General features: G+C 34.3%; 4 protein-coding genes across 15 annotated transcripts; 2 read left to right on the top strand and 2 right to left on the bottom strand.

Annotated features, from left to right (window-relative positions):
- Positions 1 to 55,495: 55,495 nt before the first annotated feature.
- On the top strand, positions 55,496 to 231,721 carry LOC123559698 (roundabout homolog 2-like). Of its 11 annotated transcripts, none has more exons than XM_053552458.1 (29): positions 55,496 to 55,631; positions 56,238 to 56,328; positions 101,536 to 101,646; positions 135,380 to 135,496; positions 196,752 to 196,892; positions 199,320 to 199,529; positions 205,672 to 205,950; positions 206,631 to 206,891; positions 207,367 to 207,491; positions 208,046 to 208,205; positions 211,473 to 211,694; positions 212,204 to 212,293; positions 212,547 to 212,731; positions 213,178 to 213,328; positions 213,884 to 214,014; positions 214,745 to 214,988; positions 215,358 to 215,473; positions 215,964 to 216,129; positions 216,459 to 216,645; positions 217,017 to 217,078; positions 218,003 to 218,202; positions 219,070 to 219,163; positions 219,642 to 219,704; positions 222,532 to 223,489; positions 224,489 to 224,619; positions 225,469 to 225,660; positions 226,310 to 226,546; positions 227,851 to 228,029; positions 228,958 to 231,721. In XM_053552458.1, exons 4-29 carry the CDS (start codon positions 135,427 to 135,429, stop codon positions 228,970 to 228,972), a joined length of 4,869 nt encoding a protein of 1,622 aa, XP_053408433.1. In that variant the 5' UTR covers positions 55,496 to 55,631; positions 56,238 to 56,328; positions 101,536 to 101,646; positions 135,380 to 135,426; the 3' UTR covers positions 228,973 to 231,721. The 11 variants fall into 11 exon arrangements, with proteins under 11 accessions (XP_053408433.1, XP_053408434.1, XP_053408441.1 ...); XM_053552459.1 differs by lacking the exon at positions 55,496 to 55,631 and adding an exon at positions 67,229 to 67,405 and having other exon boundaries at positions 55,638 to 56,328; XM_053552466.1 differs by lacking the exon at positions 55,496 to 55,631 and having other exon boundaries at positions 55,638 to 56,328; positions 211,497 to 211,694.
- LOC123538438 (uncharacterized) lies at positions 141,152 to 146,265 on the bottom strand. Its single transcript, XM_045322544.2, has 3 exons — positions 146,028 to 146,265; positions 142,992 to 143,085; positions 141,152 to 141,662 (listed from the first exon to the last, which is right to left on the bottom strand). Exons 1-3 carry the CDS (start codon positions 146,203 to 146,205, stop codon positions 141,287 to 141,289), a joined length of 648 nt encoding a protein of 215 aa, XP_045178479.1. The 5' UTR covers positions 146,206 to 146,265; the 3' UTR covers positions 141,152 to 141,286.
- A 10,511-nt stretch (positions 231,722 to 242,232) lies between the features above and the next one.
- On the bottom strand, positions 242,233 to 264,742 carry LOC128559822 (uncharacterized). 2 transcript variants are annotated; one of them, XM_053552470.1, is made up of 6 exons: positions 264,611 to 264,742; positions 251,865 to 251,946; positions 251,305 to 251,373; positions 249,742 to 249,825; positions 247,237 to 247,359; positions 242,233 to 246,973 (listed from the first exon to the last, which is right to left on the bottom strand). In XM_053552470.1, exons 2-6 carry the CDS (start codon positions 251,899 to 251,901, stop codon positions 243,222 to 243,224), a joined length of 4,065 nt encoding a protein of 1,354 aa, XP_053408445.1. In that variant the 5' UTR covers positions 251,902 to 251,946; positions 264,611 to 264,742; the 3' UTR covers positions 242,233 to 243,221. The 2 variants fall into 2 exon arrangements, with proteins under 2 accessions (XP_053408445.1, XP_053408444.1); XM_053552469.1 differs by having other exon boundaries at positions 251,865 to 251,943; positions 264,611 to 264,733.
- An 11,544-nt stretch (positions 264,743 to 276,286) lies between these two features.
- On the top strand, positions 276,287 to 286,613 carry LOC123559731 (heat shock 70 kDa protein 12A-like). The gene is made up of 3 exons (XM_053516804.1): positions 276,287 to 276,475; positions 277,067 to 277,223; positions 285,547 to 286,613. Exons 1-3 carry the CDS (start codon positions 276,287 to 276,289, stop codon positions 286,611 to 286,613), a joined length of 1,413 nt encoding a protein of 470 aa, XP_053372779.1.
- Positions 286,614 to 288,358: the final 1,745 nt, after the last annotated feature.

Here is a 288,358-nt window from a genome sequence, read left to right as displayed (position 1 = left end):
TGCTGATTTGTGTGTTAAGAATTAATCTTACTAGATATTTTTGCGACGGTTCTATCAGACTGAAATCGTCGATTCTTAAACATGCAGCAAGTTCTAAACCAAAGGAAATAGGAAAATAAGCACCAAAACATATTAGGTTGTGACAAACCTTTCCTCTGGAATAAAGACGAAAAGCCTCAGGATTATTCAGAAATCACGGGTTTGATTAGGGTTCTTCTTATTGAATTTATTAAGAAAAAGGTTAAAGATTTTTACTTTAAGTTTATGGTCATTTAGCATTTTAAAGTTTAACTTTTAAATTTCAATTAAATCATTTCAGAAGAAAAAACAAACAGCGTTAATCAGATAGATATTATTGTTTTATTTTCTCAAAATCTAATCGTCTTTGCCTGAATGCCTGAATCTAAATTTATACAAATGCAAAAATAAAAAGCCAAGTTGCATTCAAAAATAAATACAAAAGATAGAAATGTATGGTTTCATTTGCTATAAATGTGTCAAATACTTGGAATATTTTGACACAATAATGTATATATCTAGCAATGATGATGCGGTTTCCCAAGAAAAGTTTCCCTGACGATGTAGTTGAGACAATACCTCTAGACAGATTCAATTTGCGCCTTTGATTAATTGCCTAGAACAACATTGTTACACAATCAAACAAAGCAAATTTTCAATCGCTTCGTTGGAAGAGGGAAGGCATGCTGAGCACTTAGAAATAATACAGTATATTCTTTTTGACCTCCTGCCTACATGCAACAATTGACCTCATTACCATAGCAGTTAAATATCTGACCCCTGAAGAGTTCAGGGGCCAAAGGTCACCATAATGATGGTAGTGTGGTATATGCAGTTTATTCAGTGCACAGATCATTATTTCTGAAATACACAATTTCGTGAACTGCCATGAATTACAGTAACTTAATGCTGCCTTAAGACTACATTTATGTTTGTTTGGGCTACTTTTCAAAACAGAGAGCTGTATTCATAAAAGAAAGAAATTCAAAGATTAATTACAGCAATATTTTTGGCATGTCTTCGATTTAACATACTAAATGATCAAATGGTCAATTTTGTACATAAACAGATTGGAATATGATAAGGTTATTATACCAATACCTTGATCTGCATTGTATTAGGTTGTTTTAATTTTTGACTGTCCTGAATCCAACGAGGAGCTTGTACCAAGTGTGATCCGGTCTGGCAAAATCCACGAGAGCCGAATGCATCGTATGCGGTATGTAATAAACTGATTATTAGATGTTATCATTGATAAACTTTCAGTTTAAATGTGTATCACTCTTAAACCTGTCAAATCTTAAATTTCGGATGTGTTGCTCTGCTTACGAGTGAATGAACAAATCATACAAGCATGTATCTGGTCAGCTTTACATCTTCAGATAGTATAGCCATGCAGTGATTTCTTTACAGACACCGTTAGGTGATGCATTGGCACTGATCATATCAATTAGCACACTGTCTGAATAAACAGCTTTTGATAAACTGATGTCCATTAACTGTTCTTAAAATTACGTGCATGCATTAGGGGGAGACCAGAGAAATTCTCTGACTATTAATTGATTAAAACAAAATGTAACTATCGATTTGCATTAAATGTAAATGCCTTTTAAACGAAAATTTGTTTTGATATTAAAGACAAAATTCGTTTGTTTGAATATTTCAACATAAACTATTTCATATCCGTTTTGTTGAGCATGGTGACATCGATTTTCATATTGACTGAATTGATTAATTATTTACGGTACTTTTGTGGTCATCTTCAAACGTATATGGTCATTTACTTGCCATAGCTGCTATGGAAATCGTAAAAATGACCACCAACGCGTACGAGAAAAATCTCGTAGATAAATTTGCTCGTAATTCATAGGTATGTGCATATGATTTATACTTTATATCTGTAAGTCGCACCAACATGGAGCATGCCGACAGATTTGCGTAATTTTCTAAAAGAAAGACAGCTCTTAACTATCGTGTTAACGAAGAAATAATGAGATGAAATCGTCTGTCCGTTACGTCATACTCATAAAATTGTACACTTATATATAGTTCTATTTACAATTTTTGACATTATAGCTAACCATTAAGGGAAAGAAATACACAGTTTTTCAAATTTATCACTTGTAATTTTCTGATACATGTATTTGTTTTCTTTATTGTACTACAAGAAGTTCTCATAAATTGACTGCAACCAAGCAATCTAGACTAAGATTTAAACATGTTGCACACGGACTAGTACTTTGGAAAGAATGGCTATGACTTGAATAATTGTTTTATCCTCAAACTGATTAAATGGTATCCTTATCAATACGTTGTCCATAGAGAAACACCTTTTACTTAGACATAAAAAGATCAAATAGAAATTATGGCCATATCTGATCAAACAGTTGGAGGAAAATGGCCCCGCTAAATCAACAATCTTTATTGATCTCAAAAAGAAGCAGCCTCGCCTTTATTTGTTGACAATAAAAATCAAATAAATGTCCACCTTGATCTTTCTATTTAAAGTTTACTGTCAGGCAATTACATGTTAGCTCTTCCGGTTTAAGTTAAATAAGCTACAGGAACGAAATTCTGCTATCAGTCTCTGACCAAAGCAAATAAGTATATGATTGGTATGTTAATGGCGGAGTAGCATTCGGTAGCGCAGCGCAGAGAGTAGTTGGCTCCACTGACGTGACGAACCTGCTAGTCCCTTCTTGCGCAGAGACGAAGAATTGTGATAAAACACACATTCAAATTTCGCATACTAAGAGGTAAACATACGACTGAGTTGTGCCCACTTGTCATAATGGCACACCTTATGTCATAATTACCCAAGGGTCATTATGAAACTAGGTGTACCATTATGGCTAGAGGGCACATCTAGCCTTTTATTGACCTTTTTACTAAATACCTTCTCTTCATATTATCTTGTTATTTTTATTTTACATATTTTACAAAAACTTATAAGCACCATTTATATTGCTTTTTTTCATCAACAATGTCATCAATATTTTAAAATCGATCTGAATAATTCAGCACCCTTTCACCGCCATAATGACGTTACTACATGACGTTGCTCTGACGTTTCCGGTTACCCGGGGCCATCATGGATTCGTCAACAGCGGCCGTAATGGCCGTTTATAACGGCTATTTATAGTAAGGTATATAATAATTGTTAACCAGTTAACCTCGCAGTGCTACGACGTATGACATTGTGCAAGCAACAGTTACAAGCTGGAACAATTGGCATTCAAGTCCTAAAAGTGACACCCCTACCAGTTCAAAGAGCACATATCTTAACATAAAAATGATATAACGTAACTCTATGCAACATGTAAAGTAGCACACTACATGTAAATGTCACATTTATTAAAAGACAGATGGCATTAAGATCTCTCCAACTGTTTGTGCAAATAAAAATAATGGTCGTTAAATGCTTCAAGTAAGATTTCTATTTAGTAATCCCAAGTTGTTTATCTGAAGAAGAGAACATTTGCATTTTAAGAGCAGAGTATAAGGGTATTCCTTCAAGGGCAATGATTACAACATGCTTACATACTTACGCCAACAACCTTCTAAAAGCCGATTACATAGAAAATCCTCTCTCAAAACCATCAAAACAAGTACATCAACTCCTTGAAAAGTATGGGGATTTTATTGATGATACTTTTGGTTCGGATATTGTCTTATCGCACTGAACAACTTGACTTTATTTGACAGATTATCAGACTGTTGATTCTGGAATGCGATTACCAGTGTGGGGAATCATTTGATCAAAATAATCTCTAAACCAAAGTGACATTTTGAAGAACATGAATAAATTTCCTACCATGGTAAGATATGAATTTAAACATAGCCTAACATTACGGCGAATAATTATGTAGTTTACAATGATGATAGATGTCTTGTTTTTACGAACACTTACGAAAATAAGAAGTCTCAGTTCTTTGAAGTGTTCAAATTAACCAGAAGGTGATTGTGATTGAAATCTTTGTAATAATAGAATACATTTATGTAGCTATACGATATGCTACATTTTAGATTTACAGCAAATCTTGCTTCAATATCATCCCATTATTTGTAAATTTATTTTGGTGTAGAGATTATTTTACACATTTGGAAAAATGTTGTCTTGTTGTATTACCTTTTCAGATGTAAAGCCATGTAAACGACAAGCAAAATATAAATATGTTGCAGTTGAGTACTTTCCGTTAGTCATTGGCTTGCGGTCGCATGCACTGAGGTAGAAAACTATGATTCAACAAGAGTAACTTATAAAATGTATGACAACAAACAAAGATCATGTAGCAGTAATATCTGTTATGAAAATTATGTCAAATATTATGGTAACGTGTTATTTCACATGATTTGTTTAACCGTAGAAGACCCATGAGGAAGTTGTAAACGCCCAAAACTATCTACATGTACAAATGTACTGTGATATGAAGAAAATTCTTGTTTGTTACATTTAAAATATTCAAGATCGATTGTGAAACAAGTCATGCAAGTTATATTAATCTCTAAAGACACCTCATGCCTAATGTATCTTTCATCACGAGGGTTTGGAAAAAAAATGAGAAGCTAGTTCCACTTTTATTTTATTCTATATATCTTTCGGTAAGGGCAAATATATGCTCAACCTCCATTCCTGTTGTTCTTTTTACCAAATAGAAAAATAGTACATACAGAAAAAATGAATTACATCTGGGTAATCAATGAATTATATAACATTGATTCAGATTGTTTCTCTCACGAGCTAAGACAAAAACTTTCTCTACCCTTGCCCTGCCTTTGCAGCGTTCTTTCCTGTCTAAGACACTTGGGAAATGTATGTCATCGTTGGAATAATTGAATATGAGAAGCAGTGACAGAAATGTGACGTCAACGTCAGAAAGCGCGGATATTTCCCAAGGTATAGGAAGTATTCAAATATCAAGTTAGTGGTACCGTTTTCATATAGCAGTATATATAATATTTGAGTATTTGTGTAATTTAACCTGCATTTGTTTCTTATCATATTTACATACATATTTATATACATGCATATATAAGTACATAAGTTAGATCTATATAATAATCATTTTAACAGAAGTTATTCCAACATGTGATAACTATCAATGCATAATGGCAATATAATGTAGCCTGTTGACATTGTTTTTTACTTTGGTAGAACCAGAAAAAATATAGAATATTCTGCTTTCCTTCAAATGCAGGAGACACATACTTTTGGTATACAATTATGTCTTTAAATCATTTTAATGACGTGTCTCACGCTGATGGTATATCGACCTAGCTTCCGCCATTTCCAAAAATCGAATGGCTATCAAAACATATACCCGTCAGTTGTCCCATGACTATTTAGGCCTTTTCATCTGTACTTCATTTTACTATCTTAAATCGAAATTGAAACTGCCAGTGTGATGCACCACCTGCTCCTGCACCGGCGTACAGTTCATTTTTCAGCTAAAAGCTTTATGTAAGAATTAATTTTTAAACATATTTGTGTAATGTTGCTTGAAAAGTTGTTTTACGTGGAATATGTGTTTTCATATCAGGGACCAGCATCATGCTATCTGCATAAGAATAAAAACCCCAAATGTATTATTCATTAGTTTTCGTTTGTTCCAATGATAAAAATGATATTCATTTTCATTATTGGGTCTATGGAGATTTGAAACTTTCTTTACAACGTCCCATATAAAATATTAAATTATACTACTTTGTTAGTTGACACTGTGACACTGCATAAATACTCATTACTTAATAAATTACTTCATGGTTCGATTAGAGTAACGTCCCCCGTCGGGTTCCATTAGTGCTCCCTATTTGGTTCTATTGGAAATCCGTTTGTAATAAATGGAAACTGTCAATAAATTACGGCATTTGAATAACATGAAAAGGCACTGATAACCTTGTAGTAATAAAAGATAGCGTTATATTAATAACCCATCAACAATTTCAGACCTAGTTAAAGGTTTTATAGTTTGGGATATTGATCAATTTGTTTACTTTCCAGAACGTAAACAAAAACATATTTCTATGATCATAAAACTCAGTTAATTAAATTGATTTGATTTATTTTAATGCTCTGATTAATATTTAATATAAATCAATCAGCTTCAACTATCTGATAACATTAGCTTCTCACTGTTATTTAAAATACAAAAGAATGAAGAGTCTATAAATCATCGTCAACTTTCATTTAAAAATATGTGTTTCGAAATCAATAGAGATTTTCCAAGTAACGAGCGAAGGAACCAATTTCAATCGTTATTTTTATCGGTACAAATGTCAAGACATTTAAAATAACCGAATAATGTGTCCCAATATGCAAATCAGTCGCAGAGAAATTCATACTTCGCTTTCGTTCATTTCGAGCCAATGTAAATGTGTCGCATAATATGTTCTCTTTTCAAATAAAGTTATCATAAGTTGTGTTAAATTTTAAATTTTTAGCTTTATTTGTCTGTATATATGTTTACTGAATAAATGTAATGTAGCCGTTTTCCAAAATGCCTTTTGCTTCCCATTTTCATGGATTTAGAAATCTTGCTTCTTTCGATGTTTTGTCCAGTATAGAAATTTCAGCAGGGTAATAACATGGGTTTTTATCTATGTGTTTTCCATGTATTTCATTATTATGTAAGCGTAGTGTATATAAATGAAAGCAGAACAACATTTAACATGAAAGAGGTGTAAATCATTAAAGACTTGTATTAAAGGTTAGTGCATAAAAAAGCGTTAAAATGTTACATTAACGTTACACAATCATACATATTTTATTCCCAAGAAGAATGGAATGGAATTCGTAATTTTATAGTTTCCAGTGCAGAAAATTGCGCTGTACTGAAACCTATATATTTGGTATTTAACTCTGTGTGCACTGACCGATTTTTATTCAAGTAATTTTGTAATTGAAATTTATGATAACGGAAATCTTATATAAAAAGGAAATAGGTTACCTTTGTTGAAACTAAATTTGAAGACATTAGTATGAGCCATTTATTTCAAATGTTTAAATCATTTCTAAGCTATTTTGAAAATTATTTAACTGTCTTCAATGTTTCAAGAAGACCAAGCAGACATAATTAACACTGAAACAATGCTGTGTATTCCCTTTAACAAAATACACGCCAAAGAAAGAATCAGCTAGCATTGGGTTAAAACAACTTATCAAGGACAATCAGCCATAGTAGACAAAATTCATTTCCTTGCGCATTTTATATCAATTAATTAGGGTTACGTCAATACTCTCTTATATTTTTGTTAATTATATGCAACACTTCTGTGGTCAATTTACAAGTATTTAGTAACTTACTGACCATAGGTGCTGCCAAAATCGTAAAATATCCAGTGCTTACACTTATTTTATGAAATATAAATCTGGGGCCGTATTCATAAAGCATCTTAAGTATAAGTGTTGACTTAAGTTGAAGATTTTACTTAAGTTTGTGGTGATTTCAGCTTAAGTCTAAGTAAAACACTTTAGTCCTATTCATAAAACAGCTTAAACTTAAGATACGTAAGAAATGACTTAAGTCAGAAAACAAAATGGTATCGTGAGTACGATTAAAGTGCTGTTTTCAGATAGAAGCACTTAATTTACATAATTGTGCATGTTGTCTGAAATTAATGTTGTCTTTTTTAATGTTTTCGTCCACAATAAAAGCCAAGAATTACTTATTAAGTTGTTTTATAAATAACAAATATACTTAAGTAAAATAAATTTCTTACCTAAGTAATACTTAAGTAAATAATAAATTTCTTATACTTAAGATGCTTTATGTATACGGTCCCAGGTCGTTAATTACAGTAGAAAATGATTTTGATCAATTGCGTTATTTCATTTATAAATTTTAAACATACAGTCAAAGCTGTATGGTCAAACTGTTGCCTTTGTGGTCTTTGAGACTTTTAAACTCGGAGGTGAATTTAGTGAGAGACAAGTGGGGTCTTTAAAACGGTTTGGCCTATATAGCAACATTTTGTGGCGTCTTTTTAGCAATATGTGTCTCAGCAAGATGATTCTTCACTTATGAGGACTCCAGCTTACAAGTCAAACCTTTGAAGTTTACATGTTCAATAAATTGTTATTATAATTTCTATTCTTTATTCCCATAATCATCATTATCATCCTAATCATTAACATTATTATCTTTATATAATTCACCATTTTTATAGTCACTTTTATTCTCGTATTGTCATAACTGTTTTTCAAACACATATCACTTTTTCACGCTTATATGCTTTGAGATGTCGGTCACACGACGAAATTGTTTCGGACGAGCATTGGTAACGGTTGTAAGCAAAAAGTCAGGGTTTCAGTACAAATTCTATATTTTTAACCGTCATTGAAAACGAAAGTATGTTTAAACACATACTGATACGTCTGTTCAATTGTGTTGACTTAGGATGATTGCCGCTGAAAAAGATTGTATAATCCAATTTTGAGAAATGTCAGGGAAGTGTAGAGCGAATGTATTGCATATACTTAGCACTTCATTATGTGACATTTTCAGCCTGCCAATTCCGTTGTGTTTATTATAATATGATAAAAACGAATGAACTCGGGTTTTAGGACACTAAATTTTGAGGTAAAATTGGTCCAAAATGCACATCTTTCGCGATCTGTCCTGTCTTATCTGCAAATGACTGACCTAAAACAGATGTATATATTTTTTCAAAGCATGTGACCAAACGAAAATTATGGTGTTAAGAATTTGGAAAATCGTCTATCAAAACTTGCAAAACAGGCCCATCACCATATTATATAAATATTGCATTCCTGAGAGGGTGATATGAAAAATGTTCACCGCGAGATATAGGCGCCAGCCGAGGTCTATATTTATATTTCGAGGGGTGAACATTTTTATATCACCCTCTCAGGAATGCAATATTTATTTTATTAAACCGAAAAGATATAAAGGTCAAAACATTTACTTGGAAATCAACATAATTATTTAAATGATTTGTTTAACTTGGCAATAAAAAGTAGGCCTAATTACTAACCAAAATGAAGACAAAATTATGGAGTCTTTACTTGTTAGCACTCAGAAATTATGGCGATTTTGCTGTTAATAAGGCTTTTTGTCATAGATTTAGTCGAGACGGTTACATAAGCTGACCCCTATATTTATGCGCATATTTCAACATTGCGTCAATGCTGAAATCGACTGCAGTAACATTGGAAAAGGGGCGATAACTTTCTTATTTCTAAACGAAACATATAGGTATGAGCACTCATTTTCTTAGTTAGATCATTTCCAATTGGACGGTGATAGTTTCGATCCAAAATTTGATAAAATGTTGTTTTCGAAATGTTTGGCACGTAGAATAAATCATTGGAAAAAAAAAAAGAAAAATAGGCCCGGGTTCACACATGCATGAACACCAGAAAAGGTAATTTAATCCTAAAGTATATATAAGCGACTCGTATGAAAATTTATATCTCAACAGCAGATATGAAAAAGTAATATCACATGCGCAGAAAAACAAAATAGCGCTGTTGTGCATGTGATATGAAATTACGGATCATATAACATGCGCAGAAATTGAAATAAACAGTTTGCGCCTGAGATATAAAATAACTGGGGAATATAATATATTGTTCTAGTTAAACTAAAGGGAAACTTGCATTGGGCATTTATGTGAGGTACAATAATGAAAAATATTAAGGTTTTGACGATACAAGAGCCGTCCTTGTCAAAGCTCGGTCGGGATATAGCGGAACAGCTTGTATCTTTTTTACCTCATCCGACTGGTTATTCTTGAATGCAATTTTACAAACCGAAACAGGTTGAAAAGCTGTCCATTGTTTTACATTTCCACATGTTAACTAAAATGGTTAAGTTGGGAGCTTATTTACTATGTAACACTACAATTTTTGCAGAAAATTATGAATCACCTGGCTCAATATCTGTCAAACCTCTCTTAAAGGATGTATACAACAATAATATGAAACTTTTGTCACATTAAGATAAAGTGTAACCCGACATGAGTTTGCGTAATCAAATTAGTTTTTTGAAGTAGTTTATATCACCCATAACAACTTTTTAAGAATCTTGGAAAGTTTTTGAAGATTCCCGAAAATTCTTATTTTGAACTGGTGCAGAGTCACAATGTAGATTTCTGGTATTACATTACTTTAAGTTGTTTAAGTCTTTAAGTCTATATTTTTCTTATTGAGATGACATTATTTCAAAATAGTACAGAAGAGAATATATTCCCAAAGCAATGGCGTGTCTTTGTGCAAGAATGATATTTTGGTGCATACTTTAATGGAAGAAATTATTTGGTTTAGGAGGGTATGCCCAAAGGTAAAATAAATTTGTTGAGCCTAACGTGACAGAATCCGGAGCAAAGCATTGTTGAATCACTCTTTTTAGGACATTTTAATTAACGCCGTTCCGGATGCTCTTTTATAATCAAATGCCAAAAACATGCTGGTTTCCTTGCGCAGGAGCACACGGTATAACCAGAAAATATGCAAATGCGTAGGATTCAATAATTTTCGTAAATACTTTATATGATGCAAAACAAAAAAATTGGTAAAGTCTCTCAGCTTGTGAGATAGGAGACCTTGATCCCTTCCATTTTGTCTACGAAGTCTTCAAACACTTGAGAAGATGTTTCTCTTCGTTGGAATAATCGAAGTATTGACATATAATGATAGAACTAGAAATATTTCTTACAGAAACTAATCATAAAGTCATTTAGTTTGTGGTGATTTGTAAAAGATCGAGTCATTACTTGTTCCATTAAATCAATAATTGTTTTATTGGTTCTTTCATCTCAGCTGAAGATAATTTGTCAATTTATCTTGTTTCCAACTTGATAATTATGTAATTGCTTCTACAAAGTGCAACATATTACAGAAATGTTTGAGTTTAAGTGTTTCAGGTCTAAATAAAGTCGACGATTTAACTGTCATAGTTTTACGACAACAGATTCTGCTCACAATTAATACACGTCAAGCAAAATGGTTGGTTTGAATGGCAAAGCTGGTGTCATAATAGTTCTAGGGAGTTCATTTACATTTTTCTTTATAAAATAAGAGAAAAGTGAAAACATCACAGGTCGCTCAACACGACAAAAAAAGAAAATGTTGCAGGCTCGGTTTGATTGAGCCTGTTCATGGACGGTAGTGGAAATGCATGCTACCGTCCACGCCCTCTAGCCCCGGGTTGAGCAGAACTCAACATTTACACATGCTTAAAGTACAAAAAGCAATTTAGAGACATCCGCAGATGTATTCAAACGGCGGTGAACATGGAACCATCGTGTAATTTATAAACATTGCTGGAATTCGTCGATATGGGTATGCACAGATATTTCCGTTAAGGACCGAAGTGAGTCGGTAACAAGTTATTGTGGCCGTTACAATTTAAACAAATGAAATATTTGTGTACTTTTAGTACCAACAGTAAGACATAAGAACAACAGTCCGCTCCAGCTTGAAAAGTTTTAGAAAAAGGGTAGATCCAACATGTCTCTACGGTCACTATTTCAGACGCGAACGGACGCAGCCAACGACCTGTCGCAATTAAGCACGACGCGGTCTGAATATCTTTCTTTAACGTATTGAAGTACTAGTATTCGGAAAGTGCATTATGAAAAATACAGCTTTATTTTAATGTAATAACTGTGACAGCGAACTGTTTCTACATAAGATTTTAGGACACAATCAGTTACATCCCATGCTTGTAATGCCGACATTTACATGATGTCACATATTTTTTTCATGATGCCTGTTTTGGACTCTTCCTGAGATTCAACAGAAATCATCTAAACACAAGGACCTGCAAAGAATAAAACTTGTATATAAAATGCATTTGTTAGTATTCTTCATATGTATAAACAATATATGCCATTTTAAGACCTTATACCGTTGAGTTATCTTTGATTAATTCATCACAACGAGAAATAGTAACGTTTGAAATGAATTGTTTCCTATTTGCTACTAAATTTGCATCAGAGAACCGGTAGATGGATTCCAAATCCCAATGATTTAAATTTGTAGGACTTTTTAGCACTTGTGTTTGAGAAGCATATACTTTACAAACAAAATCATATCTAGAATCAATCCACATAAACTATTCTTTTATGATAATTTACAATACAGTCAAACACTGTTGGTGTTCCGGTATCTGAAGATAGACAAACATCTTGTGGCATGCATTTACAACCTGATTCGTCCTATCAAGGGCGTACAACTCAACATTTTGCGAGGGCTTTGGTGACATGACAAAGTTCTAAATATTATTACATATACAGGAAATACTTCAGTACTGTATCGGTTCTTTTCCACATTTACTTGTTCCAGTTGTGAAGCTGCGCTCTTGGGAAATGACAGTGGTGTGCAGTAAACAGAGGTGTATCAATGTAGTCATTGCAGAGCTAATCATAGAACATCAGCCTGTGAAAACATGATGGTGACAACTGAATCGCCTTTTAAACGTTCTTGCTAATTACGTGCCATACTTTAACATCATAGATAACGATATATTTCTTTTATGTCAGTTTTGTCTGGTCAGAGTAACCTGGTCTCTTCTTATGGTAAATTACTTCCCCCTTTATAGTGAAAACATGCTTATATCTTACTTCCAAATGTAAGCTAAGAGCATGATAATAAATTCAGTCAACAGAATGTCATTTTGCAGAATGACATTTCAGTGACTGAAATGAAAATATAATAACATTTTTAAATTAAAAATTTATTGTCAAATATTGACATCGGCAGAATATTGTCAAATGGACATCGGCAGAATGCAGACTTACCTTAAAAATAAATCAAAGATGTGTCCCATGTATTTCAAAATGTACTTGACATAGAGTCATAAAACATTAGAGGATTGTTTTATAGCATGTAAAGTTGCGCACCTGGTGTTTCTCTTTGGGATTCCCTCAGCTAGACCAGAGATATGGTCCTTCATTTGAACAGTTAACATACACAAAAAGTTCTTAAATGTTTGTGCTGCAGCGTCATGAAGCCATATTAACCATGACAGGAGTGGGCAGCACCTGAATCCTATAGAAAGACATCTTTTTTCTAGCTTTTATTAGACTAATATTTAAAAGCATACATGTAGTACAATGTAAATTTCAGGTAAAAATATCAAAAGTGCAGTTCATTAGTAGTAATTATTTTAAGTAGAGTAAATGAAAAAGAAAATAACCCGACACATCATAATGAACAACGACCAGTGTGAAAAATCATATATACGAAAACAATGTATGGTCACAATTGGAGTGAGTCACGCTTTCTTTGAGAACTATGATGATAGAAGAAGGACAAACAGAAACACCTGTGGTTATCTGGATTGATTCCATTAACAGTTCTTCGTGTTTGTTCACCAGGGTCAAATAACAATATAATGGAACTTGATTGCTAAATTGTCTTTATTTCTGTCAGACACGACTATTTTACATGTTTATTTTTAGCATATGTGTCAACAGATTATTTGTATAATAATCACGAAACCATATCTGTTCAAATGGACTTAAGGGGTTATGACCCCGTCAAGAATGAAGCAGAAGGCGGTATGATAAAATAAGACGCAGAATTAGCGGATGGCTAGCGGAATCTTCATATGTTCTGTTTTAACTCTTTTATACATGAACTGATCATTTGAAAAATTAGTAAAGACGCTGAAATTTCAAGACTTAGAGATTTCGGTCAGTTAAATACACTAGTATTATTATATTTACTTAACAGATGCTAAAGCGTATGTGATAATCTGATAATACCGTTTCTGTCGGAGAATGCAGGTCCTACGCGACACATCAGACTAGCGGACAAAGTCCCGTCAAAAAATGCACCTTATGATTCCTTAGTTATCTACACTGAATGTTAAAGCCTCTAGAAATAAAAATATATTCAAAAAACTATATCATACAATTAAATACTATATTCGTCTTTTCAATTACTAGTATGTAAGGAGGACACTTTTGATAAAGCATATAGGAAATACGTGCTTGAATGACCAAATGAATATAAATGCCTGTGAAGCCTGTTTCTTTATTCTGAGCCAAAATACGCTATGTTTGAAGTGACACTGCTTACGAGTACAAACGTGCATTTTAATGTGAAAGATCTCGTTGGAAAGGGCATAGAAACAGCTAGACGGAGATGTCTTTGATTTGGCACTGCAAGAAAGGACTTGTCCAGGACAGTTTCATGAGTATAAGTCTGTCATAATCATGGCTGTAAATTAATAACTGTAATATTCTTGTAAATGATAGAGTTCGGCCTTCTGTAAAACAAACTTAAATGAATGACAGGCTGAAGACATGCTACATACAGGCCGGTACTATATCCACAATGGTAGTACTAGTATATTCAACAATATTGAAATGTTTGGTTTGGAGGCCCCTCGTCATGGAACGTTCTACCACCTTGTCACGAAGCGACGTAAAGTATAATGTATGGCACTTTAGGACGTCCATTTCCTGTTTGAATAGATATTCTAGCATAAAACTGCAGTTATTGTCACATTGCGGGGGTGTTTTAACAGGAGAGAAAACGTGTGTTAACAGAGAGATTCTCGCGCTCACGTGCTGTTATAACACCTTTTTATATATGCGAGTTCCGTGGCAAAGCGTAAACGTCATTCGGCCCCAAAACGGATAATTCAAAACGAAATGACGTCAGTGTGAAAACCAGCTCAGACATTCCCGCGCATTTCATGGAAATTTAATGACGTTGAGGTAGGGTGTATTCATTTATTAGTATTTTTTCCGCGTTTTATGCTAGAATAGCGTTAGCGCATGTTCATTTCGTGTTATAACATCTGCAGAATCCCTCGGGATACGTTGGTACCCTCGCCCTACGGACTCGGGCACCAACCAATCCCTCGGGATTCTGCAGACGTTATAACACGAAAAAACATGCGTTATCCCTACAAAGTAATCATGATATTGTTACTCTAAAACCAAAAACCCAACTAAACTAACGAATCTTAATTTCGAGAAGACGACTCTATAACAACATAACTTTTGGCAAATCGACAATTGCTTTTAGACTGCAAATTAGCATATTTGTTGGCCACTTGCATGCAACTACACCATTCTTTTTCAGGTCTATGACATGTGAACTTCAATAAAATTCTGTGCCACACCATAGACAATGATTTATTCCTTTTATGTTTAAGTTAGCTGTACAAATCCTGTGACAATTTCAGTCATTATCGTCTTTAACAACAACCGGAAAATGATGTTATGTAAATTTTGGGAAATTTAGGCTGTGTATGGTATTATTACGGGTTAGTTAGGTCCCCTGATGCTGAGTTAATTGTTGTGGTGGACCCAATATTTCACTAGCCAAGCAAAATGAATTGTCACGTTTGCATCCGTGAAACGGTTATAGCATTTGTCATAGAAATGTCCAATACAAGTTTGCATCCACAATTATAAAACTTTTCATAGTGAAATACTCGCACTGTTAGCTAAATACGTATTGAACAAAATCTGTAAAAAGATCCTTTGGAAGCAAAGAATGCACCCTTGCCCCCGGATAACGGATACACTGTATACTAATTTATGAGTTAAAAGTTCTATGAATGCGTTACGGATGTCATCCGGGGCAGTGTGATTCTAGTTATTAACCCGATGCAAAAGTAATATAAAGAGGATAAACAAAAGAAGTAAAATTCATTGCATATTTTTCATACTTTATCATACTTTTTTCATAAATTGTTGAAAATATAAACAGCGTATGATTCATGTTAATTTAGCTCGATTTTGACGATTTTAGAAGATTATGAATTCACTCTTGTGTCCTTTTGTAGTCAATAAGATTTCCTTTCATTGTGCAAGGCAATTTTCTAATGATCGGGTTACACACTTACGAGCCAATAACGAGCATGACTAAATATAACATTAATGAAAACACGCTTACCGTAGTATTTCCATCTAAATTTTGCAATCCGTCTTTGGAATTAATTATTAGTATACCGTTAAATTTTCATATTGGCTTCGATATAATTAACATTTAGACTTTTTCATTTCTCTAAAATTTTAAATTCTGCTGAAGGCTAAGTATAAGAATTAAGCTACTCGTTATGTTGATATCTCAAAGAGCCAGTATTCAAGAACAATTTCCTGTATGACATTAATACGAACCACTTAGGTGCTATAGTAACAAAATATATATTCTTTGTTATGAATAGTTCCTTGGACATTTTAACACTAAATCATAAGTTTCCGTCTTAAAAAAATAATGTGATAGTTGATATTGCATAAAATAGTCTATATAAACTACAGTCATGTCTCAAAACTATCATATACGTTTTGTTGTATGGTTAATGTTATGTCCCCTGCCGGTTTTCGTGTACGTTTCTAATTCTTGGCGCTTCAAACATAGGGAAATCTTGTTCGATTAGATTTACGACTCGATTAGAACGAATTTTGTAATTTTGATTTAAGGTACTGGACCCCTAATAGTAATGTTTAAAAAATGGCATTTGCTTGGTATATTCTTAAAGTTGACCATGTTTCGCACTGTGTTGCAAATTTTTAACAACTTTTACCGTGCCGTTTTTTGTAAATTTTGTATAATTTATGGTATTTCCTCATGCTCAAGTAGAGACAAATTTCAATGTGATGGCCACTACCTAAAACATTTGCAGAGAATTCATTACAGCATTAATTTTGATAAAAGAAACATCAAACTATTGTTAAACAATTATAAAACACAAAACAAAACTGTAAATATCATTTTTTCTAGGGTGCCTCAAGTAAACAGATTTAATGAGACAGAATTCTAACTCCAACATCGAAAAATTAAGGTCAAATCCTGTGGGTCTGTTTTGAATTTTGCTACCTTCATTCAAAAATAACCTTGGAGCAGAAGTAAAACCTACCAGTATTTCTACCACAATATGTAATCTAAAGAATGAAGGCAAAATAGAGAACTTTTACCGCATGTAACTCAGTATTTTTAAAGATGTCTAAGCCTACCCCTCCTGATTCAGAGGTAAATTCACTTTGAACAGCAAAAAATCGCTTATAAAATGGAAATTTTCCACTTTTATACAATGCATCCATAATAAGACTTGAAAGAAGTAAAAACTTACTAGAAAAAAAGGAAAATATGGAAAAAAAATTTTGGTCCCAGTGGGACTTGAACCTACACCCCCTTGAAATTGCAGTCAAAGTAGGTTTATGGTAGGAATTGAATACTCTTCAAAAAGGAGGTACTCTATTACGGGTCCAATACCTTAAAGGTCCAATACTAAGGAAAGTGAACATTTTAGTTTCTTTTAAAAAGCACAGAAACTATTTCATTTTATTGGAAAATGAAAGTTGGTATGTAGAAATTCGAAATAAATCGCAGTATATGTACAATATTTTTTCTATGAAGTATGAAGAAAGTTAAAAAGACCTGGGGGGTCATTCTGTCGATTCATTGAAATTTCAACATAATACACATACATTTCTTTGAGTTCCAAAGACCTTCTATAAATTTTGACCTGCCAGTCTTCATTATTTAGTGTCTTGCAGAAGTCTATGCACTGGCTATGAAAAAAATTGCCAACTCACTTTCCCTTAGTAATGGACCTTTAAGACAGCAGTGACTTGTTATTCCATGTATGAAATCAAACATATGACGTTTAAATTCAATACGGGTAATAGGTCATGGTCATTTTTAAAGCAGTGTGTATAAGTATACGTCCGTGCGTGTGTGTGTGTTTTGAAATGTGCAGAAGTCAGTTAGTTACTATGGAGAACAGGTTTATACTGGTACAGAATGCAGAAACATTGGTTAGGTTAACTGCCCACCGTTGCATAACTGAAATATTGTTGAAAACGACTTTAAAATTGTGTAATTCCAAAACAGATACTGTCATTACAAATAGGATGTAAGTGAGTCATATTTTCTATCAGAAATAATCAGCGAGAACAAATAGAAACACCTGTAGTTATCCGGTTTGAGTCCATTAACAATTCCTCGTGTTTGTTCACATATTCATACGAGGGTCCAATAACAGTATAATGGAGTCTGGTTACTGAATTGTGTGAATTTATCAGCCACGACCGATGGTCTCGCTTTATTTTGGAATATATGTAAACATGATGTTTGTATAATAATCATAAACGGATATCTGTTGTTGATGACTGAGGTTGCGGACTCTACGTAGTAGAAAGTAGTGGAGTAGTCTGTCTCACCGATCCATGCTTATTGTACCTGTACATTATGTCTTCTTAAATACATGCAATAGTTCGTATCATTGTCTAAATGAAATTTAGCTTTTAGAAAAATTAGCTTAATTTAAAAAAATGAATTTCAGAGACAGTCTAGCATTAGGTATAAACTACTGATTAAACAGATTGCTGCAGTGTCTAGTTTTACACTTCTTTACTGTGACAAGTGAAATATTTATTTGTGAAACTCGCAAACAAAATGTATTTCATGCTTTAGTTTTGATGATACTTAGTTCCGGTGGTCAACTTTTCAACATTCGTGATTTTAAGTCAAGAGTATTTTCACGCTTTAATATAAAGATGTGATTCCTTCTAGAAAGTATAAACAAGTATCTTCCCCCTCTCTCACACACACCTTGGATTCGGTTGGATGTAAAGGTCAGTTCATGAAATTGAATTTGTATTCTATATACATGTAAAAGGACGAATACATTGCCTTCTTAGTGGTAGGTAAACACCTTGTGTGATGGGTTTACAAGTTGTGGGCAAGAATAATCACATAATTACAGTGTGGGAATATACATTAGGAAACCATTTCATATTGTTAGCGAACGGGTCAGGTGTCAATCGAGGATGCATTTTGTTCTATAAGTTATGAATAATTGACATTTCTACCTTACTACAGCCATGTTGTTTCATATACTTCATATAATAATAATATCGTTGTCACGTTTGTAATTTATCATATTAAATTTATGCACCAGGACATAAAAATAAATATGCTGTAGACTACCAAAGCCCCCTTAAGTTCCCACGCTGTATCAATCTATATTTTTTAACTATTTCATTCTGTTTTGCAGTGCTTTTAAACTAATTCTTCTGAAATTAGTGAGACTACACGTTTTTTGGGGCAATTTACTGATGCTTTTGTTTGAGAAAACAGTCACACCTCAATTAGGTTTTTATACATTCGGGTATATTCACACCTACTTATGTAATCATATACTCGGTTATATTTGTTTTGCTCCCTTCTCAAATGAATTTCAAAAGAACTCTATGTAAAACAAGAAATGTCTTTAAAAAGACAAACGGCGTAGAGGTAATAATGTTTGGCGCATGAAAAATTCAGAATTAAACAGGATGTACAGACAGAAAAGATATGCATATACGAACACATTATTCATTTGCAAATATTTCAACTAAGCAGCAAATTTAAATGATCAAGAGGTATCCTTTTAGTGACAGAATGTCAAAATGATTTGACGTCCTGGGTTGATTCTGAAAAAATTTCGTGTTGGGTCAGAATCCCCAATAAGTAACCCACTAGCACAATATGTCGACCAGCGTACAATTAGTTGGACTGGAAAAGGCTGAAGCAGTTGACATGAAAATAAAACCCTAGCTTTTAAATCACTAGTAGTGACCCCCTTAACTCTAATTACTTGATTAAGTTCTCAGTTTAAAAAAAAACTTAAAGCAAAAAATCAAACATTTGCAGATTGGGATAGCTTCAATAAATGTTGAAATCTTTTTTTATTTGGGTAAAGTAATAGGAAAATACTTACATAATATATGATGATATAGTCATTTTTAAATTTAATTTGCACATTGTTGTTGTTTGCATGGTCATTATTTTCATGAAATTGAAAAAATTCAGCAGACCTACTGGCCTCCATTGGCGTTGTTATTGTTTTTGTCTGCACTTGCCAGAGCCAGGCTCCAGTGGGGAAAACCCCTGGTGTCAAATTATGTAGGAAATAACTCAGTTTAAACAATTGTTAAATTTTCTGCTTTATTTTCACGAAGAACACGAATTTGCCGTGAGTGCGAAACCGCGTACAGTCCGACACCGGGTACACTGACTCTACAGTTACAACCAGCCACATCTCATTCATCCATAAGCGAGGTACGCAACGGGGAAGATGTATACTTTCGATTTCTCTAGCGGTGATAAATTACTAAAAACTTTAAATTAGAATATATCATTTTACTTTAGGATAACAAAATTCCATTTAATATGTGCCTTCTGATAGTTAATGTCATTTAAGACTTAATAAATGGATTATCTTCTCAGCCCGCACCTGTTCCGTGTCCCGATTACTACAGAATCTAGGTCAAAACCGATGTTATTCAGCTAATGCCAAAAAAAGAAACTTAAAAAAAACAAACAAACAAAAAACAAACAAACCTACGTGTAAAAAGAAACAGAAAACTGCTAACCGTTGAGGCAGTCTTTTTATGTCATGGCGTCATTTACACACTACTAATTATGATTTAACCTTTTAGATACTTTCTCGAGCTATAATTGTATAACATGATGATTTTTCCCCATTCTTGTTGGAAAATGGTGAGAATTTTCTTCTTAGTTTTAAGAAAATGCAGTCGTAGTTAATATTTTAAGATTAAATGCGCCTTTTCGTTTTACGCCGCCAAGAAAAAATGTGTACCATTTTTATCTTAAAAAATTTCTTATTTTATGGCCTATTTTTGAGAAAAAAAATCCTGTGCCTTTCACAGTTTCATCAAAACTAACAGACAACAGGATATCAGAATAGCAGTGCTTTTTCAAATGACCATTTAGGACGGATTATACTTTTTCTGCTGGGCCTCTGATTTTCGAAAGATAACTGGACAAAGGAAATGACGTATTAAATCAACGGCTATTTGCAACTTTTCTGGATTTGTTATATTATTGATAATATAAAAATATGTTTTTGAAACAAATTATGAAACAAGTTAACTAAACATAGTATCAATGTCAGTGTATTATCACTAAACCACTGGAAGATTTTATAGCAAACGATTCATGACATTTAATTATAAATGTAGTGATACATGCATAATAAATTGATGTATTTATAAAGTTAAATACATTTTTGTTGTTTTGTTTTGTTTTGGTGATGTGTGGGGGATAAAATACCAATGAAAAGTTTCTAATGATATACCAAGTATCATAAAAGTCTGAAGTAAAGTACTTGCAACTGACAGTCATCATGCTCCGCTAGTGGACGACTAGCTGGTGCGACATTCAGCCCGGGGGTGACATAAAATAGTCAGTAATTGACACCTGTATCACATTGATTATCACTTCCGATAGATATATATATTATTTACTGTCTGATGACACGGTTTTTATTATCATACCTATTTATCTAATATACAGCAGAAATTGGTCAATGAAGAATAATAGTTTGTTTACAAAATCATACATATATAGGTCAGCGAAAACATTCATGTGAACCCACAGTAAAATGTAAATACTGTGAAATAAGGCTTATTAACACGGCATGTCCTGACCAATATCCATTCTGTGCTTGATCATGATTACTTGAAAACGATATTTTTAAATGGCAATGCATTTTTCCAGCAACAGTGGCGTTGCACATTGCATTTTGTGTCAAGAAAACAAACTCAGTCAAACCGTGTTTGACATTATTTTACTTGGTTGCATTCTGCGCTTCCGATGTACCTTCTTATATATGTTATTAAGTATCACAACTGCAGTGCCGTGTGGTGGGTGTAAAATGTTTCCCCGTACTTGTATTAAATGTTGTTATATTTTCTTGTCCTTTAGGATCATGGACTACATTTATAGGGGCGTGCGTGGTGTTGCACGCCATAGACAGACTCAGTCAATCCGAGTCTGCTATTACTTTGTTGTATTCTGTGCTTCCAAAAGACCTTCCTACATTTTTATCATTTATGTAATATCATTTAAACCTCATTTGGTAGAAATATGTTGGTTTTAGGTACTTGTCTGGTAGAATCGCCTCGTTTCAAACAATCCGATAATAGCAATGTATACAATAATTTCAACATCTCAACATGTCAACTATGGCATGTCAAACGTTGCTAAATTATATATGTATGTTATTATTATTATATTTTTGTTATTATTATTCAATGTCGTGTCATTCATATTCTAAAATTTGCTATTGTTATTGCATATGTCGTTATTCTTATGGTATGTTCGATATTCTTATGGTAAAAGTCATTATTGTTATTCTATGTTTCGTTATTGTTATTGTATCGTTGATATTGTTATTCAATGTCGTGTCATTCATATTCTAAATCTTACCATTGTTATTGTATATGTTGTTATTCTTATTGTATGTTCGATATTCTTATTGTAAAAGACGTTATTTTTGTTGTATATTAATTATTGTTTTTGTAAGCTTGATATTCTTATTGTATGTGCGATTTCCGCGACGCTATACAAGTACAATCACATAACATAGAATAAGAATGACACGTTTTGTAAATAGAATCATCAGATATTGAACAACAATGATGACTTTTACCATAAGAATATCGAAAATACAATAAGAATAACGACATATACAATAACAATGGTAATACTTAGAATATGAATGACACGACATTGAATAACAATATCAAAGATACAATAAGAATAACGAAGTATAGAATAACAATAATGACGTTTACCATAAGAATATCGAACATACAATAAGAATAACGACATACAGAATAACAATGGTAAGACTTAGAATATGAATGATACGACATTGAATAACAATATCAAAGATACAATAAGAATAACGAAATATAGAATAACAATAATGACTTCTAGAATATGAATGACAAGACATTGAAAAACAAAAACAAACATACAATAATAATAACATACATATATAATTTAGCAACGTTTGACATGCCACAGTCAACAGCTATCATGTTGTAAGAAAAGTTGCATAATCCTATTCTTGATAATATCGATTTATTCTGTCTCGATTGTGACAAAAGGTGTGTCTCTGCCATAAAGACGAAGAATCTCGAGATTATTCTGAAATCACGTGTTAGATCAGGGTTTAATTCTAAGAGTAAGTTTGGGAAACAGTAGTCTTGTAGCACTTTGAAGACAGATGAAATTTTTATATATATATTTTTTTTAAATTTTAATTTGTACAACTGCCTAGGTAAAATGCAATGCCGCATTTCTAATACATATTACATGCAAGAAATTAAATTGCATATAGCTGTCCTGAAACGAACATTCTATGTTTTCTTCTGAAAGACCCTGTCATAAAAGTATCATTGTTTATTTGCTACAATGTGAAGGTTTCAACTACTTTCTGCTGTCCTTTGCCACAAGAATGTAAATGCAGCGGCGATTATATACCTTCAGAAAAGGAAGACAAACGTTCAAACGCGAGTTATTCTGTACGTTGAAGAACACGTTGATAAAACCCAACAACTAAAACGATATATGAGCCGCGCCATGAGAAAACCAACATAGTGGCTTTGCGACCAGCATGGATCCAGACCAGCCCGAGCATCCGCGCAGTCTGGTCAGTATCCATGCTGTTCGCTTTCAAAGCCTATCAATCAGAGGAACCGTTAGCGAACAGCATGGATCCTAACCAGACTGCGCGGATGCGCAGGCTTGTCTGGATCCATGCTGGTCGCAAACGCACTATGTTGGTTTTCCCATGGCGCGGCTCATATAATTCCAGAGTCAAATAAAGACATGTAGGCTGAACTGAAATGCAATTTCTCATCAAAGAAAATGTGTCATGATAAGAAAAAGGCTATTTCTGTAGACATTTTAGAAGGTAACCATTTCATATTGGTATTAAAGATCAGGGTGACGTCAGTTTTCAAATTGATTGATACTGATTAATTATTAATAGCAATTTTGTGGTCACCTTAACAAGTATATGGTCATTTACTGGCCATAGCTGCTATGGAAGTCGTAAAATGACCAACGCGTACGCCTGTTTTATATAATACATACGTTGTAAATTGGCTCGTAAATTATATTGGCATACTAGATTATTCAGCTATTTTAAGTGCTTGTTTACGTGTGCATTTTTTCGAAAACATAATTATATATCAGTATTCTGCGACCTTTGACATGAATCATTACTTCGAAGTGTATAAAATAATAACAATATTTATTAGACAAATGTTGTTGTATAAGATTTCCTGTATTTGTTACGAGTCAACTATTCACATACACACATGTTTGAAAATCCGTTACCTTTTGCCGAAAAATTAAGCTATTTTGTTTTATACATAAGAAGCGTCTTTATTCAGTTCATGCACTGCAATATAACATTGCATGCAGTTTATATGACCATTAATATATTTATGTTTCTCGTTTTCTGTTGCTGTTCTTGTTTTTAAGCCATACGGCCTAAGACCACAGTTATTTTTATTATATGTTCTATAAGGCACTGGACACTATTGCAATTTTGCATGCATTCCAAACCCCCTAAAATACTTGTACTCAACAGAACTATTAAAGAGAAAACATTCCAGCCACAATATACATGGCGTTGACCGGCTCTTTTTTTACCATTTTGAACGAAATCACATGTGTATGAAGAATACGCTCTAGATGGCTGCAAACATGCAAAACTGGACCTATCAAAAAGTCATGTTATGCATATTCTGACATTCTCATTCTGTCAAATTGTACATGTACCTACTTTTTCACATTTCCTTTATTAAATTATGCCATTTATTACTGGTCTTTCACTAAAAAATTCACCAATATTCAACATCAAACAGAGGAACTATTTTCCGCGTAACCTTCCTTATAGTCAACAGAGGGCAAATAACTGTGATATTGTGTCATATTGGACGTGAACTTGCATGCTATCTTACTGTTATGTGCTATGATACCTTCAACAAATAAAGATTTATTATATGTATTTGCAGTAGTAATAGCATTATCATTATTATTATTATTATCATTATTATTATTATTATTATAAAAAATATGTTTTGTTTGAATTATTTGGTATTTCAATATATGTATTGGGCCGTGCCTCCTTTAAACTTGTGATAAAAACGATATGTTGAAGTATTTACTTATAATTTATATAATCATAATTATATTAACATGATACACAGCAGAAGGGGCGGTATTGATACGCTGTCCAAGGTCAAGTTGAAAACGTAATGTTCTGAAAAAAGTATTACATACAAATTATGACCATCCCTGATTATACAAAGACTTCAGGAAGCAGCCCCACTAAATCAACAATATTTACTAGTCTACGTATACAAAAGTATGAAGTTAAGTGGTTCAACCTTGCCTTCATTTGTTGACAATAAAACTAAATAATTCCCCCTTGATCTTTCTTTTCTTCTTAAAGCTTGCTTATCAGACGATAGCTTGCTAGCTCTTCCGGTTCGGGTTACATGCTTCGTGAGCGAATTGACTTTGGCCATAAGCATCAAGGGCACATACCAGAGAAGAAACTTATATGTTTATTATATCAAATGACGAAGTATAATACTGAAAGATGCGAGCTGGACGTTAGCAAACCAATGTATGCTGTGCAGTTTTATGTAAATGTAGCCATACGTAAAATTTAAAATTAACTCCAACAATGATCGGTCTAGTATAAGCGTTTTGTTAAACATAATGATTCTAATATCGTTTTGTCTGACATTGTATTTATGCATTAAAGTCTTCGGTTTCAAAAATTACTTTAAAGTGATAGCAAAAAATGCAAGTGTTCATATATTTGGCATTCAAAGTCGCCGCCTGACCCCAAGCAAAATTGTGATATTCGAGTAAATCTCGACGTAAGTATAAAAATACGTAATGCCATTACATACATGACAACATTCAGGTTTGTGCTGATTCTGCTTACAAAGGACACTTCCATATGTATATTCATATCTGTACCGCTACAAGCAATCAGCCGCTGTGCTGTTCAGCACCAATGCTATTATATATGACATTCAAGTCGATGCAAATACAAGACACTAGTGCAGTTTACAACGTATGCCATTTAAGCTGGCATCAATGATATTACGTATGACACATCACATGAAAAAAATATCAAAGCTACCACATCTGACGTTAAAGCGCCGACAATGCCGATAATGGCATTACAGAAGCGAAAAGTCCATGCTACCATATTTGACGGCAGTATTTTCTGCATACCCTCAGATACAAGCGACACATTTTCGCTACAACAGATAAAGAAACAAAAACATCGCCAGTGGAGGCAACAGACTGTCACATGTTGCATTCAAGAAGTCACCAGTGTAAATAAAAATTTCGCAGAGGCACATATGAAATACAAGGGTGTAACACGTAGTATTCAAAATGGGTTTGCAAATAACATAGGGATGGTCACAAATATGAAGAAACATATGCCATTCAAGTATAAGCATCAAGTGTATCTTGCCACATGTATTATTCAAACTGGGCTTGCAACATAAATAGGTATGGTCCCAATTAGGAACAACTGTAGCAGCAGCAAGGAAAATTTGAATTCTAACACAGTAATTACTAGACACTAGCGTAATTCTCATTGATAAAGATATTTTCCTATTATAAAATAATATTTACAATGCCATGAAAGAAGAGCGTAATCCCAAAGCAATGTCGTGCTTCAATACAACAATATGCTAATTTCTGCAGAATAAATTACTTCATTTCAGGTGTACGTCCAGAGGGACAATGAATTTGTTGAGCGTGATGTGACAGAAACCGAATAACTGCTGAACAACTCTCTTTTAGGCTATGATTATTTGCTCCGTTCCGGATGTTTGTTTTACATGAATGCAAAGTTTATCGGGCAAAATATGTGATAAACCTCAATTACGAAAACTGACCTAAATAAGAATAAAAGCAAATGCACAAAGAAATATTATTTTAACGTCAGTTTGATTAATGTCATTTCCAATTACGGATTCAAATTAAAGTATTTGTATAAAGTTCGTCTCCCGAACTCATAGACACTTTGGAACTATTTTTCAACGTTGGAATAATTGAAGCATTGACCGTTAGTGAGAGAGCTAAGAATATGTCGTACAGCGGTCATTTAGTTTGTTGTAATTTATTATTATTTGTTTCACAAAATCAGCATTTTGTTGTTCTTCCATCTAAGTCAAACATCTTGTTTCCCACTTGCCTGTGATGCAATTGAAATGATATAGAAATAAACTTATCTGTGTCAACCGAAGGAAAATGATCAAGATTATGCGTAAAGATATGAGAGGATAGTATTGATACTATTTTCTTAAATTCCTCTTTTGAAATACAAGAGATTTGTACTGGTTCTTCCCAGGAAAAACGGCCTCACGTGTATGGGTGCTATACACCGGGCACGTTAAAGAACGAGAATGTCTATTCGCAAAGAGCTAGGCTAAGTTAGCCGGACATGTCTGTATCTAAAAAGGATATTTTTTCATTATCAGTTCTGGGGGCTTTTTCTCACGCTGTCCCTCTCTCCCAGATCACTCTATGTCTGTACTAGTAGAGGATGAGGATTATACCCCATTGTAAATCTTATTTCAATTTTAGGCAAATGCCAGCCAAAATAAGGGTGAAAACCTTTTTATTTTTTCGCGAAAAGTAGAATCTATCTGGTTAAATGGTACATTATTATTATTACATATTACATTGTTATTTAATTAATTAGCATTTATTTTTGTTTGAAAGCAATATTCGAAGAAACATTTTTCAAAATGGCGGATATCCTGAAAAAAAACGCTCGTACATCCTTAACGTCTTGCTATATACCGTATATTAATGAATAGAGGTGAGAAAAATGTGCTTCCAGACCGGGCCTCGGATCTGGCTCCTTGAAATACCACTCTATCGAATGTGTTACCTCGTTTTAATAATCAAGTCGTATACCGTGGCAATCTGTTGATCTACATATTTACAGGAACGTAATATCACAGCTTCTTATATCTTTCTTTCTCGTCTTTATATAATGAACATAAAAAAGGAATTCATTTTCAAGTCACAATGATTGTCTTTTTCCTGAAATATAGACATTTTCAGATTTTTTTACCAATTTTTGTAACTGCTAAATAAAGCCAATCATCCGTCGATACGTTTTGTTAATGACAATCCAGACACTCTCAGAAACTTGGCGCAGCTTGGGGTTCCTTATCACAAATAGTTAGGGAACAGAATTGCAAGTAAATCACGCTTTAAATGATCAGTTGATGCGGACACGTCTTTCTAGTCAAATTATATCCCAAACTGACTGGCAGGATGGACATTGATATCTCCTATGATTTGCAAACTGCGACGCAATTTGTTCTCTGGTATGCAGTTATCTGATTACCTAATACTGCTTGTAAGGGCTGAAAAGACAATATGGATTATATTTAGTCCTACCAACAACATTTTAATAATACCTTTTGTATATTTTAATTCTGACTGGTACGGCCGTGCCTTAACATGATATCCAGTTAAATGCGTTGACGACGATTGTCTCAATCTGTACTTGAAGTACAATCAAAGAATTCATACAAGCACAAGCCATAACCCATTATTTCATTTTTTGTCTTATTTAAAGCGTTATTCTGGTGTATTGTAATCTGTCCAAAAGATTGTATGACGAAGATCTTCATGCATATATGCAATGCTTAAAATCACGTGTTGCAATACTCAAAGAAGATTATTTCCTCTAGTTCGAGACATTTCTCAGTAAGCGGCTAATATATTTCATCAAGTTTCTTTCAAATTTTCATCACATGTACCTCGTTTGTCAAAATTACTCACCGTTCCCGTCTTAAAAGTATGGTTAATTAACAATATAATAATCTTTCTTGAATTTATAAATGACTTTGGATCCATTTGCTCTGATCTGGTGAGTTTTTTAAAAATTTGAAAATGCCAAACTTTTTGAAACATGGTTTAACATCAAAGATTTTGAAACCGTGATATAATCTTGCGTGTAATGTCAGCAATAATATTGCACTTCAATTATACTGTTTCAATACACAAAACATGATTTGCTCTAACGCACCATTTTCTAAAAAATGGAATCTAGCTTTTGTCAACACTCAAATTGCTTTTGACCAAAAATCAGCATATTTGTTGACCACTTGCATGCCACTTGCATGCCATTATCATATTCTATTTCAGTCCTATGACATGTGATTGGCCATAAAGAAAGTTCTCGTCAATTCTGTGCCATAGTTACACACCATAAATAGCGGTTTGTTCTTTTTATACCAGCTATACAAATGCAAATACTAAAGCAGTTATTATCTTAAAAAAGAAGCGGCATGTAAATGTTGCCAAATTTTAGGATTTGTAATGCATTATCAAGGGTTTGTTCAGTCTTCTGATCCTGAGGTTATTGTTATGTTGGACCCGACGTGTAACTTACAAAAACAAGAGGACCATGATGGTCTTGAATCGCTCACCTATCCCCACATGACCCAGTGTCGAACTGAGTATGACGTCGTTATTTCTTTTATTTGACAAAGTGGCCTAGTTTTTGAGCACATGTGACCTAGATATCATCAAGATAAACAATTCTGACCAATTTTCATGAAGATCCATTGAAAAATAAGACCTCTAGAGAGGTCACAAGGTTTTTCTATTATTTGACCTAATGACCTAGTTTTTCAAGGCACGTGACCCACTTTTAAACTTGACCTAGATATCATCAAGGTGAACATTCTCATCAATGTTCATGAAGATCCATTGAGAAATATGGCCTTTAGAGAGGTCACAAGGTTTTTCCATTTTTCGATCTACTGACCTAGTTTTTAACCGCACATGACCCAGTTACGAACTTGACCTAGATATCATCAAGCTAAACATTCTCACCAATTTTCATGAAGATCCATTGAGAAATATGGCCTCTAGAGACATCACATAGTTTTTTCTATTTTTATATCTCCTGACCTAGTTTTTGATTGCACGTAACCCAATTTCAAAACCAATCTAGATATCATCAAGATGAACATTCTGACTAATTTTCATGAAGATCTCTTGAAAAATATGGCCTCTAGAGAGGTCACAAAGTTTTTCTATTTTAAGATCTACTGACCTAGTTATTGACCACACGTGATCCAGTTTCGAACCTGATATAGATGTCATCAAGGTAAAAATTCTGACCAATTTTCATAAAGATCCCATGAAAAATATGGCCTCTAGAGAGGTCACAAAGTTTTTCTATTTTCAGACCTACTGACCTAGGTTTTGACCGCACGTGACCCAGCTTCAAACTTGACCTAGATATCATCAAGGTAAACATTCTCATCAATTTTCATGAAGATCCATTGAAAAATATGGTCTCTAGAGAGGTCACAAGGTTTTTCTAATTTTAGATCAACTGACCTACTTTTTGATTCCATATGACCCAGTTTCAAACTTGACCTAGATATCATCAAGGTGAACATTCTGACCAATTTTTATGACGATCCATTGAGAATATGGCCTCTAGAGAGGTCACAAGGTTTTTCTATTTTTAGACCTACTGATCCAGTTTTTGATCCCACGTGACCCAGTTTCAAACTCGATCTAGATATCATCAAGGTAAATATTCTGACCAATTTTCATGAAGATCTCATGAAAAATATGGCCTCTAAAGAGGTCACAAGGTTTTTCTATTTTTAGATCTACTGACCTAGTTTTTGATCTCACGTGACCCAGTTTCAAACTTGACCTAGATATCATCAACGTGAACATTCTGACCAATTTTCATGAAGATCCATTGAGAAATATGGCCTCTTGAGAGGTCACAAGGTTTTTCTATTTTTAGACCTACTGACCTAGTTTTTGACCCCACATGACCCAGTTTCAAACTTGACCTAAATATCATCAAGATAAACATTCTGACCAACTTTTATGAAGATCTCATGAAAAATATGGCCTCTAGAGAGGTCACAAGGTTTTTCTATTTTTAGATCTACTGATCTAGTTTTTGACCGCACGTGACTCAGTTTCGAACTTGTTCTAGATATCATCAAGATGAACATTCTGATCAACTTTCATAAAGATCCCATGAAAAATGTGACCTCTAGAGTGGTCACAAGCAAAAGTTTACGCACGGACGCACGGACGACGGACGACGGACACCACGCGATCACAAAAGCTCACCTTGTCACTTTGTGACAGGTGAGCTAAAATGAATTGTCATAAACAAAACAATTTTGGCTGCCGGCAAAGAAATTTCCATTACAAGATGATGTTCTTACTCTTACATAATTATGTTCTCCGCCAGATAGGCAGGAAAGTCTGACACTAAAGCTGCTTACAATTTGACGTTTGAACAACTCTACAAAAAAACATTATTTCATTACTTTATCTACTATAATTATTATACTAGTAGATCTAGTATGTACAGAAATGGGTACAGGCGTATGAAGTCTCAAACAGAAAAAAAAGTTTTATTTTCAAGCGAAAAATAAGTCATTGAAGAAGTCATATGTACATCATTCGGACGAATCAAATGAAAATGATTATCGGTTATTATCAAATGTGTTCAAACGGTTGTTTCTTCAGAAGTCTCGACATTACGACGATTAGGGAGGTTTTTTGTGCTCTTTTGAGAATTGTATTTGTGATAAGCCGATTATGTTAATAGAACTACGAATTTCCTACAAACTTGCAGTACAAATGTATATCTCTTTTCAATCTTTTTTCTGTTCGATTCTGAAACGAAAAGCCTATTCGTTAAAAGTATCATTAGCCACTGACATGAATGAATTATTCTTCATCGTAAGTACTGAAGTTTGTTTTAATCAGAACTGCCAACACTTAGTCATAACTTTATAAAATATTAAATTATACTGCTGAAAAAGTCGATGCTACGTTAATTTCACATTACTTAAGTTGTCTATAACTATAGTAACGCAGTGAGTCAAAACTAACATTTATGCTTTATTTCATGATTGATGTTACGCCTCACGTCGGGCCGCGTTTGCGCTCGCAGTCTGTAGCTTTTTAAACTTGGTTTTTACTTAGTCTAACTGTGAACTGCTAATTAATTTATAACATTTGGATAGGCAAAAATGGCACCGATTATTTTGAAGTTGTGATTTAAGACATCAGTGACAACTACACCCATTTGTTAAATGAAACTTGCCGTTAAGTCCCCGTAATATTGAACAATGAAAATACATTTATAAATTGGACAGTCCATAAACAATTTAAGACTAAGTGAGAGATATTGTATGGAAATGATAAAGAATTTTAATTCTAATATGAAAAGTATCATATTCATTAAACATTTACGCAATCCTAAATTATTCTGTAGACATAGTGGCGTTGATATCACGTCCACCTACTATTTAGCGTTATACATGCTCCAAGAAATAGTGTTTCCCTGTTTAATCCTCTTTTTACATGAAAGATATATAAGGATTGAAATAATGTATAAACAAAACCAGATTTTGATATATTTATACACGACAAAGATGTTAAACGCCGCATGGAATAATTAATTCCCCAGGTTTATATCCAAGTTTATGGACCCGAGCAAGTTGATATTCACTGAGGCCAATATAAACCCTTGCCATCAAGCAGTAAGTATTTCAGTCTATGACTACACGGCAAAAAGCAATGCGTTTAGTATCTAATGTAAAATAAATGCCAGATTTTTCATAAGAAAAATGTTTACGGCAAACCATCTATACTTACTATTCATCTATAAATGCCCTCTGAAGACTAGTGGTTATTTCGTACTAAAATTCAATGACTGCATTTGTTTCAAGAATTGTCTCTCGGTCAAGTTTTTTTACAAGAATACCACTTTTGGCGGTTACTAGTACTTTCTATATAATGAACCTACAGCTATTGGTGATACCAGACTTATCCCAAGACGGACCAAGGAAACATGGTTTTCGCCTGCGGTGTTTGTGAACGAAAGAAACTTTTTATTTCATTTTTATTGTCTTTTCACAGTTATTTGCCGCCTTTAAGAATGGACCAAAAATCAAGGTTGATTTTCAAATTGATACAATTTTGAGCACTACGTTATATGAACGGAAACTAATCACAAGATAATAGTTCAAGTCTTTTCTTTTATTTATTTTGTTGGGTTTAACGTCGCACCGACACAATTTTAGGTCATATGGCGACTTTCCAGCTTTAATGGTGGAGGAAGACCCCAGGTGCCCCTCCGTGCACTATTTCATCACGAGCGGGCACCTGGGTAGAACCACCGACCTTCCGTAAGCCAGCTGGATGGCTTCCTCACGTGAAGAATTCTACGCCCCAAATGAGGTTTCGAACCCACATCGATGAGGGGCAAATGGTTTGAAGTCAACGACTCTAACCACTCGGCCACGGAGGCCCCCAAGTCTTTTCTTAGAATAAGAATTATATTATATATAAATATCTCATTTCTCTCAATCCTGGTTTCAAAAGTAAAATGATTAAATTGTTTTGTGAAGAAGGAAGAAAAACAAGAAACCAAGAAATAATAATGACAAGGCGGAGAGCGTATCACCTTGGAGTATTCCAAGTAAATAGCAATAGTTGAATATTGCGTTTTCTGTAGTAACTGTGCTTGAGCAACAATCAGCAAGGACAAACAGAAACACCTGTAGTAATCCGGTTTAAGTCCATTAAGAGTTCCTCGTGTTTGTTCACGTATTTAATCGAGGGTCCAATAACAATATAATGGAGTGAGGTTGATTACGGAATTGTCTTTATATCTATCAGTCAGGGCTCTTGAACTTGTTTATTTTCGGCAGATATGTAAACATGATGTTTGTTTAATAATCATAAAATCATATCTGTTCCTACGGACTAAAGGGGTTATGACCTCCTACAGAATGAAACAGAAGGCGGTAGATGTAAAAATGCAACGATAACGGATTGCTATTGGGATATACGTAAACATCCTTTGGAAGCGCACAGAACGCAACCTAAATGGTAGTAGCAGACTCTGTTTGATTGAGCCTGTTTGTGAAAGGTAAAGACATGAGAAAAAGAAGTTGTGTTCTTCTTTACTCCAAGACATGAATGATTATTTGCGAAACTTGTTTGAACCGCCCCGTTCCATTATGAAAATAATTGTAATAGTTGTTGTGTTAAGCATATTTGAATTTGATAAAATGAATGATTCTGAACCAAGATACAATTTAACGCACTGGAAGTATTTCCCAGTGTTACACTTCATATTATGTTTTCCCAATGGCATGAATCAACGTGTGTTTATACAATTTCACGTCGATAATGCTTCTTTCCGTTGATATATCAATATGTAGATGAAATGCCACACTACTGTATAAAAGTTTTAACTAGTGAATAAGTGTCAGCGCGCAGTGAATTCATGCTGGACATCCGTAGTCAAATTCTGCCTCAACTTGGCGAAATTCCATTTATGCTATAATTAAAAGAAATGCATTAAGTACATAATCAGTATAATGTCGTGTGTAGGTTCCAATAAGTGAAGGTATGAGGGAGATATTCTTGTTTTTCCTAGTGGCAAGTGAACACTTTGTGCGATGGGCTACAAGTTGCGGACACGAATAATCACATAATTAAACCTTCCGTAAATCACTTCATATTGTTAGCCATGTGTCCAGGTGTCCATCAGAGATACGTTTTGTCCCATAAATTATACAATAATTGACATATAGCCTTACTCTGGACGTGTTGTTTCATATACTTATTATTATAATTATATTGTTGTCACGTTTGTAATTTATCACCTCGTATCTGTGCATCATTTCTTTATTATGCTGCTGTATACAAACAAATCCTAATATTAAAGTTTCAATGCTATATTATTATTATTATTATTATTATTATTATTATTATTATTATTATTATTATTACATCTTCTTTGGACTTTAATTGATACATTTTTCATATTTTAACCCATAGTTATAAAACAGTCATATTCACATTTTGTTTTGCCACTTACATTTTGAAAAGTGTATTTGTGTATTTGTGTCGAAAAATCATTGTAGATATATAACTCTCTCTCTCTCTCTCTCTCTCGCTGAGAGTTTGTGACAAGCTAAGATGGCAGGGAAGTTTTCAAATGTTACATAAAGTCCAAAGATTTTTCCATAAAGGAAGCTAAAACAATACCATGATAATCTGTTGATTGGTTTTCTGATTTTCCGTTCTCACTTTTTTCCTTGTGTAATTATTTCTTTCAAATTTAATGCTCAAACCAATTTTTATTGCACCCGAATTAAAATTTGCGTAAAAGCAATTGTGACTTGGACCAGGTCCTTCTAGACTAAAAACATGCTCTCTTCGCATTTCTGCCCGGGGAGTATTTTGGTTCGCAGCGCAAATTTTGCTAACGCATGTTGCCCATAATTTCACATTGACACGGAATAGTTTTCTTGTATATTTTCCAATTTTTGCTTTAGTTGCAAAACTGTTTTACAAATTGCTTAATCAGTTTTTTTTTATTAAAGCATCAGCTAGTGCGTAAGGCTAGCTAATGTTCTCGAATAACTTATTGGCATTTTGTATACAATTTTATATTTATGAATATCCTACTTTTTTCATAAAACAAGTTACGTTTGTTGAATATTGTAGTGTGTGCACTTGAAACAATATCTTTTTCTCACAAATGCTGCAAAAATAATATGTAGTATTGTATATAAATATCAGACGAACAATCACCATTGAAGAAGAATATAAAACTGCACGATTTTCGTTTTTATCTGTTTTCTATTGTTTTGGGCACGGATGCCAATACACCGCTGAAAAGTTTCTGAATATATCAACACAAAAAGCCTTAAATAAATATATATATATCAACTATCCCATGGTGTTTCGTTGGTGATCGACAAGGTGGTGCGAAATTCGCCCCGGGGGTGACATAAAGTGGTTAGCAATTGACACCTATATCATCTTGATTATCACTTCTGATAGATATATATTATTTACTGTCTGATGACACGGTAGTAATTATCATACCTATTTATCTAATACGCTACAGCAAATGGTCAATGAAAATTAATAGTTTGTATATAAACCAGATGTATTTATGTCAATGTGTATTGCCTTATTATGGAAAACTGTTACCAAATTTTGATCCTTGGCAATTTTATTTTTTGTACAAGTGGTTTGAATTAAAAAGAGACAAGTTTCCTTTCTTTGTTCCATATCTCGAGTGTGCAGTTTTTGCGTAAAACCTTTGCCATCTCTTTAAATAATCAAAGCATGGCTTGCATGGACTCTTTGCTTTTAAAACTGGAAGTGCAAGCTTTTTTTTGCAATTCGCTAAAAGCAATACATCTTATGAGGGAAATAGGTGTATGTTATTGATTGTATGATATCACTTAACTTCAGCAATGGTAATTCATTCTCACATCGCGTGTTGTTCTTCAAACGACAAAATTTCTATTCCAACTAAAGATATAACCACAAAACTTTTGTGCACTCTCTGAAATGAGCAGTTTTGTAGAGATTACAAACTTAATTTAAGCAAAGTAAAACTGCTGAATTCATGTTTACGAATAAAGTTCTAGACATTTTCATAGAATGTCTGACACCATTTGTCGTATCTCAGACATGCAACAAGCTCTAAAGCAATAAAAGAAGCAGAATTTATATGCACCAAATCTTATTACTTGTCAACTGCTATCGTATTGTAGGAAAAGTTGCATTATAGAAGACTTGATCTGTCTCGAGTGTGACAAAACATTTCTCCGGCATAAAGACGAAAACCCTCAGGATTACTCTGAAGTCGCCAGTTAGATCTACAGGTTTAGAAAGATGTCTTAGAGTGTTTTGCATCATTTTGCCAATTTAAAACTAAATTCATGAAAGATTTGCTATAAACAGAATAAAGATAGGCCACATCTTGCTTGCAAAAGGGAAAGTTTAAGACTACTTCTAAATGTGTACAAATTCATAGATAAAACGCCTATCCACATTTCTTATAATTGTTTTGGAAGCGAAACGAAAATTAATGCATGATACTGACAAAATTAATACTTAATTAAGGCTTATATGGTCCGTTGATAATTTGTTACTTATATCTTAAACTAAGATCTTAAGATTGTTCAATTCAGTAGAAATTTGAATTTTGAATTGAATTGATGTACCATGAGACGAAGCGTGATATATTTATGGACAGTAGCAGTTAAAACTTCATAATACACGAAATACAAAAAAAAAAAAAAAATGCTGCGGTTCAACTAATTTGAATTTACCCTTGTAACAAGGTAACCTACCTCCTTAAGTTAAATAAGCAAAGTAAGGATGATGCCAATGATTTATTAAAGAAAATTGTCATAATAAGAAACTTCTGTTCTCTTTACAGGTGTTTTACATTAATATAGCAGATCAGGGTAACCTTAATTTTCATATTGGTTGATATTAATTAATCAATTACAGCAATTTTGTGGTCATCTTAACAGTTCGATGGTCATTTACCGGAAATGATAAAAATGACCAGCGCGTACGTTCGTTTGATATCATTGATGAGGTATAAATTAGATTATAAATAATACCGGAAAATTACGTTTTCGTTTTTGCGAAAAAAATATATACCTCGAGTATTTTTGATATTTTCAAATAAAGTGTATGAATGGATAAAAACATACTGGCTGCCCCGCCGGTCAGCGGTCACCTGGCTTAAGTGGCCAAATTGTCTGTTTCCCCTGGCTGGCTGCTTAAGACAGGTTAGATTGTATTTTAATTTGTCAGGTGTAATCCTCCGACGACTCAAATTTACAACTACAATTCAGATCTTTTATGCACGATCTTTATACATTATTGTCTCAGTATTTTGGTGAAATCTAGGGCCAGCATGTTATAGGTATGAAATCTTGTATAGGCTCCTGCTTTCTGCAATTGTCTTGAAATTGAGAAAATATTTTCCTTTGTCAAACATATAAAATAAAAATCATATGACAGTGATTTTCCGAGTTCTGTGTATCTTTCACTTACAAGACATTTATGTATTCTTGAGATCTGTAGCAAATCTTTTTTCGGGGTAATGTTATCTATATCTATAAAATAAATGGTTTCATGGTTAACCTCCTTATTCTTAGTGTTAAGAGTTCGAGAAGTTTTACGACTTCATGCAGATTAATACTCGCGAATATGTTGAATTAACTAGTGGCAATATTCGAGAATATTTTAATTAGCTAGTGGCAATATTTGTGAATACTTGTAATTAGCTAGTGGTAATATTCGCGAATACTTGGAATAAGCTAGTGGCAATATTCGCGAATACTTGGACTTAGCTAGTGGCAATATTCGCGAATATTTGGAATTAGCTAGTGACAATACACGCGAATATTTGGAATTAGCTAGTGGCAATATTGGCGAATATTTGGAATTAGCTAGTGGCAATATTGGCGAATATTTGGAATTAGCTAGTGGCAATGTTCGCGAATATTTGGAATTAGCTAGTGGCAATATTCGTGAATATTTGGAATTAGCTAGAGGCAATATTCGCAAATATTTGGAAATAGCTAGAGGCAATATCCGCGAATATTAGGGAAAATAAAACTTTCATGATATTACCCAACGTGTCGTACTATAAAAAACTATAAATGAAAGAAGCACACGCATACCGCTCTACAGTAAACCTGACATATTCTTTGAGATACACGTGTTTTCATCGTTTACTCTTGAAAATAGATCAAGATCCTACTGAAAAAGTCTTTCCCTGCATTAAAATATCATAGGATATATGACCATCGCTGATCAAATAAAGATTGTAGTAAACAAGCCCACTAAATCAACAATCTTTATTGATCTTGACAAATCTGCAGTTCCGATATTCAGTCTCTTTTTTATTTGCTGACAATAAAATCGTATCAATGTCCACCTTGGTCTTTCTCACATTCTCCACGAAAAGCTCTTGACTCAACATAAAAGAGAAAATCTTCCGTAATAATAATAAAAAATACAAAGTTTGATGTACAGATCGTATTTTCTAAAACAAAAGTTTTTGATTACTCGCGGTGCTGATAGAACCAACTGCAAGCTTCTTGTTAACCTGACGCAACACAATTATTTTCACATCGGCAAGATGTTCACTCAAACGATATTGTGCCACAGACTCATGTATAAAAACGGTTTTATATGCTAATTATGTAATAGAGATATAGCCACGTATGGATATGCACATTACCAGAGTAAATTCAAAATTGGCGTGCATTTATCAAGTTGTGGAATTCCGTCGTCTCGTGAAAGATGAAAGAATGTTCCCTCAAGGGTATTTGCCAATAATTGCAAGCTATCACATATGATATCATATCACCACATACGCCATTTGAATAAAAATGGCCATCTTTCTTTAGATATTTACTTCGAATGTAGAAAACCAAATGCATTTAACTTTACTAAAGTCTGTACTATTTTAATCCTAACATTAAGCTGTTACGCCGGTCCCACAACGTAACTATGGCATTCAAGAATATCGCTATGGAAACGAAACTTTTATTCTGCGATTAAAATATGTAAGTCGGTGCCAAGTACAATATTAAGTCGCATATGACATCCAAGTCATTCCAACCACGTATGACATTCAATCCGGTACAAGTGCTACAACTTCAAATCGGCGCCAAAATTCATTACTGCATATAACATTTAAGTCGGACCCGATGCAAGTAACGAGACTTAATGTCAGCTTCCCCTCATGATATTCAGGACGTCACCACTGGATGCGACAATTTATTCCAAGCTACCATATATGGCATTATTAAAAAGGAAGGTGTCGTCATTGTAAGTGTTCAAAATGTTATTTACAGGTGCGCCCTGTAACAATTACTGTCTTTGAACAGGGCTTGCATAATACAACGGTATTGTCCTGCAAAATACATTCAAACCGAGAACGATACCAGTTACATGTTCAAGCACCCCGTCCATCATCATTTGCGTCATACAATTACAAGTTACATTTTCTTTAAGTCAGACAGTACATATATTTTAGCACGCAATTGATACTGTCCAAAAATTATAGCAGTTAACCACGTGTAAATGTCACATTTATTGACAACAGACGGCTTAAGTTCTTTTCCAACAGATTGTGCAAACAGAAATTATGCCTATAACATTTACGACTATTTCTAAATCAAGTAAGATTGCTAATCCCATCTATCTTGTTGTTTATTTAAATAAGAACATTTACATTTTACGAGTAGTGTAAAAGGGCTTTCCACCAAAGGCAATGATTACAGCATGTTTACATACGCACGCCAACAACGTTCAAAAACGCGATAACATGGGAAATCTTTTCTTAAACCCAACTAAACAAATCCAGCACCCTCTTGAAAAAATATGATGTTTTTTTATTGATGATACTTGAGCAGACCTTGTCAAAGTTCATCCCGGATGTGGTCCAATTCGACTAAACAACTTGTCTCTATTTTACAGCTTATCAAAGTGGTGATTTTGGCATGCCTTTTTGCAAAATCGCGGCGCAGTCGAAAAAGGTCTCGTTTATATGACCTCTCCACAGCAAAATGTAAACATGCTGGATTTCATTATTAGCTGTAGCAAAATCGTATGAATCAGCAAGAACGTCTTATGATAATATAAAGGCTATATATTATGTAGCTATGACATGAACGTTTTGACGTAGTATGGTACCAATAAACGTATTGTTCTCACAGTTTTTTTTAGATGTAACAAACCGTGATTTCGACCAAGTTTTAAAAGATTCCTGATAAAAGCAAACTGAATGATATTCAGTTAATCAGCAGGTTAAATTCTAGTACTGAGTTATTTAAGCTTCAATCGATTCTTCCTCTTCTTTGTTGATATTTTCAGTATTAAATTTCAGTACTTTAAAATACCTCGGGCAAAACGCATTCCAGTGTCAATGTCGTACATTAAAAGCAACAATGAACGTATTGGTGCGGACTTCTCCACAATAAGCTGGATATGCCCAGGGGTAAAATAAATTTGTTGAGTCTGCCGTGACAAGAGACTGAAATATTACTGAAGTAATTCCTTTCAAGGACATGTTCATTAATGCCATTCCGGCTGTTTCTTCCATATAACGCCATAAATGTGCGAATGGCAAAACAATGACAAACCTCTCATTCTTTTTACACACTTTTTAAAAAGGTAAAAGAAACTTGACAATGTAATCTTGTTTTACGTCGGTCTCATTTACCAAATGAATGTAATACAATATGGGACAAGTTTGTCTCCCGCTGGGCATATACGAAAAAAAAACTTGCTCTGCCCATGTTCTATCCTATTTTGTCTAAGAGTCAACCGGTGATGCCGTAGGTGGAATAATTGACGCATTGACACTATGACATAGACTAGCCACTAGACTGATAATAACTATATTTCTATATTTTTCCCTTTTTTGACAAATTCAATTTAATAGAGACAAAAGCCAGTCTATTTTAAAGATTTTCACACAGGACTGATGTTGAAATTATCATATGATATTGGACATAGGATATAGACTGGTTCAATTCACTACATTCAATCATAAAAATGTAAAAAGATATATCATAGTCTAGGAGCTAGTCTAACTATGACAGAACTAAGAATATGTCATTTAAAGCCATTCCGTTTGTGATGATTCATTACTCCTTCTATTAAACCAATAATTGTTTTATTGGTTCTTCCACCTAAGTTGATAATAATGTCCATACATATTGTTCGCAGCTTGGCAGTTACGTCATCACTGACAAAAACTGCTGCACGAAACTGAATTCTTAGATTTTCAGACATACATGTACAATGCAGTCATATGTCAACTTATTAGAAAATTCCCAAAGAAGATTTTTAAGTAACGAACAAAATCGAAACTGTTCATGGATTTTTCACAAATATTCAAATTCTGTTTTCATTCCTGCTTATCAATTTTCAATGTCAATGGTAAATTTCCAGAATAAATATGGATTTAATACGGAATGTGATATATCAGCAAAATAAGGGCACACGTCATATTTATCTGAGCCTGATACTGCGGCAAGCATGGCTTAAACCTTAACAGATACGTGTGTTCCTCAGAATAAGAATGGCATGTGAGGTCAGATTAAAACAGAACTTGTTATTATATACTTTTTTGTGTCAATGCTTGTGCAGCCAGAAAGTGCTCGCAATTATGCATGGCATTCTGGTTCGACTAGTCCATACTGTCACACACACTAGGAAAATTGCCACAAGTTCAAGCTAACTAATATACCATTTAAGTGTAAGAAACAAGAGCCTCCTGCAATATATATACCATTTAAGTGTAAGAAACAAGAGCCTCCTGCAATATATATTCAAATCGGGTTTGTATGTTACAAACATATGGCCCCGCAAATAACTTTAAAACAGTTGTCGATGAAAGACGCACATTCTACCTTAATCTTTATTATTGTAAAATCAATCCATTGCTTCTGATGATCACACAAATAGCCTTTACAGCGTACAATTAAAAGTAACATTCCCATGAGGTCAATGAGCAAATATTTTAACCATTCATATATTACATAACTCTGTGTGAAAATTAAAGCAGCAGACCACGTGTAAATGCCACTTTTATTGCAAGACAGATGGCTTAAGAACTCTCCACTGATTGTGCAAATAAGATTTCCATTCCGAATACAAAGTTTACTGGTACATTTGTATTTCTAAAGCAGGTACGATTGCTAATCTTTTCTATCATGTTGTTTATTTAAATAAGAGAACAGTTGCATTTTAAGAGCGGAGTACAAGGGTTTTCCGTCAAAGATAAACATTACAGCATGTTTGCATACCCAGCCAACAACCTACAAAAAGCCGATTACATGGAAAATTCTCTCTGAAACAAAACAAAACAAGTCCATCACCCTCTTGAAAGAATATAAAGATATTATTAATGACACTTGAGTCGACATTGCATAGGCTCGGTGTGGACATGATCCTATCTTATTGAACAGCTTGTCTCTTCTTCTACAGCTAGCAAGACGGGTGATTATGGAATGCCTTTTTGCAAACCGTGATAGAGTCAAAAAAGGTGTCGCTTTTATAAACGTTCAAGCTTAATGCAAACATTGCAGCTGGAGGTAGGGGGTAGGGCTTTCTGTTGGTCATGTAGTTTGGCACAAATAGATGTGATTCAGCAATATCCTTATCTGTATAACATATGACTACAATGTTTTCTAATACGAATAAATTATGTAGCAGTAATATCTAATATGAAATTTATGTAAAATAGTATGGATGGCAAAGTGTTAGTGCACATGATTTTGTTTTACCATGGAAGTTTGTAACCCTCATAATCTCATAACTATCTACCATGATTGCGGTAAAGTTCTAATATATATTTTGGAACTGTTAGTTTATTTTAAAGACGTATTATTTTATGTCGATAGTGAAATAGTTTATACTATCTATACTAAGGACTCTCGGCACTTCATTCCTGGTGGTTTCCATCACCGAGAAGGTTTGAGAGCAGAGAAGCCAGTTTCCCTTCTAATGCTGAGCGCCAAGCAAGGGAGCTACACGCCTTTGGTATGATACGACCAGGGAACGAATTAGTCAAACTATTTATCTGTCAGAAAGATGTGTCCATGTTATGAACTACTTGACATTTATTCAAATCTTCCTGGTTGATATTTTATTATTGGTATTTCCATCAAATACTAGTGTTTTAAAATACCACGAAACAAGATTATATTCCCAACACCATGTAGTGTGTTTATACAAAATTGTAGTAATTGGTGTGCACTTTTGTGAAGTGATTTTTTCTTAAAAGGGTCGTATACCCGTGGGTATAAAAAATTGTTTCAAGAGATTGGCGTGACAGAAACAGATGCATTGGTTTAAGGATTTTCTTCTAGAACATGATCATCAACGTCAACTCAAATGTTTCATGTTAGGAGGAGGACAAAGAGATAAGAAACATTTTGGTTTGGGTAGAAGCTATAGAAGCATGAAAAAATGCAATTTCTGTTTGCTATATTTCATCAAAATTGAGTGCATAGTGAAAAGGACATTTAACGTCGTTCTCAACTATGAATTATGCAATACTGACTCATAACAAAATACTGATATTAAGTTTGTCTCCCACGATCAAAGAAAAAACTTGTTCCTGGTCCTTGGTCTGCTCTCTTATGTCTAAAAGCTCACCCGGCGCATTGACGCCTATGCTAATGACAGAACAAGGAAAATGTCCCACGGAACTAATTCTAAAGTCATTTAGTTTGTGGTAATTTGTGAAAGAGTCATTATGTGTTCCATTGAATCAATAATTATTTCATTGGTTCCTTTATCTTAGTTGATAGTAATGTTAATCAATTTTTGTTTCCAACTTGGCAGTTATAACATAACTGATAATACTGCTACATTCTATTGAATTCGTCCGGGTCACGTGGGACTTTCGTAGCGTTTTAAAGGTACTGTTACAAAAAGAAATACGAGTCTACTTATTACTTGAGAATGAAGAAAAACGTGTGTTTTACATTTGTAAATGTTGCTCTTAAACAAGGGTGGCGGTTGAACTACTAAAAGTACAACAACAGTTAATTCACAACAAATCGTACGGTATGTTTTATAATCAGTAGAAGCTAGTCGTATTTACGCTATGAGACCCGTTTCACCTATAAGTAAAGAATTCACGGGTCCATCATGAAATATTTCCCCAGCGCGCATATCTTCACCTATTCAATATGATCGCGGCCTCCCCGCGATCATTTTGATTGCAATAAGAGAAATTACTAGAAAATGTAATATACAGCTGACGTGTGTCTTCTAGTCATAAAGTAACGATGCCTTTGTGTATGTAATAATTATATATCATGGATTTGTATTGAGAAATATGCACGAGTTCTGCAGCGGATTCAGGCGTGCAATACTATATCTCGAAAGACAGTGTACACATTTATCCATGTGAAGTTAATAATAATTTTATTATGTAGGCATGTACTCGAATTATATAAATTTTATAAATTTCTTCTTTAGCATGTTAACATAAAATTGAAAATTTCGCAGTGAATAAACATTTTATTGCGACGACACACATTAAAAGCAGGTCAGAAATGATGTTTCACACTTGATATCTTAAAGTTCTGACAGTTCCAATATGACCGCAATATTATTCAGTGAAAGAACAAGTGCATACAAATGTATATACATTGAAAACACTGACATATAGCAACAAAATAACTTCTATTTTAGGCATAGGATGTGATTTAAATTTCTAAGAACGTTGAATCACATGTAATTCATACTTGACACTCGATACGAAAATCAAACTTCAGTATGGAACAATTCCTGTATCACCGTAACTTGACAAAATGATGAAAATCTCTTCTCTATTGGTTGTAGGTCCTAAAAAATGTTTTTGCTTTGAAAGGTGTAGAAATTGGTACTGTCGAAAAGAACGAAGATGTGATTTTGCGACACAAATAGAAATTTCGAAGTACCTGATCTGAATAAAGTTTAGCACGAAGTAACATGTTATTTTTGTCCAAAAAAAAAAAAAATCGAAATTTAAGGCTTATTTTTAAAGTTGATAAAGAAACGGCGTTAAGGAGAGTTCCTTGGTTTATATCCGAAACCCGCTCAATACGCACGAGTATAGGCAGTTTTCGATCTTAAAGAATTCCAGAAGACAGGGGATTATATACTAAAAGTAATTCTAAAAAATAAATGTTCACTGCTTAAATCAGGATATCAGGAGAAAGTCCGTATTTCAACAACTCATTTTGTGTCATTTTGTGACTTTCATTTTTGTTCTAAGACAATTTACATCAAAACTTTTGCCAAAAAATGAGTTATTTATGTTTAAAGCGATTTAGTGTTTTCATGTGCATGCATTCTTTCGCGAGATAACCATTGCGCTCGTAAATGCATGCGATATTTCTCTTGCAAAACTCGAGCATATTTCACGGTACAAAATTGATAACTCCAAAATATTGCTATGACGTGGACGTAATGAAACGCACACGTTCGGTCAGGGACCTGACATTTGCCAATTACAAGGTCGGTTGAAGAATCAGCTTCAGCGACCATAAGGGTATTTCAATGATAAGTGATAAACACAACCAGAATGTATTTTGTCATAAACTAAGACAGACACTTGTTTGTTTATTTGCATGCATTTTGTCAAACACAAAATAAATGGTGCCTGCTTCAATCATCCAGTACTTTGCTAATGTTTCTAAGTGTCTTGTTCATACTTTTTCCCCCTCAAAGTACATGATATGTGGATGTCAAAGTAAACAGTTGTAAGAACTTACAGTAATAAATTACCAAAAATATGTGTGTGCAGATGGGAGTAAACCGTTGCAACACTTTTGAAATATTGGAGAAACTCAACATTCGTCTTGTTTTTTTTTTTTATTATTATTTTTTTCCCAATATCGCGTACTCTATCACTTTCCAGTGTCATATATAACATTACTTACCAAACTAGCTCATAGACTATGATTTATAACTCATTTAAGTTTTTATCTTTGAAGTGAAAATGGAGAACAAAATTTCTAATAACATCACCTCATAAAGAAATAAAATACAAGTCAGACTTTAAAATAATTTCACAGAAATGTTCGTTGGGTCTGTTCAAGTTATGGCAGGGTTTAGAGCGCAGCCTCGTGGCTTTGGCAGCTGTCCTCTGGGTGTGTGTGTGTGTGTGTGTGTGTGTGTGTGTGTGTGTAAGTCTAGTGAGAGCTAGTCTAAATAATGAGACATCGGGTAGACCGATTTTATATTTTGATATTTTATGTTGTCTACCTAGAGAGGAGGCGGATATCGACAAGTCAAAAATATATAAGATATTCAACTCGAGACTAAGTGAGAGCATTGCGGGACTCTTGGTAGAACAGTATAACAGCGTCTTATAGAAATTATGTTAGATAGCACGATTAAGAATCACTTTCATGAAATAAGGTAAGCAAATGCCATGAATAATAATTAAATTGTAAGCGGAAGATGTATTAATAATGCGTAAAGTTTCCCGATAGAGTGTCTTGTCATACATAGTTATCTCCCTTAGTTAAAATTCCTACATTTGCGATGTGACAATTCCCCGCGAAAAGGTAAGTTTAAGAGCAAAAAATATCTAAAGAATAAATGTACATATCTTTCATATATCGTTACAGGTAACGTAATGCTGTATATTGATACGAAGGTAATCAAGAATGCAGTAAATGCCTAGAGTATATGTTGTAAGTAAAACGAATTAAGAATGTGCTCCAGACCAGTGTTCGGACAAAACAGTATAAATCAGTAAATTGTTCAGAGAAAGCTACATTGCTGTCGTCGGCGTCCGGGTGTCAGAGATTAAGAAGTTTTACTCGTAACTTTGTGTACACAGTGTCTCAGACTGTACTCGGCTGGTAGCACTTGGTTAGTTGCCTTCTAGTCGTAAATTAGCCTTACTTATTTGGCTTACAAAACGGGATGACTTATTTTATGATCTGATATTTTATATTTGTCATCTCTCTAAAGCCTTACCCGTATCTGCATTTTACTGTTAGGAAAACGAAGATGTTAAAAAATCCAAAAAAGTCATAAAATACTGGTCAAATTTACTTCCTCCAATAAATTTTAAACATTAATATTCATGTAGAAACTTCAAATCGGTTGAATTTATAGCTCATAATTTTAAAAAAAGAGACTTCAGTCTTTGGAAATAAGTGTAAACACATGCAAGGAGAAATCTACCCAGACACCGGTTTCAATACACAGCGGACTTCCTATGACACTAAATTTCAGAAACAAGACACAAAATATAGATCTAGAGTAACTTCGGGTAAATTCGACAGTCGTGTATATTCGACATCTTGAATTAATATCCGCGTGGAGAAACCCATAATGTCCTTGAATAATATTTCTTAAGTAATTTCTATGACGTCATATTTATATATGACATCATGAGAACATCTTGATCGCACAGACACTCTTTCCTTTTCCGATACGGTCATCGGGCAACTTCGACACTCAAATTCATTTTGAACGAAAATCGCACTTACAGTTTTCTGTAAGAATGGTCAGCGAATCTAAGGTATGTAAAACTATTCTTATAATTGCATTTTGACTATATTTAACCGAAATATAAACAGAACTATATTTGATGTTGGTATTTAGAAACAAATAATATTCCACGGATTCCAAGCATGACCTTGACTAGGGGTGACGAATTTGCACGACGAGATATAACATTGTCGTGCAAATTCGACATACTATTCAAAATTATTCTGTTATAACTCCTTTAATTGATATTAATGGCATTCAAATGGCTTAAGCGTGTTTTTACCATATCCAGTGCTTAAATAACGCTTTCTTAATTTTGTCCACGCAGATTCTTAAAATATATTGACCTGAGCTGACGTCGCTAATTACGTCACTGATTTGTGCATTAAAAGCACCTGTGCATTTAATTAGCGTGCACATATATACACCCGGGACCAATATGAGTTTATGGCAGTTATAATTATCAGTAGACAATAAAAATTCATGCAAAGTAAAATATATTGAATAGCATAAAATAAGAACATAGATATCCATCATCGTTATTTAAAACTATTACAGCCGAGTACTCCACATGTTTCGGTAACAAAACGCCTGCTTACAGGTTAAAATGTGGAGACAAATTCAGCGAAATGTCGCAGCTACTCTCCGTCAAAACTTGCATTCGCCGTTCAGATGTTTGAAAATGGTACCATGTCAAAAAAGAAGACAGCAGCGAATAAATAAATAAACATCATTATGAATATATATTGTTTCCCGAGACAATTTAAGCCGGCGTTTGTATAATCTGCTGAACAATAAAGATTAATTTTTGTTTTACTTTTTATAGCTCGAGAACTTTATGAAATCTTAAAAAATAGAGCCTACTCGTCAGCATAAAACCATGTGTTATGTCTGTTGCAACATTTTATGTTTTTAATGTAGATCTAGTTATACAAAAATAATAAATATTCAACTTGAATATTTCTAAAACCCCATCAGGGTGCCGAATTTGCCCGAAAGATGTCGAACTTAAATGACGACAACAATCAGGATAAAATTCATTATATTGACGATGTAGATGCAAACATTGGGCAGCGTTTTATACTGAAGACGCAGAAAGGGTCTACTTTCGTTTTCATGAAATGTTCGCACCGGTCATTCTGAATCGGAAATTGCTGCACCGTTTTTATGCTTAAGGTGTCGAATATACCCGAAGTTACTCTACATTTTAAAAAAAGTCAGCGAGGCAATTTTAGGCTTTAATGTCAACATAAATTAATTAACATTGTATATACCAGAAAATGTTCCCAACGGATTTCGTTGGGGATTTCCTAACAGAAATATGCAGAATAAGTTTGGACGAGAAGGGACAGCGACACTCAAAAGTTATCACGCTGTCCCAAAACATCCTATTATTTGGACTAGTCATAAGTATAAGACCTGACATAACTCATATCAGGTTATATGTTCATTGTAACTGATTAATTGACATTTTTTATTCTTTGTGATATGTCAGGTCTTTTCTAACATTTAACTTCATTTACATAATCTAACAATTGTACAAAATGTTTGTCAGAACTTAAAAATCTTCTCAGTTCTCTTGCAAAGTAATCATGTATCATATGCATTTAGAAAAATCTTTGATCTCAACATAATCATATGTTAAACCATCTTGTGTAATTATTTATGTACAACACACATTTGGTATGTGCATTTAATGAAGGACCCCCAGTCAAGAGGCCATCTTGTAGATCGTTTGATGTGATAAAGGGAGATAATTAGATACATGGTGTGATAAGAGAGATAATCAACACTTACATACAGATGAGCTAATAGATATGTCTGCAGTGTGATAATGGTAATCATATGAATAAACATTCACAAAGTAATACACTGTTTAAGCTGCTGCTGTTTATGATATATTACTGTGAAATCATGTATATTCGTGGATGACTAATTTTCTTGGATTTTGCAGTTGTGTAAATCCACGAAAATTAAATCCCCATGACCAAGAATATTCCCATTTTCTTATCTTTATAAGTGGAAATTTTTGAATTTGTATCCACATGAAATAGCCGTTTTAGGCTAAATCACAAAATCTTTTTCTCACAAATTATAAAACAATTTTACGGTATGCTTGTTAATATATATATTATTTCACTAGTCTAAGACTTAGTTTTGTCTGTCATCAGGGTCTTCCTTGAACATGTTTACATCACTCTGACATTAAATTTGATGATGCTGGTTCATTTTGTTTTAAAGAATAGACAGCAGAGGGAATGAATAACCACTGCCGAATTACTGTCTTATTATCAAAACAGAACTGCAATTTATTTTGTAAATCTTAACAACATTTTTAAAGTATTAATCTGAATTATATCAATAAACATTTTATTACTCATCAATATAATCTTCAAAATGTGGTGCATTCCAAATAACTTAGCATTAACAGGACAGATTAAAGGTCAAATTTAGGGGGAGATTAATTATTATTTATGCAAATTGAAGTACTCATTCATTAATATCATGGGAAAATTCGATTCTGTACTACAGAAAATGATCGGAATGTCCAGTTGATTGCTAAGTTTCAGTGCTATTATACTCCTTTTATTTGGAACGCACCTCAGACTAAGAATTTTTAGCATCAAAAATATTGTTTTTAGACAGTAAGAATCCCAGTCCCCATTAAAACCAAGCCCCCAAAAAATTATAAACAAAATATGGTAGACTAATCATTCATAAGATATTAACTTTGATTGTTATTTTAGATAAAGCACTAAACATACATAAGTAGTCTGTCCCAATATCAACTTGAAAATGAGAGAAATTTGCACTGACTGTCACATTAGTGGACTTTTGTAAGTTTTGAAGTATGTGTCTGTCAGTTTGGGTAGCACAGTAGATGTAGGGTGAACGCAATACAACTAATTAATGGGTCAGGGGGTGGGGATGAGTGGAGGTTGGACGAGGGGGGCAAGCAAGATCAGAAATCAGATCCCACCCTGCGAATTTGTGTGATCTGGTACAGAATCCACACTTATATGTTGTTATATAACTGAAATTCTGTTTAGAAATGGGTGTGTATCAAGAAATTACATTTTGTTAATATTTCATCCTGGCCTAACTAGAAAACAACTAATGTTAGCATTTATTATGATATGTGATAATTCTTTTGACCCTAGTTTTAATTATTTATGTGTTCAACAAGCAGTATCTGAGATTTAACAAGGGGAAATACTCTTGAGAGATTTAACTGTAAATTTTACTATAACTGTGTTGTATGTTGAATTTAGTTGATTTACATTCCCTGATGTGAAATTTATAGAGATTCTAATAATTTATAGGGATTTTAGAGCTTAGAGCTCATAATTTTCTTTTGGTCAAATTTAATAACACTTAAAACATTCTTATTTCAGATATATATATTCTGCAAGGTAAATAATGAATTCTCCAGATCCAGTCATTTTGGAAGTGAATTATGGTAAATGTGTATGTTTTTAAGCTGCCCTGACTGGCATAAACAGGGATGTAAGATATATAAACAATATATCATAAATATGTCCTTTGATCAAAACTTTCTTTATATTTAAAAAAAAACTAAATCCTGGTGGATAACCCATTTAGCTTTACTAAATGCAGCAGACGCAATTTTTCTCATGCATTTGTGTTTACACTACACACTCTCCCATGCTGTGTTCAAATCCCATCATTTTATTGCCCTAGATATACTTTATCCATAATAATCTCAGATCATAGAGGTGATAAGGGACCTGTCGCGGCCCCTGCCGGGAAGTAAGCAGCCCCTGTTGGGAAGTAAGTGCTAAATCAGCGGGGATAATTTCTGGCCCTATATTGATATTTGTTTCCAGTCAAAACACTGCTGATTTCAATGATTTTGATGATGATGAATTTATTTTTCAAACATGTGCATTTATCCTGGAGAAAATTCTAGGGATTAAGGACATTTTGCTTTGTAATTTCAGATGTGCATGGATTAAAGCGGTCAGAATGACTTTCTAAGGAATGTTTTTAGACTGTGTTACTGCAACAAAGATGGAGAAGTGATCAGTTCTGGTTCATTGGGAGAAAATCAGGAAGTAAACCAGTTTCTGCTTTGTGGGAATTGTGGTCAAAGATTCACTAGGTGCATAAAATTACCTGTTGAAAAACATCTGCCGTAAATGGTGCGTAAATGGTTGGTAATGTTTTTAAAAGGTGCCAAGTGAACCAGCATTCAGGTTATAATAAATCATGTTTTACTTTCATTCTCAAAATAGAAAACATAATTTTAAATGTAGACTAGCCACTACACTGATAACAAATACATTTCTACATTTTTCCCCGTTTTGTGGAATTCAATTCCATACAGACAAAAGCCAGTCTATTTAAGAGATTTTCACAGAGGAATGATGTTAAAATTATCTATGATATTGGACATAGGATATAGACTGGCTCAATTCACTACATTTAATCATAGAAATGGAAAAAGATATATCATAGTCTAGGAGCTAGTCTATTTCAAATGTTATTGTGATTTTCTGACTTAATAACTATTTGATCCCAATCTGACCTGTAGCAATACAATGATAGTTTTATCATTTATATGACATAATTTTTGAAATTCAAATTGCAGGGGTATGCTCAGGTTTGTTTTGTATTTTTCAAGAGTATTTCAGTTATGTAACGGTGGTCAGTTGATATGGACAAGGCCCCTATATTCTGTACCAGTACTGAGCAGTGCTCTACAATGCCCCTGTATTCTATACCGGCACTGAGCAGTGCTCTACAAGGCCCCTGTATTCTGTACTGGTACTGAGCAGTGCTTTGCAAGTAACTGACAGCTTCCCCACAAGAGTCAGTGGTGTAGGAGGAATGACTTCTGTAAAACTCTGTCAAATCATCACTGAGTATCGAACTCCCATCCTCTTGGATGATAGTCTTCAGTGTGGACTGTTATTGGTTTGTTTACATCTTTATTAGTCCCCTACTGGTTGAAAACCAGTTTCGGGGACTATAGGAATGCACTTTTCCGTCATTCCGTCCGTCCGTCTGTCCGTCCGTCTGTCTGTCTGTCCGTCCGTCCGTCCGTCCGTCTGTCCGTCCGTCCGTCCGTCCGTCCGTCCGCAATTTCGTGTCCGGTCCATAACTCTGTCATCGATGAAGGGATTTTAATATTACTTGGCACAAATGTTCCCCATGATGAGACGACGTGTCATGCGCAAAACCCTGACCCCTAGCTCAAAGGTCAAGGTCACGATTGGAGGTCAAAGGTCAACAGGGCTTTTTTCCTGTCCGGTCCACAACTCTCCCATCCTTGAAGGGATTTTAGTATTATTTGGCACAAATGTTCCCCATGATGAGATAATGTGTCATGCGCAAATCCCGGACCCCTAGCTCAAAGGTCAAGGTCACAATTGGAGGTCAAAGGTCAACAGGGCTTTTTTCCTGTCCGGTCCATAACTCTCCCATCCATGAAGAGATTTTAATATTACTTGGCACAAATGTTCCCCATGAGGAGACGACGTGTCATGCGCAAAACCTGGATCCCTAGCTTAGAGGTCAAGGTCACAATTGGAGGTCAAAGGTCAACAAGGCTTTTTTCCTGTCCGGTCCGTAACTCTCCCATCTATGAAGGGATTTTAATATTACTTGGCAGAAATGTACCTCATAATAAGACGATGTGTCATGCACAACTTTCAGACCCCTAGCTCAAAGGTCAAGGTCACACTAAGCAGTCAAATGTTAACATAGCATGAACAGGGTCTGTTTCGTGTCCGGTCCATAACTCTGACATTCATTAAGGGATTTTAATATCACTTAGCACAAGTGTTCCCCATGATGAGACGACGTGTCATGCGCAAATCCCGGATCCCTAGCTCAAAGGTCAAGGTCACAATTGGGGGTCAAAGGTCAACAGAGTTTTTTTCCTGTCCCGTCCATAACTGTGCCATCCATGAAGGGATTTTAATATTACTTGGCACAAATGTTTCCCATGATGAGACGACGTGTCGTGTGCAACACCCAGTACCCTAGCTTAAAGGTCAAGGTCACACTTTGAGATCAAAGGTCAAGAGGATTTTTTTCCTGTCTATAACTTTGTCATGCGAAGCAGGATTTAGATATCAGTTGGCACAAATATTCCCCTGGATGAGACATGTCATGCGCAAGAACCAGGTCCCTAGGTCTAAGGTCAAGGTCATATTTAGAGGTCAAAGGTCAAATTCAAGAATGACTTTGTACGGAACATTTCTTCTTCATGCATGGAGGGATTTTGATGTAACTTGGAACAAATGTTCACCACCATGAGGCACCCTTGTTTTTAGAATTACGTCCCTTTGTTGTTACTATAAATAGATTTTATTGTAACTTTTTTATTACTGGCGGTAGAGAAAAATCGAGACCACTTTTCTGTGGTACAGCATGCATGTTACATCCAATTTTTAGGTGTATTTTGACCTATCTCTACCTGGTAAAGAGTTTCTTGTGGACTTATATTATATAGATTTTTTTTTTTTTTTTAAAGATTAATTTCCCTTTGTTGTTACTATAAATAACTTATATGATAACATTTTTATAATCAGCCAAAAAAATTCAATATGAAAACAACTGTGGGTTTTTATATATGCACATTTTAATCCAAGTGTGTTGTTATAACATATTGTATATGTAGTACAATATTGTTTATACATCATTGACAGATATCAGTTCATTATGTTATACTGCAGTAGAGAAAATTAGGTGCCTTCCAGTAGGGGACTTTGTATTGCATGGCAATACTTCATTCACTTGTTCTTTAACAGTATCTTAGTAGTATTACCTTAGTTAACCAAGAGTTCCTGGACTTTGCATCAGTACTGGCTTAGATGAAGTAAATGACAACTGCCCTACATGAAATATAGGAGGAATGCTGATAGACTGTTTTCTGTTAAATCATATCTGAGGATCAAACTCACAACCTCCATGTTGATAGTCGTGTGCTGTTCTTATGTAGGTGCCTTGGTGTGTTTTGACATTCATTCTATGGAGATTGATTTGTTTAATCCTGTTTTTTCTAATGTATTTAAGTTATGTAGTAAGCACCAGTTAACTGAACCAAAAGTCCTGGGCCCAGTTGTTCGAAACTTTAACAGGCGATTAAGCTAACGGTTGATTAACTTTTAGAGTTATTTTTTGGCATTTCAGACGACTTTGAAAAACAAATGTATAAGGTAAGAATTATGAACAATGAAAATTCTTTACAATAAAATCAAAACATCATACTTGTGTTTCTCACAAAGTGTAGTATTTTGAATCAAAATTTAACAGGCGGTTAGTTTAACAGCCTGTTAAAGTTTCGAACAACTGGCCCCTGGACTCTATACCGACATCTTCCCCACCTGAACTGTCGATGTGGTGAACATATGCCATACCTAGAAATTGAACTTGTAACCTCTGGATGCATACTGTTGTGCTAACTGGGTGGGCTGCATTCATAGAGTACAAATCCACCCTCAAATTATTGCATCTAGATAAATCATTTTCGTTTTTATATAAAATAAAACCCGACCATTTTGGCATGAATTTGATGGGAAAAGTGCATTTTGAACTAATTGGATGGTTTATCAGTTACATTATTTTGTGTAAAAGTTCTGTTCTCAATCCATATAGAGTTACACTATTAAAATGCCATAAGCAAAAAATATATGTTTTATTTATTCCATATTTTTCTGAGATTGTATTTTAAATACAACACATAGTTTTATATTACATTTATATAATCTGCCAGTTTTTTTCTCTCTACAGGAGCAGATTGTCCAATCAGGAAGCAGCATGAGATGTGTATTGACCAATCAGCATCCAGTATCGGGTATTGGCGTGAGCCACTGATAACTACATACTGCTTTTTGAGACCATTGTACAAACAGTCAATATAATACTGGTAGTGTATCATAGTGTCATGGTATATAACATCTCTGCTTACTATTTAAACAAGTATAGGTGTGTTTTTAACTGTTTGAGACTATGTTTAAATCAGTTTGTTAAATGAACAATTTAAAAGGTTTGTAAATTTTAAGTTTGTGTGCAGTTTTTAAAGCTTATTACAAATTCTTCAGTCGGATAGTGTTAATAGCTTGTTGGATATTTGAGAAGGGATATAGTTTTACGACAAAGTGATTGTCACAAACAAGTGTAGATTACACTAGTAGAGGGCCTAAGGCAGGTATATTACTTACGGAGATAATTTGCGATAGATATATGAGCGATAACATTGTCATGTGTTATTCTGACGGAATATTAAACATTGATAATTACCGCTGCATTTTGATACCCCTCATTCATTAATAAATCTATTTTTCTCAGGTAACTGATCCGTGGAAGCACTGCACAGGTGGAATACTTTGAAAGAAACTTTTAAATTTCTCAAGGAAAAAAAAAATAATCAGATATCTGTGAACCTTTTAAGTGAACGCCTGCTGGGATAATTTTCGTTCTGGAAATATAGCTTGTTTGTGTAAATAATTTTTTCAAGGATTTCTCGTTTTAGTTATATCATTCCTACATTTCTGCAAGGACTGGGACTTTGGAATTACTTGTGAAATTTCAGCGGATATACTCTTGAAGGTGTGAATCAGCATGTAAGTATATATTACAGATGTATAATATATTGTGATAGATAACCTTTTTTATTGTCAAATGACGAAAAAAAGTGATCTCTTTATAAATTGTTTTATAAATCATTTTACCATGCCAATACCCATTGTTTTAATTAGTGTATTCCCCCATTTGGTTAAAACAAATATATTTCCATAAATGCATTTACTTCACAGTTGTCTGGGGCTCTAAGCTATGTCTGTGAAATAATTGGATATGGTCTGGATATTGAAGAGGAAGTTTCAAAATTATTTATTTGAACTAGAAATTTTCTTAGATTCTTTGTCAGACTTGATTTTTAAGTTTTGTCTGGTGTATTGATTGAATCATTTTCCCATCTGTCCACTATGTTCTTCTCTCCATTAAAATTTGTACAAAAAGTATATATATATGTGTGTGAGGTAATGTAAAGTTTGTATACGTTTTACATGAGACATATTGATAAAAGTACAGTACACGGTAGGCTACTTTCTCTCTCAATGAAATAAACTGTATAACAGGCTTTGGCACAATAAAATTTCAAAAAGAAAAAGATGTTTATCAGTGATGTAAAGGTTAATTTGTTTTTTATGTTGTAACATCCCATTTTAACGATTTTTTTTTATAATCTGATGAATAATTCACATTTTCATTCCTTTTGATCAGATTCCATTTTAGATTCGCCCTCAAATTATGATTTTATAATTTACTTCATCGTAAAATCTTCTAAATGCGAAATTAAGTAGCAAGTTTACTATAAATCAGATTTCGTGGATTTGGCATCGGAGCAATTTTTGATTAACGTTAAAATTTAAGAATGTTCAAAATGACATTTATTTACGATTAAACTGAAAAAGGGTTAATCCACTGTTTTGAAAAGCGTAACGTAGGATCATTGAAATTGATCGAGATAATCTTGATCCCTTAATCCAGACGTTCGTTTCTATCAACTTTAGTTCCGATCGCATAATCCAACGTTTAATACCGTTTCAGATTATTGTCTGAATTTTTATCAGGAATTGATATACACTGCATGATTATGTGTAAAGTTTTATCTTGTTTCCAGTTTTAAACATTTATTTAATTTTTTTTTAATGTAAATCAAGATTTTTCTAATTTAATCAGCAGTTTGTTTAATTTGTATCTACACAAGGCAGACAGCTAAAATTGAGAAACAAAGGGGAATTAAAAGCGATGTTCCTGGTCATTGTTCTTTAGATTAGAAATAGATTTTAATTTTTTTCTCTTTAGTTTTTGTGTAGGTGACAAGTTGAACCTTATTTCTCATGATTTTTAAACTTTCCGTTAAGAAACAAACTACCTTGTAAGAAGACAATAAATTTTGGGATGAAGGAAGGAAAAAAACCTGAAATAACAAAAGGTTAATGATAAGTTTAAAAATATGTCATTATACATTTCAGAAATTTGTCGTTACACATGTCTGACATGAGAATGGTAATTTTTATCTATGAAAAGACCCACTGTTGCATGTATAGAAAAATAATAATGCTGTAAAATCGGGAATATTTTAGAGGGATTTTTTTTTGTAATTTACGCATTTTTTACTTCAGAAAAATATAAGTCCTCTTGAAAACTCGGATTTTGATTGCATTTATAGGAAAAATTTATGGTTTGCACAAAACTGAAACCTGGTAGTAATCAGACTGGTTTTAAATTTTGCAAAATTTTAGTCGTAAGAAGATATCTGTTATTATGGTATTCATGCACCTTAAGATTTTCCATATCGCCACCATCTGCCGAGAAGTAATTGGCGTAACACATCTTCAGCTGCCTTAATACTACTGCTTTGCTAAACATCTTCCTTTATTAATGTACTGTTTCAAAGTGTACCGTTATTGATTTTAGTGTTAAAGAAATACTTTAAGACCCCGTTTACACTGCACTTTGGTTTTTCGATGCATATCTCCGTAGTTTGAGAATGACTGCTTGTATAGCTAATTTAATTGTATACAGAAGCTTAAGGTCATTGACTAAAGAATTACCCACTAGTTCTAATGGTTTTTAAAATCGCTTTTCATGGTATATTTGTAGCTAGCACTGTTTAGAAATTATTTAACATGCAGAGCTATTTGATATACGAAATCTGTAATCATTCATTGAAGCATAAACAGGGTCTTAAATTGATGCATCCCTCCCAAAAAGTGCTGACAGATGTCAATGTGTACTTAGGTCAACCAATTTAGTTCATTGAAGAAGATGATTTTGATAAGAAGATTTGAAACTGATAATGGAAAAGTCATCTGCAAACTGTTCTTTGAAGTGAATGCCCTCTTCTGTCTTGACTCGTAATTCATTTTATTCAAATGGCATCCAAGCATTTGAGCATCTTTTTAGTTTTTCAGAATAGAAAAAAATAGTTGCCAGCTTTTATTTTTTTATGTTTGCTCAGCAGGTTACATTTGTGGACTTGTGACATTTGAACTGGTAGGGGTGGGGATCTGTACTAGAGACAAAGGAAGAAATTAAGAGGTGGGTGTCAGTATCCGTATATTTGGGACAAAATAGTAAGAATGTGGTTTTAAATTTTGTTTATTAAGGCCTGTTTATATGAGTCCACCCGTGTTTAAACTTCCAGTCTTAAAAGAACTGCCATATTCTATTTTCAGAATGTGTTTTTAGGTCAAATTTTCTCCTTTATTTTTGATTTATTTTCTAGTGTCAACACAATTGCATTTAAATGTCAGATTATGAACTTTAACAAGTAAGGGAAAAAAATGACATGCTACATATTTGACATGACATTTTTTTGCATTTGTAGGAAATCATAATAATTTTAATGTTTTTATTTCAATTTTCTATGACTTTCTTCATAAATGTCATGGTTCAGAATTTTCTTGTCTTTTTTACAATGTTATTTTTTTCTTTCCTTCGGTTTCAGCAGAAAAAAAAGATTCCGTCACAGTGACAAGCTTTTTTCGCTCTGTGGACAAAGGACAAGATTTTTTGTCTCGTTTTTATTACCGTAAAAAAAAAACAAACAAGGAAATTTAACTCTTTATTGCGACAAATTTCCATTATGAAACAATTAGAACGCTTTTACCAAGATTTCATGTTGGTCGTTAATTTACAAGATTTTTTTGTCTGTTTGAAAACTTGGTATTAATTTACTTGTTGTTTTTTTTTCTCTTTGAAAACTAGAATTAATGATCTATTTTAATGTAATACAACACGTTGGAACATGGTTAAGAGCTATTTTTTGTTCTCCAGGACTTGAATCTAATGAATTTCAAGGGAAAAAAAATCAGATTTTTTAGTTGGCGATTCGACTCATTTGTACAGTACAGAATAAGCATCGGGCACACTAGTGTGTCATAGTAGTGTTCTGTTCTAGATAAGTGTTCACAATTCGAGATGTATCATTTTGCATGTCATATTTAATATATGATATCCGACATAATCAAACTCAATAATATAGCGTGCATGGAAACACATAGTGTTTCGACCATGGATCCACCCCTTGCTCGCGCAGTTGGTCAGTCCATGCTGTTCCTTTAAAGCTATTGGAACTGGGAAACGTAGCGAACAGCATGGATCCTGACCAACTGCGCGAAGCGCAGCTGTCTGATCCATGTGTCGCAAGCACTAGTTGGTTTCCATGTGCGCTATATGTATAATGGCTAAATTTACTTTGAATAAATAATGTTATGTTATATCCTTATGCATTAAAACACTCGTGATAAGAAATTTTTCACATCTCTTTGTGGAAAAAAAGCCATTTAGGTTTCTTTTCACAAAGGCCTATAAGTGAGTTTGTATAGGCCCGTGTAATAATATGCAGATATTCTTTGCAGATAAGTTTGGCTACCGGTAATGTTTGGAATATAGCCTTTTGACACTTCCATTTCATAAAACTGCAGTTTTACGAAGATAAATAATGCAGAAAGAAACCTATTGTTGATATTTTTATGCCACTCTTTACGACTCTAAAATTTTTGTATTAAATGCACAAAAATTGAAGGTATCTATTCTGTTAGAAATTTTTACGGCATTTCGTTCAGACCAACAACAATGGTTAATATATGCGACGAAATTTTTACTTACCTGAGCATATATAGATATGATCGGAGAATAATTAAATAAAACATAAATTACGTATCCCTCCTTTGTTGACAGTGACATACTTTATGTTGTTGTAATATTTATAGCCCTTTTATTGTCATTTTTGTTTGAATTATTGCCTTCAACAAATGACTTTATGCTAAAAATGTTTAAATTAATTAGAGAGGAAGAGAGAGATAAAAACGCGAAAACTATTTTAGATAGTGTACTACAAATTACTTTTCTGATTATTCGAAATTTTAATGGCTTCTTTTATTGCCATGAGTCATTGGTGAAGTAATTATTTCACCAACTTCCGATTATGTTTTTTGGGTTAAAAAGGTTTTAGGACATGTTGAAATAGGTATCTTATGTGTCAGAATTCGGTCATTATATTTTTTACGAATTGTAGACTTACACATAAATAAAACACTTCTTGTAAAAACAAATTTCATACTTTATCCTGCTAAATTTCTTAAATGGACTGGTCCATCATTCAGTTTGGGCAGTACCACTTAAATATTCAAAGGGGTGTTCACTGAGAATTTACTAACTGAATTAAGTACCTGCAGGCAAATGTTGCAAAGACAGACTCATTTTCCTCCAGCAGACTAAAGGTTAAAACCAGCTTCATTTACATATAATTTTATCTGATGCCTATTATTTTTGATAGAGATGTCCTGCACATCTCACTTGATCTAATGTAGGTGCTTGTTTTATTTACCAAAACATTTTCTCTAACCATGCTATACTACAAAAAACGTTTTCTCTAACCATGCTATACTACAAAAAACGTTTTCTGTAACCATACTATACTACAAAAAGCGACTACTTACTAACATAATCCCTGCTGCAAGAGATTATATTTTCACTGATGGTAATGCAGCTGTTGACAGTCATGAGGGAAATACTAATCATGCAAATACCGTAGATTTTGAATTTTTTGCGTCACTTTTATTATGCTGTTTTTTTTTTAGACAGTCGCCATTTTTGCTTTGTTTACAATTCTTGTGTCATAGCTCGTAATATACTTTTAGAAAATGTCACTGATAAATATACTTGTTTTGATTTTCCATGTCTCAGCAGTAAAACTATTTGCATATAAGAGCAAAATAAAAAAACATCGCAAATCTTAACTGATCTATGGTAATACCTAATCTGTATTTAAACACTATGGGCTAAGAGGTTATACATTTTATGATGGCTTATAATTCTGTGTCTCATCTATGTTAATGGTTATCTTAGGATGATGAAAACCACTTCAGAAAAAAATAAAAGATGTCAGAAAGAGAATTTTTTAGTTCTTGGAGCCACATTTACTCATAACAGATTGATGTAGACACTTTCTTGAAATGTTCTTGAATTCTGATTGTGTTACTCAGTAAACTACCTGATCAAGAAAAAAGGGTGATTACTGTAATTTTTAAAAATCTGGTTTTTCGAAACGTATATCAAATGTTGCTTTTTAGCTCGACTATTCGAAGAATAGGGGAGCTATCCTACTCGCCCCGGCATCGGCGTGAGCTAAGCGTGAGCGTCACACAGATGTTAAAGTTTGCGTGCCACCCCACATATTTTCAAAGTCCATTGAGATATTGCTTTGATATTTTGCATACTTGTTTACCATCATGACCCCAGTCTGTAAAAAGGAGGAGGCAACTCTATCAAGCATTTTGACTGAATTATGGCCCCTTTTCAACTAAGAATATGCTTATTGAAATGTTAAAGTTTGTGTAACACCTCAAATATTTTCAAAGTCCATTGAGATATTGCTTTGATATTTTGCATACTTGTTCACCATCATGACCCCAGTCTGTAAAAAGAAGGAGGCAACTCTATCAAGCATTTTGACTGAATTATGGCCCCTTTTCGACTTAGAATATGCTTATTGTAATGTTAAAGTTTTACTCATAGCTTATATTATACTATCAAGCACTGAGAATAGTCGAGCACACTGTCCACTGACAGCTCTTAATTGTTACATTTCTTGAAACTATAAATCCTAAATTTTTGGTATGCTATTTCCTCAATCACTGGAGTAATGCCAAAAGGTCATCAGACCAAAAACGCCAATGTTTGACGTTAACTGTGTTAGATGTGACTTATACCCAACAATAAGAAACACAATCTAATTATAGAAATGTTGAGTAATTTCCTAATCGCAGAAAACTTGCTTATAATATCCTGGGAATTTTTGGTCAATGTGAATGGAGAATTCCAACATGCTGGGGGTACATTTTATATTCACATGTTTGTGTTTGTATGATCGGTATCTCTGGGAAATGTTTTGAAACCTTAGCCGGCTTTGTAGCTAGGAGGAATCTTGGTTCAAAGCAAAACTTTGATAACCTACATACTCGACTTCTTATCCACTGAGATAGTATAAGGGAAAAGTTACCTCTACAATGTCCTTGCTTGATGCTCCTTAGTTGTTGTTGTTGTTGTATGATTGTGGAGTTGGCACGGTTAATGTGTTTTCCTCGTTCTTCATGTTCTTGCTTTATGTCAGCAGTCTTCGACGAGAACACAGGCCAGGTTTCTTGAAAATATTTGTTTGCTCAACATTCTGCAAGTTATGGGTTTAAAGAAAAGACAAACATTGGCTTTCATTTTCAAAATTAATATCTAGGAAATTGCTTCAGCCAGTGTTATATTAAGCTCTTGTTTCATTGATAGAAAAAGTTGCTTTCTGACTTTCATTTTGGCAGTTAGTGACATGAATTTCGCAACTGGAGTTCAAGGCTGTTACCAAATAACAAATATGAATAATATTTAAATTTGTTGACAGATTGTTATTGCTAACGCCCACCCGCTTAGCTCAGTAGGGAGAGCGCAGATCTATGGATCGCAGGGCCATGGGTTTGATCCCATGGCGAGATGTATGTTCTCTGCAACAATTTGATAAAAGACATTTTGTCTGAAATCATTCATTCTCCACCTCTGATTCCTACATGTGGGGAAGTTGGCAGTTACTTGTGGAGGACACGTTTTTACTTGACAATCCAGGAACACTGGTTAGGTTAACTGCCCATTGTAACTTAACTGATACAATGTTGAAAAGTGTCATGAAACCCAAAACAAAACAAGAAAAAACATATTTCGGTAAACGTTCACAAGAAACAAACAATATTTAGCAGATGGCCTTGACATTTTTGTCTTCTTACTATAGCACAAAAAGTTAAGTTCCAACAGTAAAACCAGATGTAAGAAATCTCCATGATGTGTAGAAAATTACCCTTTCTGATTGTAATTGTTACTTAAAAAGGGTTATGTTATGTCTAGGGTAGTTTCAGTGCCTGTTCCAGTCTGGTCGGGAGGTTTCTTGTCAGTTTCCATATAATAGACTCTCATCACAGTGACTGGGTCAAACTGTATCAGTCAAACAGACATAGCATACTTCTGTACTTTGTTACTAACTTGCACAATATCTATGTTTAGGTCAACTTAAATTGTCATGGCAGGGAACCCCAATTACTAATATAATAGGATATAAAAGTTTATGGATTTCCAGCATGTGTTCCAGCGTTTGAATTTCAGATCTCGCGTATTCTTCTTCTGTTTTCAACTCTTTTTAAAATTTTAATCTTGAGTTCTTGCAGTTGTCTGGTAGAGTTTAACCCTTATTCTGCTATATTTCTATAATGGACTGGTCCATCTTTCAATTTGGACAGTACCACTTATTATTCAAAGGGGTTTTCACTGAAAATTTACTGACTGAATAGCGAACAGTGCAGACCATGATCAGACTGCACGGATGTGCAGGCTGATCTTGGTCTGCACTGGTCGCAAAGGCATAATCATTTGCCGCCAGCAGGCTAAGAGTTAACACGTGAAATTTGCAATTTGCAAAGTAATCTTTTTTTGGCACATATAAATGATTTTATGGCCCAGCATTTTAGTTTGTTTTATTACACTTTTCATAAATTTTGATTTTGCCGACTTGGCAAAAAAATACCTTAAGAAATAAATGCCTTAAAATAAGATATGACGATGGTCGTTAAAACAAAACTTGAAATCTCTTTGTCATGATTATCAGATATAAAATGCAGGATCTATTTTCGGAGATGCCCAGAAATGTTTCAAAGATCTTAGAGAACATGATAGAATACCCAGAAAAAAAAGTAATTACTAGTTTTCACCTACAAGTGGAGAATGAAATCTCAAAAGAATGTGAAATTGGGGAAAGTTCATGTTTAGTTTGTATCCATCTGTTTTAATTTACGACCTTGTCTTATCTTATCCTGGTTTATTTTGAAGTTTTCAAGAGCGTTGAGGAAGTTTGCCTGATGATGTTTGTTGTTACTGTAAAAACAAATCAGATTGAAAAATGGGGCGCATAGGTCAGTGAGATCTGAAATCGGAAATATGGTTCATGCCTGTGTAATCCCTTAAACAGCATATTCTGAAAGTTTGACACTAACTGTTTCTCCCAGGTTCACAGAGGGGGTCCATTCAACTCAAGGTTGCACAAAAACTAGCCCCCTTAGCTCAATACCCAAAGGGAGCGCAGCTCTATGAATCAGTCATAGGTTGGTGTGTTCGATCCCTGGGCGGGGCGTATGTTCTCCTTGACGATTTGATAAAAGACTTTGTGTCTTGCGGAGAACAGGTTTGTACTGGTACAGAATCCAGGAATACTGGTTGCGTTAACTGCCCGCTGTTACATAACTAAAATACTATTAAAAGAACGGTCTTAAACCCAAAACAAACAAACAAACACACCGTGAAATTGAGATCAGTAAGTATGATTCTCTTAAACAGCGTAATCTTCAGCTTGATTACCCACATCATATCTAATCGGATAGAATTTGACCTAGTTTGGGTATCCTTTAAATTTTAAGTAGGAAGTCCAGTTAAACATTATATAAGCCAGTGAGAGATCTGGAGATAAGTTGTGTGTCAATGTACTCCCGTATACAGTATAACCTAGGGGTCTTTGACCCAAATCTTGTCTCATTGGTTCAAGTTTGACCCTATTTGAGTTCCATTATTTTACCCAGTATCAGTATCAGTCTCTAATTATTATGCCTTAAAGGTGTTTAAATGATTCGGCTAGGGAAAGGCCGATATTGAAAATGAATTTCCGATCATTCTTCAAGCAATACCAACAGATGGTCAAATCTTTTCGAGGCATAATCCTTAATCAGATTTAATTCCATCCAGCATCTTGCATCAATCTAAAATGCTTTAAAATTTTCTAATCGTATTCATTCTCCTTATCTGTCTGGGAAAAAAATTCCAAAACTATCGAATTAACGAGTTTTGAATAATCAGCCGCCTTTGGTTCATTTTGATTCCGTTAATTAGATGCGTAATCTAATTAAAGGGAGCCCAAGATAAATTCAGATATCATTATGCGGATTTAGCATATTTTCCCTGAACGGAGTTTTCTTTCAGTCCCGTTTGCAAATCCTGTCACACGCCTGAGGTTGGCAGTGTCTAATTAGATGCGAGAGTTGGCACCGAGTCACGACTCCGCAGAAAAATCAATGGTGATGAGATTACATGGTTGTTTATTCTTAATGCTTGTTCGAGCAATGATGGTTTCACGTCCCCAAAGGCTCGCAAAGTGCTTGCCTCCGTTACTGTCGTTTTTTCATTATTTTCATTACAAGTGTATTGTTTTTTTTCTGTCTTCTCACAATCTTATTACTATCAGCCTCTATTGGGATTTTTGTCAGTATTGTCACAGCAAATACCTTGTATTTTTTTTGTCCTTTCCGATCAGAAATTCCCAAGGAAGCAGTCAATGAACTTCTAAGACCTTTATGAAACAATAGATTTTGTGACCAACTCTCAACAAAGAGGTTTAACTTAGTGAAAGACTAGATTAATTCTATCTATTTTCTTTTGTTTTGTCACTCATCCTAAATAATCTTCCGATATCTATTCATGAATATAGTCCCATTTTCTGATTAAATTAATCTCTGACATTTCTGCAGCTGGCATATAACCAAAATGTAAGAAGTGCATTGTGCTAACATTTAAAAAAGTACTGATTTTATTTTTGGGGATGAATTAATTTTTGTCTGCAAATCAACTTTATAGAATGCAGCTTTAAAAAGAAATTGCTAAATTGAAAATTTAGTACAGGAATAGTTTTTAAAGAATTCACTTCATCGCTGTTGTGCTATGGTTGTAGCAGTACAGAATTTCATTTAACATTTAGCGCGCTGGCAGCAAGTGATTCTGCCTTTGCGACCAGTGCAGACCAAGATCAGCCTGCACATCTGTGCAGGCTGATCTTTAATTTTAATGGTCTGCACTGTTCGCTATTCAGTCAGTAAATTTTCAGTAAACACCCCTTCGAATAATAAATGGTATTGCCCAAATTGAATGATGGACCAATCCATTGTAGAAATTTAGCAGGGTAAAGGTTAATGATGTAATTAAAAAATAGAAAATTTTACCTGGAAACTATGTCTACAAATAATGTTAAAAGAATCTGATGTAATGGTTTGTGTATACTGCTGTACGTTTTAGAAAATCCACTTGTAGAATTTGCAAAATTTCAGTCTGAAGTTTTCTAATACAAGCAGACGTGTTTTTATGGAAAGTAATTGATGAGAGACAAATAAGACGCTGTAGATAATATTATAGGATGTTAGACGGGAAAATCAATGACTTTGCCAAGTGGGAAATAAAGTTTTTGCAAAAATATCGGTAGACTTTCTACAGAGAAGGATCAATGATTATATAATACTGAGATTAGATATTGGATTAATATTATGTCTCCGCCACACATGAACAGACTGAGTCTTCAATATACTGATATTTTGGTCGTAAATATTTTATGTATGTGCGTTCCCTTGGGTGGGGATGTGTGATTGTTGAATCTCCTTGCAGGGTATAAATGGTTTGACTGCACAGCATGTGACTAACAACGGCATATCTGTAAATGATCTCAAGCCATGATGAAAGGTTTTGTAATGCGGAAAATGATACTGCAGACGGTATAAAAACAGTTGCAAATGAATTGTCAAACAGGATATGCAGGTGGACGAAACGCACTCTTATATACTGGTATACTTTAGACACCTTTTAATAACATACTTATGCATAATTATGATTCTGACACTTTCGTTTTAATGTTTCCTTACAAAATCTCCATTTATTGCCCCTTCAACAATGATTCAACAGGGCTTGACCCAGACTTCATGCACAATATAGACCTGGAGGATTTCACTTCTGTCAAAAAAAAATTATTGTCCGGTCAACAAATTAATGAACAGGGCTTGACCAAGTCTTCATGCACATGAGGTATCATTCCCATTAATATAGACCAGGCAGATCTAATGGTTTTGTACACACGAATTTGAGGTACATTTTGGTATAAACAATATTTGCCAACCTACCTGTCTTAAACTTCTTTCAAACTGTACTTTGAAACAAACAATTTAATAGTTTTGAAGGTCTAAGTCAATCATTTTTTGTTTTAATAATGTCTTTTCTTCTGTATTTACTTTATAAATTCATGGGAAATGTTAATTTGTTCATTGACAACTTCTTTGACGAAAAAGCTCTGGAAAATTCCTACACTCAACAGACGACATGTCTTGGCGTTAAACTCCTTAACAGCAATGGAATCCAGTGAAAAAGAAAATAAACAAAGAACAACTGAAGGCACGATTGTTTTAATGAAATTCCATGATTGTAATGAAAACAAGAAAAGTTAAAAATAGTTCTCACTTTCCGTTAATTGTTCATTTTCTGCTCTTTTTCATTTGGGAGGTTATCTTTTGTGAATGTTTGCCACTATCAGTAATGTTGACAGGACCTCATGATTTGTGAATTGCTAATTGGTTCTGTTGAACTAATCAAGGGAGGCTGTCTGATAAACACAAGAGCTGGTAATTACATTTAGATAACATACACTTTCTCGGGGCTGGCTATTATCTTTTGTAATTCTATATCGGAAAATAAATAATACACGATAATGTCAACTGAGATAACCTATTCTATTGTTACTGTTTAGCTATTCCATTAATCTTTCTTACTTTTTTCGATAATTTTGATTTGTGATTTGATTGTTTTGACCTGATGTTTTAATAAAGTAAGTGCTGAATAGTAAAATCCCTAATGGAAGTAGGTTAAGCTGTTGATACAATGGAAATAGCAGTATCAGATTCTGTAATTTTCAGAAGTATTTTGTTTTTTTTGTAGGATTACGTTTTAGCCTAAAGCTATAAATGCAAATATTAAAATGTCCCCGGTGGAAAATAAAAGTCTCCGATAATAGCGATATTCATATTCCGAGGTGTTTTTTTTCTACCATGCTTGAAAACGTATCTGTTAATAATATATTTTACGCATAGGATTGCGATAGAAATCTACCATTAAAAATAGATGACGTCTGTTTGCTTTTCTTGCTGTCCTTAGTTTGCCGTATGCATTGATCTGCTGAGGTGAAACGCGATAGTCTCGTACAAACTGGTGTAACATTTCCATAAACAGGAAATCACATTGATTGCCCATTTTGTTCGAATGCTAATTTAAATTTATTTCTGTAAAATACGTCTGTTGTCTTGGAAATACATCTGTTTTTTTTTTTCAAGTGGAAAAGTGTATCTCAGTTACAGTAGAGGCATGAAAAGGTACTAAGTGCTCAGAATTAAATTTCTCATCATATTTAATTCTTATAATTTTATGTATGCAATGAAGTCGATTTGAAACATATTTGAAAGTTAATTTTGACAGTTTTAGAATTGTTCAACATGCACATTTTCATCCAGTTTTGGAGAAATGATATTAATGAATCAGAAAAATCACATATCGTTAAAATAATTGATTAGACAGAAATTTAAAGAGATTTGGAGATACTTTCTTGAAGAAATGCTGCTTACAGTATAGATGTACATGCACTATTTCACTGAATATTTGGCTTTTAAAAATGTATCTGTAAAATGTGTGTGTCTACAATAAAAACAATCCTGAATATTTGAACTTTTGCCTAAGTCTATTTGTGTCAGATGTCGGACAGATTAGTTTTTAGCTCACCTGAGCACGAAGTGCTCAAAGGTGAGCTTTAGTGATCGCCCTGTGTCCGTCGTCCGTCGTCGTCCGTCGTCCGTCCGTCCGTCCGTCCGTCCGTCGTCAACAATTTGACTGTTAACACTCTAGAGGTCACATTTTTGGCCCAATCTTAATGAAACTTGGTCAGAATGTTACCCTCAATAAAATCTTGGACGAGTTCGATACTGGGTCATCTGGGATCAAAAACTAGGTCATCAGGTCAAATCAAAGGAAAAGCTTGTTAACACTCTAGAGGTCACATTTTTGGCCCAATCTTAATGAAACTTGGTCAGAATGTTACCCTCAATAAAATCTTGGACAAGTTCGATATTGGGTCATCTGGGATCAAAAACTAGGTCATCAGGTCAAATCAAAGGAAAAGCTTGTTAACACTCTAGAGGTCACATTTTTGGCCCAATCTTAATGAAACTTGGTCAGAATGTTACCCTCAATAAAATCTTGGACGAGTTCGATATTGGGTCATCTGGGTTCAAAAACTAGGTCACCAGGTCAAATCAAAGGAAAAGCTTGTTAACACTCTAGAGGTCACAATTTTGGCCCAATCTTAATGAAACTTGACCAGAATGTTAATCTTGATGATCTTAAGGTCCAGTTTGAATCTGGGTCATGTCGGATCAAAAACTAGGTCACCAGGTCAAATCAAAGGAAAAGCTAGTTTACACTGTAGAGACCACATTTATGACCATATCATAATGAAACTTGGTCAGAATGTAAATCTTGATGATATTAAGGTCAGTTGTAAATCTGGGTCAGGTGGGGTCAAAAACTAGGTCACTAGGTCAGATCAAAGGAAAAGCTTGTTAACACTGTAGAGGCCATATTTATGACTGTATCTTCATGAAACTTAGTCAGAATGTTAAACTTGATGATCTTTAGGGCAGGTTTGAATCTGGGTCATGTCGGATCAAAAACTAGGTCACCAGGTCAAATCAAAGGAAAAGCTAGTTAACACTTTAGAGGCCACAGTTATGACCATATCTTAATGAAACTTTGTCAGAATATTAATCTTGATGATCTTTAGATCAAGTTTAAATCTGGGTCAGTTGGGGTCAAAAACTAGGTCACTAGGTCATATCAAAGGAAAACCTTGTTAACACTTTAGAGGCCACATTTATGACTGTATATTCATGAAACTTAGTCAGAATGTTAAACTTGATGATCTTTAGGTCAAGTTCGAATCTGGGTCATATCGGGTCAAAAACTAGGTCACGGGGTCATTTCAAAGGAATGGCTAGTTAACACTTTAGAGGCCACATTTATGACCATATCTTAATGAAACTTGGTCAGAATGTTAATCTTAATGATCTTTAGGTCTGTAGGTCAGGTGAGCGATACAGGGCCTTCATGGCCCTCTTGTTTATATTTTGATAAACCTGGATTTTTTTGTATTAGCGCAGCTTCTTCAACTATTTTCAAGACAAGAAAACTGCCACTAGAAGACACAAAATGCAGCACAGATCATAGAAATATCATGAGCATGCCAATTCACTGTTACCTAAACAGTTTTGCCCCTGACTTAAAAGCATTTTTACAACTGACATGGATACGTGACAGATATGTGAATATTTTTTTTTATAGATTCTGAGACTTTTTTATTTCCGAGTTATTACATGTCATATTTTTAGCTCACCTGAGCAATGCTCAGGTGAGTTTTTCTGATCGCTCGATGTCCGGCGTCCGTCGTCCGTCGTCTGTCGTCTGTCGTCTGTCGTCTGTCAACATTTAGCTTGTGTATGCGATAGAGGCTGTATTTTTCAATTAATCTTCATGAATATTGGTCAGAATGAGAACCTTGATGAAATCTAGGCCGAGTTCGAAAATGGGTCATCTCGGGTCAAAAACTAGGTCACTAGGTCAAATCAAAGAAAAACCTTGTGTATGCGATAGAGACTGTATTTTTCATTTAATCTTCATGAATATTGGTCAGAATGATAACTTTGATGAAATCTAGGTCGAGTTCGAAAATGGGTCATCTCGGGTCAAAAACTAGGTCACTAGGTCAAATCAAAGAAAAACCTTGTGTATGCGATAGAGGTGGTATTTTTCAATTAATCTTCATGAATGTTGGTCAGAATGATAACCTTGATGAAATCTAAGCCGAGTTCGAAAATGGGTCATCTCGGGTCAAAAACTAGGTCACTAGGTCAAATCAAAGAAAAACCTTGTGTATGCGATAGAGGCTGTATTTTTCAATTCTTCTTCATGAATATTGGTCAGAATGATAACCTTGATGAAATCTAGGCCGAGTTCGAAAATGGGTCATTTCGGGTCAAAAACTAGGTCACTAGGTCAAATCAAAGAAAAACCTTGTGTATGCGATAGAGGCTGTATTTTTCAATTGATCTTCATGAATTTTGGTCAGAATGATTGCCTTAATGAAATCTAGGCCGAGTTCGAAAATGGGTCATCTCGGGTCAAAAACTAGGTCACTAGGTCAAATCAAAGAAAAACCTTGTGTATGCGATAGAGGCGGTATTTTTCAATTGATCTTCATGAATTTTAGTCAGAATGATAACCTTGAAGAAATCTAGGCCAAGTTCGAAAATGGGTCATCTGGGGTCAAAAACTAGGTCACTAGGTCATATCACGTAAAAACCTTGTGTATGCGATAGAGGCTGTATTTTTCAATTGATCTTCATGAATTTTGGTCAGAATGATTGCCTTGATGAAATCTAGGCCGAGTTCGAAAATGGGTCATCTGGGGTCAAAAACTAGGTCACTAGGTCAAATCAAAGAAAAACCTTGTGTATGCAATAGAGGCTGTATTTTTCAACTGATCTTCATGAAATTTAGCCAGAATGATTACCTTGATAAAATCTAGGCTGATTTCGAAAATGGGTCATCTGGGGTCAAAAACTAGGTCACTAGGTCAAATCGAAGAAAAACATTGTGTATGCAATAGAGGGTGTATTTTTCAATTGATCTTCATGAAATTTGGTCAGAGTGATTGCCTTGATGAAAACTAGGTCGGTTTTGAATATGGGTTATCTGAGGTCAAAAACTAGGTCACTAGGTCAAATTAAAGAAAAATCTTGTGTATGCGATAGAGACTGTTTTTTTCAGTTGATATTTATGAAATTTGGTCAGGTTGATTGCCTTAATGAAATCTAGGTCGAATTTGAATATGGGTCATCTGAGGTCAAAAACTAGGTCACTTGGTCAAATCAAAGGAAAAACTTCTGTATGTGATAGAGGCTGTATTTTTCAGTTGATCTTCATGAATTTTGGTCAGAATGATTGCCTTGATAAAATCTAGGTCGAGTTTGAACATGGGTCATCTAGGGTCAAAAACTAGGTCATATCTAAGAAAATGCTTGTTTTATCGCAAGAGACCAATTTTTTGGTCCAATCTTAATGAAAATTGGTCAGAATATTTGTTTCCATGAAATCACTAGGTCAAACATGTTTTACACTGTTATGGAGTGTTTCTTAGGTGAGCGACCTAGGGCCATCTTGGCCCTCTTGTTTTATGATGAGATGTGAATTCATGACAAAAAATATACAGTGGGTTGTTGGGTGAGGAAAAATGATTAAAAAAAATTGAAATCTTTTTTTTTTTACATTGATAACATGTTTCATTTTACGTTTTATCTCCATTTTATTATGTTGCTGCTTTCTGCACATGTGCATTCGTGTAAAATTTTTAAAAACGATAAAAGTTGAAATCAGCTCATTCTGTGCCATAGGGCGGCAATATATTTTGAACATTCCTCATGTTTTATTGACGGCATATTACATTTACAGGATACCAGAGATATATAGTCTGTCAGAGGAACTACTTTTATTGGAAAACGGTCATGGTAGAAGTGATTTTCTATTTCTGCGGAACCATGTGCATATTCGAAATATGTGTTTTTTAGATGGCAAAGTTTGGCTGATAGCCTGAATGGAAGTAAATATTATGGTTTAGGTTTTCCTTTTCATTCTGTTTCTAATAAAATGTGAATTCTGTAGCCACGATAGCGTCATTGAATATTAATTCAATCACTGTAAATTTGCTTTTGGAGTTTCTAAAATTAGAACAGAAATGCCATTATTATATTATTCTTTGTGTGTCCAGGCCTCTTCCAATCTTGTCTCTTTTATGACCATGGTTTCGCACCAAAATTGAAGTTATCACAGTACTGTAGCCTGAAATTAATTCCAGAAATGACTCCCTTGTAAGGTCAAGTGTCATTCATTTCCTGTTGTCATGGTTCTGTAACCTTTGATTTCACTGTAAAGTACGTCTGCTAACGATATTGGATTTAATCAGGACTGACCGAAGGACTGGTGCCTACAAAAATTGTCTATAATTATTACTATTGATCCATATCAGAGAGCAAAAAGGGGCCAGTTTCCTGCAGGCATTTGATTGGCTGTTTATGATTGGCGATTGTTATCAAAGGTTTGATGTCATTAGGTTATAGGTCCCTGTGGGTCCAGTTTATTGAGGCTAAAGTCATTGTCTCTTTGGGATATTGGGGTTTTATTACAGATTTTTCGCATTATTGAGGTATAAAATAACAGTTAACAAAAGTGGAATGCTGGGCAGAAGGCATAGTCAGGTATGACTGTCGAGATGTATAAATATTTAATGGCAGACTTGTATGAACTTGGTGACATTGGGAAAATGCGATAAATCCAATAATGATCAGCAATATATGATGCTAAAAAGGAGCCATATACAATATTAAGTACATACAGAACACAGCAGAATAAAAATACGATTGATTACCTATGATCGGCAACATGATCAGTTTGAAAAAATTAAAAATCATGCATATATTGTTTTATTAAGATTATGAAAGTTTTGGGTGAATTTAAAAAAACAACAACCCTAAAACAACAGAATGAACCCCCAATCCACCCCAAATTTATACCAAGAATTCAGTTTTACCAAAATTTACCATTGCTGTAATTTGTTCTTTCAATGATTTCTGTAATGCCTCCTTACAAAATAATACCCCGAGTCTGTTATACCCCTGTCCATTCTGCTCATTTAGTAACAAAAAACATGAAGGCAAAAAACATTCCCTGTGGAGAAAATGCAAATTGCAACGAAACAATGTGTTGACCACATGCGTGGAACAATACATGATCACAGAAACTCATCTTCATTCCAGAGGAAATTGGAAAAAGCAAGGCAGCTAATGAAACTACTCATTTTGGACACCACTCTATGTCAATATGATTTATGACCAAAGTGTTGGTTCCCTGTTCCTTTTTATCTTAAGGCTAAGGAAAAATTATTGTTTCCGGTAGGAACAAAAATGAAAACTTGTGTTTTTCTATAGATTACTTTTTGAATTAGGAAAAGAATGTTATAATGTGATAATTTGGATGGAAAGTATTTTACTTTTTTATTGGTAAATTCCTTTTTTTTTGCCAGATATAAAAATCTCTTTTACTATTTTCACTAAATTAGCTAAATCCTCGATAGCCTAGTGGTAGAGCATCCGCTTCGAGTGCTCGGATTTGATTTCCGGCAACGTCAAACCAAAGACGTGAAAAACGGTACCAATTAGCTCACTTGCTTGGCACTCAACATTAAAAGGAAAACTAACATCTCTTCTCTCACACCCTTGTAGTGATGGATTCCATCAGGAATGAATTGTAGGGAGTCTAGAACATGCTTCACAATCAGCCTAAAATAAATTAGTATAAATTTATTAAAAGAAACCTAAATTTCCAACAAAGGTGTGAATGCCATAAAAAAATACTGTTGCAATTTCAAAAAATACTTTTTCTTTGATAACAGTTACTCATATTAGACCTAGGATAGCTAGACTGTGTGAAATGGAGACAGGTTCTAAAACAAGGATTTTTTTCTCCCCGCAGGCACGTAAAAAGTCGGGAATACTAATTGTTAGTGTATACAGCAGCAAAATTAGTCTTCACGAGAACAATTTGCAAATTCTCATAAAGCGAAAGGTAATGTACGAGATCAAACAACCTCGTAGAGTGTCTACATATCATTCAAAAATTGCGCTAGGTTTATGTGGATTTTTTCCGCATCTTAAATGTATACTTTGATTACAAACAGAAAGCCTTAAATGTTTATTGTAATAATGAAGAATTAATGTAGACTGACAATTTGGAGGAAATAAATGTCTATGCGTCTATGCTGTGCGTAGAATTTTTCTCAAAATATAGGAAATTAGTTTTTGTAATGCTAGATAACGATTATGATAAAAGTGTATTTCGGAAAGTAACTGTATAGACAGAATGTGATGTTTTCGTAATGGATGGGTTTCCGGCGATAAATATGATGACCTTCGTCTGATAGACTTGCTCGGTTATCTGTATATTATATATCGGTCTGACGATTTATATAATAACTGTCGTAATATATTCCTTTTTTCCTGTTTGCATGAATTCTGCTTTGTCTGCACTGCCAGAAGAGTAATCATACGTTTCCTTCTTTCTGTCTCTATTATAATCATTGTCTGGGGCAGATAGTGATAAGCTTTTTAAGCTTTTTAAGAAGAGAATGAGTTTTATACTCTTTGGCACATTTTAGCATTATAGTAAAAATGCTTGATATTAAAGTATATACTGTTTGTATATTTTAAGGAATGGATACATGTTATAAGATGCTTATCTTAGGTGGGGGGCTAGATTCCTTTAGAAATGGCCCTGTCTGTGATGTAGGACACCACTACGGGCAAAATCAAAACTTCAAAAAATGTGAGTTCAGTATAGAAAATCTGAAAGAGACTATTAGTGCACATATTTATATTAGTCTTGCATGGGTTTTAAGGCCAACATAATCAATTTAGAATGCATTATGATCAATGAGCCATATGATTTTACATTTATGCCTTAACGAAACGAAAAGTTAAAATGCCTTAATGAAAGAAAAGTTAAACGAAACAGAGACGTCAACAGGCAGGAAATGAAATTCTAGTTTGGACACCAAACTCGATCTGAAAAGCAGTAATTTGGTTACCGAACGCGTTCTGGAAAGAGGTCATGTTTCGATTTATACAGTTTCACCAAAGAGATTTAGATTGAAATTCAGCATATATGTAAAATGAAATTCTAGTTTAGACACCAAACTAGATCTGAAAAGCAGTAATTTGGTTACCGAACGTGTTCTGGAAAGAGGTCATGTTTCGATTTATACAGTTTCACCAAAGAGATTTAGATCGAAATTCAGCATATATGTAAAAGCTCTATCCAGTTCTGAAACATAAAATGGCATCTGTTCAGTTCAGTGTATGTATGAAGTCATGAAAATCAGTCGGTAGATGAGCCGTGCCATGAGAAAACCAACATAGTGGGTGTGCGACCAGCATGGATCCAGACCAGCCTGCGCATCCGCGCAGTCTGGTCAGGATCCATGCTGTTCGCTTTTAAAGCCTACTGCAATTAGAGAAACCATCAGCGAACAGCATGGATCCTGACCAGACTGCGCGGATGCGCAGGCTGGTCTGGATCCATGCTGGTCGCAAACCCACTATGTTGATTTTCTCATGGCACGGCTCAGATGAGTTTAATGTATAGATTTTAGTGTTTTATAACCCATCAAGATTTTTATCAGGGATGTGTTATCATTGTTGTTGAACAATTCCAATTAAAAACTGCAGATGTCACCCGATTTCGTTTAATTGGCATTGTTGTGTGGAAGGATAAAAACTCATCATCATCCAACAGTTGTATCCGCATGCTGTGATGTAAAGGGCGACACATGGAAAAATTTCATTTACTGTGTACCATTAGATAAAAATATCATCATTGAAAAAAAAGCCAGGTTTAAATGGAAAACTGTCATCTTTCAATGTATGGGCTAAAATGGAGATAGATTATGCAGACGACAGTCGTTAATCACCAACTTTAGATCGGTAATTAAAAACTGATTAACCGTTTACTCTTACTGTCATTTAGCCTTGTGTTGCTTCTGTTTAAAACGCTTCAATATTTAATGTTGTTTTACGACAAATGATGACTAAAATTCAAAACAAATATTCCAATCATATATTGTTTGTACAAAAGCAGTTGTAAATATGTATTGAAAACACCATTGTCATGGATGTAATTATAGTATAATTATGACACATTATAATAGACAAATTGATGAAAAATTTGAAAATGCCAATGTTTTAATGTTTTTAGTTCTTTTTTTCTCAGTGCCATGTGTCATTTTGATTGCTTTATTCTTAACAGAGTCATCTGTTTTTACTAACACACTGATGGAGACATGTGAAAAGTCAGCTGTCAGCTCTACCTCCGCTAACTTTAGCTGCGTCTTGAACATGAGTTTCCACAACATGGTTAGTCTAATGATGAGCAGGGCTTTAGGGACATATTTGAAGATTTTCTAATTTAGATATTTTCTTTTGTCTCTTCTCAACAATATTAAAACATCAGCTGTCATATTTATGTCTGCTTCAAAGATCAAAGACAAGGACTGCATCCCATACGATTTTAGAATTAATTTAGCGATTCAGTGTCTAATGCATACATGCACATTTAGATTGGTCATTTTCGCCGTAACGACCTTATAAGTGGCAGGGACTACTTTTTCTGTACAACAGCTGACAGGATTGTCTTGAATTATTGCCCTGCAAGGGATTAACTTTTTGTGTCCAGCAAATAATTGGACAGTAATTTTGCGACATCTGGTCAGTTGTAAACCACTCACATTTATATTAATTTGCATTTCGCTGCTAAGTATGGCAATTTGTTACCGTTAGCGGCTCATATTGGATTTGGCTTCTGCATTCTGGATGAATAATTAAAAAATGTAAGCACTTAGGGATGATTTGGCATATTGTAATTTGGTCAATTGGAATGTAACCCCTGAGGATTTGACAAAGCTTTTTGACAAAGGCACGTTTTTAAATGAGCCGTGCCATGAGAAAATCAACATAGTGGGTTTGCGACCAGCATGGATTCAGACCAGCATGCGCATCTGCGCAGTCTGGTCAGGATCCATGCTGTTCGCTAATGGTTTCTCTAATTGCAGTAGGCTTTAAAAGCGAACAGCATGGATCCTGACCAGACTGCGCGGATGCGCAGGCTGATCTGGATCCATGCTGGTCGCACACCCACTATGTTGGTTTTCTCATGGCACGGCTCAAATACCGAAAAAGAAGGTTTTTGTTCGAAATCCAAATTATAACCGGCTGATGGAATGTGTGTTGTGTTTGCCATGATTTACTTGCTTTAATGATATACAAAAAAGTTTACCGCAAATAAAAATTCAAGGTCATTTAAGTTTGCGGAAACATACATTTTTTTGTTACGTTTTAATTATGACCATGTTTGTAGGCGGGCACAAAAACAGTTGTCAGTTTTTAATGATTTGTTATGTTGTACAGTAATTAATAATAAATTTTTGCTCGTAAAGGCCTTTTTGCTAGTGCTACTGAAATTCTATATATCCTTTAACATTTGAGTTTATTCGCATTAATTATGCGAGTAGAACAGTTTTATTGCTACACTATCTGGAAATAATCTTCGATATGTCAAATTGACTTGACATACCCTCCGCTAGCATCATGAAATATTCTAAAGATAGTTTACCCATTTTAATTTATTCATAAACAAAAAATCGACAAAATAAAGTAGTTCCATGACGAATGCTCACAGCTGGAATTAATGAAATTTTTTAGTTACTGGCCAGGAAGTAAACAGAGATTTTTTTGCAGGAAAAATTTACCACATTTTGATAACAGTTGTCGGATAAAAAAAATAGCATCAAGGGAAGATAAATTCAATTATGGGAGGTACTTTTTGAGACACCTTCTTCCAAGTGTCTGGAAAGATGAGATGAATTGTATGTAAATTCGGAGATAAAATATTTTTAGAAAACTTTTAGATCTAATATAAATAAGAATGCCTTGAGAACTAAAATTATTTCAAAGGCACAAAAGTTCTTTGTTCTTGTGTATGTTTTCTGATTTTGAAAGAGAGATTTCTCCTTTTTTACGTTTACTTTTCTGGAAATGTCACTTTATAGGTCGTAAGCTATGGAATCTCTATTAATATTTAGTTGTATTAATTAAAGAGATTCACCAGTTACCTATGTTTAATGAAGCTGCATATAATGGCAGAGTTTTTGCCATTGGGTGTACGTTTTAATGCATTCCGAGAGTCTTTCCTGCAGCATTATTGAGAAAAATATCATAATAAACTTAACACGATTATGCACGTTTATGCGTATATATATATTTTTTTTCCGCTTTTGTTGCATTTTTACGAGATGCGCAGATTTAAGACTTGCTGGAATGTCTCTTAAAGGTGTGTGAACTAAAGCTGGGATTTTGATGAAAGAAAAAAATGTGTGTTATTTAATGGCAATTAATTGGATTGTTAAAGACAACTTAAGCCGCTTTATTGAAGCCACGGATCAATCCTGACACCCGCACAAGCGTAAGAAAGCACAAAGATAAATTGTCAAAAACAGAGGAGTTTAACTTAATGTACTTTTTACTCATCAGGAGTTAAAAGTAACTGTTTTAGAGTGTGAAAAGATTAAATTTGTGTGAAATATGATACACGGTAGTAGTAAATTTATAGCATTGAAATATCTTGTGTTTCTTGATATTTTTTGCAAATCATGTATTAAATGCTGCATCAGTTTTTTTCCTATAAATAACAGCGCTAAGATGTAAGAAAAGTAATCTCTAGTTCTTTTGAAAATTTCTTGTTGAAACATTTCTTTAAAACTTACATAATTATATATTTTGACAAAAGCATGATTTGACTTGCGTTTGATGTACACTTACACTTGAAAACAGAAATTCCAACAAAATAATTTGCCATTGAAACAGATTCCAAAGAAATTTCAGAAATTAGCACCAGTATTTTTTGGCTGCTGCTGTAAATTAAGATTCATGGATTTAATCAGATGAAGATGTAAAAGCTCATCAATCCGAGATTAAACGGAAAACAAATCGCATGTTTGTTAATTTATTACACAATAAACAAGTGGATTATGAGGTTTTTATTAACATTTTTTTCCCTTAACACGTTTATTCCATCTTGTTTGCAGTTATTTTTTAGTATTTTTTTCTGTATTGCACTGAAGAAAATGATTATATATTTCGTGCTTTTTTGGGGGGGTATCTTTTCTGCTTATTTAGTATCTTTGGTACAAGGTTTAACATATATTTTGGTCAGTAGTACTACTTAAAACAAATATGAAAACATTTATACTGCAGTTGCCATATATATCATATTATAATCACATATTTTTTGATGACATTTTCTGCACTAAATCAGAAGAAATTTGAGTTCTTGATCTTTTTATTACTTCCCTTTTATATGTGCAGCCAGTATTGATTTAGAGTACATGTACCTTGAAGCAGTTTGGAAAGTCTATGTTACGTCAGATAACTGAAATATCTTAATGCTAATCAAAGGTACAGTAATATTCCTACTTACGACCACGCCGAAATTACGACCGCACCGCTAATACGACCGATTTTGCAAAGAAAGGAATATTTCCTTCTTAAAACCAATGGTCGTTTGTCCGAAAATGCAACCAGACCGCTAATCCACTAATGCGACAACCAATTTCAGAACTGTTTGATTTTTTCACACTTAATTAATCACCGCAATTACGACCACTCAAATTTTTCTGTATGTTACCGCGAATCGCCGCGGGAATTAACACATGCGACATCGTGTTAACACGTTAAGCGTGTACATTGTGTATTTATCCTTTAATTGCTAACAAGTCTTTAAACGTTGTCAAAACAACGTATCAAACTGTTTGATTCTCTGAAATTGTTATTTAAAGATGTTTGGTGTTTTACATCGCTATTTTAACATAAGAAATTGTTGAAATAATTAATTTGTTTGTAATTAGACGAATGCCCGCTGATCGAATTGACTGGATTAAAACGGATTTAATTAGATCTAAACAGTGTTTGTTTGTTATTATTAATGTAAATACGTTTGGGATTTCAGTGGAGAATGAAGTTTGAAAAGGTTTGATATTGTTGTAATTGTCTTTAATTGAACAAAATTCAAATCATTATCAGTTAAGTGCGTCCTTAATTAATACACAGTTTGATCCGTAAGAAAATAAAGCTACATATAAATTGAACACTGTGTTTGCCATTATTGCGTCTTGATTGTATTCCAATGTGTTATTATCTGCCAGACCTTCCCCCGTATAGCCTTGTCCACTAATCAGACCAGACCGCTAATAAGACCAGTTGTACGAAGAACCACGGGTGGTCTTAATAGCGGAATTCTACTGTACTTTGAAAACGGAAATTCTGTTGAAAAGAGGTTTTCATTAAAGGGAGATAATCACCAAATTTAATACAAAAGGCAAGAACATGTATGTCTTGTCGAGATTACAGTTACATGTAGTTGACTTAGCGTTTTGATTATTGATTAAATCTCTAAGAGATGATACCAATAAATACACCCGATCTTTAAAACAGATATTAAAATGAAGAAGCCATTTTAAGCTCATGATGAAGAAATATTACACAGAATTAGATTGTAACAAGATGGGTTTTATTCAATTTGTATAATTTATTTCACTGTTGAAATGTTTCGTGTTTTGAACAGCATGTTGTTTGAATGTTTGATTAAAAGGGTCTCATTTCTTATTTTTGTACATTTGATCAAAAAGATGAATAAGATTGAACATAATTTACAGATATGTTATTAAGTTTTTCCTGTATGTTTTCGCCATGATTTATATCATTTCAGGTAGATGTTACTTGTTTGATTTACGTTCAGAGTAAAGCTTGAATATATAGAATTTGCAGTAAAGATGGATGTTTTTTATGAAAGAAACTGATTTCAAAAAAATGTTTGAGAGTGTGGTTTGGAAAATAATATGTCTCCTCTCTGCCCTCCCTGCCCCCCCCCGCTCCACTGCTACCACCACACACTCACACTTCCTACCCTCCCCAACCCCCCCCCCCCCCCCCCCTCTCCACACACTCACACTTCCCCTCCCCTCTGATCACAAAAGAAGTCAAACATCATTATAACACATTGTGTTAGGTCATTTTGATTTGTAGCATATAATTAATGTTTTTGACTAATTTTCTAATTTTTACAGTTTAATAATTATGGTCTCCTTTGAAAGTCTGCCTTTATTTATCTACAAAATGTTATAGCTAATTTTTTTGATGATCTATTTAATCAGCATTATTTTACATTACAGTCTAGCCTCTGTTTAAACATACAACACCTTCAAAGAGCAACATTTTATGCCCTCCCTATGAAAATTTCTTTCCAATTATACAAAATTCTTAGTACAATGAACCTGTCTGGAGGTACTCCCTCTGTTCAAAAACACATTTGAGCCGTGCCATGGGAAAACCAACATAGTGGGTGTGCGATCAGCATGGATCCAGACCAGCCTGCGCATCTGCGCAGTCTGGTCAGGCTCCATGCTGTTCGCTTTTAAAGCCTATTGGAATTGGAGAAACTGTTAGCGAACAGTATGGATCCTGACCAGACTGCGCGGATGCGCAGGCTGGTCTGGATCCATGCTGGTCGCACACCCACTATGTTGGTTTTCCCATGGCACGGCTCATTTAACTTAAGTCTTTGCAGCTGTGTTTCACTTTAGAGAGTGTGAGCTGTAATATATTTTATACACGTTTAAGGCTCGCCGATGATTAAGGGCTTGAGCATGGCATAAGTCTTCAAGTGCAATCACACTGCTAAGTGCCACCAATTAACGGGATTGTAGTCCTAGTGATTTTAAAACTTTTTTATTATGTTAATGATGTTATGTAATCTTCACAATCAAAGTTCAGATTTTCTGTATTTTAGAAATGTATGTTTTATCCATGATAACTGTTGAATCAGCATAAAAATTCTCTTATTTCAGCTAGGGGTAATTTTCGATCGCTATTCCAGAGTCATAGCCCACCATGGGAAAAAGTATCGTGTCTTCGTTACAATTATGCATGCAGACACGGCATCGACACGCATGCATGCATGCTATTTGTTTTAATCCCTATCAAAGTTTGTAAGATAGGGCATACTAATGGATTTCACAAAAATCATGGCAAATTTATAGCCTCGTGTCTAGCCAGAGATGGAGTAACAAAATGCGACCGTAATCTTGGTACATTCTTTTCTGCTCAACTTTTGATCTGAAAACATTCTTTGAATTTTATGCCTGTTGTTTTTTTTTGGCCTATTTAAAAATGCAATTTCTGGTAAACATTGCGTTTTCCCTCCAAAATGTTATGATGTCATTGTATTGCCATATCATAATCATCTCATAACAGTGATGTTGCCATATTATAGTTATATCTTGATATGTTGCCATATTATAATCATATGATAATGTTGCCATATAATATAATAGTCATATCAAAGTCGTATGAAAATCCAAACTTGTATAAATACTATTGGTACATCAGCATAGAATAAAATGGTCACCTCATTATTGGCAGTGTATTGTCATGTATGTAGTCAGCTTGTATCAGCCCACCTGCTTATCTCAATAGGGAGAGCACAGACCTACGGATCGCGGGGTTTTGCATTTGGGCCCAGGGCGAGGCGTATGTTTTACGTGATGATTTAATAATAGACATTGTGTCTGAAATCATTCGTCCTCCACCTCTGATTCATATGGGGAAGTTGGCAGTTTGTGGAGAACAGGTTTGTACTGGTACAGAATCCAGGGACACTGGTTAGGTTAACTGCCGTCGTTACATAACTGAAATACTATTGAAAAATGGCGTGAAATCAAAACAAACAAACAAAAAAGATGGTCACAATATTATTGTCTGTATATTGTATTATATGTAGCCACCTATACTGCTTTAAGAGCAAACACTGTGGTTCAGTGGTAACGCCATCTGACTGTGAAACAGGGGGACTTAAGTTGAACCCAGTCTTACTCCAGTTAAAGTTAACTAATATTGTGATAAGATCTCCATGTATGGGTGCTTTACGCCTGGCATGCTGAAGAACCAAGGAAGCTTCTGGTGCATCTTTGCACTGTTCTCCAAGTAAAAGTTTCTAACAGTCTGTCATATGGGTGTCAGGTGATGACTTTTATAAATAAGCTTATAAACCAACGTAAATTTAGGTCATTTCTTGTTAGTGATTTGTTAATATGTTACAGCCAGCTAGAGCTAGATAGGTACTAATCTGATTATGAATTTATTTTCATTAAAGCTCAGCTGCTTTTCGGTAATACAGTCACATTGCATGAGTTGTTCAAAATTAGTCCCCTGATATAATGCACCTGATCCTTACCTTTGATCAAATATTAACTGCGTTTTTTTTTTGCAAAGCAATTACACATACAATTTATTTAATAAATTGTATGCAAAATGCTTATTACTAGAGAAATTTACAACTGGAATTAATATCATTTGATGGCAGAAGAATTAGGCATTTTTATGGTAGAAATTTTGGAAGCCGTACTAGTTGAATTTTCTCAGAAAACCGATGATATTACAAGAATACTTCCATCAGTAAATTTACAGAATCTTAGAAACAACTGATTTCTATGGTATCTATTCTCTGGTATTTGTAAGGTAAAATCATTTAATTTCGTGGGCATGAAATTTCGTGGTTTTGTTCAAAACCGCTATTTTATGGGAGATGTGAATGAATGGATTTCAACTTTACAACATAAAGTGAATGGAAATTGTTTGTTGAGATTAAATTTCTTAGACTGATTTTAACCATAAAATGCATGAAAATGCATGAAAATTGGTCCTTCACGAATACTGTTGATTTCGTAGTGTGTGATGATAGTTACTTGTCACCAAGGAGACACTCAATGTTTGTATTTTTTTTTTCTCGGAAATAGTTGCTTATAATATATTAACTGATGCTGACAAGGCCTCAGCACATGCATGGCAAATCGTTTATGTATTATGAATCCTTTACCCATGGGTCATGTAAAAAAGGAAGAACGTCCTTTTAGCCGTTGAAAAGGTGCTGGGGCTCAGAAAAGTCAATTTCAGCTGCATTATAATTGTCTTTAACTTGGAGTTGCGGAGACATGTTTGATTGATTACATAAAAAACATGTAAAAAAACCTACTGACAGCTCCTGTTATCACAGGAAATTCTTGGCTCGCTCTCTAGACAATATTTTGTTCATGAGATATTGAATTAGTGTCTTGAATCTGTTGAAAATAAACAAAGAATTTGTCAAAAAACGTGTTCAAGTTTGGAATCACAGCCCCTTTGTTGATTCTCTAACTATGATACTTCTTGAAATTGCAATAAGCAGCCCTTTCCCGTTTGGCTGCAGTGTAGTTTTTCCTATTGTGGCAACTAAAATTGAAAGGCACACCAGGGGTTTAAACATTTGTGAAGACCATGCTCTGCTGTATGGATCCAACCATGGTTTACTAGTATCTGAAATTCAGTTGAGTGCAGATTCTGCGGAGCCGGCTACTCTTCTTATTGACATGTCTGTAGAAGGTGTTAACTCTAGTGTTAATATTATGTAGATGTAAATGAAGTAAGGGGCCATTTTTCTCATAGTTATATCCCCTTGTTTCTTAGTTGCAGCCTGATTTTAGATCTTTAAGTATTTTTAAGTGGGGTTTCTATGATGTATATTGGACACGTTTCCTGTTGTAACTGAACCTATGTCATTTCGGATTTTAGTAAGACATAATTTCTTGTCGGTAAGTCTACTCAGTCATGTTTCTTTCAGAGTAATAACTGAAATTGATGTGACAAACACAGTCTGATTGTCTTTGCAGTTTTTAGCAGGATTTTTTATTTCTTTAGTGCGAAGACATTCCATTACTTCTGAGTACCCCTTTTTTACGGTATGGAAATGCATTGTCTCGCACTAATGGAGTTTTATGCAGCTTAGAATTATATGCAATGAAAACGTCTTGTAAGGGACTATTTTTGTTTCTGAACCCTTTAATCATAACGATAAAAACTTGTGCTTTTACTGAATCGGAATTGTATGTTGCATTTTGCACTGCGTCACTGTAGCATTATTAACCCTTATCATGCTGAAAACAATTAATTCTGCCTTTGCGACCAGTGCAGATCATGATCAGCCTGCAAATCCATGCAGTCTGATCATGATCTACACTGTTTGCCATTCAGTCATTTACTTTTTGGTATGCACCCCTTTTAACAGTTAATGGTACTGTCCAAATTGAAAGATGGACAAGTCCATTATAGAAATTTAGCAGGGTAAGAGTTAAGTTGTAAATATGTCTGCTCAAATTCGACTATATATTTTAATTTTATATTTCTAACAATATCAGTAAATGTGTAAATATCTAAATGCGAAGGGTTTTTATTAACCCTTACCCTGCTAAATATCTAAAATGGACCAGTCCATCATTCAATTTGGGCCATACCACTTATTATTCAAAGGGGTGATCACTGAAAAATTACTGACTGAATAGCGAACAGTGCAGACCATGATCAGACTGCATGGATGTGCAGGCTGATCTTGGTCTGCACTGGTCGCAAAGGCAGAATCACTTGCCGCCAGCAGGCTAAGGGTTAAATCATACTGTCTCACAAATCAGCAATTTTTGAAAGATTTATATTTTCCTGCTTTTTAACATTTTGTCGAGCAAATGAAAAACTGTCTTTAAAAATGTCTTTAAATAATCTCTTTAATTTTTTTTTGCATGGAAGGAGGTGGGTTTTTTATTTTATATTATATGAAAACATGTTTCACATGAAAGGGAGCTGGCATTATTTTTATACAATTTTGTTTCTTAGCAAAACGCGCCCAGCGTCAAGACAATAATTGTTATACTAATACAGTACAGTTGCTAACAGTTAGCTAGTCTGCTGCACAGACTAATGCTTAATCTATACTATCAATACCCCTTAAATACAGGCAAGAGTTCATTCCCTTGTCAGTCTTGAAGCAAGGGTGACTGCCCTAGGATCTCCACAATTCTGGAACCCATTTTCACTATTATCTTGTCCAGAGTGACTAACGATGAACGATTGTCATAATGTCAACACCATCGTTATGATTGATTATCTTAAAAGTCATCAAGAAATACAAACGTTGTAATAACTTCTCCCTGTTGTAATAACATCTCCCTGTTGTAATAATTTCTGCCGCTGTTTTTAACAAATATTGTTTCTTCCATCTCATTTAACCCGACTGAACTTGTATCGCTTTGTTGCTCTTTTGTTCCTCTAAAATGCTTTTCTGTTTTCGCTTTTCATAACTGCGATACTCTAGAAGGCAATTTTGTGTAAAATCGATACCGTGTTGGTATTAAGAGTTCATACTCTTTATATGGCTTACATTGAGATACATTTGGATGATAGATTAAATTGTCAAGGGTATAAAAGTTTATTATCTGTTCCCTGTAGTTGTTACAGATTGACAGTAGAAATTTTAGGCTTTTATATCAAACGGAATCAGTTGCAAAATGTTTGTATCAAATGCCAGTGCCGATTACCTTCACACGATTTCAATTTTTGCAAATTTGATCATTTAAAAAATGTCCTTCGCTGATAGTTTGATAACAGGTTTGATGATTAGATTTGATTTTCTTCATTCAATTTTTTTCATTTAGTATTAGATCTTCTGATATTGATTTGAAAGCTAGGATTTGCAGAGAATTTCATGGAACTTAATTTCTGTGATTCTTTTAACAGTGTACAGATGAGTGTATGTTATGTACAGAGAGTGTATGTTATGTACAGAGAGTGTATACAGAGAGTGTATGTTATGTACAGAGAGTATGTACAGATGAGTGTATGTTATGTACAGAGAGTGTATGTTATGTACAGAGAGTGTGTACCGAGAGTGTATGTTATGTACAGAGAGTGTGTACAGATGAGTGTGTGTTATGTACAGAGTGTATGTTATGTACAGAGTGTAATGTTATGTACAGAGAGTGTGCAGAGAGTGTATGTTATGTACAGAGAGTGTATGTTATGTACAGAGAGTGACTGTACAGAGAGTGTAATAATAAATTGTTATGTACAGAGAGTGTACGTTATGTACAGAGAGTGTATATTATGTACAGACAGTCTAAAAGTTTAATGACAACCATAAGTTTCACAAGATTTAGATGCTAAGCATACAGAAATGAAGTTGATCCCAGTAATAAGATTTTATAATAAGCAACCTCCCCATGTTTGTTTATATAAAAGTATATATACTGTTAGTATACACACAAGTATATACTTTATGCCATACTTCGAAGTATAATTATTGCTGTCAGTCATTCAGGTTCTCGTTAATTATTGCTTTTATAGCAAGATTTTCTCCATTGATCCTGCGTTTAAAAGCATGCTGGTATGTCATTTCACTTGATTGCGTTGTAATGACCCCAAACGCTGAAGAGGAAGTTGGTTCTTAATGTAGGAAAGTGCCCCGACATGCTATTAGCGTTGTAAAACTTCTCGGAAAAAACATGCCTGATCAATACGCGACCTTATATAGCACCGATGACAGCGTTATCTGCTGGATAATGACATTGTTAATGGCTCATACATTGTTTCTACCAGGTTTACTGCAAAACTGTAGAGAAGCTGTTGTTAATAGAAAAATTGTATCGAGTACAATATAGTCAGCAAAATCTATGTTTAATTTTGCATTATTGGTGATTTCATTGGCTGGTAAAGACATGTAAGCTGGTAAACCTATTGCAATGTAACATTTATTGCTTGAATAGCATTTAACCAACATTATTGATTTCTTGCAAAAGTCTCTAAATGAAATTTAATCCGGAGGAAATTTAAGTCTGTAACTGAAAACTACCCAGGGGCATTAGGGTGCGGTTTGAGGTTTGGGGCAGAGTTTTTAAATGAATGCTGTTGAAAAGATTGAAATACATCTGATATTGATACTAATGCTATGGTTTTCCCCCCAAGGTACAGACTGTTTTGAATTATGCTATAGAATTTAAAGTTTCATAGGGTCTCTTCCCTCCAAAATGACAATATAGTGAAATTATATCTTTTGGGTAGATTTATCATAATTATGAATGTCAAAACTTTATTACATTATGAATGTCAAAATTGTGTGAAGACTGGCTTTGAATCTACTCAGATTTTTCTGGAATGTCACTGTTCTGTATAGAAGAATATCCCAAGTAGTAAATAAGATATTTCAAATAGAGCCAATTTTCCCATAAACGGATTACAAAGTAAGCTTAGATAGTCAGCAAAATGAACTTTTTCCTTACCAAAAATGTAGTTAAGTGATAGATTGTGTGGAGAGGAGGAGATGTTTCCGATCCTGTTACACACCATATTGGTAATTAATGTACGTGAGGGCATTACATTGCATTAACGTCTATATATCATTCTTATATCGGTAATAAAATGTATCAGTATACAGTTAAAAATGTATTTATATTAATCAGGATGAGCTGATATGCTCGGCTTATATTTCTTGTAAAGACGTAAACTGTTAATGGGTTTTAAATGTAAAATGTTTCTTTGACATAACAGTGTGACAGCTACAGGCTCCCATATGTTCAAGGTTTTTAATCAGGCAAAATTATTTTTGCCCATTTATTTTCATCATCATCGTTTTTCATATCTAAATATTTTGTTGAAAAAAGTAAAGAATTGTTGTCAAATGGAAAAAGGGATACAGTAAGGGACTTTCTAGCATTGGAAGAGACTTTGGAAAAATAGCAAACGGCTTTGACTCAGCATGTAAATACACTGGCAGTAACACGTACTGGTTAAGGACACTACCATTTACAATATTGGCTAGGGACTTTGTAGCTTACTTTTAGTTAGTTAATTGTAAGTCTGTATCACATTGTAACATAGGCTAAGGATATTGTAACAAATTTGACTAAGGACTTTTTAACATTGGCTAAGGACTATGTAACATTGACTTTAAACTTTGTAAAATTGATTTAGAACTCTGTAACATTGGCAAAAGATTTTGATACTGATTTTATAAGACTGGGAAGGACTTTGTAACATTGGTTAAAAACTTTGTAATATTGGCGAAGGACTTGGTAACATTTGACAAAGGACTAAGTAACAGTTGGCAAAGGACATTGTAAAATTGGCAAAGGACTTTGTAACAATTTGATTGAGGACTTTATTACAATGGCTTAGGATGAGATAACAATGTGGGTTGCTTTAGTAAATTGTTATGTCATTTGATAGTTTAGAAATGTTGTTAAGAATCATTTTAACATTCTGTTGCTATGTTTGAGAGGGCCTTTATAGACTAGGGTCCTCATAATGGCCAATTTCCGTAAGGTAGGTCATGGAACAGAAGGGGATTAAATTCATAATTCTGAAAGAAAACAGATTGCAAGCTGTCACACACTGTAATGCTCTGAATACATTATTTTCTTAAACCCTTTGATACAAAGGGACAAATAAGGGGTCATGTTTGCAGTTGAGATTATGAGCCGATTCAAGAGAGAACGAAATGCGCTGAACAATCCGGTATTAGTTTCAGTTTCAACAAAATAATTACTATTTACTACGGACTGTTTTTTCCAATTATAGTCATTCTTTGCCGCAAAGTCAAAGGAGGTCCTGGGCGGTTGTCTTTTGTCTCTCGCTATTTTTGTCATGATCGCTTGATTAAGTGCCACCTGTACGGGTGAGGACCTTACACAATCACCACGGAGACTTGTCAGCCTTTGATCACCGATTATATTTTTACACCAAAAAAAGAAATTTATAATCATTCATGCTTAATTGCCTATCGCACATGGCCATCTTTGACAAGGTTTTAAAGTAGTTTAGTTTTGGATAGGATAAGCCGTAATGTTCTTTGGTTCATTAGGTTATGACATACTGTGTTGAATGGCGCAATACTCTTCAAATATGGAGGTGAGAAAAGCATCTTTATATTATGATCTTTATCCAGATTTATAGCAAATACTCAATATTCAAAAAATTATGTAGAGAAATATATTATTATATTGATGCCATTTAAGATAGCTTTAATCTGTTTATGACATCAAAGAGTATTGAACCTAAATTTTATTTAGTAGTTTTATACCTTTCATGTCAATATTACATCTAATGTTTGCTTAGTAAAAGATATTTTGATCTTACACAGATTAAAAAAGTATACTTATTTTCTTCAAAAATGATTTTTCTTTACTCGTAGGGTATTAGAAACTTAAGCAATGAGAAAAACAAACGGTTAATTTGTTTACATTTGCAACGAATTTTGTTATTTGTCAATTATTTTGAAGGCATGAGAATGCTTTTAAATATTGATGTTGCCATTATGCTTGTATGCTTTTGAATTTATTAGCTATACTCCGTATCGACAAATTTTATCACGTGACCCGAAACAGGTAAACAGAGAGTTTCCCAGCCAGTGTGTTTATATACATACCGCATGTATACATTGCAAAGATTATCTAGTATTATCTTGAAATCATGGTGTTTTACTGCTGTGTTCCCAATTGTAAATCTTCAGGATTTGATGAAAATATATCAATGCATAAATTTCCAAATGATGAAAGGCAAATTAAGGTAAGAAAGCTATTTCATATTTTTTATTTATAAAAATAGTTCAGTGTTCAAAATATTAAGATAGAAATGTTGCTTGTTTAAAGAACATACAGAATTCATCAAAAAAAAAATCCCAGCTGCTGTTACAAGGAAAAGTGAAGTATTGTTAAGAGTGCCTTCTGATAAATAGTGTTTTCTTTTTAATTTTAGGTGTGGAAAGACAGGATACGTAGGTCAGGGTCATCGGCTACAAAGGATGACTTTAGAGTAACAGCCAGCACCAGAGTCTGTTCAAAACACTTCCAATCTGTAGACTATGTTTGCCCAGATGCAGCAAAGAAACGTTTAAAGTGTGATGCAGTTCCGTCTGTTTTCACATGGATTCACACACCAAAGCGGAAGTCACCGAGAAAGAGAAAGTTTAAGGACAGCGATGAGACAGACACTGCATCAGAAGGCGAGGAGAGAGTGCATCAGGAAGTACAGGCTAATATAGTCATGCCGTGTACTCATAGATTCTCAATGAATAACATCGTACATTCCAATCCTAAGCTGAATTTGTTACGTTTTTATACAGGCTTTGCAACTATTGCAGTTTTCAATACCGTTTTAGAACTGATTGTGCCAAAGAAGGACCGAAGTTCAATAACATACTGGGATCGACGCAAAAGTAGTTCATACACATCTGGAGCTGAATATTTTGAAAGTGACTATGAAATGTCAGAAAGTGAAAGCAGTGATGAAGAAGATTTTGATGCATCTCAAGCATCCAGGACTTACAAACTTTCTTTGGAGGATGAATTCTTACTGACTATAATGAAACTTAGACTGGGGTTATTTAACAAGGACTTGGCAAACCGTTTTCAAATTTCGTTATCAATGGTGTCAAGAATTTTCAATACATGGATAAATTTAATCTACATAAGACTAGGTTCTATGAAAGTTTTTCCTCATCGTGATATAATAACAAAACATATGACACATGATTTTAAAAAGCAGTATCCAAATGTAATGCTAATTATTGATTGCACTGAGTTAAAAATACAAATGCCTTCTTCGTTAGTACGAAAGTCACAAACGTATTCTGACTACAAGTCGGCAAACACATATAAAGGCCTCGTTGGAGTAGACAGTCGTGGAGGAATAATGTTTGTGTCACATTTATACACTGGTGGAATTTCAGACAAAGTAATTTGTCAACGCAGTGGTCTCTTTGATTTGTTAAAACAAAAAATAGAGACTGGCGAATTAAAACGTGGAGACGGAATCATGGCAGATAAAGGATTTACAATTGCAAACGAATTGAACGAGATAGGTCTCTGTCTAAACATTCCTCCGTTCCTTGGAAAAAGAAAACGATTGTCTGCTGCAAATGTACAGGATACACATGTAATAGCTCATCATCGGATACATGTTGAAAGGGCCATAGGAAAAGTTAGAAACTTCCATATATTTGACAGAAGATTACCTATTAAATCTGCTGGTGTTGTAAACCAAATATGGACTGATTGTTGCCTTTTGTCAAATTTCCAGGACCCTCTTATTGCAAAAACTTCAACTGACGATGACTAAAGTTCTCACTTAAACGTCCGTCTGCTTGTTTTTAAGATAAGGCACTGCTGAGTTGACGTAAAATTGAGCAAGCTTTGGGAAAATTCTTGCCCACACGTTTTTGTCATAAAATATACGTTCTACAAATAGTCCTTTGTTCGTGAAAACAACAAAGTCGCACCAATTTACACCGGCTATTGCCATCTGTCCAGTCACTTGGTAGAAGTAACTATGTGACCTTTTTAAATGCAGCTCCTCGTCCCTTATTTCAAGACAGAAGTCTGTATTTCTTGCTGCTTCCGCGGGTGTAGTATTTCTATATTTATATGGGCACTTAATTTCCAACAGCCCGAAGTGATCATAAGATGACTTGTCTAAAACTTTGCCGTCTGGGGAAGCTCCAAGATAAGGACAGCTTGGATTTATTAGGAGTCCTGTGCGAAATACTGACACATTATGTTTACAATTGTTTTTCATTTTTTTAGTGTACAATTTTCGTGCAGTATCTTCTTTATCTCTGCCATGTGAAATTGATTTTACACTTGATAAATCTTTGCATGTAAATAAATTTTTGACAAAAGCTTCACTTGGTTCACTTTTTCTATTTATAACGTCGCCAAACTTTGATGCTGTAAGTCTATTTTTACGCATCTCATGCCATAGTTTATTCTGAGACTGATCGATAGTGATTTGTTCAATCTCCTCAGACCTGGCTTTAGTTACGTCCAGTGATTGCAAGAATGTTTTGCTTGTTTCATCAAGTTGAGTTAAGTCTATGTTAAGACTTGAATTTGGTACAGGTATATCAGGGAAGCGAAGGTTGTCTTGCAAAACAATATCAACTTTGCTGGGAATATACGCTGAAAATTCAGACTTAGAGCTGTGATAGTCTTGGAGTTTATAGCTGAGTGGGGAACCAGTAGGAACTTCTCCAAATAATGTGTCAGTTGAGTGTGTTGTTGAGTGGTCTTTAGTTAAATACACTATAGGAATGTTACTGTTGCGTGCTCCAACTATTTCTTGTATAGTAGCTACCTCCTCTTTTGATGGTGCCAAAGTTCCTTTACTTTTCTTTGCACGCCCGTCATACAAATAACATTTCACAGGTTCCCTTTTACGTAGCTGTCTGTCAGTTGCTGCTTTGGCAAAGGTGAGCTTCATTACTGGTTCTGGTTCAATTTTGTCCCCACGTGGCTTATGCCATATTTGGCTCACTTCTGTACATGACATATCTGCTGGGATCTCTGTCATTCTCTTGCTACTCCAGTGATTTACATTGTATAACAATGCAATTATATGGTTGCAAACTCCTCCGGTTCTGAAAGCATAAATGAAATCATATAATTAGAATTTATTTGATAATATTCATTATTCTTTTAGTGACATTTGTTTGAAAACTTCAGTATAGTTTTAATGGAATACAAGACAAAATAATTCACACACAAAATCAAATTAAGTTTCAATCATTTAAAAAAGTACATAATTTTCACTCACCCAGCAATACAGCTGCATTGTCCATCAAGAACGTTTGATTCTTTTAAACATATCTCTGCCGATAATATATGTGGCAATTCATTTTTCTTCTGACATCGCCAACATTTTGCTTTGACAAGAAATTTACTGTCTGTTTTACAAACAAAAGCATCATGTACATAACTTTCAATAAAAAAATTGTATCCTTTTTCAAATGCCCTGTTTTTTTCCTCTTACTTTTATATAATCAGCAATTTGTAAAATAGTAAATTTTGGAATTTCATTTAATTTTTTACTCCAATTCAAAGAACTACTAGAGGCCATTTCTGTAATTTTCTGTAGAATATTGTAAAGACTGAGATTAATTAGGATTCTGTGTAGGTTGAGGGTCTAATTGTTTATTTATTAGCAAGTGATAAGAAAAAGATTAACTGTGGTTATTAATCTGACATGGTTGTAAACTCATTGTAGAGGCATTCTCTCTGCAGTGTAGTGAGAATGTTTACCTGTTTCAGATCACGTGATAGGGCTGTCGATACGGAGTATATCAATTAATAGAAAACTTTCCATTAAATTTTGACATGTTCATTGAGTGTCATCCTTAACCTATGCCCCATCGTTTGTAGGTTTTATTAACTGTCATGCTTTTAATTTGTTAATTGTCACTTATCATTTAAAATTCAATGTGCCTTAGCATATGGCAGCTGTGTGTTGACTAGCAAAGAATATATTATTATTTTTTTATGCCCTGTTATGGTTAAAATGTTAACAGAAAAAAAATTAGGCCAAGTAAAAAGATCATGGTTTTCATTTTAGCATTGACTGTATACTAATTGTAGTGTTGAAATAAGGCACACAATTTTAAAAATGCCGTTCAATTTGAATTTATGTTATAAATTTCTCTGCCATATATAAAATCAATGTTCTTGCATACAGATACATCTTGAATGATTTATGAATTTTCTGAATCGCTGCATCCGAGCTTAAACTGCTGTTTTTTTGCAGTGCACAGTAGCAGAAAATATTTAATCAATTAATTTAATGAGGATTAATGTAATGAATATTCAATTTGCATACCTGTACACAATTAACCTTTACCCTGCTATATTTCTACAATGGACAGGTCCATCATTCAATTTGGGCAATACCATTTATTATAGGAAGGGGTGTTCACTGAAAATGTACTGACTGAATAGCGAACAGTGCAGACCGTGATCAGACTGCACGGATGTGCAGGCTGATCTTGGTCTGCACTGGTCGCAAAGGCAGAATAATTGCCACCAGCAGGCTAAATGTTAATATCAAAGCTATATTGTCACACAGATAAAATAGAAGTGATATTGTTTATTCAAATACAGTCAACCCTTTGCTAAAGACCACCTTTGAACGGAGACCAATTTCCTCTAAACAGCACTTATTTCTTTTAATTTCAATTTTGATATTTTCGATGTATTTTCTGAATAGAAAAGAACGACTCAAAAAAGGACAGATTTTCTTGCTTCCTGGGACTCCTGGCAGTCTTAATACAGGTTTGTCTGTATTTAAGTGATGCTGAAATAAAAAAGAATTGGTTAATCGAATAGAAAAATTAGAATGGAGTGATCATTTCCATTGTTCTTCTTTTCTTTTTCTGAATAATCTGTTCCAAAATTTTGCTGGTGTAGGGGCCTGCACCAGTGTTTACTGTTGCTGGCTGTGTGTCAAGACCATGAGCATTCTTGAATGCATTTGTGTGAGGGTATTCATTCGCCCATCTTGTTGTTGGCCATGAGTGTGTACCCAGTACCTACAATTTGCAATAGATCGGTGGAATGTGGCAGGGTGGGCATGGTCTTTCTTCACCATAAATTCTTTGAAGCCAGTGGATTTAATGGTATGATCATAGCCTTTGGTGAGAGTCTGTAGTAAACGCCACAAAAAAATGAATAAATGAGGAAGCAACAGTGCTTCAAACACGACTCCATGAAGTCTGTAAGGTGCATTTTTTTGTGACAGAAACTTTAAATAATATTCAGTTTTGTTTGTATTCTGTTGCTTTAACGGCTTTACGAGACTTTTTTTGCAGTTACTAAAAAACCCACGGGAGAAAGAAATTTTCATCTGAAGTACAGCGTATAAAAGATGCCCACAGTGTTTTGAAGAAATTATTATCTCAAGATTTGATTATGGAAAGAAGCGAACAGTCTTATGACAAAATTTGGTTTCAAAATGTCAGAACAAAATGGATACCCTGTCTGATTAGAGAATATGGGAATTGCATCACATTAGAGTTGACTTGTGAGTGATTTGAAAGCAAATTTAGTCCTGTTTTGAAACACTTTTGAGACTTTAAAATTTCATCATGCATTTGTGTTAGCTGGTTAATAAACAGGAAGGTTGTACATTGAACTTGACGAAAAGCTTTTGAAAACCATGGCAGTGCAGGGTAAAAATTAATGTAAACTGTTCAAAAATATATACATCTTAATAGCTCCTAGTGTGAAATTAATGCAAGAATCTGATGTATTTTCATTGTGAAGTACAAACATTGTGAGATGCTATATAGAGGAATTTGTAGAAGAAACAAGAGAAACCCTATTAATAATATAAATGAGAAAACCAAGAGCCCCCTTTGCATACTTAAGTTGGAAAAAAACATTCAGATAAATAGACTTGTTGAAACAACACCTGCCATTGTATACAAATCATTTTCAATAGCTATTCTTCTATTCAGTCTTACTTAAATTAATTTTTGATACTTTTGTAATAAATAACTCAAAGCCAAAACTGACTATCCTGCCGCCTTGGTTTACATGTTAATAGCCCCCTTTTGCTCTACACTATTGAACTCATGAGAGGGGACTGCAAAACAATAATGCTGAAGAGGGATACCTGGCATCTTGCAACACCCTTAAAGCTGGAAAGTTGCTATATAGTCTGAACTAAGTTTGTATGACCTAACAAAAGAAGAAAATACCCTATCAGTGTATCAGCTGAAACAATGTAACATCAAGTTCCTGTAAACTTCAAAGTGTCAGCAAACTGGTTTATATTAAAGATTTGTCCCACTAAAGGTAAAACAATCATACTCAAGAAGGAAAAAAACAGCATTACTACAAAACAAAAAACCTCCATTATTCAGTTAGTGCCATGTATATAGACAGTGTTATTGTCTATCATGCAGTCGGTTTTTGCCGCGTATTTGTTCGCTTATTTGTTTTCGTTTGAAAGTTAACTCTCCATAATGCACTAGAACTGTTTGCAATTTCAATTATGCTAATATGTTTGCATATGAATATTGCTGATGTTTATTTTTCATGCTCTCTTGGGTATAAATTTGAGAATTTAATGAAAGTTCCTTGTTAAATTCATCAGCGCTATGCGTTCCAATAATGCAGAAGACACGGTCTGGTACAAATAATTATCGCAGAGCTCTGTCTTAACACTCTGTAATTCAAAATAAATGCGAGAAACATCGTCAGAAGTAATGAAAAATAAACAATATTACCCAGCATTTAATATACTGAATTGAGGTGTAATATCTGCAATACCCATTAGGAACTCGACACCTCTTGTAATATGCACGCACTTCATCAAAGTCAGGGGAAAAACACATTGAAAATCTATTACACGAAACATTGGTTTGTGTGATCAGGGTTAGGATAAATGCCGTGTTCAGGAATGCAAGTATGGTTTCCAAATCGAGCGCAGTCAGTGGTATAGAAATCTTTTATTTTAACATGTTTTCCGACTGGGTTAAACTTTTGTTGATTTCGGCAACGATATACCCCTATTGTATAGATCACGAGCAGTGATATCTCATGAATATAACTACCTGCTTCCATGAAGACGTTTTTCTTCTTCTTTGTTGTTAGAGAATAAAAGTGCATGTTTGCATTATATTTTATAATGTGTGCCCGGCTAAAGACAAATCTTAATATCACAAAGGGTTTAATGTATTACATGTATTCCTGATTACAGCAGTGCGTGAACTTCATATTAGTAAATAATTATGAATTTTCTCCAATTCAAGTAAAAGTCTGGCTTTCTTCTTTTGTGTCTCGGAATGTAATGATATAAACTTTACACAGGACTAATTTCATACAACAGTGATTTAATATTCGGGCTGTTTTAGTCTGCCCTGTGTGGCATAAATTTTCAGACTTCATGTTTGTACCACAACACACAGTTAATTCAGCCACTTCTGAATTGACACTGTAATGGCTATAACGCAAGGGGTAACAAAAACCCCATCTTCAAGATGACATTGTAAAAGGTCAGTTGAAATACTAAAGTAAATACACCAAATATACATGGATTCTTTTTTCTTGTCTTGTCATTTCTCTTATACTTTCTGGGCTCTGATGATGTTATGTTTTGTGAAGAATCGCCTAATAGGAGTTATCTCCTGTGAATAAAACTAAAGACTACAAACAGGCAGACTTCGTGTTCCTGCCTGGGCCAGAATTCATGAACAGTTAGATGCAGGCCAAGCTTTCTCTTAAAAGTTTTTTCCAAGGGTTGTTTTTACAGATTTTATTCATAATGATGCATAACAAAGTGATTATTTATTAATACATTGCCACCCTACTGAAAGGGCCAGCCATGTGTTAATATAATATGTGAGGCACCTCTGGGCATTGAACTGCATTACTTTCTAGTTCCTACTTTTTAATGCCGGGTACCGTATTTGCAGGTACTAAATTGCCTAAAGAAAGCTATGCCAAGGTTTTGTTCAACTCTAGTCATTTGCTACATATTGTTAACTGTTTTATAAATGTTTCTACCGAAATCCATAACTTTCATACAAAAAAAACCTTACTTAAATGTGGACGTTGGCCTCGTAGTAACTTTTCAGGCAAAAAAAAATCATTTTGTTTTTCACCTGCAAAAACTATTAATTTACTTATTCTGTTAATAGGTAGCTTGCATCATTAACAATAAAAATTATAAGGCAGCTTGCATCATAAACAATAAAACAGGAGCCTTATGGCCAGTAACAGTCAGGCTCATTTGTTATTGCAACAATGAACATCTACCTTTTGACCAGGGTCATGTCGGACAATATAAATTCTTCACTGGCTTTTATTGTTTACACAGATGCTGGTATATATAAACTACAACATTTATAATTGTTGGACAGGACTTTTGATACCAGAATTGAGGCTAATTATGTTGGTACAGGTTGAAAACAGCCACATTTATCATGTGAATGGTCTCTTCATAAATTTTTAACATTTTTTTTGTTGTAAATGTTGCATTTTTTTCTAAATATGAATTTTATGCTTGTTTTTAATGAATTATATAGTTTCTGTTATTTTTGTCATTTACCAGTATTTTGAGTGTTATGGGGGCCATAGGGTCAAATTTGGAAGACGTGCAACAATGATCGATGTTGAGTTCCTAGATTCTACCTGGTTGTGTTCTTAGAATCTTAGAATTTGAAATGAGACTGAATTAAAAGAAGCAAAAAACATGTTAACTGTGCATAATTAATTTAGTAGTATTCATATCTTAATTTATATTTTCTTGTAGCTGAAGATGGGGTGGTAATTAAGCCCCCTTTAGCAATATTATTAATGACTTCCCCCTACAGTCTGTTTAATTATCAGTCCCCATGAGCTGTACTTAATATACACTCCATCATCATTATAGATGGTGTAACTGATAGTGTGATACTGGCAGGTTACATTGTTATGAAAAAAAAGTACATTTGGGTCACCTTTAGTTTGACTGGTTTTTGTTTCAGCTTGTTTGTTATGAAATGTTATTAAATTACTGGAGATCTTTCCAAAACCAGTTCTCATTTCTCCCAACCATGTGTGGAACACTTTCCAAAATAGAAGTTAAAACTCAAATTATTTGCTTTTAATTATAGCCACATCTTGCTGAAACAGGTTCTTTTCTAATCATATATCTCTAAATATCTTGTATTGAAATGGCAAAGTAACAAAATGATCAAGAAGTTTTGTTGCATCCAGTTTTAATTCCACAAAAGTCAGCTTACAAAGAAAATTTAACTTCTAGAGGAGGAGAAAAAAATGGGATTAGGTATTTAAAAGTCCAGGTGAAACATCGGGTTACGCAGAACTTCTTTATGCATCCAGTAGGTAGCAGAGTATGAAAACTATAATGAACAGAAGCTGGCAATATTAGCTCACTTATAAAGAAAATATTCCCAAGGTTAACGTTTTGATTAACCTTAATTTCCTTTTAAATTTAATTATATGATAAAATGCGACTTCGGTGTGTGGGACGTGTTCTAAATTAGGGAAATCCCAACTTGATATTGTTTTCAATATTAAAAAAATTAGTGATACTTAACAGATTGTTCATAAGGGGGGAATTTAAGGGTAGAATTTATTTTCAGTGTCTTGAACATTCCTTTTGTAAGCACTTAATATGCACAATTACAGAAATTATTTCAGTGACGCGTATTTGCTAACCGCGGAAAGATCTTTATCTTGTAGAAAATTTATTTTTAAAATTGATTTATAAAGATATGAGGTGTATTAGGCATGGTACATACGTTTTGGATAGTGTATATTGACCAGATGATTTTATAGCGATATTTACTTTACGGGGGTATTTAGTCTAAACTGTTTACAGTTGATAAAATTCTATCGTTTAATCTGTATAATCTGGTTTAAAAAATTAAAGAAGTTGAAAAAAATATTTACAGACTTTTTATGATATTATTTATGAAAGGAACTGCTGATTAGCGTAAATATTTGAAAACTTCAGTGAATGTACGATTTTTATTTTCAGATCAAGTGATTGGATATCGGCTTTTCTGCTGACAAGTACTTCAAAAAAAGTGTTTAAACTGATGTAAAGATTTGAGAACATTTCAAACGCAGGATTATAACGCATTTACAGGTAAGACGATAGAAGAGCTTATATTTTGATCAAATCGGAACAAGGTCGTGATTGATTTTTGCACTTTAAACTAGCTGGGGTTTTTGTTTTCCATTTTGATTTATTCATCATAATCTTTGAAGTTTAATGCAGTGATAAAATGTTTACACTACCATCTCTCAGTGAAGGGTTGTTAAAATAAAATTTCTGCTGTTTTATGTACAGTCAGTAAACTCTTCAATCTTTTGATCCATCCCTAAGGGTCTCCTAAAAAAAAAATCTTGTTTGGGAATACTGTTTGTAGGGGCACATGGTTGCGAATTATGAAAGTTGTATTAAAGCGTATGTAAAGAATAAAGAGTACAAAACCTGGTACATCTGAGCTATTAACTGAGAATTTATGATACTTTTTATATCGTTTATTAAATTGGTTAAGGAACATTGCAATAAATAAGTCTTTATGATTTCGTTAAAAAGATCCCAGGTGCAGTTTTACCTGTGAAAAAATTTGACATGTGCTTAGAAAATGATAATCGTCGAAGTGTGGTTATTTTGGAGTTTTTCCATTATGAATATAATACAAAATGTGATATAACACGATTGTCCCGAACAGACAAAAAAATCAATTGTAAGATACACCTGCTGTCTAAACAATAGTTTATGATGTACTTTATACATGTACATTACCTATGATCACAGTTGCAGGAATTCTTTTGAATCGGATTTCTTCAAAAGTCTTGTCCAACAACGATCAAAGACATTTTGAAACAATGGAGAAGCTGTCAACAAAATATTTGTGCGTATTGACAGAAATTAGAGGAGGGCCGTTCTTGTATGTTTATATCGGCATGCATCAATCAAAAAATTCGAACTTTGTCAATAACCAAATCACTATTACGAAATTCAGTTATATACAAACACATCAAAGTACGATTTATCTTTATTGAACATCGGTGCACGATCTTTTTTCGAGACTTTTCAGCTATAATTTTTGGTCCACATGCCAGACTTGACAATGATAACCAAGATTTGACGATGTTAACCATTCATAAATTTCGTCTTCTATCAAAGTTATTCCCTATTGTAGTAAATAAACAAATGATATAATACCTATACACCAAGACAGCTGGCAAATAAATATTGTGTAAAATTTAAGCGATTATATTTTTGAATTGATTAAATATTTGCACGACACATGAATACTTTATGTTCAATACATGATATATCATTGCTAACTGCATACTGGAAACAAAGTGCAGCTAGATTATGAAATATCTAAAGGAAAAAAATGCAAAGTGAAGAAATTGTTTTAGGGATATAAGAGTATTCTATTATAATAAAGGTTCTATTGAACTGATTGAATTTAAGACTTTTTTTTTTTTGAAAGTCAGCATAGTTAGCTGCACAAAAATTCTAATAAGAAGGTTGAAGGTCAGAATCCCATTTTAGGTTCAACTCCTTCATAATGATTTTGTAGAAGTCATTCGTCCTCCGCCTCTGAGTCATGAGGGGAAGCTGCCATTTATTTGTGAAGATCATGTTAAATTTTCTAAGGAATGCAGGAGCAGTAGTCAGGTTGTTAACTGACTCATTAATTATTGAAATACTTCTAAAAACCACATTTAACCCTACAAAATAAACAAGCCTCTGAAGGACTATACAAAACGTTGATGCATTTCGAAGGAGATAAATAAGGTCCTTAAATCTTAGCCTGCTGGTGGCAGATGATTCTGCCTTTGCGACCAGTGCAGACCAAGATCAGCCTGCACATCCATGCAGTCTGATCATGGTCTGCACTGTTCGCTATTCAGTCAGTAAATTTTCAGTGAAAACCCCTTTGAATAATAAGTGGTACTGTCCAGATTGAATGATGGACCAGTCCATTAGAAACATAGCAGGGTAAGGGTTAAATCACCACTTTTTTTATTCATTTCCTGCATTATAACTTCCATTCGTCAGCTTTTTGTGATCAGCAGAATCTGTAATGTGACATACTGAAAGGGCAGTGCTACTACTACAGTTGAGTCAGTGTCTGCGCATGCCCTCTTAATTAACTTTTAATTTTACAGGACTCTTATTTGAAATTGAACGAATTGTTTCATCCCATCATCATAACGGTCTTATACCTTACGAGATGTCAGTGTTTTTGATCACAATTTTATTCTATATTTGATGATGTTCGAGCCAAGAATATCACAGATGCATTTTAAAGAGCACAGGAACTATCTGTTGCATCATAAAAGTCGTAGAAGTCATTAGTTTATCGAATTTGAAATTAATTGCATGATGCACTATTGAATTAATATGGCACATAAAAAGTAATTGCTTTGCATAGGGGTATGGTTTAGTAAACATTTCAGCCCGCAGTCTAATGAAATTATAGTTTTATTTGCGATAATCAAAAGAGAATTTTCCAAGCATGCAGACATATTTGGCAATTAACGTCTTGCCTTAATTTTTGTAATAAATGATGTTTGTAATATGCATTTAAATGATAAAAGATAGCCTGCATTCGATGGAGTGATGAAAATTAATTTATAGTCTCGGAGTTATGATATTCAGCATTGATTTTACTTTTACTAAAATCTTACGAAATCATATTCAAAGAACAAACTTCTTCAGAATTCTTTTCGCTTGATCAAAGTCTTAATTCAAATTCTGAACACATTTCATGGATGAAATAAAAAGCATTCTGTGTCACGTGCTTGTTGAATGATCAGGGTCCTCCAGCTGCTTGAATCCGTGTCACTTAGATGTTGTCTATTGTTGGTCATGCTCGGGAAGTACTCGAACTCTCGTGCTTCCTTGGAGTTTCCATAAATTTTGATGAACGTTTTTTGACACTTGATCTTTAATTTCAAAATTATTTAAATGGCATTGTTAACCATTAATTACAAAATACATCATATCTTGAATAGTCACAAATAACTTGAATAAATTTCAGAAAAGCTTTGAACTTGTATAAGGCTAAATATAAAAAGTAAAATATTTTTACAGAGGCTTAAAAATACGGCACTTCACCAAGTATTTTGAACTCGTTTATTATTATTGATATAAATGTTTAGGCTAAAATGTAGGAGAAGATAAAAAATAGAAACTTTAGGTCAGTTACATTTTCCAAATTTTTATGGCCGTGTTTTTGGATTTTTGAGGGTATCGTTTCTTTTATGACAGACTTTGTGATGTCCGGTTTATTTGTCAAGAAAATCATAAAAATTTACCAATTTTACGCATGGATTAACTTACTGTAGAGATTTTATGGCCTGTACAGGCTCTTGACCATTTCGATTGAAAAAAAAAATGTAAAAAGAACCCTTTATTGGTCAACCACTCATAATTTTATGGGTGAAATCATTTCTATGACGAATGCTTCAAATTTGCAAATGTGGTCAGCGAGGCATTTGACAGTGTACTTGAAGCACTGTGCGAATCAATTTCAAATCAAAACATGCACACAAAAAACCCGCTGATTAAAAGCTTGGCGCACGAAATGTTCTTTATGTAAATTATATGACCAATTCATTTTTTTCTTTTTCTGAATCATACATTATGTTTATAGTCATTTGAGCCACGCCATGAGAAAATCAACATAGTGCATTTGCGACCAGCATGGATCCAGACCAGACTGCACATACGCGCAGTCTAGTCAGGATCCATGCTGTTCACTAACAGTTTTTCTAATTGCAATAGGCTTCGAAAGCGACCAGCATGGATCCTGACCAGACTGCGCGGTTGCGCTGGCTGGTCTGGATCCATGCTGGTCGCAAACACACTATGTTGGTTTTCCCATGGTGCGGCTCATTTAATATTCAAAGAAAATGACAAGCATTTTTGCCATGGTAAATAAATATACTAATTAAACACGCACAATAAAATGATAAATGCAGTGGTCTTGATTTTTTTTTTAATGTATATTTCATATTATTTGATATTAAGAATTTTTATTTCATAATTAAAAGACACTGCAGGTGCAATTACATTTAATTTTGTTTTCCTTTCATTTTTATTATTCCTAATTTACAAGAGTGGACAAAATGACGCTCAGTTATATCGAATTATATAGTAAAAATTTCAATTCAAATCTTTTTATTACATGAGAATTGATGTCCTGTTAATGCATATTTTTGCTGTCTTTTTTCAAAGGACGGGTATTTTCTTTATTTTTCTATATAATGGAATCTTTTGTACAAAACGTCTCACTGTGAACTATTGCAATTGCAAAAATTGTCGTTCTTTTGTAGTCGTCACAATCAAACCGGCAATAGTTTTGAATTTATGAGTAGATAATTATAAGCATTTCTAAATATTACACGCCCTATACAGTATTTTCAATGATATTTGCTGACGTTCCTATACTTGTAATATTATACATTCGTAATCATTTTGAACTCTGTTACATAAGACGTGAATGTAAATGGCTCCAAAATTTGTTTCTCAATTTCATTATGTGTTGAAGATGTCTCGCAATTGGATTACTTAATGGAAATGAAATATCTGTCAACTTCATAGTTAAAAGGTACAAAACATGGTTTCGATGGTTATTTGTTGACATTTTGAGGAACTTCATTATCAGTATTAAACATTGTATGACAGCACATCAAAGTATGAGAGTGTATAAAACCGGATTAAAGGAGATTAGAAGATGGTCCGTCTTACTGTCTGTCATCTCACGGACTTCATCCGCTCCATGAGAGATAGAGGACAGAAAAAATGTCAAGATTATTTGTCGTCGAGCTTACATGAGCATGAAATTATGTCATACGGCTTTAAGAGTAAATCTCATCTTTACTGGGTCATGTCATGTCCTTTCTAATGCTATAGGAAGTTATTATTTTTAAAAAAGTGTAAATCAGTTCAGTTTTAGATGCATAAAAGACTACTGTAAAACTAGACTTTGGAAGTTAAAGTAACATACTTGCAGCTTAGGATTCATTATGTTTGTTTACTTGTTTGGTTTTGTTACATTTTCTCAAATAGTATTTGAGCCGTGCCATGAGAAAACCAACATAGTGGCTTTGCGACCAGCATAGATCCAGACCAGCCTGCGCATCCGCGCAGTCTGGTCAGGATTCATGCTGTTCGCTTTCAAAGTCTATTGCAATTAGAGAAACTGTTAGCATACAGCATGGATCCTGACCAGACTGCGCGGATGCGCAGGCTGGTCTGGATCCATGCTGGTCGCAAAGCCACTATGTTGGTTTTCTCATGGCGCGGCTCATTTCAGTTGTGTATGGCCACCAGTCACCTGGATCAGGCAAGTATTAACCTATTCTCAGTAAGACAACTTTGTCACATGAACCACAGGTGGAGACCAGGTTGGCGATTGATCTTACAGAAAATCGTCACAGAGAACATAGGTCAGTCATGGGATTTCTACCAACCATGTAAGGACACTATAAAACACAATTTAGACTGGCACCATCACCAACCTGTCCATGTGGTGAGGAAGATCAGACTACGGAGCATATACTCCAGAAATGTAAAAGGTATGACCAGGAGCGAGCTGCGACTTGGCCGATAGATACCTCAATCCACCAGAAACTGTATGGAGGCATTGAGGATCTGCGATAAAACCACAAGTTTCATTGAGGCTACTGGTCTGACGGTGTAGTTGCGTACGAAGAAGAAGAAGAAACACAATATATGAAATCTTCTACTGTGGTAAATTAGCAATAATGTCATTGCACAATAAGCAAAAGTCTTTTGAAAAAAGTTGGAGTATGTTAGATTTGTTACCATTATTTGACAAAGGAAACTTGTTGTGTGTACTACATGGTCCATTTATAGTGTAAAAATTAAATTACAAACTTGCGGGTCAGAAAACTTTCTAACGAAAACAATCTTAGGTATCTGTGTTAAACAAGACGACTTCAAAAACGACAACTTTTGACAAATCTGGTGTCGTATGTCCATGTTTTCAATTAGCGTGTTGTATGTATATCTATTGTTGTCAACGGGGCTCATTAGTTATCTTCTGTAATGAGAGAACTTGCCAAATATGGTGCGTTAATGAATTGTGTCAGTCATAAAGAGCGTACATCATTTTAAATGTTTCCCTTTGGAAATTACGATACTTAACTCCTTTAAGTCAACCGAAAATATGCCTGTAATGATACATTTAAGAAAATATTTATGGTCCTATCGTCAAACTTTCTTTAAAGGCAGCATTAGGAGAATATAGAAGAGATTTTAAATTTGTGGTCTTGTATATGGAGATGGTCAGTTTATGGAAATGGTCTGTTCGTGGAGGTGTTCAATGTATGGATGTGATCTGTTTATTGAGTGTTCGGTTTATGGAAGTGGTCTAGTTATAGAGGTGGTCAGTGTATGGAGATGGTCAGTGTATGGATGTGGTCTGTTTATGGAAGTGCTCTGTTTATGGAGGTGTTCGGTTGATAGTATGAAGATGTTCTTCATTTCCATTTGAATGCATTTAAGTGCAATACTTATCTTAGTATCTGGTGAAATTTCATCAAAAGTGCAAAAATACATGATACTGTTTTTGACACTTTTATTTGAAACTTCAGTTTAAAAAAAAACGTGTGAAAAAACTTAAATCTGTACACATTGAAAAGAAGCAGTGTGTTAGATTACTCTGCTAGTTTGTATCTGGTTGCATTGTTAATATATATTATCTTTTGATAACTAGTATTATATTAGAGATTGAATTAATAGCTCCGTTTATATGGTAGAACAAAATTTAAATAGATACTTTTTTCATGTTTTTTTGGCATTTAGCTGTGAATGAATTAAGTTACTGACACCAGTGTTTGTCAAAACTGATTAGAATTGCAAATATGCTCTAAAAGGTTTTTATGAAGTTGAATGTTGGAAACTTTTGATGGAAAAAACTTTTACTTGGCACTGAAAAAAACTTTAAATTGGCAATGAATTGGCAATAAGAAAATGTTTACTTGGCAGTGGAAAATGTTTAATTGGTAATGGAAAATATTACTTGATAATGGTAATGGAAAATGTATACTTGGTAAAGGAATATGTTAACTTGGCAGTGGAAAATGTTTACTTGGTAATGGAAAATGTTTACTTGGTAATGGGAGATAGAAAATATTTACTTGGTAATGGAAAATGTATACTTGATGGACACCCTGGGCATTATTTTATTTTATATTCATACTTTGTGGTCTGCAGTAGAATAAAAGAGATACCCTAGACTGCATTGAAATGGGCAAGGCAATGTTTGCATGTCTGATTGTTTGATGAGACAGTTAATATGCATTTTCTTTAAATTTGGGAATTGTTCAGACTGAAATCAGTAATATTATAGGTGTGACAAGTATTTGTATTCATAGGTGCAATAATTAACTACATTTTAGTGTAATTGATCATATTATGTCTTTTTCATGCAATGTAATACAATAGTTACCACAATCGTTTGTGGTTTCACGCAGTAATGAAATACGCCTTAGTCATTTTACTTACTGTTTTCATTAAGGAAGAAAAAAAAATCTGGTGATTAGACGATAGTTTAGAAATTACGAAACTAAAAATGCCGAAAGGTAGGTGTCAGTACCGGGTTACACAAATTGCCGTTTTCCTTCGATATTATTGATAAAACATGAAGTTTCATTGAAAAATCGTTCTGACTTTAGGTGTGCAGGGGTATGACAGTTTAAATGGATATAAGTGATTCCGCCGGCGTAATTATGGTATGTTTTCATTGATAAATTTTTCTGTCTCACCTTGGGCAATGTAACAGTGATTCAATATTCTTTAACATTGAGATAAAGGAATAACAAGTCGTTTTTTTAAACTGAAGGATTGCTAATGCATCAGTTAAACTAAATATTTGGTTTTGCATTGGTAGAGATTTTTTTCTGTTTTGTTTAGTTTAGTTTAGTTTATACAAATTATGATCCAGCTTGAAGCTTATGTGAATCACTCTCGAGTCTAATTCCTGTAAAAAATAGTTCTAGTGTCATATGAGAAGGCATGATCAAGACCCCAGTGGGGCTTGAACCCATGACCTCCCCGTTTAGCGGCAGATACCTTACTAGACCACCACAGCTCCTTATACAGTTTTGCCTAATAGTGAATAGTTAATACAGTGTGTTTACCTTTCTGACATTCTGTAAGTAGTTGTTTTGAACATGACAAGGCTGTGCTACACCATATTTATGGTACAGTGCTGTTTCACATAAAGGGACTTTGAGAGCTGCTTGCTGATTTTGACCAGTTTGTAACAAATTTGGAACTTGGATAAGTATTTCATTTGGATCTTGTGCTTTTTTGAAACATACTTACCCTTACCATGCTGGACACGATTGGTTCTGCCTCTGCGACCAATGTAGATCATGATCTGCACTGTTCGCTATTCAGCCAGTATCTTTTTGGTAAGCACCCCTTTAAAAAGTTAATGGTACTGTCCAAATTGGAAGATGGACAAGTTCATTATAGAAATTTAGCAGGGTAGTGGTGAAGAAGCTCTGCCATTATCTTTTGTCATGCTTTTGTCTTTTCTTGCAACTGCATGTCTTGCTTACTAAAACAGGAATTTAAATATTCAATAAACTATCAATTTTCTGAAAAATCAGGTCACTTCATTATTTGCATGATGTAGCCCATAGAATTATACATCAGTCTTAAAAGAAGTATTTTTATGTCGGCTCGACAAGTACCGCTTAAACTGTATCTCGGCACTTCATATCACCGGCTTTTGTTGACAAAAGCTCACATAGGGGGGACGTTAGATATTTGAATAGAATATGTAATTAAATATTTGAAAATTGAAAGTCACCTGTTAATTACAATTTGTACAATTCAATTGTAGACATGTGACAGTTCTATATTTACTTGTCGTAGAAAAATGACAGCGGCATAAGTATCTATGTATATATTTTAATGAGTTGAGAATATATTGTGGAATTCCAATTATTTTGTTCTGTATAAAGTGTTTAATGATATACATTTGTACATTGTTAAAGTCATATTTTGCCTGGCTCTACCATCGGAAAGGCATTTTTAGTTCTATTTGACAATTTGATACTGTGATTGAAAAAGCAAATATTATAGCCTATTTGATTGAAAGTCTAGTCTATTTTTATGTAATCTGGGAATAGCAGCCCTGGTTATTTTCAATGGAATTTATTGCGCCATTATTTTTATTTTGGATCATTTCAGGCCAACAAGTCTAGGTATTTTATACTTATTGCAGACATTGGGAAATGTCTTTGGTACTTATCACATGTCGGCACAGAGATTTTGATGTAGACGCAAGTGTTTTCTTACAGCTTTATTCGTAGACACGGTCTTTGTCAGAACGTGTCTGAAATAGTTTTGGGACTTCTCGCACGTCTTATATAGCATCAATATAGCATCTTCGGCACATCTACAGACCAATAGGTTTTTAATGTAGTCCGTCTTTCTCCACAGAGAGACCAATTCTGTTCCGTTTTCTTACAAAATGATGGATGAAGATTGCTTCGATAGATAAAGAATGGATTAATTTTGTTTTTTATAGTCGTTATCAATAAATATTCTGTCAATTAATGGCAGAATTGATGAAGAGTAACGAGGGTCATGAATTTACGATGTATGACAGAGCCAAACGTAATTATTATGTAAGACAATGTCTGCTGCGCTAGCGGCAAGAAAATAAGACTTCAGTCCTAGGTAATATTTTGTTCATGGGAGATAACTCCTGAGGCTATTCAGATTCTGTATAATTTTGCCCCTTTTCTTCGAGACTTTCAAAGCTGAGGGAATTTGCCGAGATAGTAAAAGCGACAAAATAGAAACTAATGTAATTATTTTTGAAAAATTAAATATGATTATCAAGTTATTAGCCGGACTAGGCTTACTGTGTACCAGGAAAGATTTGATCAACTGTTTCTAAAGTCTTAATTTTTGTCAAATCATTTGTATTTTGTGTACTGTGGTGTAGTGTTCAATGCATTATGCTAGTTCCAGATAAGTTTCGGTCCTCCAGATAAGTTTGGTAGCAAGAACACGAAGCGACCAATCCAGAGGACATGAGTTTGATTCCTGGATGCAGCAATTTCTCTCTAGGATGATTTAACAGAAGACAGTCTTGAAGCTTTTGCCATCCACATCTGATTTATGATGTGGTGTTTCCAGATACTTGTAAGAGAACAATTTAGTACCGATACAGTATTCATAAAATTCTACTACCCTAAAATTTGTGTCAGAGATATTTATGAATAATGTTGCTTAACCTATACCAAAAGCAGAGACAGGCAAAGTAGTTCAGTTCTATAAGAAATTTCAGAGAAGAATTGCAAATATTTATGTTCGACTTTGTAAAATTTATGTGGATGCCGCATAATCATTTAAAAAGAAGTTTGGTAACAACAGCAATTGCAAGCAGGTCTTATTCTAATGAATTGAGCCAAAGTCCACGTAAAATAATAAGTGCTGATTCATTTTACCATTACACATAATGTCATACTGTCATACCTGGATTCAGTGGTATTCATGACGCTTCCTGAATATATAGAAGGGTAAAAAAACTATATTCTTTGTTCACAAAGTCTTTAATGTATATTTCAATTTTTGAAGAATATTCACAGAATAAAACTCTATAGAGTCAAGAGTCTCAGTTTTGATTAGGTAAATATTAGTTTTATGCAAATTAAATTGATATAGGAGTTTGTCAGATCTCATAATTATCAGCAAATGAATACACCTTGCATAAGCTTTAAATAAATATTGACTTTGTTAGGAACCCGGCATTCATTCCAGATGTTGCTGTGTTCAGGGTATTAAAATTGAATTGAAATATGAAAAAAACATGGTAAGAAAATTGACATGTAATTTATTCGAAACGGAAAAATTGAAATTGCAGAAAGTTCGACTCCAGAGATAAATGTCTCCTAAAAACGGTTTGAGCGAAATTCATTAAAAAAAAAAGTTTTAACGAGATGAGAATTAAGAACATGATAGTTGTTACAGAATGTGATAAATATTTACATTCTCCGCAGATAATGAATATTTGCTGAGTAGGAAAATGCAGAGCAAAAAATAAGAAAATTTGTTTGTTTGGTGAAATTGTTTCTGTTTTAATGCTTTTACATCAACCTCCAATTATGTTTGTAAAGGTTAGAAACAGCAGGATGTGCAGCAGCATGCAGCTTTTTAACTTTTGTAGGGATTTTAAATTACGGAGAAAAAATGTATGAATTTACAGGCTCGTTTAACCTTTAGCCTGCTGGCAGCAGGTGATTCAGCCTTTGCGACCAGTGCAGACCAAGATCATGGTCTGCACTGTTCGCTATTCAGCCAGTAAATTTTCAGTGAACACCCCTTCAAATAATAAGTGGTACTTACCAGATTGAATGATAGAGCAGTCTATTTTGGAAATTTAGCAGGGTAAAGGTAATTTACTCATAATGACAATTGGAAAATTCAGATCAGTAATAATTATGCTATTTTAGCATGTTTCAGTCCTTAATGTAGCTGTTATGTAGGTACACGCCGTTCTGTACCATCGGGGAATGAGGTCTCACTTTTGATCAAACCTGTGACCTTTTGATTTAGAGTCCTCTGCTTTATGTATTAAACCATGCAGAAAAATAAGAAGTAAAGAAAGTTTCTTAAAAGAATGAAATTTTAATTGATTGGTTCTAAATTATAGAAAGCCTTGACTGAACTGCAAAATAATCATAGCAGTAAAAATATTGTGGAACTTCATTCTGGTAAATACTCTTGTATTGCAGATTATTGTGGTCAAAATGTTGTAGAACTTTATTCTTTCAGTAACTATGCCAGTCTTGAAGAAACAAGCATTCCATCAACAGACTGGTACTGATAAAACAATAAAACAAGAGATACACAGTCTAATAGATAATGAGGTGCCAGCTTTCTTCAACAGATAAAAGGTCATCAACAATGCTGGAAAATTATGTTTCCTGGAAATATAAAAAAACACTGGTTGAACAAATGGGCAAAAATTGTATAAAGAGACTCAGAGCATGAAATGAAATTTTAATGTCCGGTTTGTTGTCCAAAATCATATTTGAAAAAAAAACAACTTTGCTTGATTTATGCTTTAATGCTAAATGGATTTGTCTTTTCTGTCATCTCATGGAATAGAAGCACTTTCCCACAATTAGGAATAAAACAAAACAACAGCCTAGCAACTGTCAGAAATACAACAGAGGATTCTGCTTTGTACCAAAGGCTTAAAATTCTCAGAATTGTCTGAGGTTTGTTGCATTGTCAGTTGGCTGTAAAATACATGACATGCTTGCAGAATGCTGGGAGAATTGTATGACATGCAACACTATATTTTGTTCATTTCATTCAGTCGATTTGATTAGATACTTCCGTTTTTGTCTCCTTTAGGCAATAGTTTGTAACTGTTAATCATGTTGTTAACATGGTCTTTTGTTGACAACAGGTTGCGGGGGGTGGGGGGGGGGGAGGGACTAAATCATTGAGATCGTCTTTTGGGAGCCATGAGGATGCAATGAGTTTCTATTTGTGTCAGTTCCATTGCATTATTTCTCTGGTATAAATCAAGTTGCCCTCAAATTGAAATTCTGTTGACTTGCAGTTTAGAGATGTGTTTTATAAAAACATTATACCATCAACAATAATGAGACTTGATTCAACTTGGGTTCTGTTTTATCTACAAATTGTGAAAGTTACCAAACATCAAAGTAAACCCTATGAGGTCTGGTTTCTAACAATTCTGCAAACAGAAAACAAGACTCACAAGAATTTGGATTGAATTAGATCAAACTATGTTCTGATTGTAGACACATTCCAGTCTATTTGGCTGGTACATCAATTCGATTTTCATGACACCTTCTCAAAATTTGCATTTTTTAATACCGCAATGTTTAAGAACAAAACTAAGAACACGTTGTATTTTCTGTTTGAAATGTTGGTTTTGTTTTATTTGCCGAATCTTATATTCTAAAATCATTAGTCACAGGGGACTAATTTTCATAGATTTGAATGTTGCTACAAGCCCTTAAATCCAAACCCTATGAACAATTTTAATTCCAATTTTATAGAAGAATGGTTATGACATTCCCTTTGGGTCAGATCTTGCATCCACTTGTATCCTGTTTTGTAATGTGTGAAAGCTTATTTACACTTGCCACCCGTAACCTCCAGGAGACAGTTAATGGATAGTTTAAGATGCAGAAAATGCGCAAATGCCAGAAGAATCGCACTTTTAGAGTGCCAGGTGTGAAGCACCAGTACGTGGGACTCTTCCCAATTTAAGTAATTTTTTCAGCTGGAGGAGCAGGGGCTTGAACTCGAGGACCATTGGTTTCATAGTCAGACATTGTTACCGCTGGACCACTGCGTCTGCTCAACTACTTGCTTTACAAAATGATTGTCACTTTAATTAAAAAATGCCGTGTTGAAAAATACCTGTTTACGTCCATCTGAACTTTACAAGCAAAAGCACTTGCGAATTCTTCTAAACCAGTTTGTTAGCCTTCTGGTGCCTTCAAGTTTATTTTAAAAATAATTTTTTATCGTCTGATGAACTTGATTTAGCCATCCAAATATTTACACAGCATTAAAATCTTGGACATGCTAAGGTATTAAGTTTGTTTTTACAAGGTGCAATTTAATTAAGATGTTCCTATCTTTTCTTGTCATACTGCCTATTATTTACATATCTTTTACTTATACAAGCTTTATAGCAAACAATGTATGTATCAAATTTCTTAACAAGTTTAACTTCAAAGTGCCGTCTGCTTTTTCAAAGTTCTGTCTGCTTTGAAATTTGTACAACAGGAGCTAGTGTAGTATATACTACAAAGTCAGATCAAATCGCAACATTTTAATTGCTTGAACCTATATGACCTTAAATTGGTAGTTCAAAGTTCGGCTCAGGTCATAAAATTTAAAATATCTGTTCGGTTTTTTTATCAAAACTGTTCCTGCTTTAATATCGGAGGTACTTTAATATCGGAGGAATGAAAGTTTTAGCCAATTGCATTTTGATTTTTATGATAACGCGAACCCTAGAAGCCTACGTGAAACTGTCATAAAATTAGTTAAATTTAGATCATGGGTCTTCAATTTTTCTCCCGTTTTGCCCCGGCTAACACATGAACAGATGCACATTAAAGTCTTCATGTGGCAATTTCAGTGATGAGCAATATATAAAAAAAGCAAATAAATGTTAACTGGCAGACACAAAATTTTATATTTATGTTTTATTTGTCATAAAAAAATGTATGCAAGGAAGTTAACATGCAAAATTTGGACAGATTTTGACAGATTTTACAAAATGCATAGCGAATTCAGAATCATTTTTTCTGTCTTTTATGGCCGTGAAATGTAAAAATTTCTGACAGAAAGATTTCATTTTTATGCAGAAACAGCAAAATTTCTGCAAAACATTACAAGGAACATCTTTTTTATGCCAATTTAAAAAAAGAATCTTTTGTAAAAAGTTTTTGATTTTATTGACTCAGTAGGGATTTGTAACCTTTGTCTTTACGTATGATTGTCATAAAACATACCAGTCTGTTTATAGACATATAAATAAAAGCTTTAAAGTGGGGAATGTAAATGTTTTATTGTATGTTTGAAGGGTCTCCAAAACCATTTTGAAATTTTCTGTTTGGTATTGTATACATCATAAACTGTATATCTCATTTTACAGCATTTTAAGAATGCTCGATGCCAGATTAACTGTTTTTTAACTTTACACAAGTTTAGAATAGTCTTACGCTATGAAACTTTGTGATAAACATTTAGCCAGACTGCTTATAGGACTATTGATCTGTACTGATGCCTTGGTAGCATCTTAGGATCTTGGTAATTGACTAGCAAGTCTGAACTCTAACCCACAACCTATGGTCTAAGGGATCGTGCCTCTACCCTTGTTGTTTGGCACTTCCCAACTTCTCAGACTGGCTTACTGTGGGTACTCTATTTTATCAGTTTTTGTCTGAACGATGTCATTCATACTTGCCATTTTGCCATCTAGGCTGGCTTAAGGCTACTCTAAAATTCTACATGTAGAAATTTTGACCTTATCTGGATTCTTTCTCTCTCTCTCATTACATCTGACATAGCTATTCTAATTTGATTCCATTTTTTTGACGTGTTATTATTCATATCACCTTTTTTCATGATTATTTCAAAGGCGATCTGTAATTCAGCTACCAATAACTTGGCCTTTAACAGTGGTTTATCTGATGTACAAAATAAATTAGGATCCCATTATGATTGATATATCTGGCAATTGAATCAGCATTTCGAAATATGATCAGAAATTCCGAATGTGGCATTTTTCTCTGGTTCTGGTCATATTGGAACTGCTCGAGATGTGCGGAAGTTGACAAGTCGCGTCTTTTTTTTTTTAAAGTACAATTATCGTCTCAATTTCCACAATTATCATTGATTTTTTTGTACGAGGAACTGTAATGGTTGTCATGTTTACGGAGAAATGGTGTTAGTAGCGGGTGACCTTAAATGGTATTATCAACGACGTTACCAATATTTGAACTTTGTATTGAATTAGAAGTTGTATTGTAACAAAAAGTCTAACGATGTTGTTTTTTCTCACATGCTGTTTTTATTTATTTAAACTGTTCAATCGGGGGGTTTGTTTAATAGCAGTTTCATATGTCATTTTGTTGTTATATTAGCGAATGTTTTGTACATTCGATATTTATTGATGACACAATAAAACTGTCATCCTAACAAAAATATTCCAACATGTGTAAAGATTTGATATCAAATTCTTTTCTATCCTGTAATTTTCGTGTAATAAATGTCAAATAAAGAATAGTTTGCCGCCATTCAACTTCTTTTACTCACTCCATATCGCTTTGATTTGACCATAATACATTTGATTGGTTTAATGAAATTTCTTTAAAATTGGCTTCGTTATATTTTTTCTTGTTGCTTGAGTAGAGCCGTTCGTTTTATGGAGAGATCAATATAATGGCTGGTAGAATCAGAGCAGTGTATTTAGAAGACTGTCAAACTCTTATGTATCAATTACTTGAACAAAGTTGACAGTCGTTAAGTATAGGTATCATTCTTATGATTACATCTTTAACATTTCTCGTATTGAGCGATTAGTGCAAAACTGTTCTATGTACATGACTTGTTAAGGAGAAGATCTGAACTTTTGCAAATGAAACTAGTTTGATGTAGAAGTTAGAGACATGAAAGGAAATATCTTCTGTTTCAATACTGATTAGTTTGTATGTAATCGCTTTGAATTTTTTTCTAATTACAAATTGTATTCAAAATTGTTTGTTCTAATAGCTTTTTTTATCTGTAAAAGTTGAAATTGCAAATATCTGGAACTAACGTTAAGTTTTAAGTTTATTATGTTTGTTATGTCAGTATACACTGGTAGCGACTTGCCTGATATTTATGAAAATTGTGTGGTTTTAATTTTCATTTAAACTTCAGTTTTTCTAGTCTAGCCAGTCACACCATTTACTCCATTCACTTCAGTTGTAACAGTGACTTAGTTTCTTAGAAAATTGGAATTATTAGACTTAGCAAATGATTGATACTGCACCAACCTGTGTTTGAACCTGGGATAACAATAGTAGAGGACATTGAAATTGATTTTTCCATCAGTACATATAGAGATTTGGCTTGATGGAAAACTTGCGTAAATTATTTCAATTATGCTAATTTTTAGATCTTTCCTGTACTTCTTTTACCCAAGAATGAGGAATCCGTACAGATACCATATCTGGAGGAGATGAAAAAGAAAAACACTGCTAAACGACTGATTGGTTTCTCAAGGCCGAGGGATTAATTTGTTCGTCATGCGATGAATGTACGTTGGACGTATTCTCTTCTATAAATGAGTGATCAAGGTCTGATTGATAGCGCTAGTATTTATCTTCTCGATATAGCTGTATGACATGAATTCAGGGGAAGAAATTAGTCCCTGCAGAGAGATCTTCGCTGGCTTTCACAACACCCTGCCGCAACTCTCCTGTTATTTTCTATTGATTTTAGTCTCACGATGTCGTTCTTAATTGTCTTATTTCTAAAATTGTTGCTGTTTCATTATTAAATTGAAAACTTTAATGTGATTTGCAACTGTTTTGCTACGTATTTTCCTTCGGCACTTAAAATTCAGTGCCGGATTAGAAGATTTGTTTTTTATATCAGGAAATAGTTTTACCATTAAAGCAGCTAAGCTTTCTCAGAAAGAAGAGGGAAAATTTCCGTTTTCTCATACTGTTAAAGCACATATTTTCGCTTGGTCAGAATTTCACGAATATGGAAATTTTGAGTATGTTCGCGAGGTTAAATATTCGCGAAATTGTAAAAACGGTATCTAGCTTGAATTTGAAGTATACTTATGGTGAATATGTATGCGAGGATTAATGGTGAAATAAAAGCACACACATTTTTTTTTCTTCTAGTACTGTTGCAGTTTGACAGATTAAATTGCAAGTTGATTTTTAGTTGTTGCCAAAGTACCCATTTAAAGAAATAAAAATGCCAATCATTGCCCATTAAAAATCGCCAAAAAGGCTGCCTCCTTGAAGTATCAATTTATTCAGGCCAGGCTTGTTGTCCATACACTGCACTGCAAATTGCTGATTTCTTTAAATTTTTGTTTCGTCTTGCCTTCATAAACGCGATAAAGATAACCAATTATATGATAGTCCCCAGCTCCACTTCCGTCTCAGAATACTGCCTTTTCATTGGCCAGTTTCAAAACATCAGCTCAAAATCATCCAATCAAATGCTGGCATTGTTAGACTTTTCTCCAATCTTTGTTTATAATCTTGAAACATGATAAATTGAGTGTGTAGCTATTGCAACCTTAACAAAGTACAATTTTTTTGTTGTCATTACATCATTTTCATGAAATCAGAATGTGGGGCATTCATAATAGTTACGTTCGCTTCTGATTAGAGAAGTTTTGTTTTTTTCTGATATCTCCTGTTTCAGTTTCTGTCAGTGAAGGTTACTGTGAAATTCTTATTGATTTCTAAAGGATTGTCATACTTGTGTGTCTCTTTCAGTGATATTTCTAAAACATGTAGGTGTTTGATTTATGCTTGGGCTGAAAAAGGAACAAGTATATGAGCAAGGCTAGAAGATCGATGTTTTTGCTAACACAGTTAATATTGGAGTAAGTCACACTTTTTATGGAATGCTGTGGAGATAATGTTCCAAAATGCTCCAGGTATATTGAGTTTCACTTTTTGCAGGTAACTGAGAGATTCTTAAATGTGTCTTGCATATATATATATATAGAACTTCTTTAAAATTCCATTGTTTATGGCTAGGGAAAGGAAAACAGTGCATGTTAGTTCCCATCAATGACGCAGTTGGAATAAATGATTATGTTTCTGTCTAAAACATGTCATTCATTATCATAATATTTTTATTTTATATGATTCGAAAGTCGAACAATCGCAAAAATAAAATATTTCCTATTTAAAAACACTTCAGCTCTTTGCTGCTTTTCTTCACAGAGGATGTAATTGCGTGTTACAGTTATTGATAGTGACTAAAATTGATGATGTAGCAAAGATCATGTAAGAGAGAGAAGGAAAGCAAAAGCTTTTTCCGAGAGCGAAGACGTTGAGCAATTTACCCATGTGCATGACTCTCTTCAAGAGCGGCAGCATATTTAGTCACTTAGAAGACAAGATGTAAGAAGACATGAAGGGTGTGAATGCTATTGACAGAATTGTTCTTCAAGGCAAGATTCGATTGCCACTTGTATAGTATAGAGTGCGGATATTGTCTTCTTCTCAGCGGAGAAAACGAGTTTTCTTACGAGGTTAAATGAAGCCATTTATCCACTCTCATTTTCTCATTTCGTCTTGCAAGACAAGATGTTTCTGTTCAAATTTCCTTATTTCTCGAGGAGTATATATGTGTTTTAGCGTAGTATCTAGGAAATTGTTAAAGACTTTACAGCTTCGGGAGATTCAATTCTAGGCGTAATAAGCTTTTGGTATTGACTTATTTTCGTTTGCCGTTCTTGTTAACGTGTGTTAACGTGTGCATTGTATCTTATCAGCATTGATACAGTATGGAGCTTCTTAAGTAGAATTATGGGTATTACGGTGGAATCAAACAGGTGATAGCACAGGGATTTCCTGCGAAAACATTCCTATAGAGAATGTATTACAGAATAAATTGGTTGGGAAAGAAGAATTACTTTGCTTAATCTCATATGATTGGACTCACAGCATGTCAGGGAGTGATGTCTGAAATTGAAACTTAGAAAATTGAGGTTTACCTTCCAATGAATTTTATTCCCAATAAATCTTTTTCTGGACTAGATAGCATTAGATTTTATTGGCTCGTATGGTTTATGGATTTTTCAATGGATGAACTTAAATGTTCATGAAAATAGTATGAAAGATGAATGATTCCCGCTTGGATAATGTTAGAAAATTGGAAGTTTTTCTGTTTTCTCAATTTTGTAAGCTGGGAATTGAAAAGTTAGGAAAATATTAACGACAATTTTTTGCATGATTTGTGTTTTATTTGCGGAACGTAATGGAGTTATTAGTAACACTAATGAAGTTCATGTTTTCAATAACTTTGTTTCTATAATGATCTTAAAACCTGAAAAGCTCTTCAGTATAAAAACACATAAAAGTGCTTGAAACTCTTCAGTATTGGAGTATTGGAATGAGAGACTCTTTAGCTGTAATACTGCTAGAAGCTCTCCTTGTGGAGAGATACATTTAATGTCTGTGGAACATTGAATAATCCTGATGCAAATTGTTTTTGTTGGTCAGTCAGTTATTGCACTCCTGGGATACAAAGGTCTCCAAATACAGCTCAGGTTTCCAGAGTCTCGGAATTGTCAGGAGTAATTCTCTGTAATCAATATGCAGTTCTTCTGTGATATTTGCTACTAAATGTTCTAATGATTTTCCATATATCACTGTCCGCTTGACAGCTAGACAAATACATGCAAATTACTTTAGAGTCTGAACTCCAATCCTGTGACAACTTCAACTGGAAGGGATAATGATGATTAAATTGATACTGATGGTGCTTCAAGGTAGGTAATTCAATTCATTGGAATCTGTTGGAATTTGCAAATTTTTTGCTCTCAGAACTTGAGGAATTTCGAAAGAAATTTCAAGGAAACATCTGAGGCATTTCTAAATATAATTAGAATTATTACGCTTGTTGTGAAAATTAGGTGGAATCCTTAAATTGGAAAATGTGATATTGTGCACAGAATTTCAAAATTTGTGAAGTGTATAGAAAATTGTGAATTGTTAAGAATTTCAGGAGTTAATATGCTGATGTAAGTACCAAAAGTTAGATTTTGTACTGATCATAATTGTTAGTTTGTTTGGTATAGGAAAGTGGCATTACTGCAACCATTATAGCACCCCATTATCAGAGATGGAAGGTATGATGTTTATGTCAGATCATCAAAGGGGACAAAATGGCAGCACCCTAGACCATTTCAGTTTACTGTCCTAACTGAAAGGAACTTGGTCAAGACCTTTAAGAAATTCCATCAGTGTCATCTATTTTTTGAGTAGTGCATGGATTTATTGTTTTTCTTGGTCATTCTTATAGTGGACAATGAATAAGAGACAAACGTAAAAAAATCTATAATATTTAATGGATCTATAATTATTTCGTGAATTTTAGAATTGGGATTTCATTTCTTTCAGTATGCATTTTTGTACTCTGATTCCTTTTATAAGCATGTACTGTACATTGCAATTTAAACCAAATTTAAACATACAGGCTCTTTAAAACACTTGCAAAACCAAACTACATGTACATGAATTTAAGTCTTGGGATATTTTTGCTTATTATTATGCATTAAAATGACTACAGTTACACAAAATTGATATTTCAGTGGGTCTTAAAGGGCAGTCTGTTTATAGTTTGAAAACATAAAAAATATCTTGTCTTTTCCCTTATTTTTTTTCTAAAATTATGAATGTGTAAAATTTGCATTGATTACAGAGCTCCCCTCAGTCCTAAAATACTTAAAAATTGCTGTTTGCTGGTATGAACGTTTTAACTGTTTTGAAATATTTTTTCATGGTTTGATTAATAGAGAACAGTTTTACGATTGTTACAAAACAAATTCATTTAAATATTTTTGTAGCTTTGTGTAAGCACATTTCAAATGTTACAAAAGGTGATCAGATTTCGAACTAGACATGAAATAAGGTAATAAAATGTATGTTTTTGATAAGAATGGGCAAGGATTACGAAGTTGCTACGAAAGTGTTACTCTTTTCGGTATTTTATTTAGGCCGTTGAAGTAGTCCAATGTTTTAAAAGTGTTTAAATTGACAGGTTGATAAATCTTACAAAACTGATATGAGTTTTAAATTTCTTATTTTCAGTAAACTTACTGACATCTCAAGTGCTGTTTAAGAATTTGGCTACATTGTAAAAGTCATTTTTAAAGACATTAGAATTAATTTTGATGTGGTATGTTAATGGATAAACATTTAGTGCACCTTGTCACCACAAGTTACTGTAAACTAAGTATATTAGTAGAGGTTTTGTTTTTGTGAAGGATAATAACTGACTTAAAATGTTGAACCAAATAAGAATTGAAGTCGTTTAAAATAAGAAACAATTAGCTTTGCTGTAAGCTTAACTTAAGTATTGGTAATTGTTCGAAGTGTCCTATGTGAAATACTAATGTTTTTGCCATGTGAGATCAGACTGACTGTCAAGTCGGGCCTTGGTTTCAAACAGCTGCTGGTCTTTAAGGGGTATTAATGCAAATCCATATTACATCATGTTACAAAAGTTACTGTGTACACAATCATGTTTCTAATATAGGTAAGAAGGAAGATGAGGGGTTGAATTATTTTCAGGCATGGTAATCATCTTCTTTTCTTTGAATTTAGAGTGTTCTCCCCTGAATCACAATATAGGAGTTATAATCATTAACACAGAAGCTGCAAAATGTTAGTTTCAGTTTAAATAATTTATTTTACATCTCACCAGAGGTGTAAACAATGCTCAGTGACTGGTTCCAGGATTTCTGACCATTGGAAGCAATTTGGCCACTTAGTAACCGATGGACCAATTCCTCTTACATGAGGTTTCAAACCCGTGATGTCCAGGAGTGAACACAACTGTAATGGCTCCCGCTTTAAAATGGCTGTATCTAGCAGAAACAATACAAATATTATCTAGTAGACAATTGCAAGCAATTGAATATAGATGAAACCACTTTTGGATGTAGATCAATGGCAAAAAATCGAAATGCTGGTAAACATAGATGAAGTCAAATGAAGGTTAATCCACATGTAAACAATGACTCTTCAAATAGTCACAGTCTGATAAGCTAACCAGTCAATAAGCACAAAAGGCACAGTCTAATTAGCTATCCAATCTTCAAGCACACACAGACACCCAATATTTTACTTTTCCACCTCTTCCTGTCAGCCTTATATTTGCTTATGTGTTTTAATTCCATTGAAAAATTGTCTGTGTAAATTTACTTTGATATTGAAATAAGAATCATTCTATTGATTAAGGCTTTGGTCTGAAGAGTCACTTGTTGATAAAAGTTAGTTTAAAGATAAAAATGCACAATTAACTGTTTGATGCCAGATTTATTATTTCCTGTTTCCAAGTTTTTCAAGATTTTAAATGCAGTTTTGCTCCATAAAGGATATAGAGGTTTAGCAAAGGAATTGCTCCATTCAACTCTCGAATGTATTTTTTTCTTTGAACAAAAATTATTTGCCCCATTGGTTTTCTCTGTGTCTATCCATCAGTCTGGCCATTCAACCCATTTTTGTCTGATCACTAACTTTTCCGCTCTTAGATGGATTCTCAAACAACTAAATACAAACATTTACTGTTGTAAGACGATACGTCACATGCAAGACTCCCAAGACTCAGAACTCTAGGTCAATGGCAAAGAAATTATAGTCAGTTTATGTGTAATACTGATCAGTACCATTTTGTGGATGTAATTTTACATAGTCATCTGATAACAAAGACAACATTTTCTTGTGAGGCTCTAACCCCAGGCCCAGAAGATCAAGGTCATGCTTTACTTGTTTAAGATTTCAAGTGATTCTTGTCTGTAGCTTTTTTATGGATGGATGGATTTCCAAATCACTTAGCAGAAATATTCACCATTACAATAAGAATGCAACCTCAAAGGTCAAGGTTGCACTTTTTCAAGAGACTTTTGTGTCTTGTGTATAACTGCTTCATTTGTGGATGAATATTGAAATAACTTAACACAAACATTCTGCATATTAATTGGGTGACTCATGGCATGTAAAACCGCAGTCCTTGATTAGATGTCAAGGTCAGACATTAACTTAACTATACTAGGTGACTTAAATAGTGTCTTCAAATAACCTTCACCTTTCATCAAATGCTGCTTAAATCATTTAGAGAATTTAATACTCTCTAACCTCAAAACATTTAATATTCTCTGTCTGCAAAGACTGGAAATGCAGTGCTTAGCCTTACAGTATGCTTTGTTTGATGTTAGACATTAAATATCATAATTATTATTTGCTTTAAAGAAAAATTGTGCCCACTCATAAACCACCATCATATTTAGACATCCAGAGATCAAATGTTGTAATTTTACTAACCACATCATGTTCTGTAGCAGCTTATTTTCCCATGATTTGCAAAACGTCCAAACTAATCAAAAAGATAAAAAATGGCAAAACCCACCAAGCTGCTAATGTCTTCCAAATTTGGTCATAATTTTACATTATAATGCATGAAATTGATCCTCCGTAGAGATGTTTGCAGACAATATCCCTTTGTATGCTAATTAGGAGCTATCTAGGGAGGATTATTTAAGAAAGAGACACTTGTATAATGTTGACATAAAGTGCCATCACAGCTTTATTTGCCTATTATTTAAGGGGCTTTATCAGGCTACTATCAGCTTACTATCGCCTTGTGTAAATAACTTATAGACTTCTATAATAGAATGGGTCAAGTAGGTGATTGTATATCAAAATGTACTCATCTTTCTGTTATAACACAGGTGTTTGTGCTATAAATTTCAGTTTCTTGCTGCAAAAATTAGTGAATTATCTTTATATTCCATGCTGTTGCATATGGAGATTATAAATTGTTGAAATTTATTTAATATACTTCTGATAAATTAAATTAGTTTTTGTCTTTTATTCCTATGTTTATCTCTTCATGTCTTATAAAGTACAAGAGACTGCAGTCTTCAAGGAGACAGATGTTATGGAATTGTAGAATTGTGGAAGAGGAATGGTCACCAATTTGCAATTAAGCTTGATCCCTTTCAATAGATTTTCACTCAATATGGTTTCTAAACAGGCACCATGTAGAGATGACTCTCTGCAAGAAAAGTGGATGAAATAGCCTCAGTAGCGATTTTTAGAAATGAACTTATTAACTTGAATCCGATGACAGCTTTCCCATAACAGTTGTATAGTCTTTTCTAATTAAACTTGCTTCTTCATTAGAATATACATGTATAATCAGATCAAATAGGAAATTGATTTACATTTTAGATTCTCATAATATTATTATGTTACTTTTCAGTAGAATGAATCACGAACTACTGAAAGAAAAAGGAATCTTCATGTAAATTTTCACATGAATAAATGCAGGAGAAATGGGTTTGGTAAAAATGGAACTCAGCTGGACTTCTGTGAGATATTTAATTGAAACTTATTTTAATTAATGATAGACCGGATGTTGCTTAAACCATTGACTGACATTGAAAAAGTTTTCATGCTGTGAAATAAACAATTCAGCACTTCATTAATGGATGAATTCATACAGAAAATTCTATGAATATATTTTAAACAATGACAATAGAAGATCAATAAAGAGGACCAGATGGTTGGCCCCTAAGCCCCCTTAATGCTCAGCATCTGAACTCCCCATATTTAAAGGGATTTATTCAGATTAAAAGCTAACCATTTACTGCAGGAAGACCTTTTGTCTGCTTCCAAGAATGAAGTAATAACAGAGTTTGGTGAAGCACTAATTGAATTGGTCTTGAAATTGAACCTTGCCTCAGGCCTTATTGGGTTTGGAACTATTGCTTTGGAAATTTTAACATGAAGTTTTTTTGTGCAAATGTGTTCAAAAAGTGTCATTTGGGATTGGAATCAGACAATAACTGTTGATGAATTCCTTTGGAAAATGGAAATCTGTAAACTTGTATAGGTTTGTTTTCGTAAAATGACAAAAGGAATGGTATGAGAACTTTTGGGGAAAAAATATATCAAGGGTTTTCAGATTGTCAGTTGACTTGAGAATGTTAACTGATAATTAATTAAGAGTTAAATGGGATGAAACTGAAGAAATAAACATTAGACAGACATGTTAATTTGATTGTGCAAGCATCCAAATGCAATTAATACAGGAGGAACAGCAGCGTAGTTTGCATATTTTAGGGAATAATTGTAAAATGATGTATTGTACTGCTTCTTTTAGGCAATCGAAAAAGGAAATGTTATCATAAAAATGTCAAAAATTGCTTGATTTATCAAGAAATTAAATGAACAGACCCCTTGGATTTTGATCAATATTTTAAGGAATTGATTGCATTTCTACTGGGTTTTCTAGCTATCTAATCAAACAGAATGAATTAACAATGGTGAAATATTTAGAAACAAGTCAGAAATCACATTGTTTTGAGTTGAAGGATGGCTTTTTGATGACCAGAGTGCACGTGGTATGTGCAAATTGTAACTGGTGTAAAATCAATGTTTGTCGAAAGTTGATTTATATGGTCATTAGATATAATCATGTTAGATTGCAGAAGTTAAATTTATGTGCTTTTATACAGTCATTCTCAACAAGTGTCATTCATCAAAAAAAAGAAGTCAGGGAAATTACATTTTGAACATTTATATTAATGTGGCCATATTAGGCTGTCTTTGATGAAAGGATTTTTATAATGGTTAATAGTTAGCCGCTACCGAAAAGAAATTAAGTTAATTATTTAATGGACTGTGGAAAACAGTTGGAATATCTATTTTTAATTTTCATGTTGTGCTTGATATATCACTGTTTAATGTTTTCATTGTTGTTATATTTTCTGGTCCTTTGGAATCATGGAGTCCATTCAATATCTTTTTAAGAAAATTCCGCTTAAGCCAGTGCTAGGGGGCATGAGAGGTGTTGCAGTGTCCATTACCTCTCATGAACATATTCAGTCAAACTGAATCTGCTGTTATTTTGCTTGGTTGCATTCTATACTTCCGAAGGATCTTTTTACAGATTTTGTTGTTTAAATGGAGTGGCTTTGATGGTGCCACAGAGTGAGGACTGAATTGATGTGCTGAATTTCTATGAACCAAGACTTAGGCTGCCATATTGTTCTGTATTTTATCTCTTGTTTTTTAAGTCGGGGGATAGTTTTGCAACTACGATAGATTTATAGTGGAAAGTGCATTTGGCAGCCTTACATGATATAAGAGCATTTAGCATGTACTTTAAGTAATTAAATGTATGATAAGGGAAATGTTGCTGTATTTTTGTAATGATTTACTATAGATTTTCAACCACAATTATCAGAAAAAGTAAACTGATTTATCTTCGGTTGTCAATCACAATGTTATATTATACAAGTTTGTTTTCTGGTTGAATTCCATTCATACCTGTATTTGTGGTTTTATTTTAGTATTTTTGTACATGTTTTAGGTACAGTTTGATTATTTTGACATGTCACAGTTTGTGCATCTTAAAAATGGTAGGAGAATTTGGATATATCTCAACATCAAAAGTGCCTTTTACCCGTAGTTAACTGAAACGCACAATAAAATATATTAGAAGACTCTTTGACAGCATATAACGCAACCAAGCAAAATATAAGTAAACTTTGTTTGCTTAATTGAGTCTGTTCAAGAGAGCTAAATGTGCAACACAGCTCATGCACCCTTGAACTGGCTTAAGGGGAAGACTGGCAATGAGGTGGTGGTATGTTTGAACCCCTTATGAGATCATCTTTTCTCTATAAAGATTGATTGAAAGACCTATGTGTAAGGTCTATATACTAATTTATGTGGGAAACTTATCTGGTACATGTGCAGAACCAGTTTATACTGTTAAAACAAACAAACCAATGGTGGTTTTGACTTTGACCTTGAAATCATCAGTGTTGGAAAACATTAAATTAGGGCCCGTTTTAGCCATGCTATTCAGGTCCATTTTAAAATCAACTTCAAAATCAACCAGTTATATGCTTTGGTTTTGAGACATCCTGAATTCAGTATCAGTATGTTAATTTATTATGAAAATGAGGCAAAAATTTGTAAAGTATTAACTCACAGGTAAATAGGAGGGCTCTAAATTTTTGAAATATCAATGGCAATAGAATTGTTTGCACTTTTTGACAGGCATTGTAATATTAAATAATGGTTATGATAACACTATTCTCATACAATTTTTACATAGTTTTATTTGTTTATGTCAGATATCGGAAAGTCTGTTATGTAAATATATGCAAATTATTCAAACAATGCAAGATTATAGACCATCCGATAAAAATTTATCAAAATTTCCATATTGAATGAGATTTTGATGAATTGAAATACACAATTTATAAACTTCTTTTAAATTATGTCGGTTAAATAAGCAATGATTGAAAAAAAGTTTTATTAATGTCTGGGATTATTGAATAATTACAGCAAATTATTGAAATAAGGATTGATGCAGAAGACAAGACTTAAGTTGAATGCAAATGTGATTGAAGTATATTAAGTGAACATTATTAACAGTGAAATATTATTTCAAACAAGAAGGCACGAAGAGTCTCATGTTTGTTTAAAGGTGCAATTATATTATTTCAAATGCAATTTGTTTAAAAGTGAAATAGTATTAAATTTTCAAATGGAATGCGCAAAGAGATATTTGTTTAAAAAGGTGAAATAGTATTTCAGACAGAATTTGTTTAAAAGTGAAATATTATTTCAGATAGAACGTATGAAGAGATTATTTCAGATAGCTACAATATTATTTCAGTACATATCATAATTAGTTTTTGAATATTACAAAAATTTAAAATGCATGGTAAAACCAGAAAAAAAATGTTAAGGAGGTATATATATTTTAGGGTCTGTAGATGATAGGGAAAGTGTATTAAAAGAATAAAAAACACATGTGCTGCAGTAGAAACCTGTAGAAAGGCTCCTGGTGAATGTACAAGTATTTCTTTATAATAAAATAGATTAAGTTGAAAAACTGCTGCACTTTTTGAAGATTTAGCTACCTGATTACCTAATGTAATAGGTTTGCAGCTTATCTTTATTATTTATGTGCGTTAAAAGAAAACATCTAAATGACCTCCGTAAACGGTTGCAGTATAATATTTGTTCAGCGTGCTATATAGATGTATATTGATGTTTGTACACGGCTTTGTTATTCTTATACACGTCTTTTCTAGTGTCACTTGAATTTCAGCGTATGATGTAATGTTTTTCGTAGTTGTTTGGAGTTTTAATTAAACAGAATTGGATTTTAGAATTGCAGTTAATCAGGCACGTGAATGTGTTTATTTTGAGTGAAAAAAAATTTTCACCGATACATTTTCTCATTGAATCAAACAAATAGCATGGATTTACTAATTTAAAACCATTCCAGTGAACATAATTAAACTTGTGAAGGATAAATAAAAAAAATGGGAGGTACAGTGTTGAAAGTTCTGTATTAATAGTATAGTGAAATTAATCTCTATATTCTAACTACGGTGATAGTGAATTACCTTTTTCAGTCACTTTTGTTTCATTCACTTGGAGATGGTGTATATAAATTAAGTGTGGATATATATATGCATATCTAATATCTGTTTAACATTAAGAGAAGTTCAAAAATGGTAAGTGATTTTTCGATTGAGACAGATAAATGATATAAGTTACAGTCCATATTATGGAGGATGTTAAAAAAAAAACACTGAAGAGGTTGAAAGCTTAAGGCTTTGAATTAAAAATTCAATTATTTTGTATCCTTTTTCGGTGCATTTATGTAAATGATAATGGACTTTAAGTGCATTTCATTTTTATTTGCATTATGAGGAAAAAGATATTAGAAATCAGAAGTATGATCTGTGTAAAAGTTTATATCTATTTATTTGAAACCTGAGTTTTGTCATCTTTTATGATAATGCAGACTGGATAATGATGTTAAGAAAAAGGACTGTTGAGATGACCTAGACTCCCCCCCCCCCCCCCCCCACACACACACAAACCTTGATTTTATGTAGGCCAAACTCCAGTTTTATATAACTTTTTGTTGTTGACCAGTCTGCTACATGAAATGATTGGATTGACCCCCACTAACCACCCCCACCCACCCCAAGTAGTTTGCTTTATATAGCTGTATAGACTAGCCACTAGACTAATAATAAATATATTTCTACATTTTTCACTTTTTTTGACGAATTCAATTTCATAGAGACAAAAGCCAGTCTATTTTAGAGTTTTTTCACATAGGATATAGACTGGCTCAGTTCACTACATTTAATCATAAAAATGTTACAAGATATAGCATAGTCTATAAGCTAGTCTAATAGCTGTACTACATACACCAAAGCCCTTGCAAGGATCAAACCTAGGACCATTGATATTTGTTGCCCGGTAATGCACATTATTGGTAAACTGCAATTTGCAAACAGAAACAAGCATTGTAATTCTGAAGAGACTGTCATAGAAATAATGAAACAGCGATAGATTTTCATTAAGATAATTATATGATATAAATTAGTAACAATTTACATGCAGAAAGTCATTTGCATGTCTCAGTATGGAGTATTTTTGTAATAAGAAGCTGAGTGCATGTTTTAAAGAAGCGGTTAATTATCTATTACTTATGCAGGCACATACACGCTGTTATTTTATCAGTCGTAAATCATTTCACAGTTATTCCTGGGGACATGAACATGGAAATTTGGTTAATCTTTTTACATTAAGAGAGTGACATTCATTAGTAGTTACTCACGAGGTACTGAATATCATTTCTAACGTTTAAACAGAGTCCCACAAAGATATATAGGAGAAGTTGTGACTTCATATTTGTAAGAGTACTTCATTCTTGTACAAGTATGCAGAATACTTAGCGCAAATGTGAGGATTTCATTCATTTTTTTCACGAAGTATCTTGGGTATCAGAAATCAGAATTCAGAACATTGAAAGTTCTATTCACACATTTTCGCTCACAGTGCACATTCAAAATATACTTAAGCTTGTAAAATCAATGTCTGAAGTTTTAAGCATAATGATAAACATGTAGTTAGAAGTTACCTGGGTAGAACTACCAACCTTCCTGGCTTCCTCACATGAAGAATTCCATGCCCTGAGTGAGGTTCTAACACGCATCGTTGAGGGGCAAGTAATTCGAAGCCAGAGACCTTAACCACTCGGCCATGATAAGACATAAGATAAAATAGATCTACTCAGTCTAGATTTTTACTTGGTTTGCTGGAATTTCATATAAATGTGAAAGAAATTTCTTACTATGTGTATGGAAATTTATTTTATAGTGCTAATGACTAATAAATTATCAAGCTGTTCACAAAAATATTAAGCATCTAATTGTTAATGTGCATTTAATTGCTTGATTTCTAAAGTTGATGTAAATAAGTTGGGTTTTTTTTTTTTTTTTACTTATTTTACAGTCAAAAACCTTTGAGCAGGAAGTTGGATAACTTTTGTGACTCCATTAATCTAAATGGAAAAGTTAAATAGCTTAATTTTTTGCTGAAATAAAATGATTATGTTAAAAAAAAAAATGCTTTGCTTTAAATTTGCAAGGAAAAAATAGTTAGGGAGCATACAAATGATTTAAAAGTAAAAATATATAATCATGACATTTTAAAAGTTCAAGTTAATTGGACAAAACATGTCAAACTAGGGTCATGGTGTTGTATAGGAGTTCTTTTGGCTGAGTAAATTGTTAAACGGTTGCAGACTACAAGTTTGACAAAAATATATTTGTCTAGGTTGTCCACCCCCTACCATCACCATATATAGCCCTGATGGAGATGGAGTACAGTCATCTGCATTATAGTGATGTATAAAGTGCAGGAAAACTCATGTGACAATGTTTTTTGTTTTGATTTATTCATCTCTTTTGCAATGAAGGTTTTGGTAAAAAGTGTATTGTCATTCTGTGCAACCAGGTCCCCCTGGAGGCTTACATTCATCATTAAACACTAATGACATTCCAGATAACTTTAAATATTTGTAATTTAGATAAGTCACTGGAAAATAATTTTGATTATTTAATTGCCGGCCGCCACCCACCGTCCTTGTATGGATGGAGTTCATGCTAGACTTTCATTATACCCCCTGTTTGCATCCTCAGCCATCGGATAGATTTGTGCTTTTCATTCAGGTGGTGAGGGGAGTTTAGCGGGGGAAGCAGGTTCTTGGGCCATCTGTAGATCAATGCTTTGCAGCCTAATGGTGGCAGCAGGGGTAGGGGGGATGGGAAAATTGCAGTAGGAAAGACGTATATAAACTGTAAAAGATGTTAACCTTTAGCCTGCTGCCGGCAAGTGATTCTGCCTTTGCAAACAGCTAGTGCACAGACATACAGGCTGATCATGGTCTGCGCTGTCCACTATTCAGTCAGTAAATTTTCAGTGAACGTCCCTTAGAATGATAAATGGTACTGCCCTAATTGAATGATAGACCAGTCCATTTTAGAAATTTAGAAGGGTAAAGGTTACACCGAAACATTATTATGTTAGAACTGCTGAAACACATTATATTCAACATTTCAACCATAAAGAAAATTGTGCTATTTATGGCTTCAATGATTACCAGAAATACTGTTGCAAATTGATTTGTAATGTTATGTTACATGCTATTAATTTTAAATAAGTAAACTTTATGTGATTTATATTTCTTTATAGGGGCATATATTTGATCATTATCTTGTATGATAAATTTAAGTGCAGTGTGAGCATACCATTCATAAAATTTTCATGTTTTAGTACCATATTTTCATATATTGCTTTAATTTGAATTTATTTTATGAAAGGCAAAAGTCCCCTTGGTTTCACACCAATGTGCACCCCTCCCTTTCCCCCATCTCCATCAGTTACTCTATGTGGGATCCCGCAATAACTTTTAAAAGTACATAACATTTTTTCATAAAACTTGGTACATGGATATATGGCAATACAGATAATATGCACATTCTTTGACTGTGTTTCTATAGCAAAATGTGTCATTGCTATGGCAACAAATAGTCCAAAAATATTGGTATGGCAAAAACAAATGACAGTGACATTTTTTAAGGGAGATATAATTAGTAGCATCTAAATTGTGAATTAGTTTTGAAATGATTTTCTCGTTATTATCTGTATTGGATAGAAAATGGAAATGTTGAGGAAACAAACAACAACACATATGTTAGCCTTTTTTCGGCACAAAAAATATTGCAACTGTATGATAATAAACTAAATTTTGTGTTGGGGTGACAAAATTTATTATGAGGCATATGTGCATGCGTTAAGATCGAATAATTTTACGAGGCACAGAAATGAAAAACCCAGCAATACAGGAAAAAATCTTGTGTCAAAATCTTTACATCACCAGAATACCCAAAAGGGAAAGTTGAGATAACTTCAGTTCAGATATTGCATAAAGACAACATTTAAATTAAACTAGAGAATTAAAAAGGGATGCAAATTAGAGGTTTTACGAAGTAGAATTTATCGATAGTGTAGTCACAACAGACATCATGTCTCGTGATCCGCCCAGCTATTTTTCTGTATTTCTAATGTCATTATTTACAAATTTAGCTTATTTAGTGACTCTTAAGGCTTTTAAAGTATTTCATCCAACCAAAATAATAGATCGGAGTAGAGTTTAGTTGTATGTTTTATAGAGGGAGCAAATTACAGGCTATTGTAATGGCTTGTTTGGACTGTGTAATGTATTGGTTTCTCGTGAATATAATGTCACCGAAGATGAATGACTATACAATACATTTTAATCCAAAGAAATTTGAGAAAGAGAGTTTAGATCAGTCGTAAAGCTTAAGTGGCATCTTGACCCCGATATGTCACTTTGTCTAATTTCATTACAATAGAAGGATGTTCTCCATTTTCTTTTTAAGTTGTCTTAATTAAGTCGGAACGTTTTTCAATTTACACTATGTGTGGAATAACATTGATAAGTCAACCGAAATGTAGTTTTTATGTTTGTTTCTTCTTTGGTCCGGCAAAATTATTACAAATACTGGTTAAATTGTTTATAGTCAGTTAAATATTAACAAATTTTAGATAAAAAAGACGAAAAAAATGACATAAGCATTTTTCATGCTTGTACTATCTGTTATATTTCATATATTGTTTGATGAAAATTTATGTAGAGCTCATGAAGATGGATGCTAAACATAAACCTTTGACATATATCACTTTGGGCTCATGAAGATAAATTTTAAAGTGAAAAATCTAAATACTACATAATTTTTCAGTTCATCCCATTTTCATTGCATTTACTTTGATAAAAATTGTATAAAGGTTTATTGGAAAGATTTATGGAGTGTTACAATGCTAACTTGTGTGATTGAGAAATGTGGGGTTTTGACTGGAAGGCTGTAGGAAAGCTAGTATTGTTAAATGGCTTTAATCATGATTTTTGAGAAAAGATTTTTTAGTACATAATTAGTATTAATCATGCATGAAATACAGTCACTATTGTTGAGAAATGTGGGGTTTTACACAGAAGGGCTTCATTATATCACCTTTTATCTAAGAGATACAGAGATTAATAATCTGTATTAAACTAGATTAATATAGCATTATCTTGAAAGAAAGAAATATGTGTTTTGATTCATTTGTTTTTTGTATATTTTCAGTTTGGGAGTTACTATGTAAGATGAGCCGACTTGCCCCAGTTTAAGAGATGGGGCAAAGGATTTACAAACTGGAAGTGTTGGCCTTCATTCTGCTTGTCACTTTATACATCTACAAAGGTAAGATTTTATTTGTAGCATCTCTTGTAGAAGAAGACACATGCTTGAATACAGCAAGCAAGGCAAATTGTTCAAGAAGATACTGGACTTCGTTATCCTTGAATTTCAGAAATGAATTTAGGGATCTATGTTGTCTTCATTATGAAGAGAAAAGATACTCCACAAAAAAGGGGAAAAAAGATATTTTGTTGGAAAAAGAAAAGATTTTTATTAACTCATTAACAGGTATAAATTTATCATTTATGCATGACTATGTCATATTAGAGATGGCTGATCAAGACTTTCATTCATCTGGTTTAATTTCACTGACATTACATCATTGCTTGCCAGTGTCAGGCTGTGCATATGGGCGTATAGTATACAGAATTTAATTTTGAAAGAAAACACCATAAGATTTCCTACACATCTGCAAAGAATATCCAATAAAAGAAGCAAAAAATTGTTCAGAACTCTCATAGTTCATGGTGCCGTTCAAAAATGTCATAAAGTCTCATTTTCAATTTCTTTTATATACAATATAAAGTGCTATACATCAAAACTGATATGTATTGGCAACAAAATTGGATATTTGTCTGGCATTTATTACATATATTGCTGAAATTGTTGAGAATTTTTAGGTGAAGATATTGTTTTGTACTTTAAAATTGCGTCTTTCAAGTGCGTTGTAATGGAAGATTTCAAAAGATATTTATTTATCCTGAATTGTCTCCTTCTGAATATAGATACATGAATTAAGGTGCACCAGATTCCTGTAAAAAGATGACTTGAATCATAACACTTGAGCATCTTAGAATACTAAAATACTTGATATTTATGATGTGTTTAGAAGAACCTGTCTGTTTGGATGCTCTTTTATTATTTTCTCTGTTAGGTATAGCTGTTTTATTGAAATTAACATATTTTTGTGAGAGATTAAGTTTTCAAGATGAAATCTACTAATTTAACCATCACCTCATAGATGCCCTAGAATTAGTGCCATTGACCATTATAAGTGGCATAATTTTTTCGGTATTTAAGATAATTTTTAACAATCTTTCTAACCATTGTCCGATTTTAGACTATTTTTAGGGAAGTTAAGATGCTGGAACTTGTGGTATATCACTGCAATTGTTTAATAAACCAGACTGAATGACTTGAAACTTTATTTCTGCAGGGAAGGGTACTTTAAAACCAAAATCTGCAGAAAGTACATTTTTTAAAGTCATCAGAGTTACAGAAAATACAAAGCAAATGCAGGATGATCTTGTTTTGTTTGTTTGTTTGTTTTGGGTTTAACGCCGTTTTTCAACAGTATTTCAGTCATGTAACGGCGGGCAGTTAACGTAACCGTGTTCCTGGATTCTGTACCAGTACAAACCTATTCTCCGCAAGTAACTGCCAACTTCCCCACATGAATTATCAGAGGTGGAGGACTAATGATTTCAGACACAATGTCGTTTATCAAATAGTCACGGAGAACATACGCCCCGCCCGAGGATAGGATGATCTTGTAGAAATTACAAAAACGCGCGCTACAATAATCTAGCTTAAGATTGGATCTTTACAAGTTTCTGGCATGACTTTTATGGCCGGGGTTTTACTTTATCTTTACTATTTCTGCACATTTATGGTTTATTAACAAGCAGATTAATCCTATCGCCATGGTAACTGTTTTTCAATTAATAGAATCCTCTGAAGTTTTCGATGTAATAGAATTAAATGGCAACTTACCTTAGGGAAATAAAGTATGATTGACTGCTAATTATTTCTGGATAGAAAAAAGTTCTTTCTCATAAAGTTTCAAAGAAATGGTGTTGATATTTGATAATGAAATTGCAGTTAACCTTAATTAAGTTTGATTAATTAAGCCTCATGAAATAAACTTGTGGCCAGCTCGTAGATTGTTGCCTCAGTGCAGAAACTGTAATAGTAATACTGATACAAAAACATCAGACTGAGGTTATTAGATATTGACATTCTGATGTAATCAGGTTTTTACTACCTTAATGGCAGACATTCATGTGTCACAAAACTAGCGACATTCATTGTTATGAAACTGGTAGCTCCTGAAATCTTCAACAGGTAGAAGTACTGTTTACAGCTAAACTCGCTTGTTACATGAATTGACTGTAACTGGTTGAATTTATATGCTATAAAATAAAATTCCATTTCTGACGGTCTGGCTGATTTTCTGCTGCTAGTAATTAAAAGATAATGAAAGGTTATATGATGAAACAGAAAACTTACTTTTATGTTAAAAGATAACAAACATGCATGTTCTTGCGAGATACAATAAATGAAATGTTTTTCATTACCTTTTTTTCCTTTGACCAAAGATACGAACATTGTATTGATTAAGATTGACAAATGTTGATAGAGAACTGCTCGAGGATAGATTGTGTTCCATATAACAGCATAAATTGCGACATTTATTACAATTGTTCCGAGAAAAGATAATAGCCTGTATGTTTTCCATGACAGTATATACATAAACACGCAAAGTTCCGATTACCAAGTCCGGTTGTACAAACGATTTAAGACGAAATCGTTGAGCGTATATCTGTCACTGACTAGAGAAGTGCTATTGATTTGGTTCTCGGCATGCAAGCAGGTTTGTTAGGAAGATGACAATTTCCTTTTTAGGAGTACAAGATAAGGAAAATTTATAATATCTTTTTGATTTGTCGGTCCATAAATTGCACAATTTTCCTATAAAACACCATAGGTCGACAGTAATTAATTTCACAGGTGATTCGTTTCTGTCTAATATCACTTAATACAGTGGATGCATAAACATTTTATGAGATCTATAAAAGTTTTATGAATTCAACGTTTTGCATTGATCGTGGAAAAAAAAGTAGTTCCACAAGATATGCCGAATACTTTTGTATGGAGAATGATGATGATGTTTGATTACTGCTTTCTGGACGTCTAACTGTTGGTCATACTTTTGGAAGAGATTGCAGGGGTAAAATACAATCTTGCACATCCAGAATCTGCCTTGAAAGGTGAGTTGTGTGGTGTATAAGAGTTCGAAATGAAACGTCTGAAGTTTGATTCCCAGTTGAGGTGTCAGTTGCGATATTCTCCAAATTCACATAGAGAAGTTGTCAGCTACTTGCAGAGAACAACCAAGTGCCACACAGGTAGAGATATCCAGGAACACGTAATGCCTTAGACTTAATTGTAACAGATTTTTTAGGTAATACATATAGATGACTTCAGTTTTTGACACAAAATTTGTAAGAAAAGAACGCTACTTTCAGAGAACAACTGTGTGCTACTCAGATAGAGAAATACATGAACACTGATGACATAGTATGTGTAACAGATTTTTAAGGTTATGTATAGAGGACTACAGTTTTTGACTAAAAATTTAAAGGAAAAGAACACTTTTAACTGACAAACCTTTGGAATGCTTTCCACTGGTTTCTTAATGAAAAATCGAAAATTGTAAGGAGAAAATGTAGTTATGTCTGTTTTATTGGCAAAGTGATGGTGATTTTTATGGCCTTAAAGCGTAGGATAGAGAACATCAGGATATTAGTAATGAGATATTAGCTCCCCTTTTAGCTCTTCAATTCTTTATGCAAAATACTTGCTGGAATGTGAATTAAGGGGATTTATTGTCAAACTGTTGTGAAAAATACAGATTTACGACCACCTTGAGTGAACTTAAATGAGAGGCAAATGTTTTAATGCACTTAATTCAATGAATTTTGGAAAGTTTGATTAAAATCAAATCTGTACTGCCATCACTGGCCTCTCTACTCCCTTTTTTTTTTGAAATCTTTGTGGGTTAAGGCAAAAGCGTTCTATTGGCATAGATATGAAGGGAAGATAAATCAGTTTTGCTATTTCCCATTTGAATAATTATTTTAATTATGTCTGAGGGACAAAGGAAGATTATCTTCAATTCAAATTAAGACATTTTGTCTGAGTGAGTGTAAAAATAGCAGTTTTAAAATACCACCACTTTCTTCATTTGTTCCCATCAAGCCAACCATCAATTCTGTTCCTAAAAGCAATTAAATTGTGCAATGGTTGCAGACATTTATGCACATATTGAAAGTGTGACCAGGCTGGGTCAGTGGGGTGTACTTTGTAGCTGACAAGCAAAGGTTAGAAAGTTTTTTCCTGGAAGGTCATATCATGATATGTTTCATGTAGCCATTTCAGTAAGGAATTCTAGCTGAATGAATCTGCGGCTTTTTTGCTTTGTGTGGTAACTAAAGTCGAGTCTCTGGAAAGGAAAAGCTTGGTTCTTTATTGAGTTTTGAGAGTTTCGAGGGCATATTTTCAAAAGAAGGAGTTAATTTCCAGACCAAGACAATAGATGAGTTAATTCCACTTTTTCCACTTTTAATGGGGTCTGGTTTTGAATGGTTCTGCTCTACTGGTAGTTTAGGATATGTTACATATAATTATATGGCAGTATCCATTGAAAATGGCAAAAAGAATAAAAGAATATTTTAGTGTGTCAAAGATAAGCTATTTGGATGCACTTGCCTCTCTTAAAGTTTATGCTACAAGCATAAAGCATTCCATAAAAAAGATGAATAAGACAGGAAAATTGGTCATAAAGTTTACTGTCTTTTTACACATTTTTTTACTTCATGTAGCTGTTTAAAGTCTTATTTTCCCTTGATTTGAGTAATCCCACCCGCAAAATCAGTACATTTGATGTATATAAGAAGTATAAATAAAGCTCCCCTCTGGAGTACCAAGTTAGCGTTACTGAAGTTGGCGCTTTAAATGTACTTCAGTTTGACGGCAATAACTATGTATTAGCAATCAATAGGAAGAAGTACACTTGAAGGCCCGTCTAAAATATGCTAATTATGCATCAAATGTGCTTCGCCAGGGAAGTATCTTTGAAGCTTCTAATGAAGCACAACTGAAGTCCCAGCTGTAAAAAATATGGAAATTATGCCTCAAATACGCTTCGTTCAAGGAAGCACAATTGAAGTCTCACCCACTAAAGTACATTTAAAGTTCCATCTTAAATAAGTAGCATTATGTGCCTCAAATGTGCTTCATGTAAAGAAGTATCTTTTAAGTATATCAAGAAGCATGGATAAAGTCCCATCTGAAGTACCTTTAAAGCACTATCGAAGTAATTTTAAGCCCCTTGAAGCTGTTATTGAGCATGTACCAGACAAACCTGACTAACAAGCTAAATTTTGACAGACAGACATCGAGCGATCACAATAACTCACCTGAGCAATTCAGGTGAGCTAAAAACAGGCTAGGTAAATCACAAAAGTTTCCCCTGCGAAATGGACCATTGCCAACCATGGTCAACCTATGGTTGTATGACCTTGGTTTATCATGGTTTAACAAAATAACAAATTGCCGACCATGGTTCAACCATGATTAAGATATGGTCTATGAACATGGTTAAATGAGAACCATGGTCAAACTAAACTATGATTAGAACATGGTTAACCATGAATAAACATGGTTCAACCATGATTAAATGAGAACCATGGTCAAACTATGATTAGGACATGGTCTATGAACATGGTTAACCATGAATAAACATGGTGAGAGTATGGTTAATGAACTTGGTTCAACCATGGTTAATGGACGTGCTATTGAATATAATTATTAGAACACAGACAACTACTGATCACTGTATATGAGCACTAAATACAAAGGCTTCAGAGCTTTGTAGCAGAAAATGACTCCAAAATTAGGTTTTCAACCTTTGAACCTTCACCATTAACAGTAAAGGCTGCTTTGAGGAATAAAAATCTACACTAGGAACAATATTAAACAATCAAAAATTTATTCCGTAAAACCTTTATTTTACTGATTAGCTTTTTTGCATTCCTTTTGAACAGCTCGCACCTTCAATGTTATTTCTGTGTCTTTAGTGCCAGGAAACTTTTCTTTTAACACTTTGCTTAAGCAAGCATACAATCTTGGATCAAATTTGGGTTTGGGCTCTGTGCTGGTGTTTGCTCTCCTACCAGTTACACTATGGGTAGTAATGTAGTCAGTGGAAAACAGAGCCAGAAGTTTTTTACAGCACTCAAAAAGGCTGTCCTCGTGGCTGGATAGGATTGGTCCTTCAGGCAGATTAGATGCTTTATTGCTGGGTTTCGCAGAATCTTGGAACCTTTCGAGTTCCCGAACCCTCTTCTTTAAGCGCCTAACCTGATCTTGAAGTTCGTCAAAATCCCTAAACAGAAGAAAAACTTTAATCAGTACAATGCATGTATACATACTTAATGTACTCATCCCGGACACATACAAAATTTTCTCCTGTACAGAAGTAATACCTGAGGTAATGAATACTATAATCTGATCTGAACAAAGATACTTTTTCTTGCACACCAGCATTCGTAAGACAGATTTGTAATGCAATCTTTCCAAATAATGCAAAACAAGAAACGTTTAATAAACATATGCTCCCCTCTACTGCTCATGACCAACCTGCTTATAGAGTTTTAGAGACCTAGGCCCAAGCGTTAATGTTTTAACGTTCAATGTCAGTGACCTTGACCTAGTGATCTCAAAAACAATAGGGCTCATCTACTGGTCATGACCAACCTGCCTACCAAGTCTGAGGAACCTAGGACCAAGCATTCCCTGGTTATTGGTGGATCAAAAACGGTTTTACTGTTCAAAATCACTGTGACCTTGACTTTTGACCTTGTGACCTCAAAAACAATAGGGATCATCATTCTACTGGTAATGACCAACCTGTCTACTAAGTTCGAGAGACATTTACATATAGACAACACTTACTTATATTGCCTGGAGACTGCAACAGTCACCGGATTTTGTATCTGATTCAGGAAAATCACCCCCCTCCCACCTTTCCTGAAATTTTCATTTTTCACTGACTTACCAATTTTCAAAATTCTCCACCAATTCACTGATCTTGAAAAACAAATTTCCCTGATTTTTCAAGGTAGGTGGCAACCCTGATCATAGAGTATCCCTCAACACCCACCGTTATTAACCGGAAACCAATTAACTGATCAGTTAATGTGACTTTGACCTGTTGACTTCAACAACTATAGGGTTCATCTAACATCATGACCAACCTGCCTACCAAGTTTGATATGCTTAGACCAAAGCATTCTCTAGTTTTTGATTGGAAACTGTTTTATTGTTCAAGTCACTGTGACCTTGACCTGGTGACCTCAAAAACAATAGGGGTCATCTACATCTACCAGTCATGACAAACATTGTGACCTTGACCTTTGGCCTCAAAAACAATACGGGCCATGACCAACGGCAACCTGCCTACCAAGTTTGAGGAACCTAGGCGCAAGCGTTTTCTAGTTTTTCTTTATGGAGACCATTTGGTCTAACAATCAACATGTGCAAAGCAATATATACACCTTCTTTGAAGTGTAGCATAATAACTACCAGTATTATAATAGTCTGACAAACTTAATTTTGCCATGTACCTAGCTCAGACATTGAACATACAGTACAGACAGGGTAGTACATATCCAGAAGTACACAACAAAACCCTGTATATAAACCTAGATAATACCTTTTTTTAACACTGTCAGTTTCCATGCTGGTAACACTTTCTGGTCTTGGCTTCATGAGAAGATGTCCAGCCTTCCTGTCTTCAACAATAGTAACTGAAATATGACAAGTAATAACCCTTATTTAATAAAAATCACCATTAGATGAAAATCACCCATATTACTACTCTTTTTCTCACTTTTTGTTTCAAGCCCCATTTAGGCAACCCCATTTAATATCACCATCATGGTACAGTAGGGGTCAAATATTATTAAGTCTTACAACATGAAGATGGTTACTAAACTTGGTATTCCAAAATACTAGGGGCAGTCTAGGACTGTGGATTGCTATGCATGTGATGATAAGATCTGACCCATGAGTCCAGGCTTACAATTCACCTGTTACTTTTATGAATATAAGCCCAACTTAAACTGACAAATAATATTTCAAACTGTAATCTATATCAAACTAGAGTCTAATGGTAATTCAGTAAGCCCATGTACGCGTCTATACCAGTTTTACGTAAGGTAATGTTTTTTCTTTTTCTTGTTGATGCATACACAGAATCGACAGAATGAAATGTATATTTTTCAGGCAGTGGTGTATGTGTTTAATCGAAAACTTACTACATTTGTAATTTTAAAAGCAATCTTCAAAACTATTGTGATATAACGATCTGATTCTCTGTGGTTACCAATATTTGTGCTCATTTTTCAAGACAGACTCTTGGATGCCAGAGTACTCGCTACAGCTCTTATACGCACACATGGGTATAACTACCCTTAACAACAGCTGTCCGAAGACAGCGCGCTCAACTATTCTCAGTGCTGGATAGTATAATATAAGCTTTCAATGTTAATTTTAAAAGTTGAAAACAGAATAATTCCACAAATACTTGTCAAAACTAAAATCTTTACATACAAAATGTTAAAATTTTCTGAGTTCAAAAAGGGGGATAATTCTAGAAAATGCCTTACAGAGTTATAAGCCTTGATGGTATGTTACTGTGTATTAACCCGGAGACATGTGTGAAATTTCAACCGAATATCTGCAATAGTATTGGAGATATGAACTAGCAAAGAAAATAAAAACTTCTACATTAAAAAAGGGGCATAAATCCGTCACAAATAAAACTAGAGCTCTGTCACAGGAGTGACGAATACACTCACACACCGCTTTTCCACTGAATATTTGCAGTTTTTGCCGGACCTAAATATTTTAACACCGCGGGGCAAATCACATTTATGCTGGAGCTTAAATTTTACACCGCGGCTAAATTAATTATCGGCCAATGTCATTCAATACTAAATATTTTATGCTCGGTAGTTTAATACCGGAGCTAAAATAATTTAACCGCAGATTAAATCATATTTATGCCGGGGGTTAAATATTTATGCGGCGGCTAAAATCGTATTTATGCCGGAGCATAAATACTTTTACCGCGGCTGAATGAATTAATTTTGATGGCGATGGCCAACCATATGCAGCTGCCTGAACCGGATTTGGACTTAATTCTTAGTTTTTTTCCACTTGTTCGTTAAATAAATACATAGTAAATTCCTGTCTGTACAATTACACTGTATACAGACAATATGGCACAGTTCATTTTGACAGCACACATGCTTTTCATTCAGTAAAGATGGATCGTGATGTACATTACTGCCTGGTCCAGCATACCCTACAAAAATCAAACTGGCAATGGTAGACAGTGTTCCAGATAAGCTGCGTATCGGCGTATTTTACGCATAAAAATCAACTAAAAACGCACATGATTTCATTTTGATGCGTACATTATACGTACATGACTTTGAACTTACGCACGACATTAAAACTTGAAGCGTACCTTAATTATATTTAAATGAAAACATGTTGAAAACAGCTGATCACTACTTCCGTATAAACAATGCGACGGGTAACCACTATTAACTTCGCTAAAACGTTCTACCTGTCTTAGAAACCATAAACTAGTCTACTTGAACATCTGCATCGTCTAGGCGCTCTAGAAATTTTATGTATTTACTTATCAAATCAAGCGTTTGATCGTTGTATTAAAACGAAAGTAGGCACATTATTTTTTATCATGGCTTCCGAAGCAAACAGAGAAAAATTGATAATTTTTTTGTGGTTAAAACACCTCTACCGACTAAGAGCTTTGTGCAACCAATAATCGAAGACATTATTTCTGCCGTTTTAAAAAATAAAAAGTCGCATGTGGCTGTCACAGAATCTACCATTGAAAGTTGGAAAAAATCGTACCCTTGGATAAAACTCACTGAAAAGGACAGTTTATGGTGTTGTTATAATGTCTGTCTTTGTCTCTATAGTAACGGTAAGTATTGTTAAAATTAGCCTTTATCCGAGTTTGGAATTTTGAGTTTACCCCCATCTTCTGAAAAGTGAGGGTAATTACCCATGGGGTCAAAAAATTATCTGGAACACTGGGTAGATCTAGTCTTTTTCGCAATTGGTGTACCAGTGCAGTTGTTTTATTAAAAGGCAGTGGCTAGACCGTAACTCTAGCTCCGGCTCTATATATAGTCTAGAGTTAAAGAACTTGTGTATCCACAGATGAAACACAAGAAAATTTCCTTTGGTTACAAACGTTTATATTTCAAAATATGAAATTTAAAATGAAAACTTACTTGAATTAACAGTCATACTGGAATTAAAGCACATTCATGATAATTACGGTACTCAAGCCAACCTGGTAATTTAACATGTGTAAAATAGCAGCCAGGGCTTTTTTTCCTTCTATAGCAGGGGCCTTTTACAGGTGCCTTCCCCTCTGAAAATTTCTTTAGAATTGTGCAGTTTTCCCCTAAATTGGTCTTTACCTCAAGATTTTTATTCCCCTTTTACCAAAACACGTAGCCTGTTTTCCCCAAAATCAAGGGCCTGGGCCCCTTCCCGTCTCAGTGAAAAAAAACCCTGGCAGCAACAGAATATTTCTTGGGGATTGGGCGGGGGCGCACTTATCACGTCAAATTTCATATAGAAATATACCTGTAGATCTATTGTACAAACGTGTTTCCAACTTTTTTGACAGATCTATACTTACGATGTATTTCACAGATGACAGCTTCGTAGCTGTTTTTCTTGCCAAACTGCGCCCTAATGATCTCTCCCTCCTTGTAGGCAAACTTGTTCTTTACTGGTTTGACGATGTGCTTTATGTCGATGACGGACATAAAGCGATCCTCCCACTGGATTAAGAAATACATTAAATCGTCTGCCATTTCTGCCGCGTTTAAAATCAGCCGTTTCCGGAACAGCCGCTTACATCATAGAAATTATGATTCGCGGTCTTTCTAAATAGCCGAGACGAGATGTTATTGATGTTCACTGGTTATGCTTTCAAAAATATATTTTTCAATATAATAATATGCACACCAGAAGCAGCGATATATTTCAGCAATGCACGAATTTCGTTTTTGTGAGGATGTGAGCGACCAAAGCTATCCGGAAGTCAACATCGACATGCCTTTCAACTAAGCTTTAACACCAATTTACGTTGTCTATAAGTGTTTATGTGACAGTTTTGGTGTTCAGCTAGCAATTTGGTAAGAAAATTGTATTATTACTACGCCATTTCCCCTTAAACGATCTAGCATTAATAACATTTCATGACAAGTGCACTGATTTTCGGATAGGAAAAAAACATCCAGGAAAAGTGCTCAGCGAGAAACATTCAACCAGTCGAAAATTTACATGAGAATTTAACGGCCGAACGGCTCTTGTAAGTGCTAATTTGTGAAAATGCATAGTTATCAAACAAAAATCAAAGTCGTAAAGTGAGGATTTGGAAATAAACAAACTGTTTTGAGGAGGAAAATATGTAGCCTCGATCAGGATTCTAACCTCGGACCCTTGGCTTACAGTGTCAACTCTATCAATTACCATGGCTACCTGACAAGAGAACTACTACATTCCTCCCCACTTTTAAGTGACATTTCCAATTTGTAATTTATTGGAAAATGTGGAAACAAATCCTGGTTTGCCTCGAATACCCCAGCCAGTGCTTCGCCCAGTAGAGCTCCAAGGGGTACTTCAATTTAAAACTGGCCACCAATGAAACCGTTTTGAGGAGAAAATGTGTAGCTTCAGCTTCAGACCCCCTTTGCTTACCATGTCAATACTGTACCAACTGAGCTACTGGGGCCACCTGATACATAACTATTACAAAATTGGCGATATATTTCTTACTTGTTATTAGTTCAAACAAAGACCTAAATATACACAGATACACCACTTAGGCGAAGTCGCGGTAGAGCTCACGGCGGAAACAAGATCTTGTTTCCCGAAAAACGTTATCACGGGTGATACGAACAATATGCAAAACTCGATTTCTTGTCCAATAAACATCGTGAATGCAATTCTTATTCCATTGTATGATAAAACATGTCTTCTTTTCAAAAAAAGCACACTGGCCAAAATTATGCCAGTGTTTAATGAAATATTAAATCCTACCTTATATGACCGTTTATGACTGACCCTTTTGCTATGTCCGCTGAATCTAATTAGATCTGGAGGTAAATCCAATATAAGCATTCTTAAAAATGTAAATCCGATAGGGTATTGCATATTTTATGAGAATTAATCCATTTTTTCACTTTTTGAAATAAATATTATGTTGTTATCAATGATAAACCGGATTCATAGCCGAGGAAAATGAAATGGCGCTGTATCAGGTACTTCAAATTTCGCGTAGTTCTCGCGAGCGAAAGATTAAAACGAGACTCTTGTTAATGTTATTGGATCGGCCTGTTTCATATTTGTGTATATTTAGGTCGACAGGATGTCAGTTCAGTGTACAGACGAGTAGTACTTCTTTTAAAAAATTATTGTTAAAACTACAAGAAAGCTTCAAACTTGACCACTGTTTTTTTATTTATATATGAACATGTCACTTCAATACACAGGTAAGTCCTGTGTAACACAACTGGACTTATAATAGGGCCAGAGTTAATGCTCTTGATTTTATAAAATTTGCTCTATTTTGCCTTGTTTACAGTCTAGAGGTTGCATTTTTTGAGTGAATCTTTATGAAACTTGGTCAGAATGTTTGCCTTGATGAAATCTCAAATGCGGTTAAAAACTAGGTCACAGGGGCAATTCATAGAAAATCTTTGTTTACGCTCTAGAGGTTGCATTTTACTCCAATCTTTATGAAACATGGTCAGAATGTTTGTGATTGCTATGGTAACGGAAATAGTGACATATGGCTCTAACAGATGGATCCTTTGATAACTCAAGAAGATTAAGGGCTACCTGGTTAATGAAAATTAGTATATGAATTGATGGCAATATGGAGATTATGCACAGTGACTTGTTTAAAATTCTTTTCTCCATGTGTAAATGTAAAATGAAGTGAATGTTTGTATTTCAGCAGTCATGGCCACCAATGTGCAGATAAAAGGCAAAGCTTCAAAGTTTGACTGTCTCATCTGTAGCAGGAATCTGTCTTCAAGGCAGTGACTTGAGACACATATGCAGGCAAATCATAACAGAAGTAAGTCTAATTCGGTTGTAATTACTGAAAATGAACTGAAATCCACTTGAAATACCGAAATCTGCCTGTTTTACCACTAAAAACTTAGGAAAATGTGTAAAATAAATGCTTTTTGTTATTGGTTTACCTGAGCTGTCTATCTTTTGTCCACACTTAACCTTGTGCAAGCTATAGACTGCATTTGTCACTGAATCTTCATGTAACTTGGTCAGACGAAATCTAAGCCAAGTTCAAATATGGATCATCTGAGATCAAAAACTAGGTCACCAGGTGAAACCTTAGAGAAATATTGTGTATTCAATAAAGGCTATATTTTACATTGGATTTTTATGAAATTTAGTCAGAATGATTGTCTTGATGAAATCTAGTTGGAGTTTTAATATGCATCATCTGAGGTAAAAAGACTGCTTACTAGGTCAACAGATCAAATGATAAAAAAAACCTTGTGTATGCAATAGAGCTTGCATTTTTTATTTGATCTTCATGAAACTGTATTAGAATATTTGTCTAGATGAAATCTAGGTTGCAGTAAGGCTTTATTGAGGGAGGAGAGTACAAACACAGAGAACTGGAAATGCCTTTTCAAGAAATATAATTCTACATGTAGTTGTCTCCCTTTCTTGTGTTAATTTGGTTGTGACAATATCGCGACAAGCACATGCTTCAGGGAGCATCATTCGGTTTTACTGATTGTCTAATCCTAATCTGTTTCAGTTCAGTGGAGTCTAGCTACAAAATGCAAACACTTTTTGAACAGGATGCTTAAGTGTAGAAGCAAGTGGACAACAGCAAAAGAAATGGTGTCTTGTAAAGTTGCAGGAAGACTCTTACCAGTCTCACCAGATGAATGCTGGGAAGGTCTTCTGCAGTCAACAAACTCAACTTCTGCATTGGATTTAAAAAAGTGTTTTCGTGTTGAAATTAATGGACAAAAGTACTTCAGTCAGGCATATCAGCGAATGAAAAAAAGAACTTGTTATTTTGTGGTTTGTCATTCAGGTGAAGTAGTTTCAGTCAAGTTTTTTGTTGTTAACAAAGAAAAGAAAGTGTTTGCTGTCGTGAAAGTATATGAAATACCTGATGACTGTTACATCCTTAGATCTAGTGGCAGACATATATTTAAAGTTGTATCAACTGAATGTCTGAAAACAATTCATGTGTCTGAGATCATGGATAAACTTTTCTATATAGCTATTGACAATGCTGTATATGTTGTATGTATGCCAAACATTCTAGGCAGAATTGTGTTTAAGTAAGGTACAAACAGTCACACGAATGCCCCCCTATCCAGTGGTTAGACCAATAAAATACTTTTCATTAAAAAGAGTACTGTAGCAAATTAGTATTGATTAGTGTATTTCAGAAAATAACCGGACAATATATATGGTTATAATTAGTCCCCTACTGTGAAACCGGAAGAAACTATAGGTTTACCCTCCGTCTGTCCATCTGTCCGTCAGCAAAAAAGAAGTGGATTATGCGATTACTCAAAAGTACATAAGCTAGGTTCATGAAACTTGGTGTGTAGTTACAGGACGATATGTAGATTATCCACATCATTTATTTTTTCAGTCGGACTAAAATTATTGGTTGCTATGATAACAGAAATTCCGTCTGTCCTTCAGCGAAAAAACGTGGATTACGCGATTACTCATAAAAAAGGGTCCTAGCAGTATCTATGACAGCACAGGCCCAAATCAGCCTTTGGGGCACAAGATACATATGTACAGTTCTTGAGATAAAATTTTAACGCTTTTGTATGCTACACATTTATATGCATGCTTAATCTGCACATACAGTTATTACAATAAAAATTATCTCAAAGCAGGTGGATCTTTAGAAATTTTGTTCAGTATAAATTTTATGAAAAGTTCATGCCAGATATATTTTCTGCTTCTTTTAAGTGCGTAAAAAATCATTGTTTCTGACCATGGTCTGTATCCTTTCCAACCATGGTTTACATACATAATGTCTGTGTCAGTTTGTTTTTAACCATGGTTGTAATTTTTCACCATGGTAACAAAGTTGACCATGGTCAGTCATATCTCAACCATGGTCTACATCAGTTGTCCATGGTGGCCTTTTTTTCAACCATTGTTTGACCATAGTCAACCATGTCAAAATTTCTGGTCCAACCATGGTCAAACCTGGAATGGCTATGCTGAACCATGGTTGTAAATGGTTGAACATGGTCACATTTCGCAGGGGGTTGTCACTCATTGTCTGCGTTAACGCGTGTTAGTTAAGTTTTTCGGTTAAGTTTTTTAAAATCAACATATCTCCAGGTTAAGTTTTTCAAACAGACTTTGGTCAAAGTTTGAAGTGGTTAGGCGCTTGACTGTCAATCAAGAGGTCATGCCAACCTCTGCAGCGATTACTTCCCCTTGCGATACAGTAACTAATGAACGCCAGGGAAGGTAACTGCTGCGAATAGCTTGGAGGTCGTGAGGTTGTATCACGCCTTTGGCGCTTGAAATTTGAAATTAATAGTACATGCTTAAAGACTTGTGTAAATAAAAGATCAGAGCAGAAAATAAAATATGAAAACCGTGACTGACTTGACAGTTATTGTAGTTTGGACTCCATGAACTAGACGCACCAAGAGTCAAACCTTAAGGTCTGTGTTCACCTTTGCTCCGGTCCTTACAGAAATTTTTTTGATCTATTTTATGTTTGCTTTCCGTTGCCAGTGCCTGGTACCTCCTATAAATGGATATGTACAGTCCTTGCCAGTAGACTTGTCCCCCATGGTACCTATGTACTTAACTAACTCATTTCCAGTTTAAATATTCTTATACTAATCTGCAGAAAATATATGGTCAACTTCTTCTATGGCATCTAGTCTCTAACTGACTCACAAAAATATCATTATAAATTTTGAACAACTATTGAAAGAAACAGACAAGTTCACCCCTAGATGAAAACCGCTTCAGTAGGCCAACTCCATGCTACCGGTGCAAGGGTTAAAATGGTACAAGTATGGTAAGCTGTACCCCGCCACTGCTGATATCTTATGGATATGTGTGTGACATCAGAATTGTCAAACTTGGTATTGGAAATAAACAACTTGTTTTCTAGCAAAAACTGAGAAAGGGACTATTACACTTTACACAAAGTGCGGCTGAAATTGTCAGATGTCAACCCTAATGGACAAAGCTGACTTTCATTTACATGGAATTATTCTATTCTTGTGTAATTTACATATATGTGTTTTGAGTATTACGTAAATGGTATTTTTTTCAATGATATAACAAAAATTAAGGAGGGTATGGGATAGTGTCAAAAAGCATGAGCTAGAATATGCAGATACTATTTTTAGTGTGAAAAGAATCCAGTTGAAATCAACTGTAAAATTTACACAATGTGGCACTGGGGCTTTAAGATTAGCAAGACAAAATATCTGTACAACTTTAATTGTTTATTACAAATATACAAAGTTTAGCACTTTCATAGTATAAAAAACCACTACTGCACATAAAATGAAGGAGTCACTTTAAAAATAGAAAGTCACAGAAGTACATTTTAAGTTCCTTAGATGCAGGTATTTTTCAAAGTTAAGAAAGTATATTTGAAGTTCCACTTGAATCCTCAATTATTATTTGTTAAAGATTCTAAAGTATCATTGAAGTCCCCTAGTACTTCCTTGAAGTCCCATGCTCAAAAGTGGAGCACAATTAAGGCCCCGGAGACTTCAGGGGAAGTATGAGACAAGTACAATTGAAGTCTCCGGGACTGAATGCGAAGCAGGTCTATGTGATTGGAAGTACCTTTAAAGTACATCAGAAGTGTATTTGAAGCAGAGGCCTTTTTTGAAGCTCCTACTACTTTTGTGGCTGGGATTTGTAGTGTGTGGGATCTTTAAAAGCAGACCATGAAATCTATAGGTTTATAATGAGTTAAAGAAATAAAACAACCAGGCTTCACATGGAGTTAAAAACATTCATATCACATGAGGTTAATAGGAGAAAATGTTTCCCAGGAATTTCGTAATTGTCTTTTAGTGGAATGGGGGTACCGATGCCAACAGTTTGTTTATACTAGGTAATAATTGCACCATATCATATTCATACCTCCTTCTGTGATATAAACACCTCTAAGCGGACTGTTATATAACAAACTATTTTCTGTGAAACAAAAATTATTTGCAGCAGCTGGAAACCGGTAAACACATCCCAGAAACCAAAATCATTTCCAGCAGCCGGGAGCCAGTTTTTTTTTCCCTCTCCCACCAGTTATAAATTTTCCCTGCTTGGGTTTTAGAGGCTTTATAATTCTCTTGCTTTTATCCAATTATCAAGTACATTAATTTTGGTTTTGGAGCCCCTATAGTTTACAAATGGTTGTAATTTATGATGGTGAATTACCTTGATAATTTAGATTTATTTCTGGATGTTTTGATCTGGCTTAAGAGAATTATGTATTATTTAAAAATGACTGATAGATTTGCAGCATGCATTCATAATTGATAATGTGTGGTATGGTGCATTATGCTTTTGTAGGAGAAAATTTCGACACTGTCATAACTTTTATTAAATAAAGAAGAAGTTACTACAGTTTTCCATTCACTCATTGGTTTGTTTACCACTTTTCAATTTAAAGTAAAGCATGGTTAGTTACCAATATTAACCTTTCGCCATAATTCACTGAGACAACTTCCCTACATAAATCGGAAGTAGAGGACAAACGACCTGAAATACATTCTCTATTTTGCAGATGTCAGATTTTTATAAAAAAAGAAAAAAAACAATGGAAAGCCCCCATGGATTCAACTCACAACCACACCATTCATAGTGTGTTGCCCTTGTCCTATTGAGTTTATAGTAAAGTCGGACTTATTAAATGAAATTGATGCTCTACCAAATTAAATCTATAGGAGAACATCAGAAACATAGAAACACAACTAGCCAGGCTTGGTTAAATTGAGTCTGTTTCGGAACAGGAAATGAAATGTGCAGCACACCTAATGCCCCTAGCACCAACTTAGGTGGAGCTGTGTTATAAGCCTCATTGGAAAGACACCATAATCAAAAGAGCTGAAATAACAACCACACTGTGTCCAAGTACAGGGTGATATAATTCTTACAGCTGACACAGATAAAACGATAATCAAACATTATTCAAAGATACAAAACAAGTCTTGGTAATATATAGCCTGATTAGAATATTTTTTTTGTATTTTACTTTAAACCAATGTATTCTGAGCTTTTAATGTTTCCAGACTCTATCAGTACACTTCATTCAGACCCGCCAGTAACATTTTCTTCATCAGAAGCAGCTGTGTTATTAAAGAATTCCAGGCAATATTTACACATGGGTAGATTTAGTCTCTGGTAAGCTATATTATTTTATTAGTGGTCATAACTTGATTTGCGCCAGACATGGTGGTTCTTGCCAATAACATAACAAGTTTATAATTGTTTATACGTTCCATACACACACCAAACTAATAAAACATGCCTGCAATCATTAGCCAGTGTTTTGATGGTGTTGGGGCGATTGTAGATCCATCCAGTAGTTCCTACTGAAATTTGGCCAGATACAATCACAGACAGATATTTCAGCACAGTTGATGAGGTATCAGACACTACAGTTGTTTATTGGATTTAATTCGGTTGGGCAAGTTATGTATGGGTATTATACAAATTTGCGGACTGTATTTCAGTTAAGGAACAGTGGTCAGTTACCCTTTCCAGTGTCACAAGATTTTGTACTAGCTTTTACTTTGTGCTTACAACTTCCTCACATAAAATATTCTGATGAATTCGTCACTTGTGAATCATAGGTGGCCTTACAAGTATCTCCAGGCAATTTCCCCACATATATCAGTCTTACAAGATGGTCTTACAAGTGACTAAAGACAACTTCCCCACTTCAGAGGTAGTTGAACCATTGACTTCATACAACTGCCCTGTATCAATCAGAGATGGCTTTACATGTGACTTAAGACAACTTCACAGCAGGAATCAGAAGTGGTCTTACAAGAGGCTTAAACACCAGGGTAAAAGTATAAAAGGCAGACAAGCTCAGAAAATGTCTACTTTTCAGCTGAACACAGTGCTGTGAACAACAGAAAACTGTTACATTTTTAGCTCACCTGAGCACGAAGTGCTCAAAGGTGAGCTTTAGTGATCACCCTGTGTCCGGCGTCCGTCGTCGTCCGTCGTCCGTCCGTCCGTCCGTCCGTCCGTCCGTCGTCAACAATTTGACTGTTAACACTCTAGAGGTCACATTTTTGACCCAATCTTAATGAAACTTGGTCAGAATGTTACCCTCAATAAAATCTTGGACGAGTTCGATATTGGGTCATCTGGGATCAAAAACTAGGTCATCAGGTCAAATCAAAGGAAAAGCTTGTTAACACTCTAGAGGTCACATTTTTGGCCCAATCTTAATGAAACTTGGTCAGAATGTTACCCTCAATAAAATCTTGGATGAGTTCGATATTAAGTCATCTGGGGTCAAAAACTAGGTCATCAGGTCAAATCAAAGGAAAAGCTTGTTAACACTCTAGAGGTCACAATTTTGGCCCAATCTTAATGAAACTTGGTCAGGATGTTACCCTCAATAAAATCTTGGATGAGTTCGATATTGGGTCATCTGGGGTCAAAAACTAGGTCACCAGGGCAAATCAAAGAAAAAGCTTGTTAACACTCCTAGAGGTCACATTTTTGGCCCAATCTTAATGAAACTTGGTCAGAATGTTACCCTTAATAAAATCTTGGACGAGTTCGATATTTGGTTATCTGGGATCATAAACTAGGTCACCAGGTCAAATCAAAGGAAAAGCTTGTTAACACTGTTGAAGCCGCATTTATGACTGTATCTTCATGAAACTTGGTCAGATTGTTAATATTGATGATCTTAAGGTCCAGTTTGAATCTGGGTCATGTAGGATAAAAAACTAGGTCACCAAGCCAAATCAAATGAAAAGCTAGTTTACACTAGAGGCCACATTTATGACCATACCTTAATGAAACTTGGTCAAATCTTGATGATCTATAGCTCAAGTTCAAATCTGGGTTAGGTGGGGTCAAAAACTAGGTCACTAGGTCATATCAAAGGAAAAGCTTGTTAACACTCTAGAGGCCACATTTATGACTATATCTTCATGAAACTTAGTCAGAATGTTAAACTTGATGATCTTTAGGGAAATTTTGAATCTGGGTCATGTCGGGTCAAAAACTAGGTCACCGGGTCAAATCAAAGGAAAAGCTAATTAACACTGTAGAGGCCACGTTTATGACCATATCTTAATGAAACTTGGTCAGAATGTTAATCTTGATAATCTTTAGGTCAAGTTTAAATCTGGGTCAGATGGAGTCAAAAACTAGGTCACTAGGTCATATCAAAGGAAAAGCTTGTTAACACTCTAGAGGCCACATTTTTGACTATATCTTCATGAAACTTAGTCAGAATGTTAAACTTGATGGTCTTTAGGTCAAGTTCGAATCTGGGTCATGTCGGGTCAAAAACTAGGTCACGGGGGTCAAATAAAAGGAATAGTTAGTTAACACTTTAGAGGCCACATTTATGACCATATCTTAATGAAACTTGGTCAGAATGTTAATCTTGATGATCTATAGGTCAAGTTTAAATCTGGGTCAGGTGTGTTAAAAAACTAGGTCACTAGGTCAATCAAAGGAAAAGCTTGTTAAGACTCTAGAGGCCAGATTTATGACTGTATCTCATGAAACTTAATCAGAATGTTAACCTTGATGATCTTTAGGTCAAGTTCGAATCTGGGTCATGTGGGGGCAAAAACTAGGTCACCGGGTCAAATCAAAGGAAAAGCTAGTTAACACTTTAGAGGCTACATTTATGACCATATCTTAATGAAACTTGGTCAGAATGTTGATCTTGATGATCTTTAGGTCAATAGGTCAGGTGAGCGATACAGGGCCTTCATGGCCCTCTTGTTTCTAAATATCTCTACTTTTATTGAACTTTATTTTTTGAAATTTGGAACATATGTTCTCTAGTATGACAGAATTCAGTGTGTAAAATTTTGTAAATTTTTATCAAGTAATTACTGCCTTTCTGAAAAAAAGTTTTTTGTTGTCTGCTAGAAATTCAAATTTACCTCTACTTGCTATAGCCAGCCCACATAAAGGTTATGACCTCCCTTTCAGCCAATAACAGAATAGGGAAGTTTACATGAGTAACATCTTTATCTGACAGATGGTGGGAGATGAAAAAATAACTCCATTCAGCATTTAGATAAAGAAAAGAAATAAAATCTTCTGCTTTTTCTATAAACAAGCTAGATTTATTCCATAAATGATAATTCACTTTCTGATTTAACCTTCAAAATGTTGAGCACATATTATATCACATTGTTCACATATTCTACTTTTGTTCCACTCAATTATCAAGAGTTATAATCCCCAGCATCCCTGTATTGCACACATTACAGTAATTAGCTACGCCACCTGAAAGCTGTAGATAAAAGTGATTTATATCTAGTTCCCAAAACATTGGTTGACCCATTAGGTTAGAAGGTAATTTGACTTCCTTCAGTGTTGACCTACTTCAAACAAATGAACAGTAACTGTATAATTTGAAACTGTTACAGTTAAAATATATAGCTCTTACAACCAGATGAATATTTTTGGTATACTGAAATAAGTACTAGTAAAATTAGCAGGTCTGATTACTCTGAGTACCCTACTTTATAAAATGGGGGTATTCTGGTCACTGTGATAAGCTGAACTAAAACATTCCTAGGATATTTAGTCACCAGGTGTAGTTTTTTAGTGCAGTTTGTTAGTATTTACATGCATATTAAATATGGATATCAGAGCCAGTAGTTTCAAAATTCAATTTCTGGGAGATGTAAAAACAAATATTCAAACATTCATTATGCAATACACATACTGACATATATTGTTATAACTCTGAGAGATTCAAAAATTCTATGGAATATGTTTCAAAGAATTGTGTAAGTAAGCAAAAATATTTCCACATTTTAATATTTATTACATGAAATGCTAATTCCTGTGTACCATTGCTCTGATACTGATACAAAAGCAAAGTTAAGTTTAAACTTCTTAACTTCATCCAGTCATGTAAATTATTAGTATTTCAACAATGGAAAATATTTGTAGATACCCTTGTAGATACATAGGCTTTTTAATTTGTAGATGAGTATTTACTACAATTTATTCAGATCTGAAAAATATACAAAAGCACACGTGGCTCTGTTTACTAGAGATAAAGTTTCAGTGTTATCACCCATCATCTGTCAGATAAGCCCAGCCTACTCTCTAAATATGCTTAATGGCTTTACCACCGCAATATCAGCCAGGTAGGACCCGGCCTTTAAGACATCTTTCCGACTTGAGAGATGTCATAATCTATCAAATCGTCACATAGAGTCTTCCCCTCTCCGAGATCAAGCTTTCAACCATTTTATCCATGGTTTCATTCATAAGTCAACATCTTTTGCCTCTTTGTCTTTGGGAGAGGCACATATATTTGTAATTGTCCATCTGTTTGTCCTAAGCCATAGTATTCTGTGTGTTTAGCGAAGAGTGTTGTTATAGATAGAATTAAGAGTGCAAGCAGTGACTCTGCTCTGGAGGTACCAAGAGATGTCTACTCGATATGAAAATTCGGGAATTCAATAACACAATAGAAAACTGTTTGAAGCTTTACTAATTCAAGATGTGTCAATCTCCAGTTCTAAACAAGCTGATTTTTCAATACAGAAGAGTGATTTCAAATTATGAAGAAGCTAAGATTTACTTCAGAAATGTAAAGAATACATGACGGAAATATTACTGATCTGCAAGCTTTTCATTCTCAGCCGCTGGTACAGCATATTTGCTAATTTCATCACACTTAGTGGAAAAACTGCACAATTATTCATAGACATCCTTCTTTGCAAAACATGCAAATTGATGAATGGCTGAGAATGTGTGAGAATGCATTATTTTGTAGATATGTTTTAGCTGGGAAGCCTTGCTTTTTTCCTCTGCCTGACTTTCTGGGCTAGTGCAGAGTCATCCACGAGTTATCCATGCAGGTAATTTGATATAGTTTGATTTTTGATGCAAGAACCACTATAGAACTGAATAACACTACCTAAATAACAGACCATTCTATCATTAAAAGTACTAAAACATTGCTGACCTTGAAATCAAACTATAATGTTATTCTGTATATATTTTGACTGTGTTTTGGTTCCCCTTATCTCAAGGATAGCTGGGTCATAATAAAGTTGACATCAAGAATAGCAGTAAATGGACTCATTTGATGACTTCCAGCTTTACTGCTTGTCATGCTAACAGCTAAAGTAATCTGGTGACTTCAAGCTTTACTGGCAGTCATGCCAAAAGTTGGAGCCCATATGGTGTCTTCAAGATTAATTTGAAGTCATTCTAAAAGCTGGGATGATATGGTGAATTTAACTTTACTGGTAGTCATTCTAACAGTTAGGATTATATGGTATATTTAAGCTTCACTGGTTACAAAGTCATTCCAACAGCTATGATTCTATGGTGTCTTCAGAGTTACTGGTAGTCGTGCCAACAGTTGTGATTATATGGTGACTTCAAGCTTTACTAGTAGTCATGATTTCATATGAATTTGGCAGATAAAATGTCTTCAAGGTTTACTGGTAGACTTGATAACAGTTGGGATATAATATAGAGACTTCAAGTTTTACTGATGATAATGCCAACAGTTGGGGACATATCTATGTTGACTTGACCCTTTACAGTTCAGGGATACAAATGGGTGTTGTTATGGGTCTTACATTGCAAGAATGGCCATCCATCTTGGTATAAGATGGAATTGTACCCATTTGTTGCTCATACAGTGATCAAACAAGCAAACATTAGAAGTGAAAACAAAAATTGTAATAACACTTCCCACATCATTCTGTGAACATTTGCTGTGAATTATTTAAGCTGAGAAATGTGAATCTTTTATCTAGACAGTGAGTTAATGATATTATTACTTAGAAAACTTAATTTTGGCTGCAAGATAGATATGAAATCATTTTCCCCTGATGGGAAACATCTAAATTACAACACTTTAGGATTCTTCTCAGATAATTATGCTCCAAGATTTAAATGTTTTTGCAAGTCATCCTGTCTCCAGATTTGATAGCTCCCTATCTATGAGGTGTTTAGATATAAAACTGTTTTGACTGGAGCACTTCTCAGCATTAAACTGCTGTCTTTTTCAGATTTTCTCTGATACCAATGGTTAAAAGTGCTTGCAAAGGCTTTTATTTTCAAGATCTGATGTTGGGATATGTTTAAACTGATTCCAGATATACATCCCTATTTACGAGATCTTCATCAGATAGAAGAAATCAGAATGGGTATCAGACTGCAATGGAATGCATTCCATCATGTTGTATGCATTTTTTTTTTAGTTTTTCAATTCATGACATTGTAGAAAAAAAACAACAACCAAAAATGCATTTTTCGGAAATGATTCATTACTGAAAATGGATTGCAGTGAGGAAGCTCTTTTATTACATTTCATTCCTCAAGGTTTTATGATTGGCAGTCATAAAGCGCTGGTATTTTAAGGGTGCAGTGTTTCTGTGAAAATGGCCATTTTAAAGAGGGTTTGGGGACATCATTGTTTGCAGTTCTTTCATCCATTCTCATGTCCATGTTCTGGTTGTTATGTTCCATATTTTTATGGCTTTCGTTATCTTTCTCAAGGGACAGTTGTCATTTTCAGGCCCCTTTGATTTACCGTATTTATTCTAACATTACCATTTGGAATTTGATGTACATCTTTAAAAAAGAGACAAGGGTAGGTGATGTTTCTACTCGAAGTGTTTTGATCATTAGGCATAAAAAAAAAATTGTTTGTTTCCGGTATCCCGACCTACCCTAAATTTTTGGCCCGACCCTAAATGTTTTTATGGCCTTGGAGAATATTTTTTTCAACTTTTTAACAAAAAGATGAAAAAATGCACTTTTTATGCTTTAAACATGGCCAGTGATGTTAGAAATCAACTTACTGATGCTCTAAAGGCATAACCCCCTTATTTGTAATCATTTTTTGACAAAAAAATAATTTCCAAAAAGTCTCCCTTGATAAAAAAAATTTCCAAAAAAAAAAAGTTTTCCGACCTACCTACCCTAATTTTTTTGAGCATGTTACCGGAAACAAAGAATTTTTTTTTTTAGGCCTTAGAGAGAGTTTCTACTAGACAAAAAATGAAGAACTGTTTGCAAGGCAGTACAGTACGTATTATGTTGTTTCCTGTTTGGTTAGGAATTTGAGAGAGTGCATTTATTAGGTGGGGGGGGTGAGTTTTTTTTATAGATTTATCAATAATATTTTAAGGGGTGTGTGAAATCTTGCTGGCAAAACCCCACAGGTCAGTAGCAAAAGTAAACATTTAATGAATACTGAGCCAAATTTATTCGAAAAAAAATTCTTTATGTATACAGAAATATGGGTAAGTATGTCTGGAATTAACACGTTGACCTGGAACACCTGTTCATGTTGAAGTTTGTTTTTTCAGGCTATTCCCATGTCAAAGTACCAAGATTATGTAATAAAGCAAGTGTTTTTTTGGCATAATTTCCGGGGTGGAATCCAGTTTTTTTCTCCCACTATTTGATGCTTTTCATTCAAATTAGATTAATCTTATCTCCCTGGTGCAGGGAATCTATATCAATGTGGGAGATAAGGGCGCTATCTCTTCCTGGTTGTTTAAAGCTTTCACTAAAAAGAAGAAAAAAAATCTCTGCTTTTCCGCCAAGTCTTCCAAAATTCCAATTGTTTTTATTATGCAAATGAATTTATCACCATTGATATCCCTGTGATAATATACAATGCATGATTAATAAAACAGCATGCAAAAAGGTTTGAATTTCAATCCTAAGACATAGTTAACAGCCGCTCATGGGTTTGCACAGGTATGAATTATCAGAAAATTATTGTTAGCAGACCCCAATGGATTTTCGTCAGGTAAGATTATCAAAGAAATATTTTGCAAAACGGCTCTCCAGCAGGTTGAGCGGCACCTTTGGCAGTGAGAGCCATCAGTCTTTGAGTATTTGAAATACAGGTATTTATTGAGGCTGAATACCTAAGTGCACAGGTTTTTCCTAATTTTTTTGTGGGAGTAGACAAGCTTAAGATGATTAGAGACAACTGCAAATGATACAGCTTGTTCATAATCACTTTGGGGAAAAAGTTGAAGGTAATGATATTGAATCTTGTTCTGTTACATCCTGCTAAAATTCATACTGGGGGAACAAACATTGGACAACCATGGGCTCTGATAGTTTATACTTATTTATTTCAGATTGATTGTGAAACAATTAAGTTCTACAACTTATATTAATCACTCTGGACACCTCATTCCTGATGGAATCCATCACCACGAGGGTATGAGAGAAAAGGCCAGTTTCCCTTTTAATGCTGAGCGCCAAGCAAAGGAGCTTCTTGTGCCATTTTTCTCGTCTTTGATATGACACGGCCCTGGATCGAACCCACAACCTCCCACACTCAAAGCGGATGCTCTACCACGAAGCTACCAAGGCGGTTAATTGGCTCTGATAAATAATGCAGATATATTTTCTGTAGCTACCACCAAAGACTTGGTCCCAAACTCACTTTTGTGCATATTTTGGAATAATTCATAAATGCAAGTGTATTTTTGTTAGCATTCAGAGGGATTGACAGTAACTGGTATTAATTTTTGTCAATTGGTAAGGCATGTGAACTGGCATGGCAGTTTTGAAGATAATTACATAATACCCAATCTAATCAATTAACAATCACACTTTGAAACAATTAAACTAATTACTGAGATATGGAACTTGTTGGGTTACATAATAAAACCATTAACAGTCTGTTGATTCAGTCAAACCTTTAATTGACCTTTAATTTAATGGGGTTCATCTGCATTCTCTAAGTCCCTAAAGGACCCTAGAATACAAAACCCCAGACTGAATCAACATGATTAAGTTCACAAATTGAATTTAGCAGCCCTGTACAATGTTATCTGTTTACAAACTGATGAAATCTTAAAGTGTACCCAAGGGTGGAATCAGACAATGTGCTGCATGGAATTGAAGAGTATCCAAGGGCAAGTTATGCATGTGTATTGTGAGAAGAGCTCAAAGGAGTAACTATAAGGTGAAGTGTTGTGAGTGGAACCCAAATGAGTAATGAGTGTAATTTCTGTAATGAAATTGTGCTGTAAATTTTGTATAGAGATTAGAAATAGATGAATGTCCTTTCATTAATGGGCCTTTTCATGTATCTGAGGGATTTCAAACAGTGAATATAGCAATAAAAATAGAAAAAAAAAAAAAAGGAATAAGATGAAGGGTTAGAGTGGTAAGGTGTGAGGTTTAAAAAAATTCTGTCATCCTCTGCTTAAAGTAATAGTAGCCATTTGATGTCTAGGCTGTTCAAAGGTTGAAAAAAAAAAGCCAATAAAAAACCAGAAATATACGGTTATATTTAATGGTCCTTTGTGGCTTTTGCTTATGCACTTACAGTTCAAGTGGAAAATTATTGTTGTAAACGTGAGATCTTTTACAAATTACATAATTGAAGAAACATCAAGCATATCCTTTGGTAATCATATGAGAATATTTCAATTTTAGGTAATTATTGGTTTGTCAACCTTTGGGACCACAGCACATTCGTCACTGTCAGAACAAGAATACATTTTAAACAGTACATTTAATACGTAATATAACAAGACTGAAAAGAAAGGAAATCTGTTCTCGTAAAACACTTAGAAGTCGCAAAACTTTCTTTGTTAATCTTTTGTAAGATTAAATTGATTGTCAATAGGCATGCAATAAATGAATTAATCAATCATTGTATGTGTTAAAACGTAGGCTTTTAAAATTATATTTCAGTTAATACATGAAAGAATTTGATCGGAACATGCAGTGGTTTACTGCCTTTGTGAATTCACTGTGTAGTAGCAGTAGGGTTTCTTACGTCTTGGTTGTGATTTACTGTTAATATCAACCATTTACATATCTTCATGTTATAAAGATCACTATCTGTTTATATGCACCATAAGTCGCGGGAAGATAAAGTTATGTTATCGGTCTCCGTTTCAACGGCTTTTCAACCTAACGGCATAAATTTAAGAAGTAGTGGCGGAGAAATTTCTTAACTGCTGTGAAATACCACTTTCAAGGATTGTAAATTGTTTTTATCGTTTTGAAAAAACATATATAATATTAAGACGGAGTTGTTTTTGTAGATAACTTAAATAGATTTTATGACAATTTGTCTCAGAGCGGCATCAGAACATGATGATGCAGATCTTATTTTCTCATGATATATGTACTATTACCCCGGTGGTTGTGATGAGGGCAACAGAGATCGTCATCATTCAAATGTTTATATTATATTTGTCGTGGCGAATGAAAGATTGCAGAATGTAATTTCAACTACTTACAAGATTTTTCCGATAAATTAGAATGGGTGTGGTGTGTTTCTGATAATATGTTAATATAAAAAAAGAGATGTATTACCGTACATTTTATACAGAAACCCAAGTTCACAGCATCGTTAGCGCTCATGTTTTCAGAAAAACCGGCTGAAGATTTGAAAATGAAAATCTTTTAATAATAATTTTAAAATGTGTATTATCCAAACTCAACTTCCATTCACATTCTGATGTTCCATTTTCAGATTAATATTCCAAAAGAGTTTCGTTAGAAACCTGAACCATTCATTTGACTAAGTTGCTCGATACCCTCATTTGTGCTTTTGGGTTTTTCCTTTATAGCTTAACAGTACAATTTGTCATTTCAACAATTGCCTTGAGTTCCTGTATATATATGCTTGCATTGATTTGTTCTCCACAAGTTTCTAACAGTTCCTCAACAGAATTAATTTCATCATCAACACAGACTTGCCTCGCTTTGCAGCCTATAACTTCTGACAATTTTAATCTGAACTCCTTGCTTATACACCCTTTCACCAAAGAAGATCCTCTAAGATTATTTTCTAAACATTTTAATGATGTTCAGAATTCAAAACCAATTGCGATGTTTGAGAGGAAGAAAAAAATCCACATGTAAACGTTCTTAAGTTTGAGCTTTGGAAATATCAAGTAGAAGACATGATGACTAAAGATCTGTCTCAAGGGAGAAAACAGAACAGTTCCTAACATGTTACTTAATATCACAGAGAAGAATTATAATTGGATTGAACTGAAATTCAACATGAACAAAACGCCAACATGTTCCTTTTAATGGTTGCTTACTCACAAGCGATCCATTTTGTATGGAAAATACATTGTGACTTGATGTTGAACATTGTATCATGTAACACAGCTTTTAGCCCTCGTGGCAATAAAGACCATGTTTTCTTTCTTCTGCAGTTCCATTTAAGGACTAGAAATTTTGTGGGGATTGCTATAAAATTTACTAAATGTCATTTGTTTAAAACAAATTGATAGTTGTCTGTCAGTGCCTGCATAGGCCTGCTTTGTATCAGTTCAGCACTGAATGTCTTGGAGCTGGTAATTGAATGAAGTTTGCTATAAAAGTTATCAAAGCTTGTCAATTTTATGTTGTTTATTTTTTTTAGTATTGTTTATTTTCTGTTGCTTTTAATGTAATTGATATATCTGCCTTGTTTCATTGCAGTTCGAAATCTTGTAAATGGTGTAGAATTTATGATTCATTTCAAGAGCAGTCAGTATACTTACGTAATTCCATGTCCATGCTTGTATGTCCCAGTAAGTCAATGACGGTAATAAATGTTGTTATTACATACTCGTTTCAATTTCCTGTTAAGTTACAACCGTACTGGAAACATCAATATTTTTCCATAATTTCATATCGAGTGTGTGACGTAATTTAATGTGTGTTGTTGCATTAATTCTTTTATTAAGTTGAGTATTGTCAGTCTTATTCAGGCTGTTGAACTAATTCATAATGTTTACATTGAATGTATACATATAGATAATGTATGTAATGAAAAGGTTATTATCTTTGCATGGTGACTTGATCTAAGCGGTTATTTTATGCCGCCAATATTTCGCTGCGAACTCTCATTCCCGCCAAAAAGCAATAACCTTTTTTCCAGAGTAATAAAAAATTCCCCTCTTACAGGCAATACTTCCTAATATCACGTTTATTAGTCCCATAAGTCGAGTAAATCATTTTGAACTTTGAAAAATAATTCCACTTGGCTCAGTTTTGCTGCGGAATATTTTTTGATATTGATGTTCTGCGTTCGAAGTACTTGCCCTTTTAACAAACAACAGTAGTTCATATATGTACAAAAGACAAAGGGTGAATTTGCAAGGCAGCTCAGATTTAATTAGGCTTTCAACATTCATGTTAGTCACTCGCATGAACTATGTTTGATCTCGGTTTTTTTAGTATAATCCTGTCTTTTGAAAGGTACGTATTAATTCTCAAGACAAAAAATAATTGATTAAACATCAGGATGTGATTTCGTCTTTGCCATTGTATTTCATTTTTTGTGAAGAAAGTTAAAAAGATAGTGACGGTTAATTTAGGAGATAAATAAAATTGATATGATTATAATTGAGCTTTGTTTGGTAAATTAATCTGCAATATGCTTTTATAACCAGAACATTGAAGTTTTGCATAGTATGGTAAAAAAACACTAATTTAAAACATAATTATCCCATTTGAAAAATCATTATTTGCGTCCACATTGTCAACCAGCCGCATCGCGACACGGTCAGGACATCTTTCAGCATTTCAAAGCTATTTAATTAGTACAATCTAAAAAAGCATGTTGACAGACTGGCATAAGAAGTTATGATCCACTGTCGCAAAGCACCTTTATTTTTAGGAGCTCATTTTGAAATAAAATCACAGAACTGACAGAGCAAACCCAATTAAGCACTATTTAATCAACAAAGAAAAAATTTAGATTGTTTAAAAATGATTAATGAACAGTAGATGTGTTTTTATTAAACGCTTGTCAAGCATATTCATTAATAACAGTTCAAAGCTTTCCATCAAAAGCTGATCTTACATATTTAATTAGCCATTTAAGAGTTTGTTGAAAAAAGACACACATTAGTGAATGAGAGTTTATTTTAGTAACAACGTATATTATTTCACATCAATTACAGAAGCAGTTTTAAAATTCCCTGTCACTTCTATTTGGAAAAACATGCGATGGAAAATGACGCACCCATATAGTGCGGACTACAAAGAGTGTGGACCTTGGTCTTTGCATCAGCATAAATATGCAATCTTTTTTGAAGGGTGGAAAAACTTTGGTGATTTGCCAGCGCACATTAAAGCCCTGTGAATGTGATCTTTCCCAATCAACTAATCCTATAAGAATTGCAACCAGATTAGAATAAGATTTGACAGGATCTCATGTTTGTTATCCCGAATACTTCCATATAGACACTTTAAACAAGCTAGTAGCAGATCCCAGTAATTCCATGTATGGTATTTTTCCTATATTTTAGTAACTTTATAATGAAAAATAATTATAATTGTTTTTCTTGCGATTGTATACATATACTAATAAATAAAAATAATTATTAGATCGTTTTAGACTACTTTCGTTCACGCAATCAGATTAAAAACAATATGTTTCGTTATATGCAAAGAGGCAATGTCATGTTAAAGACAAACTAGACAAAGGCAGAACTTTATACCAAGCCTCAGATTTTCAGTGACTTTTCAATATGTATGGGTTTAGTTTACTGCATAAAACAGACTGATTGTAGTTATTAAGTCTCAGGTTGTGTTTATCATCCATTTTCGAGAATATTTTAAATTCACTCAATGCAAAAGAAATCTTTAAAACATATAGACCTTCATGATGTGACTTTTACCTCTTTTTAGTGAAATTCCATTTTTTTGGAGAGAAAAAGTTTAAAAAAAAAATGTTAAGATCTTGCTATATTTGATACGAAATTTGCTATTATCATAAATTATTCCTTATTTTATGTATATTTCACTCAGCATCATGGCCTGATTTTTAGAACACAAACACTTAAAGTTTTGCAAATTCTGTAAATGATGAAATCACTAAATAAATCATAATTGAGCCGTGCCATGGGAAAACCAACATAGTGGGTTTGCGACCAGCATGGATCCAGACCAGCCTGCGCATCCGCGCAGTCTGGTCAGGATCCATGCTGTTCACTTTCAAAGCCTATTGTAATTAGAGAAACCGTTAGCGGACAGCATGGATCCTGACCAGACTGCGCGAATGCGCAGGCTGGTCTGGATCCATGCTGGTCGCAAAGCCACTATGTTGATTTTCTCATGGCACGGCTCAATTATGTGAAAATTTACCAAATCTACAGAACTTGTACATGAGCAAACGAAATTTAAGCACTATCATAATTTCAAAAAGAAGACAAAAATTTAGAGTTGTGCCCCTTTAAAGAAGAACAAACAGAACAGTAGATGTGTAATTTATATAATAAACTGCTTCGGCAGCCATATGTGTCAAATCATACTAAAGTTACAAAGAGAATTTCTTCATCACAATAGTCTGTTCTTTATTTCTTATTTTATAGCCATAGACAAGTTTGTTTGAAAATTATGACTCCCATGGCCCACCATATAGGAAAGATAGATTTATTTTAGAGACAAGCTTCAAATTAATTTTAGCACCATCAGATACAGAAGCAGATTTTTAAAGTTCCCCTGGTAGCACATTGCATAATTTGGAAAAACATGCGAATGGAAACTGACAGCACCAATAATAATGTGAACAAAGATGTGTGTTTTTTTATTCCTTGGTAATTCATGGGCTCATGCAAAAATTCATGAATCATTTTTTTGAAGTGCTAGGGCAAACTTTGGTGATTTGCACATGACTCACACTTAAGGGCCCTGTGATGTGTCTTAGTCAGGGACTAAGGGGTTATAGAAGCAATGTGACAACCAGCTCTGGAAAAGATTTGAACCAAGGATCTTCTGGTTTGTTATCCAGCATTATTCCATAGTGAGACATTGCTTGCTGGACCATCAATGGCCTGGGTACGCAGACTCGCTCGAGCAATTCACATGTGCATGGTTGCTAGTTGTTTTCCTTATATTTTGTATGCTTTGATAGCATGAAACTCTGGATAATTAGATAATTTGTTTTTTCCCTTTGCGACCTTGAGTACGTAATACAAAAAAAAAAATCATTTTATGGCAGCTACAGTTTTAAGCCATTAATTTTCGTAAACATTTACACAAAAAAATGCACACATCAGATTAAAAACAAGATGTTTTTCATGTGCTATGCCAGAAGGGCAAAATGGTCATGGTTAAAGCATGAACTTGAGAACAAAAGGAGCTTTAAGATACCAGATTCGCGCTCAGATCTTCCTTCAGTGACTCAGGTTCACATGCCCCTGTACTGCGCTTGTTTCCACTGAAGCATTAAAACAGACTCCGAGGTTCTGTGGTAGTCTTAATTAAGTCTCTAATTGGGTTGTGTAATTCATCATACCAACAATTTCTGAGAAATATTTTTAAAATTCAAACTTCAGGTTGCAAGGAGGGGAAATTCATTAAAGACCCATCATATTTGACCTTCATATTGGGCACTTTTAGCCTCATTATTTAATGAAACATTTTCTCTTGTTGAAGAGAAAAAGATGTGTGTAAACATTATTAAAATCATATAAATAGCCTGTAGCAGATATATTAATAGAAGAAATTGTTTAATGAGGAACTTTTTCCATTTCATGTTTAATCAGTTGCCAGCCTCAGAGTTTCTAATCAAAGAAGCAGAATAAATTCAACTTAACCTTTAGCATGCTAGATAAATTGTCGTCTGCTGGAAATGTCGTCTGCTAAAATTGTAAAGTTCATTCAATTTGCTCCAAAATTGGAAGAAATATTGTCAGAGTAGCAAACAGCTTGGAACCTGATCAGACGCCGATTTAATCGGCGTCTGATCTGGTTCCAAGCTGTTTGCAAAGGCTGTTAAAATCGCCTGCAGCAGGCTAAGGGTTAATTTGACCAGATTACTGTAAATTTGTTCCAGGTTTGAAAAGGACATTGGTTACCTGATATTTGATTTTAAAAATTACAGAAATTACTTTTTTCTCTTATTGTTTTTAATGCCAGTGAAAAAAAGAGTACGTTAAATTTTGTATATGTAGAAGCAAAAAAAAATCCCCAACAACTTAATACTATTGTTTCCTTTTTATAAAAAGGTTTTAAAAAAACATATGTAAATAATGTAAAAGTTATAAATTTGACAAAATCCTTCCTAATGTAGCATCCCAAGCACTGGTTCCCTCATAATTTTTCTTTATACCACTGTTGTGGGAAAACGAACGAAATGGTATCAGGTTCTTGAAATGTTCTTAAAGTTAGGTATCAAAAAAATTAGTTTCAATTTTTCAGTAAGGTGCAGAATCAAACATCAAAGGTCTATCTTTAGATTTCAGTTACCTGCCCCGGAAATAGTGCATCTATCGGAGCTAGTCCATCAGTTTATTAAACATCTAAAGAGAAAAAAATGATTTTCATCCTCTATATCTTCAGTAGTACACTTAGGACATAATATATCTTTAACTGAAGAGAGGCTCAAAATACTTAATAAATTTGAAATTGTGTTAATGTCAGTTCCGCAGTAATGGAGATGCAAGTTTTAGATTATCTATGTGAAATTACCTCATCAAAAGCATTATATCAAACTTTTAGTGCAGTTTCTTCTTTAACTTTACTGATAATCACTCCCAATTTATTATAAAGAAGGTTGATTTGGTCTAATGTTTATGTGCACACATTTTGTTTTCAATAGTTGAAGCATATTCGGTACAAAGAAAAAAGCTATTTCAGCGTAAGAGATACGTATTTTTACATGTTTTATTGCTTCCTAGATGCTCTGAAATTGCATGTTTTTTGGAAATGTGATAGAATTGAACTGGTTTCGTATTTTAGAGCAGTTTAATTTATGCACAGAATGTGATATTACTTGTATGGCACAGCAGGTTCAAACCAGTGAAATAAAAACAAGTTTACATCTGGTGTGCCATACCAAGGTATGGCAACGGGCAATGACTCTTTCCTAACACTCTATTTATAGTTTTAACTAACACATAGGTCAAGTTGCCTCTTATATTTCTGTATATAGAAATATTTGTATTTTATAATGTCTTAAAAATGTACTGTTTTATCATCCTGTATGTAAGAAGGGAGATAAATAAACTATTTGACTCGACTTGACTTGATTAAAACCTGGTGATGTCATACATTGAAAGCAAATAGCACCTTTTCTGTTTGACACCCTTACAAACTTACTTTTCGTCTAATTTCTTGATGTCTGTGACACTTTCATTGATAATGTAGTTAAAAAAGCTGGAGCCAAAGAGCATTTTAAAACATACCTTTCACTTTCCTTGTACTTTTGGCATGTAATCGTTTTAAAGTGAAATTGGACATCATGCCATGTTTGTTGAATTGATTAAGTATTGTGGTTAGGAAACAAAATAGCTGGGCAGTATCTAGCAACATTGTGGCCCCTTTTTTGATGGCATGACAGGCAGTAATTGTAGGGTTACTTAATTGTGTGGCCTAAACAGTCATGTGGGTCTTTTAATATGGTTTAATCATGATTTACTTTAACAAAGTTTTCATAGCAGGGGTGTAACGAATGACACAACAATGAATTTAATTTCTAACTTTAAAACTTTAAGAGTTTTTCTTTAATTTGGTATTCCAGTGTCATAAAAACTAAAAAAAAAAAAACTAAATAAAGAAATGGCTTCACCCACACAAGACTATATATATGAAAATCTTCATCTTTGCAGTTAAGTCAGGTCAAAATATCAAACTGCCATAAATTATTCATTTATAATACATGGTTTTATTTAGATTTAAAATTAGCTACAAATTTTTTGTGATTAAATAAAAAATTGAAGTTAAAATAAATTCTATCTTTATGATCTTAAGGGGAAAAAATATAATTATAATATTTTCATAAAAGTTATATCGAATACTCATTTTTAAGGCACATATACAATTATTCAGGGTACACACTACCAAAATGCATTGTCAATATTGCTATATGACAGACACAGTAACTATTAGAGACCATTTCATTATTAGAAAACTCGGACATTCAAAATTGCAAAAAGATTCATATCACTTCATGTTTTATTACATTTATTTTGATAAACATCTCAAATATGAACCATACTGTATTTCATTTATTAAAGAATTTGAAACTTTAATTAAAAGAGAAACAGTAATATATGTGTAATCATACATGAAATGACTGCAATTACCCCCAAGCTTAAGTATTTTCATTATTTGATGCATTCAGGCTGCATGTAATTGAGAGAAATATCATATTTTATGTGGAAACTTCCATCAGTAAAAGGGCTCTTGAGGTCATAATTTTGTAAATGTATCATTTATTGAGCATTGTTTTAATTATACCTAATTATCCAGAGTTCAGATGCTAATTGAGTTTTAATTGCCTGTTGACTCCCACTTGTGTAAGAACTTACCCTTTATAACATCTATGATAATAAATTTTTGCCTTCTCTTAAAATATGGGGCTTTAACCCTTCCTGCATTCGAGTTTATGGTGCTGTTCTGTGCTAGCCTTGATAGTTTTTATTGTAATAATTATGTGATACACAAGAAAATTATGTGAGCAGGGTCTTCAGAAGTGCTGAGTCTTTGTATGCTGTACTACACACATGTTTAGGATTCTATTATGATGTAGGTAAAAGGAGGAGTGGGTAGCCAAGGTCCTAAAATAGCCTTTGCTATTGCATCTTCTGACAACAGTTTGATATTGAAGATTACTTTTAGTGTTGTGCATGCAGACACACAATAAATTGTTCAGTGCAAGACTTAGTTATACAAAGAGCAGAGCAGTAAGATTATCATAAACTTAAAAGCACAGTTCTTTCAATGATCTTTTTTATCATTTGCCTATCACATAATTTATTGATGTTAATCTTTTTTCTTTTGTCATTTGTTTTTGCTATTATATCAAAGCTAATCATGAAATAAAAGCTGTCTTGCTGCTCTCTGACTGCTCAGAAACCTTTGAAAGAGACTTCCAATATGATTAGGATGATGAGTATCTAGACATCTCTCTTTAGTTTTACAATGTGTCTGATCACACTTACTTTTGCAGATTTATTCTTTTGCAGATTTATGCATAAAACAGATGTTTATGTAATTGTTTTTGTTATTACTATAAAGTAATTTGATGAATCAAAAATATTTCATTAAGTCTTGTCTTGTGTAAAATGAGTAATTGATACGCATTAAAAACCACAACTTACGTGCTGAAAACAGCTGAAAAAGCTTTCTTTTATTGTAAAAACGATGATAATAGTACAAATTTTGAATACGTATTTGCAAGAAGTTTACATATGTGCATGAAGCCTTTTCCATTAAATTTTGATTATAATAATGTGTTATTCTTATAGTGTATGCTGATTTGATATATGAGCCATGCCATGAGAAAACCAACATAGTGGCTTTGCGACCAGCATGGATCCAGACCAGCCTGCGCATCTGCGCAGTCTGGTCAGGATCCATACTGTTTGCTATCAATGCCTATTGCAATTAGAGAAACCGTTAGCGAACAGCATGGATCCTGACTATGCTGGTCTGGATCCATGCTGGTCACAAAGCCACTATGTTGGTTTTCCCATGGCGCAGCTCATATATCAATGATAAATGGAAATATTATGTTCGTTAATTAACGTAAAATAATTATGCAGATGTTAATTTTCAGTTCCAGATTATTTGTATATAATATAGCATTTAGATTGTTTTGGAACCAATAGCGTACACACTTTTACAGTTAACCAACAATAATTGAGTTTTGAGTGTCATCATTCTGTTAAGTTTTCTTTGTTTATCCCAGACTGTTCTAGCATGATTAAAGTGCAGCATCATTTAACTTTAGGATCATGTTGAGAAGTTTCAAGTAAAACACTTTAGATGAAAAAATGTTATAAAAAACACCTTGGAGAACCAGCTGAAGTTCAAGTTCATTATATTCCATTAGGTCCATTTCCTGGTTTTAAGTAAACCGAATTTCCCATGAAGTGTTACTGAACTGATTTAGATCATAGCACACCTGTTTATCACAAATCTTTCCTGTGGAACAGGTGTCCTTCCATAATGATTATTAAATAAAGTAAATATTTTATCATTGTAATTTCTTCAAAGGGTTCTTTAATATACAAGATATTTACCCAGTTTCCAAAATGTCTGTGTTTCTTAATAAAACAGATTCCAGGTTTTTTAATGATGGCTATTGGATACAGATTTTTTTCTTCGATTTAATGGAGCCACAGGAGCATGTATTACCAAAGTGGGTAGAGTTTAAGGGTTGGCCTCAGTGGGCCTTGCAGTGCTCATAATCCACCCTCTTGGCAATCTATGTACCAAAATAGTTAAACTGACAAAATTGAAACCTATCTTAGACTGACCCTTTGCTATTGGTCACTTTCAAGATGGTGTTCAGACATAATGCCCATCAGATCCTTTGCATGCAGTTTGGAGTCTGATCTCCAACTGAGCCAATCAGAAGGTTTTGTTTGGCCTCCAGATGAGTCATACTCAGGTCTGCTTTGAGTTTTGAGTCTCTAAGAACCAAATAAGATGATTTGAGTTCGGTCTGGTCTCAAAACAAACCAGTCGGATGCTTGGATTTTGGAGTCTTCTCTGTATCCTTGAACCTTGAATGCTACCTTGCATTGTGACTTACTGGCTCTAGTTTAGCTGGTGCAAGACCCGCTGATGAGTCTCAGGAAACATAATAACAAATCCAGTTTCTGAACCCACAGGGCTGAAAAGAAAATAAAAAGATAAAAATTAAAGAGACTGTAATCGATTAACTAACAGCTGAAAGACGATTGCAGGAAATCCTTGTTTTTCTTTGAAATTTTATCCTAGAGGCCTTCATGCTGGCTGAACTTTAATTAGAAATTGACAAGACTGTTGAATGATTGGTGATATCAATTGTTGAGGTATGGGGAATCATTGAAGTAATTTCTGGCATACATTGCAATTTGTTTTGATCTGAAAGTGATATTGTCTTGGAATTTATATGCTGTCAAATCAAATAGAGTGACTTGTTAGAAGGGGGGGAAAATGGAAATTACATTTACATGTGCAGCCGCTAATTTAAATTAATTAAGTGTAATTTTGCAGGGAAGATTTATGAAGCCCATTTGTTGCAGCATGGGAATTTATTTCCAGATCAAAGGCCACTAATTGTTTAGTTACATTATTATATAAAAGAGTTGAAAGGTTTCATTTATAATGTCTAGCCTGACTTCTGCCTTTATCATGTAGTATGGAGGTTTTCTCATGGGCTTATAATAAATTTCTTATGAGAATTCAATTTTTTTCCAAAATGCCTAATTTGATAGAAATTGCATCTAATTGTACAAAGTATAGAAGGAGGAACGCCTTGTCAGTCTATGGGAAAGTTCTGGACTGGTTTAATTTGATCTACCCATTTCAGCAGAATTTTGGTTATTTTGGTCATCAGTGGTAATGGGTAGGTAGTGGGGAAGGTAATTAAAACATGAGTACAGATACATAATAAAGTTAAAGACATGTAAACAGAATTATTTGTGTAAAAACAAATGTGGGTTTTTCGGTATTCACAGTTTTTATTTTCTCTTATAGGCAAATAAATGCCAAAATAAGTACTACTAACATTGTGTAAGTACAAAGGTAATAAAAAATATATCATGTCTTTACCATACTAGAATAAAACAAAGTTGGTGCCTTTCTTAGTTATTATGGCAGCCTTAAGGGTATGAATATATGCTAATTTTGAACTAAATCTTTCAAACTGCACCAGTGCTGTGGCATTGCACTCTGTTCTTAGTGCAGAAACCCCCACTCCATATGCATCAGTATGGTGTTTAGAATGACAAATGGAATATATTTGAGCGTACATTACAAATCAGAAAAAAGTGTTACCTTTAGAAAATTTGATATTGTTCTGTTTGTAAATAGAACCAATGTCTTCCTTGCTTCATTCCAGACTTCAAAAGTTGAAGAGCCAACTTTTCCTCACTTCAAAGTGTGAAGAGTCTCTCAGAGTTAATCAGATGGAAAATACAATTAGTGAAGGAAATAGGGTTTTGAAAGGTATAAAAATAGGATGAGTAATGAACCAGGACTTCTTAAGTTCATTTTGGAGCAGTGTTAATACAGATGAATCATTTAATTCATTTTTACGAGTGTCATAACTGGCGAAAAATATAAAGGCAAAATATACCTACACAAAGATAGGAATATTCAAATTACATGCATCATAGAATACAGAATTTGTACTTATCTAAATAAACTTGATGAAAAAAGGACTTCAGAAATGAAAAAGTTCAAAAGATAAACATCATTCGCAACTCGTTCTTCACGGAATTTGAAAATCTTTGAAGCAACTACTGGCATTATTTTCTTAAACATTCAACTAATTTTAACGAAGAATGAAGTCTAAGTTTTCAATTTCATACAATTTAATTAAGATGTTCCCAAGTATTATTTCCTCAATAATCCTGTCCACATGATATGTTTATTTTTCTGTTTATTCAGATATCACAAAACTGAAATCTGGCCTTTGACATTGTTTCTTTTCAATCAACCAATCAGATTTTCAAGTATTTGTAGTTAAACAACCCAGATAAGGGAAACCGGATATATTGTCACAAATTGACAGGGCGGGACCAGGGACCAGGTTCTACAAAGGATAGGTCAGATGTCGCCTTGTCAAAGACCCTGTGAACAATTAAAAAAGAGGATATCAAATCACATGTAACAGGTTGTCACAACCACAAGTGGCTGTTGAACATTTTGTTATTTGTCCATCAAGTGGCCAAAAGCCGGGCTGGAGACTTTGAACACGAATTTAACAATGCCCGCAGGCAGTGGCGAAACTTTTCATGTACAGATTTAAATTACTTTCCACAATTTTTCAAATTTTTAAAATCACTCTGCAGTTTATTGAACTGTTTTAGGGAGACACCGTGTTTAGGCAGAAGAATATTTTTGAACTAATTTAAGATAAGGATAATTTTGATGGTGAAATATTTTGAAGAAATTTGCTGCAAAGCTTGCAGAGTTCCCCCTTTCTGAAGAATACAATATATTACATAATGTTTTGTTGTTTCTGCTGTACCCTGATATTTTCTTTGGCTGTTTGAATCCATTCCATTGCTTTTTCTGGTAACATAGATACAAAAAACTGCAATATCATTGACAGGAAGCTGGCAAAGTTAGACTGGTTCTCTTTTGTTTCTGTAATTGACTGTGACATTCATGGTCTGCAAAGTATCTTGATTTACAGTGAACCAGTCAAAAAACTTGTGGAGGGCTTATCAGAGGATCTAAATGTGAAAGTTTCACTCTTCAGTTACCCTGTTGGAACTCAGCTTGAAAACACTTCCAACAAATAAGCTGGTTTGAGATATGATTCCTATCTTATCAATTTGTATAATTTATGACCAGCAGACAGAAAAGCTATGTGCCATTGTTTGGCATTCTTTGGTCTGAAATGGTGAGATATTGCCATCATTTTAAATGAGATTTAAAAGGCATTGCAGACAGATATGTTCAATTTATGTGTGGACAGTAATTGATCAGAGGTACCAGTCCATTACCAGAATACAGTTTGTTTTGACAGGACCAATATTTAGCACCAGTCTGATTCCCAAGGGAGGTAATGCTTTTTGTCAAGGTGTCATCCAGACTGGTTTCCAGACTGAGAAAATATAATATGCTTTTTCATATGCACATTCTGTATTTGTTGCAAATATAGGTATCACAGACTATTACCATGATGTGTATTGCATATTGGCTACTTCTTGGAAAACTGCTAAAAATAGAGTAGCTTTTTTCTTTTGTTTTGACATTATCAGTCTGGTTGTCAGCTGGTATGGAACATGAGCTGAGTGTCATACCATTGACAAGTAATTCATATTTGGCAAAAATCAACCAGAAAAAGAATAAACTTTAATTTTTACCTGGCAGGCATAGAGACTTCTTGTTCTATATATAACAATACATATATATATTGGCATTCCATTATGACATTGATTTGTGAACATTTTGTTTTGTTTTATTTATTCTTTCCACAGGTCATAACATTTCTGAAGGGCATCTGCATAGTTTCACATCACCCTTGTGACACTGTTGTTATTATATAATAATACTGAAGTTGTCAACAAAATACATAATTCCTCTGACTTGACAAAAAGTAGTTCTGTTCTCTTCCCTGTACCTTTTGTATTCTTTACTGTGAATAAGTGCTGTGGTGTGTGTGTGTTTTTAAATGCCCTCCAGGCACCTGAGAAAGAAAACTGTGCATCTTTTCTCTGGATACAGGATGTTTACATTTTCAGAACAATCTGAGTGTAATGAGGAGAACCTATTGTTCATACAGTATCTTTTGATAGGTTTCATTGAAACTTTAAAGGGAAACACCCAATGTTTTTTTGAAATTTAAAAACTACTTTAATTATGTAATAAATTTTGAATTAAAGATAAAAACAAAGGGTTTCAATGATATCTAGTAACATTGTGTATGCATTTATGAAAAAATCTGAATATTTCTTAATTGTTATCTGAATAATTGCTGAACATTTCTGAAATTGTCTGAAAATCCATTCTTTGCTAATTTCTGAATACTTGCTTAAATTGGCACAATTCAGACAAATTTAGAAAAAAATCAGACATCAATTCAGAAATGTTCGGAGTTCAGGAAGATCCAGACTGCTAAAAATTATTCAGACAGGGTTCAGTCTATGTTCAGACATGTTTCAGAAATATTCTCTTTAAAATATTGCACTGTTAGGAAATAAAAATGAAGGATTTAACTGTATATATTTTAATAACTTACTAGTCTTAGTATAATGATTCTTTGCATTTTATAGAATGTTGCTTAAAATACTTATGAAACCTTCTTAAATTGATAGTTTTTAATAATACATCTGGCAGATTATGTGCCTTTAATGATGTTATATATTGGATATACTGTTTCTTGTTCATTGCCAAGCCTTCAAGGGATGATTTATTTCATTATTTATACTTAGAATTCCAAGCTTGGGCGTCATTATAAAAGACCATCTGGGTATATCTTTTCTCTACAGAATTGTTTTGTGGCATATTCTCTGTAATAAAGATATATAATTATATGATATTGCATGTGCTGTTTACATTTTACAGGATACTTTCCTTTTGCACCACAATATGCAAATAATGCTAAAAAAAGCATTTAAAAGGCAGTTTGTATCTTACGCAAATCTTGCGCTTTCAAGTTTGTAGAAAAAGAATATCATTTTGTATTTTGCCAATTACTTTGAAACATCTTCAAGGCCATGATGATTTTCATGTGGTATTAATTTGTTGAAGTGTTACAAAAACAGAAATATTAATTCAGATTAAATTGGTAAGTGTGATTCTGAATTACATTTTGCAGAGGAACTTGACACAACAGTCATAATAAACCCATTATTTCTAAGCATATCACTGCAAATGATTTTCTTTATGATGAGTTTTGAGAAATTCTAATTATGTAACATCTAACATGCAAACTATTTATAAAGTTATTGCTTGAAAAAGCATAAAACAATTATTTTGTTAAAAACATCACTGAGAAATGCATTTCAACTTTGTTCACATTGTTGATTATATTAAATTTTATGTGCTTGTCAAAACATAGTGCAATATGAAAAGCATAATCCCAATGTGGCATTTTTTAATGCTTATATGCAATGACTGACTTTGTTGAAAAAAAAAACAAACAGCTGCAGCACGTTAGTAGCCATAAACTGCCTGTTTCATTATTGCTGAGGAAAATTATTAATTTTATTTTTTTTTATCAAATATAAACATCCTCCTTCCCCCAGGTGTTTTACATGTTGTGGTAAAAAAATTTAACATGTTGCATGAACATAAGAAAATAATTCTGCAGCATTGTGTGTTAAGCCACATGCTTAAAATTATTTTTAAATTATTTAAAATTGCTCTTTCTAAAATGTGTGACCAAAAAACAAATTTGAAACATGCATTTCTAGGGGGGAACTATTAATTCTTGCAGTTAGTTTTAATAAAGACAAATTACATCTGTTGGCTGGGGCGATTATAATGCATATTTCAAAGTCATGTAGTGTAGCAAAAACTGAGAGAAAGCAAATTAGTTAATGTAGTAATAAAGTGGGACTGAGTGGCTCTCCCTGTCTAAGCCCTGGAGATGGAAAAAAAGATAATTTATTTTATTTGTCTTATGTCAAAAGGAAAGGGATGGAATGATTTAACATGAAATCATTATAATATTTTATCAGTAAAGGATGCACAACTAGAAAATTAATGTTATTTTCTACAATAATCATCTATGTGGGTGTTTACATCATTATAAATGTTGTTTGCATTTTTATATTTAATCACAGCTTTCATGATTATAGTTAAAAGTCATTCCAATAATGAATGTAATCAAAAAGACTTTCAGCCATTTGCCTTCGCAGTTAAAGTGTTGTGCACCTCTATCATTTGTGAAGACCAACCATTGTAATTTTTTTTTCATAGATAAAGTAACATTTCAAAATTTGTAAAACAAATGTATTTTATATATCATTGTTTAATATAAACATCCTGCAAGGATCATTATGCAGTTTTTACTTTCTATCTAGAAATTTCTCAAAGTTGGATATACATTTAAGTATCTAAGGGAAGACATTTGATGCTTTTATTATGAGTCAAATTCAGATGTGCCTGCTTTTGAAAATACGAAAAATCTTTTGAATGTGGTTGTCTGTGAGACTCATGCTTTCAATAAATAAATTTTGTGATTTACAAACATTTCATAATAACTCAGGATTTGTACCAGAGTTTGTTCATTTAGAGGCAAGAACATTAATTTATTTCACCATCTGCCCTTCTGCAAGCATTTTGAACAGGCTTTCAACATTTTTTCCAAGTGTAAATATTTCCTATATTACCAACAAAATTGCTAAATATTTAGATTTTTGGACTGGTTTAGGTCTGGTTTACACGATATGTGTTAATATTACTGGTGTAGCAGCCAGTTTGGAGCAATTTTCTCTAAGAGCAATTGATTTGCACCTATCAAAAGAGCGAAAATGATGAAACTGAAAATCGTTTTGTGGCAGTACTCGGTACTTGAGTCTGAAAAGAGAAAGAGAAAGAATTTCAGCCCTTAAGAAACATGTGGGATGCACATTTCGTGCTGGGTATGGATACACATGAAAAGGGAATGTCCATATCATACAGCTGTGATGTGGTGGTCTAAAGGGAATATATATGTACGTTGTTATATATTAATGCATGTTTAATTACAGATCAATAAAGCAAGCATGATGCATTGCTGATGATAGATTCCCATACAATACAGTTTGTTTTTTGTTTAGAACAGCTGTATAATTATAATGTTTGCATGATATTAGGATACATGTATGAACAGTTGCAGACAATGACTGTACTCAACAATCATTGCATTTAGGACATTAATAGTTAAGGGTCATATGTTGCTGTTGTAGGACACACATGTTTGCTATTGGCTTCACCCCATTTTTCAGCAGTGTCACAGCTACGTATATGTTTGCAGTCAGTTGGCTGTTAATTTGGCACCAGTAGGTCCAGTACTCTATCCATTCTTCTCAAATTATATAACTTAAATCTGTACCCACATAACAAGGTTATAAAATAAAGTTTGGGGACAATGCAGCCATGTAATTGGTCAGTTTTAAAATGGTCGTTAAAAACAACTAATGAGATGTTGGAGTTTTGAGCATGGTTTCCAACCTCAGTTTTGTATAACTCCTTGACAAAGAACATACTGATTTTAGTCACATACCCTTCTTTAAGTCACCACAAAGAACTGTCATATCCACCAGCTTACTAAGCGTATTTAACACTTAAAAGCAGGTATTAGCTTTCAGTATTGTCTTGAAATGATTTGAACAACAGAAGTCCTATGTGTCATGTTCACTTGACTAAGCATACTGAAAAACCACTCATTTTGGCATCGATGGCTCAGGTATCGATGGCTTGGGCATTATGGAACTTACTTAAGCAGTTCATGTAGTTTCTACTGCTTTTTCTTATGTTTGCTATGAGATTGGATCACTTGAAAACTTTGAACACTCCCCAGCATTTTGCTCAGTCCATTGCAACCTCGAATGATTGTGTATGTGTAAGTTTGGTTCTTCTGTTTGTTTGCTCAATAACAGAACATAATTATAGAACATGATGTTTCCCTTAATTCCAAAGAACTGTTATGACTTGGATATTATTTATTAGCTGGGGAATGTTATACAGAAAAATGTATTTATTATGTATGGGTTACACAACTCTTGACAATGATTTATATGTTGTCCCCAGACATTGTTGATGTCTTTTATGGTTCAGGAAAAATAGATATAACCTGTGTCTGTATTTGCTGGTATTAACTTTTCCGCTAGATAAATTGGTTCTGTGAATAATTCTGATAAGGCTTTTACCTTTTATGTCTACATTCATGCTGTTTCAATGGGTTTTGGCATACTTCTTTCCCAGAATGCTCAAGTTTACTTAGAGTAGTGCTGTATTAGCTGTGAAAAATTGTCCAAGGTTGATAAAACACACTGCCAAATTTAGAGAAAGTAATAAACTTAGTAGAACTAATGGTCTGCCGTACTGCCAGGGAAGATTTCTTGCCATAAAAGGCATCTTTGTATGGATACATAATTTAATCAACAGTTTTGACTGTGTTCTGTCTGGCACACTAAAAGCAATTTGTACATGTATCTTTTCCACTTCATTGCCCTTTCAGAAGAAGGTATTTCCTGGAATTCTTTTGAACTGGGAACCATTATAATGTTTCATGCTTCACGCTCTCATACTTTTGTGATATCAGTGCCTTTCATTACATTCATTCATGCTGCTTGACCCTCTGAGACTCTACTTTTCAGAAAACCAATTTTAGCCTATACTTTGGATTGCTTTGGTTTTTATCCATCAATGTGGAAGCAATCCAATGTTATGGTGTAATGGGTAGATGTTCATTTTGAAGATTAATGGAGCTACTTCTATAGACCTATTTCTTTTCTATATTGAATGTGCCTTTTTATGGATGTTCATTTACACCAAGTAATGAGAAACTTACGCAGCATGATTTAAAGGGAGTAGAAAACATAATAGTCCTTTTCTAGATGTGTATTTTCTAATCAAAGTTGCTAATGTAGCATTGCTAGTTTTGATACAATCAACTTTCTGCTCCGGTCTATAAAGATTGGCTACAGATTAATTAAGGGGAAGAAATTCAATGTTTTTTTGCAGGGTTTTTATTTTCAGTTACATTGCTACACATTAGATAAAGGTCAAGGTCATGGAAACTCCCTTTCACAGATTTGCACTTTGGTATATTATCTTTATAGTTACGACTGACCTTGACAGCAAACAAACTGGATGACCTCTCACAAGACTACAATGCCTGGCAAGGGCCACAAGGCACAGCCCATAAGGGATTCAGCTTAACAGTCACAGAATAGTCTCAGCCTTTCAGATTCATATCTCATGTATTTAGCTGTAGGATGTGCATTCACAGTAATAGTTTTAAAATATGCTACCCCTTAGGGATGTGTTTTCTTGAGTTAAACATAAATTAGCTTTTCACCAGTTACATGAGTCTGCTAGACATAAAACATCCCTGTCTAAAGTTCATTATACATTTTCAAAATGGTTTCAGTGGCTGGAGGCAAGGGGTAAATGTGTTTCTGGTTAAGTTTTTTAATTAAATGGGAGGAGATTTTAACAATATAAGCAAATACTAGACAATTTTAATAGCTTTGCCGGAGGAAGCGCTGTACCTCTGACTGGCAGTAAGTGTGCTTTGTTACGAAATGGGCGGAGCATCTGGCCTAGTTTGGTTGTACGTGTTTCTTGGAATTTCTTGCAGCAAGAAAATACATTATGTATATTCCATTTTCCTAGGTTATTGCTGTTTTATTGTTGAGCTTAAATAATGTGTTTGTTTATAGGTTTTTACAGTATTTCTATAGTAAGAAACGCTTAATTTGTGAAACGTAATTCCCAGTTTTCTGTGTCTGCTTTCACTGTGGTATTCCGTTTGTTCAATAAAACCTATTTGCGCTATAGGCAATTTTCTGAATAATTTCAAACATGTAAATCTATTAACATATCTCTTCAAGGATATTAGCAATGTAATATCTTGTGTTCATCAGTTCCTTGTTTTTCAAATTACAGTAAAACGTCTTGTGTTTTTGTCATTATTGGAAGCTGGAACACGTATATAATGAGTTTGGTGATGTATCTATGATTACCAGGGAAACAAAAACGAGCAAGCGTGGCAATGTATTCATGATCGCCCCAACAGCTGATATCGCTTTTGCATCGAAGCTGCGAACAGAGGGCAAAGTCACAGGCAATTTGTTACGAAGAATCTCAGCCAAGAGGTGGGGTGCTAGAAACACGCATGACAGCTGCTGGTGACTTTAACAAATATTTTAACTGAAATATTGCCTGTGAAAAAATATAATTGCTCATTAGAAAACATAGTTGCTGAAATTTGATCATTACAGTAGTCACGAAGACTGGCATGTTAAGACGATTATGTTCTTTTTTATTTCAATCAATTCAAAGAACTAAGGTTTAGTCATTTAGATTTTCTTTTTGAGTCCCAAGAGCAGTAGAATGGAGGAATAAAAATTCAAAATTCACAAGTTTACATGAATTCTGTTTAACAAGAAAATTATGAAAAAAACATGCATTCAGGGGAAATGCACATGCATTGAGTGGAAAATGTGCATCTTTATGATGACATCATGTCTCAAAATGTTTCTCTTCACGCCTTTCAAGTGGTCATTAATTTCTAATAAACTGCAGTATTGTAATAAGTTACATCAGTGCCAATAGATGATAATAACTCTTTAAGACTAATAAAACATTATGACTCTTTGACTGGTTTACAATTCAAAAACATTATTTAAGCATTATATGTTGAAGGCGTTACTAGGTCTTGAGAATGTAATTTTTACTGGTGCTTTCGTAATATTAAATTATAACTGCATTTGAAACATTTCTATGATATTGTTTTTTACTTCATCACCTTTTTATACGCTCGAAGGGACGTATTATTTCATATGAGTCAGTGAAAAATTTGATAAAGAAACCAATCCCAGAACTCCAGCATCTAAGTGGTTGCTTCTGAGCAAAGTCTAAATTTGAAATTGACCAATGGCAAGCTTGTTTTCTTAGACTGGTATCTAAGCTCAGTTTCATAACATTATAGGAGTAGCAGATATAGCAGGAGAAGTGAGAGCATTGAATTCTAAGAAAATGAATGAATTTTAGCAAAATAGGTGCAATAATTTGACTAGTTTGTGTGCATTTGCATTTAGTTTCTTTTTCAACAGTGTCTCAGTCGTATAAACACACAGTGTATACTTGTAGCACTCGTGAGGACAATGCCCAACTTTATAGTACTGCCGCACTTGAATATCACACTGTAGACGTGTGATGTGATACTCAACTCAGTCAAGTTATACCGACAATGGGCTGACAAGTCTTAGAGCTATCCTCTTAGTGCTGAGTGCTAAGTGAGGGAGCTGTCTTTAGTATGACAAAGCCGTGGAGCAAACCTATGACCTCCAGCAGTCAAAGCGGTCACTCTACCACTAGCCTATGGAGTTGGTTACATTTCGACAAAAGAGAATAAAAGCGATATTGTTAATCCTCTTCTTTCTCCTTTTAAAGCTAAGAAAAAATAGACGATTAGAAGCCGATGCCGTGAGAAAATTCAAAAAGTAGTATGTTGCACCACCATTAAAATGAAACAGCGCCACCCCAGATGTCTGTCAGGATCATTATGGTGTTTGCATTCAAAAGTCGTATTGTTGAGCAATTCGACTGAGAAACGTTAGCGATAAGCATGGATCCGACCAATGTCGGTATGCTCGGGCATGGATTCTGGATTACCATGCTGTCGCAACCCACATGTTGGTTTTCCCATGGCACGGCTCAGACTCAATTAGAAATATTGACCACACTTGCATAACTTCAAGGATAAAATTTAAAAAGTTATATGTTGCATCCCACCCATTAAAAAATGAAACAAAGACACAAAAATAAAGATGTATAACTGTTAAGGGAATAATATTATGGAAGTTTGCAATAAACAAAGGCAGTGGATGTGTTTGAAGCACATGTCTGATCTTGAGAAACAATTAGGTTTGTTATGATAGCTCTGGAATCGCACACAGTAAGTTCAGAAGGTATGCTCCCGGAATCGACAATGGAATATATTACTGGAATGTAACAAAAACAAGTAGCTTACAGCACACACAAAAAAGAAAAAAGCATCAGTGCTGGATTAAGTACCGTAAAAAATATTGGCTCAAACTGCTGTTTCTGTCTTGGGACAATGCATATATCTCTTTTGTAAGCTTTGACATCAGTGCAAAGTGCTTGAGAAATAGTTATTGTCACCAATTATTGTCAATGCCTTAAATTTAAATGACAGCAATTGTCTTGTAATATTTTCGTTTAGTTTGTGTTACTTATTTTGCTCATTGATTGCTAAAAATTAAACGCATGTATCAAAATGAAGTGTTACATATAAATATATTAAGTGAAATTAGTCCACAAGCTATGACGGGGCTTGTCTGGAAGACTTTCTGGGTTATAGGTATAATATATTATACATATTGCATAGGAAGCAAACAGATCAGTATGTAACAACAATAAAATGTTCTGCATCGGAACAGAGGTTTGAATCTCTAACAGCAACATGTTTTGATGATGTACTATCAAAGCTTTGTTTAAATATTGATTGACAGTTAACAATGGAGACAGATGTTTATTGCAAAGTGGCAAAATATGTATTTCCAGATAAATAACATTACTGCCTCGTTAGCCTAGTGGTAGAGCGTCAGCTTCGAGTGCGGGAGTTCGTGGGTTCGATCCCCGGCGGCGTCATACCAAAGATGTAAAAATTGGTACTAGTAGCTTCCTCGCTTGGTGCTCAGCATTAAGAGGATAGTGCTAGGACTGGTCAGCCCGGTGTCAGTATAATGTGACTGGGTGGGGTATCATGCCAAGTGTCTACGGCGTGATATTCCAGTGAGGCAGCACTATAAAGTTGGGCATTGTGCTCACTGCTACAAGTAGACACCGTCGTTTATATGACTGAAAAATTGTTGAAAAAGATGTTAAACCCGAATACACACACACTTATTAGAATGATCTTATTTTATATAAAGCATAACTTTTAACTTCCCCTTTCTGTTTCTTATGGCTATATCGATTATATAATGTTAGGTGAAGGAGTGTATGAATTCTGACAGCACTTCGGAACAAAGAAGGAGTGTTTATTTGTGTAAATATGATATAGTGTGAAAAAAGGTACACTAATTATGATATTTTCTAGCACTTGGTGATACATAAATGATGTCAGATGTCAGAAATAATTTGAAACCTTTACTCTAACACTTCTGTGTCAGGGAAATTATAAGCTAAATTCCTAAACCAACATGTTTTCTGGTTTTCTCAGTGTGTTTTGAGTAAAGTATTCCCATTTCTTGGCTAAATGAGCGGGTTTTCACCCATTTTGTGATGAATGAACTGTCCTTAGTATCATTATGGGGTGGCATATACCATTAATATTTGGAATGTTTTCCTAGAAACTATGTTCTAATTAACTATATTATTTATTTTTGTAGAGAAGGTGTTTTCAGTGCTCTAGATAACAAAATATGTTTCTTGTATTAGTCAATCTGTGAGAGAGAAATGTTTTTATTTTGCAGGAGTCATTGTCTCCATCAGTGGATACATTTTGCAAAAGTAATTGCCACCATTTGTAACTTTAAGGGTATACATTCATAGTCTACTCTAGTTTCTGTTGGTGTATTTTTTTTTAAAATTTGTACAAATCTACTGAATGAAATGAAATGAAAGCAACCAGTGGATGTATAAGAAAAGTCTTTATTTTTTCAGCTTTTGCTAAAAAAGGGATTATATGTCCTTTGTAATATTAAGTAATTGGTAGCTTTAATATCTGGGAGCACACCATAAAAATTATAACATTATAATCCTTGTGAGTTGAGTTAATGATGCATTTATTTAGGTATACAGTGCTGCATGTCCTGATCAGTTGTTTTCTACAGTTTAGAATCTGACTGAACCTCCCCCATCCCTCTTTTTAAAAAAAAAAAAAAATCAGGATGTGCTATGAAAACTAGACAGATAAAAGTAATTTGTAAGGTTATTTTCAATTCCGTATTCTGGGTCGAGGTTTTGTTATAATTGAGCCGTGCCATGAGAAAACCTACATAGTGGGTTTGCGACCAGCATGGATCCAGATCAGCCTGTGCATCCGCGCAGTCTGGTCAGGATCCATGCTGTTCGCTTTCAATGCCTACTGCAATTAGAGAAATTGTTAGCGAACAGCATGGATCCTGACCAGACTCCGCGGATGTGCAGGCTGGTCTGGATCCATGCTGGTCGCAAACCCACTAGCTCATATTATGTTGCTGTTTTTTTTCGGATCCATTACTTCTATTCTATCAAATGTGCAGAACTACCTTAAGAGACACATTTCTTAACCATTTGAGAAGCTCTGTAATTCCTTCTAGTACTGGTATTTTGGAGTACAATAATTGGGGAATAAATGCATTGATGGTAATTCATAATGTTACAGCGTACTTCACTGATGAAGAGAGGGAATTGTGGGAATACCTTCCATTAGATCTACCGATTCTTGATGAAACTGAACAAGTCGGGCATATGATTTGATATTATACAAGAGCAGCGAATATGTATAAAAATGTTCTTTATTTCAGCCATTGATCGTATATAAATAGGCTGATTGTATGATAGGACAGTGTCTTGGGAATCCAAGAAAATATATCTATATCTATGGAGGATCGAGACAATATCTGAACATATTAATGCTTTTGTGTGTGTCCAGTCTTACTCATTTATTTCTGAAATGAGTTTCTTATGTGGTAAGATCCCTTTATTGAGATAGAATTATTTTTCATCCACGCATTATGTGATTCAACAATCTAGAGCAGAAAATAGTTCAGTTTATTCTGGATGTAACAGTAGTGTGATAGATGAATGTATTGTTTTGCGCTGATAGCTGCGTGAATATGAGACATAGACTTATGTCTCACTCTAACTAGAACAAAAAAGAAGTAAGAGCAGATTGAGGACATCAAAAGCAACCAGAGACACGCAACACAAAGCCTGCCACCAATTAGAGGAAAGATACTGCAGGCAGTGTGCTTCAAAACCCATTTTGAACATTCTCTTTCTGTTACTTCTGAGGAAGTTGGTTGCCTACCATAATGATGGTGTTAGATTTTTGTGTGTATTTGTGGGTTGTTGATCAATTGGCTTTTGCTATGGTATAGAGGATATTTGTTTGTTTCAGTGAAATATCAATTTTATTTCACAAGTGAGCATCAAAAACTGATATTTTCACGAGTGGCGTAGCCACGAGTGAAAATGACTTTTTTTGGTGCTCACGAGTGAAATAAAATTGATATTTCACTGAAACAAACAAATTTTCTTTTTATTTCATGTGTAAAACTCTTTTTTTGTTGCGTAATTTATAAAAATGTCGAAAATTGCGGGAAAGATCAACAGAAAGCACAACACAAATGACGTCATTTTAACGACGTCATCGTCATTATGGTCCCCGGTATTCATAACGCCCGGTATACAATTTGACTTCAATTGCGACGGAGGACCGGAACAAGTTCGGCAAAAACAGTGAAAATAAAAATGATAATCTACTGTTTCAAAACTGTGAATTATCACTTTTATTTCACTGAGAAAACTCTATAATTCACTGGAAAACATAAAATAAATGCAAATACTATTGATAAAGAGATCATGGGACAAGCTAAGACCTTGAAGAACCCTATTTTTCCAGTGGCCTTCTGTATCAATTTAATTCCAGCTTCAAGTTCTTCAAGCAGCATCAGTAGGTGTTGTTGTAAGTTGTTTCAGTGACACATGTGCTAAAGCTAATTTTGGTAGTCTCCAGTTAGACCACCTTTGTTTCGAAAAGTATACGAAAAGTATACGAAAACATGCCATAAAATTGAGACCTTTACCACTTGAAAACTTCAAGGGCAATTAAAATATAATAACAATTATGATTTTATGACATTTTTATGCCACACTTAATTTTGTGGCCCAAAGATGTTGTTACTTCTGAACTTTAGAAGTTACAAGTTGTAATGGTGACCTTTAAATTGACTTAAGGGTTTTATTGGACACACAGTATATTCCTCCAATTTCATGAGTTTATAGCAGATGCCTTTTAACAGTTTTGTATCTCTTTGTATGAAAATGTTCAAAAGAAATAGTATCTCAAGAGGTAGATGCCAGTGTGGGGTCTGTAGAGAAAAGTTCCAAAGGAATGGTGCAGACTTTAAGGTACTATGCATATTTTATGGTATGGTGCAGACTTTAGAATAAAGAAGAATTTTGTGTTTAGAGATTTTGGCGCCTGATACCGGAGTATATCTCAAGTTTTATTGAGGAATCCAGGCAGATATGTTTCATTTAAATTACATTTTATTTTAAGAAATCAAATAGAAGAAATCGTATCAAAGTTCAAAAAGATAATCATCATTTAAAATGAGTTACAACCAAAGAAATTCTCAGCACTTTGTAAATTAGGTCTACTCAGATTATAGCAAATAATTATGCGTCTTGCAGCCAAGTGGTGGCATTTCAAGCTTTTTCGTTGCTAACTGGGAAACATTGATGCATAATTGATAACTAGTTATGATGTAAGGCATTAATTATTGTCTCAGAACTCAATCCTGTTTTATAAATTTAAGTATATATAATCTCTTTGATTCTAATCGTTATTGGGAAAAAATGCAGCATGCAGGCTTTATAGTGTCAAACATGAAAAACATGCATAAAGTGAATGCGGAAACCCTTACTGACAGGTAATGTGCAGTTGTTTTTGCCATGTTTTCTAAATAATTAGGCACAATGATTGCTTCATTAATTTTTCTTGACATGTACTGTCTTTTCATCCCCAGCAGTTTGGGTGGTCTTTTGTGGTTCATGTTGGTGTTGAAAACACCACAGAGTTGTGTTGTGAGGTAATGGTGTTGATATGTGTGTCAGGCTGTGAAAACAGGTCAAGTAGTGTCAAGTTCTGACACCAGCTTTCACACCCAGCACCTATCTGATAAGCCCAAAAAGTGGTAATTATAATTGGATAAGATGACTTCTATGTCTGAAAAAAAAATAGATAATTATGTTAGTTCTGTCAACTAGATCTGTGGAATATTTGTGTTTAACTCTTGAGTTGGAATAAAAAGGTTTGTTTTGTTACATTTTTTTTTCAGTATAATTATCAAATCTGGAGTTTGAAAAAAGAAACAGTGTGAAGTTTGTTAAGCTACAAATCTTAGTTGACACCCTTGAGCTTATTCCAAGAACATCATAGAGGGCATGTAAAGCCAATATTTCAAAGGATTTGACATAAGTTTGTAAATGCATAATGCTTTTGTGTAATGAAAAACAGATCTTGCATGTTTTAAAATCAAAGAACAGGTTGATTTTAATTAACATTTTTTGGCCAGCTCTCTACTTGACTAAAAGCTCATTCAAAAGAGATTATGACGCCATTGTCACTAGTTGAAAATGATTAAGAATTGCAGAAATGTTACAGCTGAAATGGGAAAAGGGGCGTAATAACATTTCTGCAAATAATCGTGCTTTCAATCTACATTTTTGTCAGAAATCTTTTGACATTTTCTTGAACATAGGGAACAAAAGGGGTAAGAATTGTTGTTAATTCTCTAATAGCATTTTGTCATCTTGTTAATTAGTTTATTAGAGGAAGAATGAAGATTACTAAGAAGTTTTCAGCACATTGTAGAGAAAAATGTGAGAAATTTGCTCTGGCATAATGATAGAAGAGAACAAAGGTATTATTTAATAGAAAATTTGAACATGTTTATTGTGTGATGCAATAAAGCTGTCTGCATAATGCATATCTCCATTTCTGCATATTTCAAACTGTCAGTCTGGAATCTGTTCTGTCTACCCTTAGTATCTGGAATAGACTCTTCCGTGTTTGATTTTGGATTTATGAATTACTAACTTTTAGGGTGGACAGGTTATATCTTCTGCTTAGGAGGTTTTTTTGAAGCAGATGCTTTCCATATTCATTAAAAACAAAAAGCTGAAAATTTACAGAATACTTTGCAGTCATTTAGTAAAACATGTCTTTTAAGATAACATAAAATTAAGTTTATGAGTATTTATATTGTCCTGACAATTGTTTTTTTGGCTTTGAAAATTTGATATATGGGTAGGCTTTAATGATATTGAAATAGTTGCGATTTTAGCTTTTTGGTATTTATGATAGAGCTTAGAAATTTCCTTTACTTACATTAACAGAATAACTTTGGATTTTAATATTGAGCCTGCTGGTGGCAAGTGATTCTGCCTTTGCGACCAGTGCAGACCAAGATCAGCCTGCACATCCATGCAGGCTGATCACATATGGAAGGGAATCTCCGCCAGGACATGCATGCTGCTAAATGACATTGCTGTGTTATTTACTTACATATGCGTTCTGCAACATTGCAACTGCATTTTAGTTTCTTACATTTGCCTTACAAGAAATTCATCTTTAATGCTTCTTAATGCTAAGAAAACAGTCGTTTCATGAATATCGGTTATTCTTGCATGTAATTGACAAGTGCGTTCAACCTTTTTGTTTGCTTACTGCAATATTGAAATGTATACTCATGCTATTACTAACTGTATTCTATGTTTTCTTACGCGTATTTGACGTTATTGCTACTGAATGTAACGAGCTATTAACAACGTTGTGACTTGTGAATATTCCGAAATTTTCATAACTTGATTGTTACTGCTTTTTGGATTTAACATTAGTGATGTTTGCAACCACTTGGTTCTTGTTTATATTACAGTTTCCCGGCAAAAATAATATACTAAAACACATGGCTTTAATAAATATTTAAACTTGCAGTATAACAAAAATTTAAGCACGGTAGTGAATTACAACATTACAGGGAACCAACAAAAAGCAAAAATTTTAGCGCAAATTAGTATACATGGGAGACCACTCTCGACAGCAAATTCACGTGTTCGGTAGTTTCCGTAGGTTAAACGGTGAGAGAGTCTAAACTTACCCGTGTATACTTGTGTTGTTTTCGGTGGAAATTACGTCCCTGGACAGCTGGGAATTATGAGTACTTTTTTAATAAAACACCGTTCATGGTTCACTGATTTTACGGAAACTGCCGGAAATTCTGGTTCCCAGCTTTCTACGAATTTCATATTACAAATGTTAAAGTCGCATTTGATTAACTTCGTGCTGCTTACTGCTTACTTAGCACTGTTTTCGCCTTGCATAAATTTCAATCATTGCAATACTAAGAATCCATGAATTTAAAGTAGGAACCTACATAGAAACACCTATATATCAAAAACAAAAAACAACGGGCAACAACGAAATGTTAACATTCATGTGTTAGTATAATGGAGGAACGATTTAATCAATTTCAGAAAGTAAAACGTACAAAACACTTAGAACTTGTTCAAATAAACATTTTAATATGCCACAGAATGGATGCATTTGCCATTTACACGCAAGAATATGCGTTTTACATACATGCAGTGACGACAGATCCAAGGTATATGCCACTAACGGATGGAAGGTAACACAAAGACGCATGGATGTTGCATTTAGTTTAAAACGAATAACACAAGGCAATATGCATTTTGTCATTTAGCAGCATGCATGTCCTGGCGGAAATTCCCTAAAATGCAGTTGCAATGTTGCAGAACGCATATGTAAGTAAATAACATAGCAATGTCATTTAGCAGCATGCATGTCCTGGCGGAGATTCTCTTCCATAATCACATGGTCTGCACTGTTCGCTACTCAGTCAGTAAATTTTCAGTTAAACACCCCTTTGAATAATAATTGGTACTGTCCAAATTGAATGGTGGACCAGTCCGTTTTAGAAATTTAGCAAGGGAAGGGTTAATAGTATATCTCTTACCTTTTTTATCCTCCTTTGGCTTAATTATTAATGAATTTTGAAGTAAATGGAAAATTTGATATAAAAGATTGGACATGAAGCAGGGATAAGTGATTTATATACACAAAGGAAGTTGGGTTATATTTTGGTTTTATGGTATATATTTCACTCTGTATTTGTTTTATTTTGATAGTGTTTCATCCCCACCAGCAACAACCCTTCAGGATTGATATGTTGCTATCAGTCTTGTTTATAACTGTGGCAGATCAGAAAGTGGCTGTGGTTTAAAGTAAATAAATTGGTGAGACTGATAAATTGATAATAAATAATTGGCCAAGGCTGATAAAATTTGATGCATTCAAACTGGTTTGTCAAATAAAACATTGAAAGTGGAATGAAAGCAGAAGAAAATGAATTAGTATTTTATTGATCGGCCTCATCGGCCGCGATCATATTGAATAGGTCAAGTATTTGCACGCTGGGGAAAATATTTCACGATGGACCTGTCGATTCTTTACTTTATGGGTGAAACAGGTCTCATAAGCGTAAATACGACTAGCTTCTACTGATTATAAAAACATACCGTACGATTTGTTGTGAATTAACTGTTGTTGTACTTTTAGTAGTTCAACCGCCACCCTTGTTTAAGAGCAACATTTAAAAAACACGTTTTTTTCATCCTCAAGTAATAAGTAAGTAGACTCGCCCAGTTTAATCAATCTAGACGCATAATCTAACTATACGAGCGTCTATTTCACCCGATTTACATTCGGAACATTTTCACGCGTTTCGGGCTTTATCGTATGTTTAACATGGGATTTTTGAACCGTCCAAGATGTTGGAAATGTTTGTCTCATTGTTTATTTTTTTTAATAAAACTGTTACTGCTTTCATTGTTTACCACTTTTTTTCCACCCTTGCCCGAAAAAACAGTAATGAGTTTGTACACTGTTCAGACAACTGTGCTCTGTTGAAATTTAACCAAACACAAGTTTACCTGCATAAACAGAAAGCATGATATGTCACCATGCGCGGATCCAGAGTGGGGGTACTGGGGGTCCGGACACCCTCTGGAAAATCTTTAAAAAAGGAAAGAAGACAAGAAGGAAAGAAAATGTTTTTCGAAAAAGGCAACATTAGGACTGCATGTAAAGTATATGCGGCTGCTGCTACATACGACCCCGACATAATTCATATTATTTATCTAAAAGAAACTAAGAATTTTACCTTCAAGAAAGCTTGATTTTATCATTTTCCCAAATTTAACAGGTTAGTCCATAAAACTGTCCCAGAATGCAAAAATGAACTGCTAAATTTCAAAATGTCCAGGGGCGGGGTGGGGGGGGGGGGGGGCAAGGGGATCGGCCCCCTCTGAGAAAATTGGCTGTGTCCGTGCATGGTCACTATACCTGTCCAGTACTGGACATTACGGTAAACCTTCTTCCTGCACAAATGACAATTTCGCAACTTCTGTCCGGTTTGTACAAATTTCTGGCCGCGATAAACCATTTGACTTGTACAGACTTTGTTTATGTAGACAAAGCCGTTACTGTCAAACCAACAGGTGAACAAATCTTGTGGGCATTTCATGCTAATGCCATTGTGATTTCTGAGTGTCATACCTAGACTTTGAGAGTTATGTGTTACTTCTTCTGTCCTTTGAATTATTAGAAACTTCTTTTAAAAATGGAAATGTTTCAGTGAACTTCTTTGTAACTTTATTAAGCAACAATATTCAAACTCGATTCAGTTTACACTTTGCAGGATTGTGCTTAATAAAGCTGCACTATGAATTCTGTGAAATATTGAAACATGTTTTGACATTGTTTTGATAAGGCCATGGAAAGCTTTCAGCTTAATGATGGGGGCTACTTTCTACATTTGCCCTAATTGACTTTTAATTAACCCAAAGATACTGTTAGGGCTGTAGTACTTGCTTGCTGGCTAGTTATTTTAATCATGGATGAAGATCATGAGTGTTAAACATGAATTCATTTTAACAATGAGTGGCAGTTATTTGTGTAAGAAATTGTCATTTTTGAATGATTGATAATGATTTGATAATGCTTTCTTAACAGTGCAGCTTCTACAAGCTGCTAGGATTGCAGAGTCAACAGCTGTTATTGGTACACTTGAATGAACTGCGCTGTATCCTGCTGATAGCTGTACATTAGCATTATCTCCATTGTCTTGAAAATTTCCTGCCTGGAAAAAAAATAGAAAAACTGAATGAAAATAGGGGAAATAACATGATGTCTCTAGCCCATCAGCTTCTCTGTGGATACAGTATTTGATAAATTATCTAAATTATGCAATCTCTGTTAAAATCAGGCGCATGCAGAGAAAGAACTCCATGCGTTATCAAAACAACAGTAATGGTGATTCTGACAATTCTAAAATTGAGGGGAGCTGGGGTGGTCTGATGAAAAACACAGATTATCTGCCATATAACATAAACCATAACTGTTAAACACACTTAAATGCCTTAAGATGTTGATTTTTGCAGGTTTTTATGGTCTCTGTTATGAGCCGTTATTGTCTGATTTTCCTGTTCTGAGTCTCTTGTTAACATCACCAGGGACATGATTTGCAAGGTTTAAAACTTTATTGTTTCTATGGTCAGTTGCTACCGGAGTGCTTTGAACTTCCGTTTTGAACTGTACCATTGACTAAAAGCCTAAAAAATTGGTAGTTTTTAATTTTCCTGTCAGTTAGTGCTTTATTGTCTGGACCTGGACTTCTGATTGGGTATAAAATGGTATGGTGTACTAGAAGGACTACATACAGCCACTGGGAAAAGTTACCTATTCTCAGAATTTATAAATCAGGTTTTAAACTAGTCAGTTTTCAAAGAAGCAGAATCCAGTCTATTTAAATAAAAAAATGTACACAAATCTGAGAAGTTAACTCAAGAAAATGACCTTAAATGAATTAACTGTATAACACAATGAAAAGTTTTGCTGTTTTCATGTGCATTTTCACCTTGGGATGCAAACATTTTGTAGTCAGTTTAATGAATGTATTGTAGTGCATAGTTTAATCCATCACTGCAGCATTAGATGCAACACCATTGCCAACTCATTTATCAGACATTGACTGATTGATTTTAGATGCAATACAAAAGTCTTGGTCAGCCCTTACCATCTCAAGAAAACTGAAATTTGATTTAAAGTGTAATGTAATTTTAAACTTTTGAACTTATTATGTATATTGAATTACTACTAAAACACCAAAAGCATGTTGTATATCACAAATGATCGACTTCAATATTTTTTCTTCCGTATTTTCAGTTGATGCAAACCCAGAGCCTGCCTCTCCAGTACAAGGACGTGCCCCCACTACCAGAAATGAATATCCAAAAATAGGGGAAGGACCGAAAGATGTATTCTTTGCCAAGAACTCGCCAGGCAGTCTGGATTGCCTTGCTTCAGGTAAAAAAAAACTGTCGATTATGGCAATTTGAGCCTATCCATTAACTGTCATGTTACAGGTAGAATGAAAACATGATCATTTTGTGGCAGTAAGATTGCCCAAATTGTCATGCTACAGGTAAAGGTAAAACATGGTCATTTTATGGCAGTAAGAGTATGCCAAAATTGTCCTGCTACAGGTAGAAGAAAAAACATGATCATTCTATGGCAGTAAGAGAATGCCCAAATTGTGTTGCTGTAGGTAAAAGGAAAACATGACCATTTTATGGCAGTGAAAGTATGCCCAAATTGTATTGCTATTAGGTAAAAGGAAAACATGACCATTTTATGGCAGTGAAAGTATGCCCAAATTGTATTGCTATAGGTAAAAGGAAAACATGACCATTTTATGGCAGTGAAAGTATGCCCAAATTGTATTGCTATAGGTAAAAGGAAAACATGACCATTTTATGGCAGTGAAAGTATGCCCAAATTGTATTGCTATAGGTAAAAGGAAAATATGACCATTTTATGCCCAATATGTAATGCTACTGGTAAAAATAAAACACAGTCATTTTATAGGTAGACGAATCTGCCCAAATAAACATGCTACTGGCTGGTAAGAGAAAAATATAATATTATAGAAGCAGAAAATTTATATTAAAGGCAAGTTTATAAAATTTAAAAACAAGTTTGATGACTTATTTATATGAATATTTAGCATTTTTAAAGTTATTTTGAAAATCCATTATTGTTAATGATGAAGACAGCTGATTACTAAGCTGGGACATACTTAAGCGCCTCGAAATTTGCATAAAGTGTACGAGTTTTGCATAAGGTATATGTGCATATTTTTTCCTGCTCTGTTACATTGTTTAGACTGCATAGATTAATTGTTAACATCACTCATTGTGCATTTTTTTTTGATAAAGTATGTCTAAAAATAATTAATGGATGTTATTTAAAGATAAAAATTTAATAGTAATTAGCAAAATACAAGCTTTTGGAAGCAAAAAACGTGTAATTCTTGGTGTTATATCGGCCTCGTTTATCATACATTTAGTCATAACGTCAGGATTTTATTGTTAAAATTAACAGCTTTATGAAGCAAAAAGACAGAAACATGATTTTTTGTGTCATCCGTTTTGATCCCACCTACCACAGCCTCTTTGTGTTGAATTGAGTAGAGTATAGTTGGTTATGATTTTTTTTATTTCTATTTTTCAAGGTATAGTTGACATTTTAGCCTTCTGGTTCAAAGTCAGACTTGTTAGTATTCATACTCATCAGACTGGAGTTTTTTTTATGTTAAAAATAATCAAGGTTGACAGTTTGACAAAAGACATTGGTTTAGAAAATTATTCTAATTAATTTAGCTTGATTGAAAATAGAGCTTGAACATAAATCAGTCAGATTTTTTTTACAGAAACCAGTTTTATAGAGAGCACCTTATTTTGAACCTTTAACTTTATCCTGCTAAATTTCTAAAATGGACAGGTCCATCTTTCAATTTGAGTAGTATGATTTATTATTCGAAGGTGTTCACGGATGGACATGCAGGCTGATCTTGGTAGCAAAGGCAAAAACACTTGCTGCCAGAAGGCTAAAGCTTTAGTAAAACTTCTGGCCAATGTGGCTGGAATTTTGGCTTGACTAATTTGGTTAAGTTTAGTATGTAAGCTGGTATCACAGTATCCACAAATGGGAATGGATTGAGACTTCACACTTATGACAGATCTATGCTTGATATTAAATATTATTTAGGTATCATTTTCATGATGAAATAATAGCATTCCGGAATTTGTTTAGAAACTCACAACAATTGAGTTTCATTTTTAGCTGATTTTACTGTTTGTTTTGCTGAAAATATTTTTCTTGCATCAGACATGACCCCCACTTCTCTTTTGATTCTTATTCAGCACTGATAATATTGTTCAAGAAAATGTAAGTTACAAACATTTAAAATGGGTCCTGTTGTGTGCTGCAGCCATAGGAAGGTTTTAAAAAAAATTATAGAGTAAAGAGGACCAGCTGTTCATTATGCAGTGTGTTCATGCCTATAGATCCCAAGTACAGACACTATCATACTGGGAACCAGACAACAGAATCCCTTTAAAGGTTACAGGTATTCATGACAAGACAACAGAATACCTTTGTTGTTGCAGGTATTCATACGTTCAGCCAGGAACCAGATTTTTAAATACTTATTACAGGTGTTCATACTTTTTGCAAGAAACCAGACTGCTAAATATTTTATAAATTTCAGGTGATCATAATTTTATGCCAGGATTCTGTCTGCAGAATATCTTGATATATTACATCGTTAGATTATTAAACCAATTACAGGTGTCCATGTCATCACTGTGGAAAACAAACAACAAAGAATCTCATCAGTTGTTGCATTAGTGGGCCAGGTACCAGTCTACAAAATTTCTTGATAAATTTCAGGTGTTCCGACCCCAACCATCACCTGGTACCAGAATGGAAAAGAAGTTCAGTTCGACAAGGACCATGTTCGTATGCTGTTACCTGATGGTCAGCTGTTTTTTCTCCGATTCATATACACCAAGAACCAGACACATGTTGGAACTTACTATTGCAAGGCAGCTAACAGTCTAGGCGAGGTTGTCAGCAGGGAGGCCACTGTGAAAGTTGCAGGTAATTATAAAAATTGCATGACCTTGAATCTAGCTGGTTCTTTGACTTAAAATACCTAAAAGCTGTTTGTTTGACCTTTAGCAGGGTACCAGTATTTTTTATCAGAAAAATAATAAATTGGCTGTGTAAATAGCATGATATCTGCCCATGCGAAAAGGGGTCTTTACCAATAAGGTCATAATACAGGAAACCACAGCTTTTTGTCATAGAAAACCAAAGCTACACAGATTAGGTACAGTATTAGTACTTTTGCTCTGTCTTTACTTTGCATATTAATGGTTGCCAAATTCACTTGAAAATATTTTTTTGTCACATCAGATTGGCCTTTAGTGTGAAATAACTTAAATTTGGTAGATTTTTTTTTTAAAAATACACTCTTTGTTAAAAACAGTTTACCTGCTGAAAAATTGCACCTAACTAGCTTGATAACAGAATTAAAAAAAAAAATCTTTTGAAAAGAGAAAAGTACTTCAGGTTCACATTTTCTTATCTATTTTAAACTTGAGATCTCATTCAGTTTCTAATTTTAGCCGGAATTTTTCAAATATTAGCCAAAGAAAATATATATTGTGGGAAAAGTGGGCTATGCCAAAGATTACCAAATTGATTTACATAATGATATTTTTTTAGAAATACGATACGTGTGCCTGGAAGAATTTTGGCACTTCTTTGTATACAAGACTCTTCCCATTTTCATGAATCTGTAGTAAATTAGAGATGTCAAAGAGGAAAAGAGAAAGGGTTTTTAGCTCACCTGAGCACGAAGTGCTCAAAGGTGAGCTTTAGTGATCGCCCTGTGTCCGTCGTCCGTCGTCGTCCGTCGTCCGTCCGTCCGTCCGTCCGTCCGTCCGTCGTCAACAATTTGACTGTTAACACTCTAGAGGTCACATTTTTGGCCCAATCTTAATGAAACTTGGTCAGAATGTTACCCTCAATAAAATCTTGGACGAGTTCGATACTGGGTCATCTGGGATCAAAAACTAGGTCATCAGGTCAAATCAAAGGAAAAGCTTGTTAACACTCTAGAGGTCACATTTTTGGCCCAATCTTAATGAAACTTGGTCAGAATGTTACCCTCAATAAAATCTTGGACGAGTTCGATATTGGGTCATCTGGGATCAAAAACTAGGTCATCAGGTCAAATCAAAGGAAAAGCTTGTTAACACTCTAGAGGTCACATTTTTGGCCCAATCTTAATGAAACTTGGTCAGAATGTTACCCTCAATAAAATCTTGGACGAGTTCGATATTGGGTCATCTGGGTTCAAAAACTAGGTCACCAGGTCAAATCAAAGGAAAAGCTTGTTAACACTCTAGAGGTCACAATTTTGGCCCAATCTTAATGAAACTTGACCAGAATGTTAATCTTGATGATCTTAAGGTCCAGTTTGAATCTGGGTCATGTAGGATCAAAAACTAGGTCACCAGGTCAAATCAAAGGAAAAGCTAGTTTACACTGTAGAGACCACATTTATGACCATATCATAATGAAACTTGGTCAGAATGTAAATCTTGATGATCTTAAGGTCAGTTGTAAATCTGGGTCAGGTGGGGTCAAAAACTAGGTCACTAGGTCAGATCAAAGGAAAAGCTTGTTAACACTGTAGAGGCCATATTTATGACTGTATCTTCATGAAACTTAGTCAGAATGTTAAACTTGATGATCTTTAGGGCAGGTTTGAATCTGGGTCATGTCGGATCAAAAACTAGGTCACCAGGTCAAATCAAAGGAAAAGCTAGTTAACACTTTAGAGGCCACAGTTATGACCATATCTTAATGAAACTTTGTCAGAATATTAATCTTGATGATCTTTAGATCAAGTTTAAATCTGGGTCAGTTTGGGTCAAAAACTAGGTCACTAGGTCATATCAAAGGAAAACCTTGTTAACACTCTAGAGGCCACATTTATGACTGTATATTCATGAAACTTAGTCAGAATGTTAAACTTGATGATCTTTAGGTCAAGTTCGAATCTGGGTCATATCGGGTCAAAAACTAGGTCACGGGGTCATTTCAAAGGAATGGCTAGTTAACACTTTAGAGGCCACATTTATGACCGTATCTTAATGAAACTTGGTCAGAATGTTAATCTTAATGATCTTTAGGTCTGTAGGTCAGGTGAGCGATACAGGGCCTTCATGGCCCTCTTGTTTCTTTGAGTTTGGATTTTGTATTTAAGTGGTTGCAGCAAAATCTTGATCGGGAGTATCTCTGGTGGTCTTGTTCTGGTCTAGAACAAAGGCGTATCATAGGTAACAACAACAAACCAAGTCGTTCTTTGACTTGTGATATATGTATTTCATGTTATGTCATGATTCTATCTGGAAACAGTAGCTGATAATGAGTTGATATATATATATATATATACAGTTTCCAGGGATATACAGTGAAACACCGCTCGCTCGAGCATCGATGACTCGAGCACCCGGGCTCGCTCGAGCAATTCATGTGGTCCCGGCCGATTTCCTTATATTTTCTATGTGGAATTACCATGGCTGCGTCGAGCATCAATAACTCGATCGCTCGAGCATGACCACTGGTCCCTTTGTATTAATTTACTCCTTGTTGCTTACGGCAAACTGGAGCAGAGATGTCAAAATTTTTCACACCTTCGGCGGTCAGAATGTATCATTTAATCTAAAATTTTCGCACATCGTGAGAATTGCATGGTCTGTTCCCCGGCTATTTTAAATTTTTGTTTGTCAGTATATTTGATCTAATAATGAGATTAATTGTTGATGAAAGGTGGAAGAAAAAATTTATTGATCAAAATTGTTATTAATTATTACTTTTTTCTGCGGGATCAAGAAGATAATTATGAGATCTTAATATTTTAATCAACAGTTGATTGTATGCAAATAAAGGAAATAAGATAGCCTTTTCATAAAATTGAGACGATAATTATGAGATCTTAATTTGGAGAAGAAATTTGCGAATTCTATTATAGTATTTCAAAAAAAAAAAATAAATAAATAAAATTTCTTAGCTGTTTCTTCACATGTGCCATAAATAACGTTTGTAATACGTTTAATAAAAATGTCACGAGTGTGTTATCATTACGCATCACCGTTTCCTCTGCAAATGGTCTCGATGACAATTGGTAAAACAAACTTCAATTTTTTTCATATGTTGGTCAATGTTTGGGTCGCTCGAACCCATGGGTAACTCGAGCATTTTGCTCATCCCCTTGCGACCTAGAGCGAACGGTGTTTCACTGTATATATATATATATACTATGTTAACCCTTACCCTGCTAAATTTCTATAATGAACTCATCCATCTTTCAATTTGGACAGTACCATTAACTGTTAAACATTAACTGGTAAAAAGGTACTGACCGAATTGCAAACAGTGCAGATCATGATCAGACTGCACCGATGATCTACACTGGCTGCAAAGGCAGTTGTGTCCAGCATGATACGGGTTGATTAATTTCCAAAGAAAATGAGACTAATAGAAATTTTAGGCAGGGTACTTTCACTGGGAGTTTTCTTGTGTACCAGGCAACAGAGGATAACCAGTCTTTCAGGTTGACATCCTGTTCAGATATTGACTGGTTCCAATATGATTTGTGATGCTATTTCATAGTTAGCTGGTTCCCAGCATCTTTTCAAAGTAGCAAACATTATCATGTCTGATGAAAGTGGTTTCTGGTTCCTTTAAAATTGGCCACTATGATATGATTTTGCTTTTTCTGGACCTACATCTTTGTTTGCCATATTGGCACATAAGTTAGTTCAGATATAAGAATGTTCCCAGGAAATGATGCTGGGACCCATGCCCTATTTCTCATATCAAAGAAAGAACATCAAAATTTAAAATGGGAGCAAAGGGGGATGTTATCATTAAAAGCTTAAATGTGTTAAGACTCAAAAAAACAGGGTTAAGGTCACTGAAATAGCATGAAAGTTTCATTTATTTAGGGGCTTTTTTTTGCATGGAGATGAAAATGGTAGATAGTTTAGAGTTATTTTAGCAGTATAGTTTCTCTTGTGAAATGTACCAACACTAGGCCTGGTTCCTGTCTCCCAAGAAAGGTGCCATGTTGAGATAGCTATCTTTGGCATGTTTGTTAAAATACAATCGCAGAAGTTGGGGTAATGGTGGGGTAACAGAGTATATAAAATCTTGCGTGATGACAAACAGTAGCATCGACTGATATATCTAGCAAGGGCGATATTAATATTAATGAACCACTGCTTATGAAATATTCAGAAAAAAAATGCTAGTGTACAAGTTAGATTTTCTGCTAGTAAAGAATCAACAAAGCCCATGTGTGCTATGTAATACTTAATTAGAATTAAAATTCTTAACTGCTTTAAATTGCCCTTCCTTGCAATGCCATCTAGACAAATAAAGTGGCACAGTTATAAATTTAAGGAAAATGGAAGCTGATGGCATCCTATATCAGCTTCTCAAGATCTTGGAATACAAACATTTACATTTACTAAGCACATTGGCTGAAAGATTACTAAAGCTAGTAGAGAACAGTTTACATGTGCCCATTTCATCCACCATGTCACACAATGTTCATGCAAAAAATGGGGTTGCCAGAATATAAATAACTCTGGTAAAGTATTAAAGCTCACTAACAGTATCTCATTCTCTTGCACTCAAGTCCATGAATATTCAATATATTGAAGTCATTTTCATATGTTACGGAAAGGAAGAAATCTTAAAAACTGCCAAACAAAATGGAATCCCATCTAAACTTTCTTTGATCTGTCAAAGATGCCAGAACCTAGGCGTCTTTCGGTCTTTCTTCAGGAGAAAACGGTGTTATACCTTAAAATCTAATTCCCAATTCAATACAGAGATGTTAGAACCAACAAGTCTTTCTCCATGTTTAATTGATTTTAAAAATTGTTCTTTTGACATTCATTTTGTGAGACAAGAACTTTTTATGTCATCTTCATCATTTAAAGGCTTGTTTAGGAACATCTTTATTAGCATACAAAGTTTCCTCAGCAAAAAGTTCTGAGTTCTGTAGGAGTATGAGTAGAAAAAAATCAGGATCCTCCAGAAGCTTTTAAAGTAATGTTGCAGTAATCAGCAAATGGACAAAAATCAAGACCAATAAAATATCTGTCAAACATTTTTTCCAATCTTATCAGTTTTTGATGGTCATAAAATATACCAAGTCCATGTGTTTTGATGGATTTGGGTAAATAAAATTTGACATATGATTTTATGTGCGATATGGTTTTGACTGGCACTTTGTGACTTGGCTATCTGATTTACAAAGACAATTTGCTGGATTTTCATAGAGCCAAGGCTGTATTAATTGGCTGACACGATGAATGGATGATGATAAGTCAGTTTATTTAATGTTTGCCTGACAATATAAACTACTTGGAAATTGTTTGTTCCAATGCATATTTCATGTCAATTAGGGTGGATTTGGGTTTTATCTGACTGGATTTGGGTTTTATCAGACATTCATAAAACATGTCATGTTCTTCTGCATTAGAAGTAATAGGCTGTAATTGTTTGGATTGGGGGTCTGCAATAAAGGTTTTTATTTCTTGATAGAATTCTCAATTGTATCACAAAGTGTCGAATTTATAGGGGAAAATCAAATATCAGGAAAATTTGATTAATTCACAATGGTGTTTTTTAGCCGCCTAATATCTTTATTTTGGGATCATCTTCGTGAAATATAAACAACATTGTAAAATAAAAACAACATTCAGGATAAAAACAAAAGCTGGCAGACTGGTTAGCGAGGTTTATTGCCGGTAACTTCATATCTGATGATCTAGACGTAGGGGTTTGCCAAATTATCTCTGCAAGACAATAAAAGCCATGAACCGGCAGCCTGCAATATTTCATCATCATCAATTGAAATCCTGCAGAATCTTCCAACTTTTCAAAAATTCATTTTTTTTATTTATTCTTCTGCCTTAAGCCAGTATTGATATAAAATATTTTGCCTTTTCTAATTTCCCCTTTATGGTTTCATTACTTATGATAGAAAATTGGGATTAACTCAAATCCATTTTAATTAACATTGAGAGAAGTAGGTTTTGTCGGTTTATTATAACCAGAACAGTTTACTTCATGTTATCTGGGATTTTTATTTTACACCTGTATGATTACTTTGAATTAACAAAATGTATAGTTTACTGCACTAATTTTTCAGTGATTAAAGATGATTTCCGCCAAGAGCCAGTCGACACTACTCGATCAATACATTCCACTGTAACTCTGCATTGCAAACCACCACGAGGGGAACCGGACCCGAAAATCTCATGGCAGCACAATGATCGACCAGTTTCATTGGGTGACAGGATCACGCAGCACAAAGATGGTGACCTGACGATTACTACATTGACTGCACAAGACAGTGGGGAGTATGTGTGTTTGGCGACAAACAAAGCTGGTGTACGACAGAGCTCACCAGCACTGCTGAAAGTCCTCGGTCAGTTTTAAATTTTCTATCTTTTGACGTAGTATCAAACTCTTTGGGATTACTTACCTTGATGAACTTTCTGAAAAAAATATCTCTGTATGTCAAGTAAACCAGGACCTGATCAGGAGTTTTAGGACTTTTTCTTCTATACCGTGTGTCCGTGTTTTAGCGTATTTCAGTTTTACTTCAATTTAGCATTCTACTATACTTATCAAATAGTTAAGGCATTTGCATTGTTTATCGTCAGATTTACCATGGTTTGCAGTTCAGATGTGCAGGGATTTAACCATGAGAATAATTGTTGTTAAATATCCGAGCGTCTGAACGTTGTCCTGTGGTAACTCAGACAACAAACCGCAAGAAGGCCTTGTATATTTTCATTCTAACATGTTCATTGAAATATTTTGACAAAATTTAATATTACGCATGAGTTCATTTAGTAATAATGAACTGGACATGATGTGTCAGTTTGACGTCAACTGATGTTATATTTTTCTCAGACTGGTCCTTGTGTCTTCCATAATTTATTGCATATTTCATCACAGTTGAATTCCTTGTTTGTTTAACTAAATATGACAAATAAGATCATGTTAGATTGTTTATTTTTACATTAAAGATTAGTAAAATATTCATGTTATTTGTAATTTAAAAGTAAAGAGATACACAGCTTTGATTTCTCTTAATTACAGAGGTACCAGAGATTACCGGTTTCCCAGAAGATGTAATGAGGGAGGAAGGTTCTACTGTAGAATTTCATTGTGAGGTTCTTGGCGAGGCAGACATACAATGGAAGAAAGAAGGTGGTACGTCTAACAAGCAGAAGTGGCGACAGTTGCCAGATAACACGTTACGTATCGAGAACGTTGAGGCTGATGATGAAGGCACGTACGTCTGCACGGCTGAAAATGCGGCTGGGGTTGTTGAAGCAGCTGCTCATCTAAAAATAGAATGTAAGTTGACATTTTGTTTGACCCAGTCTGAAAATAGAAAGTAAGTTGACATTTTGCTAAACAAATATAAATATAAAAAGTAAGTTGACATTGTGCAATAACAAGTCTGAAAATATACAATGTAAATATACATCTTGCATAAATCAGTCTGAATCTTAAAAACAAATCATATAATAGAAGTAAAGTTGGCATCATGCACACCTGTCTAAATAGAATGTAATTCAACACCTCGCATATTAGCCCTAAAATAGAATGCGAGTTGACATCTTGCATACCAGTTTGAAAACAGAATGCAAGTTGACTTATAAAATGGAGTGTAGTTAACATCTTTCATATCACTTTGAATTGATCTTATCTAAAATAAGAATAAGTTTAAATCTAAAGTTCCAAATTAATTATATTTGTGATTATTTAAAGTGACAATAATTTTATTGTGCACAAGATTATTTTGTATGTTTTCAATGATATTTTACAGATACCCCTAAGTTCTTGGTCAGACCGCATGATCAGGTGGTGGCTGTTGGTCGTACCATATCTCTGCACTGCTCAGCTGCCGGCTACCCCCAGCCAACTATCTACTGGGAAACCAAAGCTAAGAAAGTAAGTACAGTAAAATAACAGTTGCTGCAAGTCACAAGGGTGAGGTTCGAGACCCACTGGGGCGGTACTAGGGGATGCGATGGGTGTGCACATTTCGTTACCTCTCGTGAACAGACTCAGTCAAACCAAGTCTGCCATTACTTTTGCTTGGTTGCGTTCTTTGCTTCCAAAGGATCTTCTTATAGATTTTATTTGTGTAGAAACTATGTAATGTAAACATTATGTAAATATTGAGAAGTCTGACAAACATTTTTGATGTGTGCCCTTCTAGATAGTAATTAAAATTGCAGTTTATTTGTTTTCTATAGCAATTATTAAAATGGTCTGAAATATCTCGAAACAAGTTTAATGGTGCAGACAGTCTGGATTGAGGAATAAATGGGATTCAGATTTTACGATTAAACATATTTCATTTGTTCTTACTTAATGGAAGTTATTGCATTGTATCGTCTGATTTGCCAGTAATAATTTCAATTAACTAAAGTTCCTGTAAAACTGATTAAATTTCTATTGAAGAGATTTCCTTGCATTGATGTGTGATCGTTATTTTTTAGGACCTGATGTTTGTGAAATACCAGTCAGACCGTTTCTCGGTGTCGGATGACGGCACTCTTAGAATAGAGCGAATTCAAAAATCGGACCAGGGATCCTATTCGTGTATCGCTTATAGTTCTAAAGGAAAGGCGCAGGCATCAGCTGACATCAGCGTTCGAGGTATGAGGTTATTGTTAACATTGATAATTATTTCGGTCGTCTCATTGTTCTTGCAAATTAATATTTTCTGTTAAATAATTAATATATGTCTTATCATAATTTACACATTTTGCAGATCCCATTTCTTACATTTATAGATCTTGTTAATGAAACGATGAAATTGTTTTCACGCATATAACACTCTATGCTTCATAATTAAACACATTTATCTAATATATCCCATGTGCAACACTATGTATAATGTTTACAATGCTTTTCTGTATGAATTAAGCTGCCTGACAAAAGCTTATTAACGATGATATTTCGGAGGCTTATTTATAAAATAATGCTTTTTTTCCCTGGTATTTTTATTGCGCAATAATATTGCATCGTCCAAAAAGATTTTAAAAAGAGAGGATATCTTTCTAATAGACAACCAGGAGTAAATTTTGACCTTGATGAAGATAATAAAAGTTTTATTTTCCATCAGGTGTTTTAATTTTAAGATAACCTTGTTTCCTGTGAAAATGCAAAATAAGTTTTCTTTCATTTTAGATCTTGCTTTTTGGACAGCTTTGCCGTATTGCGTTAAAATTTATATCATCGCACTCTGAAATTAAAAAGATACTGTTTACCACTGGATTTCCTTCGTGATTGCCAACGACAGCTGTATCCTATGATACTGTGTACATTTTTAGACGCTTTTTTTCATAACATCCGAGTTAATTTTCTCTGACTCACGTTTTCTTCTCCGCTAAAAAGTTAATTATATGATCTCTTTATAGCAGGATAGCTTGCAGCTTTCTTGATTATATTGTTTATATCTGGTGCCAAAAGTTTATTTTTGAATTTGAAAAGCGTCAAACGAATGAGTACCTTATGGCACTTTTTACGATTTTTCAGATGAATATAAATTACGTTATCTTTTTAATGATGTTAATTTTAACACCATTTGTAAACATGGGTGCAAATTTATTATAACCGTATGTGAAAAAATTAGCAGATAGTTACATTTTATTTGCGAATAAAGTGGAACTAATGGCCAGAAAGTTGAATTAAGTTGTCTGGAAAATAAGTTGACTTTGCATGAATTAATTAAGATTTCCGCAGTAGATATTCCATCATAAAATATTTTAAATGTTTTTTATACCATTCGTCAAATTTTTAACGTCTAACAGTGATAATAACTTACAGTTTTCATGATCTTAAAATGTCATAATCAGTGGTAGGGGGCGGATCAGGAACATCAAGATATTTTTGTACGTTTTGCTGCAACTTAATTTACATCTTCATAATGTTTTTTTTATATTTATTTTGGTATCTCAAAGTTACGGATCAATGTATCAGCAGTTTTGACGTGTCGTCAATACATCGATATCGTGATAAACGATGACAGGCCGACGTAAAAAGTATAATCAAGTACAAATCCATCAGCTAAAAGTTATTAGCTCTCAGTAGAATAATTTATCATTATGCACTTACTAAAATTTCGCACCAAGCTAATGAAAATGATTTTAAACATCACGTCATAAAGCATGCCTGCACGTGTTTTACAAGATTGAAACATTTTTGTGTGTAATTTCCTCATATTTATGTGGGGTTTTATGTGTTTATAGCTTATGAACAAAACAATTCTTCCCATGAATGCATTTTTATCGTATTGTGCGTGTTTTACTTGTTGTTTTTTCTTTTGAGACACTTATTTAGACATAAAAATATGAAAGTAAATATATGTAAGAAGAATGTTGATTGTGCAGATAAATTGTTTGTTAAATTTATATTCATTTCAGTTGTGTTAACACTTACCGTGCTAAATTTCTATAATGGTCTTGTCCATATTTCAATTTGGACAGTACCTTTAACTGCTAAAAGGGGTTTTTACCAAAAAGATACTCACTGAATAGCGAACAGTGCAGATCTTGATCAGACTGCATGGATGTGCAGGCTGATGATTATCTACACTGGTCACAAAGGCAGAATCAGTCGTGTCCATCATGATAAGGGTTAAGTAAAAAAAGTTCTTTTTGAGTTTGTAGTATCCGTAACATTTCAACTATAAAATCTGCGGGACCACACTGTGTCATGGTAGAATAAACAGAAAAAAGTGATTTGAAATTTACTCTCACTTTTCTCTCCTAATTATTTTATGAGTATTTTCAAGTTTATTGTTTTGTATGTAATTATGTATTGACATCAGCATATTTTGTTTTTGTTGAAATTTCTACACTGGTTTTAATTAATTTTTACATTTCTTTGTATTTTATTTCCCTTTCTTTTCTTTTTTGCACCTTTTTCCTATTTATTTATTGTATAGTTATATCTTTGCTGCTGCTTCTGAGAGACAAAGGGATGAAATAAGACAATATTAGTTTAAAAGTCAGAAAATCTCAAATAAAATTACGTGGGAATGATTTTTTATGATTTGGCAGTTTCAATAATTTTGTGTAAAAATAAGTCCGTGTGAAAACGTATACTATTTAAGTTACTGATTGTGCTGAGATTCACTTCTTGGATTACTAGACTCTTTCTCTTAATTTTACGAGACTTTTGTCTTGCGAAAATATTGTAAATGATCGTAGTATGGACGTTATAAATGAGTATTAGATAAATAATGGCAATGAATTGATTACCTAACATATTCATAACTTATATTGGTTGATATACTTTATGTCCTCCATTTATGGAGAGCTGTGTGCCAAATAACAACTTAGAGTGAATTACTCGAAACCTAAAACTTCTAAGCTGTCTAGACTTGGTGGCAATAAAACTACCCAGTAATACAACAAGAAGTCGTGATGCTATTTTTTATTTGATTGATTGGATTATTTATCGATCATTTTATGGGGTTGTTTGTATGTCTACTGGCTGGTAATGTTACAGATTGTTGTTGTTATTTGGAACATGTTCAGAAATGTTCAAATTTTTTTTTAAAAAACCCGAAAAAATCACGAGAAAGTTTGTTAAACAAGTAACGGTATTACTGTAAAACCATAATTTCGTTGACCTAAAATTTTGCAGATTCAGTCTCGAAGGCTTTTTCAATTGACATCATCAGATTTCAGTTTTAAAAGATAAAAAGGGCGATGTTTTTTTATTGCTGGAATGTTAATATAGTGGATTGATACAACCAAAAAGTCTATGAAAAGTAGTCCGGCACAAGAAATAATGATGACATTATTATGTTCACCCCTGTGTCTCTCACAGTTATTCTTGTATACTCTGCTATCCTGCATGATTGTAACACCCTGTTCACCCCCTAACATCTTCCATTTCTCGCACACTTTTCAGAGGAGCATGACGTTATCTTTCCAGACAATGACCTTCGACCTCCCCCGATCATCCGGTTTGGACCGATCAACCAGACACTGGAGGAAGATGCAGTGGCACTGTTACGTTGCCAGGCTACCGGAGATCCGAAACCTATCATACGCTGGTACAAAAATGGCCGCTCCCTCGATAAAAAGGATGCCAGATATTTGCTGCTTGATTCGGGAACCCTGCAAATTTCAAGTATGGTTGCATTGTTAAAATAATTAAATATTAAAGCATGTTGTAGCTGTGCCGAGAATTTTTGCATATCATGAAAAGTGAAGAGTATTAAAAGTGCAAAATTTTTACCAGTTTTCCATATCTGCCATGTTGTTCCCACTTTGGCACCATTGGCATTTTTCAAGAACAATATATGTTACGGCACAAAAAAGTCCTGACAGGAAAAATGTAACTGTTGCAAGTTTTATGACCATTGCTAATAGGCACTTCATTTTTAGCAGCTGATGATATGAACAAAAATACAGAATGAGATATGACCGTGCCACCATGATGAAATATTGTATTTCAGAATCTAATTCCTTATACTTTGAACATTTTTTTTTCTGATTTGAACATCTAAGAAAATTTATTAGTTAAATTTAGACAGTTCGTCTCCAGTTTGTCTGATCAGTTTTATTAATTTCAATGAGCAAAAGCAAAAATAAGCTGAGATTTGCTGCTGATAATTTCTTTGCTTTTTTGTTTTCCAGGTTTGAAAATTTCAGATTCCGGGAACTACATGTGCAAGGCTGGCAGTGAAACAGGGGAGACAACGATGACTGCAAAATTGATTGTAGAATGTAAGCATTTATCTCCCTTAACAACAAAGTAATATTTGTGATAATAAGGAAATCATCAGGTATTGAGTGACATCTAGATTAAATACTTCTAAAATAAGATGTTACTTTCAGCACAATGATTAATAGATTAAACAGTTTGTCAATAGTGAAAATGAACTTACACTGTAATGATACATTGTTTTGGGGAAAAATGCAAACATGCAGTTTTCTTCCCTGTATGATAATGACATTGCAATTGTGTTTTGGATTTCAGCTGAAGGAAGGAGTTTCATTAAATCACCACCAGACCTGACCGAGTTCCCTGGAGCGCCAGAGAAACCTGTTGTCAGTGATGTCACAGATACGAGTGTCAGGTTGTCATGGAAACTGTTCCGCGATACAGGGGCATCTCCAGTTGATTCGTACCAAGTAGAGTACTTCGGATATGGCTTATCAGAGGTAGATACAGTAAATTTGATTTGCTCCCTTTGTAGTCTTTTATGTGTGCCAGAGCTGGGGAATGTGCACAGAAAACTAGAACAGATTGTCGTAAAAAATATGATTTTCTTGACTGATATCAAAGACTTAATGACTTAAGTATGTTTGATGAGTAGGCAACACATAAAAGCCTGCCATTTACTCTAAAGTTTGGCATAGCTAAATTCTAATGTTTATGTTATATACGCAGGTGAAGCTGTGTGGTAACTTTTTGATTTTAATATTAACATATGAGGTATTTATCCTGATTTATTAAAATTCATAACTTGTATATTTGGTTGAAATTAATATATTTTAATGTTAAAATTCATCTTTTTGGTCAAAATTCATTGCTCGTATTTTCTTGTTAAAATTCAGTGCTTGTATTTTTTTGGGTTAAAATTCATTTCTTGTGTATTACCTTTCAGTCCTGGAAAATAGCTGGAGCCCGTTATACCAGTACAGATATAACCGTAGATGGACTTGTTCCCAACACTACTTACGTATTCCTTGTCAGAGCAATAAACAGCCATGGAAAAGGGGGACCTAGTCCACTGTCTGAGATTATTCGAACTCTTGGTAAATTCTGAAAGCCTTTCTTTTAAAGTGAACATTTGTGCATATATGCAGCTTTTAATGCCCTATTTAAAAATGATTGATTTGTGCATAAATTTTATTAATTTTTATGCAGTATTACTTACTAGTTATATGTTTTTTAGCTTGACTGATACTGAAACTACCAATATTAGATAAAAAAAACTTAATGTTACAACATACATAGTACTGTGAAATCATTTAAACTCGCTGGCATGAAATTTCGCGCAAACTTAAAGAAGGACTGTTTTGCACGGGCTTTAATTCGCGCATTTTCAATTTTAGAAAGGAAAACGTATAATAAAAACATAATAATAGCGCGGTCTTAAATTCACGCATCGGTCCTAGCGCGAAATACGCGAAAATTCGTCCTACGCGAATAAAAATGATTTCACAGTACTTTTAAATGATGACTCATGTGAGGTCACCCACCTGATATGAAATTGAAATGTCTTTATGGATAAAAGTTCTGTTAACTTAGCAGACTTTGAAAATGCTGAGTTTGAAAATTTGTATGTAACAATGATGATATTATTGCAGAGAAAGGTCACAATGTGGTACCAACAATTACGCTCCCAGTAGCCGAGATAGAAGAAAGATTACGAGACATTCAGGTGTCCTTGCTGCGAGGAGAAGCTGTCAACTCCAGCGCTATCAGAATCAGTTGGATGGTATGTTAAAATTGATATCTATATTAGAGACAGTCTCTCTATGGTTAATATAGCATGAACTGGCTCAACAGCTGCCAGCCCACTTAGCTCAGTAGAGAGAACGTGGATCGAAGGGCTGTGAGCTTGATCAACAGGCAAGGCATATGTTCTCTGTTTCGATTCGATAAAAGACATTGAATATGAAAAAAATTGTTTTCCACCTCTGTTTCATGTAGGGAAGTACGCAGTTACTTGCAGGGTACAGGTTAGTATTGGTACAGAATGCTGGAAAAATGGTAAGGTTAATGGCCTGCCCTTGCACAACTGAAAAAAGGCACTAAACCCAAAACAAACGGACAAACTTCTACAGTTAAAATAAAATGAACTGGCTCAGCAGTATGTTCATAACAGACAGACTGAAGCAAAGTTTGTTTCTTTAAATGTTGTCATGCAAATTCTCCAGTTCTTTGCTAAACCATGCAACAAGTCGTAAAATAAAATAGTTAATATCTTTAAATAAAAAAACTAAGATAGGCCTGGGGGTTGATTATTTTAAACTGTTATTAGTTACTGGTAATTTACAATTACAGTGTGAAATGTTCAATTAGATTACAGTTAAGTTAGTTTTAGAAATGTAAAGATCATTAATGTTAAAACTTACTTTTCAGTTAATTTAGATTCAGGTACACAATAGATTTGCACTGAACTTAATGGGAAAAGCATATGAATTAAAGATGAAATTTGTTTTCAGGTGAATACCGAGAACAAAGTCGTTACAGGGTTTGTGGTACAGTACAGACATATCCTTAACATGGGTGATCGCCATGATCATCGATACGGTCAGACTGTGATAAAACGAGTCCCCTACCGGCCATTATCCCACACAATCACGGGACTGGAAAGCTATGAATATTACGAAATATGTGTAATGGCTGCCAGTGGGACACTTACATCGTCATGCAGTAAACCAATGAAGATACAGTCTGGTGAATCAGGTATGATTAAATCTGAAATATTCCAGCTAAGTTGTTTTTTCATAGAATTTTTTTGAGTGGGCGGAAGGGCATTATTCTGTGAGAACATAAACTATTAACCAATAGATTGTCAGAAGTAAAAATTAAGTTATAAATTATGTACAGAGAGTAAAGCTGATTTTTTTATGCCTTGTATGCTGCCATCACCACTTAATAAGGTAACTTAAAATGATGCATTAGCAAAACACCAGGTTATATTCCGTTGTAGACATTAAATGAAAAAAACGTTATTGTGTTGTAGATTTTAAATGAAAGAAGAGAAGTTTTTATTGTGTTTTCAATTTTAATTAATGCATAACATAAAAAGTCACAACTTTTGTTGTGTTGTAGTTCCAACAAGGCCACCAAAAGACACAGTGATCGAGAGAGTAAGTGACTCGGAGGTTCTGGTGAAATGGTCTGCACCTGATATAGAGCACAGGAAAGGGGAGATAATTGGATATCAGGTAGATTTTATCACACCTTTTCAACAACATAGTTTTAAAGATATACAAAATGCAATAGATCTGAAAATTCTTAAAAGAACATAGTGTGAAATTCCCTTATTCCTGTGACAACCAACTGAGATCTCATTCAATAATAGAGATGCTTTCTTAGTTCTAAACTTTTTAAGCATCTAGTTGTTTGTATAAATATTATTCACTAGGTCATGTCAGGGCACTATATTGGCTCACAAGGGATAATGCAAAACCCTCAGTTGAAAGGTTGCAGGTGTGCTGTTTGTTGAATATTTGGTTCAAGTCTGCAAATTTCAACAGACCAGTCTGGAAACTAGAGCATTTGATTGGTTGATTCTGAGCTAACTTTTGAAATTGACCAATGGCAGGATTGCATTCTGAGACGAATCTCCAGACTTTAAAATGAATTAATCCCTAAGACACTGTATTAAACCCCAAGACACTAACAAACAAACCAACATAACATCATTCTATGTAGGTCAAGTGTTCGAGCGAGGATGGAGTTCACAACTGTAGCAAGCATACAAATGGTTCCACACATGAAGTGAAAATAGATGGACTGGTGCCCGGCGTCAACTACAATATTGAGATAGCTGCACAAACTCAGAAAGGTGTTGGAAAATTTAGCACTGCTCTTTCTGTTGGTAAGTATAATTTATTTGCAGTGAACTTGAGTCACATTTGTAGATTTGAATATATGGCATTAAATTTAGAATGGAGGTGAGCCTTTAATCTAACTAGTGTTTGATCTACCTTTTTAGTGCAGAATGTCTCTGTGGTTGTTCTTGATGAACATGGAATTTGTATAAGATCAGAAGCTGTTGATGATAAACAAAAATTTTGCAAGTTGAATTTGAATTATTTCGATTTGAGGTATTTTAGAAATCAATGTTAGATTTACCATGACTTTTAACTTCAAATAATCATCAAAAATGCTAGAAACTGTTGAAAATTTTATTTATCCTGTGTACAGGGCCAGATGAGAATCAGATTACGAAGAAGGCGTGGTTTATCGGTATGATTGGCGCATTGGGAGGCATTCTATGGTTGGGTCTCTGTATATTCACTGTATGGCTGTGTAAGAGTCGGAAACGAAGGAAGAAGTTGAAGGAACAGTGGTATACAGGTGGTCCCAGAACAAGTGATAAAACATCAGAAAGGTATGATATTCCAAAATAAGTTTGCAATTTGATGCAAGTTATATAATGTTCTTGAAGAAATAGTCATGCTTCATTACGAAAGTGCCCAGCTCTTTGCTTAAATAAAAATGTCAGAACTTTTACATCTACCAAAAAAGGTTGTTTTGTGTCCCCTTTTCTAAAATAGTGTAAGATTGTATACTAGAAAGTCTTATAGAATGGTAACATGATTTTAAAATCACAAAACAACTTGTCAACTTCTGTCAAGTCCAATATCTGCTGGTATTCTATTATATAATTTGCCATACTATAGTTGTTACTATGCTCTTTAGTGATTAAAAGTAGTTTAAAAATTTTGTTCTGTTTTTTAACAATCGCCCATGACATTTCAGGAATGGCAGTGTTGCAAGGAAAGGTTATGGTGTTAAAGATGGGAACTTTCAGGATAATAATGGTAAGAATAGACTGGCTCAGTGATTGGCAATGTAGATCACTTTTTTTGACTGGTTTTACATTTGATAAGAATCCACGTAGCTCATACGTATGTCCGAGTATGACAAGTTGCTTCTTTTTTGAGAAGTCTAAATATCTGTGTCAGACCCAAAATGTAGTTAAAAAGCTGAAATTGATGGAATATTTTAATCTATGTCAGACTGAAGATATAAAAGACTGGTTTAGGGTTGGGAAGAAGTAAATAGAATTCTTGATATCTGTGTCAAATCCAAAGTATAACAGCTATTACAAAAGTGGCACTTAATAAAAAATAGAATGACACAGAAATCAAGAGTGCTTCATATAATGTCTAGACTTATAAAGTCTTGGCCTGTGAGTGACAATAGAGCATTATGGGTAAAATAAGCAGACGTCCTCTTGAAGAGCATTATGGGTAAAGTAGAAAAGTAAGGAGAAGAGACATAACTTTAATGTACAGTCCTCAGATTATGATTTTTTTTCACACTGGTTAGCCTAAATAATTTGTACTCATGTACTGCAGTTAATAAGTAACGGCAATTTAGTTTTGGGTGAAGTAAGTGCTTATTACTGATAATTGGAAAAGTTTATTAAAAAAATTAGGGAAACACTTACACAGGCTAATGGGGCACTAGCAAGAGACATTCAGAAGGGTTAGTCTGAAACAGTTAAAGTTAGACAGTCTTATAATTATAAGTTTTATAATACATTTCCACTATTTAATCTAGTTAATATTTTATAGAAAAAAGTCCCAGAATAAAGCGCTTTAGTTTTTGAGATCAGCAATAAAAATACTTCTTCTGGAAGTTGCTTTCTGCAATTCAAAAATCATTTGATAACAATAATAAGAATGATGATGAAAAATTATGATGCAATGATAACAGTGTAAATCTGTTGATATTTTCAGAAGCAGGTTTACCACCAGAGTACAACACATTATTACAGCAGTCACAACATGAGAGCAGTGATAACCAGTCTGACACCATGTACAATATGGCTAACCATCCTGAAATGAAGACGTTCTACCAACAGTCAGGCCCTGTGACCCCTTATGCCACCACAGCCCTGCTACAGGCCCAGGCCCAAGCACAGAATTCAAGAAAACAGGTATCATTTGTTTAAATGGAGTATTTCCTTGTATTATTGTTTAGTAACCAAGTTGTGTATACACATGAACATGGTTCAACAGAGCCTGTCTGGTTAGTTGATGGGTAGGTCACAAGACTCGTACTTAATTAGGGGTTGAGAGGAGGCACTGTTGGCTGTGTGGTTAAGCTTGATGACTTTGAATCCTGCATCCATCACCACTGTGGGTTTAAAACCTTCGTTTGGGTATAGAAATCTTTCATGCTAGAAAGCCGGCCAGTTGATATATTGAAGGTTGCTGATTAATAATAATATTGACTATTTAAATTGTGGATAAACATATTTCGTCAAAGACTGATTTTCAATATGGTCCACCCAAACATTTACAAGTATATACAGTGAAAATTTTGTAATGGCATAAGAACATAACAATTTTAAAAGTTAAAAAGTCTAGAAAATGGTGCAGAAATTGCATACTGGTTAAACCTGCTTGAATTAAACTAGGGTCTTCCTCCACAAGCAAAAGCAGGGAAGTTCCCATATGACCTAATAAGTATAACCATGTCGATGTTATATCAGTCCCAACAAAATAAAGAAATCATTATTACCAGTCCAGAGACATGATTACTTGCAAAGTAAATTTTGTTCCTTGATTGCCTGACAGAAGACAAGATGTCTGAAATTAGTCTGTGACCTCTGTGGGGAATTTGTTGGGCAAATAAGCACAATTAGATAATTGTTGATTTATGGTTGGTCATAACTGTATCTGTCTTAAATCAATCTTAGATAAAAAACATTTCAGAATCAGTTTTAAAAAAAAAACAAAGAGTATCTTAAGGTTGCAATACCAACAACTTGTGTAATGTATTGTTTTTTGTACATTTTCAGTCTGGCGATCAGTTGTTTCGTCCAATTAATCCAGGTTGTAAACAATACAGTGGCGGTTCCGGTGACTCGGCTACAGACAGATCCATAACTACAGGTAATTATTATTCATGACATAGACGTACATTACTAGCGAGTACTATAGAACTGTTAATATTAAATTTAAAAAGTTGTAATATTTACACAGTTGAAAGTTTTCATCTAACAAAAATTCTAACACAGTTTAGACATTGTTGTAATATAACGTCAAAATTCCAATTTTTGAAGGTGGTAAGTTACTGTAAATGAATCATTAAAGATTTTAAAGGGTTTAACCTATGCCATAGGTTCAACCTTCAATAAGGATTCATAATTTAAGGCAAAAGTGTCAACTTAGAAATATGGCTAAAATTGATGTGGTTAGCTTAGATAAAATTATGCGGACTCGATTCTCTATGCAGAGAAATAAAAAGGAAGAAAACATCCCTTGTAACAATTTGCATTGGAAACCATTGTAAAATGTCTGGTTTTAGTTTACAATATTTTAAGGTACCAGTACCATAGGTTTTTAACAGGATTTTTAACTTTTATATTAGACGTGTCCATAGAATCTCGAGAACCTAATAGAAGTTCAGCCGGAGACAGCGGTCATTTGTCAGGTAGCCCCCATGCTTCATGCTACTGTATATATCTATATATCATCTGGAATCTATTCTTGTCACCTTGCATTTGCAGATACACCCTTCCAAAAGCTCTTGAAACGTAACCCTCCCCAATGACATATATGAACCCAGCTTGTGTACATTCTGCTCTTTCTGAAATTTCTAATGTGTGAAGCATTTGAGAGACTTGAATAAAGTCACACTGTGATGAGATGTGGGAAAAAACTTCCTTCAGTAGTTATCTAGAAATACGTCAAAGTTTGTGGTGCTTGCTTCACTCTTGTGGGTTAGTTTCTTTAGCAGCAGAGCTTGTAGTAGTGTTAAGTCTAAAAGGTAGATAAGGTACTAAATTTACAAACAAGAGTTTGATGTAAAATGGCATTCTCTACTGGGAAGATGAAAGCAAGTTTAATTTGTTATTATTAAACTTATTAAATCATCTGTTAGGATAAATAAAGCAAGTTTGTTGATATATCTTGTTGAATATTAATCTGTTAGGATAAAGTTAGGGTGAATAAAAGCAAATTGTTTGATATCTTATTAAATGATCTGTAGGATAAATAAGAGCAAGTTGTTTGATATCATACTAATTGATCTGCTAGGTAAATTCAAGCAGGTTGTTCAATACCTTACTGAATGATCTAGAATTAAGGTATTAGGTCACTAATAGAGAACCTCCTTTTTGAGGAGTATTTAATTCCTACTATAAACCTACTTTTACTGCAATTATTAGGGGGGCGTAGGTTCAAGCCCTACTGGGACCAAAAATTTTTTTCTTTATTTTCCTTTTTTACTAGTAAGTTTTTACTTCTTTCAAGACTTATTATTGATGTTTTGTACAAAAATGGAAAAAGATGAATCTTATAAGCGATTTTTTGGTGTTCAAAGAGAATTTACTACTTAAACAGAAGGGGTAGAGTTACACATCTTTAAAAATATTGAGTTACGCACGGTGAAAGTTCTCTATTTTGCTTTCACTCTTAGATTATATATTGTGGAAGAAATTTAGGTAGGTTTTAGTCTTCCCTAAGGTTATTTTTAAATGGAGTAAGCAAAATTCAAAACAGAAACACATCATTCGACCTTATTTTTTCAATGTTGAAGTATGAATTCTGTCTCATTAAATCCGTTTACTTGAGGCACCATAGAAAAAATGATATTGACATTTTTATTTTGTGTTTTATAATTGTTTACCAATAGTTTGATGTTTCTTCTATTGAAATTAAATGAAATGAGTTCTCTGCAAACATTTTGGATAGTGGCTATCACTTTGAAATTTGTCTCTACTTGAGCTTGAGGAGATACCATAAGTTATTCAAAATTTATAAAAAAACGGCAAGGTAAAAGTTGTTTAAAATTTGCAAAATAGTGCAAAACACGGTTACCTTTCAGAATATACCAAGCAAAGGCCATTTTGTAAACATTACTATTAGTGACCTAATACCTTAATAAAAGCAAATTGTTTGATATCTTATTAAATGATCTGCTAGGATAATTAAAAGCAAGTTGTTTGATATCTGATTAAATGATCTACTAGAACAAATAAAAGCAAGTTGTGGAGATAAATTATTGAATTCATCCGTTAGAATAGATAGAAGCAAGTTGTTTGATAAGGTATTGAATTGTCTGCTAGGATAAATAAAAGCAAGTACTTCGATGTTATATTGAATTCATCCAATAGAAGTTACAGAAGCAAGTTGTTTAATAAAGTACTGAATTATCTGTTAAGATAAATAAAAGCAACTTGTTAAACATAACTATTGATGAATAGTGTTATGATTGATTTGCATGTATGACTGCAGTGTGTTGCTTTCTCTGAGGAAAAAGTATTTAAATGAGCTATGATAGAGGATGAAAAAATGCAATATGGATCGAAATCAGCATTCTTGCAGATAACTTTATAACAATTTTCATGCTTTTCTTTACCACAGTTTTAATAGGGTAGAATTAAAGAGAATGCTTAAAATTGCTACCAAAAATCATTTGTTATTGCTGCATACTAGTGCCGGCATCTGCACCATGCTTTTTGCTGCTAGTATTGAAGTTCACCATCGTGTGAAAGGAAAGAATCACTGTGCTTTGTTATGATGCCACAATTACATGATACTAACAGTTTACAAAGGTTGTTGTAATAGCCGGATGGAACAAAGGCATAATTGTTGTTAACTATACTAACCAAATAGCTTGAAATAAACTGTGTGCCTCAGATATTCAACCTCTATGCTTTCATTTCACGGGCACCTGTACCATCTTTATTAGCTACCCGATACTGAATTGGTCACTTTTACTTTAGTATAGTGGATCAGTAGCCAAACTTTTTTATACATATTAAGTCTACCTAACGTCGTGCTCTCAGAGAAATAAATTTTCCTCCAATATCATAATGTGCATATGCTTGATTAATTACTTTTGTCATCAATTCAGCAGCATTTTTACAGTTTCTGTGAGCAAAAACCTGAATATGTTTGTAAAAAAGGACAAAGGAAGTATATTAATACTGATAATGAAAATTATTGTTTTCATAAATCACAGGATACCTTGCAACCAAGGCTGTGCAGTATATCAGCATTTTTTGTGTGCGTGTGATGTATAGAACACCATCATCACCAGAATTTATATTATGTGTTTTAAGAGCCAGGCTAGTCACTTTTTAAATGAAGAGGGTGTTAAGTATATACCACATAGCAAGATATGCAGCATCTCATTTATGAAAGAACAAAACATGTTTTAGTAATTGAAGTAATGTTATAATCATATTAACTCATTTATTGGGGTTTACTCAAAAACTGTTCACAGTTTCAGTTTCTTTGTTCTGTCTTTACAGATGAAAACGGGATGTTGATCAAACAGCTCCGTAAGCCTGGTTACCGGCCTGGAATGCCTCAGAACCAGCCTGTTGTCAACTGGAACGATGTTCTTCCACCTCCACCAAACCATCCTCCCAGTGATGGAGAGTACCTGCAAGACGATCAGCTGTATTCCGAGATACCAGAAGACCGAGCGCGAAGCCCACTGTCACCAGTCTCGATGGCGCAGATGTCGGCATGTTCGTGCCCAGTGACGCATCCTCACCAAATGCAAAATTTCAGTCCTGGAGCGTACTCAGACAATTGTAACAGGTGTATGTCTTTAAGAAATTTTGATAACAGGCCGTATTCTCCGCAACAACTTGCCCAGATGCAGAGACAACATGTGCTACCGCCTAATATATCAAGGACTCTCGGTGCCCCGCAACGGGGAGGTAGCCAAAGAGGAGGAACCCCTGTATACCTACATGGATATTCACAACCCTGGGATTCCCAGCCCCTGCCTAGGGGACCCTATGAGTATGATTACGCCCAGGTTCCAAGAGAAGATGGATATAATTACACTCAGCCTATCCAGGATGGATTAATTGATAGAAATATAGATTATAATGACTCTTCTGTACCCTATCAAGGGCCTCCAAGAGACTTCTCAAATATCCCTGGTGGTCCTCCAGGGAACTATTGTGAAGGCCCCTGTAGGGGTCAGATGAATAATTTAAATGCTTTGAATACTAGTTACCATAGAAACAGAGGTGAAACTTCACAGATACCATGCTTGGATGGTTACAAAATAGAATCTCCTCCCTCTAGTGCTAGTGAATATCGCGTATGTAATAGTGGTGGAAGTTCCGCAGGGTCGGCCAAGTCGAGGGGCGGCATGAAGGGAAGATCTTCCTCGGAAGGAAATGATTTGAAAGACAAGCAGTATGTTGTTGGTCCAGAAACACAGTGCAGACCATTGATGTATCATTCTAGGTAAACAACCATTTTTCTCAGCAGACACAGTTCCAAATTTATGTCAAAATTTTTGAAATAGAGAATTTTTTTTATAATGTTCATTATTAAGGATAAAAAAAAACAAGAACAATTTAAAAGGGGTATCGAAAAACCCATTTTTTGTAAGTAGGGTTTTAACTGTTATTTATAGCTCCCAACAAAAATACAAGTTTATACCGTATTCACATATGACATACCGGTAACTTCTCAAAGATATTCATCTGTTTTGAAACTATTATTTTGACATTACTCTGAAGTCAAGTCCTTTCTAAATTACACCTGTATTATTAGATTTCTACACAAATTTTAACACCAAAGTGAGTTTTCCAGATTAGATGTTAAAAATGTTTTTATGTAAACATGAATTGCAGATGTAGCAAGAAAACAAAAAATAGTTCGATAAGTCCGAGTCAGAAAAATTGTAAACGTGAAAAAGATTCCATCTACTGTGAAATCATTTTTATTTGCGTAGGACGAATTTTCGCGCTAGGACCGATGCGCGAATTTAAGACTGCGCTATTATTATTTTTTGATTTTATTTCTTCATCAAATTTTCTAAAATAGAAAATGCGCGAATTAAAACCCGCGCGAAACAGTCTGTTTTCACGTTTGCGCGAAATTTCATGCCAGGGAATTTACCGGTAAATGATATCACAGTATTCTCGTGCAGACTCTAGAAAGAACGTATGCTTTAACCCTTACTCTGCTAAATTTCTATAATGAACTTGTCCATATTTCAATTTCGACAGTACCATTAACTGTAAAAAGGGTGTTTACCAAAAAGATACTGACTGAATGGCGAACAGGACAATCTTGATCAGACTGAATGGTTGTGCGGGCTGATCACAATCTACACTGGTTGCAAAGGCAAAATCAATTGTGTCCAGCATGATAAGGGTCCTTTATAAATTGTTGGGAAAAGAAACAAAAATATTTTCAATTTCAAAACGTCACAAAATCTTTCTTACCATATTTCAGGTCTGAGAGCTCACAGCCAGGACACTGTATGATAGACGAGGGGTACTCCCGAAATGCTGATTCTCCGATATCGGAGGACCCAGACTATGCTGAGGATTCAGAAAATGGGGTAGACAGAACTAATGAGAGAGGTAGGAAGTCAGTTTATTGTGTAAACTGTTTCAGATATGCAGTCTTGATTCAATTTCATTTGAAAAACATCAGAGGTTTTATTACAAGGAAACTTCTTGCTCTTTGTTCAAACGATAGTTTCCAGTAATAAAGTTTATTAAAGTTACAAACTTTACAATACAGATTCAGGAAAGCTCACTGTTTTCATGTAACTTACTTACGATTTCAGATTTCTTAATAGGCAATTTGGAAATTTGACTTTTTCTAGTAACATATTTTTGTAACCTACATTACATTAAGATTCTACCAGATAGCAGATAAATGGAAAAAGCTGTACTTTATATTGAGATTCCATGGTAGCTTATTGGGAAACCTAACTTATGTCAGGGTACTTTATATGTCTTGTTTTACATGTTATATTCCATAGTCGTCAACTGGGAAATTTGACTTTTTCCAGTAACGTATTTTTTGTAACCCATGTTACAATAAGATTCTAGTGGATAGCAGATAAATGGGGAAAGCTATACTGTAAAATCATTAATATTCGTGGGGGACTAATTTTCGTGGTTGAGTCAATCCACGAAATTTAATCCCAACGAACAAGTAAAATTCCCATTTATTTTATGTTCAAATGTTGAAATCCACAAATTCGTATCCCCACGAAATTGCCGTTTTGACCAAAACCACGAAATTTCGTGCCCACGAAATTAAATTATTACACAGTATTTTACATTTGAGAATCCATGGTAGCTTATCACAGAAACTGACCTTAGACAGAACACTTGATATACCTTGCTTTGCATGTTATATTCCTTGATAGCTGACATTTAAAGCTAAATGTTTACAGTGTAATGTACGTGACATTTCAGATTCCATGGTAGCTAACTGGGAGAGCCAGGAGGACTGCAGTGAATTACATTCCAGTTCCAGTAACGTATCTGAGGAAGGTGACAACCAGTTTTTGAATGAGGAAGATTTTGCTAGTGCTGTTGCCAGGGCTGCTGAGCTGTCCGGCCTGACTGTTGTGGGTACCACAGTCAGTGATCCAAACCCTAAACAAGGTATGATATCACCATTGAATAAATAGTTCCGAGAATTGGACAAATTTTAATGAAAAGATGGGATTTCGTTATGGGACTGGGGTAGGGGATTCTCTCCTGCTATAATGACGTGAAACCCTGGCTTCTTTTCCTGTAGCGAATCAAGTTAAAATTTTGAAAACGGGTACTAAGAAGTAGATTAGTGACATTCTTAGCATTGTCTTTCCATTTCCCGTCTGAAGTGTTATTGCATAGAACCTTTGTCCAGGCTTAAATTTAGTGTTTTGTCTAACTTGCTGGCAATTAAAACAATGATTGTGATTGTATACTTTTCAGCATCCTAAAAAAATGCATTGTTTGAGAGAATTTCTGTTTACTCGGGAGGAAAATTTGATGATGATAAAAGAATGTTCGGAGAATCTCACGGAATAATTTTGAGATTTTGGATGAGGAAATAATTTCTGATATTTTATTACAAAGTGGCAGCAAATAAAGATAATACATGTTCTTTATCCTTCATCTTTATTTAGTACCTGGATGTTTTCAAGTGCTTGCCAGGAGTTTGTTACAAGTAAAGAATACAGTTAACTCCGCTGATATTTTCTCTTAAAGTAGCATCCAAATAAACAAAATTAAACATACAAACATAAATTGCTGTTTTGAATTAAAGGGAAAAAGGCAAAACGACACCATCGTCAAGCACGACCTATAAGCCCTGGTTACAGTACTGACAGTAACTACGGTACTGCTGATATACCACACAAGCCATATCCTAAATCACAACGGCGGAAACAGCTCGTAGAACATGGTAAACTAAGAAAGAAGGGAGATAACTCTAGCAGCAAGGAAGATAGCTCTAACACGGTAGAAACAACTAATGAAATTCCCTCCCCTGATACTAAAAATGGTTAGTTAACACATATATTAATTTATCCTTAAGTTCTTCAATTAATTCTATATGTTGTGAAAGGACTTGGTTGCTCAAAGCTTTGTCAGATTTAGATGATGTACAGTCTAACTTTGTTCGCTTGAACTTGAGGAGACAAGCAAAATTTGTTCGAGTTATTGGTAGTTCGAGCTATCGAACAATATACAATATATAGATATTTTGCTGGGACCGGACTTTGGGTTCGAGTGAACAATATTTGACTGTACTTGACTTAAAAGATTGTTTAGAAAAATAATCTGAGAGATGAGGTTTAGAGCAACTGAAGCCAAAACTTTTCCTGTGTAACATGGGATACTTATAACTCTAAATAGTATATGTTGTAATTGATGTGTAACCTTGTGAGCATTTTCTTCTGATTATTTTACACTAATAATTTGGCATAAATTATACAGTTGTATGGATACGGAACAGCTGTACTGTGGCATATATTTCAATATTCATCTTGTTATAACTAATGTAAAAAATATTCACTTTGTCTGCAGACTGCTTAAACTCATTTCTGTTGTTTCAAAAGCTCTATTAAAACTTTAGTCAGGTCCTAAGTTCTAATCCCTAGGAAAGCATGATTACAGTACAACCTGCCTGATCATGATCTGCACTGTTCGCTATTCAGTCAGTAAATTTTCAGTGAACATCCCTTTGAATAATAAGTGGTATTGCCCAAATTGAATGATGGACCAGTCCATTTTAGAAATTTAGCAGGGTGAAGGTTAAAGTTTTCTACAAGAGCTTTTATAGAGAACATTTAGTTGTGAGTTAACCAAATATGTCTTTTCCTGCATCAGTTTTGTTTTCTATAATGCCATTATTTCTTCTTTCTTTTACATATTCTTTTTTCTTCCTTGAATGGTCTTGAGTTGTAAGTGTATTATTTTGATTGTGAATTTTACTCCAAATCTTTGTAAAGAAGCAAATAGTTTTAAGGTGGTTTATAGATTCTAAGAGGTAATCAGATTTGAGTGAAACATTTTCTCTTAAATGAAGGCAGAATTTTTTTTTTTATTTGATTCGAACACTGAACTACTGTTTGGCCATTTGATAAGGAATGATCAGACCTTCCAGTTTCATAGTTCTTAAAAGATGGATCATTTACTTTCTAACTGACATAATATTACATGTATATCTTTATTGTTGTCAAAATTTCTGTTGAAGTAAATGTAACTATTGCTGTCATGACATTCTGCATATTTACAGAACTTACACCTAGTCAGACTTAGCATGTAGCTTTTATCAAAAAACATGTGTGAACTTGTTTTCCACAGGGTCAGAAAAACACGGGTACATCAACCCATTGCCAGCCAGCCCTGCGAAGTCGGGAAAGTCAGAAATTCCCTCCCTTTACAGGAGCCATAGATCACCAGGAGGAGGCACTGGACAGGAAGTTCAACAAAATTCTGGGAATTCTGGAAACAAATTAGGGATGTTCAATTTTGGAGATGATGTAAGAAATGATTTATACTAAAGCATTTAAAATTTGAAGAAATCTTGTGATTTATTACTGACCTTGAGTTTTGTCCCTTGGTTAACAGTATTATCAGTTTGATTTAAAATTGTTGCCCTCGTTCTGTTTTAATGTTGAGGACAAGGTGCCCAACCCATGTGACTTGGATACCATACACACTGAAAAAAATGTCCTGAATTAAGTAGCATTTTGCCTGTATTTTCGTTATTACTTGACAGATTTTCATAAGGCAAAGAGCGTGAAAGACAAAATTTTGAGTGCTTTCCTCCACACAAAACGTCTGCTATCAGTTTTCAGTACAAACACTTTGTCCAAGTGAAAGTGTGTATGTTAACATTCCATGAAAAGCAGTTGGGCAAAGTGTTCTAGAAAAGTACACAAACTTTACAAAAATATTAAGCATAATGAGATGGTTTGTCACAAGTCAGGTCTGTACCTTTAAGGTCAAGGTCACAAGTGTTTTATCTAACCTTTAGCCTGGCGGCAAGTGATTCTGTCTTTGCGACCAGTGCAGACCAAGATCAGCCTGCACATCCATGCAGTCTGATCATGGTCTGCACTGTTAGCTATTTAGTCAGTAAATTTTCAGTCAACACCCCTTCAAATGATAAATGGTACTGCCCAAATTGAATGACGGACCAGTCCATTATAGAAATTTAGCAGGGTAAAGGCTAATGACATCTGACCATGAATAAATCAGAAGAAAATGTATCATTTGTAATACTGGTAATCCAAAAAAAAAATTAAATCAAAGTTTCCATTTGGATCTTGCAGTTTTTGAAGCTTTTACATAGTTAAAAATCTCTAAGCACCGCCCCCCCCCCCCCCCCCCCCCCCCCCCCCCGCAACTATTATGATATTGTATTTACTGGGAATGGTTTCTTGTACAAGAATTTTATCCTTTCAGATTCCAGTTGTCTGATAGAGACAATGTTTTAGACACAAGGAGAAAATACTCAACAGTTTTCACCATAAGAGATTTGCAACTCAGTTTCTGGTTCAAAAAATTAACTGGGCAAACTCAACACTTGTGGAATCATGGGATTGATAAAGGGAGATAACCATTGACAATATTTCATGGAGGAATGAAAATGGAGTTATCCTTCTCAATATTCAGCAAATTGTACATGTATGAGATATAGGAGGAGTGAAAATATACTGGAGAGTACTCAAGAAATGATGTTTGTAAATGTGTAAATGGTCCAAGTGTTTTATGAAAAAAATGGCATAGATGACAAAAAAGGTGTTAAGTTCCAGTTTTGGACATTGTAAAAAACCAAAGAGAATAAAAGTCATATTATTAATAATTTATTTAATGGACAGTTAAAGAGAAATCCTGCCAAATACCAAAAAAGACATGTAATATTAGAGTATTATAACATATTGTCGTATAGAAATCCTGAGTGTTTGTGTAATGTGGGTCGGCGTGCTCTATAAGGTTGTGTTATAAAACTTTTGCGAAGGACTATAGAACATTACGGGTTTCACATTTTGCTGTAACTCAATTGCTTAGGGTAAAAGTTGAATTTGCTTGTCTGCTAATGAGGTTTTCAGCTAGGAGTTGTACATTTTTGTGAAAAATTAAATGTATTGTGTAAGACAATGATGTATTTTGAATACAAACGTGGTAAGGAAAAGTGATTTTACCAGCTTGGCCTCATTTGCTGGGGTGCTGTGCTTCACTTTGGGTGTAGCTACATTGCAGACAGCTATTCCTAGTTGCAGACGGCAAGTTGGTTGCAAAAAAGAACAGTGGCTGGCATGGTGAACATGGTGACTTTTTCGTAGATAAGTCGCATGTTTGTACACGGTACGCAAGAAAGCCACATTGGTAGTTGAAGGTATGGTTTGACGGGATAATTTCTGTTTGTTGGAGAAGAAAAAAACTTGGATAACTGTGATACTGGAATGGTTGCCGAGCAACCATTTTAGATAAGTGTATGTAAAAACTTTTTAAATGTTTGTTTTATGAAGAAGCTGAAAATGTGCTAAAATTTGCTAGTATATGATTTGTGGACCTTTGTGAATCTTTGTTTGTCATAACATTGTTATTGAATTGTATTTTAGACAATATTCAGCATTGCTTCCTGTACCCTGCTTTCCCTATAGCATTAATTAGGTTATTCCAGTTTCATGAACTGGAATATTCTATTTTGAAATATTAGGGCGGATAAGTGTAGATTTGTAAAACTAAATGTAAGCAGTTATTTTGCTGTAATGCTGTTCTCAAACCAGATAAGAAAACAGACTCTGTATTCAGTACTATTGTAATTAATTGAATATTAAATTTATAAACATTGAACTTCGGAGAACTTTCATTGAATTTTTGTCTTATTTTTTAGATCCAAGTTTTGTTGGAACTGATTTATATGGACGGTAAATTAATATAGTTATATTTTATAACAAGTCCAGTTATTTTTGACGACTTTGAGTATTCATTTCACTTCAGTAAACATTAAATATGTTCATACTTCAAGTTTTCCTTACGTGTAAACAAAAGATACTTTCAAATTTTGTATAACACAGTGCTAAGAAAATATCTGAAGCTTTAAAAGTTATTAAATGAGTTCAAGACAAGTCAGCTATTGGTCATTTTCAAAGTTTTAGATTAAATGTCAACCAATCAGATGCTGGATGGAGTCATTAGACTTCTTACCTGGTATTGATATATAGAACATAGGATCTTAACAAAAAATCAGCATTTTAGAGGACAAAGTTAGACTTGTTAATAAAAACACTCGTAAAATTTAGTTTCACAGTGTAGGTTCAAGTGAAAAGATCTGCTCAATTAATTTTTCTTTCAGTTTTTAGCACTCTTATTCTAATATAAGCCTTGGGAAGAAATCTCAGCCTGTGTTATTTTTGAAATCTTTATCCATTTTCACTTCTGCTGATCGTTTTTTTTTGAATACCCTGAAATGCTGCTGATAGTTAAATCTTAGCATTATTTTATGACATACTCATATTATCAGTGTACATAGACTTTCTTTGGAGAGAAAATATACTAATATTGGTATTCATTCTTTCATACTCATTTCTTACTGCGTTTCTATACCATTTTAAGGGAAAACGCATCCCACTACTAAAATATAAAAGCAGAAATGCAGAAATTAATGATATTTTTCCAGATTTAAATTTATAGATAAAATGGCATTTGATTCATATATTTGATAGCTATATTATTTTTTTTATTGCGTCATATTTTAGAATAGAAAGAAATGATTTAATGTTCCCTCATGGCCATATTTGAAAAAAAAGAAGATTTTCTTAATCATTCCCTTTTAAGAAATAATTTTCAAGTGCCGTCTTTGTCTTTTTTGGCGACAAAGTGATTTAATGTATACCTAATTTTAAGTGTTTTCTTGGCCTTCCTTGATGCAGAAATGGTGAAACAAAATTTAAAGTTTTGCTTGGCCTTTGTTGAAAAAAGAAATGTTACAAAGCTAATTTTAAGATTTTTCATGGCTCTTTTTTGACAAAAAAATACTAGTAATATGTTTTGTTTTGACAAAGAAGTAATGCATACCAGATTTCAAATGTTGTTTTTGACCTTTTAAACCAAGATGGATGCTGTGTTCATTTTGTCTTTTTTCTAAAAAAGAAGCTATGTAAACCAGATTTTACCGTAAGTTTTGTCTTGGCCTTTTTTTTTAAACAAGGAAATTATTTTTTTTAAAGCCTATGTTTCACTTGATCTTTACTGATATCATATACATTGACTGATAAATGTTGAGATTATTGGAGAAAAATCAGTTCAATTTGCTTAATGTGCAATATATGTATATACTAGACCTAGATACCTGTGAACATTTTTTGTTAATTTATCAGAAAATATAGGGATATATGATAGCTATTTTTAATGGTTATAAAAATCATTATGGTACGAATGGATGATTTTGTTTTTTGCTGTTTCAGTTCTTTTTTGTAAGTTGAATAAATGGAGAGGAGTGAATTTGTTAAGTCTTAGTGAAATTGGTAAGTCTAGTATGTGGAAATTAGTTATGGTGAAGTATGTTTGTAAAAATCCTGCTTGCTTGTGGTCATAATTGGCAGGTGGGCTTTAGTCACAGAATAGAATATGCCAAGAATGTTTCAATTAGAAATGAGATTAAGTGGCCTTTAGAGCCAGGTGGTTGCTGCTAAGAGATGGTTCTTTAGTAAAGTTTTGTCTCTATTTGTAATCTTTGATGTATTTTTAGATTTAAATAAGATCAGTACTTAAAGACCACAGAAATTCTTTACATTAATGACCTGTTAGTTAATATTTAATGTAGACAATGGAGATCTAAATATCATTTGTGAATATGGGGGTTTGTTGTTTTCATCTTCTTGGTTAAAAAATTACCCAGGGTACTGTTACCATGATAGGACCATTAGAAGCAATCTGTTACTAGTAACCACGTCATATATTATAATTACATCGCTAAGACCCTTCATGTGGTCTCATGAGAATAGCATTTGAACAGCCTGGTGAAGTTTTACTTTTGAAACACATGCAGATAATGCAGTGTTACTGTAACTGTGTGGTTTTTAGAAGATAAATATTTGAATCTTTTTACAATGGTTTTATGAAGCATAGATCACGTTTATAGTCATATAAATTTCATTGGAAATATGTAGATCATCTTATATCAGAGAGTTATAAAATATAAATTATTTATAGTTTTGTGGTTATATCAAGAAGCCATACATTATCTGACATGATGGAAAAAGCCATATAGCTAGTCATGTGGTATGTGTGTAGAACCATTTTTAAGGTGGTGTACTGTATGAATGTTTGTGATTTGGTCTAATAAGTTATTTATGTGTTATTGAGAAGCATAATCATTTAAGTTGCTATTAGATGTCTATTGATAATAAAAATGTTAAAAACCCGAAAACCCTCTTTAATATTCTTTATATATATAATATGTTACCCATTTAGCTATTGGGTTAAATACTGGATATTCGTTCGCAGGAGGAGACGCTGGACAGGAAGTTCAACAAAGTTCTGGGAATTCTGGAAACAAATTAGGGGTGTTCGTTTTCGGAGATGGTGTTAGGAATGATTTACACTAGAAAGCTTGTGATTTATTAATGACCTTGAGTTTTCTCCCTTGGTAAACAATATTAACAGTTTGATTTGAAGTTGTTGCCTTCGATTTTGCTTTCATGCTGAGGACAGGATGCCCAACCCGTGTGACTTTTGGATATCTTACACACTGAAAAAATGCCATGATTTAGATAGCATTTTGCCTATATTGTCCTTACTACTTGATGGATTTTCGTAAGACAAAGAGCGTCGAAGACAAAAACAGTGGGTGATTTCCTCCACACAAATTTGAAAACGTCTGCTATCAGTTTTCAGTACTTTTCTCAAAAACTTATCCAGCTGTGAAAGTGTGTATGTTATCAGTTCATGAAAAGCAGTTGGGCAAGGTGTTTGAGAAAAGTACAAAAACTTTACAAAAATGTTAAGCATAATGAGATGTCACAGGCAAGTCAGGTCACAATCATGTACACTTCATTATTTTGGTTGCCGAGGGAGCGAATTGTCTTACGACGTCTGAAAAAAAAATGTTAAAAACCCGAAAACCTCCGTTGATATTCTTTATATATATGTTACCCATCGAGTTGAATACTGGGCATTCGTTCGCACGAAATCTGTTTATAGAATGAATTTGTAAATGTAGATATTTCTAAATGCTGGCTATTCTACGCATACGCATACAAAAGGCTGAATGGTACGCTGGTCGAAAATGTGCTTCCGTGGTGTAGATATAGATCCTTATTTTCCCATTTTTTTCCCACAAATTCGTATAAAACGAGCACTTTAATCACACGTTTTCACTGCTTGAATACATTCTGAATGAAATGAGACGGTTTTCATGTTTGCTCTCTAATTGATGGCCAGTTTTTGCAGATCGAAACCGAAAGTAGAGGTGTACTTTACGGACAAGGGCAAGTATGCGCCATTTTAGGGTGGCAGGCAAATTTTACAGTAAAACGACTATAGGGCCTAGATTTAGCCCAGCGAATGGGTAAGAAGTGGCTTTAATGAAATGTCTTTATATCTGTAAAATCTAGAATTTTTCCTTGAAAATGATAACATTTGATAAGAAATATATCTTATACAGTAATATTGTGTAAAAGTCGGACACCAATGTTGGGGTAAAGAAAAGCAGCGCATACGGCAATAATATGATTTCGGTGTCACAATATCCAGTGAAATATTTGATTTACATATTCAAGAGACATTTAAAAAAAGCCTTTTCGTTTTCTTACGTTGTTCACTGGAATACTGATGATAATAAAAACAGAAATTGCAGTAACAAAAAATGTGGATGTTATATTTTGACGCCAGTGAGATTCGAACCCGCGCTTTCATCTATTTGAATTAAATTCGAAAGTAATAAATGAGTGTGCTAACCATTAGACCACTTTGAGTCCCTGTAAAAGTAACACTTTGTATTCTTTATATTTTGAAAATTCGACAATGTGAAATACATACCATGTGGTAGGCGATACATACCGTTAACTTGAAGCCATAAACAAATGCTCTTGTGACAAGAGTGAAGCAAGAGCGGTCTGCACGCAACTATAGTCATTTTCAAGAAATCAAGGAACTAAACGGTAATAGTTTTATGGTGCACTGATGTGGCTTAAGGTTTTAATACTATAACAATGCTTCAGTTGCCTGCTTCGGCCGACTGGCCAACAAACACATTGTTTCGAGTCATAAGTATCTCGTAATTCACAGTATTTCAGTCCGCGAACCTGCTCATTTTCTCTAGACTGTTTGTATCAGTGTTGGAAACTGATGGAATTTGGCAGCTGTTATCTGTCATTTATTTCTGCATGACTGCATATGTAGTCTTTTTCTGATGCAAAGAATATCAATAATTACATTACTTTAAAAAGGCGGAAAATTGTGGTAATAATGAATTTGTAAAGTTTTAGATATTTCTAAATGCTGGCTATTTTAGGCATACACATACAAAAGGCTGAATGGTACGCTGCATAGCACAGTGCAAGAGTGAGGAGAGGGATTGGAAAACACTCTAGGAATAGTGTCAGTAATGTGTTTCCGTGGTGTAGTCGAAAGAAGTCCAAAGTAAATAGATCCTAATTTTCCCACTTTTTTCCCGCAAATTCGTGTAAAACGAGCACTTTAATCACACTTTTTCACTGCTAGAATACATTCTGCATGAAATGAGGCGGTTTTCATGTTTACACTTCAATGATGTCCAGTTTTGCAGATCGAAACCGAAAGTAGAGGTGTACTCGTAATTCACAGTATTTCAGTTCGCAAACCTATTGATTTTCTGTTGCTGTCAGGGTTGGATACTGATGGAACTAGATAGCTGTTATCTGTAATTTATTACCACATCGCTGTATGTTTAGTCTTTTTCAAATGCAAGAACTTCAATAATTACTTATAGATGGCGGAAAAATTGTGGTTATAATGCATTTGTAAGGTTGTAGAGATTTCTAAATGCTGGCTATTTTAGGCATACCGGCACAAGCAAAGCAGAATGGTACGGTGCATAGCATAGTACAAGAGTGAGGAGAAGTATTGGAAAACAGTCCAGTAAAAAGGTCAGTCAGAAAACTAAATCCGAAACGTCTGTGGCAAAAGTTTCATTCTTGCAAACTGCATGCAAATATTTTGGTAAATATTTATAATTATTCATTTAATCGGATCTGACATGGTAGTTTCTTTTGTGATACCGAAAGCACGTCCTTTGTCAGATGTGCGCGTGAAGCTCGTGTTGTAATTCGTGTATTTCCAAAAATTCAAATATATGAAATCCAGAAATATATAAAGTATCAGAAGGTCTTGCTTTTTTGAATCGTTCATTAGTTAGTATAATGCTGCTGCATTCTGTGTATACACACCCATTAAACGCCGTTGTTTTGCTGCTGGCGCATTTCGCCCTCCGTAATAGTCGCCCTGAAATGTATCATTCATGTCCCTTGTAAAAGTTTGTCTTGTGTCGAGAGCCTACGAAAGAAGCGGCCCTACACACGAACATTTCAATGACTTCATTTGAGTTTTCTCCCACATGTTTTTAATTTTGGGGATGTAACAATATCACAGCAACTGTGTCATTTCGTTCGGCAGGGTATACAAAATGTCGAATATATACTATTTATTTGATCTACTGAGTTCCGAGGCATACGATTTGGCGTATACGAACAGAAGTTTATACTCATGTTCACGTTGTTTTCGTTTCCTGCTTACGACTCTAATAGTTTGCTTGTTTGTCTTGTGAAACTGCTACTTCAGTGCCAGCCTCAGCCAAGGTAAAATCATTCAAAGTATCAAGGATGTATGCGATAAATTTGACATTTTACCCCAAACCTTCATTCATATACAACATTTTACTGTCTACTACATTTTGAATATAAAACCGGAACCAAACACGCAGGCGCCACTGTGCATAAAACCTTTGCCTTTCTGTCAATATATTTTTACATAATTATTTGGAATATAGCTATTTTTACAAGAGTTGCAGAGTCGGTAAAATGATTTTGAAAAATACAAAAGTATCATTTTCAGTCAAACCTTTCAATTCTTATATGGCGATATACAAAAAAGAATGTTCCGAAATGGATATGGAAAATATTCAAATTCTAAATCTTATAAAGAAATATCATTTGTAGTCAGATTCACATAATTATGGTTAATCATTGATGTTTAACATGGACAACTGCCTCATGTTCTAATAATTTCTGTTCAAATTTCAAAATTAGAAATTATTCAAAGCTCAGAAAAAAACCCCACAGCTGACCCATTCTGAAACATTTTGTTGAAAATATGTTTCGTGGCGTTCTGTTTCATTATCAGTCTTTCAGCAAACTTTGAAACTATACATTCAAGTGTTATTATTTTGAAGTATAAACTTAATAACGTCGTCGCGTAAATTACTAACATGAACATATTTAAACAAAGTAGAAACCATTTTGTACTTTGATTACTCATAAAGTAATGTTACATTGAATAGACTATCATACGGATGGAAATTGTATCTTTTTTTCGCTTGGTTTTACTATTGAACCATTTTATTTGTTCTGTTTAAAAAGCTAATAGATTACGCAAACATATATCTGATGATTTACTGCTGTGAAAAGGAGACTTAGAAAATAAGAACGTGAATTATGTGTTTTGTTTTCCTTTTAAAGGTTCCCTTTTCGTTCATAGATGTCTGTATAGGGGGATCCGTGGCCAACTGGTTAAGAATCTTAACTTCAAATCACTTGCCCTCATCAATTAGGATTCGTACATCAGTTAGAGTGTATATTTCGTCATGTGAGGAAGCCACCCGGCGACTTACGGAAGGTGGGAGATTTTAATTAGGTGCCCGCCCATGCATGAAACAATGCACAGATGGACATTTGGGTCTTCTTCCGGTATAAAAGTCTGGAAAGTCGATATATGACCAAATGTGTGGAAAGTCTATCTATGACCAATTATGTGGAAAGTCGATATATGACCAAATGTGTCTGTGTGACTCTTAACTCAACAAACGTGGCTAGAATTACACAAGCTAAGAATTGTGAAGCTGACTATAGGTAATGCTATCAAGACATAAAATAAAAAAATGCAGACACAAAAAATGTTATTTATATATATATATATATCTTTATTTTGTAATCATTCACGTATACAAAAATATAGAAAAGCATTTTTTTTATGCATGAAATGTTACAAGATCTGTGAGCATAGCATGATTAAAACATGTATCCAGTTTATAAGAAAATCATTACAAGATGGCAAAACATTTCCGATTTATTACCCTGTAAGTACAAACATCAAAAGTATCAAAATTGCAGAAATTACTTTTTGTGGGAGAGACAAATTAACATGAAAATATTTTTCCTTTCACAATGCAATATAACAATAATAGAAAAGATACAAAAATATATCGTGTTCACAGTTTATACAATAACAGTATGGCATGCTCCATTTATAACTTAAAGTAAACTGAGGAACTGTCGCTAATTTATAGCTTATAACTATATAGGTAAACAAAAGTTGAAGTGGTTTTTATATCTTACCGGAACACAAATTCTAATGCGTCTCGCTGTAATGTTTTAGAGATCATCTTCCGCCTCATTCAGAAGGTAAACTAATTAGCAACAATTTCCCATAGTTGATAAAACAACACATACATTTAATTCATTAAAAACAACTATTTCATTTTCATAAATTAAGGTACAAAAACTGGGGACAGCTATAGGTTTTAGCTTTAAAGGGACTGAGTTCTTTAAAGGTGGCTTGCACAAAGTATTTATTGGTACACATAACTTTAATCATTAAGAATTATTAAGAAAATGTGGCCCATATATAATATCCTACTAAACTACTTTTAAGGTCTTCTTATACTGTTTGATATAGCATGTAGTCAAACCTGGATTGAATTTACAGAACATTAAAGGGAATTCCTATAGTTTTTTATGCGCATCTTTCTGCGCAGCCGACACTTTCTATGGAAAACTGAAGTGAAGTCAACATTTGCTGAATTATGTGACAGACAATCTTAAATATGAGGAATCTTGAATGAAATAACATTTTTGATAAGTTTTATCAGTAATCAAATGTTGATATTGGTTTATGTTGTATTGACAAGTATCATGTTTGACGGGCATCTTTGCCATTTTTGTGGTTGTGTTTTCACATCGCATTTTAGTACAAAGACAGTGTTGTTCGTATAATGTAAGACAATTGATTTAGTACTGATAAGACAATATCTCCTTTCAGATTATTTAGTATTCAATTATAGAAATAATTAAGAATTTTTAAACCTTTTTTTTTAACTTCTAGTAGATATACATGTAATCAATTTGGTCAGGTTCGCGCCAATTTTTTGTCCGAACAGGTGTTGTATTCAAGCGGTCTTAACATAAAATTTCGCCAGGTGACCCATACAATTTTAGCCATTTTTATGCTCACAATACAATTATTTATACACAAGAAAAAATCTATATAACATTTTTTTCAAAATTAAAAAAAAGTATTCTTCACTATGGGTATTTTTCATTGAAAAAAGTTCACAAAAGTGAATATGATACAGATTTTTTTTTCATTTGTACCCATCATTGTAAGGATATAGAATTACAAATATGACTATGATATCAAATAAGTATATAATAAAATCTGTAAAAAGAATAAACCTTATTGTGCTGCCTTGATGTATATTTTGGTTGGTACTTATAAAAAAAGCAGAAAATTATGAAAATGTTGAAAATTCGCTGGCAGTTTCAGCAACAGCGGGTGTGTTCAAAACAATTTTTCACAAAAACAAGCCTGGTGACCCATTGTATTTATTTGTTCATTGTTTTCAGCACAAATTTTTCTATCATATAATGTGAATTTGAAAAAAGTTCTATGAAAGGAAAAAACTATAGGAATTCTCTTTAAGTGCTAAAAGGACTGAATGCTGTTCTCTGTGTGGGTACACAGGCTAAATATCTTGTAGTGGTAGTTATTTTTCCACGGACAAAGCAGCATACAGTGTATATCTGGCAATTTTAAGAAATAATCCCTCTTTGCAGTTGTGTAAAGCGCTTATGCGAGAAGAAAAAAATGTTACACCATCTAACAGGTCGAATAACAAAGGCATAAAATTGTTTAAACTTATATCGAACAGCACCAATTAATTTACAGAAACGTTAGTTCCTTATACATTCTTAACACTTTGAACAACTCGTTTGTCATTATAGTCTTACAAAAATAGTCATTTATTACAACACTAACAAAAGTTTATCAACAATGGTCAGCGCATCGTCGTAGTGCTTATCGCAGCATTTGAAAACAAACAAGGCAGTCTGAAAGACAGCTAAATCCCCCGCCACTGGTATGGATAGTGAAAGGGTAAACCTTTGACTTTGAGCTGTGACCTTGACCTTGAACTGACCCATGAATTCTGCACATCGTCTAGATAAGGTGATCATTTGACCCAAGTTTCATGAAAATCCTAAAAGGGGTTTAGGAGATACAGAGCTTAAACCTTTGAACTTGGGTTGTGACCTTGACCTTGAGTTGAAATGGCTGACTCATGAGTTCTTGATGAGGTGATCATTTGACTTAAGTTGAATGTAAATCCTTCAAGGGTTTTAGAAGATACAGAGCGGACACGAAATGGAAGGCTCACACCTTTGACCTTGAGTTGTGACCTTGACCTTGAATCGACATGGCTGAATCATGGGTTCTGCACATCATTTTGATAAGGTGATCATTTGACCCAAGTTTGATGAAAATCCTTCAAGAGGATTAGGAGATACAGAGCGCACACAAAATGGAAGGCTCAAACCTTTGACCTTGAGTTGTGACCTTGACCTTGAGCCGACATGGCTGACTCATAAGTTCTGCACATCGTCTTGATGAGGTGATCATTTAAACCAAGTTTCATATTATCATTCAAGAGGTTTAAGAGATACAGAGCGGAAACGAAATGGTAGGCTCAAACCTTTAACCTTGTGTTGTGACTTTTACCTTGAGCCGACATGGCTGACTCATAGGTTCTGCACATCATCTTGATGAGGTGATCATTTGATTCAAGTTTCATGATTATCGTTCAAGGGGTTTCGGAGATACAAAGCGGACACGAAATGGAAGGCTCTCACCTTTGACCTTGAGTTGTGACCTTCACCTTGAACCGACATGGCTGAATCATGGGTTCTGTACTTCATTTTGATAAGGTGATCATTTGACCCAAGTTTAATGTAAATCTTTCAAGGGGTTTAGGAGATACAGAGCGGACACGAAATGAAGGCTCAAACCTTTGACCTTGAGTTGTGACCTTGACCTTGAACCGACATGGCTTAATCATGGGTTCTGCACATTGTCTTGATGAGGTGATCATTTGACCAAAGTTTCATGAAAATCCTTCAAGGGGTTTAGGAGATACACAGCGGACACAAAATTTTACGGAAGGAAGGAAGACGGAAGGAAGGAATGACAGAAGGACGGTCGGAGACCATTCCTATAACCCCCCACCACTTGTGGCGGGGGATTAATTAGTTTTTCAGCAGACCCCAGTTTAAAGTGTTGTACTTCAAATTTATGCACATTTTATTCAGAAATATCTTGCACATCAAACCAGTTGTTTAAAGAATTAAACATTGTTTCAAATAATTTCTATCTTCAGCTGATAAATAGTATCATCAACATAAGTACTTTGTAAATAACTCCATAAACAAAACTGATGTCTTTATTCGTAGCCTTGGGTCGAAGGGAAAGATTAGTTAAAAGTTTTATTGCAAAGCTTGTGCGAATACACATCGATGATTTGTAACTCCCAGCAACAACCCTGTCACAAATACCATGTGACCATAACAATCATGTGACATTTGCAAAGACATTCATAAATCATTTTATTTTTTATCAACACACATAAAAAACAAATGCCAAAATAAATTTAAACACTAAAACCTACCCTCAAATGATAGATGATGATACAATGTTGATTCATTGATTGTAAAGGCGAAGGACACACTATAAGGAGAGGCCACTGAGAGTGTGTTTTAAAATCGCAATGGACCATGAATCCAACATCTTTACAAAGAAATTACTCTCTCCAAAGACACAACAATGTATAATTCTTCCACAGAAACTATTTCATATACTCTCTTTCATAGTTTTGATTTATCATTTTTGGAGACTTTCAAGTTGTTTTCCCGTGTATCTATTAAAGTAGGATTATAATCAAATATACTTCTTTCTTTTCTGTACACACCAAAAACAAGAGGAATATCTACCTATGACATTATGGATCACCTCTTGCGTCATAGGAGGACGACTTTGAAATCAGATGAATAATGTACACATTTCATGTAGAAGTAACGATACTACGTACTGTATAATGTTTTCCTTTTTATTTTTTTTTTTCGTAAACAGTCAAATTTCTTTTGCATAACATTTATATATTACTGTTTCACCTATGACAAAAGAGTATAATCATTTCAAAACAACAAAATTGTGTTTCTGTTAACGTTTGTCTCTAAATACCTATTTACAATACTAAAATTAACAAATAAGTTGTATATAACAACACCAAGTACTCTTTTGGAGTACATTGCAACATTGTCAAGAGAATTTGCACTAACTCAGGCAAAATATAATACAAATTATAGAAATAATAATATGCACACACAAACAGACACACATACGAAGGTCGTTGAAATAGGTAGACTTTTAACACAACTTGTAGAAGATTAAATTTGCATCATTTTAAACAATAACGTATCTGCTATAGATGTACCAAATCGGAAACTGTTACATTGTTTCTGCGTCATTTGTTTGATGAATGGGTGGGTATCCAGGGCCATGTTGTCAGCAATATCTTCATGATGTAAAATTTGTTTAAATAACTTCTTATAGAAAAACCAGTAAAAAAACACTTTTAAAGAATAGGACAATCAATTTGCATATCAACATTTGTCCATGTATAAAGGAAATTTAACTGAATGTATGTAAATATAAGACTTTTTAACGTTAGTTTCTCTTGAAAAATAATGATGATATTAAAATTGCAGGTACTAATATTATTGTATCTAAAGTGCTGGATCGTCACCTGGTTCGATATATCGTTGCTAGTGTTATGAGATTTATTTATTTTATTTGGGTTTTACGGCGCACCAACACAATATCAGGTTATATGGCGCCAAACAGGACTACAAATTTTGATTTCACATCTCATTTCCATCGAAATAAAAACATGAGGTATGAATCAAAATTTGTATACCTGCTGGAATCACAGAGTTACAGCAAAACCGCTAATACTTTACTACATAATTTCATACAATTTTAATAAGTACAGTTTGTAACAGAAAGGATTATTAATTATAACGTAACCATTTTTAATATAAAGCATATAAGATTAAACACGCTGTTGAGTCAACTCACATATTTATCGAAACCATCTTGTACATAATCAATGCACATAAATATTAGATTAAATTTTAACTTGTTTAGTCTACAGCTATCTGGTCCTTTGCCATGTGTGAGGAGGTATCTTAAAATGTAACTATCAATATCCATTAACAGTTTGAGAGATTTACGGAATTCTCCACTTCAGATTCATTAAATTGCATGCTATAAATATCTACATTTTTTCTTACGTTGTTACTTGCGATTTCTAAATAAGGCAACACTTACGCATAATTTGCTACCTATATAACAATTATTTATAGTTTGTTTGCCCCGTTACGACTTTGCTTCGCTTGCTTCTTGACCCCATCAACTTGAATACGAACTGAGCATCTTGGGCATTCAACCTCTGTATCGCAAGATCTCTTTTCAACGTTCTTCTTGCACTTATGACATATTTGATGATCAATCAATCTTACATTGAAGGCTTCATATCCATGCGATAAACTGAAACCAAGTAAAAACTCAACACGCGAATGCTTGTAGCTCGATCCCTTTAAATTCCCCTCTGATCTTACGGGGACGAAGAAAACTTTCAACGGGACTCGATTATATGGACCCAAATCTAGATCAATGAAACCACCCGCCGGCTTGTCATTCGGTGCACATATCGTTCCTTTTTGAACTTCAAGTGTATCAAAATCTATTCCTAGCTTGATATCCCTGCCTTCTACCTGTCCGAAAAATCTAAGTCCGGACACGAGCTGACGTATATTATTTTCTGGTTTACCAAGCCATTCTCTTGGATATCGAGGTTTTGTAACGTATTTGGATCGTTTCAGCATTTCTTCTTTGGTGATCTGGGCGTCAAATAAAACGGTTGAATCGCCTTGTGATTCACAATTTCCCATTCCATGGAGACTTTTCATTACGAAAAGATAAAATAAGGAATGTGGTGTGTGTAAAAGGTCATGCCAAAGTTGTACCTGTTGAAGAACTCGGTCGACCGCATACTCCTTTTTATAAAGAGGGTGCCGAATAGCAACAAGCCATTCTCTGTAATCTAAATCCATGGCCCGTTTTGTTGGAAGATTTTCTGAACTTTTATTTTCATAGTCTTTGAAGTTCTTCTCAAGTTCTTCTACAATAAACTGAACATCGCTCACATCGTTGACATGCTCCAGAATACCGTAGGAGTCTGGCTGACAGTATTTCATCTTTACTTTTGCTATTTCTAATCGCCGTGACATAGCATCTTTCGCGTGTTGGCGAACCGTGTATTTACGATCCAGGTTAAATAGAGCAGAGTACCATTGCATACAGTTTGACACAGTTCTATCCATCTTTTCCGGTTCGATATTGCTGAAGCAAGACAAGAACAAGTCATCTACTATTGGTATACATTCATTGACAAATTGTACTAACTCTCCTTCATTTGTTTCTATGAACTTGCAAATTCCAGCCCTACAGCCGCTGTTGCGATGAACATAATCACAAAACATCAAACGAACTTGAATTTCGCCAATGTATCCGAAACTTCCTTCGCATCCAATAGGGGTTATATCTCTACACTTTGAAAATAATTCACAAGCTTGCTTCACTTTCGGTAGTAGCATTTTTGCAATTTCGTCGAAATTTGATGCTGTTCGTATCGTTGCCCTGTCACCAAGATATTTTCCCGTGTACTGTGCAATCTGTTTCAAAATCATATTCCCATACATATGATAAATGTGCATCAGGTCCAGTTTATTATTAAATGGAATATCATCTGAAGGGAAGTCTTTGGATAAATTTTCCGGAAGTATTTCTGATTTGCTTATTTCTAAAGCTTGCTGAAAACATTTTTCGGCTAATTCTGTTTCATCTGGACGGCAGTGTGTAAATAACCTTCCAAGATGAGCTCGAAATTGTGCTTCTAACGGAAAGGAGTCTGTCAATGCCTGGTAAATGTTAAATCGTTCTGTAAAAGGTGGACATGAAGACGCATCTTCAAGGATTTGCGAAAACCGCTGTCGCTTTTTGGTTACCTGCGTTTCGTTTTCACCTACAGCTTTATTATCTCGTAAGACAAAGGTGCGTGTCATTATGTATGAAATCGCTGACGACGATTCTTCTTTGTTCAACTTCCCTGCTTTCTCAATGAATTCAACTGCAAAGCCGCCCAATCGTTTCTTGCTTTCACGGCTCAGTGTAGGTTCTAATGCTCGTTGAATTGACATCGGATATACCAAAACTTGGTCTAAAATCTCTTTTGCAATATAGTAATGTGCAATTCTCACAACATTCTTCCTACGGTCTTGCACATCTCGCATCATCAGTTCTTTGACATCACCTGGAATGTCAGCAAGAGTTGTTACATTATAAGCATTTTCTGTTCCTAAAAGGTGTGCAAAGAATTGAATTGGAAGTGATGCCTGGCCGTAATAATATACAAGAGACAAATAAGCTAAAGCCTTCTGTCTTGCATGTTTCTTTTGCCCGTCTTTCATATCCCATTTCAGATAACCTTGCACGTATGACTCAATGCCTCTGTATTTGTAACTATACATGGCGAACCCAAAATCAAAAAGGGAGGGACTTTTACTACTAGATAACAAATCTTCCAAGTTTCTCCGTTGCCTCTCCGTTGTACAAAGCTTGCTGTATAAATGTTTCAGATTTTCGGCTTCTGATGTACTGACGGTGCTTTTCAACCAGAAAACCCCTTGCTTGTGTGACTTGTAACCATCTATCTGCATGTGATTCCTCTTGACATACAGTATAATTACACAGCAATGTCCACCTAAAATTCCTTGGAGGGAGTCTACCTTTTGTTCATCTCCACCATCAATAAGAACAAAGATAGGCATATGAGTCTTATCAAAGAGGAATTCAATCTTTTCTGCTATGTCAGTAATAGCAGAACTTCCCCTATGCTTCATCTGGACACACGGAATATCACTCATCAATGTCCAGATTACTCTCTGAGACAACGTCGTGCCTCCTGATCCTGGATAATGAAACAGTGTAATACAACCGGAACGACATAAAGAAATGTGCCTTGTTTTGATATAACCGATTAAATCGTGCGCTATATCACGTTGGATATCCACACGTCCTGGACCAACTTGATACCACCAAGACCATGGTAACGTTCCACCTTTGTAAAACGTAGTTTCTTCTTCTTCTAGCCCAGACAAATCATATTTGATACCCGTTTCGTTGGTCAGATAAAGTACTTCAAGGTCTTCTTTCAGCCACTGAGCCTTCTGGTCATCTATTTTAGGGTCTTTAGAATTATCTGCCGTTGGAAGCTGAAAACTGGAAGAGCCAACTTTGGCTAATGGTTTGCAAACAGCAGCAATTGATTTGCAAACATCAGTCAGTTCAATATTAACAGCCGAAAAATCGTCAGTCAATATATTCAGGACATAGTCTGATTCCTTAGATTTCTTTGATCCATCATCAATAATCACAATCTCTTTCGGACAAAGTGCATCTGAGATCTCATTCAATACAAATTGTATATGCTTGTAGTTACTGGACTCACGAGGCCAAAGGGCGATTACTGTGAAATTTGTGTAATCATCGCCAAATTTTTTCAACTGTTTCAACTGCTGCATAAACCCTTGTTTAATTTTACGCTTCCAAGTTTGAAAATCGTCACTTGTGATTGTGTCGGGCTGCCCAGAGCATCCTTTGATGCCAATCCAGTAAAGAGAGGTGTCTGAAAATATGCACTTTTCTTCCTGCCAACTTACAATATGCAAAGATCGTCGTTTCGAAAGGGGCTCCTCCACATATGACAAAAGACCAGATATTCTACTGTTTATATCAAAATCTATGACTGCAATCCAGTCAACTAGCGCGAAAACATCAAGTTCATTGATACCTGTAGTTCTGTCAGCAACTAGTATATACAGACCTTTGTCAAAATTATTGACATATTTAAGGAAATCTTGTATTCCCGAGTGAAGGCAATCTGTTTCCTTTTCAGATGCTTGAGACTGGGGTAGTTGTATGTTCACATTTCTTGCTATAATATTTTGAGTCAGGCCTGTTTTGTCAACAACATTTAAACTCGCTGCACCTGTAGATCGATAATTAAAAAGAATATGATAAAACTTCAAGGCTGGAACTATGATAGAAGTAAACAAGAAGTGTTTTGTAATGATAAGTGAATGCTTCCTTAATGCAAAGCACTGATTCCTTTTTCACAAATTCAGTTTACTGATATCTGAAATTAAATTAATTTCCATATTTATATATCTCCACTTTTTTCTTTGGTTTCAATGCACGTTTCTACACAATGTTTTAGATACGTCATTAAGAATTAATGTTTAGCACAATTACCTTGTAACTCGTGTTCTTTGTGTACTTCTGACGAAACATATCCATGGTCATGAATGACGTTTTTACTTCCAATCTGTGTATTTTTACTTCTAATATTTTGAACGACAGCAATACTTTGATGCTCTGTAAGAAAAAAAATTGATTTACATATTACATGTACATGTATAAATGTTTATGCTTGCCGCACACAAAACTTCTAAATGTTACTGGTAAGACATTGCGCATATTTTTAAAATGCAGAGCACTCCTGCGCCCAAAACATTCGAATCAGTTATTCCTCGACAATGTGGACACACAATTTGACTGCGATGCTCAGGCTGTTTAGCGATAACTGTTTCTGACCTGGGTTCTGCCATTCAAAAGCAAGAAAATCGCTACATGCCTTACCTATCACGATGACACAAAATCTAAGAAAAAAACAAAACAAACTCATTTGCTGAAACACAAATACTTAAACTCTCGTTGCTCAACCCGTGAGATACTATTGAAATCCTTTATTCTGCTACATAGTGTGTAACATTTGACACACACAGGGATGTAGCTCACTACATACTTTTAGTTCGAAATTATACACCTCTTGCGGCCTTTCGGGAGAGGGAGAGAGAGGGAGTTTATTCGTCTGTATGACTGTGTAATTGTAGTCATCGAGCTGCCTTATTTCTTCGCTACTATTAACTTGACACAGAAAATGACCAATTACTGATATTTTACTCAAGTTCTCTTTACACCCAACTCAAACGAAGACAATTTATTTATCCCCCCGCCAAAGGCGAAGGGGATATTAGAAATGCTCTCCGTTCGTGCGTGCGTCCGTCCGCAACGAACTTTGTCCGGAGCATAACTCCAAAAGTACTGGAGGGATTTTCTTCAAACTTCATACACTGATAGAACAAATTGGGAGGAAGTGCAGTGTGCAAGAACAATAACTCTACCTTGCCTATTTTTTGAGTTATTCCCCTTTATCATATTTTCTTAAAAAATTTTGTCCGGAGCATAACTCCAAAAGTACTGGGGGGATTATCTTCAAACTTCATACACTGATAGAACACATTGGGAGGAAGTGCAGTGTGCAAGAACAATAACTCTGCCTTGCCTATTTTTTGAGTTATTCCCCTTTATCATATTTTCTTAACAAAATTTGTCCGGAGCATATCTTCTTCATGCATGGAGGGATTTTGATATATCTTGGCACAAATGTTTACCACCACGAGGCGGAGTGTCATGCGCAAGAACCAGGTCCCTAGGTCGAAGGTCAAGGTCACACATAGAGGTCAAAGGATACAAGAATAAAAACCTTGTCCGGAGCATTTCTTCTTCATGCATAGAGGGATTTTGATATAACTTGGCACAAATGTTCACCACCACGAGACGGAGTGTCATGCGCAAGATCCAGGTCACTAGGCCTGAGGTCAAGGTCACACTTAGAGGCCAAAGGTCAGATACAAGAATGACTTTGTTCGAAGCATTTCTTCTTCATGCATGGAGGGATTTTGATGTAACTTGGCACAATTATACACCATCATGTTACGAAATGTCATGCGCAGTTCCCTTCTTTAGAATTGCTTCCCTTTATTGTTACTTTAAATAGCTTTTATTGTAACTTTTTCATTATTAGTTGTAGGGAAAAATCGAGACCACTTTTCTGTAGTACAACAAGCATGCTAAATCCAATTTTGAGGTGAATTTTGACCAATCTCTACCTGATGAAGATTTTTGTGTGGACTTGTATTTTTTTTTTTTTTTTAAACTTCCCTTAGTTGTTACTATTAATAACTTATATTGTAACATTTTTATAATTGACCCTAGGGAAAAAACAAGACCACTTTTCTGTGGTACAACATAGATGTTACTCTCCAATTTTAGGTGTATTTTATTATATATAAGGTATCTCTACCTGGTAAGGAGTTTTTTTGTGGACTTTAAAAAACAAAAGACTTACAATGATTACTAAACAACCACAAAATTAGCATTCCATTTGCAAATACAGCTGCTAGAATAAAGAAATTTGCTTTGACGGGCATATATTGTGACATTCTAGCACTCTTGTTTCCTGTTAGCTTTCCATTCCTTCTTTTTACAGAGGCCATATAGAAAAACATCATAGCTATACTGTTCATGAAAATTAATAAAATTTAGCAGTAAAACACCTCACTACTAACTTATTCTTTCTTCCACATCTTAAAACCCCTGATGCGGACCACAACTAAACTGTTCTTCAAAGCTTTCCCCAAAATTAATACTTTCAGACACTTAACTTGCCAGGAACTTTAGCCTTCAATTATAATATGCCCGGCGGGGGGATTAGCCATGTGTAACATGGCTCTTGTTCTCATATTGAAAGGTTTCGAGAATGCTATAATAAACTAAATGCAATAAACATATATATATATGATCGTTGTATGTGGTAAAGCCATTAAGATAACACAGCTTAAACAGACTTGGTCAAGTACTTGAATCATTTAATGGGTGCCGCTGAGGACTGTTCGAATTTTCCTATTCTCTTACCTTCAGTCTCGTTACCACGGGATTCTTTTCTTTCGGTGGCAAGACCTAAATGCTGACTTTCTTTAGTTACAGAAACTGTTGCACCTGCAATTCGGTCTGATATTTAATTTCTTATACATGTAGCAACATAAATCTTATATTTATAAGATCAAGTAGATTTACGAAAAAATATAGAAACATTATATAAGTACGTGAATATATAATAACATTACTTTACTAGAATATTCAGAAGAAAACGCCGCCTGAAACAAACAGTACTATTTATTCATTAAATCTAAAATATATTAGTGAGTGAGTGAGCGAGTGAGGGATTTTAAGGCGAATCGGCATAAAAATGTTATATTTCGCCGAAAAAAAGTTATAATGTAAATGGAAAGACATTTCTTAAACATTTATGCAAAATCATATATAAAAATATCAGTTGTAGATCTACACATAATAATTTTGCACTAGATGTGAATAAAACTATTTCATGTTAAGATTTTGTAACGAATACCTGTCTGTGTTAAAAAAGATTATTGTCGATTGAAAACGTTTCAAATGATCATTTCAAAGAACGTTATGGGTATACTAAGCTGTGCAGCTTCAGTCTACACTGTGAATTAAAAGTTTTAACATCTTTTTACAGTAAGCGATGCCTAACATGATACACATTTAAACTGATCTACACAAGATAAGACTGATTCAAACGTTTGAACTATTGTTTGAAACGTTTTCAATCGACAATAATCTTTTCTAACACAGACATTTATCTCATGATATCTGGATTTTAATATTTAAGGGTTCAAGTGTAGTTGTCATAGGGAAGATAAGGGTATATCATTGTGTATCCGGAAATGAATTTTCTTTTATATCTCCGTACCTGGTCAGTTTCATTCATAGAAACCAAACGGTTTGATTTGTTTTTTGTTTTTTTCTCATGAGAATCAAATTAGTTGGTTTTATAAATCATTTAATGTGCGATATAAGACTTGTTAGTATATACCCTCAAAGCATATTGCAATGACTGTTTCTCCCGGCTTCTGTAAAGAGACGGTTCATTTGCTTCGACATACAAACTTTCAACAAGGGATGTTGTAAATGCATCAAGGGCAATACGAAGACCTTTATTATGAATGGTATCCAACATTTGTAAATAGGTTTTTCTTGCCGAACAATAAACAAAACAACCATAATCTCAAGTTCTTCGGTATCTTAATAAAAATTTGCGGTCGGCTCACCAATCTGTATTTGAAATAACTTTTAAAATATTCAATGACTTCAAGCATTTGGCTTTCAGATATCTTAATTTTGGCATAAAAGAAAGCTGTTCATCCATATAATACAATACAAATACAAAGAAACTTTGCTCTGTCAACAACACTTATTTTTGTACCGTCTAGGAAAGACCCAGGTTCAAAATGTCATATCTCTCTAGATGATTTTAACTAAATTTGTTTAGATTCTCCATGAGTTTCAAACAAGTAATTAAATCCAAGTGTAATCGATTCAGATTGAACTGAGACAGTATATACCATATATTCTTTTACCAAACCTCGTTTAAGAAATTGACAAAATATTTACCTTCATTTTCAGAACATTCCTCTTTATCCGTTTTTTGTACGTTAATGTCCAAATCAGAAGGTTCAATTCCTGCAATATAACTTTATTAATGTTGTTGCGAAAAGCATCAAGGAATGCAAAAGCATCTAAGTAGGACCAGATACTTGTGTGGTACATGTGAAGCCTTTTAATGCGTTACACTCTACAAAAAGGCAGGATGAATATTAGTGGAAGAATAACCCACCGCTGTGCTACTCGTGATATAGTGATCACTGGCGACTGATTATACATTTGTATGAGGCGGCCACCATGAAGTTTGTTATTCTAATTTTCATAACTTCCTTTTCACATGCAATAATTTATTACTACACAAGTAGAAATAATTACTGATGAAAGTCGATACCTCAAACTAGCTTATCTAAAAGTCCCGACATTTTCAAGTCCCTTCGAGAACAGTTAAAAAAATATCGTTCTAGGTTATTCGGTTATCTCGAATAAAACGCTCGATCCTTTGGAATTTGAGATACCGAGTTTAAATTGTATTTAAACATCAAGATAATTTACTCTTTAGCGATACGTACCCTTTTTGTTGAATTTCTTAGTACGTTTGCGAGGCATACTTTGTCATTCCTTCTGTAATTGGTCTTTACTTCTTGTAACCTGCTATAACAAAATTAGCCTTGTAAAAGTAACTGTTACCATAACAAGAGCTGTCAGTGGACAGCGCGCTCGACTATTCTCAGTGCTTGATAGTATATAAGCAATGAGTAAACCTTTAACATTACAATAAGCATATTCTAAGTCGAAAAGAGGCCTTAATTCAGTCAAAATGCTTGACAGAGTTGCCTCCTCCTTTTTACAGACTAGGGTCATGATGGTAAGCAAATATGAAAAATATGAAAGCAATATCTCAATGGACTTTGAAAATATTTGGGGTGGTACGCAAACTTTAACATTTATTCTAAGTCAAAAAGGGGCCATAATTCAGCCAAAATGCTTGATAGAGTTGCCTCCTCCTTTTTACAGACTGGGGCCATAATGGTAAACAAGTATGCAAAATATGAAAGCAATATCTCAATGGACTTTGAAAATATTTGGGGTGGTACGCAAACTTTAACATATATTCTAAGTCGAAAAGGGGCTATAATTCAGTCAAAATGCTTGATAGAGTTGCCTCCTCCTTTTTACAGACTGGGGTCATGATGGTAAACAAGTATGCAAAATATGAAAGCAATATCTCAATGGACTTTGAAAATATTTGGGGTGGTACGCAAACTTTAACATTTGTGTGACGCTCACGCTAACGCTCACGCTCACACCGACGCCGGGGCGAGTAGGATAGCTCCCATATTCTTCCAATAGTCGAGCTAAACGTCATTTGATGTACAGATTTAAGGGTTCACCGACAATTCTAATTCTGGTGAAGAATGAAAAATTCTGAGGGTCACTTTACCAAATAAACTTATCGAAAATAACCGGAAGAAAATTTCAGTAAGTTATTAACAAATATTCAGATTTGTTAAGTTATAAGCAACAGGGTAATGTATTTAACTGAAATAATAACTTTCAGAAATCTGGTGGGGAGGAGCAATTGTTTTGCTATGTTTATGGAGGTAAAAAGATATTTTCAAACGTTATATTCTTGAGTATTATGTAAACTGACTTAAACACTAGCTAATTTATATGTCTTTTTTTTTAGCTCAACTGAGCAATGCAGTACAGTTTGGTAGTGTTGTTGATTTCTGGACCCTGGTCATGGATATTAAAAACATGTGTACCGTTTCCAAGAACAACAGAATGGCGATTAAACAAAAGGGTCATGATGGCCCTACATCACTCACCTGTAAAACTTTGCCTTGGAATCATCACAATAAACATTCTGATCAAGTTCCATAAAGATAGGGTCATAAATGTGGCCTCTATAGTGTTAACAAGCTTTTACTTTGATTTTAGTGGTGACCTAGTTATTGGCCCCACACGGCCTCTTTTTCGAACTTGACATAGAAATCATCAAGATGCACAAGATGGGATCCTAAATATGACCTCTAAAGTGTTAACAAGCTTTTCCTTTGATTTGAGCGGCTGACCTGGTTTTTGACTCCACATGACCCAGTTTCAAACTTGGCCTGGGAAATATTAAAAAACCATTCTGACCAAGTTTCATGAAGATAGGGTCATAAATATGTAAAATGTCAATTCTAAAGTGTTCACAAGACAAAAATTAATAAATTTTGGCTCTTTCAGGGGTCAATCAGGGGCCGTAACTCCGGAACCTATGACTGGATCTGACGGTTATAATGGAATGCAAGATCTGTTGTTGTTAAAGATATTTTGCAAGTTTGTATCAAATCAAACCATAAATGAAGTCTCTATATGGCTGCAAAAGGTAAAATAGCAATTTTTGGCCATTTAAGGGACCATAACTCTAAAACCCATAATTAGAATAGACGCTTCCACTCGTGCGAAACGGCTTTACTCCGATTAACCAGTGACTTGTTGGAAGGCTTGGAAAATCAGGAGGTCAGTGCTCTAATTGCACTGGATCTGAGTGCCGCCTTTGACACTGTTGACCACGATATTTTAGTGCAAGTGTTACACTCTCAGTATGGGCTATGTGGTACAGCTCTCAACTGGATTGACTCTTATCTTAGGCCACGCAGTTGTAGTGTAAGTGTAGAAACTGCTGTTTCAACTCCACGCCCATTACAATGTAGCGTTCCCCAGGGTAGCTGTTTAGGCCCCTGGCTCTATCTCACTTATGCAGGAACTCTATTTAATGTCATTCCCCAGTCAATATCTGTGTATGGGTTTGCTGATGACCATATTGCCAACAAACGCTTTCGACCAACTTCAGTTGAAAATGAGAAACAGGCTATTCAAGAACTTGAAAACTGTGCATTCACCATTGATAACTGGATGAAACAAAACAAACTTAAAATGAATACGTCAAAAACCGAATTCATCTTATTCGGTAGTAGACAGCAACTTCACAAATGTTCAATAACAGAAATTGACATTGCTGGTGACAAAATCAAATCAGTACATTGTATAAGGTACCTAGGGGCATTCTTATATGAAAATCTTAGTTTTACGGATCATGTCAAGAGAAAATGTCAAACCGCAATGGTTAATTATCTTAGAATCAAAAATATTAGAAAATACCTTACTAAAGAGGCTACTGAAATTCTGGTATTATCACTGGTCATTTCACATATAGATTATTGCAATGCAATATTGTATGGTAGTCCTCACTGTGAAATTCAGAAAATGCAAAGGATACAAAACATGTGTGCCAAACTCGTTTTAAGACTCAGCAAGTACGACAGTTCAAAACAAGCTTTGTTCCGACTACATTGGCTTCCTATCAAAGCTAGAATTGAATTTAAGATTTTAACTGTCATGTTTAATTGTTCAATCGGCCAAGCTCCATCTTACTTGACTGAATTATTATCGGAACAAGCACCAAAACGTAGTTTAAGGTCTTCAGACTCTGTTACAGGTTGTTACGAGGTACCATTTAACAAACGTAAAACATTCGGCGACAGAAGTTTTCAAACTGTAGGGCCGAAACTATGGAATCAGTACAAGTGAGAAATTCTGATTCTGTAGACACGTTTAAGAAAAAGCTCAAAACACTGTTTTTTAAAAGCTTTGAATCATGGTTCTGATTATTTCTCTTTTGGTGGACTGAATATGGTAGAGACGCTGAGTATACTCTACTATGTAGTGTGATCGACGTATGCTTTATACGCAATGCTGTGATTTGCGCTGTACAGTAATTTTGTCAAATATGTCGTGTTTCATTGTTTGATACCATTATGTATATAATTTATCATGATTTTTCTTTTTTTTTTTAATTTAATGTACAACGCCAGTGAATATACTATGTGTAAAATTAGGCGTTTAATCAAATAAAGCAGTTTCAGTTAGAATTAGTCAGTTTTCAAAAGGAACCAAAATATTATGCCAGTACAGGTTGTGTATAAGTTTGATTAAAATCGATTGCAAAATGTGGTGTCTACCTAGTTTACAAACCAAAATAACAATTTTGCCTTTTAAGGAGCAATTACTCTGGAACTTATGGTTTTGGAAAGGAACCGAAATATTATGCCAATACAAGTTCTGTGCAAGTTTGATCAAAAATGATTGCAAAATGTGGTCTCTATCGTGTTCAAAAGAATTTGTGGATGGACAACGCGGACGGACGACAGCGACGGACGGACGACGGACGACCACAAAAGCCCAATTTATCACTACGTGGCAGGTGAGCTAAATATGTACCAAAATGGTAATTCGTCATATATGAAAACAATACATTAAGTCGTCGTGCAATGTTTTTTTTTTTTATGCAAGACAATCGACAATACACGTTTGTTTTGCGTCTGTAGAAGCCCATTGTCTTGGTAACGAACATTCCCGCGGGCTTCTTCTGACATTAATACTCAACAGAAATGTGTATTATTTCAATAATAGCTCAATGACTATTGTGCGGACAATCAGTGCACTGCACTGTACAATAACACAAGTAAACAATAGAGTTTGCATTTATTTCCTTATTTGTGTTCAATTGTCTAGCCTGCACATCTGAAACAAATGTTTATTTCTTCACTTTTAATTTCTATAAATTGGACCGAAAAACCCTTTATCTATACTGAGCAAATTTTCCAACACAAAACACTTTGCCAAATTCTTTAAAAATTTAAACAGTGCAGTTTTGAAATTTTATACCCATCTTATATACATACCGAGTTTTCATCACTAGATGAATAGATGATGTTTTTTTTTATTATTATCCTGTTCATTTTGTGACTCATCCCAGATTTAAAAAAAAAAGAATTAGAAAAAATATACTCACTAGGACACTTTTACTAATACCGAATCGAAAGCGTTAATTAAAACAGAACTTTATTCACAGAACAAAAATATCAAAATTGTTTTAGTTACCTTTATATATCAGCATTTTTTTGTAAATTACTTCATCCGTAAGTGTTTATAAATTTAACACTTGTGAATTTTGTAAAATGCAAATAAAATCTTTTTATGTTTTACAAATGACCATATAGTGTAACATGTGGATATTTGACTGTCGTTAATAATTTTTGGATGTTATCTTATAAAACACGTTGCTTATCTAATGCATTGAACACCATACTTTTCTACCAAATCATGCCCATTTATGTGTTTTCAATACGGACCCCGACCACAGCTGACATCCCACCCATCTTATCCCACCCATCTCATAAGGGATCATCTGTTGTTGTAGATCTAGTTCTGACTGTGATTGTGCTGATACATGCTTTGGAAGTCATGAATCAAAATTATTTTGTACTAAATGTTTTAACAACAAGTGCTTTTCTTCGGCGTTTCGAATCAGAAAATATTGTAATTTGTTATCAAGACTTTAAAACACTCTGATGTTACATTTTAAGATGAATGCTAACACGATCCGCAGCAATTGCTATATAAACATATAGCGAAATCGCCTATACATGAATCTACGATAAAATATGGTTGGCTGTTACATTTCACCCCCCTATGATTGTAACATAAGAGCTTCTACTTCACTCCGGGAGAACTACGTTCCAACGTAAGTCATGTCTCAACGATATCATGTGACATATCTCAACGACTTCTGGTTACCGTATCGCTCAATATGACACGGCATATATTATTTTCATATATAGCAATTACTTTTATGATATTTACTTATGTCTTGACTTGAACATGTATTCAGATTCTAAAAGTAATCGCATAAATTTATCAAAACATTTAAATTTTAAAAACAGTTTTCTGTTATTTAGAAAATAGAAGCATTTTGCTATTTTCCAGAATAAAACAAATATACTACATTTTTCAACAGCAATACTTACTGACAGTCAATGATCGATTAAAGGCAATGCCAGTTATAATCTTAGAAATATATTACTGCAACTGCTTTATCATAAACAGGCAATATTTATTTAGTATCATGTTCCTCACTCTAACCGATGATGTTACTAACTCTAAACGCGACATAGGTAAGCGTTACTGACACTCATCGAAGTCTTGCGGCTAAACATTACTTATATTCGAGTGAAATGTACCAGCAAGTCTGTGACTGAAAATCAGATTTTGTCCAAAGTATGTACATATGTACTAGTATTTTTTATCCGTTTCTTTTATTATCATTTGACGGTTTCCCCAAGATATCTTACTAGCAATATGTACGGGGTAGCGCGGAGTTGACTTGTACTATTGCATGCGCACTCCTTAATTATTATTAAGTCTGTAAAAAGATTCTTTTGAAGCACAGGACGCAACTAAGAAACCTGAAGTAAGCATGTAATCGTAGGTTATTAGATTTGTATCTAGGTCTATGCACGCGTTCTGCAGCGGAAATAGAGACATATTGCGCGACTTTATGAAGAATGAATGCTTATTTATCCATGCAAATCTAAAAATCTTTTTATAATTACTACGTGTGTATTATTCCTTATATCAATGATAAAAAAGTTGTTCTTGCATATCGGACTGGCGTTTCCGGTTATTTTACCCATGCCGGCAAAACCTATCTGGCACCCCCATGCCAGATGACTCTCGTGCTGTTAAGGTATTAGAGCACTAATAGTAATGTTTACAAAATGGCCTTTGCTTGGTACATTCTGAAAGGTAACCGTGTTTTGCACTATTTTGCAATTTTTAAACAACTTTCACCGTGCCGTTTTTTATAAATTTTGTATAACTTATGGTATCTCCTCAAGCACAAGTAGAGACAAATTTCAAAGTGATAGCCACTATCCAAAACATTTGCAGAGAACTCATTTTACCATTATTTTTAATAAAAGAAACATCAAACTACTGGTAAACAATTATAAAACACAAAATAAAAATGTCAGTATCATTTTTTCTATGGTGCCTCAAGTAAACGGATTTAATGAGACAGAATTCATACTTCAACATTGAAAAAATAAGGTCGAATGCTGTGTTTCTGTTTTGAATTTTGCTTACTCCATTTAAAAATAACCTTAGGGCAGACGTAAAACCTACCTAAATTTCTTCCACAATATATAATCTAAGAGTGAAAGCAAAATAGAGAACTTTCACCGCGTGTAGCTCAATATTTTTAAAGATGTGTAACTCTACCCATTCTGTTTAAGTAGTAAATTCACTTTGAACACCAAGAAATCGCTTATAAGATTCATCTTTTTCCATTTTTGTACAAGAAATCAATAATAAGTCTTGGAAGAAGTAAAAACTTACTAGAAAAAAAGGAAAATAAGGGGAAAAACATTTGGTCCCAGTAGGGCTTGAACCTATGCCCCCCTAAGAATTGCAGTAAAAGTAGGTTTATGGTAGGAATTGAATACTCTTCAAAAAGGAGGTTTCCTATTAGTGATCTAATACCTTAATGACAACTACTGATTCATACACTAATAATATATTGTTTATGTAAAATACGAAAAAAGCAGGTACCTTCATAGTTTCTCTCCGTTCCTTATAGTATATTTCTCGATTCAAAATACGTTAGTTTACCATAAAAACATAACGTTACGCTACAAACGACAAACTAAAGTGGAACTTTGTTATTGTGCGTAACGCAAAACATCATGACGTCACTTCTGCTTACGGACGTTAATTTCCCGCGCTTTGTGTTCATTCTCCACTATAAGAAAGAATGCTAAAAAGAAACTATTTCTACCTTTTGTAAAATACGGTATGCAAGAAAAAACGTCTGCCAGAATAAAATGCTAACAGTTATACGATATGCAAGAAAAATATCAGTCATGTGTTTTCGAATCGGATGTAAATATCTGTCCCTCGGCCACCTGCGCATGGGCGGTAATTCGGCAAGCCTCATTACCGCCCAATGCACAGGTGCCCTCGGGACGGATATTTCTATCCGATTTGCAAACACATGACAGATATTATTATTCTTTAACCCAAGTGGAACTGAAAATGTCCTAGTTAAAGAACTTAAAAACATTATGACATCCATGAAACTGACGCCACAATTGACGATACGCACCCGAAATAAAACTAAAACGTCAATATTTATAGGTTATTGACCTTCTCAGATCGTTCAGCATGACTTTTATGTCGTGTTATTGGTACTGCTTAGTTTCTCAGCATGACCGTTTCGGCCTGGGTGGTTCCAATACTCCAGGTTTCATAGCCATGGGTATTGTATAATCACCCCTTGGATATGGTGCCTGCTTTTTAATTTTGTCTTTTGACAGTTCCTGTGATATGCAGGCTCCATAACCTCAGATCCCCCTTCTAAATTCCAGTTTGTTTAGTTCTGCCCATTGTTTTCTCGTTTGGGGCAAACCCATTATTTTATCTGGGGACCATACGCCGCTTTTCATGGAATTACACGCCACAACACGTGTATCATTGAAGGTTCCATGTGCACCGCCGTATGAATACACATCTGCGGATGTCTCTAAATTGCTCTTTGTACTTTTAGCATGTGTAAATGTTGAGTTCTGCTCAACCCGGCGCTAGAGGGCGTGGACGTTAGCATGCATTTCCACTACCGTCCATGAACAGGCTCAATCAAACCGAGCCTGCAACATTTTCGTTTTTGTCGTGTTGAACGATCTGTGGAGTTTCCACTTTTTCTATTTTTGTATGTGGATATAATGCACTTGTTCTGCAGCAGTAAGACTGCGCGACTTTAGGAGCGAAAGAACGAGTGCATATCCACGTACAAAGTTGATAACGTTTTTATTACATACCTACTATCAAGTAATTACTTTATGTCTAAATTCTCTTTCTGGTACGAAAAACAGGAAAAAATACGAGAAGAATTTCTCCGAAAATTTAATAAACAAATCAAGCTGCCGCGTATTCATATTTTCCACAAGTTGAAACGTCAAATAGATGTCGCAACGTGCGCTTGGACGTACGTCATAGACATCACGCGATTCTTTCCATTTAAACGTTTAGAAAACATTACTCTCCGATATGAAAGCGTTGTCTGCAATATGTACAGTTTAATATATGGGAGAGTGGTGCCTTTGAGTAATAATGGCCCTGCCAAGGTGATAATAGCCCGAGGGCTATTATTTTCTTTTAGGGCCATTATCACTAAAAGACACCGTTCTCCCATCTATTTACCTATTTATTACACGTGTACCTATAATCGTCTAAGAAAAGTTTAAAGTGCATTTTTCATTTGTTCAAGCATTTACTGGGGTTTTTCAGTTTCTATACCATTTGGATAAGGGGCTATATGTTGTATAAAATCAAATGCCTTGATAGTTGTACTTTCTTACATAAAGCATAACTTAGGTTTGAAAAGAAAAACATTTCATGAAGAATTGCTACGAAGATAATATACGACTGGGTTGTGCTTTCTTGCCATAATGGCACGTCTAGTGTTATAATCGCCCAAGGGCTTTATTCCGAGGACCATTATGGAACTAGGTGTGCCACTGCGGCTAGAAGGCACAACCAGCCGTTTATTGACTTTTTTTATCATATACGTTCACTTCATATTTATTTTGGTATTTTCATTTTATATATTTTCCAAACACCTAAAAGAATTATTTGTTTTACTTTTTTATGAACAATGCCATCAATATTTGACAATCGATCTGATTCAGCGACCTTTCAATCGCCATAAATAATGTTGCTTCATGACGTCAACATCAAAACGCGCTGACGTTCTGGTTACCCGGGGCCGTTATGGTTATGGCGCCAGAGGCGCACTGCGCCATTATGGATACATAAACAGAAGCCGTAATGACCGTTTTAAACGGCTTTTTGTTATTATTTATAGTAACGTATATAATAAGGAAAAATATTGCACGATCGCAGTCGATTGAAACTCAATTGAAATAATTTTAGATACGTAATAAGGAAAAATACACCGGACTAGCCTTTCCGTCCACTTTACCAATGCCTGCAAAACCCATCTGGCACCCCATGCGATGGCTCTCGTGCTGGTTATGACAACTTGTGCTGCTTTTATATTATATGGTATTGTATTTGTGAACTTAGACAATATCATATACCTTGAGACCTTCTCTTCGTCCTATTTTAATACATGTAGTATTTTTGTCGGTCTGAAATACGTTATTTTACGGAAAGAACATACCGTTACACTTTAAACGATAAAACTAAAGTGGAACTTTGTTATTAATTGTGCTTCACTTGAATGTAATGACGTCACTTCGGCTTACGGACGTTCATTTCCCGCCCTGTGGGTGCATGCTCTGCCATAAGAATGAGTACTGCAAATGAAGTGTTTCTAATTGCTTTTAGATTTCTGTTGTTATTTGTAAAATACGGCATGCAACAAAAATGATCTGTCAGAATGAAACGCTAATTTTTATACGATATGCAAAATATACGATTTACGAACTCGGCAGAAATATCCGTCCTGAGGGTACTTGCGCCTTGTATGGTTACGAGTTATGACGTCTCAGGTTCCCAATACATTTGCACGACGTAAAAATAATTATTATATGCGGACAAAATGAGCAATACGCCTGCACATGGTGTCGAAAACATTTGTTACGAAATAGCTAATTTATGTGGAAAGTTCTTGAAGTAATGCTTTACGATCCTAATCATCTATACAGTATTGATTACCGGCGTACGCATGTACGTACTATCTAATAAGTGTAATTTTCTACAAGTTCAAATGGTAATTATGATGCTGAGACTTTGCAACACTGTATGTGAGACGTTGTCACATAATATATGTTATCGTTGCGGCCTTGCAACATTTATGTAGCTTACATAAGTGTATTTGTAACTAGTTCGTTGTATCTTGCAAAATGCTGCATATAGCTAATATATCTTCTACACATCAAACTTATCTTTTCAGTTATGAAAACGTAAAATATATACTTAATTACACATAATAAGTGAATCAACAAGGTCATTCGAAGCGATACCGTAGCTTCATCGTTGAGGTATGTCACATGATATCGATGAGACTTGACTTACGTTGGAACGTAGTTCTCCTGGAGTGTACTTTAGTTCCATTACATACGAATTATTTCAGGGCCAAACGGTTGAAAACAGCATTTCAAAAACATAAATATAATAAAAACTCATACTGACCTATGTGTAGGTCCGTAAAACACATTCTGAATTCTACGAGCGAATTCAATTAGCTTAATTATGATTCAGCGGTGACGTTATAAATGTATGACATAAAGTATGACGTCATAATGATGTAACGTCATATAAAAGTTAATCTCGTCACTCGTAATACAGGGTCAACTCGCTTATTTTGATGATTCTGTTCATAATTAGATCTAGTTTGCGAGCTGTTAGATTACTAAATTATATATACTTCTCAAAATTCTGATAAAAAATAAACAAATATATATACGTTCCATTGGCTATGCAACACTTTCTAACCATAGGGGGTAAATTGTAACAGCATATGACCCGAATGACGTATTACGCTGAAAATGTAGTATTTTAAAATGCGAATTATTTGCATTGTTAGAATCGAAATAATAAATATGTTCCAATAATTTTATCAATTAATAAGACATGGGCAGTCGTTTGGATGCGAATAATTAAATCACTCGTGTTGCGCACTCGTGATTTAATTATTACGCATCCAAACTCCTGCCAATATTTTATTAACTGATAAAATATAGGAACAGATTTATTATTTCTTAAGCAATGCATGCAACGTACTTTTTAAACAGTTTTTTCGATTTTTCCAACCATGCACTGGTGAATTCGTCTTGGCTATACCATTACTCATGTTCGCAAATGATATCTAGTTTCAACGGATAATAGCACAACACTACGTAATTTAGTCGCAAAAAGCCAGCGGTATTTAAGCCTACCGTTTATTTTGGTACACAAAGGCTGTATTATTGCGCTGTTAGATACAGATATTGCTAATATTAAATACATTAATTTATATGATACACACTTTGTTAGATATGTCTGTTATGGTGTGAAATTAGGATTTTTGCATTAAGGAATGACTTGATATAAGTTTATGTTAGCACTGAGGCGAATACATCGCCCCAGAAACAACCACTCTTCGGAGCGTATCTAATTTATTTCGGTACAATTCGTTCGCATTAGATGGACACAACAATATTTAGAGGCAACACAAAATAGGATATGTTTCTTAGATTAAAAGGAAAGTAAATGTGTTCCGTTTAACTTTACTGTAGAATGCCAAATAAAGAGATAAAAGGCACGGCGATATTTTGTACTGATGAGAAACATACAAAACAAAACGACGATATTATCTCCTACCCCCCAACCCCATCCCCCCCCACCCCCCAAAAAAAGTCAAAACAACTCTTTGAACAGAACAGATTTACTCTTTTTTTTAAATTTGGGAAACATTTTTATTTTGACTTGCCTATTAATATTGTTGTTTCCATCTAATGAACCTTACTAAAAATTAGATAAACTTTGAGGAGTGGTTGTTTAACAAACATGGCTATTTTGTCAATAAGAAAGTCTAATCTCGAAAACTTGTCATTTAAAGTGATATCTTAACAAATAACCAATACGCGAAAGAATAATCAATTGATAAAAGTGGCATCCAAAAACTGCTATTCAATCTATATGATTTTTTTTTGTAATTTATTTATCCTCCTTAGTACCAACATTTTTCAAATATTTATCAAACTCAGGCTTTGTAATACGTTCAGTGTTGTAAGATACTGTACGGATATGGAAATGTAACAATCATGTTTGTTAATACCCTGATAAGCTTATGAAAGCTGTATACTTTCGTTTCCGAAAAATCTTGTGAAGATATTTTCCGAAAATAGAAATAGGTCACGCATATTTGTGTTTGAAACGGAATAATCGCGGCACGTTTCAGACCATATCAATTGCGTAAATATTTCAGCTAATGTACAAATTGAAATAAAGGATAGAAATGTAAACTATGAAACAAATACCACAGATTTTGAAGTTGATACTGATACTTACACTTAACTTTCGTAAAAAAAAAAATAGATCTAGATAAAAGATATATGCAATGCTTTGTCGGGCGGAGATTCAATTATGATTGCTGTTTTAAAGAGGTGTTTTGTAAATATAAACTTATTTTGTTTCATGTAATAGAAAAATATTGTTTTTATAAAAGTAAAATATTTAGACTGTTAGACGGGTTGCTCCCTCCTGTCCCATATACAAAACAACCTAAAAACGTGCATCTGTATCATCTACATACAAACATATTAAAACACCATCATTAGGATACAGCCATGATATGTAACTATTATTGTCATTTTTTTTTGAAAACAAAACTTCGTTTTTTTTTGTCACATGAAAATGGTTTAATCTAACTCAAAGGTAAATCCTAAACAATACAAAGTAAGGAAGTAACAAAAATTCAAACCTTTCGTAGCTGCTGCGTTGTAGTAAATGGATCGTAATTTAATGTATTAGATCCATGTAATAATTATTTCTTTGTATTTTTCACTTGCATAAAATGGCGTATCAGCTAGGTAAACATTTTACATGCGCACTGCGAACAGGAAGACGTTCATTTATCAATATATATAAAATGCATAGGTATACAGACACTAATATAAATATGCATTGGTATACAGACACTAATAGTCAATAACGGTAGTAGCATAATGGTGGATTCAAGTAGTAAGTACTGTAACTTCTTAGCACGCTCGAATCCAGAATAATTTGACTGGGGGGACCAGTTAAGAAAAAGGCGTCATTGGCGAGGCACATAGCGCCGAGTGGGGGTAGTTAGGGGTGGGGTACTTATGTTAGGCGGCCTCCCCTTGTAATTTAAAAAAAAATAAAAAAATATAGATATGAAAAGGCGGCCTCTGGTGCATTTTGGAATCTCTATTTTGAGGTATTGTGGTCATTAGAGGGACAGGGACAGGAGAATTCCCCACTGGAATTTTGAAATATAGGTATAAAATGACGGGCTCTGGTGCTTTTTTGGGGTCTAAATGTTGAGGTACAGCAGGAAATTCCTGGATTTTTTTTAAATATAGGTTTAAAATGTTTGCCCAACGGTGCAATTTTAGGTCTAAATTTCGAGGTATAGGAGGGGTTACCGCTCCTATAAGGGGGTCAGTTGAGTATCCCAATAGAAATTTTTGGTGAAAAATGGCGGTCACTTTTTTTTAATCTAAGAAGGGGATGACTCCCTCCGGTTAGAGGGTCAGGGGTATACCCCTGGAAAGATTTGAAATATATGTATGAAATGGTGGCATATATGGTGCATTTGTTGGTCTAAATTTTGAGGAAACATGATTCCTTTGCCAAAATAGTGGGGTCCAACTTTGATGAGTATAAGTCATTTCTCAACCGACTAATGAAGTGGAGGGGGGGGGGGGTCGCATCACGGCTTTCCCCTGGGCCCAGCCCTGGATCCGAGCCTGCATAGCAATATCTTGCTGAAATAAAAAAAGACAAGTCTGGCATTTTGTAAGCATTTTCATTTTCAGATATTTGCAATATAGAAATTGTCATGCAAACTTAGCCATACAATACCCCTACAATATGGCGTTTCATTAGCATATTTTCGACTGAAAATTGCTTTTGTATGAAGCATGGTTCACCACTTTACCTTTGCTTTATATTTAGCATTGTCAGTTCTCTTCAAGTAAATATCATAGGCATTCGGCACATTTGTTTGGTCAAAAGTGATGCTATATATGATAAAAAAATCAATAGACAGTTCCCGACCCAAAAATAAATCCAGCACCCATTAACTACATATTGATTGATTGAAGGTAAACAAGGTAAATATAGTGTAAGGTACAGACATATGAAAATGTTCCTGTTGTGTGTTGTTTGTCAAATTTATATGGAATAAAGAAGGTAAGTTATATAGCGTTTATGCCTAGAAGGGAACATTGTTAAATATTAAAGTCAGAATCGGGCGTTTTGTTTAGATTGTGATAGAAAATGACAATTTCGTTGCTCGTTTTTCTGTAAAACAAACATTTACAACTTAGCTATAGCTCATTCATAGAGGTCATAAGCGGGGTTAAATATACAATTAAACCCGACTTAGTGACCACTTGCCTTGAACAGCTTATGCGCTTAATTTCCAAGTTCTAGTTGTATCACTTGCCAATTGCTTCTTACTGGCTTGACTGTATTCTACAATGTAAGTGTGTAATAAGTTTGCAAAGAATGGAAAATGATAAAACAGGAAAGGGCAATAGTTACAGCCAGCAAACTTGTTGAAACTATGTCGTTACACCTATTTATTACAATAAGTGACGCGTAGAAATGTGTCATAGCATTGGAAACTGTTCCGATCTACCTAAACATGTTAATTTTTCATGCATTTAGATTACTGACTGGTACGTTTGAAATAAAACTGGCACTGTTTTAGAATATATGTTTTAAAAATCATATAGTCACACTTGTGCTAAAAACCAACTAAGGATAAAGCTCAAAACTTCAGAACCTTATATAAAGGTCACTGTTTTCTCTTTCCGTTTATAAATTATTAGTGTTTATCCTACCTTCATGCAAAATAAAGGCACAAATCAATGGGTATGATAAATTTTGCTTTTTCAGGTCAGTCACTAAATAAAGCTTACCGGACTCTTTTTTTGAAGTGTATATTTACCTTTGCAGATAGTCCACCATACAACAAAGACCACTTTTTCATTCCCTTGGTATGGTATTTACAGACAGGTCCAATTGTAACTCAGTAGAAAGCTTTCTCGTTGATCTAGTTGGTGAAACTGTGTTTGATACTGTGAAACATTCTGAAACGTTCGACTGGTCTCAGTTGAGAGTTTGAATTAGAAAAACAAGCAGCTAGAACACAATCGGAGGGAAACGTAATTACGTTTTTCCCGATGTCGCTTTTTGGTTTATTTGAGAAGGAAAAAATGCGAAAGATGTAACAGTAGTTTCAAGATATAAAAAAAAAACAACAGTAGACCAAAATCTACCGTTAGCTAAACATGGCCTAATATTCTAGAGGTAGACAAAAAGAAACTGTAAGCTGCACATACAACCTAACACATTGATGGAATCTGCATCTCTGAAGTTTCGTTTGTCAAAAAGTTCTTGAAACTTGCTACACCGGGTAGAATGGTGATTTAAAGGACTTTGCTAATTTGAATGGAATTGTAATATCATTAATTAGAATGATGTAATTAAACATCCTGTCTTATATTATCTTAACTTAAGGACTGGATTATATAGGAACCTAATTTACATGCATTACAATATATTGTTTTTTTTTGTTTTTTTTTTATTTTAACAGAATTCACTAATTATCATGGCTTCAAATGGGAGATAACTCCAGACATATGCAAGATGAATTATTAACGTATATTTTCAAGATTATTTCTGGGTAAGTAAATGTTAGAAATATTAATTTCAGTAGAAAAGTTTTAGAAAATGCATTTATAATAAAACATATGCTAAAGATGAGACATATTTTTAAGTAAAAACTTGACAATATTGTTATAAACTATAAGGCCAAGAAAAATAGTTGTCTTTTCCGCTAATCGACCGACCTTATTTTTTTTACCGCATGTCCATAAAGTCATCAAAAATCAAATAGGATTGGACTACTGTTCATATAGTCATCAAACCTCATATGGAATTGGACTACTGTCCGTATAGTCATCAAACTGTACTCGTATATGGGATTGGACTACTGTCCGTATAGTCATCAAACCTTTAACGTAATTTGACTGCTTTCCGTATATATTCATCAGACCTTATATGGAATTGGTCTGTTGTCCGTATAGTCATCAATCTTAATATTAGATTGGACTACTGTCCGTATAGTCATCAAACCTTATATAGGATTGGACTGTTGTGTCTGTATAGTCATCAAAGTTGATATAAGATTGGACCTTTTTCCGTATAGTCATCAAACTAACCTTATACGGGATTAGATTGTTCGTACAGTCATCAAACTTAATATAAGATTCGACTACTGTCCGTACAGTCATCGAGCTAAATGTAAAGTAGGACTACTGCCCGTGTAGTCATTAAAGTAAATATAAAATTGGACTAGTGCCCGTATACTCATCAGACCTTTTACTAGATTGGACAACTGTACGTAAAGTTATCAAACTTCAGATAAGGTTGGACTATAGTCATTAGAAAGTATATGGGGTTGAACTGCTGTCCATATAGTCATCAATCTTTTTTTGGGATTGGACTGTTGTCCGTATCGTCATTAAACATAATATAAAATTAGCCTATTGTGGATATAGTCATCATAGAAATTGGACTGCTATCCATACAGCTATAAGATTTTATATGGGATTTAACTGGTGTCCATATCATCATCAAACATAATATGGAATTGGAATACTGTCCGTATAGTCATCAAACCTTATATGGGATTTGACTGATGTCCGTATAGTCATCAAACCTTATATGGGATTTGACTGATGTCAGTATAGTCATCAAACCTTATATGGGATTTGACTATTGGTCGTATAGTCAGCAAACCTTATAAAGGATTTGACTGCAGTCTGTATAGTCATAAAACCTTATATTGAATTTGACTGTTGTCCGTATAGTCATCAAACCTTATATAAAACTGGACTACTGTCCAGTTAGCAATCAAACCTTATATAGGACTGGACTGTTGTCCGTATCGTCATCTGACATAATATAGAATTGGACCACTGTCCGTTTAACCATCAAACCTTACATGAAAATGGACTGTTGTCCGTATCGTCATCAAAACTAATATAGAATTGAACTGCTGACAGTATAGTCATCAAATCTCATATGGGATTTGACTACTGTCCGTATAGTCATCAAACCTTATATAGAATTTCACTACAGTCCGTATAGTCATTAAACGTTATATGGAATCGGACTCTTGTCCATATAGTCATCAAACCTTATATGGAATTAGGCTGTTGCCCATATAGTCATTTATCAAACCTTAAATAGAATTGGACTGTTGTCCATATACTCATCAAACCTTATATAAGACTGGCCTACTGCCTGCATAGTCATCAAACCTTATAAGGGATTGGACTGTTGTCCGCATCATCATTAAACATAAAATAGAATTTGACTGTTGTCCATACAGCCACTAAACCTAATATGGGACTGAACTGGTGTCCGTATCGTCATTAAATATGGAATTGGACTACTGTGGGTATAGTCATCAAACATTATATGGGATTGGACTGTTGTCGGTATAGTCATCAAACCTTGTATTGAATTGGACTGTTGTCGGTATAGTCATCAAACATTGAATGGGATTGGACTGTTGTTGGTATAGTCATCAAACATTATATTGAATTGGACTGTTGTCCTTATAGCCATAAAACATTATATGGGATTGGACTGTTGTCTGTACAGTCATCAAACTTGAAATAAGACTGGAATACTGTCCGTTTAGACATCAAACCTCACATGGGATCGACTGTTGTCCGTATCGTCATCAAACCATATTAAAACTGTACCACTGTCCATATGGGGCCTCCGTGGCCGAGTGGTTAGAGTCGTTGACTTCAAACCATTTGCCCCTCATCGATGTGGGTTCGAAACCTCATTTGGGGCGTAGAATTCTTCACGTGAGGAAGCCATCCAGCTGGCTTACGGAAGGTCGGTGGTTCTACCCGGGTGCCCGCTCGTGATGAAATATGCACGGAGGGGCACCTGGGGTCTTCCTCCACCATTAAAAAAGCTGGAAAGTCGCCATATGACCTAAAATTGTGTCGGTGCGACAATAAACCCAACAAAATAAATAAATAACTGTCCATATAGTCATTAGACCTTATATTGGATTAGACAGTTGTCCACATCGTCATTACATATAATATAGAACTGGACTACTGTCCGTACAGATATCAAACCTTAAATGAAATTGGACTGTGCTCGTACCGTTATTAGACACAAAATAGAATTAGACTACTGTCCGCATAGTTACCAAACCTTACATGGAATTGGACTGCCTTATATGGGATTGGACTGTTGATGGGAGCGCAAAATTGTGGTCTTTATTCGGAGGTGGTCTTTATTCACAGGTTATTTAAAATATAAAAAGAAACAAGAAATATCATTAAAAATGATGGTCGGCGAATTGTAATAAGGAAAGAAGTTTTTTAATTTTTCATCTAACATTCATCTTTCATCTAACATTTTTCAAATTGCAAAACTAAATACCGCACTTTAACAATTTAAATGGTTCTCTTTTAATTTTTCGCAAAGGTTTCGCAGGGTTGCAATTTTGTTTCGTTTATCCTTAGACGAATAATTACAGCAGTAGTTTGATGAAGATTCATGAAGCGGTTCATGAGAAGAGGTCATTAAACGTGTTTATATTTTTAGCTAAATTGGTCCTTATCCCCATTTGTAACAAAATAGCAGGAGACCTTACGATATTGTTACACATCGAGTTTGATAAAAATCCATTACATTTTAGTGGTTAATGCGAAGAAAGGCATATCTACTTTTATAGTGGTCCCTAATAGGGCCCAAGTTCCTATATAAATAAATTTGGAAGAGGACCTTATAATGATGCTCCAGACCAAGTATGACAAAGATCCACCAAGCTGTTCATGAGACGCTGTATAAAGGCATTTCTAGTTTTAGCTCTAGCAAACTCTAAAAGGGGTTAAATGTCCCAGCTGAACGAAGTTGGCTGCGGGCCTAATAAAGATGCTACAAATCAAGTTTGATTAGAATACATGAGAAAAAATCAATTAAAGGACTTTTTTTATTTATTATTTTTATTTATTTCTAAAATAGGTCAACTGATCTCGCTTTAACAAATGCATATTCGCTATTCATGAATCTTTGGACAATGACGTCACACCTATAAAAAAGTGAAGGTCAAGCAAAACATACAATTGTAATTATTTCAATATTTCTGTCTCATAAGCAAAGTTTGACCGTAGTCATATCACACAGATAAACTTATGCAGCGTACCTTCATTTCAGAGTAATGAGATTCAGTCATTATATAGCATATAAATTATATAATAAAACAGATTTCAACTGAGTTCAATATTTGCATACCATACTAAAGAAAAATATTCATATATAATAAATCAGTTAAATAATTTATAACAAATATATCAAAGCAAACAAATACTCATTTTAATATGCAATCTGAATAAGTCACAAAAGCAAGAAACCTTTTCATATACAGACGACAATTGTAAAAAGGAAAATCTTTTAAAAAGCACTTCTCTACATAAAAGACTCTTATCACACCCTTATTCATGTGAAAGTCGAGTTTTGTTTACGTTTTGAAAATATTGAAATTTAGATGAAATTTAAAACTTTTTAAACTTTGATCGTGCAGAAAGGTGGACTATTGCTTATTGCATGTATTTAATGGTATAAATTGTGAGAAATATTGACAGTAAGGATGGTAGAAAACAATTATGCTGTGCAGACAATGAATAGGTTCGAAAATTTACAAGAGCGCCAAAATGTAAATGCGAGGTCTGATGTTGAATCTAGACTGTCTGATGTTGATACGAGATCTTCAAAGATTTCAAATCAAGATTTTATGAAATGTTCGATTGATGGAAAATTGGCATACATGTTTGAGGAATTACGATGTATTAGACACGAGCAAGTGAGATGTAGTCGCGGGTTGGAGAACTTTGAAAAATCGCTCAGTGACATGGACCATAAAGTCACGCAGGTAGCCGGTATTACCAATTGTCAAACAGAATGCTTAAAGACATTAATATACAGGTCAATTGATAGTGAAGCTAGATCTCGTAAGAATAATCTGATTTTTAGAGGATTCGCAGAGAACAGGGGAGAGAACTGTTTTGGTCTTGTTCGTGATTTCTTGGCTAACCATCTAGATTTAGATCCTACCCGATTCTACCTTACCCGTGCTCATAGACTTGGGAGGCCTGACCCTAACAAAGACATCCAGAGAAGATCCATCATTGTGAATTTCAGGGATTTCCCTGATTGCGTAGAAATAATGGGTAAAGTGACATTGCTAAGAGGAACCGTATTTTCGGTGGACTATGACGTTCCGATTGAGATACAGCAAGCACGGTCACATTTATGGCCCCTGTATAAGGATCTCAAAAGACAATACCCCAGATCCAAAATTCACATTGTGTACCCGGCGAAGTTAGTGAAAGATGGCCGACTCGTAAAAGATGAGTTGCCTGAATGGAACAAGTATGCGAACTCCAACAGAATAGACTTAATAAAAAAGATCGAGGGCTTGTTCGGGTCTAACAGTGCAAATCAAGATGAAAACAGAAACATTAACTTATCAGAGACATATAATCACTTACCCCAAACCTCCAGTGCCAGTCCTAGTGTACAGACAAATGTATGTCCCATGGAAATAACCACAGCACCCAGTGCCCCAGTTCAGGCCCAACAGTATGCAACACAGTCCCTCTCAAAATGTTCCACTGAATGCCCCTCCAAATGTCCCACAAAATGTGCCCATGTTTATTCCTTTCATACATCCGGACACTATGATCCCAGTGATGAACAATGAACTTTTGCAACAACAGATGGCAGCGTTCGCAAGTTTGGCACAGAATGTTACTCCAATAGCACCAATGCAGTCTATCCCAGTTATTGTAAGCCCCTCACGTTTAGTCCCACACCAGTCCGCCCCCTCAGCAAACACTAAATATGGTCCTGACCCTGTAATTCCTACACCATCTAGTCAAACGCAGAATAGCATACCAGACACAAGTGCAAATATTATAAAACCGAGTAAACTGTCAATACCTCCTTCAATCCCCCATAATACTGCAACAGAACGGGAGAGTACTATGCGTGTGAATATCCTGAAAGATGCTAGTTCTGAAGAAACATTTGTAAAATCCATTGATGACAGTAGTGAAACTTCGTGTAAAACAGTTACACATGTATCTCCAGTGCGAGGGCGTTCTGGATCTGTACGTAAGACGATACGGTCTGATAATCGCTCACTATCATCGAAGCCGTATAGACGAAAGCAAAGTGACAGTAATACACGCGACAAAAACCGGGTTTTACCCAGTGCTAAAAATAGACAATCTTTACCTGTCGGTCACTCAGAGCGTGACGATCATGTGAACGAGCAGTCAGTCACCGACGGATTGTCACCTATGAAGGGCAATGCGGGACAATAGGCCACCACATACCAGAGGGTACCGCTGAGATGTGCGCTACTGAACGTACAGGGACTAGTGACAAAAAGGACAAACAAACTATCATCTCCAGAACTTAAACGTGTTTTTGATACGCATGATATAGTGTTATTGACCGAATCTTATATGATATATATTATTATTCCATCGTTACTTCACATTGTGTCTAAGCATTCCTTAGTACATCCCCACTTCTACCCGTCACTCCGCATACTCCATCCTCTTTCAGTTTCCAATGTTTATTGTTTCATTTTACCCGACACCATACTCAGGATTTTTTTGTCATTGTACCTCGTACCTACTACCTACATATTTATAGGTTATTAACTTTGTATCGGGAAATATGCACGAGTTCTGTAGTGGAAATACTGCGCGACTTTAGGAGCGCAGTATTCTTCCGATGAAGAACGAGTGTATATTTCCCGATGCAAAGATAATAAAGAAGAAATAAAACAAAAAAACAAACGTAATGTTTGCTTACATGTATCTATAACAAATTTTAAAATTATATTTTAATCTATACATAGCGCTAGCATGTCATAACACGACTTTTCCTTGCAAATTGATTTTTATTTTTTATTTTCTTATTATTATTCTTAACAAACAAATGAAAACAGATCGTTATATCGAATTACGAATTATCGAAAAACAATAACTAGTGATAATTTAATACTTATCATCTGTTTGTGCATTGCCTACTTTCGGTTTAACAGTAAGACTTAATAATGTAAATAGAATAATAGAGTAAGTATTTCGTTGTATCATTATACAAAACGTGTGAATATCCAGACGTTCTGCCTACTATATACATGAGATTAAAAGGGACTAACTCCCACATTTTAGGCAAAAAATAATTTCCCTCAAAATTCCATATTATGAGTACTCTGAAAATTACTACTGGTATGCACTTACTGACATAAGATATTTGTAAAATATTCTTTTAAAGCCCTGCTCCGCGGCTATTCAAATTCTAGTGTGTGTCTGCAACCCATGATTGCAATAGGTAACAGTTAACGGGCCACGCGCCACACTTTAGCACGCAAAACCACAGGTATTTTGTATATATTTTATATAAAATAGACTCTATTTCGACAGGTGTCAATGTTCATAGTCAGGATTTTCATGTTTTATTTTCAATGACAATTTAAGGTTTAAAGATAGGACTGGAGCAGGTCTTTAAGTAAACAAAAATATTGTGCAGAAGGTAGTAAACCATTGCAACGCGTTTGAAATAGTGCAGAAAAATTACATTCTTTTACCAATATCCAACTTTTAATTTCACCCACTTAATCAGTTTATTTCAGTGTCATTTATTTTATGCTAACTAATGCAATATACTGTATTCTATCAGTTAAATATTTTTATATCTCATCACTCACACTGTGAAAATATGAAATCTATATTTTCACACTGTGAGAGAAACAGCTCCGCCCCCACATTCATTGTGTATGATTAAAAAAATTATTTGCTTAAAACAGGATGAAAATTGTAGTCGCACTTTGTTCTTTATAGTATATTTCTCGATTCAAATTATTTTACTTAATAAGAATTTCATAACGTTATGCAACAAAAATTAAAATAAAATGGAACTTTATGTTGTGTGCGTCTTTCTAACGTCACAACACGTCTGACTTCATGTCTGTATACGCGCGTCTGTTTCCCGCGCTGAGATTAAAAATTGTTGCAAAATGCACATCTCAACGTGATTCAGCATAAAATAAAAAGAAAATTTGTTTGTTTTTCGTAAATATGGAATATATCTCACCCCGAAGTGAGAAAATATTTACATTTTCGCTCGCGCTACGCGCTTGTGAAAATATTTGAAATTTTCTCACTTCTCAGTGAGATATATTCCATATTCACTCAAAACAAACAAATATCCTCTATATATATATATTTTATGTCAACCTTGATGGAAGTGAACATGTTGAAAAAAAGTTTACCCAAACTGTGGGCGAGTAGCTTTAGGTGTGAATTATGTAAGTAGTATAGTTTGTCTTATGCAGAATATTTTAAAACCAAAGGCACTGTCAGTTTTTAAAATTTTCCTATTCTTCAGCATTTGATAGCCGCGGCAATAGATTTTTGAACAACATATTCAGGCTGGGCCTTTTCATTTCGAGCTGATTATGAAAGAGACCCTAGTAAAGCCGATGTTAAACACTGGCATTCCGGTCAAGGAAATCTAGTAACAGTCAAAACACCTACTTGTTTACTGGTAGAACCAGATGGAGTCACCTCTCGGGCGTTTGGTTATGATGCAGAAAATCAATACTTGGAATTAGCAGAGAAAGATGAGCACCAGAATTACTACTACTTTAAAAGGTTCAAAATGCTACTTTTCGGCACACATGGGAAGGTAATGATAATGATATGTTCAGTATAATATATTTATACGTATGAAAAATATAGATCTACACCTCTTATCATATTATTGCCCCACGCTTTTAAAATATAAAACAAGACTGCGTCCGTCCGCCTTCGAGCTGTCAAGAGATTGTAATTTTAACTGGCACAAATCTCAAATAACTAGATGAGTTTATCATAACGAAATAATGCTTGCAAGGCCTTTCATTAAGGAATTTTGTAAACGGAGGTACGAAGAAAGCAACACTGTTGCATCCATGAAAAGTGAAGAGTTTTTAAAGAAGGAGCAAAATATCTGCGACCACTTTTTGACTGTGCAAGATATTATATAATCATATACTTTGTCTGTGCATTACCCAATCTTGAGAAATAAATATACACATCTTAGTATGTTCACTATAAACCATCAACTATGCTTATCAATATGTCTATTAACGCATCATTGCCCCTTTGAATATTTCCTTTTCATTGTTATTTAACAATTTCTATCCATCTTCGTCTCACAAGCTTGCCATAACAGTGACATGTATAAAATATCTGGTATGCTTTATTTTTCCCAAACTCTATCAAAGCATCTTACAAAAGATGAAATGGGAAAGGAACTTTTCGCTGTAGATGTGTTTGCAATGTCTATCAAATTTATGGTCGACGATATGATAGCTGTTGTCAATCAACGCCTGACTGGGATAATAATGGAGACTGACATCCACTGGGTGCTCACAGTACCAGCAATATGGTCCGATCTTGCAAAACAGTTTATGAGGCATGCTGCAATTAAGGTATTTTCCGTACATGACAATAAACTTTCTTTTGCGTCATCAAACACTTGTTTTTCCCTGGTGAAAACTGAAAATGTTCATTCAACAAGAGCATCCCGAATATATTAAACAAGCATTCTTATCATCGCATTCAAAAGATATGTTCTTACATTCTTCAGGAATTTCAAGCACTGATGTTGTTTACATGAAAGTAGTAACTTTTTCCAGATTATGATTATTAAACATAAGCCTATTAATATAAACAAGCGCTACAGCCCTGTCTTTAAGTATGTGTGTAGGGAAATGAGTGTGCTAATTCAATCATGAAGAAAATGTTGACGATTCGGCAAAACATGTTTGTAAACCAGCCTAGTAAGTTTGGTCGCATTCTTATACACCGGAAAAATTGGAACAAGTCTATTTGGTTACCGAGCGTTGCATTATTTCAAGTTATTATTATGCTACATTTATGCATCTACTTATATTTATCAAATTAAGAACACGTATGCCAGTCGGTGTAATATGAATAAACACGACATAACAATATGATATCCTATTTTTTTGTGTTTCAAATAATAATAAAATTATACTAATCACTTTTATTTCATGCAGGCTGGTATAGCTACAGAAAGACTGACAATAGTCCTTGAACCGGAAGCTGCCTCGTTATACTGTCGACACCTTCCTGTAGTTACAACCGTTACTGATGGTAGTTCGACGATATCCGAATTCCCGACTGGAACAAAGTACATGGTTCTCGATGCTGGAGGTAAAGCAATGTTTCATAATTTCATAGATAAGGCCATAGTTGCTCTGCTCGGTTAAACTTTTGAATTTTGTTAAAGGGTATGTCACTGACAGAATTGAACGAGGGCATGGAAGGTAGCTTGCGTTTCCACAACATTTCCATGAAAAGGCTCAATGAAACCGAGCGTGCAACATTTTCATTTAAGTCGTGTTGGTTGGTTGGATTTAACGTCGCACCGACACATGATAGGTCATATGGCGACTTTCCAGCTTTAATGGTGGAGGAAGACCCTAGGTGCCCCTCCGTGCATCATTTCATCACGAGCGGGTACAGGGTAGAACCACCGACCTTCCGTAAGCCAGCTGGATGGCTTCCTCACATGAAGAATTCAACGCCCCGAGGCTCGAACCCACATCGATGAGGGGCAAGTGATTTGAAGTCAGCGACCTTAACCACTCGGCCACGGAGGCCCCTTTAAGTCGTGTTGGACGACATGTGTTTTTCCGCTTATCTATTGAAGGTATTCCATTCGAACTGCATACAAAAATGTCTGCTGAGAATATGTGCATTCTACCTTGCTTACATTTTGAATTACCTCCCTCTATTTAAGTTACTCATAACACTCTAGTTTTGAGTAGAAATCTAACATAGTGAAAGGGATTCTGCTATAACTTCATGCATTTACAGAGGCAATTTGGAAGAGATATTTACAAGGATCATAACTCTATCTTGCTTACTTATTGAATTATCTTCCTTTGTTTAACCCACTTGTCCGAGACGTAACTCTTTAAGTGCTGAATGGATTTTAAATTGAATACATTAATGGGAGACATGGTTTGTTTTATTCTTAAATCTTCATGAAGGCTTTTTTTCTCATAAGGATGTAGGAGCATTCAGGATATCAGTCGATTTTAAAACTATTTCTTTGAATATTTCTTTCTTATAAACTTTATGCAGAAAATAAATGTTAAATCCTCACAGTATGGCTAATAATGTACCAATTAACCACTGAAGCATTCTTGTGCGTCATTAAAGTAGCAAAATATGTTTTTAAATCAACGTGTAAAAATGAAAGAGATTTGTGAGTGACATTTATGCTTATATAATACTGATATCACCATGTATTCACAGAGACCTGTAAGACATGAAATCCCGCTAACATTAATAGGAATATTATATGTCTTATAAAATACCCCTATTTTTTTTACTTAATTTCAGAAATGCTTAAACAGTAGGTGAACAGTATGCCCTATAAGATAAAAACGAGCGCGGTGACCTGTGCTTTTTCTGCTCTTATTTGTCTTAGAGTAAGAAAACTTTCTCAGCTGTAGAAAAAATTGATCCTACATCCTTAAAGCGTTTAACAATGACAGAGGACATTGAGGGGAAGTGCAGTGTACAAGAACCATAACTCTAGTATTTCTACCTCTTGCATGAACTCTACTTAGATATGTTCTTGAAATTTTGGTAAGAAATTTATTAAAAAAAACAGTCAAGGTGTGTATAAACTATTGCATACATATTAAACACAACAGTTCTTGATAACGCTCTATCCTTTTCTAACTGTTATACATGCAATTTAGTTTTAAAACTAGAAATGTGTCCTTGGGACACAGATGCCCCCGCTACATGACAAAGGACACAGATCAACTTTGGGAAAACAATATGTTGCTATTTAAAAAAAATGCAAAAAATAACCATATATAATGTACATATAAACATATATGCTTTCTTGGGACGCGAAACCCCAGGTGCACAACTGCACATGCTGACCAACATTCCTGTAAACTTTGGTGACTCTAGGTCAAATACTTTTGGAGCTACGCGCGACACAACATTAAAATGACCAATTTTTAACTAAGTCAATGGCCATAACTCCTACACGACTGAATGAATCAGGACGCGAAACCCCAGGTGCACAACTGCACATGCTGACCAACATTCCTGTAAACTTTGGTGACTCTAGGTCAAATACTTTTGGTAGACATTGTAACTAAAAAATCAAAACCGGAATTTTTAACATTTTGACTCCAAATATATATTGCTAAGTGCATCAGATAATATATATACAATATTAAAATGCTGTGTGTTATTTTTTAAAAGAGATATTTACTCCAAAAAATTTAGTCCCCATAGCATTTTTGGAAATAGGATAGACAACTCCTGAACGACTATCTCATCAAATCTGCTGATATAAAAATAAATTTAGGTATTTTCCCGGGATGCCCTCATTAAAGTCTGTTTCTTCATTTCATTCAGACATGGAATGTAAACAAATACAGGAACAACTTAACAGTACAAGGACATTAAACAACCTATTTTATTTTCCTTCAGGACAGGTACACATGTTAGGTCATACTTGTAGTTAATAAACCAAAATGTAAAACAATTAGCTCATCAAAGAAATGAATACTAATAACTTCACAATATTTTATTACCTCCCTTCATTACATTTATCATCTACATTCTACATATTTTTTATGGAATTACCTCCCTTTATCTCAAATAAGCTTTCTTATATTGCAATTTAATCAGTCAGTATTTTTACCTTAATTTTCAGACAAATAAATTTATATTTTTTTAATCCATGGTAAGATGAAAAGCATAACTTATATTAAAGAATACCATAAAAGCATTTATCACACATGAATGCAAGGTATACACAACAAATAATTTTGAGCCTTGTTGCCAATGACAATGTTGAAAAATATTAAAGCTCAGATGGCATAACAGTGAGATAAAATCTTTTTAAGTTAAGTTAATAATTCCCATATTAACTTATGACTACAAAAATTTGAAGTATGTTGTTATTCCCATTTCAGTCCAACATATCTAAAGAAGTAAATACTACAAAGACTGTATATCAAATTTTTGAAGATAAAATTCCACCAACATATTTTGTTCTTATTTCTTTTATCTTGATTATGTAGTGTACATATCTGGAATGATGAGATATTTTGAAATGTATATTTCTTTATTCTCCTGGATGGAAAAAAATAAAATATATAAACAAAACAACCATTTATACCAACTAAATTGTAAAATACTTAAGTTTCTTTGATGTTAGTAATTATATGTTGACACATGAAAACAATATAAAATATCAACATAAAATTGTGGAACATCATATGTAGATTAGATTAGACTGTATTATACAAATATTTATATGAAAATATGTGACAACTCTGGTTAAATAGAATATTAGTTAACTTATGGTAAAGTGTTGAACTGCTTTAACATTAATCTACAAGTGATGAATGAGTTCATCTTACCATAACTTTGACATTTAATGTATGTATTATTAAGAAAACTATAACATACAAGAAATGACACACAGACAGTATAAGTTGCTGAATGACTGGATCAGTCTCCACCACAAATACTATGAAACTTAAAAAGTGCAATTAAATGTGTTTCTTTAAATTAGATTGATCAAATTTTTTACTTCTATGAATGCAAATGTTAAATGCTTCAACTTGTCTAAGGCATTACCTGTTTTAAGCAGCAAGATTGCGTTGCTACTTGGCTTGCTGCTTTATTTAAATTTTACATATACTTTGATCCACTAAATGACAAGTTATTTAATAGGACCGTCTGAAAAGATTGCATATTTTATAACATTCAATGTACATATTCAATAAAATGGTGGAAAAAAATAAACAGATAAATCTGATGATGTTCACCTATGATCTCACCTAAAAGCTCCAACAACAACCTACAACCTCTGATTAGTATATGATGTAATAATGATAAACTACCTAAAGTGTTTTTATATAGCATGCAAAAACAATGAACTTAATAACTGCCAAAACTTCACCTTATGAGTAATATATGCTCACTTTTCCCCTTGTTGAAAGTGTTGTTTATCTTAAAGCATTTGAAATCATAGATATTATAAGTACAATGCAACCTCTGTAGAGCAATACCCTGTGGGATATACAAATATTTTAGCTATTTTGAGGTTGTTGTTCTGGAGAAGTAAATTTGATACTAAGTTATATTTCAGCTTAGGGAAATTCTCATGATGTTGTTATAGAGAGGTTTTTGCTTCAGAGTGAGCTACTCTGGAGAGGTTGTACTGTGAAAATTGCTTCAAACTTCATCTCCTTCAACTGAGCTAAATGAAGAAAAACAACAAAGGATTTTCCAAATTTAGAATTTCTTTGTTTACAATTTGACATTTAATGTTAGGCAACTATGCAGACATATTTTTATGTGACACAATGCCGCCTTTAACTATCTTATTCCAATGAACAAATTGTCAGTCTTGACAAAATCATGTGAAAAAAAGATCACAGTAAAAAAAAATTAATCCTAATCATTTTATATATATTGCAAAATCAGCTTTACAGAACTCATAAATGACAAAAAATTAAATTCAAATATTGACTTTGTGATGTGCAGCACTGGCCATGTCTTTTTATCACAATAGTTTACCTTATTTATATCTGTTACTTTTGTCATAACTTTTATGTCCCTTCTGCACTAACCATTGTCTTCAAGTTCTGAAATATTGTAAAACATTAATTCACACACATTCTAGGAAATCAACATAAAATCAGTGTCAAAGCATTTGAATATAATTGTTTTAATTATCTTAATACAAAGATACAAATGTACTTCATGTTTTTGCTGACTGATACAATATACTGAAATTTGTATTTCAATATTTATTATCAAAGTACATGTTCATTCTATTTTTGAAATGTTGACATTACAAAGCTATCACACATTTATTACTAAACCATATCTATTATCATTATTTTAATGGAGATATGTACTTAGTAAATTGAAGGATACACAAAGCTACAGGAAAGAAATGTTTATGCCAGGCTGACATAAAGTCCAGAAGGTTCACATCTTGTCAGGAATGTCAGTCTTATAGCTGTCTTGTACAGTTATTTCAGGAGCAAGAATGTAGCCATACAGCATATAAATGCTTTGAGACCTTTGTTTAACATACAAAAGCATAATACCTCATGCATTTTTCATAATGGTAACATCTTCTTGGACTGCCACAGGGTAAGACAGGTCAAACAACTGTACATGTACATACTCAAACTTTTCCCTACCAAAACTGAAAATGAAAGTTATACAACATTTTCTTTCCTTTATTTTTGTACAAAAGATGACCTATGCATTTAATACAGACTTTTTACATTTATTAATCTAAATATATTAAAATTAATAAAATATCTCATAGCTCATTGTATGATTAAAATTATAATATCATTAATAAACTATATCAAACATGAATCTGAAGTGTTCTAATTTATAAAGCTGCAATTAATATTGAAAAAAATGCAACTATTGTATAATGAACCTGATGAACCAGTCTCAGTTCAAATGTAATAACACATGACTGTCAGAAAATCAATGTATGTTGTACTTTAATGATATCATCATGACATGAATGCCATCAATAAACTTCATATTGTAAGCACCCATGCTTTTGTGTTTCTGTCAAATATGTATACAGGATGGACTAGGAATATTTAATCTGCACTCTTAGTCACTCTTATCATATTCGCTGAGTAAATCGCATCATTGCTGTGTCAGTCTTGTCGAGTGGAAGGTCTACGTTGTTTCAGATGATCAGTTTTGGTGGAGAAAGCCGAGTGCGAAAGTTGAGCCAATGGTGAGAAAGTTGTTTGTGACTAAGAGCACGGATTACGAAGAAACCATTTCTATAAAATGGTTTGTTGTAGATATGGATCGGGCTATGGTGGAGGAACTGATCCTATAAATACACTTTAAATGATAACAGTAATGAAGTTCAGAGTTTTATATGTTATTTAATTTAACGATAACGTATTCAATATATTAACGACAAAATATGCTTCTTACAATAAAAATGAGAAACACGTAGGAGATTAAAGGCAGACACAGCAATGGACCAGTTGCAAAGAACTACTTTCAGCCATTTAGTTTTTATCAAAGTTCTACTAAAACCATATTTTATAGAGATCTACGATATAATTCACGATTCTAGAATATAGCGATAGTATATTAAAGGAAATTTGGTAAACCGCTTGTACCTAAAGCTTCAGAGCTTGACTGCATTTTTGAAATTTGTTGAAGATCGAACTTTAAAAGTAGATCAATGTTATTGTTATTGTTGCAACTGACCCAGATTGCTGGAACGTGCGTCCTTTTATAACTGACGCAATGCTGGAAGGGATGCTGGAATGCTGGGGACCAATCAAAATCCTTGACACAAAAAGCGCGCTGTCAGTGTTATCGGGTCAAGTCACAGTAAACATTAAATAATATGGAATTAACGTAAACTGTGCTGCTGTAAAGGGATTAAAAGGTAAGGGCAGATACAAAGAATTGATTTAAAAAGGGGAACTGATATAATTGTCTCCGATAAACCAAACTAGAGACGAAAATATAGCGTTCCAGCATTTTCCAGCATTGCGCGTTCAAAGCAGACAAATAGTTACACGGAGCGTTCCAGAATATTTCTGAAGTTTGCTAATTACATATTCGCTTCCGAATAAGATTTACTTTTAAAACAATCAAAGTTAACAAAACAGTATTCTATGGCAATATAAATCAGTCATTTAAGCATTCCCTGCAAAATTACCAAAATTCATGCGCAAACATTCATAACAAAAATGGCGGACATATTCAACTTGTAAATACATCATGCAGGAATGCTGGAAATCGAAATATTAACAAAAGTGATTTATAACAAGCAAAGATTCTCTGATGAAATCAAAGTGTTATGTCAGTACTAAACATACATTAAAGGAAACTGGATTAAAATCTGTATTCTACACATGGTGAGTACTGGTTCGTAAAGTGAATGATATCCGGATACACGAAAGTTGGGTTATCAGATTTCCAGCTATTACAATATATAACAAACTATACCACTATGTCAGCCTCTTTCTGGTTATTTCTACAGCTTCCAAAGACAGACTGCAACTACATTGTATCAGACACTGTAAGTAAAATATACAAATAATCATTACACAAGAGAATTTTTCATGTTAAATAAAGGGAGTTAATTAAATGCAATCTGAGAATTTTTGCTAAACATAAAGGGAAGTAATTATCAATAAAATGAATGAAGAAAAATGCATATATAAGGGAGGTAATTTAGAAAAAAAAAACAACTTCAAATGTCAGTATAATGATAGTTGACATTGACAATGACCTATATCAAGTATGCACAACATAAGAAACAGCAAGCACTTGAAAAATGCATTATATTTCCTTGCAATATCAAGAATATTTGACTGTATGTAAGGGTTCTCTACATGCTGTTATACTGAAAAAAACTTTAGTCTAAATATAGCTTAGATCTATTTATATCTTCAAAAAAAGGAAGTCCCAAATTTCCACAGCTATTCACAGGCTGAAAATTTTAGGTACTAATATCAGCAAAGAGGTTGATATCTATACTTTTTAATAACTATCGTCAAAGGTAGGGAAAAACTTACTGGAAAGGCATAAACTTCTGATCTAGTCATTTCAATACATTTTCAGCTCATTTGCATATAAGAAGAAATCTACAGAATTCCCCCTGTTTCTCTTCATTTTCAAAAAAATCTGTAAGATGGATATAAACCAAAACATTCTCCTATGTGTCAGCTATCAGATATATATTTCAACAAAAACTGTCAACTAACCTTGTTTTTAGAAGAAGACAAAATTCCATGGCAACTTTCGCTTCCCCGCAAAACTGTACCGGTGCACACATAAAAAAATCTCAACTGTGATTTTCAAAATAATACTGTCAGACCACAATTATTTCCCTTGAAAATAAAATGCTCTAGTTAAATGCCTACTTTTGGAGATACGCGCGACACAACATTAAAATGACCAATTTTTTACTTAGTCAGGGGCCATAACTCCTACACGACTGAATGAATCCGGACGCGAAACCCCAGGTGCACAACTACACATGCTGACCAACATTCCTGTAAAGTTTTTGACTCTACGTCAAATACTTTTGGAGATAGGCGCGACACAACACTAAAATGACCAATTGTTACAAAGTCAGGGGCCATAACTCCTACACGACTGAATGAATCCGAATGCGAAACCCCAGGTGCACAACTACACATGTATGCTGACCAATATTCCTGTAAAGTTTTGTGACTCTACGTCAAATACATTTGGAGCTAGGCGCGACACAACATTCTTGGAAGGACGGACGGACGGACGGACAAGGGCAAATTTATATGCCCCCCTTTACACGGCTAGGGGATAGCGATGTCCGACACGCCCCTATTTTTTTGAGTCAATGGAGATATGTTTTAAACTGCATATCGATAGGGAAAATCATATTACTGTGCAACACTTGTTCACTTAGTTTATCTCACTTCTACAGGGGGAACGATTGATATCACAGTTCAGGAAGTTCAAAGTCAATATACCTTAAGAGAAGTCAGAGCTGCAAATGGAGGCGACTGGGGAGGAACCATGGTAGATAAAGCGTTTGAAAACTTTCTCATTGACCTTGTTGGTGAAACTGTGTTCACAACTTTCAAACATTCAGAAACGGAAGACTGGCTTCATCTTAGTCGAGGGTTTGAATTAAAAAAACAAGCAGCTGGAATACAATCGGAGGGAAACGTAACTATGCATTTCCCGGTGTCGCTTATTGATCTATTTGAAACGGAAAATGAGAGAAAAATGAATATCAAAGATGCGAAAGTAGTTTCAAAATATGGTAAAACAATAGAGCTGAAAAGAGACAAGTTGAAAATATCTCAGTCTACAGTAGAAAAGTTATTTGAAGACTCCATACAGCAAATAGTTAAGCATGTACAGAAATTGATGAGAGATGAAAGAATGGCAGAAGTCAAAGCCATACTCATGGTTGGTGGATACTCAGAGTCTCCTTTATTGCAACATGCAATCAAATTAGCATTTTCCGGAATCCATATTGTGATTCCACAAGAGGCGTCATCTGCTGTGTTGAGGGGAGCCTTGATTTTCGGTCACAATCCCGCGACAATAACCGAAAGGATACTTAAATATACATATGGTACAGATCTGTACCAGCCATTTCTGGAGGGAAAACACCAAGAGACCAAACGCATGATGACTGATGCAGGTGACTGCTGTGCCGGTATTTTCGGCAAACTTATAGAAAAGGAGTTGAGAGTGACGCCAGGTGAAACACAAGTAAAAAGAAGTTTTTGCGCTCTTAGCAAGAAACAAACTGGTATGTATTTTAATATTTTCGTTTCTGAAGAGAGCAATCCTACATATGTAGATGACAAAGGATGTACCAAAATCGGAACAATACGAATAAAGTTTGAAGAACCAGACGATTTACCCGGACGTACAGTCAATCTAACAATGTTGCTTGGCGGCACAGAAATCATTGTAGAATTAGAGGATGAAAAATCTGGAAACAAAGTAATAAATACAGCTGAGTTTTGGGGCTGAATGACAATCCGTGAGAATTTGCATAAAACTCACGTAGATATCAATATATTCATAACATAGTTAACTTTTATTCTATGTGTACACTTATTATATATTGATATTTCGAATGTATTGATTCGCCCGTTTTTCAGCTCGCATTAGAAAAGGATTATAAGTTAGTCATTCAAAAATTATCCGAATAGTTTTTTAATACATGCTCATGCTTCATACATGTACTAGTATACATTATAAATCGTTGTGTTGATGATCAAAATCTTCTTGACCTCTTAACTTAGTTTTAGTTTGCAAAGAAACATTTGAGTATTAGTATTTGCCAATTTTCCCAAGAAACTGTACCTAAATTATTTTTATTACTTTTTGTGTGTAAAACTTAGATAGTAAGTTTTAACTAAAAGAAACGAAATACGACATTTTGCTTTAAATGTCTGAATTTGGAATTTTACGGAATATGTAAGAGAGAGAGAGAGAGAGAGGGAGAGAGAGAGAGAGAGATGATTAGAGGGCTTTTATAATTTTAATGGAATAGTAACATTATTAATTAGAACGATAACTAAATAATTGTTTCATATAATCTTAGGTTAAGGACTGAATTACGTATAATTCTTATTTATTTGCATTGATATTTTAGTTTTGTTTTATTTTAGCACTTTTACCAATTCAGTTGACTTCAAAAGGATGATAACAATATTACACCAACCATAAGCTAGACAAATAATAATCGTGTATTTTCAAGATTATTAATTTTGTGGGTACGTTTATATGAACAATTAACATCCTTAGAAAAGATTAATTAGGAAAATGATTGGAAAACGCTAGACGACACAAAAGTTGGGAGAATTTTTTAAATGTGCAAATCTAAATAAATACTTGGCAATATTTGTGGTATTTGTAATTAACAATAATGCCAAGAAAAAATCTGCGGGATTGTGCCCGTCTCAACTCATCATTTGAGGAAGCCATTCAGCTGGCTTGTGGAGGGTCTGTGCAAGGTGCCCGTCCATGCCTGAAATAATGTTTGGAGAGACATCTTGGATCATCCACCACTACTATAGAAAGAAGTATTTGTGTGACGCAAATGTTTGGCTCTATTTTTCATTTTTCTCAATAAGCATGGTCTACATCTTTTTCATGTCACAATTTCGATAACTTTTGTTTCAATAAATATATTATATGTAGTACCAGTATCTGGCAGTCGGAAAAAGGACATTCAACTTATCATACTAAATACAGGTGGTACGATTACGGTCTAACTTAATATTCTATTATATTAAATTATTACAATTTAATTGTTTTTTTGTGAACAAGATAACACCGAACATATCCGAGACAAATAATAAACGTTTTCTGATAAAATGTAAGCATATTTACAACACACTGACTCGTATCTGTTGCGTTACTATAAATACAAAATAAAAAGTACAAGAATCGTTTATTATAATTTCGTGTAATTCCTGTTTAAAATTACCATTACTGTTAGATATAAGCAGCCAAGCGCGATGCTGCGAGTGTGTGTGGTATGTGGGGGAGAGGGTTTCCATCTTCCAGAGGGTTGGGATTGTAATGCCTTCCCTTGAAAATGTTGAAAATTAGTCGACATGAGATGTATATTTCGGCGTTAATATTTTTTTGCATATTTATAATAGATATAACAAAGCTGGGAATTCAAAAATCATATTTTATCACACCGCTCATGTTTACCGGAAGGAATCGTGACATTTTCTTAACGCAAAAACAATTCGCAAGCA

The sequence above is a fragment of the Mercenaria mercenaria genome, chromosome 10, assembly GCF_021730395.1.
Source record: "Mercenaria mercenaria strain notata chromosome 10, MADL_Memer_1, whole genome shotgun sequence".
Lineage (NCBI taxonomy): Eukaryota > Metazoa > Mollusca > Bivalvia > Venerida > Veneridae > Mercenaria > Mercenaria mercenaria.
Note: the sequence above shows the minus strand (reverse complement) of the source record. Positions and strands in the feature narration are given on the sequence as shown.

What these genes read in the sequence shown, in the direction of transcription:
- LOC123559698 (XM_053552458.1), top strand. Translation starts at nt 135,427, where the DNA reads ATGGGGCAAAGGATTTACAAACTGGAAGTGTTGGCCTTCATTCTGCTT. An exon ending in AGCACTGCTGAAAGTCCTCG is followed by an intron (nt 205,951 to 206,630) that starts GTCAGTTTTAAA and finishes TCTTAATTACAG; the next exon opens with AGGTACCAGAGATTACCGGT. An exon ending in TCGGATATGGCTTATCAGAG is followed by an intron (nt 212,732 to 213,177) that starts GTAGATACAGTA and finishes ATTACCTTTCAG; the next exon opens with TCCTGGAAAATAGCTGGAGC.
- LOC123538438 (XM_045322544.2), bottom strand. Translation starts at nt 146,205, where the DNA reads ATGGCAGACGATTTAATGTATTTCTTAATCCAGTGGGAGGATCGCTTT. An exon ending in TGTCATCTGTGAAATACATC is followed by an intron (nt 143,086 to 146,027) that starts GTAAGTATAGAT and finishes GTCATATTTCAG; the next exon opens with TTACTATTGTTGAAGACAGG. An exon ending in ACTGACAGTGTTAAAAAAAG is followed by an intron (nt 141,663 to 142,991) that starts GTATTATCTAGG and finishes TCTTCTGTTTAG; the next exon opens with GGATTTTGACGAACTTCAAG.
- LOC128559822 (XM_053552470.1), bottom strand. Translation starts at nt 251,901, where the DNA reads ATGCCTCGCAAACGTACTAAGAAATTCAACAAAAAGG. An exon ending in GGAATGTTCTGAAAATGAAG is followed by an intron (nt 249,826 to 251,304) that starts GTAAATATTTTG and finishes ACCGAATTGCAG; the next exon opens with GTGCAACAGTTTCTGTAACT. An exon ending in CCGTGGTAACGAGACTGAAG is followed by an intron (nt 247,360 to 249,741) that starts GTAAGAGAATAG and finishes TTTTTCTTACAG; the next exon opens with AGCATCAAAGTATTGCTGTC.
- LOC123559731 (XM_053516804.1), top strand. Translation starts at nt 276,287, where the DNA reads ATGGGAAAGGAACTTTTCGCTGTAGATGTGTTTGCAATGTCTATCAAA. An exon ending in TGAGGCATGCTGCAATTAAG is followed by an intron (nt 276,476 to 277,066) that starts GTATTTTCCGTA and finishes TATTTCATGCAG; the next exon opens with GCTGGTATAGCTACAGAAAG. An exon ending in CATGGTTCTCGATGCTGGAG is followed by an intron (nt 277,224 to 285,546) that starts GTAAAGCAATGT and finishes TCACTTCTACAG; the next exon opens with GGGGAACGATTGATATCACA.